Source organism: Ursus americanus, chromosome 5 (assembly GCF_024610735.1).
Source record: "Ursus americanus isolate L20-20 chromosome 5, mUrsAme1.1.p, whole genome shotgun sequence".
Taxonomy (NCBI): Eukaryota; Metazoa; Chordata; class Mammalia; order Carnivora; family Ursidae; genus Ursus; species Ursus americanus.
In genome coordinates, this window is record NC_142131.1 from 73,611,052 (window position 1) to 73,899,409 (window position 288,358).

The 288,358-nt window shown below is 40.9% G+C and overlaps 3 protein-coding genes across 8 annotated transcripts; 2 read left to right on the forward strand and 1 right to left on the reverse strand.

The window, feature by feature from the left end:
• Positions 1–48,252: 48,252 nt before the first annotated feature.
• AP3S1 (adaptor related protein complex 3 subunit sigma 1) lies at positions 48,253–139,514 on the reverse strand. Of its 5 annotated transcripts, none has more exons than XM_045794886.2 (6): positions 139,315–139,510; positions 117,427–117,518; positions 113,713–113,824; positions 95,252–95,323; positions 80,841–80,948; positions 48,253–48,482 (listed from the first exon to the last, which is right to left on the reverse strand). In XM_045794886.2, the coding sequence occupies exons 1-6, from the start codon at positions 139,381–139,383 to the stop codon at positions 48,384–48,386; spliced, it is 552 nt and encodes a 183-aa protein (XP_045650842.1). In that variant the 5' UTR covers positions 139,384–139,510; the 3' UTR covers positions 48,253–48,383. The 5 variants fall into 5 exon arrangements, with proteins under 5 accessions (XP_045650842.1, XP_045650841.1, XP_045650844.1 ...); XM_045794885.2 differs by lacking the exon at positions 48,253–48,482 and adding an exon at positions 70,923–71,641 and having other exon boundaries at positions 139,315–139,507; XM_087862370.1 differs by lacking the exon at positions 48,253–48,482 and adding an exon at positions 72,240–77,734 and having other exon boundaries at positions 139,315–139,509.
• A 22-nt stretch (positions 139,515–139,536) lies between these two features.
• On the forward strand, positions 139,537–153,142 carry ATG12 (autophagy related 12). Of its 2 annotated transcripts, XM_045794891.2 has the most exons (4): positions 139,606–140,036; positions 143,792–143,928; positions 149,118–149,180; positions 149,792–153,142. In XM_045794891.2, exons 1-4 carry the CDS (start codon positions 139,874–139,876, stop codon positions 149,849–149,851), a joined length of 423 nt encoding a protein of 140 aa, XP_045650847.1. In that variant the 5' UTR covers positions 139,606–139,873; the 3' UTR covers positions 149,852–153,142. The 2 variants fall into 2 exon arrangements, with proteins under 2 accessions (XP_045650848.1, XP_045650847.1); XM_045794892.2 differs by lacking the exons at positions 143,792–143,928; positions 149,792–153,142 and having other exon boundaries at positions 139,537–140,036; positions 149,118–149,179.
• A 5,407-nt stretch (positions 153,143–158,549) lies between these two features.
• On the forward strand, positions 158,550–170,356 carry CDO1 (cysteine dioxygenase type 1). Its single transcript, XM_045794893.2, has 5 exons — positions 158,550–159,009; positions 161,951–162,028; positions 163,560–163,714; positions 168,457–168,626; positions 169,612–170,356. Exons 1-5 carry the CDS (start codon positions 158,840–158,842, stop codon positions 169,639–169,641), a joined length of 603 nt encoding a protein of 200 aa, XP_045650849.1. The 5' UTR covers positions 158,550–158,839; the 3' UTR covers positions 169,642–170,356.
• Positions 170,357–288,358: the final 118,002 nt, after the last annotated feature.

Below are 288,358 nucleotides of genomic sequence, written 5' to 3' on the forward strand. Positions count from 1 at the left end.
ATTTGCTTTCTTCAGAAATGGAACGATCATGTTTAAAAATAATTATGGCCACCTGCATCACTCCCAGAAGCTCCTGCGTAGAGCTGAGGGAGAAAAAGCTCCTTCTGTTTCCCCTACTGCAAGTCAGGCTGCCAGCGCTGTGAGCTACTGAGCTAGCAGGGGCCTCTGGGTTTAGGTTATTGTGAGATGGGGGTTCTCACAGATGCAGAGCTAATTAATGATCGTCCTTACCGCCCACTGGTCAAACTCTTGAAAGATTCCAGACTCCCAAAGAAAGGTTAAAGAAAGAAAAGGAGTCCCTAACAGAGTTACTTCAAATTCGTATTAGAGGTGTCCCTCCCCCTCGATTTTATATAAGAAACTCTACCGAAAAGTGTATAAGCAGACACAAGTGTTTAATGCCATTGGCCTAATATCATTAGACAAGTAGAAATTGGCTACCACACAAAAAGATTCAAAGTAATAAAGTGACACCAAATGATTCAGCAATTTAAAAATCTTATTTAAAAGGAAAAATATTTCTGATAAATCGTTAATGTCACTCAACAGTTGCTAAATAAGACACTTGCTGAATCGTGCTTATGTTAATAATTTTACAAAGAACTGGAAAATACTATCATATGAAAGTTTTGACATTTCCGTGAAAGACTAGTTCTGGGAAATAGATCAGTTGCCAGGAAAACATTCACTGAATTTTTTTTCGAGGAGTTCTTAATGAGATGCTCAGAAAATCCACTTACTATTTAGACCCACAAAACAGTGGTTGTCAAGTGGGGGTGCTTTAGGTGACTCCCCTCCCCTGGACATTTGCCAATGTATGGAGACTTTTGGTTGTCACAATTGTGTGTGTGTGGGGGGGTGCTACTGGTATCTAGTAAGTAAAGGCCAGGGATACTGCTGAACATCCTACAGCATGCAGGACAGCCCCTACAGCAAAGAAATATCTTGCCCAGCATGTCACATTGCTACTGTTCAGAAATCCTAAACTAAGGCCATAATCCAAGGCTTTTTATGCTACCCAAGTGGGACTTGGCCTTTGTATCTTTGTAGCTATTTAATTTTGTTGTTTATGCTTATGTTTTGGCATATCTATTATTCTCCTATCTTTATATGTTGGTACCTACTAGGAACTTCTATAATACCATTGGGACATATGACTTCATTTTTCTTTTCTTTTTTTCCTTCATTTACTTTGAAATTTTAATTTTTTTTGAATGGGTGATATATTAATGATTTATTTATGATTTATTCATAATTTATTCAAAAATAAAACCAGTATGGAAATTTATGTTGGGATATCTGACTTCCACTGCTTTCATAGTTAATCATTTTTAATAGTTTGTGTGTGTATCCTGTGTTTCCTTATGCAAATCAAGCAAACACTTACATACTCTTATATTTCTCCCCTTTCTTATGTAAAAAATAGTGTACTAAAACACACTTCTGCCCCTTGCATTTTCATTTAACAGTATGCTCTGTGTTTCTTCCCATATCGGTCCACAGAGATCTTTCACATTCTTTTCTACAGCTGCATTGTATGGATAGACCACTGCAAAGAGTTTCCTACTTTGTTATTTGAAAGGGTTCACCAGACTTCACAGGGTGTCTTCACATAGGCTTTTATTTAAAGGCAAAGAATATGGTGCAGCAAGAGTACTGGAGGTCCCAGAGACATGCCCTGTGCCAGCTCCCCAAGGCCCTTATTTGCATAAATATGGGTCATGCTGTGTCACCAGCTCAAACCGACAACATCTCTGAGAGGAATCTTGTTTACAGAAAGCTCAAAAGAGCAGCTTTTAGAGAACCCCCTTCAATAACCAAGCCAGGTTTGTCAGACCCATAAACCCAGTTGCCAACTATCAGTAAAGAAATTAACCCTAGGGGGCTCCAGGGAGAATTCAGACTTTAGTCAGAACATTATAAAGTAATCAAGAGTCAAAAATCAAATATCCAGAAGTAAGGCAGAGTAAGGAGCATTAAACATCCTCTCCTCCACGAAAGCAATGTGAACACGGAAAAAGATGTCAGAATTAACTATTTCCGAACTCTGGAAAATAACCAAAATCTTGGAGCAATCCAGAGAGTGTTTGTTCAAAAAAAAATAAACAGCCAAATCTCAGTTAAAAAAAATAATAACCTGAGCTTTATAACATTTTAACTTGCTTTATTCTCATTTCCTCCTTCACAGCTCTGCAGTAGCCTTAAAAATCAGCAGCCTGCTATCACGGTGCAAACCAGTAGCCTGGCAGCCCCTGGAAGGAGCATAAAGTCCCTTTAAAGCCCCATTCTCAGACAGTTGTCATTATTTGAACTACCTGGTGATTCCCTGGAAGACTCTCCTCTCAAGACTATCTGTATTTGACTTGATTTCACAGTTCAACCTGTGTGAACAGCCTGTCCTCAGGGACACTGGTTGAAAATAACATAGGCAATTGTTTAATATTGCAACTGCCCGGGGTGGGCAAACAGTTGAGGCAAGCATTAAGCTCATCAGAAAGTTTAAAAGGAAAAGCTCAGGAATTAGATATCTATAGGGGGCTTTGAAAAGCTCCAACATATTCGTGAAAATCTAAAAGGCCATATGCATTCTATGGGCTATGCATAGGACTAAGACTGCACTGCATGGAAAAAAGACCCAAGAAAGCCCTAAGCACATCTAGTTTATCTTGAGGCATTACTCAAGCTGGTGTCAAGCCTAAGACAGAGTTGTCAACTGCCTGGTTGAGTGTTGAAGGGATATCTCAACACCCACACAGAGCCCCTTGGCACAAACTGGGAGATTCAGGTATTCAAGGGAATCTCTGTCTAACCATTAGCTGACCACTAAGCTAACTGAGCAAAGACATAAGTGGCCACCACAAAAAAAAAAAAAAAGAATACAGACTTTACTGAATTCGTTCAGAGACGTCTCTAAGCAAACAAATGACAACAACAATCAGACACAACAAACCCTGAAGGAGCAAGAGATCTTAGACTTATTATTTAAAATATCATGTTTTCAACAACAAAAATTATGAGACATGCAAAGAAACAAAAAACATATGCCCAACACAGAGAAAAGTCATCAACAGAAAATGTCCCTGAGGACTTTCAAACATTGGGCTTACTAGACAAAGACTTTAAATCAGCTGTTTTTTAAAAAGATTTTATTTATTTGACAGAGAGAGTGAGTGCACACAAGCAGGGGAACAGCAGAGGGAGAGGGAGAAGCAGGCTCCCCACTGAGCAGGAAGCCCGATGCGGGGCTCGATCCCAGGACCCCGGGATTATGACCTGAGCTAAAGGCAGATGCTTAACCATCTGAGCCACCCAGGTGCCCCTAAATCAGCTATTTTAAATATGTTAAATGAACCAAAGGAAACCATGTCTAAAGAGTTTAAGGGAAAGTATGGGAATAATATCAAATACAAAATATCAATAAAAAGATTAAGTTCTAGAAAAAGAATCAAATAGAAATGCTGGAGCTGAAAGTACATCAACTGAAATTTAAAAATCACTAAAGGGGCTTGTCAGCAGTTTTTTATCAGGAAGGAGAAATAATCAATGAAATTGAAGATAGTCTAAATGAGTTTATTCAGTCTGAGTAACATAAAAAAAGAAGGAAGAAAAATGAACAGGACTTAAGAGAACTGTGGGATACCATCAAGCCAACCAATGTACAGATTGTGGAAGTTCCAGAAGGAGAAGAGCAAGAGAGGGGAGCAGAGAAATTACTTGAAGAAATAATATCCAAAAATTCCCCCAAGTTTTTGCAAGATATGAATCTACAAATCTAACAAGCTCAACAAATTACACGTAGGATAAACTCAGAGAAATCCCTACCAAGACACATTATAATCATACTGCCAACAGCCAAGGACAAAGGGAGAATCTTACCAGCAGCAAGAGAGATGTGATTTTTCACATACAACGGATTCCCATTAAGACTACCAGCTGACTTCTCATCAGAAACCTTGGAGATGAGAAGGTTGATCTATTCAGTGCTGAAAACAAACAAAAAACAAATAATAATAAAGCTGATAATTCTAAATCCAGCAAAACTGTTCTTCAAAAATTAGGGAGAAAGGAGACAGTCCCAGATAAACAAAAGCTGAGGGTGTTTGTAACCACTACATCTACCCTTCAAAAAATACTAATAGGAGTCCAGCTTAAAATGAAAGGACACTAGGTACTAACTCAAAGAAGAAATGAAGATCTCAGATAAAAGTGAATAAATGGGCAATTATAAAAGCTAGTATTATTGTAACTTTGGTTTGTAACTCCACTTTTTATTTTCTATGTGATTTAAAAGATAAATGCATAAAAACAAATATTAATTTACATTGTTGAACACACAATGTATAAAGATGCCTATGATATCAGTAGGGGAGGATCAAGCTGTATGGGAACAGAGTCTTTGTATGTTATTGAAGTTAAATTTGTATAAACTCGAATTAGATTGCTATAACTTCAGAGTGTTAAATGTAATCGCCTTGGAAACCACAAAGAAAATCTTTAGATTATACACATAAAGAAATAAGAAAGGAATCAAAATGTTTCAATCAAATATCAAGTAAACACAAAAGAAGTCAGTAATACGGGAAATGGAAATAATTATAAGGCAAATAGAAAACATATAACAAAATGGCAGAACTAAATCCCTCCTTATAGTAATTATTTTTTTAAAAGATTCTATTTATTTACTTGGCAGAGAGAGAGCACACAAGCAGAGGGGAGCAAGAGAGGGAGAAGCAGGCTCCCCGATGAGCAGGGAGCCCAGTGTGGGGCTCCATCCCAGGACCCTGGGATCGTAACCTGAGCCAACCAGGCACCCCTTTAGTAATTACTTTAAATGTAAATGTAAATGAGTTAAACTCTGCAACCAAAAGACAGAGATTGGCAGAATGATTTTTTAAAACATGATTTAGCTATCTGTTGTCTACAAAGAGACACATTTTAGATCCAAAGACATAGGTTCAAAGGGAAAATGATATTCCATGCATATAGTAACCAAAAAAGAACTGAGCTGCCTATACTAATATCAGACAAAACAGACTTTATTATTTTTTATTTTTTAAAAAAGATTTTATTTATTTATTTGACAGAGAGAGAGACAACCAGTGAGAGAGGGAACACAAGCAGGGGAGAGTGGGAGAGGAAGAAGCAGGCTCCCAGTGGAGCAGGGAGCCCGATGCAGGGCTCAATCCCAGGACCCTGGGATCAGGACCTGAGCCAAAGGCAGACACTTAACAACTAAGCCACCCAGGCACCACAAGACACAATAGACTTTAAATCAAAAAAGGTTACAAGAGACAAAGGACATTGTATATCAGTAAAAGGTTCAATACAGTAAGATGTAATAATTAAAAACATTTACACATCTATAACATATCCTCAAAATACATAAAGCAAAAATTGACAAAGTTGTCCTTGGGAACAATGGGTATTCTGCCATTGTTTGGGTGGAGTGTTGTGTATGAACTGTTGTTCAAGTCTTCTATATACAAAAATAAATCCCAAATGGATCATCAAAGACCTAAATGGAAAAGCTAAAAACATAAACCTTATAGAAGAAAACACTGGAGATGTACTTATGACATGGGATTTGGTGACGACTTCATGGATATGACATGGATGTCATAAACATGACATCAAAAACACAGATGACAAAAGAAACATAAGTTGGGCATCATCAAAATTAAGTATTTCTCTGCATCAAAGGATACTATCAAGAAAGTAAAAGACAACCTACAGAATAAGAATATTAGTAAATTGTATTTCTGATATCAGTATCCCTTATATATATTATATGTTAATGATATCAATATGATTATTTGTGATGAAGAATATAATTACAACAATTAATATTAATACAATCATGTTTCTATATATTACTATATAAGCTATTAATACTATATTGTAATAAATTATTGATAATTAATATATTGATATGATATATTAATATGTATTAATGTTATTTTACTAAAAAAAAAAGACCTCCTACAACTCAACAACAAAAACCAAACAACCCAATTCAAAAATGAGAAAATGACTTGAACAGACATTTCTGCAAAGAAGACGGGCAAATGGTCAAATAAGTACGTAAAAAGATGCCTGACATCATTACTCATTAGGGAATGCAAATTAAAACCACCATGAGATAGTGTTTCATACTTACTAGGATGGCTGTAATTTAAAAAAAGGAAATAAGTGTTGGCAAGGATGTGGAAAAACCGGAACCCTCATGCAGTGCGGGTGGGATGTAAGGTGACGTAGCCTCTGTGGAAAAGAGTCTGGTGGTTTCTCAAAAGATTAAACATAGAACTACCACATAACCAAGCGAATCTGACTCCTATGTATGTATCCATAATGAAGCGGGGAATCAAAAAGACATTTGCATACCAATGTTCATAGCAACATTTCTCACAACAGCCTGGAGGTAGAAACAACCCAAATGTCCATCAATAGATGAATGTATAAACAAAACGTGGTATATAGATACAATGGAATATTATTCAGACACAAAAAGGACTGAAATTTTGATATATGCTACAACAAGGATGGAATTTGGAAGCATGCTTAGTGAAATAAGCTGACACAGAAGGGTAAATACTGTATGATGGTGTGAGCTTATACGCCGTTACCTAGAAGAGACAAACACACAGAACAGAAGGTAGGTTGGAGGTTACCAGGACCTGGGGTGACGGGAAAGGGAGAATTATTATTTAATGGGTAAAAAGGTTTTGTTAGGAATGATGAGAGTTCTAGGTATAGGTAGTGGTAATGGTTACCCAACAGTGTGAAAGTATTTAATGCCATTGAATTATATACCTAGAAATCGTTAAAATGATAAAGATTATATTACATCTATCTATCTATATCTATATACATCACCACAATAAAAAAATACTGTAAACCTAAGCATAATGATAACATTTTACTATTAATAGTGATCAAGATCTATTACTTATTAAAATCCAGGAATATGCAGGTACGCCTGGGTGGCTCAGTCAGTTAAGCATTTGACTCTTGATTTTGGCTCAGGTCATGATCTCAGGGTCGGGGGATCAATCCCCACCACAGGTTCTGCACTCATCCACAAGTCTGCTTGAGATTCTCTCTCCCCCTCCCTCTCCACCTCCCCCTGCTCTCTCTCTCTATCTCTCAAATAAAAAAAATTAATCTTTTTTAAAAATCCAGGAATATGCAGACAACATTAGGTTAAAAGTTACCGTTGCTAGGGGCACCTGGATGGCTCAGGCCGTTAAGTGTCTGCCTTGCTCAGCAGGGAGCCTGCTTCTCCCTCTCCTCCCTGCTCATGCTCTCTCTTGCGCTCTCTCTCTCTCTCTCAATCTCAAATAAATAAACAATTTAAATCTTCTAGAAAAAAGTTATTGTTGTTCTCTGGGTGTTTTAGACTGGGAAATTTAACAGTTGATCTGCTGGGGGAAAAATATGAATCTTTTTGAAAAAACAAATGAATATTGTGTTGGAATAAAAGACTAGAAGAAATAAGAAAAAAGAAAGAAAACATTACCAGCAACCCCCCCCCCCGTCCCCGATATCTGGCTGCAATTCCCTCCTGATGGTAAACTCCCCTCCCCCCAAAAAACTACTGTCCTCTAGCTTTAACATCCACTGCCTTTGTCTTCTTTGATATCTGACCTTATATATGTGCATCCCTAATCCTTATATATTAGCTTTTACTATTTTTGGACTTTATGCAGAAAAGAACTTTAATACGTATCTTTGATGTCTCGCTTTTTTAGTTTAACACTATGTTTGTAAGATTTATGCATGATGATGCATTGAACTTGTGATTTATTCTGATTTATAGTATTCCATTATGTGCGTATTCTGTGATTTATCCATTCCACTGTTGATTGCTATTTGGGTTAGTGTGTGATGACTATAAAAATGATGCTATAAATACTCGTTTGGATCTCTTCCGGCATACATTTTTGTTGAATATATACCTAAGAATGAAATTATTAAACAGAGACTATGTGTGTACCTTCAGCTGCAGTGAATCGTGTAAAGCTACTCGTGGTACCAACTGACGTTCTTAACAGCTGTGTGCGAGAGTTCCCGCTGTTCCATGACTTGACTAATTCGCAGTATCATCAGTCTGGTAAATTTCAGCTATTTTGGTATATGTGTGGTTTTGATTTGCCCTTCTTTGATTTACAATGAAGCTAAAGGCTTTTTCACATAATCATTAGGTCTTTGGATTTCCTCGTTTGTGAAGCGCTTATTCACGGGGCTTGCATGGTTTTCCACTGGTCATCAGTCTTTTTCTTACTGACTGTATATTTTTTTAGATACGAGTCCTTTGTTGGATATATATGACGCAAATATCTTTTCTGATATTAAAGCAGGAGAGAGATACCTGTAGAGAGAATAGTGGTCTTGCTGGAAAAGAGATTTCCTTTCAAATATTTTCTTTGGAAATTCCAAATTGTAGCCTTTTCTCATAAGAGCCTGGTTGGGGTTATCAGTCTCTAAGTTGCTGTCTCTAAGTCCTGCTTACATGTCTCTATAATCTTGTAAAGTGAGTCAATATTGACCATATATGGTCCTCAGGTTTACGGTTTTGGCTGTCTAGGTGCGGTGACCCTGAAAATTATCATTCAGTTCTCCAGCTAGACTGAGTGCAATTGACTGACAGCTTCGCGGCTGCGGTGAGCCTCCTGTCCCACCCCCCACCTGTGTCTACCCTGAGGCCACACCTCCTTGGGCTCCTCTGGGCCAATGAATGACGGAGCGTGGCAGGGACGTTAATGAAAGTCCTGGGAAGGACTGGGCTGATAGGCAACTTTGGCCAGAAAACTTCCCATTGGTCTGCCCAGAAACTTTCTTAACCCTGCACTGCAGTCTGAGACTTCTTATGCAGGCCTCCTCTTCCCTCCCTCCAAGGTAGACAGTCAGGGTAGCATCACAGCCTGAAGCCTGACCCACTTCCTCTGGCTCCCTGCCCTTCTCCTCTCAGTTACTTCCCCCAGCAAATTCTTTCCACATCTAATCCCATTTTGGGATCGTCTTGGAAGATCTTCCTGCAAGATCCACACTAACACAAGATAGAAAAAGTCCTGTTTCAAACTCTGTAACATGTTTGTCAGGAAACGTACAGAATTTTTTTTTTTCTTTATCTTCCTAATTCAAAATTTATGGCTAGGTTGTGTTTAAGAGCAAGCCTCTTTCACTGATTTTTAAAATTAGAACATCGTGGAGTTATTTTGAGAGTATTTGCAATCTTTTTTTTTTTTGAGTTTAAGAAAGCTTTTCAGATTTATACTGATTATTGTTTCTTCCATGTTAATTGTTCTTGTTCCTTCATCAGAAGCATCCATAATTCCTGGGCTGGACGTCGTTTGTCTTATCTATTGGTTCTTTCTCCTTATTTTTATCTTAACTAATTTTTCTCTGTAGTTCTTGGAGAATTTGTCAAGTGTTTATTTCCCACCATATAACTGCATGAAAGGAAAATCTATTCAGCATTGGGGCTTGTATTGAGGAAGATATTTGACCAAGTAGATAGAGAGTGAAATCAAGAATCTCACACGCTGGTGAATGGTGAGAGCAGCTCTCATTCAGGGCTGTATTCCATGAGCCTGAAATACAGTCTCCACTCTCTACCCCACTACCAGCAGCACCGCTGCGTCTGATCTAAGGAGTGGACAGTGGAGTCCTAGCTGATTGGGTATTTTAGTGACAAACAGGGGGAGCACTCAGGGGCTCTCTTGAGATGGTTTCACAGAAGCCTCCTACCCCATCACTTACAGTCTTATACGAGACACCTGTGCAAATAGATCTCTTCCCTTCTCTGCATGAAAGGCATCGGTCACAGAAACCATGGACTGAGTGTTAATGAAACACTGAGCACAACACCCTCCCTGCATAATATGTTCAATAAATGTTTGTTGAATGAATGATGGGATTCAAACAATTAGTTCCCAAGGATTTAATTTCTCCTACTCTGTCATATGGTATTTATTTTCGTTACTTTCATGAGTTAATGTGTTTAAAATGAAGATCGACTGTGTGTAAATCAACCCTCTTTCCTAAATTAGAAAACACACTGCCTGCCTTTGGCAGTTCATGTATAATAATTGAGAGCAAACTGTAAAGAAGAGAAGGGTGAAGTCATGAATGTGTTTTTCTCTGTAGTGTCTTGCACACAGTCTGGCATGGGGACGATAAGTGTGGGAAACCGCCACTGAGAAGAAAAGGAGGGGAAGAAAAACACATGAAGGAGAAAATCCATCTGCTAAAAAACATACATTAAAACTTATGCTCATTTCTTGGTTTTTCTTCCAGCTATCCATTTAATTACATAAAATCAAATAAACGTGTTTTCAATACGATATCATGTTTGGTCACCTGTTTAGTTAGATGGGAAGTTGGGGATTACAGAACTTCTCAGAACACTGGCACAAAATGGCCAGTTGTCATATGGTACTTCCAAATGAGCCCTAGTGTGTTAGTGAAGGGTTAGGCCAAGCCGCTGTAACAAAGGGATCCAAAGAAAGCAGCAGAATAGAAGCTTACTTTTTCATGGGAGAGCCCAGAGGGAAGTGGAGGATCCAAGATGGGCAGGTGGCTCTCCTCCATGACGTCATCTGTCCCTCAAGCGGGTGGTCCTTATCTGCATGCTCAGCACAGGCTCGCCACCACCCCATCTGCAACCGGGCCCCTGGAAGCAAAGCGACGGAAAGCGGAGGGCAAATGTTTTCTCTTAGGATACAGATGTATGACTGTGGGATTGGGCAGCTCTCATATTTCAAGAGCACACAAATATCCTCCTTTCTGGGACGGTTGCTCCCTCGGATCTTCACCAACCTAGGATGGATTACAGATAGAAAGAAAGGCATTGAGAGCTGGAGTGGCTGTAGGATTTAGTTCTCATGGTGCTAATGGGTAATTATGAAGGCTATGGATTTTTACGGCTTCTTCTGACTGCGCTGGAGAGAGCCAAAAAGCAAAAGATACATCTAAGGCTTTAAATTCCTGTTTCACGGTGTAAGTGAACAGTCAGAAAATGTCTTTGGTTACCTTAAAGAGCTCCCTTATCTCATCTAGCTGCAAGACCAGCAGAGTTTGGGTTAGACCGAGTTGCAAGGTCAGTTAAATGTGCAACCCCACCGGGTCTGTAATGCTAAGGTAAGGGCACCATTTGGAAAAGAGTGGGATGCTGAGACTGAGGATGGGGATATTAGGACAAAGACAAAGCTGAGAATTTCAAACCATGAGTTCCTTCTGACCCTTCTTTACCAGTGGAAGCAGCCCTCCACTCTGTCTGAACAAACAGCCTGTTCTTGCAGAAACACTTGGCTGCCTCATCTGGAGCAGTTGCCTTGTAGAGGGATACTTACTCTCCAGGCTTCACCCAGCCACTTCTCATTGCCTCCGGCCTGAAAATGAGACCAGAAAATAGCCCAAAGAGGTGCTCTATTCCTTCTCCAGGAAGACAGCATACACACCTAGGATCTTCTGGTTTTATATCAGCAGAAGCCTGGGGAGCATATATGGGAATAGATTCTAAGGGTGTTACACCAGATAAAAGAATGAATCAGGTCACATTTGTGGATATCAGTGTTCCCATTGAAGACTCCGTATTTAATATGTTAGCTCAAAGATTTGGATTGGAATAATCGGATCCTAAACTCAGCAGTAACCTACGGCCAGTGAGCCTTATGTGCCAGAATTCCACCCTGGCTGCACATCAGAATCACCTCTAAGTTTTCAAAACAATGATGCTGAGGCCCCCACGCCCAGAGATTCTGAGGTGGGACCCAAGCATTGGTATTTTTAAAAGTCCCCAGGTGGTCCCCATGGTGAGAACCATGGCTGTGGTGGAAGGAATCAAGCAGCCCCTGATCGTAGAAATATTGGAATGGATATGTGTGACCCACACTTTCATCTCCTAAATATACTAATAAAAGCGCCCACTGGCACTGCAGAACAATGGTCTCAAAAACTCTCAAACACCAGTGGAAGAGTGCCTGACACATGATCAGAACCTGTGGAGGGGGTGAGGAGGTTGCCCTGGGTGCCCATGATAGGGGCACGAAGGGTACGGGACACGCCCCCTTTGGAGTCTTGGACCAGTTGGAACATGAACACGAGAGCTGGTGCACGGGCCCACATACATGGATAAAGCCCAATGGTCAGTGGTAATAGAACAGTAATAGACCAGAAAATGGAACTGATTTGACATGCCTGAGGGAGAGCCGTCCAAATTCAACATGTCAGCACCTTTCTTGCGGCCCCACCTCACATAATCTTGTGAAAGAAACAGGAAGCAATGCACTCATCAAGCCACACATCTACAGCTGAGCTCCTCAGGACTTCTGGTCAACCCATGTGTGAGGTGAGGGTTCAAGAGCACCCAAGAGGAAAGAAATGGGGACTGGGGCCCAACTGGGTCCCAGCCTGAACTTGGGACACCCCAACAAGATAGTGCTGGTGGCCCCAACTGGTCTCTGGCACCAGGGGCAGAGGGGATTTGAAAACTTCAAATAAAGTATTCCAAAGCACAGCACCTTCTGAGGCACCAGCCAGAGAGAAAGCTCTACCTGCTCAGGTGGGGGGAGGGGGGGTGCTGGTGCTGGGATGCCACTCCCAGCCACGATAAAGCACCTGGAACCAGATTTGCCCTCTTGTGGTAACCGCCCCCCCAGCCCCCGGTAATCAATTAGAAAACTGGATCGCATTTATGAAGCAACTCTTCTCTGATATTAAACAACAACCAGTACAGGATTGTGATTCCTCTCTGAGAAGAAGGGACACAAATGAAGTAATTTCCATGATTATGCTGCCTTCCTGCCTAAAAGCGTTTTCTAGACTGGAGTTCGAGGAGACCAAGGTACCCAGCATTGATAGACCAGAGTATCAGAGTGGAGGGAGTTATGCAGAGAAATTTTGCACAGGGGTCCCTTGAACCATTGGTTGCATACTTAGCTGTATGTGCACAGAATAAAGTGCCACAAAGCCAGGCAAAGAACAATCCGGAAGCTCTAAAGTGAACAATTCCAGAGCTCATGAAAGGCCAGGAGATAACTTGTGTTCCAACCAGCCAAAGCAGAGAGTCCTTGGTGAACTTCGGGGCATTCTGTCAGAAACCCCCAAAAGGACACTCCTTAGCTGTAGGGCTGAATGAGCCCTTGGGAAGAAGCTGTTGTAGATCTGGCCTACCTCAGCAGAACGACCAGCCTTGGAAGTGCCAGGCTGACTCACAGTGAGTGAACCGTCTGGCAGAACAAAGTCACAGCTCTCTGTGAGTCTGGCTCTTCCCAGATGCAGATGCCAAGCACCAAGAGGAGATGAAACATGCAAGGATTTGATTAAGGGAAATGCCTGTAGGGAAGGAAATAGGCAGAAGGCCACCAAAGAATGGAGCGTCACCAGACCTCAGTGTAAATCTAACCTCAAGGAAGGAGAGAGGGAGAGAAGTTTGGGGGAAGTGCCCTACATGGCCCTGAAGTCTTTGGCAGGGTTGATGAAGCTGTTGGGGAGTCCTTGAGCCCAGAGCCTGCCACCAGGGAGTTCTGTGTCTCCCTGGCTCGCTCAGTGAGGGTCAGTCCAGAGAAGGCATGGCCGCCTTCGGTGATGGCTGGTAAGCATGGCAGCTTGGGCCTTCCTTCAGTGATATGCCCTGAAGGTCAGGTAGGTGCCTCCTCATGGCTTCCACTGAGCACTGTGCCGATCTACTGCTCCACACGGGCTTGGGGAGCAGCTTCCCTGTCATATCCTGTGGGCTTCTCTTCCTGAGGGGAAACCTACTAAAGGGAGTACCTTAGTGGAAGCTACTACAGCCCCCCACCATGGCAGTCAATCTCAAGGCACAACTGGTGCTCATCCCCTCCCCTCTCCATTCTGTTCTAAATCCCCTTCCCCCTCAGCAGGCCTAGTGGCTTATCTGAGGGTACGAACCACACCTTCACTCCCACGGGGGCCAGTCCCTTGATAGTCCCACGTTCCTCAGTTTAGGGTTAGTGCACTCGTCTCCTCCCAGGTACAACCGGGCAAGGAAGTACCCAAAGGTGCCCAAGTGGATCCCATCACTGCCGCCATTGTGTAAGAGCAGTCCTTCTCTTCCTGCTGATCAGGGTCAGGGGGCCCTGCCAGAATGCTTGCTCCTCTATTTGCCTGCCTGTCCCTGAGCGCAGGAGTCCAAAGCACCCTGTGGCAGCCATAACTTACAATCCAGCGGCAACGTGGCTGTGTCCCTGAGGGAGAATAGATCCTCAGGGCGCTGGGACTTCTAACCACACAGACCCCAGAGCTGCAGAGAGGAGAAAGACATTTCCGAGTGAGTCACTGGAAGGAACAGTGGGGAGGAGGAGCGCCCATTATTGTCTACTCATTGTACCCTCGCAAATGGAGAAAGTAGCATATTAGAGGTCTCTGATTTAATAAACACACTGTCTTCTAAAGGACTACACCCCATCCTTTCATGGTATTTCCTTCAAAATGGCAATTAAGTTGCACCTGTAGAAGGCCTTTCCAGCATTCTCAAGGTCAGCTGCCTCTAGACGGTGTGCTATGTGCCACAAGCAGTGAACCCCATAATCAGTGGTCTTCTCGCACAGCTTTGTCCCTGTGAAGTGGGTCCCCAAGTCAGATGCTATGCTGTATGGGATTCCACGTGTATGGATCAAGCACTGTAAAAGCCCCCGGGTAATGATGCTGGCTGTGACTCTGTGGGCAGCAAAAGCAAACCCACACCTCACATAGGTCATCTATCCTCATAAGAATGGACCGCTGGCCCTTTCAAAATAGCCAGTCATTCACAAATGCAATTGGGGTTACGTGGTCAAATCCTCAACAGTCTACAAGCCATTCTCTGGGGTTCATCTGGTTTCTGCAGAAGTCAGACTGGAATTAAAGGGAAATACAATAGGAACCACCATCCCTGCCTCTTTTAGGTCTTTAAGGGAGGCATTGATCTCTGCCACCCTCTTGGGGTCCAATATTGCTTTAGAGTCACTGTCTAACTGGGGAAAGGAGGTCTGGATTCAGAGGTTTCTATCTGGTCTTCCCCCAACAAGAAATGTCCTTGTTGACATTTTGGGTCTCTGGGTATCATGTCCGCTCAGATCCTGTGTCCAACACTCCTCAACATACTTGGTAATTCCCCTTTCCGCAGGGCGAAGTCCCCAAGTAAATGGCTACAGGTCTCTTTGTGGAAACACTAGCAGCAGCATCTGAGTAAATACTAGCCCGTGGTGTTGAAAAGTATTTCCTCTTAGGGACCATTCGCTTCTTCCGTGCTTGGGTTCTCGATCTGAGAACTGGTTCGAACCTAGAAACATGACAAGGGATCGTGGCTTGTTAAGGCATGACCACCTTCAGCCTCCTGCTCTTCTGTTCTTGCTTCTTGTTTTGTATTTTGTTCATTTTGGTAAATGCTAAGAAGCAACTTTATTGGCTGCCAGTGTATTTTGTTCCTAGAGACATCATGTTCTAATAGCTATCTCTGCAACTCCTGGTGGATTAATCTCCCTCATTTACAAACATGAAGTAATTATGGCCCCATGGAGACTCAGCTGGAGTCATCAGGAGTAAGGTTTTCAGAGGAGCTCTCCTTAGAGACAGGGAAGGGCAAGTGGAACTCAGAAGGGGGGCAATGCAGGGTTGGCTCTGACCACGAAGCTCCTGTGTGGTCAAGCTTCCATCCGCATTCCAGAAAAACAAATCATGAAGTCAAACAAAATATAAAGGATCAGGGACAAGGGAAAAGATCTAAAAGTTGACAGGGGAAAAGGCTTAAGAATGGGTTAAAAATTCAGAATAAAATAAGTTTAAAAGAAGAAGGAAAAAAAAAAGAAGGAAATAAGAAGAGTCGTAATCAAAGAAAAGAGTCCTGTCTGTTTAAATTAAGAATAATATAAAATAATGGAAACTTAAAATATATATACAAATGATAAAGTTCCCTATGATAAAAAGTTTAAAAAGTAAAAGGAGTTTACAAAGAATAAAAACCACAAAATAAGCATTTTAAATAATCATTAGCAAGATGGAAGTAAAAATAGATTTAAGAATACAAGAATAAAAATTTTAAAATGTTTTAACAGTAGAAATAAAGAACAAGCATAGAAAAATTAAGGCAAACAAGGCAGAAGCAAGAAGACAGAGATCACAGAGATCAATATTAAGCTTAGAATGGGTGGAGGGGAGGGAGTGACGGGTATAAATTACCACAACCCCCCTGGGGGCAAAATAGGCACAGGTCTCCCCAGCGGTTTCAATATTAAGAAATCTCTTAGCTCTATAATCAAGCATTCTTCTATCTGGCACTCTCAAATGGTCCCCCACTGCCAAAGAACTCAGGAACTCTTCTGGCATTTATCCACTCAAAGGGTACCTTATTTTTAAAACTCTTTCAAATGATCATATCTGCAGTCAGCTTCCTCTGAAAGCTCACTATACTGGAAGGTAGGTGGGGAAGACAGCAGACAGAGAACAAGGGTCTAAATAACTCTACCAGTGGCATTGCTTTCTGTTGCCACAAGGGGGTTGCTGTTACAAATTGGTCCTCATGTATTGCTCTCCATTCTCCAGTGATGTCTGATTTACCCAGATCCTTGCACAGGTCACCCTGGTTCTTTGATAATGGAGGAGCTCAGCCAGGCCCCATGCTGGGGACCCCAAGGTGATCACTCTTAGAGGTCAGCTTTTTAGGGGCGCCTGGGTGGCTCAGTTGTTACGTGTCTGCCTTCGGCTCAGGGCGTGATCCCGGGGTCCTGGGATCGAGCCCCACATCAGGCTCCTCCACTGGGAGCCTGCTTCTTCCTCTCCCACTCCCCCTGCCTGTGTTCCCTCTCTTGCTGGCTGTCTCTCTCTCTGTCAAAGAAATAAATAAAATCTTAAAAAAAAAAAAAAAAAAAAGAGGTCAGCTTTTTAGTTCCCACACAAGGCACCTCCAAATGCACCAGGCAGACTCCAGGAGCACTGGGGCCAGCACAGTGACTCCAAGGAGCTATACCTCAAGTATATAGGAGGCCACCCCGCTTGCTTCCCAGATGTCACCCTATCCTTCCAGAGGGGCTACCCTCATGACTGGATGAATGTTCTGGCACTTGTCTCTCTGGAGAAGAGAAAACTAAATCAAAAATTGAATCCACAGGCAGATGCTTTGATAGAATATCAATTCCTCTAATATTATGAAATAAGTTCTTAAGATATTGAGACCTACAACAGGTAAGTCCTTCATACAAGAAGAAAACAAAGCAGAATGGAAAGAGAAAACCTAAGACAAAATGAATGAAACCTGGCTGTTTCAGGCCAGGAGTCTAGTCTCTTCTGGAATCTATACTATACTACTTCTCCCTGGGTCCTTCCTGCCCGGGACGGAAGAGCCAGAAACAGAAAGCTGGTTTTTGCTGGACCCAGTGTTGAAGGCTATAGTCATGTCAAAAAGAGTCACTGCTCTTCAGAACCAGGAGTTCCTGTAACTAGCATTGTGGGCCCATGCCCTGCCTACACAAGACCCAATGTCATTAGACAGGCATATCCTCACATCACAGATTCCAAAGTCAGGAAATAATCCACCATTGGAGTTATTTGCTGGGGTGGTGATTATCACAAACCAACTAAGTGTAGAAAACCAGTGTCCTGTTCTGTGCCTCACGAGGGGCTGCTATTTCCCGCTGACTACACTTAGACATACTAGGATTTTGAAGAAAGCGCTAATGGGTTCGTCCTCCCATCCATGAAGGGAATAATGGAACTATTTTGTTTCTTCATTATATATTTCAAGAAGAATAAAATGAACTATTTCTTTCAATAATTAAGCATGCAGAGTGGCACCTGGGTGGCTCAGCTGGTTGAGTGTGCGACTCTGGGTTTCAGCTCAGGTCATGATCTCAGGGTCCTGGGATCAAGCCCCATGTCGGGCTCCAGGCTCAGTGCAGTGTCTGCTTATCCCTCTCTCTCCCCCTCTGTTCCTCCCCCCACACATGCATGCACTCTCTTTCCCTCTCTCCGTCTTTCAAATAAACAAATAAAATCTTTTAAAAAAATAGCATGCAGAGTTTGCTGGGAATACTGTTTACTTGCCATTTTGGGTTCTACGAAGAGGTATGGGAAGAACTGATTTAAAGATAGCCTATTTTTCTTTTATAACTTTTTTCTATGTTATTAAAATTAGAAAACAAAACAGAAAAATTGTTTATCATACAAACATAAATCACTATAAACACTTTGGGGCATTTCCTTCGAACTATGTTCCTACCTATCCATTAAAAAACCCCCAGAATTATGAACATAATCATAGTATATACAAGATATAGGGTCCTTTTATTTCATTCAAATCTTATCATTGGGATATATCTCCAGTTCCAAAATTATATTACTTCCTGGGGGAATGAGAGGAATAGAATTACAGAGTACTACAACGTGACCATTTGTATGTTTCTAAGTAAATAACACTAAATCATTTTCCAGCTGGGGTTAGAATTCAAAATATTTAACACCTAGTATGGACACAAGCCCATCAGAACAGACCTCTGCAGTCAATAACCTATAAAGGAGATTTGGGAAACACCAACAGAATAGTAGCCTGCTTAGGCTTATTTACAGGGCCACCAAACTGCATCCTTAACAGAATTACCACCATTCATCTTACAAAAAAAAAAAATCTGTAACGGAAAAGAAGAAAAAACCCTCGTGTTTTTTTTTTTTTTTTGCCACTACAACTTTATTTATTTATTTATTTATTTATTTATTTATTTATTTATTTAATTTATTTATTTTTCCTCCCTGCCCTGCACTGCCACTACTATTTTAATGTTTAATGCTCAACATTACCAGTAAGGCTGAAGGTTTTTTTTCCCCCTTATACTTATTGGATTCTTTTAGAACTGAGTTCTTTCCATTCCTTTGCACACATATGTATTGGAGCTCTACTGTTTCATTTATACATCAGAGAGGCCATCTTGCATAGTAGTTAAGAGAGCAGGTGCTGAAATTAGAGTGGATGGGGTTCCAGTCCTCAAACTATGGCTTCCTAACTACGTAGACATCGGGCTAGTGTGTAAGTCCTCTCAAGCTGCTACAACAAAGTACCACAGATGGGTGGCTTCAATAACAGAAATTGATTTCTCAGAGTTCTGGGGGCTGGAAGGCCAAGATCAAGGTGCTCACATGGCCCTTCCTCCAGGGTAATAAAAGCCTTAAAACGATGCTGGGCCAATAAGAGATGCTGGTTAAATTCTCCGTTTGCATGAATGCTAGCTATTTAAAGAGTGCAAATGCTAAATGAATTGGTTCTTTCTGGAAGAATCAGTAGAAAAGTGGAAGGTTCAACGTGGGAAAATCGGTTGATATGTCTTTCTAAAGGAACTCATGAAGAGAAATTGACGGCTCCCTAGCCCCTGTCCCAATCTTAGGCTGCAAATTTACCGAGAAGAGTAGGCAGTGAGTTTCTTTTTCCTTTCAGGCTACTCTGTCACTTGGGCACATATATCTCCAGCAGGAAGGAGATCGAAGGACTTTTCTCTAGGGAAACTGAATGGCTACAGAAAACAGATCTCCAGAGATGGATCTGGGGAGATCCCATCCTCAGAAAGGACAGCTCAGCCCCCATGTCACCTGACAGTGAAAACCATTAAGCAGCAAGCTGGCCAAGGACCACTGGACATTTGAGGAAAAAACCTTAGTATGGAAGAGAGAGCAAATTTTCTTTTCATTGGTATTGAAACCAAATGTACAAACATATTCCCAATAAGTAAGTAGGTGTCACTATCAAATGATTATGAAATGTAAATGGAATTAAACAATCTACAAGACCATTGCTCACTCATATATATGGATGAAGCCATTGCTTTTATTTGAATATAAGATCACGTGCAAACTCTTTTTTCTACCAAGAAAACATTAAAACACACTTTTTACTTTTTCCTGAAAAATTGAAGTTCACTATCAGATGAAGTTATGAGTGTGCCCTTTGGAAGATTAAATAGTTCTGGCAGAACTCGAGATTTTATTCCCTGTGGCAAACTACAGCGAAACAAGCAATCTTCAAAGGTGCTCAGGATAAACGTTTTGTGGATGGAACTGAGTGGGATGTTTGTATCAACTGATCGGAGATGTCAAGTACTGGATTGTAAGCAGAAAAACCGAAAAGCATCCGTACAGATGGTATTTCATAATAATTAAATCCGTGAAGAATAAGAGTTGGGGGAACCAAAACCGGGAAGATATTTTCAGTTTTTAATAATTTGTTATTTATATAATTCATATAACATATGAATTTTAATATATATTATGTAATTATATATTATAATTCATTTTTTATATCCCAAACCACAGGAGTATGGCTCAGTTTCCTTTTGCCAGAATGGAATACATCGGAAGACGTTGTCTTACATTATCTGTTCTGAATAATGCATTTTCAGAACTCAATATGATTACCCCCTTCTTAACTATGCCATGCTTTATTTTCAAACTCTGGCCTCTGCATGAAAGAGCTTGCCTGGGAATGATGAGGTCCTAGTAATGAGAGTTTCTCAATTCCATTATCATGCTGAAAGCCAGAGTTTCTAACTGTCAGGTCTCAGTGGGCTGTGAGATCTCTTGCAAGTAATGTACCACTACTGATAATTAAAATACCAAGGTGAAATTAGGGAGAAAATGAGATGATACGAAATCATATAAAAAAGAGTTGTTTTTTTCCCCCTAGTGCATATTTCCAGTTCAACATCACAGACTGATCACAAGCGTTATACCTTCTAGTTCTCCAAACACATGGGCAAGGGCATGCACGCGTGCTCACCCACACATATACACATTCAAGGATGGATAAGAAATTTCAACACATTTTTGGAACACTTCAAAAACCTGAGGCAGTTAAAGCCCAGGTGTCTGCCGAGGTGAAGAGCAATGAGAAGCAAAGGAATCCACTTCCGCAGAAGCCCGGGAAGGCTTAGAACTTGGAGTTATCTGTTTTCATGGAAGGAAGCAACATGTGGGACTATAAACAGGGCTCTTGGGTGAACACATATGGAACAGTGCAACTCCTCACACATTCTTTTGCTCACTTGCCACTGCTCCCACGCCATTGCCACACGTACAGGTACGGAACTGGAGGCTCGTGCTTTAGAAGAGCTGGACTGCACGCAGCAGAGGGCGAGGGTCAGCCACAGGAAGGAAGACAGGAAGGCAGCACACCCCGCCTAACCGCAGACTTTCCTCTCATTTTGGCAACATGGCAGTTTCCTCCTTCCACTGCGTGGTCCACAAACCTGGACGTCCTCTTTGACCCCTCTCCCTCATACACTTGACACTGATTTTATTGGGAAATCCTGTTGACCCTCCTTTCAAGACACCTCCAGAATCCAACTACTTTTCACCACTTTTATTGCTGCTACCCCTGTCTGCGTTACCATCTCTCGCCACGTCTCTCTGGATTATTGGAGTAGCTTCCTACCTGGTCTCCTCACTTCGGTGCTGCTCCTACAATCTATTCCCTCAGGTGCCAGACTGATTCTTTGAAATCTAAAGATGGATCCTGTCACTCTAGTTCACACTCTGTGACAATGCCCCTCTGCACTCAGTAAAAGCTTCCCATCACCCACAAAGTCCCTCTTTTACCTCTGTGACCTCCTCTTTTCCTGGGTCCCCCTCAATCACTCTCTTGCTGCTGTACTAACTTTGCCACTCTTTTAACATGACAGTCCTGCTCCTACCCCAGGGCCTTTGCACTGGCTGTTCCTTTCAACTAGCCTGTTCCATCCTTGCCCCAGATGTCCTGTAATAAATATGTATTTGGTCTTTGTCCCTGATTTCTGGCGCAGAGCTCCTAAAACCCTTGGAATGTCTGTGACGATAAGAGTATCTTTTGTATGTTAATGAGATGCCTGGTGACTGGGCCCTCCCCTCCCATAGCTTCAAGATGAAAGCTGGTTGCCACAGGAACCAACCATGTAATTAGAGGGCTGGACTTTCAGTCCCATCCCTCAACCTCTGGGGAAGGGAGAGGGGCTAGAGATTGAGTTAATCACCAATGGCCAACAATTTAACCAATGGTGTGGACTTAGTGGAACCTCCATAAAAACCCCTAAATGATGGGATTGGGAGAGCGTCCTGGTTGGTGAATGCATGCACATGCCAGGAGGATGGTGCACCCCAACTCCACAAGGACAAGAGCTCCTGTGCTCAGAACCCTTCCACAGGTACCCGGCTGCTCATTCATATCCTTTATAATAAGCTCGTAATAGCAAATAAGCTGTTTTTCTGCAGTTCTGTGAGCCTTTCTAGCAACTAATCAAACCTGAGAAGGGGATTATGGAAAACTCTGATTTATAGCTGTCCATCAGGGGTACAGAAGGCCCAGGACTGCTGAGTGGTTCCTGAAACAGGGCCGTCTTGCTGAGGCTGGGGCTGAGTCCTTAACCTGCGGAGTCTGTGCTAACTCTTCAGGCAGTTAGTGTCAGAAGGGAACAGAATTGTAGGACACCCAATTGGTGTCCCGAGGATTAGAGAACTGATCAGTGTGAGGACATGTTTGGTGTCAGAAGTAATGTAGATAAAAATAGATCAGATATCCACATGCCTTACTCCCTCATTTCCACCAAATTTTCTTTCTGTTTAAAAACCAATTTTTTAAAGATTTTATTTATTTGAGAGAGAGAGCGTGCACAAGCAGGGGGAGCAGCAGGAAGAAGGAGAAGCGGACTCCCTGCTGAACAGGGAGCCAGACGCACGGCTCGAACCCAAGACCCCGAGATCATGACCTGAGCCGAAGGCAGACACAAACGACTGAGCCACCCAGGTGCCCCTAAACACCAATTTCTTAAAAAGACCTACCCTGACCGCCTTTTTAAAACTGCAACTATATAATATTCCTAAATCCCCTTAACCTGCTCTATCATTTTTCTTTTTCTACAAGCACTTGCCACCTCCCAAGATGGTACATAGTTCTTTTATCTTCTATCTGTTGTTTATGGGCTATCTTCGGGCTGCTGGACTGTAGGTTCCATGAAGCCAAGGATCCTTCTCTGTTTCATTTGCTGATAAATTCCCAAGTGCCTAAAATAGTGTCTGTCACATGACAGGCACTCAACAAGGGTTTGCTAAATGAACTAATGAATGGCTTAGTGACACTGATGTAACAGGAAGTCAAAAGGCACTTTCTAAAACTGATGATCGGAAAACAGCTGTCTGTGCACAGTATTTAGAAAAATGGAAGTACAGCCAGAAGAAACAGTTAAAGCAGATTTGGGGGGCTGGGTGGGAAGGGATGTGGTAGGAGAATGTTGATTTTGATTATAAACTTTTTAGTATTGTTTGGTTTAAAAAATATGTTACACGTTATTTTGATAATAATGAATTTCAGAGTAAATAAATACATACAAGTGATGCATGCTCATTAAGAAAAATGCAGAAAAAGCAGGAGTGGTAAAATCAACTATAGCTTGGTAACCCAAAACAATCACCGTAAGACTGTTGTATTTACGTCACCTTTTATAAAAATGGCACTGTGACTACATTTTATATACAATTTAAATCCTGCCTTTTTTTTTTTTTAACTTACCGTCATTCTAAAGCAATTGTTATCAACCCCTTCATTAGCTGTGAAACCTTCCTTGAATTTGCACTCGGAGCCCAACAAGGCGACGGGACCACCCCTAGTGATGCCTCCTGCTCGGGTGGACAGCAGAGCCATCTCCAAAACAGAGATGACTGAGGGACAAGGGGTTCCTTTTTTAAAACGAAAATTTTGCATCAGGTAAAAAGCCTTTTGAAAACTCCATCCAAACTAGCTCAAGTAAAAAGGGAAACTTACTGGCTCGCGGAACTGTAAAGCTCACGGTGTCACTTCGGGATGGCTAGGTCCAGGGCCCCGAGTCATTAGGACCGGATTTCTCTCTCTCCATCCTCAGCGACATTTGCTCTTCCATCAGTTCTTGCTGGCTTTTCCTCAGGGTTGCAAGATGGCGGCGGCAGCTCCAGCCTTCCCCTTCCCCAGGAGGGCCTCCTTAAATAGCCTGCTATTCACTCCGACCACACCAGCTGGGGACGTGGGCCAACACCAGAACCCGTGACAGGGGCCAGGGAGATACAGACCTCGATGGGCCAGCGTGGGTCGCAGGGCCTGTGCTCCCATCCTGGGGCCCCACCCAGATGCTATGGGCTGAGACTAGGTCGGGGAGAGTCATCAAATACAAATTTGGGGCTGTTTCTGGAGGAAGGGGGATGGATGCTGGGTATGTGAACAACGAAGATCTGTTCCGAATTTTTGTCTTGTTTAGTTGTATTGTAAAAATAAAATAGAGAGAAGTGTGAAAAAGCAAATACAAATTAGCCATAGTATTGGCGGGGGGTATTTCTTCAACTGCCTGCCACGCTCTCTGTTCCTCCTACCACTTGGCAAGTCCACAGAGCATCCTGAATCCAAACACTGGCTGTCGCCCACCTGCCCCAGGACACCAGGAGAAGGCCACATGACTGGGCAGGCTGGTGACCTCCGCAATCGCGGTGACCAGCCTCTGCCGGATCCTCAATCCTACCATTTTTCTCTGTCTTGCTTTTTCCGCTGTCTCACGCGACGGTCTTCACACATTCTCCACTGTCCTCACCCCTCATCCTTCTCCTCCCTCTTAGCTCCTGCTCTACAGAAAAAATGAAAGTCATCAGCGGGAAACCACTTCGATTTTCCATACCAGCCGGACTTAATCTGAGCCCACACCCGTCTTTTCCCCCTTCCCCCAGGACGCAACAAATAATATTTGCTTCTGATCTAGAGTCAGTTGATCTGCTTATGCTCTGATTGTTATTCTACTGTATTTTCTTGGAAATCCTGTGCTATTCTTGTCTCATTCTTTCTCACACTTGCTCCCACTCTTTCCTCTCCCTCACTGCTGGTCATTTCTCTTCCCATTTAAACATGCTCCAGCCTGCGCTTAAAAAAAAAGAGAGAGAGAGAGATTCCCTTGGCTTCCTGTGCCCCTCCATTTATGATTCATCTCCTCTACCTTACAGTAGAACTTCTTTAAAAAGTTATGTGCTTTAGGGGGCACCTGGGTGTCTCAGTCAGTTAAGCATCCGACTCTTGGTTCCAGGTCAGGTCATGATCTCAGGGTCCTGGGATCAAGCCCTGTGATGGGCTCCACATTCAGGGTGGAGTCTGCTTGATCCCTCTCCCTCGGTCTGCTGCTCCCCCTGCTTGTGCTCTCTCTCAAATAAATAAATAAATAAATAAAATCTTTTTTAAAAAGTATGTGCTTTTGTTCTATTTTCTCGCCTGTCACTCCCTCTTCAAATTACCCCGACTGAAATTACAACCATAATGTCTCCATACCTTAGAATGGCACTATTCTGTGTACAGGGGCGAATCTGAAGTTCTTGCCCTCCTCGGCCTCTCTCCAAGGTTCGGCGTTCTTCACAGTTGACCATTCTTTTCTGCTGGACCACGGGGACCCAGCTCTCCTTGGTGTCTTCCTCTCTGGTCCATCTCTTCAGATACCTTCGCTAAATCTTCTCTACTGCCCAAATATTAAAGATAGGAATTCCTCAAGGCCTGGCCTTGGACCCTATCCTCTTCTGACTGCACACTCTTTCCCTGAGTGATGGGGATCCTGTCCCATAGGTCCACAGATCACATAGGCTGACAAATCCTACATTTGTGTCTGCAGTCTTTACCCATGAACCCACCTATTCCTTGGCATCTTTACTGTCTCACAGGCTCCTTGTTTTCTCTCCTGACCTGTGGCCCCCACGTCTGCTTCTCTTCTAGGGTTTCCTGCCTTGGGAATTAGCACCTTCTCTTCCCTTGAGTTGCTCAAGCCAGGAAGTTGGGAGTTAGCCATGTTTCCTTCCTCATCCTCATTTCTCGCATCCAATCAAGCACCAGATTTGGAGAGCTACTCACGTTTCCCCTTCTGCACTCCTCACATCCAATCGATTGCCAAGTTTTATCAGTTTTGCCTCCAAAATATCTCCCTGATTTTCCCTCTCCTCAGTAGCTCTATACACTTTCAGGTCAGGCTAAGGTGATTCCTGACCTGGAGCCTTGCTGCAGACTCCTAACAGGTCCCCTAGCATGTGATTGCTTATTTGAGGCCTGTCTTATCCACTGACTGTTTCCTCCATGAAGGCAAAGACAAAGACAGTCTTCTTCACCACTTCATTTATAGCTCTTATTACACCCTGGGCATAGTACACGCTCAATAAATCTTTTTATCAAATTAATGAAGGAATATAAGATTCCTGAATTCCAATCCACTACTAGATCACTTTAACCAAACGTATCTATTACTCAGCCCAAAATCCAAAGGAAGGAAAAAAATCTTCCCGTTAGTGATAGAAAGAGGTGTCACAAATTTATGTACTCTGCTTTTCAGCAGCCACATGAAGATACCTTCCTTCCCGAGAGGACCTCGGGACAGAGAAGGGGGTGGGAAACCATGTGATTCGCCCTCATCACACGACAGGCTGGTGGACGGGTCATAATAACGAGACATCCACACTTTCTGGCTCCCATTCAGATCCCTTTTTTCTACATTGCCAAGAAAGGGCCTATGAATGCAGCTTTATACATAAAATGAATCTCACTGTCATAGCAAGTTTATCTGGCTTCCCCTGGGAACCCCAGAATTTTTTTGTGGGTTATGATCATGGTTCACGAGGAGCAGATTATAAAAAGGTAGGAGTGGAAGTAGAAGCTAGCACACTGAGAAGTAAGGCTATCAAACATTGCGCTCGTAATCATTCTTGGGTGAGTCACATTAGATGCCAACCATCCAACACCCTCACAAACGTGCGTTGGGCTCCTGGTAAATGTCAGCCACTGTTACAGCAGCTGGGGAGGCAGCAGTGAACGAAACAGCCCAAGTCTCAGCCCTCCGGAAGACGACATTCAAGCCCAGGGAGACAATCAATAAGCAAACAGATTCATAATATTGGGTAGAAATAAAGGTTTTAAATAAATATGGAGCCAGTAAAGGAAAAGAACGTTGGGAGCAGAGGAGCTGTAATTTTAGGCAGAATGGCTACAGAAGAACTCTCTGGAGAAGTGACATTTGAAACAAGTGAGGAAGCAAATCATGCACCGAGCTGGGGCGGGGGGGAAGCGTTACAGGCAGAAAGAAGAGCAAGGACCCCGAGGCAAGAGTGTGCTTAGTGAATTTAAGGAACAGCAAGGAGGCGAGTGTGGCAGAAGTCTGGTGGCAGGTGGGGGTGGAGCAGAGCACCGCCAAGGCCTGGTCATCCAGGGTAAGGTAAGGACTCCAGAGTTTCTTCTCTTTGTGCCAGGAAGCCATCAGAAAGTTGTGAGCAGAAGGGAAAGGATAGAGTCACTTTGTATCTCAAAAGGATTGCTCCAGCAAGGAGACCGTCTCAAGGCAACACGCAATGGTATCTCGGACCAGGGTGGTATCAGCTGAAGGTTTTGGGAAGTAGTTGGATTTGAGATACATTTTGAAAGTGGAGGTAAGAAGATCTGCTAAGAGAGGGCATGTGAGCGGAAGACAAGAGCCGAGACTGACTCCAAAGCTTCGACCTGACAAACAGGATACATAGAAATGCCTTTTACTGACACCCAGAATTCTTGCCTAGGATGAGGCATGTGGAGAGAAATCAGGAGTTCTATGTAGATCACACCCACTAGACACTCAAATGGAGACGTTGAGTAGGTTTTCTGGAATTCAGAGGAGATGCTGGGACTATACATAGAAACCTGGGAGTTGTCAATCATTGGGATAGTGTTATGGCTTGAGCCATAGAACTGGGTAAAATAATCCAGGAAAGATGTATGCATGGACAGGAGATGGTGCATTCCAAATTTTAGTCTTTGGGAAGATGAAGAGTGTTCACCGAAGGACACAGTCAAGGAGAGGCCAGTGAAGTAAGCGGAAAACCAGAGGAATAGAGTCCTGGGACCCACGCAAAGGTGGTGTTTCCAGGGCCTTGTGTTAAAGGCTGCTCAGGGGTTAAGTAAGTCAGATGAGGACATGGTTTAGCTACAGTAAACGGCTTCAGAGCACAAGCCCATAACTTATCTCAGAAGTAAAGAATTTCAGTTCTTGAAGAACCTTACACATCAACCCCTAATTTTAAATATGAGAAAATCGAGATCCAGATGAAGTGAGTTGTCCAAGCTTCTGTAGCTAGTTATAACTAGATTTCCCGATCCTCCGCTTTTCCTAATGTATCGCTTCTCTGACTCCTAGATTTTCAAAATCGTGACCCTGACTCTCATTATCATCCAGGTCAAAGTCAACCAAAGTTGGGTTGTATGTTGTCCATGCTGCTTAAAGAGGCTGAAAATGTAACTGATTTCCTCACAGAAATAGTTAAGTTTAAAAAAACAAAACAAAACTGTTTTGGTTCTTGCAAATAAAATTTGTTTACATAGGGCAGCTCCTTCTCTGGCAATACGTGATAAATTAAAAGTTGGTGTTTAAAGACCAAAGTTGCAAATTCGACGAACAACCTTAAACAGTTCTGCTTTTTCCTCTCTGTTCCAACTCTCTTTTCATGAAACTTACATCCACTAGCATAGAATCAGCTTCCAAAATGTTATTACTAAGGCCAGGAGTCATTTCCAAAACCCAGAGGCCTGGGGAAGATGTAATTATTGCACAGAACTTAAATGTTCGAATCCAAATAAAATCTGTCTTTCAAGACAAGAATCAAAGTTCTATGACTTCTTGTGCTTTTTGGTTAAAAGTATGTAACCAGTTTTCCAGCTATTACTCAGTGGCTTTATAACTCATTATAAGGATGATTGTTGATTTATGTTGCAAGTTATTAAAGCTGTTTGGTTTAGATAGTAAGGTTCATTCTACGCTGACACTTTTATTTTCGGAATAATATAAACTCACCATTGCTTCAAACATTCCTGTTCTTTCTGGGACTCAAGTTGGCTTTTCCTGAGTTTCCCACAGGCTTGAGTTAGCAAGCACTAAAATTGTTAGAACTGGATTGAGGTCAGGAAGTGCCTACAAGCTGGGCAGCCTCCACTTGCCTTGAGGTACTTAGTCTGCAGTTCTATTTGAAGGCTGCAGCTCCCTCCGATCTTACAAAAGAGACACTCAGGTACTTTGGCAGTGCCGTGCACACTTTACATTAGAGAACTATATCGTCTTTAAAGAAGATGTTCTTTGTCATAGAAGCCTTTCTACTGATTCTTTTAACTTCCTTCATCACTTTGAATAGGACAGAGTGACTCCATCGGGTTCACTTCACTGATCACGAGGAAGAGGCTGGCGATCGGGCCAGGGCATGTGAAGAGCACGTATGCCGCTCTCTCTCATATGTTGAGCAGCTACTATGAGCTACCATGGAAGCCCGGACCTTATACACACGTGTCTCATTTACCCCTTATGGCCCTGTGGGCATTTGTTTGTATCTCCAGTGTACAAACAAGGAAACCGAGGCTCAGCGAGCTTCAGCAATCTGCTCAAGGACACAGAGCTGAGAATCGGCAGAGCCAGGATTGAAATCCAGGTCTGCGTGTCTTCAAGTCCATGATATTTCCATCATTTAGCATGGTTCTCATAAGAAGCATTTGCCATGTGGGGTGCCTGACTGGCTCAGTCAGTTAAGCCTCTGACTCTTGGTTTTGGCTCAGGTGGTGATCTCAGGGTGGTGCAATCAAGCCCTGCCTGGGGCTCCATGCTCAGCATGGACTCTGCTTGAGATTCTTTCTCTCTTCCCCTCCACCCCACTAGCACACTCTCCCTCCCTCCCTCTCCCAAACAAATAAATAAATTAATTAATTAATAATTTTTTTTAAAAAAGGGAGAACCATTCTCCTTATTTATTAATGTTGGGAAAGAACATTTCAATGAAATATAAATATTGAATACGTTCACTTTTTGAAATGAAGGAAGCTCCCTGCTACCCTCAATTCTTTCATTCTCCTTATTGAGCTTCTGTAACTGATCTCATAACTGCAGAGTTCTGCAGGGTTTTCTGTCACATAATTTAATCTAACAGGGGCAGCTTAACAGATTCTATATTTCCAAAGGGGACACGAAATATACAAATGTGTTCCATGTCCCTTATAATGGGGAGAGAAACCTTAAACCACTGATGCCCGCAGAGTAAATTGTAGCAGTTGGGGATATTTAAAAGGAAAATAAGATATTGCATTTTCCTGTGAAAATTTTGAAAAATTGCCTCAATTAGGCAACTCATCTGGTTTGTGGGAACATGACAATGTTATTACTGACGTCATTTGTGCTGGCCTGTGCCATGCTGCCTAATTCCACCCAGGACCAGCCAGCCAGTGTGGCATCCGCCCACCCCATGAGGGCTGCTCCCCCCCTGCGGCTGCTTCCCCCCTGCCCGCCCTCACCCTTCCCAGTAGTTACTACTTGGGAAACTGTTTCTCCTCCAATTCCTTCCAAGATATAACGCTGAGATTACAAGGAGAGAGGCAATTGGTTCAGCTGTGCCATAATGAAAGTCTTGGAGAAGTAAGATGAAAAGGAAAGAAAAAAGAATCTTAAAAGAACACAAAGGAGAGAATGTATCAGTAAAGAGCAGTTTGCTCCGCTGGCCAATGATATAACTTGGGAGAATTTTTGCCGCAAGTATTTGCTAACTACTGAATTTAATTAAAGTAACCTTGGTGATTGAAACCACAATCCACTATTAAAGGTTTGTGTGTAAAGCACTGGAAAGGAGATCAGTAGTTCATAATAACATAACTTGTAAGGAAAAAGTTATAAATGTGTTCATGGGCAAAGGACGGCTGCTGCCATCTTGCCAGGGTGAGGTCCCTCTACTTGCTCTGCTAGCACGGTTTATTTCTTCAATTAGAATTGGAAATTTCATTTGGTCTTCTTTCGATCCAACTACACATTTACTTAACCACACAGAAATATTTACTGATTACTTCTTGTATATACTAGAATCTGGGCTAAGCAAGTCTAGGGATGTACAAAAAGGGTTCCAATGGAAGATGGAACGTGATTGAGTGCCATCAGAGAAATGTGAACTATCCTCAAGACCAAAGAGCATACAAGGCACTCAGGGGAGAACAGCCCTCACTGGCTGCCAGACAGATGCCAAGGAGGCCGAGCTGCATATTAGCTAAGGACACATACTCAGGAACTGAGCATCAACCTTGTGCCTCCATTAATCAGGTTTCTTGCCTCCTCGAAGATACAGTTTCCTCATTCCTAAACGGGAGACAAAATGCTGCTTCCTTCAGAGGGTGACCACGAAGATGAATTGAAATAATCTAGGTGAAGAGTTTTGTACAGTGCCTGGCACCTGGCAAGTGCTAAAGGATCTTTCACGCTAGTATCACTGTGCCCAATGTACCTGTTAGGATGATCAAGGTTAATCAGTAAAGGCTGACTTTCACTAATAGAAGCAAATAAACAAATAAAAAAGAATGTATTGGTAGTTTAAGGGGATAGCCTGTAGATTCAAGACAAGAGCTTAAAGAATCAGGTCATGGAAGAAACAGGAGATCAAGGCCAAATCGGGGTTTGATATAACAGGAAAGAATGAAGAGTCTTTTGAGGAGATCACTGTCACTGGTTTTCAATCTTAGTATCACTTGGCTCAGATTTACTTTCCAGGGAGAAAGTACAAGATCGGCGAACATCCTGGACACGTGATTGGCCACACCCACTTCCTGGACAGGGGAATGAAGGGGTGAAGAGTCAGAGGGGACTTCTCTCTGAAGCTGTGGTGTTTGTTGGTCAAGAGGAAGAGAAGAAGGGGCATTCACAGTGAAAAGTATAAAGCTGAGGGGCCACAACTGAGCAGCCCAGCACTTCTGACGACCGGCTCAGAGCTGCCTGAATCTTTGGTCAGGGAGAAAGAGGATTGTGGCGAGGTGGATGGATAGGACTGGATTTTCCAGGGCTACCTGGAAAGCCAAGAGAGGAGTTCAGAGTTGGTGTGAAAGAAACTGAGAAGCCACTGAAGGGAGCTGAAGAAGATTAAACAGAGACAGATGCACATTTCACATTTCATAGTTTTGCACATCTTGTAGGGTTTGGCAGGGCTGGGTGATATGATTTGGAAAGGGGAGAAATAAAAAACAGTTTAGACTCCAGAACTCTGTAGGAGGTGATGAAGTGCTAAAACAGGGTGGCGATGTTGGGAAAGGACAAAAAGTTCCAGGTAAGGGAGATGCTGCCTTTTTCTTTCAGAGAAAAAGAATATTTCAAAAGTCAACAGGATAGCTAGAATCAAAATGGCAGACAATAACAAGTGTTGGAGAGGATGTAGAGAAGTTGAAACCCTATATATACTGCTGGTGGGAATGGAAAATGGTACAGCCACTTTGGAAGACTCTGGCAGTTCCTCAAATAATTAAACTTCGAGTTATCACATGACCCAGACATTCTATTCCTAGGTATATGCCTAATAAAAATGAAAACATATGGTCACACAAAGACTTGGACACAAATACAACAGCATTCTCCATGACATCCAAAAAAGTAGAAACAAGCCAAAGATCCATCAACCATGTATGGTCCATGAATGGAGAAACAAAATGTGATATATCCATACAATGAAATATTTGGCCATAAAAAAAGGAGTGAAGTACTGATATCTGCTACAACATGGATGAATCTGGAAAACATTAGGCCAAATGAAAGAAGACAGTCACCAAAAAACACATATTGTATGATTTTATTCACGTGGAATTCCAGAATAAGCAAATCTACAGAGCCACAATGTAAAGCAGAGTTTGCTTAAGGCTGGGGTTGGGGGTGGGCACTGGGAGAGCATAGGGGTGACAGCTAAAAGGGACAGCGTTTGTTTTGGAGGTGATGAAAATGTTCTAAAATTGACTCTGGGGATGGCTGCACATGTCTGTGACTCTCCTAGAAGCCATTGAATTGTACACCTGGAATGGACAAAGTGTAAAATGTCTATTATATCTCAATTAATTTTTTTTTAAGTCAACAGGATGTGGCGATTTAGTATAATGGGAGATGAAGTAGAAGACTGAGTCCAAGACAGTTCCAAGGCAAACTATTTGGGTCAGCGGGGAGGGTAGCATAACAACAGAAAGAAGAAAGTCAGGAGAAGGAGACAGAACCTGGCTGGGTGGCATAAAGACTAGCACATTGCCTGTTGCACAGGTCAAGTCTGCAGTGGCTGTGAAAGAAGCAGGTAGCTTATCAATGTGACCAAGAAAAAAGGATGTGAGAATGCGCTTGGGCCAGCTATGTATGGTCCTTCTTCTTGGGGACCCAGGCTTCTTTTAGAATGACAGAGGGACACAGAGGGACCCGATTCCAAGAAGGCTGCCAACCCCACACGGGTTTAGAAGTAGAAGGAAGATTTTCATCAGCAGGTTATTCATAATATAACGTTGCTGTTACTACAGTACTTGCTTGAACTGTGCTATTAATTACACATCTTGGCTGGCCCATCCCGAAGTCTGTATCCCCCATCCCAGCTAGCTTGCTGACCTGCACTTGAGGGTTGCTCAGTAATTTTTATAGTAATTTCACATTTCAGTGTAGATTTTCACTAATCTACCAAACATTTGAAATACAAAGATAGTCCATAGATGATGATTTAATCAGATCACTGGCCAATCTCTACACATTGTGTAAAACTTGGAAACACATACCTGGGTCAGACCCAGTCTGACACAAGAAAGGCTATAATCATTCTTCCTGCTGCAGTGACAAAAACACATTCTTCTCTCTATTGAGAAGGTAAGTAAATCTGCATAGTAATGATTGTCCCAGGGTCTGAACCTGGCACTTTATGTACATTGTCTTATTTAATGCTCATACTGATGAGGACAGAGGCCCAGAAAAGCAAAGGGGATGTGCCCAAGATCACTTAGCTGGGATCCGAAACCAGACCGCTCTGTTTACAAAGACTGGGTTGGTAGCTAGTACATTACAATGGCCTCGAGTGTATAAAACTCCATTAGCGTTATGTCTTGCATTTATGAGCACTTATTTATGAGTGTTAAATGCTTTTGAATGACGAACTGTCACTCACTCAATAATGCTTTTGGACAGTGGTGGTTTCCCAACCAAGGTGAATAGTTATACTGCACGACAGTTCTCACAGCTGGGGAGTTGCCCCAACAGAACCAAGTATAGCAGCTCCCTGTCACTCAAGGATGGGAAATCCTGAAGCCAGCCTAGTGTGCTGCCTTACCTTTCAAGCACTTTAATACTGACCACCTCTACACTGGATATTGCCAAACAATTCATTCTCCCTCTTGATTTTGAAGACCATGCTCATTTAAAAGGAAATGTAATTCATATGTTTGTGGTTCCTTTACACTTAAATCACCAACAATATGGTTTTTTTGCAATAGCTACTAGATGTTCAAATGTTCTTTGGAGACATTTTTTTTTTCATGAGGGCAGGAAGCTGATTTGGACAAGAGTAATCACCAAAAGGTTTAAGATCACAACTTAAAAATTCAAGCCCATACGGTTTAAATTGTAAACTTGCCCATTCCTTATTCTGAAAGGGCCCCAAAGAGCAATAATAGCAAGGATCTGGCAAGTATTAATGCATGAACATCTGGAAAAGGGGGTGGAGGGAGGAACGAGAGGAGAGGACAATGACTGATATGGATGCCATCGGGCCAGCAGGCCAGCGCAGGGTCCCTTGACAGATCCAGAAGACACAGTGTCCTTGGAATCCTGATGTTCTCATTGTGAAGTCAACAATGGCAGCAGCGGCCAGAAGAACACACCAGGAGCCATGAGGGAATTCATGGCTGAAAACAGAGCAGAGACTTAGATCCATATTTTATATAAAATTGAAAATCTGTGGCTGGACCCAGAGGCTCCTATTTGTTCAAATGTCCTATGAAAAGGTCTCTCTTTCTGCTGGGTTATGGCAAAATCTCAATCTGGGATACAAGTAGGAGAATATGGAAAGCTAATTTTTCAGAATTTGTGGATTAAACAATAACGTTCTTGATGAGACCTCTATAATACAGTGCTTTATTGTATGCTTATTTTGATCTTGATTTAGAAGGGACTGAGGATTTTCTCAGTTGTAATAAATATCACAAAATGGAAATAAATTTTGACTAGCTTGAAAAAAAAAAGAGAAAAAATCTGTCCATAAAAATTGTTGAAATGTAAAATTTTCAATCATTAATTATAGATAATGGAGAACAAAGACCAAGTACCATATAAAATCCAACCACATGGCGTTCTCTGGGAGAAAAATTAAAATTACATTATTCCTAGTTAAGGGACGAGTTGTAGAATTAACAATAAAAAATGCATGATGGGTTTCCTCCGTAACATCATGGGCCTCACAGAGACATTGGCAACACTGGAGAACAGGAAGTTATTGTCCTATAGACAAATTCCACAGTAGTTGGGATGACCCTGAGTTCCATATTATTCACATATATATCTCTGTCAAGTGCTGTTTCTAGCCTCATTACCAGGGAAAGATGTAATTTGAGGAATGGGGGCAGGAGGGCTGGGAGAAGAGAAAGCCCAGGGAGGCTCTAGGAACCAGGGAATACAGGAAGAGAAAAGATGTCTATCGTGGCTTGAGGGGTCTTCATCTATTTTGTTGCTTCACCACTTGGAAGCTCTAGAGCAGGAGAGAGAGATGACAGGGGAGGCCCAGAAGTGCCATACGGAACTTCTGCCCAGGGGCGGTTGGCCAGCCCTAGTCACACACCCTGACTTAACTGCAAGGGGCCCTGGGAAGTGGAGGAAGTCATGGATAGTTGGTGAGCACCAAGTGTTTCTGCCTCAAGCACCTACCTGACCTATTATACCTGTACTTTGACTTACTTTGGGTCTCTTTAGCCCAGTTATTTGTGAATTCACTGAGTTAAGTCAGCAACCTCCCAACAATTCCCAACTCCACAAAGTGAATCAACAGATAGAACAGGGCATGGAAGGAATTTCCGGGACTGACAGTGTTCCTACCACATGAGGCCTGAGGTACAACGTGGAGCAAACAGGGAGTTTCCTGTCAGTGTCTAGGCATCATTTACACTATGTCTGGATCAAGTAACATGGAAATTGAGAGAAGATGGTTTCAACAGATGCTGCATTCTCAACTGACTTTTCCACGTCTCTGTAAGAAGTATGTATCATTTTCACTGGGAGAGAAGACTGGCAAAGAGGTTCCAGGTTCAACTTGATGGAAAGAAGGATGGAGCTCCTAGGGAGCGTGCCCTGGAGTGCATGGGTGGAAGAGCACGTAAGCACGTACTGTGTGTTCTGTGTGAGTCTCATTCATGGAATACCGCAGAGGCTGTGTGGTTACACAAGGCACGTCCCTTATGCTGCCAGCCCATTATTTCCAACGTGAGCAAACAATGCTACTGTGATGCTAAATGGGGCCACCCTGAAAGAGCAGAGAGGGGACAGAAAAGAAGGCTATAGGGCTCTCTGTCTCCCCTGTGGACCAATAAATATGGAAGCCAGGGCAGTGGTAAGTAACCTAGAGAGCAAACACAAGGGCTGAGGCAGTCTATAACCACCAAATACTGAACATAAATATATCTATATGTCTTAGCCTTCGGATTTATCATGAGGTTACTGTAATGGTAATGCTCCGAAAACACTGCCTTGTGAACTTAGTAGCAGAAATTCCAGTGCTTTCTGTCCAGGGTTCTCTGGCCCCAGGTATCTTCGTGTGGTGTTAACAACAGGAATCAGAAATTTACTGCTGCTGCTGCTGACACCACAGCTTCTGGAAGAGATTCAGGACTCGGTCCCTCGAGGCCAGTGGGGGCCAAGGGTAGGATGTAGAAGACAAGATGTGCGTTCTTGAATGGCCTAACTTTTCCAACTCATTACACGTACTTGACACATGCTGGGCATGGAATATTGTCAGCTGATTGTGGTAAGGTGGGTTCTCCAGGGGCAGATGCTGAGATGATGTTTTGGGCATAAGATGTCTGTCAGGAATCAACTTCTATGACAGGAGGGAAGGATTGGCAGAGGGGATGTCAAACAGTGACACAGGCCAACCCAGTGGGGGAGCTCTGGAGCTGACCCAAAATAAATGTCTAGGACTTCATATATCCTTAAAATAGATGGCTAGCCCAATGTTCAGTCACCAGATGAAGACTGCCCCAGGGCGGGCGTGACCTCAGGCAAAGCAACTTTGCAACTGAGACAGAGCCTGAAGAAGCTGACAGTTGGAGGCTGTCTGCTGATTGTACTTCCCACTGCTAGTCAGCAAATCATGCCTTGAAGTGGGATCTCTCCAGGGTGTAAATCGGTGTCTACTGTGCTGATGGGTTAGTCCAAACCAGGGAGGAGGGGAAAGAGATGAGAAGATGAAAAGATGTGAATGGGACAAGGAGTGAGGAAGCTGGAGCCGCCTGGAGTGTGAGGTCAAATCCCACTCTTGGTTTTGAGCCTGGGACACTGGAGTCAGAGGTCACTTGTTCCCGTCCAGCCTCCACCACAATGACCAGCTCCATGGAGCCTCCAACAGCCTGACAGGCCTTGCCTCTTGTAACGTGAACCGCTTGGCCTTGGCCTCAACTTCCTCAAAGTAGATGAGGCATGGGGCCACTCCTTGCCCACACTTATACAAGCCAGAATGGAGAGAGGTGGGCAAGGTCTTATTTGACCACCCAAATATAAATTCTTCTGCCCTTCTCTCAGAAGACATGTTGGCTCTCCTACCTCCCCATCTTAGCTCTTTCCCCCACACCTTCAACTGCACTCTCTAAGAAAGCCATAGCACCTAAGTTTCTGCCTCGGGCTCCTCTCTTTGAAGAACCCAGGCTAAGATTATTTGTTTCTTAGGTTAGGACAATATGTGTCTGGACCAAATTTTCCCATGCAGCCGAACAGCCAGTCATGTGCAAATGCTTTAGCTAGTCCAGGACCTCGAGACTATTACTGCTCAGAAAGAAACCCCCCACCTATTAGGGGAACATCTACTTTCTGATATTACCCCTTCCCTACTCTCCCTTGTAATCAGAGGTTTAATGCCTGCAAATCTGCACTAAGCCCTTGCCTTTCACTATGACCAAACAATTAAAAACTCAGGGAAGGGGGCGCCTGGGTAGCGCAGTCATTAGGCGTCTGCCTTTGGCTCAGGGCGTGATCCCGGCGTTCCAGGATCGAGTCCCACATCGGGCTCCTCCGCTGGGAATCTGCTTCTTCCTCTCCCATCCCCCCTGCTGTGTTCCCTGTCTCACTGGCTGTCTATCTCTGTCAAATAAATAAATAAATAATCTAAAAAAAAAAAAAAAAACTCAGGGAAGAACTTACATCATTTTCTTCCCAACTCAGAATGCTGAAACTATTAAGCATGCTTGTGTTTCTTCTTTGAAGATGAGGAACTCAAGAAGATAGAGATCAAGAAACGCTTCTATGTCCCCAACCTTCATCTGGTATCTGGTGTCCGATAGAGAAGTATTGCTCCCTTTGTTCAGCCAGACATCCGACCTCCGACACACCTACAAGAGCACTTTCAGATGTGCCTTCATGAGGAATTCCTTGGGGCTTTGGTGGAACTGGGCCAAATGAAAACTGAAGTCTATTATACCAAGCAGTATGGTTTACAATTCCAAATAGATTATTACCAGACCAATGTGATGCAGCCAATGGAGCCTCCTGGCAACAGGGCTTATTTTCAAGTGTCGCTCATGGTTCAGCAATGGATGCACACCTACATATACGATAACGTAGCTGAATCACCTGCTAGAGATTAAGTGAGTCTTTCTCTCCCCCTTTAAGACCCTGAAAGCCATTCCATCTGAAGGAAGAAGTGCTGGAGTAGCTAACCTTGGAATTGGGGTAGGATTCTGTCAACCCCAAACTGTCAGGAGGCAAAAATGAAGCAAAGCGTTTGTTTGAGATCAAAGAATTGCAACTCAGGGCACACAGAATTGGGCAGCAACTCAAATAGTGTCCCCCCGGGGAGGAAAAGTCAGGGGTTTTTAAAGACAAAAAAAGGAATTCTTGTATAAGTTGTTTACAAAGAATTCTGATTGGTGTTAGCAGAAGAAAGCTCACTGTGGCTAAACAGAATTGGCTGCTAAAGCTCTCCCTACACAAATTCTGTTTCTGCAGCAAGTTGCAGGTGTTCTTGCAGAGTCCTTGGGGTATTTGTGGTTTGGCCCAGTTCAAAAGTTCATGGTTCCACCACGAGAGCGTGTGGAAGGCCCACATCCCTAGCAGCCTCCTGGCTCCATTTTAAAGCCCCTGACATAAGTGACTCCATTTTATTTCACCTTTTCATGGTCTTACTGTTGGAAAGGAGAGCAGGATCAGCCTTTGGGTGTCCAACACTGTTACACTGCAGAACATCCCCAGCTCACCCCCAGATCCCACGAGCCCTTGAGGGTCTGGGACAACTGGGGTTGGTCAGAACTTGCAGCTACCTTCAGCCAGAAGGGGAGGAGCCCATTCTCTAGGGAGGAGCTGGGATCCAAGAGAAAGAGGGCAGCACTCACCGGGACAGCCTCCGACTACGGAAGCCATAAGCTCTGTTCTCTCCTTGTCTCCTTCTGCTTTCCCCTCCAACAGGACAGAAGCAGAAGCTTCACCTTAGAATGCAGCATGAGGCTCCGAGGAAATAACACGAAATCAAGAGAGCTTGTCAAAACATCAGGCTGTCACTGCACGAAAGCAGAGCCCGAGACAGCTGTCCAGATGTTCCCACTCAGATGTCTCCTGACTGGGGTCTCCATGTGCTCTCTCCTCCTGTGGCCACAGCTCCTTTCAGGATTCTGCGAACAGGGACCTTATTTTGAAAGGACATTTTTTTTTTCTCCCAAAGGGCAGGAGAAATAAAACAAGAGGAGGACCAGCTTCATTGAAATTGAACGCCGGGTGTGCAGGGAGCAAGAACTCCAGGCTGAGAAAGAGGCCACTTGAGTCCAGACTGTCCTTGCCAAGGGGAGACATTTGTGGGAACCCCAGTAAGGCCCAATCTCCTCAGACTGTGGAGTTCTCAGCTCTGAGAATGAGGGTGTTTGCCTCTACCAGAGATTTTCAAACTTGTTTGTTGTACAGCATAGCACTCTTTATTCAAAACAGATTTTTAAAAAAGAAGAAGTAGAAGGAAGGAAACTGCTGTTATTGAACTTGGAAAGGAGACAGCTGAAAACTGATGGCCTAAAGGATTGCTGAAGGCCCGGACTGAAAATGCCCAAGGGTACTCTTCTCTTCTGTCCTGCACCCCCCCACCCCCAGAGACGGTATTTTGTCCACCGTGCAGCATAGAGGCAACCCCAGTGAATGTTAAACTTGCAAAGTGATAGTCCAACATTGGAACTGTTATTCTGTTTTGGCAGAAGAAAAGAAGGATGAAAAACGATCTGTGCCACGCTTTGTGACAGCTGGTTGTAAATGTGGCCACGAAGGGAAAACCCTTGATAAACAGGAGGAGAAAATGTGTTGAAGAATTTTGTACCAGGATTTGCGTATTATGAGTTTGCAGAGGAGGAAATGAGAACCCCACATATGGCTCTGTAGTTGAGATCCTCTGTTTGCTCAAGGTTTAGAGAGTTACCAAGGACCCCTCTGTTCTGCAAGATCGGTCTTCAGTCCCTTCCTTGTCTTCCATCTACCATTAAAGACACCTTCATTCCACCTTGGCTCAAACCAACAGATCACAAACTCAGAGAAGAGGTCTCTGGCCTCCAGAATCTTCTTCAGCACGCTGTCAGTAGCTTCCAAGGGTCTGGTTTTCCTTAGACACCGGAGAGGGGTCTAGGTAGATCCATTTGGTGCCGTGATTCACCAGCTGGTAAAATCTGAAGGTGGAGCTCTAAGCATGCAGCTGGCTGAGAACCACTAATATACAAATCTGTAGTGTTCCTGCAATTATCCAAATGTGGAAGAAAAAGATTCTACGTATATGCTTCTTGGGAATCAGTCAGCCTATCAGCACTGAATGAACTTCGTGGGGGCAAGGTAACATTCAAAATAGTTCCCAAGTGCTACGTCACATGAATGGGCAAAGCAGCAGGGATGAGGGGCTGGAGTGAATCCTGGAGAGCTCCTGTTTGGCCAAGTTGGTAGATGATGTTAGGTGTAGATTTGTATGCCCCTCCCTCCAATTCATAGGTTGAAATCCTGACTCCTAGTACCTCGGATGTGACCTTATTTGGAAGAGAATCACCACGGTGGATGTACCTAAGATGAGATCATCGTGGAGTAGTTTGGGTCCCCAATCCAAATGATTGTTGTGCTTATAAAAAGGGGGCGTTTGGACCCAGACCTCACACAGGAAGAGCACCGTGTGAACATGATGGCAGAGATCAGGGTGACCATCTCTGATCAGGTGACAAGCCAATGAACACCAAAGATTGTTAGCAAATTACCAGGAGCTAGAGGAGAAGCCTGGATAGATCCTCCCCGAAAAGCACCTTCGGAGGGAACGCCTGGATCTTGGACGTCTAGCCTCAGAATTGTAAGACAATACATTTCTGTTGTGTAAGCCAGCCGGTGTGGTACTTCGTTAGAGGAATCCTAGCAAACTAATACGGATGGTGAGGAGGTCTGAGAGTCCCAGCGACGGAGCACAGATGGCAGAGGAAGAACATTTGGTGGCTTGGGACAGTGTCTATTGACCACTAGGTATGAAAGCATGTCAGTATTTTCCCAATCGGTTTGACTATACCATTGCACACGAGCCGATCGTCAGGCCTCTTAGGAAGATCGTGGGGTGCTCACAGTTTCTCGCTTTCTGAGTCGTGTCAGAAGGGGAGAGAGAACCATCTTTTCTGGAAAGTGAAGGAATGCGCCTGCTTTAATAGGGGGGTTCGAGAAGGTTTTTACTTAGGGAGATTTTAGCTTTGTGAATAACCATTCGGTATTGTGAACCTACTACCTGCTGCTCAGACGGGCCAGGAGCTGACAGAGGGGAGCAGAAGCCCAAGACTCAGCCTCGGATTCCCTGCAACTTACGGTCTGCTTGCAAAGATACGATTATGTCGCTTGAAAGAGAAGTTTTTATAAAGCGATGGAAACTTAAGTGCAATATGATTCCCATAAGTTGTTGTTATTTTAAGAACCAGCTCGGGTGACTAACCATGGATTCAAGATCCCTATCAGTCCTGTTTCATGGACAGCCGCGAAATGCTCGGGCTCTCAGTTCACATCTTCGTTCCTCCTTCCCTGGCTTGAGTTTGCAAGTTGTTCAGAATATTTGGATGTGAGCAACTTTTTCAGATTGTGGGATCTTTCTAAAGGAACCGGAACAGGGGCGCCTGGGTGGCTCACTTGGTGAAGCATTTGCCTTCAGCTCAGGTCATGATCCCGGGGTCCTGGGGATCAGGCTCCCTGCTCAGCGGGGAATCTACTCGTCTCCCTCTCTTAGCCCCTCCCCCTGCTCCTGCTCTCTCTTTCTCTCTCTCTCAAAAAAAATAAAGAAAATCTTAAAAAAAAAAAAAAAAAAAGAACTGGGACAAATCCCAATGCTTTCTACTTATGATATCAATGTTCTTCTCACAATTTTTTTTTAAGTCTCAATCTGGACATTTGAATTCAGTTTACATTTTAAGTTCATTTTCTGTGAGCCCTTCCTGGTTGTGAAATGTTAGCGTGGTTAGTTTGTGTTCCGTTAACTTCTGCTCAAGCCTGTCAAGTTTTCTCGGGTGCTGAGGGCATGTGGATGTGGGCCAGACCCATAAATGTTGGCTGTGCGCTGACCCTTTCTAGCAAATGCCGATGGGGAGTTCTCCATATGTCCAGGAAAGCAGGTCTGATGGACGGAAGGGGAGGGAGTGGGCGGGGCTGAACCATAGGCAGCAATAGGTCTTCCCAGAAGTGGCAGAATTCACCAAGGGACATATGGGGACATGGGGCCGGCCGGGAACATGGTGCACTTTTTAGCCCCATTCACACCAGGGTGGAGCACAGGCTCGGTGTTATCTCCTCCGAATGCAAATGTGCATGAACTGGGAGGATGGGGACATGCTCCCATCTCTCAGAGTCAACACTTGACTTGCTGTAATCAGATGTTCATCGGCTCTGGGCCTGGCACGCAGGAAAGCAATGACAAATAGAAATGAGGAGGATAAAGGCATCAGGAAATAGGAGTGACCACGGTTTTTGCTGCTTGTAGCTGAACTCTGATGATTTCTGTTTTGACTGGTTTCCTATGCAGCGTCAGTTTCCAGGATAAAGGACATTTTCAAGGTCATATATCACTTCACGGTGGAGCTGGGTCCGTTTAGACAATGCCCATGGTGCCTCACACAAAGCCTCGCACACATTAGACATTCTAGGGATGTAGAGCTGATAAATTTAGATGAATTCCTAAAGATCATGTGTGTGAATTCCATTTTTATAAGTTGGATCACACTTTCGAAGCATATGGGGAGCACATTTAAAGGACTAACTGCCCTGGCTCATTTTGTCAAATTAGTATCCACTCTCTGATTTAGTTGTTTTATAAGCAGAACCGAGTTTGTGTGTTTTCCTTAAAACTGAGCTCACAGAACCTCTGTTCCTCGTCTGCAGCATGATGGGGGTAGGACTCAGGGATTTTGGAAATTCCTTCCCGTGCTAAAACTTGAAAGTTTTAGAATCTTTCAATTCACAACAAATTTTAGAAATTGAGAGATCTGGTAATTTGAGGGTAGAGTCTTTTGGGTTTTTCATATAGAGTATCATGTCATCTGCAAAGAGAGACAGTTTGACTTCTTCTTTGCCGATTTGGATACCTTTCATCCCTTTTTGTTGTCTGATTGCTGTTGCAAGGACTTCTAGTACTATGCTGAATAATAATGGCGAGAGTGGGCATCGTTGTCGTGTTCCTGATCTTAAGGGAAAGGCTTCTAGCTTTTCCCCATTGAGAATGAGATTCACTGTAGGCTTTTCATAGATGGTTTTTATGAAATTGAGGAATGTACCCTCTATCCCTACACTCTGAAGGGTTTTAATCAGGAAAGGATGCTGTATTTTGCCAAATGCTTTTTCTGCATCAATTGAGAGGATCATATGGTTCTTGACTCTTTTCTTGTTGATATGATCTATCACACCGATCGATTTGCGAATGTTGAACCACCCTTCCATCCCCGGGATGAATCCCACTTGGTCATGATGGATAATCCTTTTAATGTACTGTTGGATCCTATTAGCTAGGAGCTTGTTGAGAATTTTGGTGTCCATATTCATCAGGGATATCGGCCTGTAATTCTCCTTTTTGATGGGGTCTTTGCCTGGTTTGGGGATCAAGGTAATACTGGCCTCATAGAATGAGTTTGGTAGTTTTCCTTCTGTTTCTATTTTTTGAAACAGCTTCGGGAGAATAGGTATTGTTTCTTCTTTGAATGTTTGGGTGAATTCGCTGGGGAATCCGTTAGGCCCTGGACTCTTGTTTTTGGGGAGGTTTTTGATCACTGCTTCAATCTCTTCATAATTAATCGTTCTGTTTAAATAATCAATTTCTTCCTGTTTCAGTCTTGGTAGTTTATAGGTTTCCAGGAAGGCATCCATTTCTTCCAGGTTGTTTAATTTATTGGCATAAAGCTGTTGATAAAAGTTTCTAATGATCTTTCCTATTTCATTGGTGTTGGTCGTGATCTCTCCCCTTTCATTTCAAAGATACAGACGTAGTGAAGAGAGGGGCCATAGGCACCCCAATGTTCATAGCAGCATTGTCCACAATAGCTAAATTGTGTAAGGAGCCAAGATGCCCTTCAACAGATGACTGGATTAAGAAGATGTGGTCCATATATACAATGGAATATTACTCAGCCATCAGAAAGAATGATTACCCAACATTTGCAGCAACATGGATGGGACTGGAGGAGATTATGCTAAGTGAAATAAGTCGAGCAGAAAAAGACAATTATCATATGGTTTCACTCATTTATGGAACATAAGAAATAGCAGGAAGATACGTAGGAGAAGGAAAGGAAGAATGAAGGGGGGGTAATCAGAAGGGGGAATGAACCACGAGATACTATGGACTCTGGGAAACAAACTGAGGTCTTCAGAGGGGAGGGGGGTGGGGGATCGGGATAGGCCGGTGATGGGTATTAAGGAGGGCAGTATTGCATGGTGCACTGGGTGTTATACGCAAATAATGAATCATGGAACTTTACATCAAAAACCAACTACTGTATGGTGACTAACATAACATAATAAAAAATTATTATAAAAAAAAAAATTGAGAGATCTGGCCACCTTTTCTGCTTTGAGAGATAAGGAGGAAAAAGTAGAAGATGCTTTTTAAGTTCAGTCACCTTTTCATTTATTCATAAGCAAGCACGTACTGCAGTTACATTCACCTGAAATAGCAATTATTTGCAGTAAGCCACCCCCACCTCTCCCACGAGGCAGAGCTCTTCTCTGCATTAGATTCATGGCTTGCTTTCTCATCTGCTTTCTTGGCTACAAAGAACCAAGCTCTGGTGGGGGATCGTGGTGGGAATGCCTGAGTGCTCCTCCTCCCTGCAGTGGCTGTAAAAGATATCATGTATTTTAACAGCAAAATCACACAGTCAATCCATATCCTGGGTGTGGGGAGAGAGTTCTCACCAAAAAACGAACGAAAAAAACAAAAAAGCCCAGGAAAAAAATTAAGAATGCACTTTCTTGTTTTTTTTTTTTTTTTTTAAGATTTTATTTATTTATTTGAGACAGTGAGAGAGAGTGAGCATGAGCAGGAACAGAGGGAGAGTGAGAAGCAGACTCCCCGCTGAGCAGGGAGCCTGATGCAGGGCTCAATCCCAGGACCCTGGGATCATGACCTGAGCCAAAAGCAGATGCTTGACCGACTGAGCCACCCAGGTGCCCTGTTTTTGTTTTGATTATATGATTAGCTGTATTTAAATGTACTCATGGGTTACAGTGATTTACAAGTCCTCTCTCGGGCCAAATATCCTGCAAATTCTTATGAAATGAAACAGTACGTTGGTCCCTATCGTAACTAGAATATTATCAAGATAGGAAGTTCTTGATGACTGACAGTTGTCTTTCCAACTCCCCCATTGAAAAAACCTACTGACGTCGATGCTTTGAAATATTGAAATAACATGATTATTAAAAATAATTTAAGCAGCTCAGAAAGTCACCACAAATTCCACTTGTCAGGTCCAGTAGTCTGTACGTGGTGGACAGCATTGTGGGTATCTCTATATGTGTGTAAACCAAGACAAGAATTGCAGGATGGAAAAATGGACGTAGAGGTGGATGGAAAGAAAATCATACTATACATGCTTTTGGATTTTTAAAATGTGTTTTTAAATATTTTTAAACTTTAGAGGGGCGCCTGGGTGGCTCAGTCAGTTAAGCATCTGTCTTCAGCTCAGGTCATGATCCCAGGGGCCTGGGATCGAGCCCTCCTTGGGCCCCCCGCTCAGCGGGGAGTGTGCTCCTCCCTCTCCCCTTGCTCCTCCCCTCTGCTCATGTTCTGTCTCTCTCTGTCGGATAAATATATAAATAAATATTTAAAAATTTTAGAATAGTTTTAGACGTACAAAAAGTTGCAAGGGAAGTACAGAGGTTTCCCTTATACCCAGCGTCCAGCTGTCCCCATTGTCAATATCTCACGTAAGTATGATACATTTGCCAAAACTAACGAACCAATACATTATTACTAACTAAAGTCCACACTTTATTCGAATTTCCTCAGCTTTTCCCTGATGTCCTCTTCTGTCCCAGGATCTCAACCAGCATATGTTACATTGAAACATCCTTTCTCCTTCGGCTCCTCTGGACTGTGACAGTTTCTCAGAATTTGCTTGTCTTGATGACCTTGGTGGTTTTGAAGAGTATGGGTCAGGACACTTTCTAGACTGGCACTCAGCTTGGGTTTGTCTGATGTTTTTCTCACGATTGGGGTTAGGGTTCTTGAGAGGAAGACAGCAAAGGTAAAGTACCGTTCCCCCCACAGCACATCCAGGGTACATGCTCCCAACTGACTCACCACTGATGATGTTAAGCTTGATTGCACAGTAGAGGCAGTGTTTGTCGGGGTTCTCCATCCTGTACCCCTTCCTACGCTTGCGCTCTGGTTGGAAGTGGCTACGCACAGCCTGTGACATTTTGAGAGTATTAAGAGTATAGGACTCTAATGAGAATTCTCTATTCTTATTTATTTATTCACCCACTCATTTGTGTTGGGGCAGACTCAGAGATATTTGTTTTATACTTTGGGGTTATAATTCAATGCTCTGTTATTTATTTTGTTGTTTAAGTTGTTTCAGGTTTGGCCATTGGAGTTCTTCCAGTTGGCTCTGGAGTCCCCTTGACACATACCCACCGTCTTGTTTTTTGAGTACTTCCTTACTTCCTGGCCCCACCCCTGGGACCAGCCGTTTCTCTAATGGCCCTGTTTTCCTTTATTGAAGAACGGTGTTTAGAATCCAAGGTCTGGGTGCTGGGTGTGCTCACAGCCACCAGCGTGTGGCATTTCTTTCCTTTTGCTTCTTCTGGACCCTCTTGGCTGATAAAGAAGTATGTGGGTATGCCAGTGTGTACACCCGTCTATAAGTGGTACTATATACATCCATCTGTATGAAGTTGAATGTTCATACTGATGTCTCCAATTCTAATTCATTGCCCATGTTTTATAGATATCACGACTGTGGAGAAATAGAAAGCCAACCTGATTTTCCCCTCTCTACACAATTCACTTTTCCTAACAATTTTGCTTATCTTTGAAATTCAGTAAATTCACCAGGCTATATATTGGAGTTCATCATTTTCAAAGTACCCTGACTCCACGAGAGGGACAGATGTGTTCAGAGGACAAGCCTGGGGAGCCACCTTGTCTACAGCAGCTAAGCCCACCGGTGATGGCTACAATCCCAGGGCAAGGAGTTATCGACTTCAGCCTCTCCTCCTGCCCAGCTGGGGGAAATGTTAGGGCAGGGAACTCCAAGTAAGGAGTCTCTAATTCTTTCAAAGTCACTTAATTTTAAACCTGATGTTTAAATCTGTGCAGAGTTGAAGTCACTGTCTGTGATGTACAGTTCCAGCCTTTGAGAAATGTATAGAGATGTGTACCTACCACTACTGTCATCATACAGAACGGTTCATTCACCCTCAGATGCTGTCCCATTGCCCTTTGAGTCAACCTCCCCCAACCTTTGTCAACCACTGACCTATTCTTCATCCCTATAGTTTTGTCTTCTCCAAAATGTCATATAAGAGATCTCACACAGGATGCACCCTTTGGGTCTGGCTTATGTCATGTAGCAAAACACATTTGAGATTCCTCCGTGTTATTGCACAAAATCACTTTTACTATTACAATCCAGGTACTACACCAGCATAGTTTAGATTTTTGCACTCCTGATTCCCTTGAATGCCTGGATTAGTTTCCTCTGTCTACCATAACAAGTTACCGCAATCTTAGGGACTGAAGACAACACCGATTTATGAACTCACCGTGTCCAAGGGACTGGAGTCCGGGCACATCTTGACTAAGTCTCCTCCTGTCGAGAGTCTTCACAAGGCCACAGTCAACATCTCATCTCCTATGTCCTCTGAGGCTTGCGATCCTCTTGTAAGCTCACGGGTTGTTGGCAGAATTCAGTTCCTTGCCGCTAGCGACAGGACTGAGGTCCTTACCCTGTCAACACTTTTGGCTTCAGGGCAGTGAAGCTGATTTCGGATTTCTGACCTCCAGAACTGTAAGAGAACAAAGTGGTGTGTTTTAAGTCACTAGGTTTGTGGTAATTTGTTACACCAGCAAAGAAAAATGAACACGTCACACATTAGGAGTGAAGTAAACGTTCATAGGCTATGCTAACGTAGAACAGGGATTCTCAGGGCGCCTGGGTGGCACAGCGGTTAAGCGTTTGCCTTCGGCTCAGGGCGTGATCCCGGCGTTATGGGATCGAGCCCCACATCAGGCTCCTCCGCTATGAGCCTGCTTCTTCCTCTCCCACTCCCCCTGCTTGTGTTCCCTCTCTCGCTGGCTGTCTCTATCTCTGTCGAATAAATAAATAAAATCTTTAAAAAAAAAAAAAAAAGAACAGGGATTCTCAAACTCTTTTAATTGCCAGCTCATGGTAAGAAAAGCATTTTATGTCAATATCCAGTATGAACAAGCATACATAGTCGTACGCGCAGGAATACATGATTGAAAGTTTGGCAAATCATTTATTTTACAAAGTATACTGTGATATTTTTTTGTAATGTTTTATTCTATTCCATTCTTTTTTTTTTTTTAAATGCTGCTTAGGACCCACTGAATTGATTTATATAATCTCCTAATGAGTATCTTGAGAAACACCAGAGCTCAGAGAAGAGTCTAGGCCCAAAGGCAGACAGATGGGAATCCAATTGAGATGGGATTTAAATGTCATTTCCTTTTTCTTAAAGATTTCTTTTTTTTTTTTAAGATTTTATTTATTTGAGAGAGAGAGAGAGAGAGAGGGAGAGGGATCATGGGGGGGGTAGGACAGAGGGAGAAGCAGACTCCCCCCAGAGCAGGGAGCTTGATGTGAGGCTCGATCCCAGGCCCCTGGGACCATGGCTTGAGCTGAAGGCAGATGCTTAATCAACCGAGCCACCCAAGGCGCCCCTAAAGATTTATTTCTTTATTTGATAGAGAGAGATAAAGAGAGAGCGTGTAGGGACAGGGAGGGTGCAGAAAGAAACTTAAGCAGACTCTGCACTGAGTGCAGAACCCGATGCTGGGGCTCAATCTCACCACCCGAGCCATAACCAAGAGTCAGCTGCTCAACGGACTGCACCACCAGCACCCCTAAACGTCAAACTCTTGACAGCGTAGGACAAATGCTTCTTAGTTGCTCAAAGTTGCAGCACTGCCACCAGGGGCCTAAACAAGTAACAGACAGTGCAAAGTGTGTCTCCGAAACTGAATTCTCTACTTCACTGGGTCTCAACTGAGGCAGATTTTGCAGCCCAGGGCATGTGAAGCAATCTCTGGAAACATTTTTGCTGTTACAACTGAGGCACAGGCTGCTACTGGGGCCGAATGTGTAGAGGCCGGAGATACATTCTACAATGCACGGGACAATCCCTACAACACTGAATTATCCAGCCCCAAATGTCAACGGTACCAGGATGGACAAACCATTCTGGCAGCACCTTCTCTTCGTCCGCTGTATCCAGACTGACGGAGTGGGTCTCTCTGGCTTCCCCAGGCTTGTCCTCCCTTACTGTGTCCTGTGGTCCGGAATTACGCTTTTCCGGCCGCACATAGAGCATTCAGAGGCTCTTGTGAATTAGGTTTGTGGCTGAGTCCGTTCAGGCTGCTGTAACCAACCCCACAGACTGGGTGGCTTAGAAAGAACAGAAATTTCTTTCTCACGGTTCCGGAGGCTGGAAGTCCAAGATCAGGGCGCTGGCCGGTGCAGGCACGCGGGGGCCCTTGTCTGGGCTGTGGACTTCTCATGTCCTCCCGAGGAGGAAGAGGCTAGCAAGCTTTCTGGGGTCTCTTAATTCGGTTCATGAGGGCTCAACCCTCGTGAATCACGTCTCCTAAGGACATCACTGTGGGGGTTAGGTTTCAACATAGGACTCTGGGGAGGGCACAAACGTTCAGGCCACAGCAGCTTGTGGTAAGTGACAGCCGCATTTTTTCAAAGTCTATTAATGAATCTGAGCGCGGTGGCTGGTGAAGCATGCAAGGGATCTTCTCCGTGCACAGTAGCTTTATTTCAGGCTGCTGCTTCCTGGGAACGAACTAACCAGACCTGCAGCTTGTTTCAGATTTCCAAAACGACAAAGTGCCTCCTCTAGTCCTCTAAAATCTACGGCTTTAGGTGATTAGATTTTACTACAGTCAGATCTGAAGGCTATTTGGAGATCACGTGACCAGGACGCAGGTAGCACCGGTCCCTTTGAAAACTGAAGTGATGTTGATTTCCACATTATAAAGCTGCTTCGGAGACTTCTTCACACTAAAAGTGATTTTTACCGGTGTCCCTGATTCTGTATGTTCCCTCGTAGGGCATTAGAAAGCCGCTCAAGGGTAGAAGGAATAGTCAGTAACCAGCTTCCGCTGTTTCTACAAATAACTGGTATAAAATACACCGTATATTTAGGAAATGACATCTAATTAAAGCCAACACAGGACAACTTTCCAAGGGAGGCCCAGGCCACGTTCACAGGCCAGCAGACTGGGGTAGGGGTGGGCAGTGGTTCCCTTGGAGGATGGAGTGGTGGCGCTTAGTGTCCAAGGGTGGAGTGTGAAAATAATCTATTTCAGCCTCCATATTTGGTGGTGGGGGGGGTTGTCTTTGGAAAAGAAAAGTCACATGTATTGTTAATTCCAGAATGAATGGTTTTGTGGTTTGGGTGTTATTATCTCTTCTAGTTTCACAGGAACATGAAAGCGCCTATAAATAAACCCCAGGAAGTGGAAGATACATTACAAAGTATCTTTGTAGGTTTTCAACATAATAATTAGAATTCCTGCCTTCTGAAACCAAGACAGCTTTACAGTGGAAAGCACTCTGACCTTCATTTCTCTGTTGCAATGTGTAGCCCCTCCCCAAGCCCAGGGTGGGGCGTTTGGTTGGAGTAGTGGTGAGAAGAGGTCTTAGCAAAACCAAAATTCAGGAGCTTGAATAGTGAAGGAAGGTTGTCTGAGACAGAGGGTTCCAGAAGAGCAATGTTTCAAGCAGAGCCAACCCTTGCAAGCGAAAAACATTCTTTACGAACCAGTCAGGCTCCTTCCGTATTTGTATGTAGCTCCCTCTGGAGCAAAGGCACATAAATTAAAAAAAAAAAAAAAAAGCGATGATTTCATTAAATGCTGACCTTTGGTTTGCCACTGTGTTAGGCACGTCTCATAGATTAGTTCGCGTAGTCACAGTAATTCAATGAGGTGAGTGTCGTCGGTATTCCCACTTACACACGAGAAAACTGAGGCTTAGAGGGAGTGAGTATTTGGATTAACAAGGGCCACTCGGTGATTAGAAATCCGACGATTTGACTTCTAGAGGCCATGCAGTTAATCATTCCAGAACATGCAGTGCATGCGATTCTTTCGAGCACTGCTGAAAGTTTATCCTACGACGGACTCTAAGGGAAGGCAATGGCTGGTTGCAATAATGGGTGGTTGAAATGGGAGGGGTCTGTGATTTTCTTTTTCTTTTTTCCAGCCCTATCCATCTTTTTAAGATTGAAATACATTTGACATACGCTATTGTACAAATTTAAGGTGTGCTTGTTGACTTCATGCATTTATGTATAATGCAGCATGATTGCCATGGTTGTTAGCACCTCTGTCTCATCGCATGTTTTCCGCGGTGGGAATAACTAAAACCTCGTCTCTAAGCAAGTTTGATTTTTATAATACAACCTTGTTCTCTGTAATCATCGCACCGTGCGTTAGATCTCTAGGACTTCTTTTTCTGTTTTCTTTTTTTCTCCACCACCCAAGTGTCCTTCTTCTTATTCTTTTAATTTTTCAATTTCAGTACAGTTGACACAATGTTACATTAGTTTGGGTGCACAACAGTGATTCAACTTCTCTATACATGAAGGTATGCGTACCCCAAGTGTAGCCGCCATCTGTCACCATTGCAATGCCATTACAAGATCAGTGACTCTATTCCTTATGCTGTGCCTTTCATTCCCATGACTTCTTCATTTCATAACTAGAAGCCTGGGTCTCCCACTCCTCTTCACCCATTTTGTCAATTCCCCACGCGCCTCCCCTCTGGCAACCGTCAGCTTGATCTCTGCATATATGGGTCTGATTTTGCTTTTTGTTTATTCATTTGTTTGGCTTTTTAGATTCCACATATGAGTGAAGTCATATGGTATCTTTCTTTCTCAGTCTGACTTTTTACTTAGTATAATACCCTGTATGTCCATCCATGTAGTCACATACGGCAAAAATCTCATTCTTTTTTATGGCTGTGTAATATTGCAGTCTATATGTATCTATATATACACACACACACATATATATATACAGTTGGGTTGTTTCCATATCTCGGCTAATGTAAATAAAGCTGCAACAAACAGGGGTGCATATATCTTTACAAATTAGTGTTTCATTCCTTTGGGTAAATACACAGTAGTGGAATTATTGGATCATATGGTATTACTGTTTTTAATTTTTTGAGGAACTCCACTTTGTTTTCCACAGTGGCTGCACCAATTTACATTCCAACAGTGCATGAGGATTCCTTTCTTCCCATATCCCCGCCAACACTTGTTATTTCTTGTCTTTTTAATTTTAGCCATTCTTACAAGCATGAGGTGATACCTCACTGTAGTTTGGATTTGCATTTCCCCGATGATGGGTGATGTTGAGCATCTTTTCATGTGTATGTTGGCCATCTGTGTATGTCTTCTTTGGGAAAATGTCTATTTGCATCCACCGCATATAAATTGGATTGTTTGGTTTTCCTGGTGTTGAGTTGTAGAAGTTCTCTATATATTTTGGGTATTAACCCCTTATTGGATAGGTCACTTGCAAACATCTTCTCCCATTTAGTAGGTTGCTTTTTAGTTTTGTTGATGATTTCCTTCACTGTGCAAAAGCACGTTTAATTTTGATGTAGTCCCAATGGTTTATTTTTGCTTTTGCTTCCTTGCCTGAGGAGACATGTCTAGAATATGTTGCTATAGCCAATGCCAAAGAAATTACTACCTGTGCTCTCTTCTAGGATTTTTGTGGTTTCAGGTCTCACATTTAGGTCTTCAATCCATTTTGAGTTTATTTTTGTGTATGCTGTTAGAAAGTGGTCCAGTTTTATTCTTTTGCAGGTAGCTATCCAGGTTTTTCCAGCACCATTTATTGAAGAGACTGTCTTTTCCCCACTGTATATTCTTGACTCCTTTGTCATAGATTAATTGACCATGGGTTTATTTCTGGGCTCTATTCTGTTTCATTGATCTATGTGTCTATTTTTGTGCTAATACCATACTGTTTTGTTACTACAGCTTTGTAGTGTATCTTGAAATCTCAAATTGTGATATCTCCAATTTTGTTTTTCTTTCTCAAGATTGCTCTGGCTATTTGGGTTCCATACAAATTTTAGTATTATTTGTCCTAGTTCTGTGAAAGACGCTGCTGGTAGTTTGATAGGGATTTCACTGAATTTATAGGTTGTTTTAAGCAGTATGGACATATTAATGACATAAATTCTTCCAATCCATGAGCATGGACTATCTTTCCATTTGTTGGTGCTTTCTTCCATTTCTTTCATCAATGCTTTATAGTTTTCAGAGTACAGGTCTTTCACTTCCTTAGTTTATTCCTAGGTATTTTATTATTTTTGTGCAATTGTAAATGGAATTATTTTCTTAATTTCTCTGTTACTTCATTATTAGTGTATAAAAATGCCACTGATTTCTGGGTATTAATTTTGTACGGGACTTATTTTTCCACTAGTTTCAAGTTTGTACCATTAAACATCTCTCCTATTCCTTCCCCTCCTTATAACCACCACTCTACTCTCTGTTTTCATGGGTTCAGCTTTTTTAGATACCACGTATAAGTAATGTCATACAGAATTCTTTCTCTGACTTATCACACTTAGCAGAATGTCCTCAAGGTCCATCCATATTGTCACAAATGGCAGGATTTCCTTTTTCTCAAGGCCGAACAATATTTCATTATATATATGTCTTCTTATCCATTCTTCCTTTTATGGGCACTTAGGTTGCTTCCATATATTGGCTGTGGTGCATAATCCTGCAATAAACATGGAAATGCATAGGTTTCTTAAATATCCTGTTTTCATTTCCTTACACATATATCCGGAAGTGGAATTGCTAGATCATATGATAGGTTTGTTTTTACATTTTGAGGAACCTCCATATTGTTTTCTGGAGTGGTGGGACAATTGTATATTCTCACCATCAGTGCACGGGTTCCTTTTGCTCTCTATCGTCAGCAACACTTATTATCTTCTGTCTTCTTGACGATGGCCATTTTAACAAGCATAAGGTGATATTGCATTGTGTTTTTAATTTGTATTTCCCTGATGATTAGTAACTTTGAGCATCTTTTCATGTTGGCCATTTGGATGTCTTCTTTAGAAAAATCTCTATTTTGTTCCAATGCCCGTTTTTAAATCTTTTTTTGTTGTTGTTGTTATTGAGTTGTGAGTTCTTTATATATTTTGAATATTAACCCCTTGTCTGACATATGGTTTGTAAATATTTTCTCTTATTCTATAGGTTGCCTTTTTCATTTTGTTGATTGCTTCTTTTGCTATGGAGAAGCTTTTAAGTTTCATGTAGTCCTACTTGTTGATTTTTACCTTTGTTGTTTGTGCTTTTGGTATCACATCCAAAAAATAATTGCCAAAAAATGTCAAGGAGCTTCATCCCTGTGTTTTCTTCTAGGAATTTTATGGTATCAGGTTGTATGTTTAAGTCTATGATCCACTTCAAGTTAATATTTTTTAAGTTTTTATGTAAATTCCAGTTAGTTAATATGCAGTGTAATATTAGTTTCAGATGTACAATATAGTGATTCAACACTTCCATACAATACCCAGTACTCATCACAAGTGCCCTCCTTAATTCCCATCACCTATTTCACCTATCCCCCCACTGACCTCTCCCCTGGTAGCCTTCCATTTGTTCACTATAGTTAAGAGTCGTTTCTTGGTTTGTGTCTCTCTTTTTTTCCCCCTTTTGCTCATTTGTTTCTTAAATTCCACATATGAGTGAAATCATACGGTATTGTCTTTCTCTGACCAACTTATTTCACTTAGCATAATACACTCTAGATGCATCCACATCATTGTAAATGACAAGATTTCATTCTCTTTGGTGGCTGAGTAATGTTCCATTGCATATATATGTGCCACATCTTCTATATCCATTCATCAGTCGATGGACACTTGGGCTCTTTCCACAATTTGGCTATTGTAGATAATGCTTCTGTAAACAATGGGGTGCATATATCCCTTTGAATTAGTATTTTTGTCTTCTTTGGGTAAATATCTGGTAGTGCAATGGCTGGTTCAGAAGGTCGTAATATTTTTAAATTTTTGCAGAAATTCCATACTGTTTTCCAGAGTCACTTCAAGCTGATTTTTGTGAGTGGTGTAAACTACAGGTCCAATTTCATTTTCTGCATGCATTTATTCAGTTTTCCCAGCACCATTTGTTGAAAAGACAACCTAGCCCCATTAGGTGTTCTGGGCTCCTAGTCAAATATTAGTTGACTATATATGCAGGGGTTTAATTTGGAGCTCTCTATGCTGTTCCATTGGTCTATGTGTCTATTTTTATGCCAGTGCCATACCGTTTTAATTACTCTAGCTTTGTAGTATAATTTGAAACCTGAAAGTGTGATACCTCTGGCTTTGTTTTCTTTCTCATAATTGCTTTGGATATTTGGGGACTTCTGTGGTTCTATACAAATTTTAGGATTTTTTTTCCTCTTTCTACAAAAAATGCCATTAGAATTTTGCCAGGGATTCTGCTGAATCTATAGATGGCTTGGGGGGGGGGTGATATCAGCACTGTGACAATGTGCATTATTCCTTTCTCCTTTCCCTTTTTATTTGCAACTCATTGGTCATTCATAATGAAACAGAAGTACCTCTGCACATCATACCGGAGCACACGGGAGATTTCTACCAACTGTGATTCAGAAAGTAGGAGCACTGAGACCTGAAGCGTACTGTGGATTTAAGGGAGTCAGTGAATCTGCCCCAACCTCAGTTGACATACTGGGGGGCGGTGGGGACGGAAGCAAAAAATGGAGAGTACCAAACAGGGCAGACACACAAGGGACATAGAAAATTTGTGGAGGTATAGCCAGCCTGATGGAGAAGCAGGCACGCCATTGGAGCAGGACAGAGATGAGTTTGGAGACAGAGGAGAAGGAAGATCTCAAGGAGTCAGTCCCATTCCCCAGGGTGACACTGCAGTGCCCTTGGTTTTTGCCAACAGCAACAACAGTGACCTCCCACACAGAGGAGGTAGAAAGCAAAACAGGTGTGGCTGGCTGATTGACCACCTGGCTGAACAGGTCACAGGAAACTCTTTCTTTCCAGCAGTGTGGATTTCTGAGGATGGACCTCCATTACTGGGGGGAAGGAGAGGAGAGAAAAGAGAAAGACACAGACAAGATTAACCAAGCTTTGAAGGAGGAAGTTACCCGGGGTCTGCTTCAAGATTTCAGCAGAAGGTCTGCCCATAAAACTCTGGGAGTAGCCCCCACTGGAGGATCCCCCTTTCAGGCAATGGGCACCCACAAAGCCCCCAGATGCTAAGTCCACACCCTTCCGCACTACACCAATCACTTTTCTCTATACCAGCTTTTTAAAATGTGTCCTTCTCAGGGCAGCCCCGGAGCCAGGTCAGGTAAAGAGATACCAAAAACTTGAGATATACTGCCACCTCGTGGAAAACAAGTATGGAACTGCTAGTCTGTTGAATTGTAACGTCAAAGTGAACTAAGGCATGTGCTACTTCAGACACAACAGCAGAGGCACGTTTCATCAAACACTATGAAAAATCATGGTAGTACGGTATCACAAAAAGAAAATGATAATTCTCCAGCAGCCACACCCAAAGACACAGGATATTGTGACCTAAGTGATAAAGAATTCAAATAGTTATGAAGATATCCAACAAGTTACACGAAAAGTCAGAAAGGCAATTAAATAAACTCAGGAATAAAATCAATGAGTTCTTCAGAGGAGTTCTACAGCAAAAAAAAATAAATAAATAAAAATTGAAATTTTAAAAAGAACCAGACAAATTCTGGAGCTGAAGAATTCAATGAATTCAGTGAAGAATGCGTTAGAGCTTAAGAAATAGGGCAGATCAGAGTGAAGAAAGAATTAGTGATCTGGAGGATAAGAATTTAGAAATAATTCAGTTAGAAGAGGAGAGAGAACTAAGAGTTTAAACAAGTGAAGACATCCTATGAGAGCTATTAAATATGATAAGAAATACAAATATAACAGTAACTGGTCTACCAGATGGAGAAGAGAGGGAAAAGGGAGCAGAGAGTATATTTAGAGAAATAATAGCAGAGAACTTCCCAACCCTAGGGAAAGAACTGGACATACATGTCCAAGAACCTAATAGAACACCTTATCTCAATGCAAAACAAGACCTTCTCCAAGACACATTACAATGAAATGGTCAAAAACCAATGATAAAGAATCACAAAGGCAGCCAGAGGTAAAAAGAAAGCAGCCTACAAAGAAACCCATTAGACTGTCAGCAGATTTCTCAGCAGAAATGCTACAAGCCAGGAAAGAATAGAAGGACATTCTAAACGTGCTAAAAAATAAAAATTGCCAGCCAAGAATACTTTCATGGCAGTTATCCTTCAGACATGAAGAAGAAATAAAGGTCTTCCCAGACAAAAACTGAGGGAGTTCACCACCACTAGACCTGCCTTGCAAGAAATGCTCAAAGATGTTTCTCAAGATGAAATGAAAAGACGCTAATCACTTACATAAAAGTAAATGAAAGTGCACAATACTCCAGCAAAGGTGAAAATAAACAATAGGGTAGTACAGGTAACGGGGCTTTAAGTAGTTTGGACATTTTAACTATATTAATTCCACCAATCCATGAACACAAAATGTCTTTCCATTTGTTTGAGTCTTCTTTGATTTCTTTCAACAAAGTTCTATGGTTCTCATTGTATAGATTTTTTACTCAGTTAAATTTATTCTTAGGTATTTTGTTGGTTTTGAGTGAATGGGATATTTTTCTTTGTTTGCTTTTCCAGACATTTTAATTGCTACAAGTCAATCGAGCTGATTTCTGTGTGTCGATCTTATATCCTTCAACCTTACTAAATTTGTTGACTAGTGCCAGTTTTTTGGTTGAGTCTTTGGAATATTCTCCATGGAAAATCATATCATCTGCAAATAATATCAATTTTACTTCTTCCTTTTCAATTTGGATGCCATTTAATTAATTAATTAATTAATTAGTCTTGCCTAGTTACCCTGGCTAGGACTTCCGGTATTATGTTGAGTAAGAATGGTGAGAGTGGGCATCCTTGTCTAGTTCTCTACCTTAGGGGAACAGCTTTCGATTTTTCTCCATTGAGTATAATGTTAGCAGTGAGTTTGTCATACATGGCCTTTATGTATGTCACTTCTATACCCAATCTATTGAGGGTTTTTATCATGAAAGAATATTGTACTTTGTCAAATGCTTTTTCTGCATCCATTGAGATGATCATGTGATTTTTATCTTTCATTCTATTAATGTGGTGTAAAACATTTATTAATTTGTGTATGTTGAACCCTCCTTGCATCTTACAAACGCCATTCAATCACGAAGCATAATGTTCCTGAATTCAGTTTGCTAATATTTTGTTGAGAATTTTCGCATCTACATTCATCAGGGATACTGATCTATAGTTTGTATAGTTCTCTTTTTTTGTAGTGTCCTTATCTGACTTTGATATCAGGGTAATGCTGGCCTTGCCTAACAGGTTTGTAAATGTTCCCTCTTCTTCAGTTTTTTTGGAAGATTTTGAGAAGGATTGGCATTAATCCTTCTTTAAATGTTTGGTGTTATTCACCAGGAAAGCTGTCTAGTCCTCTGTGTTGGAAAGCTTTTGATTACTGATTCCATCTCTTTTACTCGTTGGTTTGTTCATACTTTCTATTTCTTCATTACTCAGTGTTGTGTGTTTCTAGGAATTTATCTAGGTTGTTTAATTTGTTGGCATGTAATTGTTTAGAGTAGTCTCTTATGATTCTATATGTTTTTGCAGTATCAGTTGTCATGTGTCGTCTTTTGTTTCTGATTTGATTGTTCTCTATTTTTCCTTGGTTAGTTAAATGTCCTTGGACATTTTATCTTTTCAAAAAGCCAACTCAGTTTTGTTGGTCTTCTCTATTGTTTTTCTCTTCTCCATTTCACTTATTTCTTCTCTGGTCTTTTTTTTTTTTTTTTAAGATTTTTATTTATTTATTTGAGAGAGTGAGAGAGAATGAGTGGGGGAGGGGTAGAGGGAGAGTGAGAAGCAGACTCCTCACTGAGCAGAGAGCCTGACTCTGGGCTCAATCCCAGGACTCTGGAATCATGACCTGAGCCCAAAGGCAGACACTTAACCAACTGAGCCACCCAGGCGCCCCTTCCCTGCTCTTTATTATTTTCTTCTTTCTACTAATTTTGGGCTTAATTTTTCTTTTTCTAGTTCCTTGCGATGCAAATTAGGTTGTTTGAAATCTAATTTTTTAACGGATGCATTTAACACTGTGAACTTCCTTCTTAGAACTGCTTTTTGCAGAGATCCCATAAATTTTGGTATGTTGTATTTCTGTTTCCATTTGTTTCAAGATATTTTTTTATTTCCCTTTCGATTTCTTCTTTGACCCACTGGTTGTTCAGAAGCGTGTTTAGTTTACACATATTTGTAGATTTTCCAGCTTTCCTCTTGTTATTTACTGGTTTCTAGTTTCAGACCACTGTGGTTGGAAAAGATAGCTAATATGATTTCAGTCTTCTTAAATTTGCTAGGACTTGTCTTTGGCCTTATCACATGATCTGTTGCGATGAATGTTCCGCATGCACTTGAGAAAAATGTGTATTCTGCTGCCAATATTTCACGGAATGTTCTACATAGGACTGTTAGGTCCATTTCGTCTAAAGTATGATTCAATTCCAATGTTTCCTTGTTGATTTTCAATCTGAATGATCTATCCATTGCTGAAAGTGGGGTATTGAAACCCCTACTCTTATTATGCTATTGTCTATTTCTCCCTTCAGATCTATTAGTATTTGCTTAATATAATTGGGTGCACCAATGTTGGGTGAGTACATATTTATGATTGTTAGATCTTCTTAGTGTATTGACATTTCTATCACTATATAAAATGACCTTTTTTTCTTGTTTCCATGTTTGGTTTAAAGTCTATTTTGTCTGACGTAAGCATAACTACCCCACATTCTTTTGGTTTCTACTTGCATGGAATATCTTTTTCCATCCCTTCACTTTGAGCCTCTGTGTGTCCTTAAAGCTGAAGTGAATCTTCTGTGGGCATCAGATAGTTCGGTCTTGTTTTTTTTTATCCATCCATCCCTTCAGTGCTTTTTAATTGCACAAAGTCAATCCATTTAGAGTAATTATTGATTTGTAAGGACTTACTAGTGCCATCTTTTCTATTGCTTTCTGGTTGCTTTGTATATCCATTGTTTATTTTTCCTTCTGTTTATGCCTGCCTTCTGTTCATGGATGGATGTCTAATTAGTTACTGTTATATAAATTGGTGATCTATTAGGTTCATAAACTTGGATGCCCAAGTCTTCTCCCAGGTTTAGAAAGTTTTCAGCTATTATTTTTTTAAATAAACACTTTGCCTCCTTCTCCCTCTCTTCTTCTGGTATCCCAATTATTCTCATATTTGTCCTTTTGATTGAGTTCCATAGGTCACTCAGGCTTTGCTCTTTTTTTTTTTTTTATTCCTTTTTCTTTGTTCACTTCTGAATTATTTCTAAATTCCTGTCCTCTAAGTCACTAATTTTATCTTCCATTTGCATGACTGTCCTGCAGATGCTACCACATTCTTCTTCTCACTCACTGAATTCTCCAGCTCCGGAATTTGTTTGGTTCTTTTCTATAATTTCTATCTTTTTGGTGAATAGTTCATTTTAGTCATTCAGTTGTTTAGCTGGGTCCCCCCCCCCCCATCTTTGAACTGGGTTTTCTTGTAGTTCACTGAATTTCTTCAAAATAACAATCCTGAATTCTTTCTTTACCAGTCAGATCACAGTATTCTGTAGCTATGCACTGAGTTGCTGGGAAATTATATCTTTTGGGGGTGACATGTTTTCTTGATTTTTCATGTTCCTTATATTTTTGCATTGCTGTTTTCCTATCTGAAGCACACACCTCCTTAAATCTTTATCGATTGCTTCAGATGGGGTAGTGATCATTGGCGTTACTATAACTGGGGTTTCCTCAGCTTTTGAAGGGGTTGACCACTATCCTTGCTCCCCCTTGTGGCAGAATTCTGAAGCTTATCCATCCTTTCTTATGCTTGTAACTCACCAGGCTGGATGCAGGAAACCTCTCTTTTGTTTTCCAGAAGATGACTTAACAGTTACAGTTTGTGGTGTCTCCCTTGCCCAGAGATCCGTTTTTTTGATAGCACTGTGATTACTGGACCTGCTCTCACCACCCCTGATGTGGGAGCACTAACAACGATCTGGCCACAGAGTGGGGGGAGGTGTGGGTTTAGCACTCAGGGGTGGGGATGGGATGGGGAGGCTAAGCAAGACGCTCCAAAAGGTTGAGGGCCAACCTCCTGAGGAAGTCCTGAAGCAGTCAGCCCTTTGATATTCTTATCTGTTTCCTTCCCTTTCTCCTCCCTCCCCCCACTGGGGGATGTCCTGCCTCTGGGTGCTACTGGAGGGAAATGGGTTTCTTGAGCCGTGACCCGCAAAACTGGGGCAGTGGGGCACTCACTCATAGCTTTCTGTCTTCTCTACAGGAGAGGCTGCCAACACCTGACAGCTGAGCCCCAGGCGGTGTCACTCTGGGTCGGGAGGGCTCTGGTGGAGCTTCTCCCTCTCCACTGTGTACAAACTCATCCTTCCTGTTCCAAAGGTGTGCTGGAATTTCCCCACAAGCAGACTGGGTTTCCACCAATTCTTTCCTGCCCCTGTGTATCGGAATAGGCCAGTACGCTCCAAGTTTTTTCCCCTACTGAGGCAAGCAGGGGTCCACAAGACTACCTTGGACCCACAGCCTTTACCGGATGTTTGTCTGATTTGAAAGCACAGGTAGGTAAGGGTCCTCTCAGGTTCCTTGGCGTACGGTGCTGGATCCAATAGCACCCAGTGAGGCATTTTTGTTCATGCACAAATTTCTAATTAGTTGTTTAAAAGAAAAAAAAGTGTTGGCGGGGGGAAGAACAAGGAGGGACATCCTACCCCTCCTTGATGCTGACATCTCTCTCCATCAATTTTTAGGGAGCAACCTATTAAAGGTAATTCTGACACAGAAATAATATCCAAATTCGTGATATGTCATGGGTGGGGGCCTAATAGGTACCCTCACCTCTTCTTCACCTGCCAATAGTCAGTTTCTCTCTCTTCAATTTGATATCTCCCCCTCTTTCTCCACACCCTTCCCCCTAATATATTTTAACATCTGGTTTTGGAGTTGCATTGAGTGAGCTGTGCTGTCAGCAACTGGAAAGCCAGCAGCAGGGTCCTAATGAAATCTGACAATCTCCAAAATAGCTGTGGTTTTCACTAGGTGAGTCATGATGGCAGCTATTACTTTTGGTGCTCTGAAAGACTGTTTTGGTCAGATGTCAATGCACTGTGGAGGAGTGGTGGACAGGGACTCTCTTCTTTGCCAACTGGTTGTCTGATACAAGGAGCCTGGAATGAATGGGAGGCAGCTGTAGATTAACGTTTAGATGACTCTTGTGCCCCTGGAGGAAGGGTTTCTTTTTTGGGAACCAACAAGCCCTCTATGTCCACAGATCCTAGCGTTGTGAGAAGAGGAAGCAGAAATTCCCCTGGTGGGTCACTGGGAGGGTTATGCCTACTTCTACCTGGGGTACCTGGACCCATGCAGTACACCTACTGAGAGCAGAGTACCATATAATGATTGCTGATGTAGAGTATATGTTACATCCTGGAGAACGTTGTCCCATCTTTGCGGGGTTATCATCTCCAAACTGTTGCCTCAGGTGTGCCTTTTAAAAAAGCTATTCCATCATTCTATCAGCCCAGCAAGCTTCTGAGTTTGCTCTCACTCTTCTGTGTTTACTGCTCTGCCTCCTTTGCTGTAAAGTGGATTCTTGGGTCCTTTATGATGGTATGTAGGATCCTACGTAGTAGACCAATCAAACCCTTTGTAAGTCCTTGGATAGTGATGCTGGCTGAGGCCATGCAGCTGGGAAAGGTAAACTCATACCAGAATGTGGGTCAATTCTAGTCAGGATTAATTCATTCCCTTTTCGAAGATGGAAGGGGGCCAAAGTTACTTGCCACCAAGTGGCTGCCTGATTTCCACAAAGGAAGGTGCTGTTATCAGGGGCTCAGTGTTGGTCTGACACATTTGACACAAACCGTAGCTAAATCAGCCTTGGTGAGAAGGAGCCCACGCTGTTGGACCCATGTGTAACCTCCACCTTTCCGTTACTCTGTTCAGGCTCCCATTGTACGAACACTGTGGTGGCCAGGAACAGAGCTGAGTCATTCTACTTGGTAGTATAGTGTCTCTTCTGTGACAGATGATGTCTCTGAGGGCTAACACACAATTCAACAATCTTCGTGTTTTCATGCTCATTCCTATGGATCTATCCACGCGCCTTTTTCCCAAATCTTCTCATCCCTCATCTTCCAATCTTTCCCTTTCCAGGCCTTTGGCTAATCAGCCAAACGATCAGCTACTGCCTAGGAGTCCTTGGGCCACTTTTCACAGAAAGATGTCCATGTCTTCAAGCCAAAGTTCTACGCATGGGAAGGATTTCTCCTCACCATTATCTTCCCCTGGAGCTGAAGGAGGCACTGGTCATTAGTGGAAAATGAAATTGGGGCCAGGACTTGTGCAGCTTATCTGTGCCCTCTGGCCCCATCCTTTCCCATGTATCACTTACATCTTCCTACACATTGTTGCTGGGCCCACCTAACCTTATGATCCTGTGAGTCTGACAGATCCTAGCTCCATTCTGGATGCATGATCATTTCCCAGATCAGACGCACCCAAGGAACTGTGTTTCAAATGATGTGTAATTTTGCATGGCAGCAGGCAAGGTATGGTTGCTGACTCATAGGAAGTGTATTTTGTATTTCTCCAACTGGGTCATGTCAGACACCACATGACATCCTTTTCCATTGCTGAAAATGGTCCAATATGGTCCAAGAGGAAAGATCACTTGCACTGCAACCTGGACTTATGGCAGATCCCTCTTCTGTTGTGGGCCTCACTCCAAGCTAGAAGCTATTTGTGTAAATGGACTAGAACAGTCTTCCCAGGATGAAATATGCTGCCCCCAGTCTGAAGAGGCCTATCAACCCCATGCTTGCCTCAGAGTCGGGGAGTTGTGTGATACTTTTTTACTTTGAAAGGGATATCCTGGAACATCCTATATCACTGGATCCCTAAAGATGTTCCTGATATGGTAGGCCCCTGATTCTTCAGAGGGCTCATCTACCACCAGGGAGGGCATGTATCTTCAAGGTCTTCAACGCGCTTGCAACTCCTTGTTCATCCAGCTCAAGTAACGCAATGTTATCGGTATGTGAACCATGTGATACTATGTCAGATGATGATTCAGATCCTTTGTGACCGTATTATTATTGTTGAGGGCAGGTGAATTAACATTCATGGTACGCTGTTGTGTATCCATAACATCAACTTTCTGTCCCTCCTATCAGGGGTGAAAAAGAAGGCATTTACCAGATTGGTGGCCACATTCCACCTACATGAGGCCTTGTTAACCTCCCCTAACAAAGATACCACATCTGGCAACAGATGGGGCTACAACTTGGTCAAGTTTGCAGTGGCCCCCCTGTCATCCTCCAAGATCCATCTGTAGGGAACAGGCTAGACAGTTCAGGGGGTATGCAACGGAGACCACCATTCTTGCACCATTTAGGTCTTTCTCTTCTTAATCTTTCTCTTCTACCCAAGATGTAATACTGCAATTTATTTACATGGCTGAGAGTATGGAGGCAATTTCGAAGCTTCCACTTGGTCTTCCTTTCTACAGTAGCTCTTACTCCGCAGACTAAGGAGCCACTAGGAGTACTTTTTCCCCAAACACTGTGTCAATGCCAGTTAGATATATTCAGGGATGAGTAAAATCACTGCTAGGTGGATTTTTGAACCCAGTGAACTAGGAGCTAGACCTGGTCTAGGACTGAATTTATTACCTAGCCCCAATATGACCCCACTGTAAAGGGGGCAAGGATGCGTGATGGCTGATCCCTAGTTATCACCGTCACCTTGGAAACTGGGCCCAATACTACTCAGAATATTGGGTATTTTCCATTTCCCAGTGTATGGTTACCACTAAGTCCCTTTAGGGAAGCATACCATAGGCACGTGCCATGGTAAGCAAGGTCTTCCCTCCTGGAGATTTGGTATTTCTGTCAGTGAGTGAGCTCTGGGTTTGAGAACTGGCTCAGGATCGGAATCTGGATAAGAGTTCATGGCTTTTTATTGTGGTGGGTGCTCTCGGCCTCCTGATCATCCATTTTTTATTTTTGGCTATACAGATTGCCCAATGCCCTTATGAGCTGACCATCTTGTACCTACTGAAGCAGAGGCAGATCTGCTCTCTGCAAATCAGGACCTTTGGCTGCCAGCCACTCTGACCTTGTAGTTCATTAAGATAATCTACCCACATTGGTCCTGACAGTTAAGTGCCACAGCCTAGAATCTATTATTGCAGGATCTCATCATCCTCATTGTTATCAGGGCTCAACTCTGTAACAGTATTTCCTACCGTCAGCCCTGACCTTCAGAAGACAGCCTGTACTGAGCTTCTAAATGATGGCGTTCCTTTAAACAGAACATTCTGTATTGCTTTGGTACATGGAGGAACCTCTGTGTTGTCTTACATTACACAGTATATTCAGTCTAATGCACACACTTCTCCGAGCTTCTTGATCCCTTCTTCCCCTGTCTGTCTTGGAAGTTCTGTGATACTTAGCCGGGCAAGCTGAGTGGCTAAGGCTTTCTCCAAGTTTCCAAGAACTACCCTAGCTGTATCAGCACTGTCTCCCTGGGTCTCTGTCAGAGCTAAATCTTTCATCATTGGAAAGTGCTTACATATAAACTCTCTCTCATCCAACTTTATGTTCCTTCCCCCTCAACCCAGAATCCTCAAGATCCAGGCTCATATGTACTCTCTCTCGGCTCCTCTGAGTTTATTTGGGCAAGGTTCTATGGCAACGTTGGCAGGCCCACCACCTGACTGAGCCTTGTGCTGGGTCTTCTTCACCCTAGTTTTTGGCTTAGTGTCAGAGCATGTGAGGCAATCCTGAGGAGGGTACGTGTTATCCTGCGAGGCACAAGTTAACGCTCCTCTTCAAGCAAGGGAGAGGAAGGCAGCAAGTGGTAGCTTACCAGGAAGAAGTGGGCTACTTCCGCAGGTCCAATATCCAAGATTTTCGGATGTATCAACCCAGATGTCCTCATCCCAAGTTTCGGTCCTACTTCTTTCCAAGGTCTCTGACCTTAGCTTAGCAGATAGGACGGTGCTGGAATCCAATCTTCTCTTGAGCTCTGTCCATCTTAAAGTCCTGGCCCTGACCCTCAGCATTTTCCATCCTCCAGCTGCATGAGATGAGAGTCTCTATACGCTGTCAAGGAGGCCCTCTGGCTTTCCATACACAGCCTTTAATTGGTGATTAATCACCCTCAGTATTTCTCGAATGCATTGACTGACCCCACAACCAACATCCAATTTCATACTCTTTGTAATTACTACTTCTCTTGAACTTCTCTGAGGCCCGAGACATTGTCCCTACCGGAGCATTCCCAGTATCCCATTCCAGTTAAGCACGAGTGAAAGCTTCAACGATTGCTATGGCCTGCCGGTGGTGATCCATGCTCCATGTGCCACCGGTAACAGGATCCTCCATCGCCAGCCTGCCAGTGGGTGACCCAGCTCCAAAACCTCATTCTAGAATCTGCTTCCTGAGACCATTCTTGGCTATTGCTGCCTTAGACGGGCTTCCCTGAAAAAACAGACTGAGATGGAGATTTGCATGCAAGACATCCGCTGTGGTATGCCATCAGGATCAAACCTGTGAGTGTCTGCAGGAAGTATGATGAGGCAGACAAAAAGAGGTAAGTAGCAATGCAGTCACGACAGAGGCCTCCGCTGATCTCACGGGTAGCACTGGAGCTGAGATGGCCTTGCAGAGTTGTCCTGCCTTAGGCATGGGGGCTGGGCTTTTATAATCTGGATGTAGGATGTCTCTGGAGAAGAGTCAGGACTTAGGTGAATGAACTCTCTTCAGCGGGTGGATATTCTAAGTGTGCTCAGCCACCAACTCTGCCAGCAGCTGAGGGAATGAGTGCTTCAGCCCTAAAGGATGCACCCTAGAACCTTCTGAGAAGTCTAGTTTCTATCCCCCAATTTCTGCCGTTTCCTCCCACTCACTATAGATGATATTTTTTTAAATATAGTGTATCCTTCCACTTAAAAATATAAACAATACATGCATACACTACATACACACACACACTCATTCTTTTTCTTAGATAATTGGTAGCCTATTGTGACGGTTAATTTTATGCATCAACTTGACTGGGCCACAGAGGTGCCCAGATATTTGCTTAAACATCGCGGGTGCTTCTGTGAGGGTTTTTGGATAAAATTAGCATTCAAGTCAGTATACTGAGTGAAGCAGATAGCGCTCGCCAATGTGGGTGGGCCTCACCCAATCAGTCAAAGATGTGAAACAAATAAAAAGGCTGACCCTCAGCCAAGTAGGAGAGAGTTCCTCCTGCCTGTCTTCAAACTGGGACACTGGCTTTTTCTGCCTTCAGACTCGAACTGACTCTTATAATAAATCTCTTATGTTATTTTAAAAATATCACCAACATCATGATTTTATTTAAAGAGATTTATTAAAAGCAATTGGCCTACATGATTACAAAGGCTGACAAGCCCCAAGATCCTCAGAGTGAGTGAGCAATCTGAGATTTAAGAGAGCCGAAGATGGAGTTCCAGTCCAAGTCCGAGGGCCTGAGAACCAGGAGAGCCCAGATCAATTCCGATCTAAAGGTTGGCAGGTCTGAGACCCAGGATAAGCTGAGGAGTCAGTTTTTCTGAAGGCAGGGAAAAGCTGATATTCCAATTTGAAGACAGTTAGGTAGAAGGAAATCTCTTATTTGGATGTGAATCAGCCCTTTTATTCTATTCAGGCCTTCAACTGACTGGACGAGGCCCACCCACATGAGGAAGAACAATCTGCTTTACTCAGCCTATTGATTTAAATGATGTTAATTTTATTATACAAAAGTCTCCAACTTATAATGACACGACTTACAAATTTTCAACTTTATGATGGTGCAAAAGCAATATGCACTCAGTAGAAACTGCACTTCAAATTTTGAACGTTTATCTTTCCCCTGGCTAGCGATATGCAGTACAATACTGTCTTGTGATTCTAGGCAGCAGCAAGCCCCAGCTCCCAGTCAGCCATGCAAGCACGAACATAAAACAACCAATACATTTAGGACCATTCTACCCATATAACCATTCTGTCTTTCACACTCAGTATTCGATAAACTACATGAGACATTCAACACTTTATTATAAAATTAGCTTTGTTGAGCTAATTTTGCCCAACTCTAAACTCACGCAAACATGCTGAGCATGTTTAAGGTAGGGTCGGCTAAGTTTTGATGTTCAGTAGGTTAGGTTTATTAAATGCATTTTTGACTTAGGATATTCTCAACTTATGACTGGTTTATTGAGGAAAATCAGTGAATACACCGTCATCCTAGTGACTCTATTTCTCTGGAGAATCTCGACTACTAAAATAATACCATATATAAATGTTTTTCTTAATTGCTTTTTGCACTTAACAGTCTATTCTAGGACTCAATTTGTAGCAATGTCACAGCTATTTCTCATTTTGATAGTTCCATAAGATTCTATATGAACAGAGTCCTGAGAGTGGGTCATGGGTGTGTGTGAAATGTACACTTTAAACAATTTTCACAAAGTTGGGGAGCGTAGGTGGCTCAGTTGGTTGAGCATCCAACTCTTGCTTTCGGCTCAGGTCATGCTCTTGTGGGTCGTGAGATCGAGCCCCACATTGGGGTCCACGCTCAGCGTGGAATATGCTTGGGATTCTTTCCCTCTTCCTCTCCCTTCTCTCTGGCCCCTTCCCCATGCTCATGTGCTCTCTCTCCCTCAAAAATAAATAAATCTTTGAAAAAAATTTTTTCACAAAGCTTGGCATATGCTTTCAAAAAATGTTAACAATACATTACATTTCCACCAGCAACATCTGACTGTTCTCATTCTTCACATCATCTTCAGCATTGGATGTTGTCACCTGTTCTAATTTTTGCTCATATGACGAGTGAAAATAAAATCTAATTCTCCTTTTAACTTGCATTCTCTGACTACTCATGAAATTAAGCATCTCTACGTATGCCTTGGCTACTGAGATACAGCTTTCCATGACTTGCCTATTTTTGACATTTGCAGTTTTCTTTTTCTTACTAGAATATAATGGGAGATGAAATCCTTTTGATTATTTCTTGAGGTAAAACTAATAATTGGCCCAAAAGTTTCCCTAATTTTGGGGAATCCTAATCAAACCCAAACTTAAACTTCTCACAATTTTCCCCCCAAAACAAAGGGAAAAGAAAAAGGGGGAAATACTGCCAGGCACTCTGTGGTACTGTTTATAGCTCCACGAGAGCTGGCACAGTAGGCATCTAAAAAACATTTGTCAAATGACCAAAGACCAGGGACTACCCTGAATGTTCTGCTTTGCAGAGCTTTTACACATCTCTGAACTGACCAAAATCCTAATAATTACAGACTGAATTTCTATGGCCTCAATAGAAGGAAGCTCAGACTTAGATAAATATTATTTAGAAAAAATAAAGTGACTTCTCTTACATTTCAGGGCCCATGGGGTAAAATTCATACATGCCACAAATCTAAGGAAATGTGTCAAAGAGAACATTCGGGGAGGACTAGAACTGTAAAACAACAACAACAACAACAACAACAACAAAATACCCACCTTGGTCTAACTGGAAGAGGAACCCCATTCATGGTTCAGAAGATAAGACCAAATAAGAAAATGTGGGCCAATAATGGGAAATCAGAATAGGAGACTGTTAAAACTTAATTAAACACTTCAGCTTTGACTTTGGAATGGAACAGTCAGGTGGAGCCCCACAGGGTTTTGTGTTCAAAAGCAACTAGGTATTTGCCAAAATTATTTTTCATCATCTGAGCAGAAAGCAGATGAAAAACTTACACCTATCTGTATAAAGTAGGTTTTGTAATTTCTCAATATGGATTTTAGAAAAAGATTTGTCATTTCCAACCACACATCTGTACACAACATACTACCCGATACACTCCTCTTGACTTGTGAAATAACTGAGTTTTAGAATAATTTAGTGAGTTTTTGGATATTAAAAACATCAGTATGAATTAAATAAATCAATACCAACAGCTGTTTAACAGTGATAAAATATACTTTTATTTACTTTGTTGAGTCAGAGGGTCGTAAAAAAATTATTGCTAAAGTAGATATCAGGCAAACAGAAAGGTGCTTTAGAAGTCCAGTTACCTTGGAGTTTATTTAAACTAAGAGGAAAAGGTCATAATGTTTTCATGCAATACATACTTGGTTCTTTAAATAACAATTGTGACAAATAACAGAAAGAATTATGGAATGCTGCACTTGTGATCCATACAAAACACCAACATTTTGGATTGTACATAATTTAAAGAAATGTCTCAAACACTTTTTGAAATACTGTAGTAGCCAATACATAGAGGCATGCCTTAGGTGGGCACAGGAATGCAGTTTAGAAAAGAAAGAGAAATATCACACTGGAACTACTCAATTTCTTCAAAATCACTGAGCAAGAAAAGCAACATTGAACTTCCATACCGATTTTACACAACTTTTATACAGTACCTTGACTTAAATCCAAGAGCAAAAGTTAAGACTCTCCTCCTCTATTTTTGGTAAACAACTGCATGGTAAACTTAGATGACTTTTCCCCCTGGATTTTACCTGGGAGTGGCCTTTTTAATTTTTTATTTAAAAGAGGGCAGGTTTGGCACTTTTATACTGATGTCACCAATGTTAATATTTCTTGGGATCTCAGGAAGATTCATATTCTTTACAGCTGAGACAGCACGGGCTGGAGCTCCCGCTAAGCCAGCCTGTATACAGAGGCAAATAAAAGAAAAAGAAAATGTACAACTCAGGTGTAGCTCATCAAAAAACACTAAAAATGGAGGACAATGATAGAAGATTTTCATATAACAAGCTTAGAGACCAGATGGTAGTTTGAATTGGTATGGAATGGTTACTTTGAAATTCTAATCTATAAAGAGAAAACAGTTGACACGTTAAAAAATACAGTGAATACATGCAATGATAAGAACAGAAAAATTTAGATACAAATCAGCCTGTACTACTTAGAGATCACATCCAATATGCAAATGACAAAAACTAGACCTTCACCTACATCCTGACTTACTGACTTGTGATACAAGCACGAAGCATATTTTATATTAGTTTCCTTTTTAAACATCTCTTGCAACAATCATGATAGATTTGTTTTTCTTTGCTTTTGAAACAGCATTTATTATCAAAATATGTTATGAAATAAAAGCTGGAAGTAACAGATCATACTTGTTTAGTTTCTTTACTTAGGGCCAAACCCTTAAAACACTTCAAAGCAACAAATTTTTAAAAAAACTATTTGAATTGTGGAGGCTCTTCTAAACTTTTCTAGGGAATTCTAAAACACTCGGGAAAAAAAAAAAATCAGGCTTTTAAAGTAAAGCCTCAGTCCAAAGAGAAGATGTTCTGCCTAAAAATGAAACTGTAACAAAAGGATCTTTCCAACCTTTGACGCGTTAGAAAAAATATAATGATTAAAAATACTTTGTCACATAAAGTAGATCCAACAACATATGTTCAGCTTACAATATACAAATTTGGAGAAAGAACAGCATAAATGCAAAAGGTACTATTTATTTTATATTAAATAAATGAATTTTAAAACTTCTAGTAGCATTAGTGTACAATATTTCACTTTCATCTTAATAGGGAAATTTATAATTTGTGAAATAATTTTGAAAGAAAATATGACCAAAAATAAAAGAAAAATGCATATTTATCATCCGTCTCAAATAGCTACAACAGTCTTCATGCTTTTATGGTTTAAGTTAGATTTAGATTTCATCAATTTTTATTCAGGTGATATAATAAAGCCAACAAACACATCTGAATTCAGTGGCATACATCATCTTGACAAAAGCAGACAATTAGGTAACAAAAACAAATCTTCCACTTTGCTTAGATCACATATATGAGGCAATGTCTGTGTAATTAGAATTACTAATTTTAATGTCCCTTTTTGAAATTTTAGGTTTTTTTCTCTTATGTAATCCTACCTCTTTTGTTAATTAAAATAATAATAATAATAAAGCTGTTACCTGAGAAAAATCTTGGACTGATACAAAATAGGCCAGTGTAAACTATTTGCTGAATAAAGGATACAAACATTGTTAAGCAATGAAGTAAAAGCCACGGATTATCAAGTCAGAATTGGAAATAATAGAAAAATCAGTAAAATAGTATTAATAATAGATATGGTCCACACAGGCAATGATATAAATGAAACACTCCATATCCAATTAAAGAATGAACAGGGCTGGAGTATTTAATTTTTATAATTGAATGGAAGTAAGTTGTTTTTGATTGACCCCTACATTTATACCTACCTGAAGCAATGCAGTTACTTTAATACCCCCCAAAGATGTTGGAGATAGGAATAAATACTGTTTAGGGTAGCATGAATCATATTCAAAAGGGTCCTTAACCTGATTATTTCAAGTTCAACATCTAGCTACCAAAATTTAGAATGGCTTAGGATCAAAGAAGGATCCAGTTCAAAGAGCTTTACCATCTTGTCAAGGCTCTCTTCCTTTTACCCAAAAGTATGTTGTTGGCCAAGCAACAAAAATTATTTTACAAAATTATAGACATCCTGGAGCTGGTATCAGTTTTCCAGGTAGAAGAATTTTGTAATTTTTCTAATTAAAAAACCAATTTGCCACTATTTTTACTTGGATGAGTCTATACAGGGTACAAATGATGAGCAGACTATAAAAAGTATTGATAAGATATGTGAATACAAGTATTTTAAAAGGCATGAATTATTAGAGGATTTTTATTATTGAGAAAGAGAGAGAGAGAAGGTAGATGTGTGTGTATGTTTTACTGGATGCTATGATTTTACTTTAATAAATAGTAAAAAATAATTTTTTTAGCATTGAATTAAATGTCATTATCAAGAAGCCTTCTTTCCATAATACCCTTGTACCATGAACAGCTAAACTGAACTTGAGCAAAGAAAATGAGAATAAAAATGCATCCTGTTAAATTTCTTTAGATTAAGTCGTTTCTTTGTGACCAAAGATGGTGTCGACTGTTGGCTGCTAATGAGAATACATAAAGTCAATATAGCAATTGATTTAAATAGCATATATGTGCCAAGTTCTTATTATGTAAAACCAAAATAAGTTTCTAAGTACAACAAACTACAATTCCTCTAAACATAAGCAGCAAGCCATAGACATGCAAAGGATGGCAACTATTCAGAACACGCAAATGAATTAAGAGAATCAAATTATTTCTCAAGCATGTTCAATACTTTTGTGTAGTATGTCAGGAATTTAAATGGAAGGAAATAAAAAAGTTGTGATGTGTACTTCAATTTTTAATTAAACTAACATTTTAAGAAACCAGATTTTGCAGAATATAAGATATAAAAAAATATAAAAAGAACTGCTGAGCAATAAGTCGATGCTTAAATGAGCTATCTATATATAAAAACTTAGGCTTAAAAATAAAAGACTTCTCAGGTAGTCAACACCAGAACTGCTATAAGACAAATTTCATTTTCAGACTTCCATGAAAGTGAAGTCTGAAACATTTTTATGAAAGAATAAAATGTAAAAGAGGTGATTTGCCATTAGGAGATCAGTTTGCCAACAGAGGGGTATAAAATAATTTTCAACTTCGTTAAGATTTTTTTTTCAGTAAGATACATTCAAAGCAACAAGATAACTTTTACTAATTCTTTTTTTTTTTGAACACTATAATTTACAGAAATTAAGCTTACCTGACTTGTTAGTCGTATGTAAAATTTAAAATGTAAAATTAAGATACTTCTGACAGTACATCATAGCTCTTAGCGATTTAAGATTACACAGCTGACGCAAAGCAGAAATCAAAATGAAACCCTACTGGAGAAATAACTTGTTTCCATCTGTGTTGTTACACTCGAGCATCACCATGGCGGGTAAACTGCAGCAACTCCACTAACAAAAATAAATATATGGATCCAAAGCAGTTAAGAGTATGAATTGGATGAAAGAATGAAGTACAGTATATAAAAGAATGGTCATGTTTTCTCTCCCATGAGGTTAAATAAATCAACAGAATTAAGAGAAAGAAAACAAAATGAAGTCTGCAAGTATACCAAAATGAGGCCAAACAGATAGAAGACTTATACAGACATACTCTCGGAAATTTCAAGCACTTGAATCACGAAGATAGTAATGGATGGATATGATTTGGTTTTGATTTTGTTTTTAAATTGCCAGACCCAAAAATAAACAAAATATGTGCAAGCAAAAGTGAAAAAGCAGCATTACTAAAATATATTTCAAAGAATCGGAAGGCTCCCTTTTCCTCATGCAATAAGCAATTAACTTTCTCGAAGGGAAAAGGAAACAATCTAGATATTTATTTCATCTAAGACATAAAATACTATCCTACCATCTTAAAATATTTTTTCAAGCTTGAAATACAGAGTAAGATGGTAGTGGGAATAATTTGTACATACTAAAACCTTTACCCACCCTTCCTGCTGGAAGTTGCTATATGCACATTCATAATTTTGACCTAACAGCAAAGTGAAAGAACATCAACATTAATAAACACAGTATTAAATGGTTTCAGACTCAAAATCATTAACAAAATAATGGCAGCTTTTGAATGCATGTTTTGAGCAAAACAGAAAATTCAGTATTTTAATTTCTTAATGTAAGGGAGAATAACTTTTAATCTGGGAATCTGTAATAGGCTTGCTCCTTGCTTTAAAGGCAGTGCTTTAATATTCCAATTATAAACAAACAGGTTAGAAATGCTAATGACAACCCTCTAGTGAGTAAGAACTACAACATTTTATAAAAAAATTTTATCAAAATTAGAATATTTAAAAATGTAAAAACCTTCCAAATTATATAATCCATTTAATATAATCTTCAGTTATAGTTTTAATTTCTAGCATAGCATTTGCCTGTGTAATACAGCAGACTAATGCCCAATTCATGGATTTAATGTGACTAATTCCAACCATTACAAGTGAACTCAGGGGTCCTCACCATAATTTTGTAGAACAGAGTAAACTGCATGTCAAGGTAAGAAGCAGAACCAATTCACAAGCTGACTTCCCAGCATCATTGTATTAGGGCCACTTTTCTTATTCTCTGCTCTTTGAAAATAGATATTTGGTTTAAAAAAAGAAGAAGAACGCTAATTACTAATTCTAGTGATGGAAGTTAAAGACCCAAGTGGTTCTTTGCTAGAAAATGACAATTTAACAGAAATTAAATACTAGAACAGAGAAACTGGAGGTGATTTGGATCATCGGAATAAAGGAAACAATTACGTATTTTCTATTCCAGGGATAAAGTAATACAGATCTAAGGACCGTAAGTGGTACTCCCAGCTTCATGACAGAGCCCACCATCTTGGGACAAGAAATTAAAAAGCCACCTGTATGTTGCCACTTCTCAAACATACCCAGAGAGTAATACTTTAGTGGCTAAAAAGCAATGCCAAATTCTCAGAGGTATTTTTCTTTCTTTTTTTTTTTAAAGATATTTATTTATTTGACAGAGATAGAGACAGCTAGCGAGAGAGGGAACACAAGCAGGGGGAGTGGGAGAGGAAGAAGCAGGCTCATAGCAGAGGAGCCTGATGTGGGGCTCGATCCCATAACGCCGGGATCACGCCCTGAGCCGAAGGCAGACGCTTAACCGCTGTGCCACCCAGGCGCCCCTCAGAGGCATTTTTCTAATTAGTAAAGTGGGTAATTCAACTTGTTGAATTTACAGACTTTTTTTTCCTCTTTGGGACTCAATAAAGGGTTTTCACTTTGAAATTTTTGAATGGAGGCCTATAAGCATTTTCATTTTTCATTTTGGTACAGCTTTGTACAAAAGAAAGCTGTTCATCACCATTTAGATTGAAATTTTTAAAAAAATAATTTACAAAATTAACTTAGGGTGTGAAAAAAAAGGCATAGGAAATGCCAGGGAAAATTTAGTTTTATAAAGCTAGGAGTCTATTAAAAACATTTTCAATATGAGGCAATATGCTTTATAAAAATGTCCAAGGTTAACAATATTTTACTGAGTCTTACTTATTACGGTATTTGGATGTCAGAAGGTTGCTACCCTGGAAATCCATTTTATTTTGGTCAAAATATTTAATTCCAATTTTTAGAACTTTTAATTCAATTTTAGAAGATTTGTTATCTTATACTTTTTGTTGGCCACTTTTAATATGCCCTTGTTAGTCAAAACCATAAAAGCAATTCTGTTAAGACTTTGAAACTGAAAACCATTAGGTGGGGGGAAAAGTACTATTTAAGTCACTATTCTAAGCCTTCATTGCTTCTCACTTTGTATGCAAAACTCTACAGTTTCAGCTTTTGGTTTTCAAATTCACAGCTTCCAAAACCCAGCAGGCAATTTTATGTTAGAATCCTAATTTAGAAAGATGGGAAAAAAACCTATCTGTGAGAGTTAAACTGAGATTAATTTTACCATATGATTTTTGAAATAAACTCTACATTTTTATATACAAAGTAAAATGTCATTTCTACAAATGTAATTTGTCAGTTAAATGACGATGTTTAAAAAAAAGAACAAAATTTAAACTTTCCTTTTACAATGCAGGCAGACAAAACAGAACAAACATGACATCAATGAAACACTAGTAAAATACAGTAAGTCTAATAAAAGATGAAGGAACTACAAGGAGAAACTAGAATGAAAAATAGGCTACAGGGACTACATGGGTTCATTAACACAAAGAATTTTTGAGTCTGGCCTAAATAATTAATTGCCTTTGACATCATTTTGCTTTCCCTTTGTTAAAGTACAGTTTTCTCAAAGTCAGCAATACCTTGTCTACCTGTCCTGTCTGGGAGATTGAAAGATAAAGGTCTGTAAGAGAGAAGAATGGAAAGAGCTAGAAAGATCAGGATGTTCAGAAAAAAAGAAGACTGACTTTAAAAAAGTAGTGACTATATTCAGACCCATTTATTCATCTTAAAAATAACATGAAATACATAAAAGCTAACAAGTCTCCCCAACCCCACCCCTCTACCTCCACCCCCAGGGAGTCCTTTTATTTCTAGGAAGATTCCTGAGTGCCTCTTACACTTCCCCCAAATCCCACCATCCTCCCACCCAGCTTAAACCCTCCTTTTCCCAGACCCCAATGTCATAGTAAACCATTTTTTCTGTCAAATCAGGATAGATGAACATACATTCAGAACATATCTTTGTTTCACCTTTCTATAAAGATCTGGGAGATCTTTGCTTCTGCCTGTCTCAGTTATTGGGAATTAAACTGGTTTACTTTCCACTGTCACTGGAAATATACTACTTTTAAACCAAAATAATAAAATCTTTGATTTCTGACAAAGTAAAGGCACCTAGATATATCCACGTTATATCTTAAAAGTTGTACCTTAATTATACCCAGGCTGATTTTTAACAGGTAAATACTATCTAAATACCACTTAAATTAATCTTAAAATTATGATAACCAGGTCTTTTCATCAATCATGATATTCTGGATTTTAATTATTTCTTGACAAGTTTTTGTTTGCATAATAAATTTTAACTAATATTTAAGTAAGAGTCAGATTAATTAAAGGCTATAGTGTGGTCTCAAATAATTTTGGATTATTTTGCAGTCATATATTTGGTATACATAACCAGTTTAAGTAACATGGAAACAGAATCCATATGAAAACCTGGACATTTCAATGTATCTGGAATAAAGGTGATAGTCTTCCAAACATATTATGAAAATTACTGAAGAATTACACAAAGTCAACATCATTTTTGGCATGATTTCTTAAAATATGATCAAGACTAAATGGCCTCACTTTGACCCCAAATCCTACTTTGTAACTAAGATATTAGCAGACATCACTTGATAAAAAACATAATGTTATGGTCTATTCCCAGATTTAAAACATATTTTCTAGTAAAGAAGAAAAGCTAATTTGTAACAGAAAACAGCTGACTGTACAAGTTAAAAGATGATCAGTAGATGAAAAATATCAGTACTTTTTTCACCAGTATTTAAAACCATTTTAAACAGAATTGTTTCTGTGAAGAGATTTTTTTTTAAGTTACAGTATTCTTATAACTATTTCCATTGAAAATGTAAATTTTGTATTTTACTGCTCTTTCTTTATAGATAAGGAAAAATTGCCTCATTATCAAAGTTTTACTGGACAATCAGAAAGCAAATATCCATTATGCAATTATTACAGGTCCTTCATGACTTTTGTCAGTATTATAAATAGCAAACCAAGGACAAAAAGAAAAAAAATAAAAAAGACATCACCAATGAAAAGAAGTTAAAAAACCTGGAATATGAACATTCCAGACAAAAGGTCAATATATTTTTTTACAGATGATTACACAGAAGTCACAAATTACCACATATCCATTCATTTTTGACAGATTATTAATGGATTGTGTCACTGTCTGTCTCTTGGCATTTAAAATCTATATCCACAGGTTTTTGTAAAGCAAGTTTTAACAGATTACAAATAAAAATTTAAATTTCGAGTTATCACTTAAGACTTTATAGCTCAGAGGTTATAGTAAATCTTTTACTATACTAAATAATATTCTGAGTTCTTTTCTTTGTCCTAAAACAAAACTTTCTGTATTAATCTGGTTTGTTTTTCCTTTTCAAAAACGAGTATTTTAAAAATTGACTATAGAACGCCTAAAATATAAGTAGTTATTTAAAAGAATCATAATTATAAGCTCTTCACCATTACAAGCTTCTTTGGGCAACTCATAGCGATGGTAAACTGAGATATAGGGAAATGCAGGACAATTTTACTTTAAAATAGAACACTGGAAAATGTTTTTATAGAAAGTTTCAACTGTTTCTAACCCTCAGATTTCGGATTTATCCATCATCCTGTGTTTCATTCAATTCCAATGAGCATAGCATTACATTAAATGGATCATTCAAAGAGCCAACAAGATAAAAATTCTTTAGAACTCACCTGTTGTAAATTAATGCTAGCATATTTTAATACCTTGCTGCTTTTATAATAATAATTACTTTAAGTCAACCAAACACCTGGGCTTGTATTAATAATTATAAATAAAATTTATTTTTCTAATCTCAGTTATGACTATAAATAGCAAAGGTAACAAGTACAGTGTTCAACGACATGTCAAAACTATTCATCTTTCTAAACTTCTGCTACAGTAGTAAGAAACCACCAAAACAATGAGAACTCCAGTGGCTCAGCTACAGTACTTGTTATAGATATTCAGCCTAACACTTGAGGACAGAATCATGAAAATTCTGAAGTACGATTTTATTCAAATCTAAAGCGCTGGTGGATCCTCATGCACCTCATTTAACGGGACAAAGCTCAGCACGTGTGACTAACCAAATCTTTCTCCTACAGAGTGCAGAGAAAGCCACGAACGCACGCATCCTTGTGTAAAATATGCGACTTAGCCAACTTGTCAGTGACCTCTGGGAAGGATCCAGAATTAAAAGATTAAGGCAATGAATTTCTTTTTTCAGTGTTCACTCAGGCTTGCAAAGCACCAATTATAACTTGTTACTTCCTCATGAGAATTCCATTTCCTCTCCTTTCCTTTTCCAGAAATAGTTCTGTGACACTAAATTTATATATCTTTAAACTATCAGGTCTAAGATTTCCTTGATGATTACCAAGGTTTTGTAAAGCATATACGGATTTCATTATTCAAACACATAACTTCTTTTTTAAGCTGTTTAGAATCTGGAATTGTTTATTACCCAAGGCAGTTACAACCATGGCTAAAAAAAGAATACACAAAACCATCAGGCAGATAGTAGTCACAGAACATTTAACATACTAAGCTATGTATATTCCATTTTTTGAAAACCGAATAAGCCTACCAGCTGTACTGAAAGGGTGATACCGAAGGACAAACAGTGAAAGCTCCACATCATGCATAATTAGTGGTCATGCGTACGACCTCCATCAACCAGAGCGCTTTCCATTCTTACCTCAGATTTCTCCAGTTTGTTTTGTGCATCAATTTGAGTCACAATCTCATTCATGTTGGTCTCCAATACCATTCCCCCCATCACCATTTCTGCAAGAATATTGTGAACCTAAAGGGAAAAATAGTACATGTCCATAAAGAAAATTCACTACAAAAATGTTTCATCATTCCAGTAGCTTTTGTTTCAAACACTACTGTGACTATTTCATAAGTATGAAGTGTAAAACAAAAATAATTTGGAGGGCTTATAATCCACGTTTGCTACTACTATGCAGCTTGAGACAGCTATAGAACGTCTTTAAGTCTTAGTTTAATAGGCTGTAAAACAGATATTAACAGTGTCTCCTTCCTAGACTGTTGAGATAAATAAGGTCATTCACGGAAGTGCTCAGAACAAAGTAAACGATCAATAAACACTACCTATTACTGTAACCAGTTTAATGCTAAAAAAGCATCTACAGTGGCCTTTTATGCCAGATTCTTAGCCAATAATTATTAAGTTGTTTTATGCACAAGGCATTTAATGAAGCCCTGTGGCACTGTAACAAGCCCCTGATTGAAATAAAGTAAAATTTCCTATTATTGTAGGTATTTTAATAATGGTTTTGTCCCAAATACCTCCATATGTGTAATACTTAGATATTTTTAATCATTAAATATACATCTTACAAAGACTAAAAATACCATCTTCTACTGGGGAAAAAATATAATCCAGGTGTCTTTTCATAGGTAGTTACTGAATCAAAAATCACCAACTCAAAGCTGAATTAGGGTATCACAGAATAGCATACTTTGTTATAATTTTTAAAAAACAATGTGGTGGTATAAAGAATGGAGACTCTGAAATCAGGTATGAATACTGACTCTACCACTTATTAGCTGTACACCCTTCGGCACACATACACCTGTTACCTCATCTGTAAAATAGAGATAAAAATAGTATAGACACCTCATAGTCATCATAAGAATTAAAAAATTCATGCAAAGTATGTAGCATAGTACCTAAAAGATATTAAAAAGTAATTTTAAGATTTATTTATTTGAAAGAGAGAGAAAGCATGAGCATGGGGGTAGGAGCAGAGGGAGAGAGAGAATTCCAAGCCGACTCCCTGCTGAGGGCGGAGCCAGACACAGGGCTCCATCCCATGACCCTGAGATCATGACCTGAGCCAAAATCAAGAGTTGGCCATTTAACCGACTGAGCCACCCAGGCGCCCCAAGTAATTTTATTTTAAACAAAAACTGGTTTTGGTTAAATATATAATTATATAATTAGATTTTCATTCCTTTATAAGACTGCATGGAACTATATTCATGATTTTTAAAACCTATCATTATTTACTAATTTTTCATTTTGGAAAGATGGACACCTCACGTACAACTCTTGAAGAAAGAATTAAAGAATTATAAAAATTACTTTTCCTGGGGCGCCTGGGTGGCACAGCGGTTGGGCGTCTGCCTTCGGCTCAGGGCGTGATCCCGGCATTATGGGATCGAGCCCCACATCAGGCTCCTCCGCTATGAGCCTGCTTCTTCCTCTCCCACTCCCCCTGCTTGTGTTCCCTCTCTCGCTGACTGTCTCTATCTCTGTTGAATAAATAAATAAAATCTTTAAAAAAAAAAAAAAAATTACTTTTCCTAGCAAACAAAACCAGAAGCCACAATTGTTTTAAAAACTAGTGCTAAAAAAATAAATTAAACCTAGTGCTAAATATCATCACTTCTAACTGCTATCCCTTTTGCGACTACTTACCACTTATTAAAACGATGTTTCAGTGCTGCACTTATGGTATTTAATTCTCACATTAACCTCTGTTACAGTTGAGAGAATAAACAAGCTCGCTCAGGACACATAAACTAGTATGTAGCAAACAAACAATTAAAACCTAAGTCTGAGTGACCCAAGTCCTCTTCCTTGCTTTCTTCTGTTAATAATACATGAAACTGATACAGTAAATTAATTTTTAGTCATAATCTATGAAGATTTAATTAAAGGTCAAGAAGGTGATTGGATGATAAAATAGAATTACCCTACAATAGCAAACAGGTATCATATGGAGGAAAAGTGTTCAGAAAGTTAGCCCATGGCCAACGGATGGATTCGTTAAAACTTGTTTTAGCAGTGGAACTTCCCCTCTTCTTTTAAAAACAAATTCTCATGAGAAAGTACAATTTGTAATGCTGATAAAAGCACAGAAACTTCACCAACCCCACTTTGCTCATGCTTATACATTTACTACTGCCCCTCCAGAAATATCTCAGAAACACATGCAGATTAGTGGAAGTCATAGACTTCAGTATTGTAGAAATGTCTACCAAGGTTAGAGGTATTAAAATGAGTAGCCTGCAAATGTGCGTCATACTCAAGAAATTCTAAGAACATATGTCAATTTAATAAGGACTAGGACTAGTAAATTTGTCCTCAAAGTAAAAATAACTCCAAAGAAGGCAAATTCAGAAATCTAGAGAAGATAAAAAATACAAATGAGAGCCTGTGTGCTAAATCCTTAAGCATAATCTCATTTATTAGAAATATAAGAAATGCCTAAAGAATATATTCTAGGTGAGGAGGTACTATCTATACATTATGTAGAAATTCCAGGTTAACAGTATAGGAACAAGAATTAATTGGGAGAAGAGTCTAACATTATCGAGGTCATGGTATTCAGATAAGGTATGGAGGGATCATTTAGAAGCTGTCCAGTGACAGAAAACTTCATGTTCCAAGAATTGGGAGGAATTTTTGGCAGGCTTTATAAGATGATGATAAAAGCCTTGCTTTTGCTTAGCCCTAACACATATGGCTGGCATATTCTAGTATTTTGTTTTATAATTTTTACTTAAAACAGACTTTTTCTTTTAAGAGAGAGAGTGTGCAAGAGGTGGGTGGGCAGAGGGAGAGGGAGAGAGAGAATCTCAAACAGTCTCCACACCCAGCAAGGAGCCAACACGGGGCTGGATCTCATGGCATGAGCTGAAATCAGGAGTCAGACGTTTAACCAACTGAGCCACCCAGGCGCCCCTTACTTAAAACGGAAATAAAAGATGACATTATGCTTGAAATATAACTCATCTACTAAATTGCTTTGATGTTCACCTAATATAAGGAAGGGTTCAATGGGTTTTTATCCCCTTTACTTGAATTTTATAGGTATTTAAGTGTCTTTTAAAAATAGCAAATACCACATTAGTAATGTATTTTTGCTTTTCTGTTTGTTTGTTTGTTTGTTTTGTTAGGATATATGCCCTATCCACCCAACCACATAGCTTCTTACGGACATAAACCACAACCTCTAATTTCATTATTATTTTTTAAAATCACAGTATAAGCAAATAGTTAAAAGTTCATGCTATACAGAAACTTAAACATGAAGAGTAAGTCTCCACCACCCTCTACTTCTGTTACTCGGTCCCTCTATTCAAAGTTAATCACAGTTAATTGTATCTTAAACAGGTTTCCCCCACTTTCCAAAAGTTCCCCTTACAGGCTTCACTTTTAAAAAAAGACCTACATTCACACCTGCTTTTGCTAATGGAAAGAAATCCAAAGAGAATTTTCACTTCTATGAAAGGGTAATTGCTTCTTTGCTTTGAGCCACTTTGACTTACAAAATGTTTCAGGGGAACACTCTACTTTTTGGACAGCAAGGGAAACCTGCATATCCTTCATGAAAACTTCTTATGCATATACTTGTTATGTGTGTGCAAATGTATGTCTAATTTACACAAATGAGATCATGTAATATACACTAAAGTCACAGATCTACAAGAGAATAAAGAATGGACTGAAAGAGGCAGAAAATAAGAGTGTGAGTTACGAAAATAATAAAACATACTTGTGCCAGATTTATGGACAACAATGATCAATGAAACTGTGTTGGTAAGAGTAAAGAAACAAAAACACGAAACTGTGAAATGGTGAATCTACACTATTTGTTTTACATTTTTATTCAAATTCCAGTTAGCATACAGTATAATATTAGTTTCAGGTATACAATATAGTGATTCAACACTTAGAACAGCCGGCGCTCATCCCAAGTGCACTCCTCAATCCCCATCACCTGTTTTCCCCATCCCCCTACCCACCTCCCCTCTGGTGACCATCAGCTTGTTCTTTATAGTTAAGAGTCTGTTTGGGGCACCGCGATCAGTTCAGCGGGGAGTCTGCTTCTCTACCTCAGCCCCCACCCCAAACAATAAATAAATCTTAAAAAAAAAAAGCGTGTTTCTCAGAATGTACACTATTAATCACCACACTCTTAAAAATGAGACATCTACAGATTCCTCAGCGATATAGATTATTAGATCAAAAATGAATGGGATAGAATTATATCTATAATATGGTCACACTGAGGTTTACAAAAAAATTACATACACAGGCACACTTAAGATATACCCAGAAAGTTCCTGGAAAGACACACGAATACTTTTTAGCCATTTACCTACTGAAGGACATCTTGGTTGTCTCCAAGTCTGTGCAATTATGAAAAAAGCTGCTATAAACATCTGTGTGCAGGTTCTTTCGTAGACTTGTTTTCAACTCCTCTGGGGAAACACCAAGGAGCATGATTGCTGGCTTGTATAGTAAGAACATGTTTAGTTTTGTCAGAAACCACCATACTGTCTTCCAAAGTGGCTGTACCATTCTGCATGCCCACCAGCAATGAATCAAGAGTTCCTTGCCAGGACTAGGTGTTGTCAGTGTTCAGGATTTTGGCCATTCTAACAGGTGTATAGTGGTATTTCACTGTTGTTTTAATTTTCTGCAAATATTTTTAAAGTATAGTAGTTACCTAAAAAATGGAACTGGGGGACTGAGGAAGAATAGAGACTCGTCTTTCACTTCATAGTTTTTGTTTATGTTTTGAAAACGTTGAGCATGTGCATATATTTAAAAAAAAAAAAAAAGCCTGGCAAAAATAAGAGAGAGACCATGCAGTCATTCAGAAGAATAATATTAAAGACTACAGTCATGCATGTATTCAAGTTATTTAAGAGGTAGCACAAAGGTGCTCAATATTTATTAGTGATAAAACGAGAATGCCACTTTTTCCATGCATTTATTTTTTTAATGTTTCAAGTTTTTATTTAAATTCTAGTTAGTTAACATATAGTGTAATACTGGTTTTGGGAGTAGAATTTAGTGATTCATCACTTACACGTAACAGCAAGTGCTTATCACAAGTGCCCTCCTTAATGTCCATCCCCCCCATCTACCTCCCCTCCAGCAGCCCTGTTAGTTCTCTATAGTTAAGAGTCTCTTATGGTTTGCCTCCCTCTTTTTCTTTCTCCTACGTCCATCTGTTTTGTTTCTTAAATTCCACGTATGAGTAAAATCATATGGTATTTGTCCTTCTCTGACTTATTTCACTTAGCATAATACTCTCTAGCTGCATCCGCACCATTGCAAACGGCAAGATTTCATTGTCTTTGATGGCCGAGTAATATTCCCTTGTATTTATGCCATATCTTCTTGATCCACTCATCCGTTGATGGACACGGGCTCTTTCCATAGTTTGGCTATTGTTGATAATGCTGCTATAAACAGCTGGGTGCCTGTCCCCCTTTTAATCAGTATTTTTGTATCCTTTGGGTAAATACTGAGTAGTGCAATTGCTGGGTCGGAGGGTAGTTCTTTTTTAACTTTTTGAGGAACCTCCATACTGTTTTCCAGAGTGGCTGCACTTTCATGCATTTAAACATTTTGTAAAAATTCTATCTCATATATGTGTCAGTGCAGAACTTGGAGACTTTTGTCTAGAACTACTCTTATTTAAGATTAAATGGTCTCTATATTATTTTATTATTATTTATAAAATATAATTGCAAATTGTGGGTATCTAATAAATATATACAATTTTTTCTTCAAAATTATTTATCTCAATTATTTCAAAATTCAAAAGTTAAAGAACCAGTGGGTTTCTTTTTTTAGTGATGTTCACTACCTCAGTAGTAAACCATGTTTATTAAATATTTTTTAAAGTTTTTATTTAAATTCCAATTAGTTAACATACAGTATAATATTAGTTTCAGGCATACAATATAGTGATTCAACTCTTCCAGACATTACCCAGTGCTCATCACACATGTCTATTACATACTTATATAAAGTGCTTACAGACAGCAGCATCTTGGTTGAATAAAGCATATGTAATCACTGGAGAGTAAAATGAAGACTAAAGCAAACACATTTCACTTTTTAACAGGAACAAGCCCTCTACTAGACTGAAGCAAACATAAAAAAGGATAAAGAAAGGAAAGGAGGTCAAATTATATAGATTTCTTTCTATAGTCAGGCACTTGTTTGCAGAGCATAAAAGCTACTTTGCTATAACTTATGTTAGAAATGAAGTCCTCTGCACCAAGTATTTTTTACTTTGACTATATTAATATCTGACTAGAGGGGTAGTCAAGTAAAATATGGCACATCACTCTGTTTAATCTTCATCTAAGAATAAAGCTGGTATGTATGTATTGACAGGATTCATCTAAAGACAGGTGATGTGAATAAAGCCAGGCAGAGCACACTGTGCAAAATAAAAACAAACTCCATCACTCACTAAACCAAGAGAACTATGCATATCTTTGAAAACATATAGGAAAAAAGTCTAGAAACCTATCTAGCCAAACTATTAAAAGAAATTACTTTAGGGAAACAGTGTAGGATGGGGCGGAGTGGGTATAAGGAGGGGGACAAGGTAAGAGGAAATTTAATGTTTAATCATATAGTCTTCAGTATAGCTTGACTTCTTTGTTTCTGAAGAAAGATTATTATTGTAATTTTAAAATAATAAAATATTTTACTATGGATAATAGTGTAATGTTCTTTAATGGTTGTATGTCTGTCAAACAGAGACACAGACACAGACAGACAGATATCACCTATCCTCCTAAAATAACTACAAACTACTTGAGGAATGGGATAAGGGCATATTCTTCATATAACCCTCCAGAATGTTAAGCACTCAATAAATATTTTGTAAAATGTGTTTTGAAAGAACACCTTTACCTCTGCTTGCAGCAAAAAGATATTGTAAGACATGACTTTTTAAGAAGATTTATTTATCTTAGGGATAGAGAGAGAGTGTGCAAACACACACACAAGCGGGAGAGGCAGAGGGAGAGGAAGCGAGAATCCCAAGCACTGAGTGCAGAGCCCCACGCAGGGCTGGATCCCACACCCCTGAGATCGCTACCCCAGCCGAAACCAAGAGTGAGATGCTCAATCGACTGCACTACCCAGGCGCCCAAGACATCATTTTTTAATTATTAAGACTAGTCACTTATGATGAAATGTTTTGTTTCAACACAGGTTCTTGCTGTTTGTGTGTGTGTTTAGATTTATTTGAGAAAGCGAGTGAGCGAGAGTGAGGGGAGAGACAGAGGGAGATGGAGAGAATCTCAAGCAGACTCCCTGCTGAGCGTGGCTTCCCAACAGGGGGATCTATCTCAGGACCCTGAGATCATGACCTGAGCTGACATCAAGAGTTGGACACTTAACTGACTGCGCCATCCTGGTCCCCCAATGACTGACTATTTTAAATTATGTTGGAAAATTTCAATTTATGTACTTCTGCGGGTCGTGTTGTTACTACTTTGATAATTAAAATTTTAATATATATTTGCTAATAAAAATTTTAAACAATGTACCTAAAGTAATCTATAAATACCTGTATTTATAATTCTAATTGTTGTAAATAGATCTCTCTTCACATTCTGGTATTTCTTCAAATCTAAGCTACAACTGATCATTTAAAAAACTATTATTTTACATACTACTGCAAAGGAAAAACACTGCCAATTAAATTATGACAAGCTATAGAATGTAACATGAATCCCAATCTCAAAAGTGTTACAAGGTGTGAGAAAGCTGCAATTTTAGAGCCAGTGAAATATGGTATTTTCTCATCATTTTTAGCCCCACATGGGTTGCTAATAAAATAAAAGTTATAATGAAAAAACTTAAGTAAAAAAATGAATGTTTTGGGGGTTTACTGGTGTCACTGCCAACATTAAAGAAAAAAAACAGCTTAGCTTCAGAAATATGTCCTGTCAAAAGATATTTATCACAATTTCATTAAATCTAAAAATCTTTTTTTTTTTTTAAGATTTTTATTTATTTATTTGACAGAGATAGAGACAGTCAGTGAGAGAGGGAACACAAGCAGGGGGAGTGGGAGAGGAAGAAGCAGGCTCATAGTGGAGGAGCCTGATGTGGGGCTCGATCCCATAACGCCGGGATCACGCCCTGAGCCGAAGGCAGACGCTTAACCGCTGTGCCACCCAGGCGCCCCCTAAAAATCTTTTTAAACATTGCTATAATTATTCTCCAACAAAATATCTGACAAATCAAAATCTTGTACAAATTAAAACTTTGAGTTGATAATGTTATTAACCTTAAGAAAGTATTTGCTAAGAAAATAATCAGTTTTAGAGTCATCTGGTTAATATTATCTTGAGACTAAGTCAGTTGACCAGGTTCTGCTGCTAAAGTACTATTCCTCCCAAACTACTGGTTTCTTGCCCAATACGCTGTCAAAATGATATATCATTGTAACGTATCAACATATCCATATATATATGTCATGAAAGAAAACCCTAAAGTATGACAATTTTGAAAATAATTCTGAAAGGAATTAGGAGTATATTATTTTGTTAGCCTATCAAAATTTTGATACAATTTTCAAGACAAAAGTAGAAAGGGAAAGTATATAACATATTACTAATAATGAAGACGGCTGTTAATTGTTGACCAATGAAAAGCAACAGGGATATAGTAATTCAAAGTAATAGGTAAGAGTAAATCTATTTTGGTACACAATGCATTGTTTACTAACACTGAATACGAATGTCTCAAAATCTGAAAATTCAAAATATTCAAGTCTGATTTAAAAAACAGAAAGCTGTTCTACTTTTTACTCTGTATTCCGGGCTGAGTATCAAGAAATCCTTTTTAAAAGCTGCTTATTATAAAAGTCAGAGCTGCTCATTAAAAGATCTGAGGATACTCCAACTCCCTTTTTTCCCCTTCCTGGTTTCTGTGTTATTAGTGACTTGTATTTTAGTGCCACAAATTCTTTTCATATTAATCCCACAAGTACTTTAATAGTCAATGTTCTTTTATCCTTACCCACAAATTTACATCTTTCTTTGTTCTTCCTTCTTTAAACTCATTCCTTCTTATATCTCACATTTCCTTCTGTGTAATGTACCTTCTTTTAGAATTTCCTTTAGGCTTGCTGGTAGCAAATTCTCTCATTATTTTTCTCTGACAATTCTTGTAAGATATTTTTTTGACTTGAGAATTACAGTTGGGCAGTTATTTTCTTTCAACACTAGGTCTTCTAATTTCTGTGGCTGCTGTTGAGAAATCATTTCCCAATTTAATCACTGCTCTTGTGAAAGTAATGTTTCTTTTATTTCTGGATGATTTTAAGAGCTCTTTCTCTGCTCTTCAATTGTACTATCACTAGCCTAAATGTAAATTTATTTTTATTTATTCTGCTTGTGATTCTGTTACCTGTGGATTGGTATCTCTCTTTAATTCTGGCAAATTCCCAGCCATTAGATACCCAGGTATTATGAATATGCCTTGTTCTTTCTCTCCTCTTCTTCTGAAACTAAGAATAAATGTTCATTAGACCTTCCTTGCTCAATCTTCCTTGATCTGTAAACCATCTTCCATATTTTCACTCTTTCTTGGCTTTTTATGTTCCATTATGGACAACATGTTCTAGCTTTCCTTTTACTCAGATATGTGTAATCTACATTTATATACATATTCATTCATGGGAATTTTCCATTTTGACATTTTTTTGCCTCTTCTAGAAATCCTACTGAGTTGTTTTTCAAATCATCTGGAATGTTTTTTGTAATACTTTATTCATTGCAAATTTTTATCAGAATTGACTTCCTAACAACCTGCTTAGTCGATGAGGACAGGGGCTGGCGTGTCTGGAGCCAAGCTTTTGGCTGGCGCTGGCAGGCAGAGTGGAGACTGGCATGTCTGGGGTTTAGCTTTCCAATAGCCCAACTAGGAGTTTGGTTAAAAAAAGAAAGAATTGGGGGCGCCTGGGTGGCACAGCGGTTAAGCATCTGCCTTCGGCTCAGGGCGTGATCCCAGCATTATGGGATCGAGCCCCACATCAGGCTCCTCCGCTATGAGCCTGCTTCTTCCTCTCCCACTCGCCTGCTTGTGTTCCCTCTCTCGCTGGCTGTCTCTATCTCTGTCGAACAAATAAATTAAAAAAAAAAATCTTAAAAAAAAAAAAAAGAAAGAATTGAGCAAATAAATAAATGCGTCAGGAATAATGAGAACAGTAAGAGTGAGAATAATTAGAATAATCTTTCACTGTCAGAGTAGCAAGTTGCAAATACAGAAAAGGAGAAGGCTAGAATAAATTCTGTACTGTTACACTACATTCTGAGGTATTATGAAGAACTGAATGATTTTTTAAATATATACAGATAGAGAAATAGGTTATGGGGTGCTATAGGTTACTGTGCACACACACACACACACACACACATACCTACATCTATTTCCTAGCTTGGCTCAGAGAACCAGGAATAATATTATCCTGGTAGCAATGAGCAAACATGGTACTGAGATTGTCATTTCTAAACATCATTGTCCGCAAAAAAGAACCAGGGTTCCTTGAATAAATAGCTGACTCAGGACTGGACAGAAAACACGTTTCTGCTCTGTTCAAAGAAAAGGCCTAGAAACAATGACCAGCCTCATAATTATGAGCACCTCCAGACTGTGGTTTCCATATACCGTTCCCCACTAAAAGGAATCAGGGCTCCTAGAAGGAATGGCTGGTAACATTCCTAGAGCAGGAAATGAAGACAATGGGTCCGCAACATTTAGTACCAGAACACAAAACAGCTATCAAAGTCTATGGAGGGGAGGGAGTGGCAAAAGGGACTCAGAAGACAACCTGGAGGGGCTCCCCCCTGGCCAAAGAGAGGGCAATGTAAGCGTCCAAAAGAGTAGTACCTTCAGTGAATTAAAACAAATCGAGTATGTTAAAATTCCTATGTCACAGGGAACTAAAACAAAACAAAACCAAAAACCAACAATAATCACTTTTGATGGGTATTAGGGAACTGAACTGTTAGGAAAACTGACAATAAAGGGAAATAATCTAGAATTTATACTGCCTTTCCTATATAATCTGTACCTTTTAAACCCACCATCTCTGTCTTTTAATTGATTCATTCAATTCACACTTATTGTCCTGAATAATAACAGATCTATTTTAAATTGGTACTTTCACTTTTCATCATGAAGTTGATCAAATTTTATTTATATTATTTCCACCATCTTTTAAATCATAATTTCATTAATGATTATGATCTCTTTCCTTGCTCTCTTAATCAAATAAATGACTTTACTATTACTTATGAAACCTTTTTATGTGAGTGAGAAACGTTTCAGATCAGATTTTCTTGGTGTATGTGTGCCGTCTTCAGTCTCCACATCCAAACCAATTTTGCATAGGGAGGCTGCCCCATTACTTCAGGGTGACTTCTGGACTAATCTAGTCCAAAAGCAGGCTGAGGGTTGTGGGCACAATTCTGTACCAGACCCTAAGGAAAAATGAGCTGAGCCGGTTAAGAGACTGCTGACTGCTGGAAGGTCCGGGGCTGCTTCAGAGTTGAAAATAATCCTACTCTCCTAGAAGGGCTTAAAATAAGACTAGCATTCCTCTGGACGGAGAATGTAGGCATAGGAAAAGTCTACTAGACTGGTCTCTGACTCCTGCTATCCTGAAGCTTTTTGTCTCATTGCATTGAAAAAAATTAAAACAAGTACTTAGGCCAGAAAGAAGAGATATAGTTACTTCGGGCAGGTTTTTAAACAGTGATACACTACTGTGTGAACGGAACAGGCTATACGTACTACATACTATATGACCCCATTTCTGTTTCTCTTAAAGACTTACTTGCTTCTGCATGCACTTGTACCAAAAAATTGAGAAATACACATGCTTTAAAAAGTTAACACTAGTGTTAATTAAACAATTAGACAGAAGTGGTTCTAATACCTTAGCAGCCTAAGTAAGCAAACCAAAAACATACGTCTGTAAAGGACTCAAGGGTAAGAAATCAAAACCTTAAGACAACCAGTCATAGCCAATTCAGCTTTCCCAAATAACACAACGGCTTAAATCAGAATCAATCAGATAATCCCCCTGCTTTGCTTCTGCCTCTTTTCTATAAAAGCCTCTCCCCTGGCTCCTGTGGGTGAAGTACTCCTAACTGCTTCTGGTTTGGCGCTGCCCGATTGGTATCAATTTTTGTTCAAATAAACTTAGAAATGTTTAATATGACTCAGTTTTTCCGCTAACATTAGGCAATCTCTGCAATTAAGATGACTTCCGTTTATTTTTCACTTATGTGCATTTTCTGATTTTTCTAAACTGAATGTCTATCAATGTAAAATAGAAGTTTTAAAAACACTGTGTGTCATGTATGGCAGCTGTCGATGAGTGGAGCTTAATTTCTCTATTAAGGAAATCTTGTATTCTCTAGGAAAAATGTGAGAACTTCACTCTTACTATAACCTTTACAAGAGATTCCTCAATTTTCTTAAGAAATCGCTTGATTACATAAGCTAATGATCTCTGAACAGTTTTTTTTTTTTTTTTAAGATTTTATTTATTTATTTGAGAGCGCAAGCGAGTAAACACAAGCTAGGGGGGAGGGCATAGGGAGAAGCAGGTTCCCTGCGAGGGCCTCAATCCCAAGACTGGGATCATGACCTGAGCCGAAGGCAGATGCTTAACCGACTGAGTCATCCAGGCTCCCTGAAGAGTCATTTTAAAAAGACCTTTTTTAAGTATTTTAATCGTGTACCAAAACAATTTTGAATACTGCAAACCCTAATGCCTAAAAATAACAGAAGTCTTCGTAAGTGTGAAAAAGTGTAAGATACAGTAATTAGAGAAAAGCAGTAGAAAACTAAAAATAGACTCTTAAAAATATCAAGCTTCAGTTCTCTGTTCAAAACTAATTTAGTAAATGAGAAATATGATCTAGAGGATTGGCTGATAATAAAAGTATTCTTTTGACGGTTCACAAATAAGAAAATGCCTTCCTTCCTTATGCTGCATCTTGACTGTGGTAGCAGTCACATAAGTCTATACATCTGCCAACACTTAGTTAACTGTATGCTCAAAACTGCTGAATTTTAATGTGTGTAAATTACACTTCAACAAAGCTCATTTTAAAAAATCACATTTTCTACTAAGATTTTCAGCATATTATTTCAAACTATTTTATTCAATGGCTTAATCATTCTACAACAATCTATTACATTATATAAACTTAATAAAGAAAAAAATCTGTATATGGTAAAAGTGGACTCTCTTCTTCCAAAATTCCTTATCACCACTACCCAGTAATACTGGCTAGAAAGTTCAGTCATCCTTCACTACTCCTCTCACCTCCAGCTTTCAGACCATCACATATCCTGTCAATTCACTTTTTTTCATCTATACTGTACTGCCTTAGGTCACTTCTTTCTGGACTACTGCAATAGACTCCTGTCTATGACATCCCTGTCTTTAATCTCCTACCTACCATTCCACTCTTCGTAATGTAGGAAAAAATGATCTGGAAAAACAACAACAACAACAACTACAAACCACCAATATTCAAAAAAGCAACAATAAATGCCAATACACACTTGATTAAAAATATTAAATTGCTTCAGAACAAAGTCTAAAATCCGAGGCACTGGGCGCCTGGGTGACTCAGTTGGTTGAGTGTCCGGCCCTGGATTTCAGCTCAGGTCATGATCTCAGGGTCCTGGGATCAAGCCCTACATTGGGCTCCACGCTGGGTGTGGAGTCTACTTGTCCCTCTCCCTCCCCAAGCTCGTTCACACACATTCTCTCTCTCCCTCTCTCCCCCTCTAAAATAAATAAATAAAATTAAAAAAAAAATCCGTGCCACTAAAGGCACTTCAAAACTAGGCCACCCGATCAATACCAATCCCCCCTCCAAAGCCTGTATTTTATTTCACTGCCTCTAGAGCCATCCTCTCCATTTCTGTCAGTGAAATACCTACAATGCTTAAAAAATCCAACTTCAATGTAATTCCCTCCATTCACACCCTCCTAGGCAAAGGCAGGAGGGTCAGCTGTGTTCCCATTAACACTGAACACACTGCTCCTTGTTAATGCCACTGTTTCCTCCTCTAGATGTGGGTCCTCTGGGCAGGGTCTGAATCTTCGCCAAGCACAGTGCCTGGCTCATAGTAAAAATAATTTATAAGTTATGTTAAATAAATAAAAGAATAAAAAGAATATTATTCACTAAACCCATTTTTACTTTGAGAAATACAAACTACCATTTTTTCTCAGATAAAAAGTTTAGAAGATTTGACAATATAGAAAGTACCTTGTCTACATGGAAAATTAAATCCAGTTCACAGACATTTTCAAAACACTTGTCTAATGTTTCCACAAATACCTAAAGAAAAAGAAAAGAAAAAAAGGTTAAATGCTCTTGAGAACTGTATAAATTCATCCAAACCCATCATCTACAAAGGAGACAATTCTTAATTGTGAACTAACACTTTTCTAAATTCTATTAACACATTTCTCGGTTTTAAATTAAATATTGTATTAGGTATAACAGGAGTAATTATAGGCTATTCTTCATGATAACTACATCAATACATTAACAAACAAAACAAAATCAACTTTGCTGAAAATACTTAACTAGAAATTCTTAGCACCATTACTTTAAAAAACACTCAAATCAGGTTCCTTATCTTCGTGAGGAAAAAAGAAAGCTTACTGGAAATATTTATCAAGATAGATGGGCACAGTCCAAGTATCTACCACATCTAATGCAGCCAGAATTTTTAATTAGCAATTCAGCATAAAAGATCACTCAAAATTCTGGAAAGAGCAAAGACTTTGGAATCACTTACCTGGGTTCAAACTCTGGCTTCAATACCATGTAGGGCCTTGTGTGGGAAAGGGTTAACTCAGCAGGCCCGGGATGCTCAAAACCTACACATTCCCCCAAAACAGCCTGTTTACAGACTAGCCCTTGGCTAGCTCCCGAGAACTGAGCTCCGAGCCCTTGCAAAGTTCTGTCTGATAAGAGCGTCCTGGCATGCCTGAGTCCTTCGGCGGCACCAAATACCAGTCTGAGCAGTTTATGCTAACATTGTGATTTATGATGAACATCTCCTTTTCTCTGAGGTTCTAGAACTTAAGTAAGCAAGCAAGGTCAGTCACAATGGTGCTACATGCCTATATGACTGACCACCAACAAAAGTCCTGGGCACACAGGCTAGGGTGAGTGTCCCTGATTGTGAACACACTGCACATCTCACCACATGTCATTTCTGGGGGAATTAAACGTATCTTGTGTGACTCCACTGGGCAAGGACACCTTGAAGCTTGCACCTGGTTTTCTCCAGACATCCCCTCATGTGCTTTTGATTATCTTACTGTTTCTTATCACTGTAATAAACCCGAATCATGAGTACAGCAACTTCTGAGCCCTGTGAGTCCTACTGAATCAGTAAGATCGTCTTGAAGACCCCTGACACAAGCCCTTAAATTCTACCCTGCATAGGTTGTCACTTTCTATTCCCACTGCCCTTCTCAAAGGTAACGGTCACAGACAGAATGACCACACAATTTATCATACGAACTGGGGGCATGAAAAGTAAAAGGGAGCAGCTAAAATTTTGTGAGTATTATAATAGTAGGCAACGGTATCATAATTTCATAACAGCCTGGAACAAAAGATGCAAAGCAGGACTATTCCTCACAAACTGTAATGTACGGTTACTGTATTCATAGGTGATCTTACAGGACCAAGAGTAAAATAGAAACAGCAGGCTTCTTGCTAAACTGGTCCTACCTCAGGCCAATTTACACAGATCCCCAATTCAAGGTTCCTTCCACCAATATAGATGGGTAAGACAGGTGAAACAACGTAAACACAGAACTATATGGCCATAATCAATATTGTCTTAGACCAGGGGTTGGCAAACTTTCTCTGAAAAGGGCCAGAGAGTAAATATTTTAGCTTTGTGGGCCATACAGTGCAACAAAAAGCAGCTATAAATAATAAACCATGAGCACTGCTTTGCTCCAATCAAACTTAACAAAAAGGTGTAGCAGGCCAGATTTGACCTGCTGTAGTCTGTTGCTCTTTGGCTTATACCAAAGTCACCAGGAGAAATAAGAGGTCTGTAAGTAACCAAGAATATATAGTTTTACTCAGTAATTTCATTCATGAGAAGACAAGTTCCTCAGATGACCAACTGTGGAGCACACCTAAGTCAGCCTCAAGTGAGTTTCTAGTTTATTTCAATTTTGAGGTAGGTAGAAGTAAGTAATACCCACTCAAACTCCCAACTTTATTTCTCCTCAAGGCCCTGGTGACATGGACCCTGGAATGACTCCATTCAGTCTACCTGAAACTAATTCAGACGATTTTCCTTCTTGTTATAACAGATTCTTATTATAAGCACTGAATAGGATAATGCTGTTTGAACACAGTTGAACAAGCTTAACAACTATTAACTTCTTAGGGAAAGTAAGAATGTGAGAAGAAGAAAAAACCCTTCCCATTGAAAAGAAGAAAATACTTCTGAAACAGTGTATTTAAGTTGGACATGGTCTGATTTCCAATTGATAACATCGTAGTTAAATAAGTTATGGGAAGTAAAGCCATTTAAGTTCTGTCCCCCTTCAGAAAATTTTTACTGAAGTATAATATACATACAAAAAAGTACACAAATCACAACAATGTATAATCTGATGAATTTCACAAAGTAAACACATCTGTGTAACCAACACCCAAATCAAGTGTTGGAATATCACCAGCACACGAGAAGCCCCTCAGACTCCATTAGCCACTATCACCGTCACAGGTAACCACGACTCTGCTTCCTAGTGCTACAGGTATGTTCTACCTATTTCTGAACTATATTAAATGAGATCATATAGTACATGACCTTTTGTGAGTTGCATCTTCTATTCATCATTATTTTTGTGAGATTCATTTATTTTATTACATAATACAAAAGCTGATTCATTCTCGTTTATGGTATGCTATTGCGTGAATATACCACAACGTAGTTACCCATGTCGCTGCTGACACGAGTTTGGGCTGTTTCCAGCACAGGGCCATTACAATTAGCGCTCCTAAGAATACTCTTATCTATGTCTATTACTGAATGTATGCACACATACCTACTGAATGCATGCAGAGGAGAACTGTGGGGTCACAGAGTAGCACATATTCATCTTGAGTAGATAGCACCAAACAGATTTTCTCCCTCTTTTTTTTTTTTTTTTTAAAGATTTATTTATTTACCTTAGAGAGAGAGCAAGTGATTTGGGGGAGAGGCAGAGGGAAAGAATCCTCAAGCAGACTCCCTGCTGAGCAAGGAGCTGGAGGACGCAGGGCTCGATCCCATGATCCCACGACTCTGAGATACGACCTGAGCCAAAACCAAGAGTCAGACGCCCAACCGACTGAGCCACCCGGGCAGCCCACCAACAGATCTTCAAAGCAATTATAAAATTGTATACTCCAAACAGCAGTGTATGAGAATTCCACAATTACACATCCTTCCTAGCACTTTATGTTGTCAATCTTTTCCTTTTAACCATTCTTACGCCTGTGTGGTGGTATGTCATTATAGTATCAATTTGATTTTCCCTGATGGCTGTTAAGACTGAGCACTGTTTCAAATTTATCAGCCATTTAGACAGCTTTCTTCGGGATGTCTGTTCAAGACTTCTGCTCATTTTAGTACCAGTCTGTCTTTTCTTTCTTGTGTCTAGAACTTATTCACATATTCTAGATACAATCCTGTCATCTATACATATTACAGATATCTTCTCCCACTCTGTGGCTTGCCTTTTTATTCTCCTAGCAATGTTCTTGGAAGTTTTAATTTTCAGTATTTTCCAATTAATGCCATTTTTCTTTAACGTTAATCTTTTTTTTAATGTCCAATTTAAGAAATCTTTGCCTACAGCAATACTAGGAAGATACTCTCCCAGAAGAAAACAAAAGCTTTATTGTTTTATTTCTCACGTTTGGACTGAATCTAGTGGAATGGATTTTTGTGTGTGAGTTAGTCTTCTTTAATTTAAAATCATTATTAGGGGTGCTTGGCTGGCTCAGTTTGGTAGGGCATGCGACTCCTGATCTCAGGGTCATGAATCAAGCCCCACGTGGGCATGGAGCCTACTTAAAATAAAAAAAAAAAATAAAGTCATTGTTAGACTCACTCATCAGAACAAAGTTTCTAGTATGCCTTTACTTTTCCACGCTTATTTTTTCCAAATCCACTGGACTGATTATCCATATATGATAGCTATACATTCTTTTTTAACCATCAGAAGATGACTACCTTGGTGAAAATGCTGTCTAAATTGTTTCCTGTCACTTACATATACTTATAAAGGATCAGTGGAATCCCCAGAATCAATGTGCAGATGATACTGGGCAAAGCAAAAAAGAATTGTCTTTAAGTGCACCACTGGTGAACCATGGAATGGCAAAGAAAATATGGGCTGCCAAAGAGAAAGTATGGTCTAGCAGTGAGGATACCACAAAGACCTAGCTTCCAATTTCTACTCTGCTGCCACCACGCTATGAGAGCCTGAGCACCACTCAACTCCTCCAAATCTCAGAACCACAAAATAGTGATAAAACTCCCTACCTTTCCAGATTATCTTACAGATTTAGTTAAATAATTTAGGGGAACCTGGATGGCTCAGTCAGTCAAGCGTCTGCCTTCGGCTCAGGTCATGATCTCAGGGTCCTGGGATCGAGCCCCAAGCTGAGTCAGGCTCCCTGCTCAGCAGGGAGTCGGCTTGTCTCTCTGCCTTCCCCCCACCACTCGTTCATGCGCACAATCACGCACCTCTCTCTCTCTCTCAAATAAAAAAAAAAATTAGATAAAGTGCCTAAAACACATGTAATAAAAGGGAACCAGGATTGTTCATCTGGCTGTTCAAAACATGCAAGGATTACAAAATTAAAATAGAAATAGAAAATTCTAATTCTGCTGATAAACACTTATATGAAACCAAGGTAACGACCTGCTGAGGCTGTCAGGCCTTTATGATGTGCTCATTAATACAGAAAGCGGAGTACCTGGGTGGCTCAGTCAGTTAAGTGTCTGACTCTTGGTTTCAGCTCAGGTCATGATCTCATGGGTCTTGGGATCAAGCCATGTAGGGCTTCGCACTCGGTGGGGAGTCTGCTTGAAAGATTCTCTCCCTCTGCCCCTAACCCCACTAACGTACATGTGTACACTCTCTCTCTAAAATAAATAAATAAATCTTTAAAAAGATATATATATAGAAATTAAACTCTACAATAAATATATCAATCTAAATCTCTCTCTATATATGTATAAAAGTTGAAATGTTGCCTATATTTAAAGCAGAACAATACCACCTTTGGAAAATGTAAATACTTAAAAAAGAAAAGAGTCCTGCAACAAAATGTCATAACTATATGTTCTTAATATAGGAAAAGAATTCTTAAGATTTAAGACATCCAAATGCTAAGTTTGGTCTAAAATAATCAAAAACCCTCTTCAAAAGAAGTTTCCACTGAGTGCCTGGCTGGCTCAGTCACAGAGCATGTAACTCTTGATCTCAGGGTTCTGAGTTCAAGCCCCATGTTTGGTGTAGAGATTCCTTAAAAAATAGAAAATAAATCTTTAAAAAAAGTTTCCATTAGTTTTCTTTTGACTTAGCAAAAATTCTTAATGTAATCAGAAATCCAGAGCTTTGTAGGTAGATATACACACTGATGTGCACGTGAACAAGGCCAAGACAAAACTAATCATCTATAAACTGAAGTAAAGAAATTAAGAAAACCCAATTAATGGGCCTCTGGGGCTCTAGCCAGAACAAAAAATAATAATAATAAAGTTGCTGTTACATTGTATTTCACAAAAAGAAAGATAAAAAGAGCAAAGTACTAAAAGTGACATGATAAATGGCATTCTCTTATGTTTCAGTTGAAAAATGACCTAAAGTTCAGAGGCACCTGGGTGGCTCAGTCGGTTAGGTGTCTGAGTCTTGATCTCACTCAAGGCATGACCTCAGGGTCCTGAGATCCAACCCCACTTGGGCTCCGAGCTCATCAGGAAATCTGCTTGAGATTCTCTCCCTTTCACACTCCCTCTGCTCCTTCTCCCTACTTAGGGGCGCGCGTGCGCACACACGGGCGCGTGCTCTCTTTCTCTCTCTTTCTAAAATAAATAAATAAATCTTTAAAAAAAGAAAGATATAAAGCTTAAAGTCAATTTCAATGTAACAGTTATCTATTAAGTAGCAACTCATTAACCTCTGGCCTCCAGAAATTCAAAGGTTAATGGGAAGAAATTTATTTACTAAGAAAATCATATTTTAAGTTTTCCTTTATTTCAATAATTACCTAGTTTTCCAAAAAGAAATAAAAAAGAGCAATATTACGAAAAAAGAAATCACATCCACATATAGAGAGTCTCCCTTCCCATTGCCCTTCTAACAAAACTTTCTTGTGTTTCCTTTATCTTTACAAATCTATGCATCTGGGCCACAAAGGTAACAGGAATCTGTCACGAGGCAGCTTAGTATTTAACAGTGCTTAATACTTGAGAGCACAGGCTTTAGTAAGCATGTCTCTATTAAAATTCCAGCTTAGCCTCTATGAAATCTAGGGCAAGTTGTTCCACTCTAAGCCTCAGTTTCTTCATCTGGGCATAATAATAGTGGTACCTTTGTCATAGAGTTGTTTTACTGATTAAATGAATAAATACAAAGGCCTTAGAACAATGTCTCCCCCCAGAAATGTATATGTTGGCTAGTATAACAACATATACCTCTGGAGAAATAAAAATATGCACTAGGTAAAAGAGATGCCACGAAATACCCTTATGCAGTATGATTTATATGGCAGACCCAGCCCCCCTCTAGAGTTTCTAGGTAAAAATAAACTTTTTTTCTGGGTTTGGGGATTTCTATTAAACTTTACGAGGAAATCTGTAACATTAAATAAAATGTATAAATGTTGAATTGACATGTTTTAAGACAGAAAAAATCCTAAGCCCAAAAACAGAAGGCATAAATTTAAAAACACTAATAATACACCAAGAGATCTAAAAAAAAAAAATTGTTTTTAGTCAGCAGCAAGATGTTCTAGAGAGATACTGGTTTAGCTCAAGCCAAGACTCAAAAAATACCACTAAAAATGTACCCCAGAAGAGGTAGGGAAGGCAGACTACACTTAAAATCAGATCAACTCCCTTTGCAGAACAGTGTACGACTGGGTTCCAGACCGAATTTCCACAAAACCTGACCCAGACCGAATTTCCACAAAACCTGACCCAGAAGCTAACAGGTCAATGAGAACAGTCTTAGGAAAAACAGAGACATTTACCGTGCATTCACCAAGTACTAGGCACTTCACACACATTAAACTTTCAATTTCAGCATGAAGAAACTAAGAGTAGATGAGAGGACAATCTGTCTTCTATATTCATGTGAAAATGATTCAGAAAGAGTTCACATCAGTGATTCTTTTTGTACGATTTATTTCTATTTTTTTTAAAGGTTAATGATGATAATACGAGAATCTATTGAGTATATATTACTATAGCATTACTATTGTTCCAAGTGCTTTAAATATATTATTTTATTTAATCCTTCATGATAATCTCATAAGGCAGATACTTTTATTATCAACCACTTGCAGAAGGGTAATCAAAAGCAAAAAGTCAACTAACCATTAACACAGTGAGGTAGGAGAACGTCTCATTGCAGAACCCAAATTCTTATTCACTAGGCATACTGCCTCCAACAGAAGAAAATAGTACTTGATTTTTAATGTAGTAAGAAGTAGTTATTTAGAAAATTTGGAAAATACAGAATAATATAAGGCAAAAATTTTAACTTTCCATATTTCCACCACCCACATAAAGACAGTAATTGTGCAAAGCAGAGACTACTTTTACTATAGGAAATTTAATTACATTGGAGCTCCTCCATTAAACAGACTTGGTATGATTTATATGTTGGATTTACAAGTCTAAGGAAGAACCAGGATTTTGAATGTACAAGGCTACTAAATCAAGTATTAATTTTGAAAATGAGAGTAGCCTCTCAATTATTTCTGTGCACAAAAGCTACTTGTGAGATTTTTAAAAACCTGTATTGACACAAATTGTTAAAAACTGTATTTCAAATTAGCAAAAGGTAATTTAAAAAATTATATTTGGCCTTAAAAAATATTCTTCTATGTATAACTGAAAAATATTCTTCTATGTATATGGTACAATTAATATTTTGAGCACTGACTTAAAACAAAAGAAAATAAATGCAAAACCTAGAAAGATTTTCCCTACATAATTTCAACCAATCTATACAGACGGCGTAATGGAAAAATGACCATTTGGCAAACACCACAATATAATTCCTTCAGACAAGAATCATTGAGAGTGGGGTGCCTGGGTGGCGCAGTTGTTAAGCGTCTGCCTTCTGCTCAGGGCGTGATCCCGGCATCCCTAGCGTTCTGGGATCGAGCCCCACATCAGGCTTCTCCGCTAGGAGCCTGCTTCTTCCTCTCCCATTCCCCCTGCTTGTGTTCCCTCTCTTGCTGGCTGGCTCTCTCTGTCAAATAAATAAAATCTTTAAAAAAAAATCGTTGAGAGATGCTAAAATGACCAAAATTATGACTAGAAAAAGGATATTTACATGGCCTCAAAATTATTCCCCACGAGATACTTTTAAGTAAAAAGAGATAATGTAAGTTTAGAGTACGCAAACCGGGCAGGCACCATCTTAACCAAGGGATCAGAATAAATATCATGAGTAACAAGACAAAATGAGATCATGTCCCTCCTGATATGATACACTGTAAAGGACATAAAAGCACTTCTGTGTACACCCAACAGAGGAATATTCTACAAAATAACCAGCTAGTACTCTTCAAAGGATCACGGAACGCATCAAAGACAAAGATGAACTATTACAAAGTAAAGGAGACTCAGGAGACATGAAAACTAAATGCAATATGTGACCTGAATTAAACCTTCAACAAGAAAAATGACATCAATGGGACAACTGGCAACTTTTGAATAAGGTCGGTAGATATCAATGATTTCCTGACTTTAATCATTGTACTGTGGTTACAGAAGTTAAATTTAGGGAATGTGGGTGAATGTATGAAATGCAAGAATTCTTTGTATTGTATTTGCCATTCTTTTGTAAGTCTGAAATAGTTTCAACGTGTTTTAAAAAATTTTAAAGAAAAAGAAAATCTGAAAAACCAAGCTCAAAGGGCCCTCTCCTCCTCTATGCCCAATTCCTCCCTAAAAACTTACCATTCTATACTGGGAAATAAGGAATTCATCTTAAATCAAAGAAAAACACCAACACAAGTTGAGTTTTTCTCTCAAAAAACTCAAGGTAGCATCTGACTCTTGGTTTCAGCTCAGGTCATGATCTCAGGATTGACCCCCCCTCTACTCTCACAAGCACTCTCTCTCTTTAAAAATAAATAAAATCTTTAAAAAAAGGAGAAAAAATAAATTTTAAGTTACTTCCACCTCCAAAATTCTGACTTTAAGTACCTGAGTTCCAAAATATCTCTTTCATTTCACCACTATGAATTAAATATGTCTACTATACTCTAGGCCCTATGCTAACTATATACATTAGCTCTAATTCTTACAACAATATTGATAAGGTAGGTACGCGTATCAGCACCTACAGACAGGAGAATTGGGAATGGATATGGGTAAATAATTTGCTCAAAGTAACTATTAGATGACAGAGTCACTATTCAAAGCCACCCCACCTGACTCCAAAGACCAATCTGACTCTGTAATGCCTCCCAAGAGGGCAGCTGAGATGTGAACAAACACATAAATTAGAATAGTACCATCAAATTCAATACCAAGATTTATCAAGGAGTAGCAATGTAAATAAATAAAAAGTGAATATTACATTTGAAGTTATTGGAAAACAGATTTCTCAATGAAAATAAGACAGGAAAAGAATTTTAGGAATGCTGAATCACTCTAACAGTGTCTGACTCAAATTGTTTGTAGAAATATTTTTTGGTTTCCCACATGTATATAAGAAGTGAATTTCATTGAAAACAGAAAGTTTTAATACTCTCGTAACAGTCTGGTGTAGCAGGTAGAATTTTCCTAAAATGATTCGGAGCATTCACTCTGGACTGTCTGGAAAATGAGCCAACTGGGCCAGGGCTCCATCTTTCTCCAGCAAGAGGAACTGCACCAGAACTCACCCTCCCATGGGACCAGGAGTTTATTCCCCCTGCTCCCATGGGGACCCTGTATCTTCCCGTGGTCCCCAAGTGCCACTGAACTGGTCTTCCCAGATAATTCTTAAAAATAACCTATATAGCCCAAATTTTAAGCAGTGCACTACTTAACAAGGCACTTTCGAGCCTACCCTTATAACAAAAGGGAACAACGATACATGGTGGAAGGCCGTGAGGCCTCCACTAGCACACCATTCTACGTCCAGCAGCACCCACCTAGCATAATTTCCTATGCAAAAAAGGGAAGATCACAGGATCTTTCTTCACTTAAGAACTCTTGGCTTACAAGTTCCTCCAATTAGGTCAATTTCTTAGCAGGTATCTCTATCACCATATAAAATCCATCCTGAGCCATTATACAACACAGAGGAAAAAAAGATTAACAAATTCTCAGAAAAATGAAAAAGGAAGATAAAAGGACTTCCTTATCCAATTCAATTTGCATATTAATGAAATAATACTTTATATGCCTTCCTTATTAATACATGCTTTAATGATAAGGTTAGCTAAAAACCACCGACAACTACATGTCAGTCATTTAGCCATGAGCTTCACGTACAGTATCTTTGTTAATGAGTAGGTATTATTACCGTCACTCTCGTTTGGCAGGTGAGGAAAATGAGAGACAAAGATGTAAAATAACTTGCCCAAAATTACATAGCCAGTACAAAGCAGAGGTTGAATGGTTTTAACCACGACTGGCTTGCTTTGATTCACTGATCTAACAACCCCATGAGGTTTATAGACAGCGTATTAAAATAGGCATACTTTACCCAGGTAAAAAATTCAAGGTCTATAAAGATTAAATGACATGCTCAATATCATACTAAATTAGCATTCACAGCCATTAAGTCGGCCAGTCTAATGTTCAGGACCGTAGTAACAACAAATGCTATACGTGGAGCTCTGGTTTAAATACATATGGTGACACCATGGTCAAACATTTTTTTAACCTAAATAAAAGTTCAGCTGTTAACTCTCTATTTTTTCCTGACTGCAACTGAACAAGACTGATGCTGATGTAATTGCTACACGTGGTACAGAAAACTAACAGAATTTGGAATTATCTAGTGAACTTCCATGCCTCCCTTTATTATTAGCTTGGCATAATAAATTAACTGAGGACAATATGACTGCTTATAAATAACTCAAACAACCAACGTTAATATTTAATGAACTTCTCATTCTCACTCTGTAAATATTTTAACACTTCCAACGAAGACGTGCTACAACAGAAAGACTAAAAAAAGCCAGCCACCAGCTCTGAGATGCACTTATATGGCCGTTGATACCACACTAAAATAGTACATATCAGAAACAAAAAAGGATCACCTTTTTTCCAACTTACTTATAAAGAATTAAAAAAAGAAACAAAAGAAAACAGAAGCTGATTACTCACTTTCGTGACAAAGTGGTACAAATTCCACATGGAATTTACTAATGATGCCTTCTCTCAGATATCACACAAGATAAAAAGTCAAATCTGGGACAACATATGCACACTTTAGAAACATAAAACCTTTGCATAAAAGTACATGTTTCCTAATCATTTGAGTGGTATCATTTCAACATTCAAAAAAAAAGCAAAACTTAACCTATGTTTATTAACTATATATTGACGTTTAAGTTTTCTTGACCCATTCTTTAAAGAAATTCAAGACCAAAAGGTTTTTTTTTTTTTTAAAGATTTTATTTATTTATTCGACAGAGATAGAGACAGCCAGCGAGAGAGGGAACACAAGCAGGGGGAGCGGGAGAGGAAGAAGCAGGCTCATAGCAGAAGAGCCTGATGTGGGGCTCGATCCCACAACGCCGGGATCACGCCCTGAGCTGAAGGCAGACGCTTAACTGCTGTGCCACCCAGGTGCCCCAAGACCAAGAGGTTTTTATCTAAGCTCTCTTGCCTTACAATTTTCCATTTCTACTTTTTATATTTTATTTGCCTTCCTCAAAGCTAGAAGATGGACAAAGCAAGAAAATCAGTTCTAGATAAGCTCTGATTAGCTTTTTCATGAAACCAAAGCAGAAACAATGAGCTAGTCCCCTACATCTTTGTTCATTCGACCAATATTTTTAGAGTGACCGACTCAAGCATGCTCAGCATTCCCCTGTAAGTATTTAATGATCTATGGTGATCACAGAGGAAAGACAGCAACCACAGAACTTCCAACATGTTTGTGGTAGTGGCAGAATCAGACCCTATAAGGTAAATTACAGAACTTTTTTTACGACCTGATATATCAACATGTGATAACTCAATTGCATCTTCTTATAAACATAGTTCTAGCCTACATTAGTGATGGAAGACGACACAATTCTCCTGAAAACCTCTTTTCTGTGTCTTACTATCAAGACTAATTATCAACATTTGAACAGCAACGGTTAAACTATTTTACAAAACATAAGACCTAGTTTCCACTTTCCACAAACACATGATAAAATTTACTTCAGATTCAATGTAGGATATTTGTTCTTTGACAACGCCCCCATGTAATTCTCTTCTGAGACATAAAAACTATGCTATCCTAACCATTAAGATCACCCACAGCATCAAACAATAATCAATGACGATGGCTTAAATCCCAGGATATAAGCATAAAATATTGCCAATTTGTCTCTAGGAAAATTCACATTTGTTTTAGTCTTTCTTAAATGAAGTCTTTCTCTTCAATACAGAGCACACTTTAAACAGATTACTTTTCTTTTTTCCTCCTGTAACATTAGTAGCTAGCTCAGAAAAATAAACTGTTTTGGAATATAGTGTGTATGCCTACCACTCCCTTCAATGGATAATTGAGAGAGAAACAGAAAGCAGTTTCATACTAAAAAACCATTTTCAAAAAAGCCACAAAGCTATGAAATAAAAGTACAGTGAATAAACTACTACCTATATGGGATAAACCACAAAATGTTTTAATGAACAGAGGTAAAAGGATGCAATATAGGGTTCTCATCAATCCTTAAACTGTTACTAATCCATACTTAAGTAGAAATTTGCTTCTCTTGCTTTACTAGAAAAGCCTTTGCGAAAACAAAACACAACTTAGCAGTGTTTCTCAAGGAGGCCCCAGGAAGAGAGTGTCTATCCATGCGATTGAGAGGCATATTCATCTCAAACTCAAAATTTCTTTGATATCTCCTCTTACAGGTTTAAATATTATAAAAGTTCCTCTTCTACCTCATAATGCATACATGCTTGTCTCTCTCTCTCTCTATATATATATATACATATATACGTTTATCTTAAAGGTATTATTTTCTTACCACCAATTGAACAATGAAAAACACAGCAAGAACATCTGCTACAATTACTTGGTTGGTTGTTTTTTTTTTTTAATTTATTCATGGGGTTCATGCATGTGGATTTCCAGTCATGTGACTCAGTTTTAGGGAAGTTTTAGTAATTAAGAACTCAAGAGTACCTGAATAAAGATCCAGCTTTTTGTAAAGAATTTCTCCCTTTTTATTTTTTTCATTTATTTTTCTAATTTAAATTCAATTAATTAACATATAATGTATTATTGGTTTCAGAGGAAGAGGTCAGTGAGTCATCAGTCTTATATAATACCCAGTGCTCATTACACCACGTGCCCTCCTTAATGGGTATCACCCAATTACCCCATCCTCCCACCTTCTCTCAGTTTGTTTCCTATGATTAAGAGTCTCTTATTGCGGGGTGCCTGGGTAGCACAGCGGTTAAGCGTCTGCCTTCGGCTCAGGGCGTGATCCTGACGTTATGGGATCGCGCCCCACATCAGGCTCCTCTGCTGTGAGCCTGCTTCTTCCTCTCCCACTCCCCCTGCTTGTGTTCCCTCTCTCGCTGGCTGTCTCTATCTCTGTCGAATAAATAAATTTAAAAAAAATATTAAAAAAAAAAAAGTCTCTTATTGCTTGCCTCCCTCTCTGGTTTTGTCTTGTTTTATTTTTTCCTCTCTTCCCCTAGGATCCTCTGTTTTGTTTCTTAAATTCCACATATCAGTGAGATCATACGAAAATTGTCCTTCTCTGATTGACTGACTTATTTCGCTTAGCGTAATACCCTCTTAGTTCATCCACCTCGTTGCAAATGGCAAGATTTCAATTTTTTTAATGGCTGAGTATTCCACTGTATATATATATACCACATCTTCTTTACTACATGTGGTTTCATGTAACTCAGATACCTACCTCTTCCTCAAAACCTAGTTTAAGAATTATACACTGAGAGTAAACTGGTATATTAATAGCTCCATTTATCACCTGTCTTTTTTTTTTCATTATTAACAATATGTGATGCCAAAAGCCTTAATCTAGCCACTTTTACTATTTCTATGCTTTGGTACTCAGAATTACTACCAAAGTTGTCTGCTTTGATTAATTCCTCATTTACTCTATCATACTAACTAGATCTCAAGGCATGCCTGCCCCCTTCTTGCTGATTTCAAAACTATGAAACTTGTATGGTACAAAAAACTTCCTTTTTAAGTGCGGCTTTCTCTAATCTGCTACAATGTGTCTACACCATGTGCCTGTTTTTGCCCTGTCTGGGGTCAAGAAAGAGAAAGAAAACAAGTGCAGAACATTCCCTCATGATAATCCCAACCCAATACAATTATTTGTAGCAGTTACATTTGTTTATCGTGTCAGAATTTGTTAATTTTCTATGGAAATATGGGAAACAGAAAGCACAAAAATCTCAAGTGTATACAGAGCTTCATGATTTTCACCAATGTAATCAGTGCTCAGATAAAAACACAAAACAAAATACTACTAGCATGCAGCAACTATATTTTATTTTTCTAACTAACTCTCCTGCTTCTACTCGGCCTTTAGGTTTTGTTGTCAGTTATTTTACATAGAATGCTAAATATTAGGCACTAAATACACTCATTCAACAATTGTATGTTGATGACCTGCTAAGTGCCAGGTGCCATTCTATGCCCTGGGGATAAATCAGTGAACAAAATTTAAAAACCTGGCCCTCAAGGAACATATATTCTTGTAAGGGAAAATGACAATAAATAAGATAAACTAAGTCAAATATATAGTATGTTAGATGGTGAGAGATACTAAGGAAAAGAAATTTAAAAAGCAAGAAAGGAGTCAAAGAGAGGGAAAATTTTTAGAAAGGACCAAAGAAAACCATTTTGAAAAGTGACATCCGGGTCAAGACCTGAAAGAATCATGGAGCTAGGGAACAATGGGAATACCAAACAGAAGAACAATCTAGGCACAAAGACGAACAACTACAAAGGCTCTGAGGGAGAAGCATGCCTGGTGTATTTGAAACACAGCAAGCACGCCACTGGGGCTGGAGCAAAAGAGCAAGGAGTAGGGGCGCCTGGGTGGCACAGTCGTTAAGCGTCTGCCTTCGGCTCAGGGCGTGATCCCGGCGTTCCGGGATCGAGCCCCACATCAGGCTCCTCCACTATGAGCCTGCTTCTTCCTCTCCCACTCCCCCTGCTTGTGTTCTCTCTCTCTCTCTTTCTCTTTCTCTCTCTCTCTCTCTCTCTCTCGCGCGCGCTGGCTGTCTCTATCTCTGTCAAATAAATAAATAAAATATTAAAAAAAAAAGAGCAAGAAGATAAAGTGAGATAAGCAGAGGGTAGTAGGGAGGGGACTCAGACCTTGTGGGGCCTCATGGGTCATGTGTAAGGAAGCTGGCTTTTACTTTGAGTAAGAAGGGAAGCCACTGAAGAATTCAGAATGTGAGATATGACCTATTTCAACCCTTATCATTGGCTGTTTTACTAAGAAAAGACGAAAGGGAAAAGATAGTGGAAGCAGGGAGAACAGTCAGGAAAGTGCTGTAACAGTCCAGGTGAGACCTGGTGGTGGCCTGGACCAACGTGGTCACGGCAGCGCAGAGAACAGCATGCGGTCGGCTCCTGTATCCCCTCTGGGCCGCTGAAGAAGAGGTAAGAGAAACCACGAAACCGAAACGAAGCAACTGAAGAGGTCCACGAAAACCAGGCAAGTACAGCGCCCTAGAAGCCAGGGGAAGAAAGTATTTTGTGAAGAGATGAACAAAGAATCTTAATCAAATAAAGAAGGACTGATGAGAACCTTTGAATTCAGCAACAACAGAGCTGAAAACCTGAATGGAGCACGTTTAAGAGCGAATGGGAGAAGAAAAATTTGAGACACTGGGTACAGACAACTTTTTTAAGGCATTTTGACATAAAGGGAGGGAAAGAAACAAGGCAGCAGCTGGAGAGGGCAGTAAGGACAGGACTTCTTTTAAGATGGGACAACATACAACAGGTAGAGGAATAACCAGGAAATAAGAGGAGAAAGGATACAGGAGAAAGAGGGCGAACTGCCAGAACCATGAGGAGACTGGCAGCTCTTTCTGCCCACAGGTCCTGTCCCCGTGTTTTAATAAACCATTTTGCACCATAGATGCCTCAAGAATTCTTTCTTGGTCGTCAGCTCCGAACTCCACCCCACTGAACCTCACTTATATTCTATGACCTCATCAGGTGAAGCTCTCTTCTGACGCCTTCAATTCTCTCAGTGAAGGAAGAAGCAAGATGCTGGAAGCACCAGCCGTTTGAGAAAGGAGAATGTATCAGCTGTTGCCTAGGAGTCTGGGAGGTGATGGAGCAGGGAAACAGCATTACTGGGTAGCACTAAGGACTCACTGAGGTTAGAGATCATAAATGTAAGGTGAGACCTGTAGTACGGTTACGTTTTTTTTTTTTTTCCCCCTCTAAGTCTGTTTAGAAGTATGGGTACAAGGAAGGAGCTGACTGTATACAAGACTATAAGTACCATGGCTGATGGTGGGATCTAGGCTGGGTAAGGAAAGTAAGACATCAGAAGGATGAGGGACAGCAAAAAAAAACGTTAGATTCGAAAGACTAACAGGCCCAAGGTCTGTCCCAAGGTCAGACAGGTCCCAACAGGCCCAAGGAATTAGTGGAGTAACAGAAATTGTGATATGAAAAAATAAGAGGTGGTAGACAGAGGGGAAACTGCAATTGAGATTATGGAGGCATGACAGTTTGCATAAAAACAAGGTCTAGAAATGAGCAGCGAGGTGGGGTAGAGGGCAAAATTCAATGAAGAGGAATTCCAGGTCTGAAGACACCAAAGTACTGGAAGAATTATCCCCATGAATACGGAATATTGAAATCACCAAGAATTAGAACTCTAGTAGTACTGGAGTGAATGCCAGTGAACTAGGACTACAATCTGTTAGAAGACAATTGCCCATGAGTCTGCCATTTCTGCACATAATGTGAGCAGAGGCGCAGACTGCCATCACTGCAGACTGTCTTTGCAAGCAAGCTTGTATAAGCAAACAGCCCTGAAAAATAGAGAGCATCTCTCTCCAAAGCGAAGGGTAGGTTTATCTACACCCATGGAAGATATGCTCTTCCTCCAGGACGTAGGCAGACATGATTCATGTCCAATATAAGAGATTCCAGTTCCTCTCCTAGAACTCAATCCACTGTGTGTACAGGTATCACCTGGCCCTCTTCAAGTCACCCTTTGGTGACTGTGGAAATTGGGACTTGGGGAACCACTGTAGTAATAAGCAAATGTGGTTACTGTATCTACTGCTTGTGCTATTCGGACCCAGAAGTCTCCTGTCTTCTGCCAGCATCCATGACACTGTGGTAGTTAAAGTGTAAGTAGCTTGTAAATCTCAGACCTTTGGAAGTTTTTGATAAAATCCTCAATGAATAGGAGGTGGGGATGAGAGATTACTGAAACAGGGTGGGTAGAAGGTGGTATAATTTAAAAACGAGAAATAAAGTTTGGAGGCGTTTTAAGAGAGAATGGTCTAGAAAAAGCAATGAGAAGCAAAGAAAATGCCTCAAGGCTCAGCAATACAAAGAAAGCAGGAAAAGTGGTACTACTTGAGATGGTTACAGGTAGTGTCAGTAGGGAAGCCCAATTCGATTTAAAGCAAAAAAGTGAAGGCAACATTAACGAAGAGGCTGAAGATAAAGAGGAATTTGCTCATGACTGACCTTGAGTTCCAGGGACATTATGAAAGATTTTCGGGAGGCAGGGAGGGGTGGGTTTGGGGATCAGATCTGGATGCACATGGTAAGAGATCCATGAATCCTGGACTTCTCGCATGATTTACATGAACAGGAAAAAAGGGCATGACGAAATTAGCTGTGATTAGTTTTTTTTTTTTTTTTAAGATTTTTTTATTTTTATTTATTTGACAGAGATAGAGACAGCCAGCGAGAGAGAGGGAACACAAGCAGGGGGAGTGGGAGAGGAAGAAGCAGGCTCACAGTGGAGGAGCCTGACATGGGGCTTGATCCCATAACGCCGGGATCACGCCCTGAGCTGAAGGCAGACGCTTAACCGCTGTGCCACCCAGGCGCCCCTAGCTGTGATTAGTCTTAATCAGATTAAATATGCCAACATGTTTAGCATCCCTTGACCCTGTTTTACTCATCCAAAATCTACTACAGAACAATTTATTTCTTCCAAACAGAACATCATTTTAGAAAACTTAGAACATACAAGTTTTAAAATATATAAATGCCACAACTGTTATTAAGACAGTGTTAACTTACTTGAATCAGATCTAAAATGCCAAGTTCGCTTTCCGAAGAATCCACACAGAAGACAAAATATAACGTTGCATAATGTCTATAAATCAGTTTGTTGTCAGATCCTCCAATTAACCTAAATGACAAAACAAAAATAGGAATGTTATAGGAATAAAATGAAACACATTTTCATTAGCTCAAGCAAACTCACAATTTGTTTAAAACCTTTCATAAGATGTCTGGGTGTAGCATTTAAAGGTGTAGCAGTGAACTTAGAGACGCAGTGAATTAACAGGACCGGTCTCTTCAGAGATAATAAATCAAAGACACTGGTGCTCAATTTTAGTTCATTCGTTCACTAAACTAGCCACTGAGCACCTACCAACTGTCAGGTACTGACGGTGAGTAAGGAACAGTAAACAAATAAGAAAAAATGATGAGAGTAGAAGGCGCTACACAGAGAATGAAAACAGGATGACACTGTGCTGACGGAGCTGCCACCTCAGCTGGGTTAAGAGTGACATGTGGGCTGAGAGCTAACGAGAAGGAGGAGTTAGCCACGAAAAAATATAGAGAAGAGCATCTCAGCTGCAAAGGTGACAACTAATAAAAATGTCAGGTCATCAAGAACAAAATATGTATGTTCAAGGAAGAAAAAGAGGGTGCGCGGACAAGAAAAGATTAGTAAACAAACAGAAGTAGGCAGGAACCAGGTCACAGGGCATTTTTAAGTGTTTATTAGATTTAACTCCATAAGTCACAGTAAGTTCTACAGCTTAAGACTGACTACCAACTAGGGAGAGGAAAAAAAAAAAAGAACGACATTTCTTAAGTTTTGGAGAAATTTGCCATCAAAATCTCCTCCAAAAATACATTTTATTTTGAAATATAAATGCAAAAAAACTGAGATAAGAAACACTCACTTCTTTCATCAAATATTTTTATTTATACTGCCTGGAATGTCAGCATTTTAAAAATAATAAGGGCACATTCCAAACATCTAATATTTTTCTAGTTTAGCTCTTTCATGGTTACATTTACAATAATTAGTTAACCTTCTCAAAAGACCTTTAACACTAATATAAAAATCAAGGCCAAATGTAACCAAAGTGAAGGGAAGACTCAAACAAGACACAGGAAAATAGCATCTATTTCTTAACTCCATAAAACTAACACTGAATTCACAAGTTCAGAGAAACAACTTCTGTAAATTGCAAAAGTGGAAATGATCTTGGACAAGAATTAAAAATGACTACTATGCTAGACATATCTCTAGAAAAGATATTCAGTTAAAAATATGTATGTGCAATTTAAAGACTCTCTGAGATGATTTTTATAGACTATGATTGCAATTGTTCCTGGAAAGCCACAAAAAAGAGCACTAACAGCAGGACTCAGCTCAGCCTGAATCAGCAATTTAGTGATTATCTTAAACTTTTCTTCGGCTCTCCTGAAAAAGAAGACCAAACTATTGAAAACTACAAGTTTCAAAATGAGACTATCAATGCCATTAAAAGAAAGCAAAGATTTAATACAGAACACCACAAATACATACTTGGCCTTTTAAAATGTCATTTTATCTTCAAACTATAGTGCAATACTGATAACTACTGATTCAAATTCTTGTATGGAACACAGTCTACTATATAAAACCACAGAATTTCAGAATTCTTTAAATTTAAATTTCTTTCTTTAAATATTTCATTTAACAGGGGAGAAAACTGAGGTATGAGAAGCTAAGCAACCTGACCAAGAAAACCAGCTTGTTAGTCACAAAACTAGGACTGAATCAGCTGTGTAGCCTCGTCTCTGATGCAATGTTTGCCTTCTACTTTTTGTAAGCCTGGAAAAGAATGATCATAAATGTAAGCCCTAATTTCTAGTTCACACGGTGCCCTGCTTAGCAGAGCCAGGTTCTTGCGTGACCACCACGGACAGAACACTGTGCTGGGTGACAAGTTCCCTACGAGAATTTAAAATGCTGAGATGAAGAAAAGTGGTAATGGCAAAGAAAACTCCTGCAGAAGTGTGGCAGAAATAAAGCACAAGTAAAATACAAAAACACGAAGCAGGTACATTGTCTCAACTACCAAACTGGGAGGTCTGGAGTTAATAGCCAAATTTGTAAATTATAAGTGTGTGTTTGCAAATTGAACTGCAGCATGATATTACCCTTTAAGAAACGCAAGTAAACTTCCTACATGATAAACAGTAATTTATGGTCAAGTAAAAATGAATTTAATGAATTTTCTATTATCCAAACTATTTTTCATAATATACATCATACACATTAAAATACAAAAAACTATACATTTCTCTGCCCTTCAACAGATGACTGGATTAAGAAGTTGTGGTCCATATACACAATGGAATATTACTCAGCTATCAGAAAGAACGAGTTCTCAACATTTGCTACAACATGGACGGCACTGGAGGAGATAATGCTAAGTGAAATAAGTCAAGCAGAGAAAGACAACTATCATATGATTTCTCTCATCTATGGAACATAAAAACTAGGAAGATCGGTAGGAGAAGAAAGGGATAAAGAAAGGGGGGTAATCAGAAGGGGGAATGAAACATGAGAGACTATGGACTATGAGAAACAAACTGAGGGCCTCAGAGGGGAGGGGGTGGGGGAATGGGATAGGCCGGTGATGGGTAGTAAGGAGGGCACGTATTGCATGGTGCGCTGGGTGTTATACACAACTAATGAATCATCGAGCCTTACATCGGAAACCTGGGATGTACTGTATGGTGACTAACATAATAAAAAATCATTAAAAAAATAAAAACTATACATCTCTCTGCCTAATATGTAATTTTTCATAATGGGGCTCAGCTAAAGTATAGTTTTTGACTTGTCAATAAAAAAGAATCTTATTAAGGAACTGATTATACAGAAATGAGCAAGAACATTTATAAAACTAATTGAGAGCAAAATGTTTCCATGGAACCCACTAATTTAAAAGTATTTATTTACAATAGTTGGCAAGCTAATTATAACTAATTTTTATTTATTCATTTTAAAAATAGAAAACTCTATTAGCTGAATTCTACCTAGATACAGATATGCCTACATATAGATATACATATACATATAGATATGTATAGATATACATATAGATATACATGCAAACAGATATTTATTTGAAAAACAGATTTCAGTCTTATTTATAATAATAAAATAAAGAATGTAGTATAAATTTTTATGAACAGATCCATTTACCCCAAGGAATACCCTCCAGTCATTAAAAAGAATGAGGTAGCTCTAAATGTGTTTGTACGCAAGACTTTTAAAAATATTAAGTGAAAATGAGCAACATGCAAACCAGCATACCTAGTGTGATCTTGTAAGTAAAATTTTTTAAGGTTATACTTTTATATGTTAGTCAATGAAAAATGAATTTTCTAGAAGGATACTCAAGAAAGTGAGAAAGACTGAAGTCAGGAGAGGGAGACTTAGTTTATAATTAATTTTACACGTCTCTGTAACGTTTGAATTTTTGCCATATGAATATACTACCTTTACATAAAATGCTTCTGTAACATTTTTAAAGAAAAAAAAGACTACATATCTTTAAAAAATTCTTTAAGTTAGATTTATAGCTAACATAGGTGATAATTGATCTACTAATCCAATTCATCAAAGTTAGGAAATTTTTACCATAACCAATTAAACAGTATATATTTTAATCATATAATCAAAGATTAGAAATGTCCATGAAATGTTTTACTTACAATCCTCCTTCTAGGAAATTACAAACATTTTCGTCTCTCTTAGATACCAAATGGAATGTCTCCCTGATGATTTGCTGTTGTGTATCTTCACTCTGAGAAAGAATAATTTATATATGTTAGGATGAAATTGCTAGGTTTAACAGTATTTTAAGAATTTCACAAGTAAAAGGCAGTAATCTGTCAGGGAAATTAATCTATGAGAGAGGTCCCTGGAGAGCTAACATATCACATCTCACAGACGCAAAACCCATCATTTTTTGATGTAAAAACAAAAAGCAAAAACAAAACAAAACCAACATTTTATAGTTTGCTACTACAATAAAACTAACATTTCTAAGTTTCAAAAACCAAGAAGAAAAATATTAGACAGAGGAATTAAAGACACTAGTAAAAGGGACATTAGATATTAACTAGTCAAAGGCCATTGTTTTACAAACGAGTAAACTGAAACAGAGAGGTAAAGTTACAAGTAATTTATGTAACTAATCCATATTTTATTGGAAGGAAAGCACAGAAGTTTAGAGCTTCCAATTAAGTTTAAATACAAACTGAGATGAGTCCATCCATATTAGTCATATAAGCATAGCCTAAAACCAAAAGTTTGCTCAATAAGTATTAAATTCACCACGCAATTCACATCCCAGTAAAAGATGCAGCTTCTCAAACACTGCAATAGAAAACTGGGCAAAATCACAAATAGGAATTTCACAGGAAAGGAAATACGATGATCCATAAACAAATGAAAAGACATGGGGGCACCTGCGTGGCTCAGTCAGTTAAGTGTCCAACTCTTGGTTTCAGCTCAGGTCATGATCTCAGGGTCATGAGATGGAGCCCCACTTTGGGCTCCCTGCTGAGCCTGGAGTCTGCTTAAGATTCTTTCTCTCCCTCTCCTGCTGCCCCTCCCCCCTAAAAAAATGGAAAGATGTTAAACTTCACTGGTAATTAAGTGAAATACAAATTAAAGTAACAATGAAATGACTCCACATGCATCACATTAGCAAAGTGTCAAAGTCTGACAATATCAAATGTAGACAAAGATGGGGAGCCAAAGAAACCTACCCTATCAACTGGGAGAGTAAATGGTATCGTCCCTTGAGAAAACAGTTTTATAACCCAGCATCTCCACTCCTAGATACTATACTAAACCATATGAAACCACTGTTTTTAAAGATTAAAAACAACAGAAGATTGGCAATTAAATATACATGATAAACTGTGTACCAAGAGACATGTAGAAGAATGTACATCAAGGCATTGTACCAACAAAAAAAGCTGAAATTGCCCAAATGTCCACCAATCACAGAATCGATACATTATGGTATATTCACACAATGGAATCCTATAACAAGTAAAAATTAAAGAAGTAAATTACACCCATAAATATGAAAGATTCTCAAAAACTTAATGTGAAAAAGAGAAGGTATCTTAGCACGGGCTACCACAACAAAATACCATAGGCTAGGTGGCTTAACTAACAGAAATTTGTCTTCAAGATTCTAGAAGCTAGAGATTCAAGATCAAAAAAATTAAAAAAAAAACAAAAACGAAGTGCCAGCAACATTGGTTTCTGGTTAAGTGCTCTCTTCCGTTTCTTCTCATAGTGTCCTCACGTGGTGGGGAGAGAGAACAAGAACAAGCTCTCTTCTTACAAGGGAACTAGTATCATGAGGGCCCCACCCTCACAACTTCATCTACACCTAAGTATCTTCCAAAGCCCCAATACCAAATACCATCAAACTGGGGCTTAGGGCTTCAACATATGGATCTGGGGGGAGAGGAGACACAACTCAGTCTATAGCAGGGGGAGAAAAAAAAGCAAGTATCAAAATGACATCTAAATATTTAACTAATATAAATTTCAAGAACATGCAAAACTATTATTTAATGATACACATATATATAATGAAAATAAAACTATAAAGAAAATCAAGGGAATGATTAGCAAATTTCAAAGGACTGCTTTCATAAAGACTATATTCCCCAAGCACATTGCAATTAGGTAAAAGAATCAATAATTAAGAGGATGTTTTTTAAAATCCCAAATAGGCATCCAAATTGGAAAGAAGTAAAACTACCTGTATTCACAGATGACATCTGTGACAGATTGATCATATATCCAAAAAAGTCTAAAGAATCTATTAAAAAAACTATTAAAGCTAATACACAAATCTATCAAAGTTCAAGATACAAAATTAACACTCAAAAATCTGCTATTTCTATACACTACCAATGAATAATCCAAAGGGAGACCTAGTCAGATGATGCAGAAATTTAAGATAATAAGTTAATATGATGAACATAATAAGCCAGTAAGTTTAAAAATCTAAGTTGAAGTGGCAAAAGTCCTAAAAAATAATAATAATAAAATGGTCCCAAGGAGAAAGAGGAAAAACTTTAATATTATTATCGTAAAGAGGATAAACAATAATTTTAAATCTCTCCACCAAAAATAAATCAAGTCCCGATGGCTTTAAAACCAAGTGTGACCAATGATTCAAGAAACGGATCATTCCAATCTTACATAACTCTTCCAAAGCACAGATAAAGAATTAACATTCTCAATTCATTTTACGAGGCTAGTACTGACACAATCAGACAAGAAATGTATGAGAAATGAACACTGCAGTCCAATCTCACCAAGAAGCATAGATACAAAAATTAATATTTAAAAAAATTAACACATCATGACCCAAATGAGTTTATTCTAGTAATGTCAGGTTGATTTATTATTAGAAAACAGATTGATGTAATTCTCTACATTAACAGATTGAGGGAAAAAACATAGGTCACTTCAATAGATGCAGAAAATAGATGCAGAAAAAGCATCTGATAAAATTGCACATCAATTCTTGAATAAAAAGAAAAATCCCTTCACAAATTAAAAAAAAAGAGAGAGAACTTCCTCTAATGAAGACTATCCAAAAAACACTTTTTGAAAACATACTCACAAACAAAATATTTAAACAGTTTCTTCCTTCTAAGATCAGAAAAAAATACGTTAACTGATAATGGTTTTCCTATTCAGCGCCATATCAGCTGTCATCAGTACAAGAAAAACAAGAAAAAGAAATAAAAGATAAAAGAATTTGAAAGAAAACTGTCATTCACAGACTACAAGATTTTCCATGTAGAAAATCTAATACAATTTACACTAAAGTGTTAAAATTAATAGATATAACAAGACAGAGCCAGCACACAGAACTCTATTGTAATTCTAAACTTCTTCAACTGTCAGATGGAAGATCTAATTTGAAAAAGATAGCACATACAATACCATCAAAAACCTTGCAGTGCCCATGAATAAGTGAAACAAAACCATGCAGACTTCCATGGAGAAAATACAAAACTTTACTGAAAAAAATTAAAGAGCTCAGTAAATGGAAAAATGTAGTGATTATGGATTGAACAACTCAGTATTATGAAGATACTCAATCTCTCCAAAATGCTCCAAAGGATCAAGGTAATTCTAATCAAAATCCCAATAGAGAAACTTAAAAACCTAAATCTGATTCCAAAACATATATATTAAATCAGAAGACAAGAATGACAAGATATTCTTTTTTTTTTTTTTTTAAGATTTTATTTATTTATTTGACAGAGAGAGAGACAGCCAGTGAGAGAGGGAACACAAGCAGGGGGAGTGGGAGAGGAAGAAGCAGACTCCCAGCAGAGCAGGGAGCCCAATGTGGGGCTCGATCCCAGGACCCTGGGATCATGACCTGAGCCGAAGGCAGATGCTTAACGACTGAGTCACCCAGACGCCCCAAGAATGACAAGACATTCTTGAGTAGAATGTAAGAGGACCTGCTGGGCAGGTTAAGAATTATTATAAAGCCACAGTAATTAAGATATCATGATAGTGATGCAGAAATAGGGAAACTGACTAATGGAACTGAACCAAACACACCCACACAAATATAAAGCAATTAAATTTAAAATAGAGAGTAGGCATTATAGAACAGTAGGGAAAGGAAGGACATTTTCATGAACGGTGCCAGAATAAAAATTGTTGTTTTCGTTCTGTTTTATTACAATCAACTTAGGCCTCTGACATTATACTAAAAAATCACTCCCAGGTTGGTTAAAAATGAATGTCAATGCTCAAACTATAAAGTTTTAAAAACATAATAAGAAAATATCTTTATGACCTTGTAATAGTGCCAGACTTTTAAATAAGACACAAAATAAGGCTAACCATAAAGAAAGACAGGCAAATTTGATCATATCAAACGCAAGCATTCCTAATGCTCAAAAGACACCAAAGAAATGAGAGCTACAAACACAAAGAATATAGCTGCAGTACATAAAAACTGGCAAAGGAATAATACCCAGCATATATAAAAAACACTTAGACGTCAGTAAGAAAAGGATAAACATCTCAAAATAAAAATGACTTGGCAAAAAGATAAACATCTCAAAATAAAAATGATTTGGCAAAAATTGACTTGGAACTTAGGAAATCATCAAGAAAAGGAAATTAGAATGGTGAATAAATTATGAAAGATGTTCAACTTCACACAGGAAAGAAAAATAGAAAAAGGAAAAAACCCCTACTAGTTAAAAACTACAATAACAACATTAAGTACCCATACTATCAGTGATGATATATAAATATGTCTAACAATATCAAGTATTGGCAAGAATACGGAGCAAGAAAGCACCCATACTATAAGAACTGTAAACTGGTACAACCACTTCTGGAAACAGACCAGCAGTACCTAGTAAAGCTGAATATGAACATACCCAAAGACAAAGGTATTCATTCAACTCCTAGTTACACCCCAAAAAAATTCAAAAAGATGTTTACAAGAATGCTTATAGCAGCACTGCTTGTAACAGCAAAAGACATACAATGTAAAATGTCCATCAATGCAAAATGTACAAACGGTGTTTCATTCTTGCATGGACTATTACACAGCAATGAAAATGAATGACTATAACTATATAAAACACAAGTAATGATCTGAGAAATGTTGAATTTTTTTTTAAATCAAGTCACAGAAGAATATAAATACTATGATTCTACTTTTTAAAAGTTCAAAAATATGTAAAACTAAACAGTGAACTGTTTGAGGACAAAAATGAGAATGATTTTTAAAAATTCGGGGTGGTGGTTATCTCTTAAGTACAGAGAGAACAGGATAGAATATGAGAAGTGCAGAAAGACTTCAAGGGTACTGGTAATTTTTTTTTTTTGAAAGGGAATAGTGAGCAAATAAGTATTAGTTCCTATACCTTACAGATATTCAGTATATTTGCATCTATTCAATATTTCATAAAACTATTCAAAAGAGCGAGGGAGGGAGGAAGGAAGAAAAAGCGCTGTATACGATGGCTGCCCTCTTCCTCTCTTAGGTGTGCTTGGTCATCTCCACCACCTCCTTCTAGTCTTCTTCTAGAGCTAAACAATGTCCCTTGGATGACCTCCTTCCTCCCGTGGCTTTGACCATGCTATCTCCCTAATCTTTCATTCTCTACATCTCTAGTGCTTAAGAGAAGCCTACCTTCTTTTCTGAGTTGGTGACAGATTATTTCCAGCTTACAGACATCTCCAGTTATAATCCACAAAGTAATATTAAAACTTACATGAGAAAGACTAAAAACATCACATTTCTTCTAAAACCTGCTTTTCTTTCTTTTTTTAAATTCAGGTATAATTGACATACAATGTTATATTAGTTTCAAGTGTACAAAAAGTGATTTGACAATACTATACATTGCTCAACACTCAGCACAGTAAGTGTAGTCACCATCTGTCACCATTCAACATCATAAGGATGTTGGCTGTACTTTTCATCTCCATGACATATTTACTCTAACTAGAAGTCTGTACCTCTTAACAAAACCCATTTTTATTGCTATATTTCTGGTCTCATTTAACGGTGACATTACCATTCATCCTGTCTCTTAAGCCAAAAATCTTGATGATTTCTTTCCTTTCACTTCCCATGTCTACTGGTTCACCAAGTCCTGTTAATTCAACTGCAGAAACAACAGTAAACCTGGATTCAAAGACATTATCTCAACTCAGATTCTTATTCTTACCCAGAATACTCTAAGAACCACCTAAACATTAACTCTGACACCTGCCTCTCCACTCCAAACCATCTCACCCATGTCACCAGAATTACTTCCTAAATAACAGTATCTGTTACTTTCTTTCTTAAAGTCCTCTGGTTTCCATCTGACCTGGCATTCAAACTCCCTACCAGGCCATAAACAAAACCTTCCAAAACTGAATTCTGACCTACCTCTGAGTTTTCATCATCTATTTCTTCTCCCCTACACAATCCACTTCAACCGCACTTTACTTCCCACCACGCACTTCCTTCCTATTTTCCTACTCTCTCACCCCATTCTCTAGCAACAGCCTTTTAAGACTCAGATCCAACACGCTGGTTTGTCAAGTCTTTTCTTACTTTCCCAGGAAAAATTAGTTCCTTATTCCTCAGTGCTTTCATGATACTGTTTCTATTCCTAACGTATACTTTTAACAGTGTGCTCAAATTTCCTTTGTAGATATCTGAATTCTATCAGACTCCGACCCTCTCCAAATCTTCTTTAAATCTAAAATGTTGAACAGAGTGGGTGGCATAGAGTCACCAATATAAGTACACTGAATAAATGAATATCGAATGTAGAAGATGGGATCCACATTCATTTATATTTTTAAACATCAGGGTTACATGAAACACTTCGGAAAAGGGGGGCAATAAAGTGTAGGTGTAGTACTTAAAGGTATGAGCACTGTTCTAATTAAGACAGTAGATTAAATGCACAAAACAACTATTTTTGTGGCCTTTTCAAACGCCAGCTAAAACTATCAAAATTGTCTTTCTTTTTTTTTTTTTTTTTAAAAGGGCATAAACCACGAGGATGAGCAAAATGAGAAAGAAGACAGGGCAGCAAATTTTAGTAAGTGGCTGAATGAGTGGTCAAGTATTAAGTAAATCTCAGAAAACTTAATCCCAAATTGGTGACAGGAAAATCCAAGAACTAACCCAATCTGTATCACGAAATAGCCAAAGGCTCAAGAATTGGTGCTTTTAGGTACTTCTAGAAGAGAAGACGAAAAGAGGAGCGTAAAATAAGGAGGACTGTTTCAGAGGTAGAAGGACCACTAAATTACCTCTGCCATCCCCAAGAAAAATCTATAAACTTATTTCAAGGAGTAGATAAAACAGAGGGTCTTTGGAGAGCAAGGGGTACTATGGTAGGCAGAATAATAGCTCACCAAAGATGACAACATCCTAATTCCTGGAACTATGAATATATCCCCATACATGACAAAGAGGACTTTAAAGGGGGTGATTAAAATAACGACCTTGAGTTGGGAAGATTATCCCAGATCATCTCACTGGACCTAATCTAATCATGTGGCTCCTTAAAATCAGGGAGCCTTTCCTGGATTGTGGTCAGAGGAAGATGTGACCAGAGAACAATCAAAGAGATGCGATTCAGTTGGTTATGATGATGAAGGAAGAGGGCCAAGAGCCAAAGAATGTGGGCAGCCTCTGGGAGCTGGAAAAGTCAAGGAAATGGATTCTCTCCTACCGCCTTCAGAAAGGGATGCAGTTTTGATGATACGCTGATTTTAGCCCAGTAAATCCCATATCAGACTTGGAACTCACAGAACTGTGTGATTAACAAGTTTGTACTGTTTTAAGCCACTAAGTTTGTGGTCATTTGTCAGACCAGCAATAAAAAGCAAATACAGACAACCATACTGAAAACAGGGAGTTTAGGCACATGTACACATACCTGATGCCCGCCCTTTTTTTCAATCAGTTCCCAGAATACCTAAACCAGGCCTCCTTCACACTCTAGGCAGGAGCCTGGCACAAACTTCTCCAGGAACTCTACCTAGATCTAAACATAATGCCGTTGGGAGTTCCAACAATGGCAGAATCTGTTATCTGTTCACCAGAATGTAGTTCCTCTACTTCCCGGACACACCATTCAACAATATTTTCATTCTTCCTTGAATTAACATAGACCCACACAACCAGGTTCTGGCCAATGGAATGCCTCGGCTGGCACAACTGAAAGACAACTGTGCTTATCTCTTCCCAATTCTGCCTTCTGTGACACCATGCTGATAGCCTGAAAATTGGCCATCATAGGAGTACTGACACCATGTAGCAAATGCTACAAATTATAGCTTTTTCCTCCCAGGTGAGCTGATTGTTAAAAATATAAAAACTCCTGCACGATCTCCCACGTTAACTAGATGTAGAAGTTGCTTTGATCCCTTCCTCAAAAACAACAAACAAATGCCCACAAAGAAGTTTCTAGCTCTTCAGGATCACCAATACTGGACTTTATGTGAAAAATAAACGTTTATTGTGTTAAGCCACTAAGATTTGGGGGATTGTTAACAGCAACTGCCACTTTTTCACCAGCTAAACCGCCTAGCCTGATAATCTCAAGTACAGCTCATATAGACAACCCCTGATACAGATTCAGAGCTTCCAAGTACGGCAGAGAAAACTTTAAAATATTTATCATTAATATCAGAAAAGTAATAAAGAAATTACAACTAAAAACAAAAACAGCATACTATAACAACATTCAGTAATTTTAAAAGGAGCTCATGGTAATTAAAAATTTAAGGAGAAATTTTTCATTTAGGGGAAAGACTGGAAAATAAAGTTGAGAAAAAAGTCAACCACAAAATAGAGCCAAAGGGGCCAAAAGGACAGAAAACAGAAGATAAGAAATAAGAAAAATGGAACAGTCAAGAGGAATGCTGAATAAAAAGAGATTCAAGGGGCACCTGGATGGCGCAGTCGTTAAGCATCTGCCTTCGGCTCAGGGCGTGATCCCAGCGTTATGGGATCGAGCCCCACATCAGGCTCCTCCCCTAGGAGCCTGCTTCTCCCTCTCCCACTCCCCCTGCTTGTGTTCCCTCTCTCGCTGGCTGTCTCTGTCAAATAAATAAATAAAATCTTAAAAACAGGAGTCTCCATACTTTCGGGACAGTAAAAATAGATCATACACAAAGAAAAAGCAATCAAAATTGCTTCAAGCTTTTTGATAGCAATACTGGAAACTAAAAGGTAATGAGGCAATGCCATCAAAATTCTGAGGGAAAGTTATTTCCAACCTAGAATTCTATAGACAGACGATGTGAAGTTACGGTAAGACTCTTTGCAGACAAGCAAGGTCTCAAATAATCTATCTCCTTACGGCCTTTCTCAAGAAGTTACTGGAGGATGAGTTCCACCATGGTAAGGTAATAAACCACACAATCAAGCAATTGGAGGTCCAACATAAAAACAGACTAAAGATATTCCAAAGACAACAGAGACATTTACCATCCAACAGGTCTAGATTGGGCTTAGTCAAAAGATTCTGGAAGAGATTTCTTCAGGAACATGAAAGTGATGGAAGAAGCATATGATTGCGACAACTGACAAAGATGTGAATTAGTGATAAGTAAATAAAAAACTAGATCAAAGAAAAAGGCGATTATTTATTTCCAAGGAAAATAAACTGTCAGGAGAGAAAAAACTAAGCACAATTTACAACATGGTTCAGGTGAGGAAAAACATTTACACAGGAAATTAATGAAAACACCAGATACTGCTCTAACCAGTATTATGAAATAACAGTAAGAAGACTGGGAAGGATATAGATGTTGGGAGGGAGAGGGTGGGGAGCTAAATAAGCATTTTCAATAGCAGAAGTCAATAGATTATGCCTGCAACTGAAAAAATCAGGCAGCAAAAGAAGCACATTGTTTAGAGACATGTGAATACTGAGTAATCAGCTAAAAGTACTTACCTGTGGGAAGGGGGAAATAAAAGAATGTTCTTTTTCATAATAAGCCTTAGAGAAGAACTATTAGATCCTTTAACCTATGTGTCTGTATAACTTTGTTAAACAAAATAAAAATAAAGAAAGAAGGAAAGAGAGTATGGAACCTGCAACCAGACTATATGGGTCTAATCCTGGATATGTTCTTTATTAACTGTGTTGACTTTGAACAAGTTACTTAACCTCTCTGTGCCTGAATAACATAACATTTATAGCATGAATAACAACAATATCTACCCCATACAGTTATTGGGAGGATTGAGTTAAAATACATATAGCTCTTAAAAACAATACCTGGCACATAATAAGCATGGATTAGCAATGACTTACTTAAAACATCTGCCTCTGGGATTGTAAAATAAGCTCTAGAATTCTAATTATAGGTGTAAAGATCTTATAAGGAGTTTTCTTTTAAGGAAAGTTATCCTTTTTGCACCATACTATTGTTTATAAACAAATTAAGGATTATGTAAGCTAAACCTTAAATATGTCTTATTTTTTTATCAGTGAAAATAATTTCTCATATAAACTTCAAGAATGCTGCTCATAATCATCTTTCTTAAAATGCCAGCAATACTCATCTAAGAAAATCAATATCGGAAAGAACGCCTTAAAATTTTAATCAAACATCCAGTGTCTAAGATTAAACAAATCAAGCCTCTGCTGACATAAGACAATTTCCCTTTCTTTATTAATCAATTTAACTTAATAGCTTTCATAAAAAAGCCTGGAGCTTGCTTCAGGCTGATCAGATTTCCTAACACTATAGCTTCATCACAGAAGTCAACAGATACATTTCAGTTGGTCACAACTCCTAGATTACACCAGTCTATAGACAACTAGAGTTACATAAGGCCAACAACTTTTATTATTTTAAATACTTCTCTTAATGCATTAATGAAAATTAATTTTTAAAGATTCAGTAACCCACTAACAAAACTTTTTCTTTTCCTATCTCCTTTCCTGTTCTTATGCCTATGCCATAAAGGCAACTGTAAAACCAAAATGTCCCTCTAACCAAATAGTAAATATGTCATAATCCTCATCCCTCCCTCCCACACACACTCAGAGAATTTTTTCTTAATATGCATTCACTGACTCTGCTAGATGCTAGAATATCAAGGATTACCAAGATGAAAGAGAAACAGATCCTCTTCTCTGAGAGCTTAAAAGAAGAAATAAGATTAATATAACCATTTAAAACTTCTATTTAGTGTTCTGTATCTTGTCTTTTTTAATATTCCCAGAGAGAAATAGGTGTCTTTGTAATAAAAGTTAGAAAGCAATTCCTGACATAAGAATGATACAAATAACATACTACAAGAGGTAAAGGGGAACAATGATTTTCAGTAGCAAGACCATCTTCGAAAAAGAGACAGATTGGTCAAGAAAGAGACTTACAGAATAAGCAGAATTTAGAGATTCAGAGAATAGAGAATACGAAATTGCATGGCATTCAAAGCTGAAAAAAAAAGAAAAACTAGGCAAAAGCATAGGATCAGGAGAGCAAGGTACATATATGAAAAACAATTAGTTCACTTTTCATTAAAAGTAAGAGGGGTAGGAAGGCTAAGCCTCAGAGCACCCCAACATTTAAAAATCATGAAAAAGAAAAGGTCCCAGCAAAGAAAATTCAGTGAGTGGGTTTTTTTTTGCCAGACTTCCAAGCAGGAAGTCTGCATGGAGACTTGGTGCTATGTGAGTAGGCATCACTTCAGCCTGAGTGCATAAAGAACAAGCAATGAGAATGGGGCTACCTTAAATCCCAAATGTGGAAGGAAGAGTATTAGTACTTGGCCCAGATCCTTCATTAAATTTCTTTGAGAAAAACCCTTTGGTATCTTCCCTCACAATGTATAAAAATGTATTAAGGCCGCTTAGCACAATAAAGAAAGTGCTCAATAAATGGTAGCTATTAACACTCTAAAACTACCATCCATTATACTATCTCCCAGTTTCAGTGACAAAGACCCTATTTTTTTTTTTTTAATTTAAAGAACACACAGTTGAGAAGGTTACAGGCTGAGTTTAAAATATTTAAAGAGAGAGTCTGAACCACGGTGGCAGCTGAAAGGTCAGAGAACTCAAGCACGAGGTAAAATTGGGGGAGGGGTGGTAGCTGGAGTAAGAGACCAAGACAATTCAGTGAGTAAAGAACAGTTGTCCTTTCCACAAATGGGGCTGGGAAAATTATGCAGCCACATGCAAAAAGGATGACATTAGATCCCTACCTCAGGTCATATATAAAACTAACTCAAAATGGATCACAGACCTAAATATAAGAACTAAAACTACAAAACTCTTGGAAAGAAACACAGGTATTAATCTTCACGACCTTGGATTAGACAAACCTTTCTTAGATACAACACCGAAAGCACGAGCAAAGAAAATAGATAAAACTGTACATCAAAATTAAAAATCTTTGTGCTACAAATGATATGAGCAGGAAAATGTTAACAACCAGAATAGAAGGAAATAAAAGCTAATCATATAACTGATAAGGCACCTGCATCCAGAATACATAAAGGACTCTTCCAACTCAGTAATAAAAACACAACCCAACTTATAAACGGTCAAAGGATTTGAAAAGACTTTTTTTCAAAGAAGATATGCAAATAGTCAATAATCACAAGAAAAGATGCTCAACATCGTTTGTCAGTAGGAAAATACAAATCAAAATCACAAGAGATGCCACTTGACATCCACGAGGATGGTCAGAATCCAAAAGGAACAATAACAAGGGTTAGTTAATGAGGATATGGAGAAATGGGAACCGTCATACGCTTCTGATGAGAATGTAAAATGTTACCATTTGGAAAACACTCTGGCAGTTCTTCAAACAACTAAAAACAGAGCTTTCATAGCAATTCCATACCTAGATATATGCCCAAAAGAAATGAAAACAAATGTCCACACAAATATAATGTTCACAGCATTATTCATAGGAGTCAAAAGTGGAAACAACCTAAACATCCACCACATAACAAAGAGATAAATAAACGGTGTTCTATCTATACAACAGGATATTATCTGGCCATTAAAAGGAATGCAGTACTGATACATGCTATAACACAGTGAATCTTAAAAGCATCATTCTAAGTGAAAAAAGCAAGTCACAAAAGACTACATATTTCATGATTTCATTTCTATGAGGCATCTAGACTCAGAAAATGGATTAGTGGTTGCCAGGGAATAAGGGGTAATGGGACCTGGGGAGTAACTGTTAATGAGTACTAGGTTTCAACTGGTTTGATGAAAATGTTCTAAATTTAGATCATGGTGATGGTCATATGCACAACTGTGAATACAATAAACTGTACTGAACTGTACAATTTCAATGGGTGAATTTTATAGAATGTGAATTATATCTTTTAAAGACTAGGTCATTCTTAAAAAAAAAAAAAAAAGCTGGGGTAAGTTTTATAACTAACTTTCTCCTAAAAAGTCTCCTTATGAAACTGTTCTCTGGAAGAATTTTGGAGGACTTTGTATTCTGTAATAAGAAATAAGTTCATTCCAAAACAAAGCCTACAAAGAGATAATTTATTCTGCAGAAATGCAAAAAATATCTGAGAATGATCTCTGGAATATTCTACAGTTCCTTAGCTACATAATCTTCTAACCAAGAGTAGGAAGTAGCAAATAGTAGTAATAATAAAGATAACTGTTATTATTAATTTTGTTATTAGTCTGTATTATGTGTAAGTATTCTCTTATTTAATCTTCATCAAAAAAAAAAAAAAAACCACCTGATTCAAAATAAAAGTCCACAATGGTAGGCTAGCTAGATAAATTCTGATACATTATACAATGAACTATTATGCAATCATCACAAATTATTTTCTGGATATGACACCAAAAGCACAGGAGACCAAAAAAAAAAAAAAGATAAGCTGGACATTACCAAAATTAAAAACTTTTGTGCATCAAAGGACATTATCCTTTGAAAAAGGATCCCATCGCTTGGGTGAAAAGGCAGCCCATGGATTGGCAGAAAATATTTGCAAATTGTGTATCTGATAAGGAACTAGTTATCTAGGACATATAAAGAACTTCTACAACTCAACAACAACAACAGAACAACCAGGTTAAAAAATGGACAAAGGACTTAATATTAATATACATTTCCTCAAAGATACATAATCAGTAAGTACATGAAAAGATGCTCAACATCACTGTCATTACACAAATGTAAAACAAAATCACAATAAGACACTACTTCACAGCTGTTTGGATAGCTGTAATGAAAAAACTGAAAATAACAAGTATCAGCAAGGATGTGGAAAAATTAGAACCTTTGCGCATTGTTGTGGGAATGTAAAATGGTACAGCTACCATGGAAAATGGTACAGTAAATTCCCAAAAAAATTAAACACAGAATTACCATAGGATCCAGCAAATCCACTTCTGGGTGGAAAAAGAATCAAAAAGCAGGGACTCAAACAGGTATTTGTACACTCGTGTTCCCATGTATATCTAATGACCCATGTTCATAGCAGGATCATTCACAACAGCCAAAAAGTTAAAGCAATCCAAGTAAACAATACGTAGTGTACGCATACCTATAATGGATCGACCAGTCTTTTTTAAAAAGGAAGGAAATTTTGACACAGGCTACAATATCGGTGAACCTTGAAGACATTCTACTAAGTGAAACAAGCCAGTCACAAAAGGACAAATACTGTAGGACTCCTCTTTTATGACATTCCTAGAGTAGTCAAATTGAGACAAAAAATAGAACGGTGGTTGCCAGTGGCTGGGAGAAGGAGAGAATGAGTCAGTGTTTAATGTGTACAAAGTTTCAATTTGTAAAGATGAAGAAGTTCCAGATATGGATAGTGGTGTCAGCTGTACAACAATGTGAATGTACATAATGCCACACAGCTGTATGCTTAAAATGGTGAATTTTATGTATATTTTTTCATCTTAAAAGACTTGGAACCATCACACTAAGATATATTAATGACAGGAAATAGCAGAATATATTTGTGGTGGGATAAACTGGCAATCTTCCCCATTTAATTAGCACACAGAAATCTAAACAATTCAATGGGTCTGGCACATTGAAAAAGAGTCCTTTTCTCCTGGGTAACAAAGAGAACAATGACTGACAGCCAGAGATTCCTGAATTACACCAGGCTTCAAACAAGGCAGGAAAGATGTAAACGCTTCTCAGCACAATAACAGAGGTGGTCTACTGGGCTTCACATCAACCGTGCTCACCTATAATTAAGGTTGTGAGATGTCTGAGAAAAATAAATGCTTTTCTTCGTGACTTCACAGGTGACTTGGGAAATGGAAGCAGCTTGATCACAGGTCTCATTAGTCCCGAGGCCGCACAGAAGTGGGGCAGTCACTTTTACCTTCATTCGTCGGGCTAGCACGCCCACCTCTCTGGAGCCTAATGATAACTGGGGTAGAGAAGAAAATGAGCAGAAGAAAGCATCACTGCCTATCCTGTAGAGACCAGAGGCCCTGTTCAATTGTGCAAACTACAAGTGGGATTCAAGGCGAAATACCTCTTCTTGTGGACAGCACGTTGGGGATGATGTCAGCAGACTGAGAGGAATGAGAAAGGGGCTGGCCCTGTCCTTCTCTCCAGCCTCATCTCTTGCCACTCTTCCCTGTGATCACTCAGCTTGCCTTCTTGCTATTCCTCAACACCTACTCTGGTCCCATTTGAGGGACCCTGCACCATTTTCTGCCTGAAATATTCTTTCCTCAGCTGTTCTCACACACTCCCTTACCTCATTCAGTTCTTTTCTTAAATGTCACGTCATGAAAGAGGCTTTCCTTGATGATCTTACCTAATAGTCTCTCCCCCACCACTCTTTACCCCCTTTCACGGTTTCACTTTTCTTCAGGCTATCACAATTTTACATAATTTGTTTACTGTCTAGGTCCTATCACCAGAATGCAAAACTTGTAGTGCAGGGATGGCATCTGTCTTAGTCATCACATTACCTGTTCTTCGAACAGGGCCACACAAACAACAAATATTTGTGGAAGAAATATGGGCTGGGCAAGACAGAAAGAAGAGTGAACAACAGAAAGGTCAGGGAGTATCCATAAAGACCACTCCTCCTTTCAAAGCCCTATCTAGAAGTGCCTCCCCTTGAAGTCTTCAGAACGTACCACCTATTAGCTAGAATGCGGGCCTTTATTCCTCCTACCCAGCAATATCCTTCTGAGAGTTGCGTGATCTTTCTGTAAAAAAATTTGCTTACCCATACTTCATTTCAAAGGATTTGGTAAGGGGAAGGCTGATAAGGCAGAATGGGCAAGGAAAGAACAAGTGTAATTTATCCCAATGTGAGAGTTTTATGTGACAAGAGGATGGAAGAAGACTGGCTCCTCTAGGTGGACAACTCAGAATCACCTTGGTTGACTGAAAGAAATCCAAAACTCACAAGTACAAAGACAACTCCAAGTACTAAATACAAGAAACAATTCTTTGACTCTCCAAAGAAAATCAGCAAATATTTCTCTTTGGGATGAGAAAAAAGAAGGGCCCTCATACACTCAGGTCACATGTATAAGTTCAATTTTGTAAAAAGAAAGACATACACAGAGAAAACAATGAATGCAAATTCCTGAAATGCTATTTACATTAATGTATTTTTAAACATTTTAACAATAGAAGAGCCAGATGTTAACATATTTAGTTATCTTAAAGCCACAAATGTTCTATAAATCCACCAACATTTTCAATGCATTCATTTATGTTATTAATGTCTAAAAGATATATATTCTACACTGGGACATTATAGGCAGAACTATAATAAATGTTAATAGTTAACTATGAATGGTGAAATCAAGATGACCTTAGTGATCTGAATACTTAAATATTTTCCACGTAGTCACAAAAACGGAAATGTATTTACAAATTAAGTAATTTAACAATCAACAGCTTTACTAAAGAAATATAATACAGCCACCCTATACAAGGCCTTCTGCTTCTCTGAAAGGCAGTGGAATGACCTCTAATGTTGTCTTATTTATAACCTTTCCATGAAAGCCAAAAATAACTGTAACCCTGAACATTTTATTTCCTTCTTTACAATTTTCAACACGTTTAATATTAATAAACACTAATTAATTAAAGCAAGACGTCAAGGATACTTTCCACAAAAACTATGATTATATTGGAATTGGAATTTTTCAAAGATCCTTTGATATAAGGAATACCTTGAACTAAGACCTTTTGTGGTACATGTTTAGAATCACTTATTATCAATATGTGTTTCCTGGTATTAACAACCTCAGAAGCAATGTAAAATTATGGGAGAAGAAATAATAGTATCTATTCAAAAGAAATAATGTGCACTACTCAAGAGGGAATAGTGACACCTGTTTGCCTACCCAACATCCATTCTCTCTTACACCTTTCCAACAGAATACTAAATTCATTCATGTTTCCACCCTCAGCTCCAAGGGTGGATCCTGATTATCGTAAGCTATTATCTATCTGGGGGTAGAACTGACCAGACTGAAGGCGAAGACATACTCCAGGCTGGCAGGAAGAGATCACACTCTGCTTATAGACTAAACTGGTTACCACTGATTTCAATGAGGAACCAGGCTCTAAATATCAACTTTGTGAAGAGCAAGGCAGAGGAAGAAAAAGAAACTGGATCTGTGATGAAGTCACTAATTTGCTGAATCAAATAATTTGGAATCTACTATTCTGTACTTCCTGTTATATATCCTAATATGGTTCTTTTCAAGCAAATTTAAGTCAGGCTACATAAAACGCTACTTATGCAGTCAAAAGCATCCTAATTAATATGGAAAGAAATGAAATCATTTGGAATTCTCTTCTTAACAAAACAGCTCAAATAGTATATGTTACCATGTGTTAACACCTTAATCCTTAGAACTGTTGATAATTATATTTTGACCATAAAAAGAAGTTTAGCTATCCCATCTGCCACACTGTCTTAAGAGTCACTAAGAAAAGATATCAGTAAACATGGATGCATCTTCCTTAAAAATTTAAAAATGAAAAAAACCTTACATGTATTTATAATTTTTGCTTTTTACGTCAACAAATTCAAAAAAGCACAATCTTTGGTCCCTTCTAGGGCTTGCATTTAGTTGACAATAATAATCAGATTTAGTTTATAAGAAAACTGAGGCAACTCAAGTATATAACAGTTTGTAATTCACGTATGAACAGTGCATTTTATGTATGCACAATCTTTGGTATCTGTGGAAACAACTACTATAATTCATATAAAAGAAAAATATGTTCACTTTATTTAAAGTCATATGTCATAGTTTATTAATAACAAAGGAATCAAAACCCAAGGGTTTTGTTTGATGGCTATATAAAAATAAATCTGGCTTATTAATTATATGTCTCATTAGTTCTTTATGGTAATACACAAATATTGCCAGGCAAGTATTAAAAGATCAGACTTTACTGTTGCCAAACTGCTAAGGCTAACCATCAATTAAAGAAACTATTAAACCAAGGAAAACATTTGAACTTCTGCAATCATAGCTCAAGGAAATAGAGGACAAAAACAAGAGGTGATGACATTCTGAGTCCACCCCTGAATTCTTAATATCTGACTCTAGCAGAATGAACCAAAAACTTTAGTTTAGCAAAATAGATGTGACTTCATTTATATCAAACCTCACAGCAGCTGGGAGGCACAATCGAATCTAAAAAATCTAAAAACATATTACAGCAGGAAATGGAAATCTGCAGTATTAAAGGGTAAAGATGAACATATAGATTGTTGTATCAGGAGGAAGGATAGGGGCACCTGGCTGGCTCAGCTGGAAGACCATGTGACTCTTGATCTCGGGTTTTTGTGTTCGAGCCCCATGTTGGGTGTAGATATTATTAAAATATAAATAATAAATAAATTTTTTTTTAAAAAAAGACGAAGGATAAATGAGGAATGGAAATCCAATGCAATAAGGGAAACTGGTTGGCAAATGGTTCAACAGTTTTCAAACTGCTCAGTGCTAAACCGTTATTGTTGGAATCAAATCTCAGCATCTTATCAGGACCACACCCTTGAGGGCTGCTTAATAAATTACACTCAAAACTGTCAGCCTTGTTGAATATGTACTTCTTAGAAACGTCTTCAACTTACAATAGAAACAGCTGAAATAACAGCTATTCCACCATTGCTTTTATCCTGAAGGTATGAATTCTTAAAACTTCCAGTTAATGCAGGACAAAATTTTAAAAGGTGGAAGGAGCCTTAGGAAGTCACTTCCAATCCAAACTCCATATTAGAGTAGGAGAATCTAATGAGTACATTAAGCAAAGACTTTTGAGAGCTTTCTATATCCAAAATTTAATGCTGATTGCTAGAGGTGACACAAATATATCTAAAACCTGATACCTTCTCTCAAGGAATCTATAGGATGCCCCAAGGAATTATAGGCTGTGAAACTGAATACTGTACCATAATAAAGATAAAAATAAAATCCTAAGAACCAAGAGGAGTCATCCAGCAAGATAAAAAGCTTCAGGAAATGCTTAAGTGATGTTTGAGTTAAATGTGGAACAAGAGGTCAAATGTGGACATTTGGCAATGGAGGGGAAGGACATTCCAGGCAGTGAGAATAGAATAACTCTGAAGCCCTATACAAAAAGACTTCATTTCCAAATACTCTTTCCTTCCATAGTCTGCTTTGGCCATGCTGTTTCTTGGTGTTCTTCAAACAGGACAGGATCTTCAAATAAGCATTCCATCCTCAGGGCCTTTGCATCTGCTGCTCCCTCTGCCTGGAATGATCGACCCCCAGATACCTGAAAGGCTGGCTTTCTTACCTACTTCAAGTCTTTGCTCAAATGTCACCTTCTCAGTGAGGACTTACTTGACTGTCCCATTTGAAATAGTCATCCTCACACTCCCTTGTCACCTTACCCCACTTTATTTTTTCCACAGCACTTACTATATATATATGGATATATATACACACACACATATTCGTTCTACTTATTAGCTTTGTCCACCCCCTGCCGAAAGAGCAGAAGTTACGTTTGCTCATTTCCAGATTTTAAAACACTGCCTGGACACGGTAGGCATGAAATGAGTATATGCTGACAAATTGGCCAATGGAATAAAGGAATGGAAAAGACTTCCGCCCACAAATTGGTTATGATCTAGCAAGAGCAAATAAGTTCTGTTACATTATTCCTGACTAACAAAAACAAATATAGTTGCCAAACCCAACTTAGGAAAGACTAATGCTCAGAAACAGTTCCTGGCATACCCACTTCTACACGTCCAGTAAGCACTAGGTTCTTCTTTTTACACCTCTTAGCTCCCTGCTCCCAGTAACACTGTCACTAATGCAATGGCCAAAAATGACACCAGAATTGCCACTGACGCCAGAACCACCTCTTCCCACAGTAATCTTCACTGCTACCTCTAAGTAAAGTGTATTCCTGGATTTCCAAATTAAATACATCTTTCTGTAAATGCTTAAATTCTACACTACATGAGTGGTTACACTGATATTATGAATTAGCCAGGAAACTTACTATTTTGAATACTAATATTAAGTGTAGACATGAAAAAACACAGCTTTGATTTCTATTTCAGTATTGCAAAATACCTTTTCTATACTGCAAATGGATGGCCCAGGGAATACAGTTAAGAAAAAGATTCTTTCAATAAAGACCAGTACTATATTTTAAAGTAAATGGGTAACAAGGTACAGTTAAGGGCATTTTTTTTTCCACTCAGAAGAATCAACCACGATTTTATTCTGGGTTAAAAAACAATATCGAGTTCATAAACAAGAGCCTTAATATTTGAATTATACTACACTAAAACCAAACGGGAACAGGAGAAAACATTCTTTATCACCAGCAGAAGCAAAACTACTTAAGGAAATGAGGAATAAGCTCAAGATTTCTCACTTCAGCTAACACCTCCACAGACTGCATTATCATTTTAAGCGAAGCGACATATTCACATTTAATTTTTAACGGCAGGCATCACTTCCATCTGGGGTTTATCTGCACAGAAGTGCTAGCCTTGGCACAATTTCAATATTTAATTGAAAGTTCATTTCTGACTATAAGCAAAACGCCCCAATACGACCCAATAGTTAATACCTCTACATGAAACCCTACACTGACAGCTCAGTGTTTTACCTCGTGAATTTTGCCTTCAGAGAGGCACCTGTCTGTCACCCTCCCTCATTCATTAAGAAATGACTTATCTTCACCCCCTTAAAACCTCCCGCATTATTTGCAACACCATTTACACTCCACGGAGTTTTACGAATATGGCCATTCTTCATAAGTAGAAGAACAGCTACAAACGAGACCCAATTCCCTTCGGTAGAGAAAGGCCAAGCCAGCAGCTGCCATCGTAACTTTCAGGTAGGGGAGAGTCACGGGTCAAACGTCGCCAGTTATTGCAGGACCTCCTTCACGGCCACTAGGGGAAAAGCCCCATAAAAAAATGTTCGGTCCTCCTTATCTTTTTCTCTAATAACACCTTAAAGTCACACTGGGCGGCCGATGGCTGGGAGGAAGCACCCAGGAGAGACTGTCCAGAGCGAGCGCCGAGCCGAACGCAGGAAGCCCAAGTCCCTGCGCGACGAGAGGATTACCAGGAAAAACAGTAGCCCGTCTGTCCCCAGGAGGAGAGAAAGAAGTCTGCCGGGAGAGGCTGCGAGTCGGGGAGGTGGGGCCGCGAGCCCCAGCCGCTCGGCGCGCCCCGAGCCGCGGGCGGCGGGAAGGCCGGAGCGCCGGGTGGGCTCGCGGGCGCGGGTGGGCTGCCGTCCCCCGACCGCCGAGGGCCCCCCGCCCCGGGAAGTGCCCAGGGCCTCGCCCGCGCCGCCGGGAAGCCGCCCAGCCCACAGACGGGCGGAGGAACCGCTTGAGCAGAGCCACGTCGGAGGACAGGAGCGCGGCGGGAGGTGGGCACCCCGTTCGCCCCCGGCGAGAGGATGACAGCCCGGGAGCGCGAGGCGGCCGGGGGCGCGCGAAGGGCCGCGGCGCGCCTGAGGGGGTCGCCCTGAGGACGCTGCCAGCCGCCAACGACTCCCCCTCACGCGGATCGGCGGCGGCGGGATACTCACGTAGGGCTGGTAGAACTTGGAGAGCCGCGGCTTCCCGTGGTTATTGAAGATGAGGATCGCCTTGATCATGGCTGAGCCGGGCCGACCGGGTGGGCGCTGGGGGCCAGGGCGGGGGCGGGCGCGCGAGCCTCGCCTCAGGATCTCGCCGGCGATCCTTCCCCACCCGCCCCCTCCCGCACACGCGTGCGCGCGCTCCCGAGCCGCGGGGCGGGGCCGGGGCGGGGCCGGAGCGGGACCGGCGAGAAGGGAAGCGGAAACATCTCCAGCTCCGCGGCCGCTTGTCAGAGAGGCGCCTGCGCACTTGGCGGCTCGCGGGTGAAAGGTTTGCAGACTTCTTCCGGAGGATTGTTGATGTGCAAAAGCTTAGTTGCGGTAGCAACAGCCGGGGCTCTGCGACACGTTCCACATAGAGGACCAACCGACAACTCCACCTTTCACCGTTAAGTTGGGTTCCCCCCACCACCACCACCCCTCGCCACCTTAGCGACGCCCCCGGCGTAAAGCCCGCCCACTGAGCGCGCTGAGCCACTACTTCCGCCCTCGCCTGCCATTGAGCAAGATGGCTGAGGAGCCGGATTCCGCGCTGCAGCTCCCTCCCTCAACTGCAGCTGATGGCGAAGGACCTACGGAGGTCTCCCCAGAAACAGCCACTCCTGAGCCCCCTTCTTCCGCCGCGGTCTCCCCGGGGACAGAAGAACCTGCCGGAGACACCAAGAAAAAAAGTAATGTTGAGAGCAGTTCCTTTCTAGGCAGGGGCGGGAGGTTGATTGAGATTGCGTCCGACTAGGTCCCTGGCGGGCAATAAAGGAGCAAAATTTAGAGGAGGGCTGGTCCTGGTCGTGGCTTTTGACCAGCGAGGACAGAGGAAGTGTGGTTTTCGGCTTTCGGGACCTTTGAGTTGAGTGCTTCTCAGGAGAGCCACTTCTGGACGCACCTTCGCGGTGAGGTGCGGGTCCGTGGCTGCCACGGTACATCCACTCTTTTGAGTTGGCCGGACTGCGGCTTGTTGAAGGTGGGAGCTGAGTGGGATCTCGGGTGACCCCAGGGACTTACTATGAGACGTAATTATTTGATTAATGACTTAAGGTGTTAGGGATGGTCGGTAGCAAGTCTGGATTAGAATCCACGCTTCCGGCTAGTTCGCTGTTTCTTATATCAAAGTCCGTGTGAATTCACTCCGTGTACCAAAAAAACAAATTTTACCAAGTATGAAGAATGTTAAGAGAAAATCTAAGCATAGGCATCGCCTTCCCCTCCCCGCCCCAAGACCATTTTGGAACCTTTATAAGCGAGTCATTTCATTGCTTGAATTAGTTATCAACGCTTCATTGCTTGAGAATTGGTTGCCCATTGTAAAACAGGGAAAATCCTAAGGAAGTCACTTGTCCTTGAGCATTCTATGTAGAGTTGCCTCTGAGAAAATCCTCAAATCAGCGATTTATGATTTGGATTGGTTGATCCTAGGCCTCAGTTTTTCTCAGTCCACAGTTTTAAAGTATAGCTATGGCATGTTTTCTACTCTGTGATCGCACAGCCTTTCAGTAGAATTTCAGTTTCTGCTGCTTTTGGAGAATTGTCTTCTGGCACCCTCTCCCTTTTAAGTCAGACCACCTCTACATTTGGGGGGAAACTTATTCTGTCATTTCCACGTGATGCCCTAGTAGAGTAACAGAAACCTGTGATTATTTCTGTAAAGAAGCACTAGAGTCTTTGTGAAGAATTCCATGATTTTTACAGATTCTTGTTCTTTTTTTCCTTCATTTTACTATAAGCAGAAACAGACTTTTCAAAGGTTTTTTGTTGTTGTGGAGTGGTTTTGTTTGTTTGGCGGGGGGTTGGCTTTGACAGCCTTAGACAAAAGCTTACTACTTGACCCTGAAGATAGCTGAGTAAAACAGAAGCAAAAAATGAATGGCCCATAACCCAGATATGGCCTCAGGTTGTATGGCATGTTTTCTTTGGTCTGCATAGTTTTCTCTTTCTTTAAACCACCATTGAAAAGTAGTATTTTCATTTTCTGGCACTTGGGAGCATTTGAGTTTGCCTCTGTGATGAAAAACTTAGTTTCTAGCTATTGAATTTCTACCCTGAAGTTGTCATCCTTTTTTGAAGACCTCTTCTGATGGAAGAAGCTTCACTATTTCATATGCTCCACCTTTAGTTTAAGCTACAGAAGAATAAAGATTCCTGAAGCTGACCAAGGTTGTTAGTCCTTAGGAACTAATTAAGATTACTTGGGAGAGCTACTTCCAGAAGATCTTCATGTAATTGATGAGGATACCTGTATTCTTGTAAGTGTTGATTCTAATGTATAGCTATGGTTGAGAACTCAAAGCAAATCACCTTTAGAATTAAAAAAAAAAAAAGAGCTATAACTACAGTAACTTTCCTTCTCTAGCTTCATGCCTTTCCGCTCTTCTTCCTTCAGTTGTATATGTAACTCACAATATTTTCTGCCTCACTTTACTGAAATACCCAGTTACAACTGAGTTATTGATAGGTCCCAAGGGACTAAGGGAGGTATGGAAGCTGAGTCAACCAAAATCTTCTGTTATCTCCCAATTCATTCATATTTAAATAACTGAAGCTATAATTATTAAATGGAGAAAGGAAGATAAACTTTAGCAGGAAGATAAATTGTCTGTGTTCTCTGTTCTAGGTGCCTTCGTTCCAGGGGCAAACTTGAATAAATTGATTACAGTGAAGTGGTAGGAATCTCAGTTTTTAATCCCCAAAAATGAAACAAGGAGGATGTAGTAGTGTAGAGCTAACTTCAGGGGGCAGCAGTACACTATTTTGGTTTCAGTGTTACTTTTGATTGTAGTAGTCTGGATTTTTTTTTTTTTTTAAGATTTTATTTATTTATTTATTTGTCAGAGAGAGAGAGAGAGCGCGCGAGCGTGCACAAGCAGGGGAGCAGCAGGCAGAGGGAGAAGCAGGCTCCCTGCCGAGCAAGGAGCCCAATGCAAGACTTGATCCCAGATCCGTGGGATCATGACCTGAGCCAAAGGCAGAAGCTTAACTGAGCCACCCAGGGATCCCTGTCTAGATTATTGAAACGTGATTTCTCTATCTGAAATCTTTAGGCTCCTACTTGTATTTTCTTTTTAATACTTTTTGTTACTTTATTAAGTTTATTGTAGGAAACTTCATGGTTACAAAAAGCACAAATAAAATCAAGCGATCATCTATAATGTCACTACTGAGAAGTAGTATTTTGGTGCATATTCCACATTTCTGTGAATATGTGTCTGTAGTGGTTTTAATGAAATTGATATCCTATTGTACATGTTGTTTTGTGTTTAATACATTTAGATAATTTAGTCATACTGTTAAGTATGCTTTTATAATGTTTCTCTAGTGGCAGCTTAATAATCTTAAGGTTCAATAAGTATGAGTTATGAGCTGATACTATTCTAAGTACATGTATTAACTAATTTAATCCTCACAGCAACCTTGTGAGGTAGATGGTATTATCGTCATTTTACAAATGGAGAAACTGTGGCTCAGGGAGATTACAAGCTTATCCTGATATGTATACCTAGCAAGTGCAGAATCAGGATTTTTGAACCCAGGGAGTTTAGAATGTTTGTGCTTTATAAATTGTCAGAGAGTGTAATATCCTTTATTTAACCAATCTTCTAAATATACTTGCTGGATATTTAGGTTTTCCAAGGTTTTTGTTTTTTTGTTTTTCTGTAAAAATAAAATCTTCAACAAAGGTGAAATCCTTCTAAGTGACTCTTTTCACATCTCATCTTTTCTTAGACTAGATTCCTAGAAGTGTTATTGAGTCGAAGTATATCTTGAAATATTTGGATTTTTTTTTTTTTTTAAGATTTTATTTATTCGACAGAGATAGAGACAGCCAGCGAGAGAGGGAACACAAGCAGGGGGAGTGGGAGAGGAAGAAGCAGGCTCATAGCGGAGGAGCCTGATGTGGGGCTCGATCCTAGAACGCCGGGATCCCGCCCTGAGCCGAAGGCAGACGCTTAACTGCCGTGCCACCCAGGCGCCCCAGTGTTTGGATATCTATTACCATAATGTTCTCCAGAAAGGATATACAATTTTGCTTTCCCAACAGTGATATTGTCTGCACTTTTATTGTTGTAATTTTACTAGTTTGGTCATTGAAAAAAGACATGACATTATCTAATGTATTTTTTCTTATTTTCTTTTCTACTGTCTTTTCTTCTATCTTCATTTCTTCTCTTTGGAATTGTCTGTTACATCCAAATGCATTTTAAAGGTCAGTTTCATGGGGAGACCTTTGTGGGACTATAGAATCAAGGGAAAAAAATCCACAAAAGCATGATGAGAAAGAATATTACCTAACATTTCTACATCTTGGACATGCCTCCAGTATCATAAATACATAAACTGCGTTTCGATTAAAGGTTTAAGTTTTCTGAAGTCTTTTATATCACACTTTCTTTGGATGGTTCAGTGTAATTGCCTGTGTTTTTTTCTTTGACAGTTGATGTCCTGTTGAAGGCTGTGGGAGACACCCCTATAATGAAAACAAAGAAGTGGGCTGTAGAGCGAACCCGAACCATTCAAGGACTCATTGACTTCATCAAAAAATTCCTTAAGCTTGTGGCGTCTGAACAGTTGGTATGAGAGCAACGGTGATCATTTCCCTACATAAATTCACAGTAGTTCCTAGGCAACTATGAATAGTTGTTGTACTTAGAAATGAATATGGAGCCACATATGTTCCTTTAGTGTAATGTCTTTATTTCTTTTGTTGATGGAATTTCTGAACTTTATTGAATTCTGGGGAACTCCGAAAGGAAATGATTTTTAGATTTGCTTTTATAGTGCGAACTACTTTTTTACCTACTGTATTGGGGTTTTGGGTTTTTTTTTCTTTATCTACTGTGTTGTTGTTTTTGTTGTTGTTTTCTCAAGTCACTAAATGCCCATGCAGAAAGATCTCTCATAGAACATTAGTACAGAGAAGTTCTGGGTTTTTTAAAATTTGTTTTGTTATCAGTGGTCCTTCCCAATCTGCTTGAGGTAAGCAATATATTTTTTGCAATGTCATGAAAGAACTAAGAGAGATACCTATTTCATAGTATAGTACATGGTAAGCACTTTGTGGTGGCAGTTCTAAGGATTAATATTTTAAATGTCATTTGTTTTTAACTTGGTATTTTACTACAGAATTTTATTTTGTTTTTTTAAAGATGTTATTATTTGTCAGAGAGGAAGAGAGAACGAGCACAAGCAGGGGGAGCAGCAGGCAGAGGGAGAAGCAGGCTCCCCACTGAGCAAGGAGCTCGATGTGGGACTCGATCGTGGGACCCTGGGATCATGACCTGAGCCAAAGGCAGGCACTTAACCGACTGAGCCACCCAGGTGTCCCTTTACTACAGAATTTTAAATGGCTACATATGTTTGGTATTTTTTGGTCACGTGTTATAAATAATATATCAGACACCTTTACCTGCAGATCACAATCTTGGTCAGTATTAACACAGGTAGTATATGAATAGTTAGGTAAATGAAGAATCACTTAATTTAAAATACAAATTAAGAGTTTGTATGTATTAGTGTTGGGGAAGGATGTAGTTGCTTATGAACTTAGAAGTAAGAATGCATAACATGAGTGAATTAATCTATTAAAGCAATATGTGTTGGAATTTATTTCTTTCTGTCATTGAGGAGGAAGAAACTGATCTGAGAGCTGTAAGTGGCTCTCATGAAGGGGTTATAGGTACAAAAGTAAGTACAAGTTGGTCAATCACTAGAAGGTATTTGAGGCGGGAATAGCATAGAGCCAAAGATTCCTCCAGAGGAAGTTGCCTTTGTGATCAATTAGAGTGAGAAAAGCCTGCTTTGTAAGAGTGCCATATAGAATTTAATTAAAAAAATGCCAGAGATGGGTGGAAGATTATAATGTCATCCACATGCATATGGAAGCTAGAACCTCAGGAGCAGAGGACTTGACTAGTATCCAAGTCTAAATGGAAGTTAGGGGACCGAGGACATAGACTTGAGAGAAATGAGCAGAGGCTGTCTGTACTAAGGGTGCTGCCTGAAGAGATGATGAAATACAAAACCAGAAGAGTACCAAGTAATTGAGGCATTACTGTAAGAAATTTATGAATAGAAAATGAAATGATGCTATGTCCGATGTTAGTGTTAGTCTTGACTCTTCGTGTTGCCTATATTCTGCAATCTGAAAGGACTTGATTGAAAGCCATATGTATTAGGTTGAACCATGTAAAATTGCCATCAGTCAACCATTATAACATAAAAACAGCAATTTCATATGGTTGAACTTTAAACCTTTGTAGTGAATCTGATTAGTTCTTTCCATTTAAGCAATAGGTAACAAACAAAAGTAGAATCATTTTGTCACTTTCCTAGACTGAACTAGAACTCACATCTGACTTTGATCTAGCTGTACTCCACAGTATTTTAAACAGAATGGATGTGAAGGAAAATATAATATTAGGGATTCTGTGAAGATAGCAGTGGTGTCAGAGGCATGATTGGATCTTCAAATTCCCACAAAAATGTTGCTGACTAGACAGCAAAACCATAAAACAGTTGATCGGTATTTGTAACAAACCTAGATGAGGGAGTATCCTCATGAACCCTAAAATGCATGGTATCACCAAATGTGCTGAAAGAAGCGATAGAATTGGCACGTGGCAGCACTGAGAGAAGAACCTAATCTAGCCAGCAGGTGTTCACTGGGAGGTAGAGGAGGCCAATTTAAGTATGGTAGCTGAAACTGAGCGGGTTTGCTTCTCTCCAGTAGCAGGTGATTACAGTGCCTCTGCCCCAAGGAGGGCTGAAGTGGCTGGAGCAGTCTAGCCCCAGAGGGCTCTCCAAACAGTCAGTAGGGTCCCTCGCAGGACAAGACACCACACTGAAGAGGAACTTCTGGAAGTGAAACAAAATTGAACAGGGTTAGGAACATGAGAGAAGAAGGAAAGAGAAAGACCAGATCAACGTGGAGGGGAGCAGAGTGGAAAGCTAAAGTTGAAGAAAGCTCAGTACATACAAAAATAAGCAACGGAGGGGCACCAGGGTGGTGCAGTTGGTTAAACGTCTGACTCTTGGTTTCTGCTTGGTCCCAATCTCAAGGTTGTGAGATCGAGCCCCATGTCAGGCTGTGCCCTTTGCGCAGAGTCTGCTTGAGATTCTTTCTCCCTCTCCCTCAGACCCTCCCACTTGTGTTTTCTCTCTCTCAAATCAGTAAGTAAATCTTAAAAAAAAAAAGAAGCAATGGAGAAACATCAAGGTCAAATCCCATACAATGTTATAAGAAAGAAAAATAACATTCCTAAAGACAAAGCATGCCAGAAAGATGTGCCTGTGATACAGGTCAATAACTGTAACTTTAATATTTCAAAACGAGTCTAAAAGACATTAAGAAAATGATACAAGATGTGAAAGAACAACGGAAACCAGCATTAGGAAAACTCAACTGAGTGACAGATCTCAGGCAAAGAATTACAAATAAAAGTTATTTCAGAAGTGGAGATTCAAGTAGGAGAAACATAAGAGCAAATAACCAATAATGCCTTAGGAAAAATAGAAGGCAAAAAAAACCAATTTTTTTTTTTTTTCAGAGAGGGGGAGAGAATCTTAAGCAGTCTCCATGCCCAGTGCGGAGCCTGATGCAGGGCTTGATCTCACGACACTGAGATGAAATCAAGAGTCAGACGCTTAATTGACTGAGCCACCCAGGAGCCAAATAAAAGCCAATTTTTTTTAATCAAAAAGAAAGGTAAAAAAGATTTCAGAAAAGGAGGTAAATAATTGAGTATGAACAAAGGACAGTGAGCATACGGATAACGGGAACCCCTGAAAAGTCAAAGGAACAAAACGAATATTTAAAAGTAAAAATCAAGGGAAATTTCTTAGGAAGATTTGAAACTACATATTGAAAAATTACCTGAGAATATCAACAAAGAATAGCAAACACCAAGAAATACTCTGGTAAGATTAACCAGGCTTGAAATAAAACAAAAAACCTCCTTTGGACATATAGGGGAAAAAAGAGGACATGACTTTGAAAGAAAATTAGAATATCGTCAAATGTCGATAGCAGAGTTATAAGGAAAGAAATTGTAAGATACGAATTTTATATGCAACAAAGCTGGTTTTTAAAGTATTTATTTTAGAGAGAGAGAGGGGCCACACTTTGTGCAGTTTTCAGCACATAAGGGACACTCAGTGACTATTTGCTAAAATAAACTGTCATAGAGAGCCTTTCTCCTAATTTAAAATGTACAAAGAGTAAAATCTCTGTCCACTCAAAGTGCCAGGAGCTAAACACAATTATTATGTATGTATCATAGGAAATTCACATTAAAATGCACACATTTCTGTTAAGTTTCTGAGTTTTTATGTTAGAACATTACTCAGTCTTAACCATGAATTGATAAATAAGCATGGACTATTTTGAAATAATTTAATCCTTATAACTAGTGTCTGTTGAGTACATACACCGGGCACTGATACATGATGTGTCCTGTCTCATTTTACCTTTCCCGGCAGCCCCATGAAACACAAGTACTGTTATTTTCCACATTTACAAATAAGGGAAGAGGGTGAGAAAGGTTATTTGTATTTGGAGCCAAGATTCAAACCTCGATCTATCTCAGTAGAGCTTCTGTTCTTAATTACCGCACTGTATTGCCTCGGGGAGAAATGGAAGCAATATTTATTCTTATAGCTGGACCCATGTAGTGTCTCTCAAGCACCTATTCCAGTACTGTTTTTTTCTTTTAAGACTATGTTAAGCCCAGGAAATTTTAGTCTTAGAATTTGATTACAAAGGAAAATTGAATTACCTGCAAATACTGTTTTTTGTTTTCTAAAAAAGAAAATTATCAAAAGCCACTTTGACACTGTGGCCTTTTGTTTCAGGATCTTCGGAAATGTTTTTTGGTTTTGTTTCTGGTTTTTTTTAAAGATTTTATTTATTTATTTGAAAAAGCGAGCACAAACAGGCAGAGGGACAGAGGGAGAAGGAGAAGCAGACTCTCCACTGAGTGGGAACCCAATGTGGGGCTTGATCCCAAGACCCTAAGATCATGACCTGAGCTGAACGAAGTCAGTTGCTTGACTGACTTAGCCACCCAGGCACGCCCAGAAATGTTTTAAGTACTAGAAGTGTTTTAGTAAAAATAGACTAAACTGAAGCATTAAACAGTGAATCCTTTAAAGAACAAGGCTATGTTACCTTTTTACTTCATTTATGTTACTTTGGTTTTTTTTAACCTCACATGGCGGAAAGTGACTTAATAGTAGTGGTTCTCCACCTGAAGTTCAGTACCTTTGAGAGTTTTCAGAGGTGATAAAGGTAAAATATATGTATATTTATCTCTCCAGGCATGTGTGTCATTTACCCCCCCTCCAGAAAAGTGCACAAATAGCTCAAATAATAGATTTCTTGATTTTGGGCTGTGTGTAGAATTTCATTAGGAGAATTCTGTCTTTAATTACGAGTGTGAAAATTAATATTTCCAGTAATTACTTTCTTCAATAAACCTTCAAATGCTATTTGTAAAAACAATATTTAAAAGTTTCTTAGTTATAAAAAGTTGGGAACCAGTGTTCTAGGACCGGAAATTCTGTTACTTTTAATCCTCCAGAGGGAAGATAATGATTGATTTTATGAGAGATCTCATTAGTTGAGTAAGTTATTAGAATTAGAAGGAGTCTAGGAAAGCTTTTTTCAATTCTGAAGACAAATTGAAATAGCTGACCAAACCCAGAAAAGTGAAGATTAATCAGGATACCATTAAAAACGAATCATCTTTTTTTCTTTCTTGCAGTTTATTTATGTGAATCAGTCCTTTGCCCCCTCCCCAGACCAGGAAGTTGGAACCCTCTATGAGGTAATACATCAGTACTTTGTTTTCTGATGGAGTCTGACATCTGTGTCTATTACGTGATCATAAGCTCAAAACATTTTAAGAGATATATGCCATTCTTAGCTGTCATAAAAGAATTATTTGTTATATCTAACACTTAGAACATAGTTGGATCTGAAATTATAGTGATGGAAGAATTAAGAAATGAATAATAGCAACAGAAGATGACTTTGAAGTACAGTAATCCAGATCTGCCCCCGAAGACGTTGAAAAGGAAGGCTACGTAATGACTTTATTCAACATTCTGGCGTTTAGTGGCCGTAGTCATTGAGTGTACACACTAGCACTGCTACTAGAAAACAGTACATACCTTATAGTCAGAGATGTAGGGAAGGGACATACATATTACGCAAGCCCACCTGTGCCTAAAATGCTGGGTTTTATTAAACATTTGTGATTACTGATATGAGTCCGAGAGTAACTTGGATCTGTTGAAAGAAATAGTCTTGTAGATAGATAACTTACATGGGCGGATGAGGATATTTAGGATATACGTAACATTGTTTCCTTAGTTTCATCTAGGAATAATAAAAATTAAACGGAGTTTAATTTATTCCCTTTTTTTCTTTTTGTAGTGCTTTGGCAGTGACGGTAAACTGGTCCTACATTACTGCAAGTCTCAGGCATGGGGATGAAGTGCAGAGAAAAAGCTCTTGCTACCCAAAAGCATCTCCACAAAGGAAGCAGCTCTGGAAAAAGTTGATACTTGTGACAAGAGACTTGTGTATGTGATCTATACAGCTTGTATCCGCTATGAATCATGTTTATGCATAAAGAAATCCATAGAGTAGATGGACTCACAAAAATGTGATTTGTATTAATTCACAAATCATCATAAAAGATTGGCTTTACAGTTTACCCATTATTACTACAACTGCTCCAGATCGGCCGCCAAGGAGTTGAAAAGGGAGACTAAGACTGTTACCAACCAGAATTGTTATCAGTTCTTAGTGACTGAAATTGTTTACTTGTAGAAAGAACACTCAGCTGCTTTTTTTCCCCACTGTGAAAGTCAGTTTTCTAAAGGATTCTTTTCGTGCATGTTCAGGGAGTCTGAGCAATGGGTTATGCCTTTTCTCCTGTATGGTTAGATCTACAGCGTTAGGTAGTAGTCCCACTGACCTGCTGGCTCTGTGTCTTACAGGCCAGTAGGGGGCAGCCTAGCTGGCAGAAGGAGTTAAGCGGTTTGGTTTTATACCTTTTGCCAGATGATAATGGAGGAAAAAAGCGATTCCTGCTAATTTCTAGCAAACATAGCCAAGACAGAAAGCATGTTGACACACTGAAAAGCTACTTTAGAGAATATGCGTGGTTTAGAATTATTTTATTGGGAAAACAGAAGGAATTTTACAAATTGTGACAATTGAGTCATACAACTCTTTTCAGTCCTATCATTTAAGTGATTGTGAGTCGTAATGGTTCTAACTGTGGTGTTACTTTATGTCTGTCTTCTACATTGTCAGAAGCACTCAGTAAACCTGGCAACATCTTTGAGTTTTTTGTAATCTGTTTTCTAACTTGAAAACACTCGAATAATTGGATAGCCTTAGGTTCCATATGTATTTCATGCTATGACTAAAAGTCCCATTTTCCCTGATTCTATTAGACTGTTAATTGCTTGAAGTGAGATTCTGTATTATATCATTCTGTATTATAATGGTAATGCAGCATTTCGAAAAGCATTCCAATAAATTGAATGGAATGTCCAAACAGGATCTAAGATAAATACAAGAATTCTGAGTGTTTATTTTCAAAGGTAATGGGAATGTATGATTTTGTCAGAAGACTTTGAACTACACTTTTATCCCTGTAATCCCACGATGTACTTTATGGTTAATGATCTGCCCTGTATTAGCCTTAGGGTATGCTAAGGAACAATTCAGTTAGTGATGAAATCACTGTTCAGTTCTCATTTTTCTGCCCAAGAATGAATTTTTTTTATGAATTTTTTATTTTTTAGTTTTTTGGGTTTTAATTTAAATTCAGTTAGTTAACATATGGTGTATCCAGAATGAATTCTTAAGTTCCCTTATACTGATGTCCCTGTGTAATAAATTAATTTAGCTAGTAGTTAGTGCTGGAATAATATAGGTCGCATTCTGCAAATTTATCTTTTAAGACTAGGTAAGAAATTTGTATATATGTTGAGAGCTGAGAAGTGTATTTTTGAATCAAATAGTTGGTTATGGAAAGTATCTGTTCTCCAGCTTTGTCCACTTATAGTTTATTGAAGGGTGTGAATATATTTACTTATTTATATGCATATATATTTAACATGTAGCAAAAATGTGTTTAAATTATATTAAATTTGCCACTAAGGTTTCAGGGAATAGAATATTTACTACCTCAGCAATCAGAACTGCTTGAGTTTGAATTTGTAACATCAACTTAATTGTTCTTTTTTTGATCTAAATAACTTAATTAAATCTAAGGTTAGCTAAATATACATGCCTTACCTTTTTTTATTTGTTTGTTTTAAAGATTTTATTTATTAGAGAGAGAGAGAGCACAAGAGGGTGAGCAGGCACAGCAGCAGAGGGAGAGGGAGAGGCAGACTCCCCACTGAGCAGGGAGCTCAATGCCGGCTCATGGGATCATGACCCTGATCATGACCTGAGTCAAGGCAGACTCTTCACCGACTGAGCTACCCAGGTACCCCATACCTTACCTGTTTTCCTCTCTAATAACCTTGAAGAATATATAGGACTTTACATTTTTTTTCAAACCTTATTTACACTGTTATCTCTTAAATCCTTACCCAAAGGATTTAATCATTCCGTGCTGACTTTGCAACATTTGCTTCTAAGCATGGATCTCACAAGTAACTGAGTGACTAGAAAGTAAAATACACTTCACAGGTATTTTTGCAGCTCTCTGGTTTAAACGGTCTTCATTGTAATTGAACCAGGGGGTAGGGGGCAACCGGACCTTCCAGTTACATTTTAAGTTTTCCATGTTTATGAGAAAATCGATGTCTGTGATGTCATGCTTTATCCTGTGCAGTGGTGACCCAGCTGTATACTAGTGGAGTCCTGTGCTCTCGCCTTTGACGATATCCATGCCAAGGATTGCATCATGAGGTGTCCCCATTGTTAGGGTCTAAGGTAAGCTGAGCATGTTTATGTGTGGGCCAAATAAGATTTGATACTTCGTGGAATATGATTTCCTAGAAGTTTGAACCCTCCAGGGACCTTAAATACCTGTTCTTCTCGGATTAGAGAACTGAAAGCGCAGACTCTGCCTTAGATTGTATGGCGTCAGTCAAGGTGATTCATCTGTGCGAAACCCAAAGTGGGCAGGCCTGTGGTGTGCAGGGGGTATGAAACTGAAAATCGCCCTTCCTGTGGCTTCTGCTTCGTTTTCCAAGGATTATAATATCCTGGGTAAGCTTCTGGCACTGGGGAAGGCAGCTACAGACCACATAATGGAAGGGAAAGTATTCAAAACTGTTCAGCAGGTGTAGTCTTTCTCTACAATATCATCCAACCCACGCTGACTATTCACTGTTCCCTGAATGTGCCTTGTGCTTTCTGACATCTGCCCATGCATTTCACTTGTGGACATGTACGTAGAACTTCCCCCGCGTCAAAGCTTACCTCTCTGCCTGATTCTGATTTTGACTTTTCCTTAAAGCCTGTCTAAAGCATTCAGGGTACTCTCCCTCAGAAGCACACGCAGCAAACTTCCACTACTACAGCCCTTCTGCATACTGTATTCTAAATGTGCATATAACAACCTTTCATGATTGTAATGTGCCTGAAAATTGGATGCTTTTTGGTTTTTTGTTTGGTACCCACACATAATATTTAGTACATATTCTTACATATGTAATCAGTAATCCATTATATATTGAATGAACTTATTAAATGTGACTTGCAAAATGTTTAACGTGGCAAAGCAACATTAAAGGAAATCTTAAGGTTTTATATGGCGGAAAATGAAAATATTTGCAATGTGTGTACGGTTTTAATATCCAGTGTGTATGAAGAAATTTCAGTTGGAGGAAAAAAAACTGAAAAATGAGCAAAAATATTAAAATGCAATTCATAAAAAAGGTGGGTGGGGGGATGGGTGGAGTAGTGATGGGGATTAAGGAAAGCACCTGTGATGAACACCAGGTGATGTATGGAATTGTTGAGTCACTATTTTGTACACCTGAAACTAACATACCACTGTTTTTTAATTTTATAAAATTTATAAATTTAAAAATTTTATAAAATTTTTTTAAAATTTATAATACAGATGCCTAATAAAGCACAGAAAGTATAGAGCCCCATTACTTACCCAAATAACTATGAGGTGCTAATTGTCACCTATCACAGTGGAAGTCGTAGAAAAACAAGTAGGAAGCAGTGTAACTGTGTCAGTAATGGCAAAGTTGAACGGAAATAAGTCCCCTCATATTCGTGGTGCGTGAAATATGAATGGAAAATACATCTTCAAGGGGCAGTTAGGCAAAATCTATCGAAAGCCTTGAAACAGCTCTTACTTGTACCTCACATACTAAGTGCCTATTATGCCCTCAGCTTTGGTATAAAACAAGATCCCTATTCTTAGCACTTTTTTTCTAATTAGGTTTTCAGATTTAAACTGAAATCTTGATTTTTTTAACTTGAATTTTTAGAAATAATGGAAAGCAAAAAGATTTGGTACCAGATAATAGATGTACCTCTGCCTTCTTACATAATGTTAATAAAACATAAAACTCGAATGTTTAAGCAAGTTAGAAGGGTCCTTATAAATCCACAGTTCCTCTGTGTCCCCATAGCGGATACACATGAAGCATGTGTTGACTACTTGTAGTGATCACCATAAAGAAGGCCCTCTAGTCCTTACACAACTGTCTTCCTATCTTCTCTTCCTCCTGCCTCTTCCAACCATTTACTGTTTGTTCTATTACCTAGATCTTTAAAGCTTATCTTTTTTCCTCATTCCCACCCCCAGTCACCCTAAGCCCCCAGTCACCCTAAATCTTCTCTAAATCAATGGCAAATCTGTTCCTTCCAGTCTTTGGAACTTTTTTTTTTTTTTTTTTTTTTTTAAGATTTTATTTATTTGAGGGCGCCTGGGTAGCGCAGTCGTTGAGGCGTCTGCCTTCGGCTCAGGGCGTGATCCCGGCATTCCGGGATCGAGTCCCACATCAGGCTCCTCCGCTATGAGCCTGCTTCTTCCTCTCCCACTCCCCCTGCTGTGTTCCCTCTCTCGCTGGCTGTCTCTCTGTCACATAAATAAATAAAATCTTTAAAAAAAAAAAAAAAAGATTTTATTTATTTGAAAGAGTGTGAGAGAGAGAGAACACAAGGTGGGGGGGCTCAAGGGGAGAGGGAGAAGCAGACTCAGGGCTCTGGGCTCAAGGATCACGACCTGAGCTGAAGGCAGATGCTTAACCTACTGAGCCCCCCTCCCCCTCCAGGTGCCCCACTGTGACTCATTCTTGATCCCTCTCTAACAACCCACTTCCAAATCTGCAAATCCTGACAGCTTTACCTTCAAAACCTGTTATAAAAGCAACCATTTATTTCTCTCTTCTGCCCCTACTCTGGCCAAAGCCACTGTTATCTCTCAGATTGTTGTTAATCGCCAGCTAATTGGCTTCCCTTGATCTGCTTGCTCTCTGGCCAAAATCCCTGAATGGCTTCCATTGTCCTGTGAGGGCCTATTTAATTTGTAGTCGCTACTTCCACGCCCTGCTGCCCACATCCATGTTCATCAAACACTTAGTATTTCCTCCCAGGCCTTTTGCATCTACCGGTAAACCCCCCCCCCCCCAAGACAGCTACAAGTCTCACTCACTTCCTTCAGTCCCTGCTGAAATACCACTTCATCAAGGAAGTGTTCCCCTGAAGTCCCTAAAATGACAATTCCTCACCACCCTCTCTACCCAGCTTCTCCTGCCATATTTGTCTCCATTATATTTTGTGTACATTATGTGTCCGTTTCTCCCCGTGTACTGTAATATTTGTTGGTGTGTCTGCCTTCCTCACCCCCACCCCCGCACTTACTAGAGCGTAAGCCCTGGAAGGGCAGAGCCTTCATTTTGTGAAGAGTGCTTGGCATAGAGCACATGCCTTTTAAAAATGTGTCGAATGGACGGATAGACCATTACTTCCAGACCTTTAGCAACTCTCGTTCCCTTCTGTGGATATCTACCCAATGTCACTGTCTGAAAATGTGATAATCCTTGCCCTGGGCAATGCCCAGTACAGTGCAACTACTACTTCCCTGGATCTGGGTATTCTTCTGATGTTAATAGAGCCTGCACTGTCAATCATTTTCCTTCTCTTCTTCTGATTTCTTCTTCCTCTTCCTCCTCCTCCCCTTCCTCCTCCTCCTTCTTTTCAGCAGTGTAACTGTTCCGGGAAGAATTCAGGGGTCCTTTGCACAGAAACCAAAAACAATAGAAGTCAGCTGGAGTTGAACTCACTACCCCAGGATCCCCAGAGAAAACCTAGCAATCGAATTACTCCAGCCAATTACCTCTGTTGTTCCTAACTTTGTAATTCATGCATACACAAGGCACTGTGTGCTGGGCACTGAGGGGGATATAAAAATAAAATGTAAGCAGAGCCTGTCCTAAAGGTTCTCTGTGTCACGTTATGATTCACATAAGCAACTGCATTACATGCTCTGATGTACTAAGTGCCCTAAGAAGGATGCTGATTATCACAGCTCTCTTGAGAGAAAAGCATTTGAGCTAAGACCTTAAGGTAAGATTTGGATATATGGAAATGGCCTTCTAGAATCTAGTCACGAGGAAAAGCCTAAGCAAAAGAATGAATTGGGTACACACAAGAGATAGTGACTAATTCCATTTTGCTGGAAGATATATTTGTAAAAAGAAAGAAAGGAAGAAAAGAAAGAAAGAAAAAGAGAAAAGGAAGGAAGGAAGGAAGGCAGGTAAAAGTTGGAGAACTTTGAATGCTAGACTTAACAAACCTTGTGTGTTGGAAATAAGAGTTATTGAAGGGGTGCCTGGGTGGCTCAGTCGGTTAGGCGTCTGCCTTCGGCTCAGGTCATGACCCCAGGGTCCAGGGATAGAGTCGTGCATCAGGCTCCCTGCTCAGTGGGGAGTCTGCTCCTCCTTCTGCCTCTGTCCCTCCTGCTGCTTGTGCGATCACGTGCTCACGTGCTCTTGTCAAAATAAATAAAAATCTTTTTTTTTTTTAAAGATTTTATTTATTCAACAGAGATAGAGACAGCCAGCGAGAGAGGGAACACAAGCAGGGGGAGTGCGAGAGGAAGAAGCAGGCTCATAGAGGAGGAGCCTGACGTGGGGCTCGATCCCATAACGCCGGGATCACGCCCTGAGCCGAAGGCAGACGCCTAACCGCTGTGCCACCCAGGCGCCCCCAAAATAAATAAAAATCTTTAAAAAAAAAAAAGTTATTGACAATATCTGACTAGGAAATGACATGATTAGTTGTTGCCTTAGGATAATGAATTAGTGTTTGTGAATAAAGGATTCACCCCAAGGTGGGGGGTGGGGGTGGGGTGCCAGAACCAAGGATGCCGGTTTAGGAGGTCTGCAGTAATCTAGCCAAAAAAGATGCTTAAGCAAGTGTGGTCGCAATAGCAATAGAAGAGCAGGAGATCATAAAAGATACGGAGGTACAACATTTGGCATTGGGTGGACGGGTTTGAGAATGAAGCAAGGAAAGGAGTAGACCACGGTGGATGTGGTTTTGGAGCCTAGGTGGCCTCACGGCAGAAATAGAACCTCCAGGAGTTGAAAAGCACGCTTGAAAGGAGTTTCAAACATGCATGTTAGGGGCCAAACGATGTTAAACAGAACTTGCTCTCAGTATATAAAATTAAGGAAATGTGGGAGGCATCCACATAGAAATGACCAATGAAATGGGGCTCATGGGAAGATGTAGAGAAGAGAGGCGATGATACCAATGAGTGAATACAGCTATATTAGGTTAAGATTCTTGAAGTCTTTGAAGGTCAAGAAGAGCCAGTGAAAGTAGATTAGGATAGCTGAGATGAAGTGACTGAGAGACTCAATAGAAAACACAAGAAAAAAAAATTTCGAGTAAGCAATAAAAAGTGTACGAAGTACTCTGTCCCAGAATACTTCAATTAACCTCCTCTCCCCAACCGGTGTCACAAAAGGTTGGCTTCTAAGGTGCTTTCTACCTCTTTTTGAACAATGGTGATTGAACTGTCATTTTGACTCCCTAACAACATTGTTAATACAGTGTATTCAGTTTAAACAGGGATGTTTAAGACTTGAGGTGGCACGAGTAAATTTAAATATATAGACACACATATATTGAAGCAAAATGGTGGGAGCATGGGGAAAGACCTGTCTTTGAGAAATGTCGGCCTTTAATAACCTTGAATCCGAATTATTCCCTGGGTCCGTTTATAATGAGACAGAGTGATTCTATACTTGCCTTTCTTCTGTGCCCCACACTTAATTTCATTCACATTCACTTTGCGTCGTTCACAAAGCCTGCTGAGTGCCTTGCATAGCATGGAAACGCGTTTCCCCAACCAACAGGCTCTTTTCCAGTGCACGCCTCGAGTTGGTTTTAACAGCCTGATTAGAACCGTCTAAATTACTGCTTTAGGAGCCATTCATGATACGTCCGGTCTCTGCACCGAATATATTATTTTAAAGGAGATGTTTGCTTTTAAAATCGAAGAGGGGTCCCCTGGCCTTCCATCGTCTCCCTAGTCTTGCTCGAGCCCCGAGTGTCCTTTGTGAAAATGTATTTGCATCACAGTACATTTACATTTTTTTCAAGAAACACTTCCACTTTTTTTTTTTTCTTTCCCACCTAGCCCGGAGCGTGTTATGGGTACTTGAGATCGACGACACGGTAGCTCTCCAGCCAGGGGGTGGACTCCCTAGTAAACCTTGGCAAGCAAGTCCCAATTCCTCAGCTCTATTTCGGGGGGAGGGTCCCCTGCCTTCCCGCTCCTCAGCGGCCCCTCCCCCAGCCTTCCCCTGACCCCCTCGGGTCCACCTCCTCGCGTGGCGACCCGCGGCGGCGGAGAGGAGACTCGCAGGGCCGCGCGGGTGGGGAGGGGGCGCGGGCCGAGGGACCGGGATGGGCGGACACATCGCGCCGGGCTGAGGTGGGCGGGGGACGGCGTGCACCCCACCGAGAAGGCGGGCACGCGGAGCGGGGTGGCCCCCGGGAGCGCCGCGGTGCCGGGGGGACCCGGGGCGGCGCGCTTGGACCTTGTCCGCACGCTGCCGCCGCCTCCGCCACGGTCCCCCGGTCGCTCCCCCCCCTCTCCCCACCCTCCGCGGGCCGTTGGTACAGTCCCGCCGACTCCGAGAGCTTAAAAAGGGCCGGGGCTGCCGAGGCCAGCCGATTCGGTTCTGATTTGTGTGCGCCGCGCGTTCTCCCGCGAGCCCGGATCCGCCGCGCTGCTGGGGGGCGGGGGGGGGCGGGTGCCTCTTGATATCTTGGTGGGGGGTTCTTTAGGCTGTGGCACTCGAGCATTTGGGGTGTGTGTGTGTGTGTGTGTGTGTGTGTGTGTGCGCGCGCGCGCGGGCGCGCAGCTGTCCAGCCAGCAGCTCCGGTCCCTCGCCCCCAGCGCCTCCGTGCTCAGCTCCCGCACCGCAGCCCAGCGGAGAGCCGCGCGCGCCGCCAGCTCCGCGAGGGATGGAGCAGACCGAGGTGCTAAAGCCGCGGACCCTGGCGGATCTGATCCGCATCCTGCACCAGCTCTTCGCCGGCGAGGAGGTCAACGTGGAGGAGGTGCAGGCCGTCATGGAAGCGTACGAGAGCGACCCCGCCGAGTGGGCAGCGTACGCCCAGTTCGACCAGTACAGGTGAGCGCGCCCAGGCCCGGGCCGCGGGAGCTCGGGCGCAGGTCTCCAAAGCCCCGCCGCCGGGGCTCCGGATCCGGGGAGGAGGGGGCCTCCCTGCGCCCGCCGCTCGCCAGCATTCCCCGCACCCGCCGCGTTGCGCCTTCTCGCCGTCGAGCCGCGGGGCTGGCGCTCGGCGCTTTGGCCCCAACGTGGATCATCCCGGCCTGGCCGGAGACTGCGGAAGGCTCCTGGTGCGGAGGCCACCGTACGGCCGCAAAGTGTTTTGTCCTCTTCTGGCCGGTCCACCCGGACGCATCCGAACCTCCGCTCCTTCTCTCGGCCTCGGGAGCTCTGCTCTTCCCTCGGGCGCGGCGGCGCGGGGAGACCCCCGGTGGCCCCACGCGCCCAGGCTCTGCCCGGCCTGCCGCCCCTGGGGGACAGACTGGCCGGCTGGGTGGAGCGTGCTCCGCGGAGAGGACTCCATCAGCCATCCCAAGAAAGGGGTGGCGGTGGAGGACACAGTCCCCCGAGCCAGTTCCCCATCAGTCGGCCGCCCGCAGCCGGGCACCTGCCAACAGGCATTTTCGCCAAGATAAACTAGCGTCGTGGGGTTGTCAGCTGGGGTCCTGCAGCTCATGCTGCCCCTCCCAAACCAATTTAACTTGCCGGACTGCGGCTTTATTTCAACCCACTGTCAGGGTTGTGAATTAAAGGACTGCTTCCCTTTCAGCCCCCAAGCAATATGCTTTCTAGTCTCCTTAGTTCTGAGGCTCTGGAATGTAAATTGAGGACCGCTGCTTGCCAGATGTGCTGGAGTGAGATGGTTCTTGGCAGCTCTGGCTTGGTGATATAAGTAAAAATGAATCTACCAGTCCTCTAGCACCAGAAGTAAAACTTGATCCCCCCTGAAGGGTGAGGGTTTCTATTCCCAGGGGCTGCTATTGATTCAGTCTTTATGGTTGGTTGGGCTGAGGGTAGGCGGAGGAAAAGACTTGAAAGGTAAGAATACACAGAGATTATTTTCCTTGGGAGCAGTTCCTTTTAGTCACCTTACCTAAACATAGGTAGTGTGTTTGTGGGCAAGGGCTGTTTCCTCTGTATTTTAGGATTTGAAATAAAGCGAAGCCTGCTTAAGATCCCATTTTCCACTTGCAAGTGGCTCCAGGAAATTCCTTTGGTTCGAATCCTTCTGTGGCTGCCAAAAAAGCTAGCAAAGTCCACTTGTTAATTTCGCGGCTAGCTCCAAGCGAGGGCTTCTCCTGGGCCAGGTACACTTCCCGTCACTTTACTGGTGTATTAACTCATTTTCCCCATGATGGCTCTGTGAGATAGGTACAGTTCTTAGCCCTGTTTTACAGATGAGGAACGGTAGGCAATAAAAAGGTTGGATTATCTGCACCGGGTCATACTTCTATCAGGTAGCAGCTCTGGGATTCAAATTAGCATCTTTGTTCCGGAGCCCTCGCTCTAAACAACCACTAACCTTCCAGCAGGCGCGTAGTGCCATGATGGTTTGCTGTCAGCCTAGATACATCACTGACCAAGTGAAATTCACCCACCACCATAGGCTGTAGGGGCTCTTCATCTTTAGAACAATGGCATTTCCAGGGGCTTTGAATTCCTGTTGCCGGACAAGCTCTGAACCACTTGAAATGCAGGCATTCATGTTGGTCTCTTGCGCAGGTATCCAGAGGTGCAACTGATGAAGATGATGATGCAATCCAGGGTGGGCAGTTGGGGGAGTGTGGAGGGAGAGGTGTAGGAGAGCGCAGATCATTTCCATAGTATTTTTTTGCATGGACTAGGTGTCCCAGCACTGCAAAGGATTCTGATCTCTGACCTTGGGAAAGCCAGTGCTAGGTTCTAGTGTAAGCCTCAGTCAGTTCTCTGGAAATAGCCCCCGGGGGGTGGGGGGCAAGACTGGTAGAGGGAGAACGAGTATCCTGACACCAAAGCGGAGTTTATTGGGAATTAAAGGCAGTGTGCACAGCCCTTTGCTAGGTCAGAAGGGGCCACCAAGGAGGGATGACTGACATCCAAAAAGCACTCACTCATCAGCTCTCTCCTGTGATCCTGGTCTCCCAGCACCTGGCCTCCTGTCTGGGGAGGAAAAGGAAGGAACGGGCATTGAGGACACAAAGGAACAGATGGCCATGTGATCAAACACTCCCCCAACTATGGGATCAAGATTCCTTGTCTTAAAAAATCGAAGTGAATGTCATAATTAGCAAACTTTGCTAATTAGATGGTGTAGATGGTACCTCTTTGGCCAAGAGAAACTTTGAAAGTGGGTTTCTTTTTTCCTGATGGTGTGCTTGTGGTTGTTTCGATTTGGGGTTTTCTGTGGCCAATTACTGGTTTCTCCTGGAAAAGGTTTAGAGTGTTATTTACTTCTCTATGGAGTTTCCTTTGTTGTATACTTAAGTCAATCCCCACCCTATTTGCGGAGGACTTTTCATTCTGAGTGCTTTCGAATATGGCCTGTGTCCAGACTATAGCAAAAACTAAGGGAATTCTACAGCTATTTAATGAAACCTTGTTTCTTAAGTTCTGGTTTAGCTACAGGGAGGGGAAAAAAAAAACAATAGCAGCATTCTTGCCTAGAGCAGTAATGCACTTTGTAAATACCTCTGTAAGAAACTTAACTCTTTTATCAGTTTGAGGCTGTCAGGAGGAGAATCTAGGAATTTGCTTTTTTTTTTTTTTTTACCTGTTACCTTTTCTGTGCCATTAATTAGAGCAGTTATAAAGGTGGTGATACAAAATACAAAAATGTCCAAAACGAACTGTGAAAAATGACTTGTTTTCATTTGCGCTGGGTTTTTCTAATTAGAGAACCGCATTTAAAGTTGAGAGGTAGAAATGTTAACATTTGCAAATGAGCCCTACTTTCTGACATACTTCTTTTTCCCACTGCATATTTCATCAACCAGATTCACACTTCTGAATACCTTCCTTTCAGGTATACTCGAAATCTCGTGGATGAAGGAAATGGAAAATTCAATCTAATGATTCTATGTTGGGGTGAAGGACATGGCAGGTAATACAGTTACTCATTTGCAGCTGCTTAGTAGGTGATCTATTCCAGCCTAAGAAAAGGACAGTGCCAGAATGGCCACAGGTCTTGGGAGAATTAGCAAATCTCATGGTGCAGTTACTTGTTCAAAGTGTCCCAACAAAAATTCTCATGGGAATTAGCATAAGGGGTTTAGGCATACACCGTGTACATCAAAACCAGGCCCCCAAATGGGTAGTAAATCAGAGGGAGTAAGTAACCAGTTTCACTTAATCTCTCTGTGTGTGTGTCTTCTGTGGAGTTAAACATGTATGGAATTTTGCTAAAACTTGACCTTTGTGGTGCTTTGAATTCTGTAAACAATTGCGGGACCAAAGACCAGTGTGCACATTTGGACCTAGAAAAGCAGTTCACAAATTCAGAAAATCTCTTGCTACTTCAAGTCAATCGTTTACTGTCTTTGGTGTTTTTAATTTTCTTTTTCGTTTTTTATGTAGAGGGCAAGGCAGCATACACTAATACCAGTTCTTTGAAAGTTGGTTCCTCAATTTGTCCTTAGTTTATACACTTGTGAGTATTGGTATCTCTGTAAACAGATCCTTCTTGGGCTTTTGAGGATGGGAAAAACAATACTTGCAGACCTGTTTTTGATGGGAGAAAGGAGACCTGAATTTATGAGATTTGGGGGGAGTTAGGTCTATAGAGGACTTTATTCGCTCATACGGAATGGCATTGTTTCCATTCATTCTCTCAATATTTTTTGGAAGTGGATTATGTCGAGAGTAGGACTAGGCTCTGTGGATTTAGGAAAGGAGTCCTTATGGTTTTATGCATTCAACACAGAAGATAAATGCCAATAACATATATATGCAGGTTCATACCTTTTATTACTGTAAGGTTAACATGAATAAATATTTTCAGCAAATCCAGTGTACGTACTTTCTCCTTCCATTGTTGGGAGTTAATCACAGGTGGGGTACTCTAAATCTATAAAATATAACATGATTGCAGTAAAACTTCTGGGTGTTAGCACACATACACATACCTTTTGTCCCCCAATGCAGGAGAAAAGAGAAAAGGCCCCGGGGGCAAAACAAAACAAAACAAAACACTGTATGTTAAGTGATCTTACAAGTGTGATGCAATTATGAGATGATTATCTTTAGCCTTTCTCAAATTTCTCTGAGGTTTTATAATCGAGTTGTACCCCAGCTTAATTGAGTTCTTAAAAGCGATGTCTTGCAGAAGATAAAAGGTTGCTGGTTTTGTGTTTCTGTTATCAAAGTAGTATTACAAGCCGATTTTTAAAAACGAACTGTTCTGTACGTCGGTTATGTATCAGGATTGCAGCCCATACATGCCCTGATAGGGAAGACGGTGTATGTTATACGTTGCCCTGAATGCTGTTAATTAGGACATGTACGAAGCCAGGCGAAAGGGCTTGTGACCCGCCCTCTCGGCGGTAGGTAGCCGTAGTAAGCTCTGGCCAGGGTATCCCTGCAGCCCTGGCTTTGGACCATCCGCTGAGCTCCGTTGTGTTTCTCTGTCTGTGTAGCAGTATCCATGATCACACCGACTCCCACTGCTTTCTGAAAATGCTGCAAGGAAATCTAAAGGAGACCTTATTTGCCTGGCCTGACAAAAAGTCCAACGAGATGATCAAGAAGTCTGAAAGAACCTTGAGAGAAAACCAGTGTGCCTATATCAACGGTAACATCGAATACCTTCTTCTAAGGGCAAGTGGGAAAAGCCTTGAACTCCCTTCTGAAATACCACTTACTTGCCCATGTCAGCAGAATTCGGTTCATGGAGTCATGGTTTCAGATACTTGGAAAATGAGCGAAAAGCAGTTGGTTTTGTTTTTGTGAAGCTTTGCGTCTGAATTAGAATCACTTGTTCAAGGGACATGCACGTAGGTTGGCACCCACTGAAAAGTCCTTTCCTACCAAGTCTGAGGACAGTTAGCATTGAATATGAATTTACAAAAGTAGATTCTTTTGTTTTATTTTTTTTTGAAGATTTTATTTTTGAGTCATCTCTATACCCAACATGGGCCTCGAACCCACAACCCTGAGGTCAAGAGTTGCACGCTCTCCCGACTGAGCCAGCCAGGCACCCCAAAAGTAGATTCTTTTAATAAGGGAGCGAGGCCAAGATGGAAATATTAGTCTTTGTGTTAGAAAATGTAAGGAAATGTTCTGGAAATGATTAAGAATGCTAGCTAGTCCCTGTTTTTAAAAAATGCATACAGCATACCTAGAAGCGTGTTCTCAAGGGAATCTTTACAGAGCACATTATCTTGTAATGATTTATAGCTCTCCTACCACGAATTCATTCTTTCTCCTAAATGTGATCTGGGAGAGCCAGATGCTTTTCAGAAGAGCCTGTGATTAACATCTGTATTTCTAAAGGGAATGGTAACTTTCCAAAAAGCCTGTTAAAAACAATGGGAGATCATTTTTGATTCCCATTTCTAGATGAGATTGCCAACATATAGGAACAATAAATACGTCATCTGAGGTCACTCAGCTTCTAAGTGCCAGTCAGGACGTGAACTGAAGCCATTGAATTCCAAAGCCCGTACTCTTAATTGGGATGCCATCCCATTGCGGTAAAATAAAATATTAGATTTTTTTTCTGGCCATGCAACCTTTTTTTGTCTCTTAAAGTCCCATATTAGTTTTGATACTTGGCCTAAATTTGTTCATTAGTTTAAGATTGCAGGCCACTTACAAAAGTCAGTGTGGGAAGTTTTCTCCCCCACTCACAAAACACAAAGGGGTCCATTTCTTACATGGCCTGAAGCTTTTATCTGAGGATTGCACACCAAATTACCTAGAACAATTTCGTGTCACTCACAGTAAGGCCCAAAAGCCTTTCAGAATAATTGCTTTCAGCTAGAGTCCCAGAGTCTTTATGAAACTATGTTAGATCTTAAAGAATACGTAAGCTTTTTTCAAGGGTCTTCAGTCCAAAACCTGTAGGAGCCAGTACAGGCCAGGAATAAGGCCGCATGTACCGGTGTGAAAGGCCACACTCTCTAAGGGGGGCAGTGATGGCCACTCAGTTCCAACCACATGGTTCGAATTTCTTTTCCACCGAAGTGGGAAATTTCTGATTTTTCTGGGAAATTTTGCCATTCGGTAAAATATTAGGGGGGATAAGCTAAATATTTCTGTAGACTAATTGCCCATAAGATCGAAAGCCTCAAAAGGTCAACCTTTGATTTTTACAGATGCAGGAGGAGTGCAGATGGGTACTGACGGTAGAAAGGATGTTTTGAGTACAGGGAAGAGCGTGAGGGAAGGGAGGGCACAATCTTTGCAAAGAACAAAAAGTTCTGGAATGATCTCACTAGAAAGAAGCAAGCATGGGCTTGGACAGGAGTAGTAAGAGAATAGAATGAGATCAGGGCCTGGGCCTCCAAAACCAGCTGAAAGTAAGAACTTGCTTTGGTCTGTAGAATTTTATTGGGAGTATCTTGATGGATTCCATAGCAGTGTGTAACATAGGGTAGCATAGGGTCAAGAAAAAAAATTGGGACAAGGAGACCAAATTACTTAACGTAAAGGCAAATGGTAGACATGTCTAGATCAAACTGGCATCCATAAGATCACCAAGAAAGGTCCCAAGGTTATTGTGAGATAAGGTACACCATGGGGAAGAAGGAAAGGAGGCGTGGATGGATGGGTGGGTGGATGGGTGGGTGGATGGATGGATGGATGGGTGGATGGATGGGTGGATGGATGGATGGGTGGTTGGATGGGTGGGTGGATGGGTGGGTGGGTGGATGGGTGGGTGGGTGGATGGATGGATGGATGGATGGATGGATGGATGGATGGATGGATGGGTGGATGGGTGGATGGGTGGATGGGTGGATGGGTGGATGGATGGATGGATGGGTGGATGGGTGGATGGGTGGATGGGTGGATGCTGGGATTATTAACAGCAGATACCAGACAAGGGGCTTCTCTAAAGGATGGTGACTAGGTTTTGTAGGGTCTGGGTCTGCAGGATTGTGCAACATGCATTGGGTAGTGTATGTGCTTGCAACCGGAGAAACAAATACTTTGTATAAAAGGGCGGTCATCTCTTAAGAATGTGGAACTTAGGTTCAAAATTGTGCTTAAGCCAGTCTGTTCTGGGCAGTAAGCTATAGAACAGAGTCTGCCTGTCCGAGAATTAGGTCCCGTTTTGGGAAATGAGGAAAACGGCTAAAGATCCCAGAAGTTGTGAGTTGTTGGAAGATGATCTAACTTTAGCTGGGATAAAAACCTCAGTCTTCGCCTTCTAGGCTTTGCTGTTGTCTTACGCGAGCTCTGGGAGCTAGATCATAAAGCATAAATCATAATTTGGCGCCTACCTTAATTATACGAACACTGAATTCCTTCCTTGATGATTCCGCAAACTCTCCTAACTAGAAATTTTTTCTCAACATATTTTTGAGTATTTTGTCTTTCCTCCCTCCCTCCCCTCCCCTCCCTCCCCTCCCTCCCTTCTCCTCCCTTCCCCTCCCTTCCCTCCTTCCTCTCCCCCAGGGCCAGTTCCACTTACTTCAGTGGGAGCTGGTCATCTCTCAGCCAGGGCTCAGCTGCCATCCTGGATCCCCTCGCATCATGCAGGCTTTCCCATTGCTGATCCCCTTTTTTCCTGATCTCGTCTACTTCCTTCTTGGTTCATGCTCTTATTTGGATGGAAGATATCTCCAATGGCTTTATGAGAAAGGGTTCATGGAGAGTAAGTTTTTGAGACCTCATATATCTAAAAATCTCTATTTTACCCTTGCAACATGATTGATAAGTTAGCTGGATATGGAATTAGAATCTTCTCTCAGAACCATGAAAGTAATCCCTTGACTTTTCATTTCCAGTCTTCTTTTTTTTGAAAGCCTGGTGCCATTCTGATTCTTGAATCTTCCTATGAAATTATTTTTTTCTCTTTAGAAACTTTGGAATGTTCTCTTTTGGTATATTTTCCTGTCCCCAGTATTACAGTCCTGTACCTTGATTCGTGACTCTCATTCATTGTGTTGGGTGGTCTGTGGGTTCTTTTATTCTGGAAACCTGCATCCTTCTATTCAAGAAAATATTCTCAAGTTATTTCTTTGGGGTTTTGTTTGGTTTTGGTGTTTTGGTTCTGTTTCTGAATCTCTTATTGTTTAGATAGGAAACCTGAACTAGTCGTCTGATTTTTTTTTTTCTTTCCTATTTTCTATTTTTGTCTCTTTGTTCTTTGAGTCTTTCCCAGCTTCCTCAGCTTTTCTTCCAGCCTTTCTATTCGGGTTTTTGTTTCAAGTATTTCTTTTTGTTTCTGAAAGCTCTTTTTGTTCTCCAGTCCTTTCTGTGGTATTTTCTCTGCCCTCTCTGAGGATTTTAATAATAAAGTTGTTGTTTTTTTTTAAAGTCTTCTCCTGAGCAGTGTCTGTTTCAAGGGTCTGCATTTTGGGGGGGTTGCTCTGACCCCTGTCTTTACTACTGGAGGCCTTGCTCAGTTGTCTGGTGGCCTTGGCTGGATGCTAATATTTGAAAACTGGGAACAAAACAAAAGAGTAAACTGGTCGCTCTGAACACATGGGTGGTGTGTGTCAACTAGACTTCCCTCTGAGATAATCTGGCAGACCTTTCTCCTGAGGAACAACCAGTGGCGATATCTTGAAGAGCTTCGTTCTAGAACTGATCAGATTCCCTGAGAAGGTGCTTCTCATCTCCTGTCTGGGGGCGGAGGGGACAGAATCCTGTCTGGCAGCATTCTGGCTGCTAGGTGGGGAAGAAAGCAGGGATCTTACCATTCAGTAAGTAAATGATCACCTGGTAACATCACCCATTTTTCACCTGGTATCCGCCGATCCTGAGTTCATGTATTAGACTTTCTAGAGTATGGATCTCAGACTTGTTCTCAGGGGAATGAGGGAAAGAAGTGGTAAAAGGGATTTGAGCCTCTACTTAAATAGGCTTTCAACCGGTTCTTGGATTCTTCACCCCATCTTCACTCTCATTTCCAGAAGCCCCTGTGTTGCTAATCCCTGAGCTATTGATACACAGATACAGATATGATCTCGAGATAGAAGTCAGGTTAATTTTGGACACTCCGCATGGGTAGCCAAGGATTTAGCTTTCTGTCCTTGACAAAGCGACTCATCTGCTTTCAATCTCTTCAAACTTTTATTGATGTTTTCTGTTTTCCCATTGGGTTTTTTGTTTGTTTGTTTTTATTTTTTGTTTTGTTTTGTTTTGCTTTTTGGTCTTCGTGGGTTGATGCCTTTTTTAAATTGTTCTAATATACTTGCAGGGGGGTTTCAGGAAAGAGTAGAGGACACATTGCTTACAGTCTGTAACTGGAAAGTCCCTTCGAAGTAACTGCTGTCTGTGTCAGATTGATTTATGGACTCAGTCATAACTGACACCTGTCAGTCATCTAAGCTCCTTGATCTGCTTCTTCTCGGTATTGTATAGATTCCATTGGCTTACATCGAGTAGAGAACATCAGCCACACGGAGCCTGCTGTGAGCCTTCACTTGTACAGCCCACCGTTTGATACATGCCATGCCTTTGATCAAAGAACAGGACATAAAAACAAAGTCACCATGACATTCCATAGCAAATTTGGAATCAGGACTCCATTTGTAAGTAGAAGTTCTCTCTCCTAGGATTAAGCGCTTTGGGCGTTGGCAGCATGACACTGCACACATTGTTTGTTGGTTGGTTTTTGTCCCAGATAGTATTAGAATGCCTCGTGGTAAGTATTCTTGACATGAAGAATGAGAAGAACCTTAACGTGGGGGAGGGGATCTTTTATATACTGATTCTTTTCTTCAGCTTGGGGAGAGGATATTTTCAAATTATGTATTTTTAAAAATGTAAATTAGATGCAAAGAATGATGCATGGAGAAACTTAAAAATGTATGCTCATTCCTCAAGAAAATGTTTCTTCCTTTCTTAGAGAAATAATAAAAACTGTATTATTTGATGTTACCTTCTGCTATGACTAAATGATCACAGACTGGCCTATGAACTAGGACAACACAAATCTCTCGCATAGTTAGTTAACCTTCCCAAAGTCAAGGCCCTATTCTGATGATATAAATACACTCACCTGTTTTGGTTGCTAAGTTGCTTTTTCTTGGAGTAGTGATACTGGTTAGACCACAAATCAGTGAGAGTAGACCCCGGTAACGGTAACGTATTCCCCCTCAAGGAATAAGTGTTTCCTCCTGAAAATAATCAGGCCGCCAACAGTGATCAAGTATGGTCCATCTTCTCCCGCTGCTGAAATACATTGGCCATTCAGGGGAACGGCCTCTAATTCATAACGAGAATGTCCAGAAATAGACAATGCCTGAAAACTGATACTGGAAACAAGATATCCTCATGAATCTTAAGAAAGTACCGCCACAGAGGGAAGCGAGGGCAGAATTTTCTCAGGTGATTGCCTGGCCTCATCGTCTGCATTCCGATCCCCAAGAGATAGTCTTATCACAGGAACAAAACAACAGGGCTCCCCTGCCAAAGCCAAGTTTTCATACACTGCTAGGAAAGCAAGGACTCCTTAGGAACCGGCTGAAAGTTCTCGCGTAAAGATTCTCACACAACTTTCTTTGTCTCTTACAGACAGCTTCAGGATCCCTGGAGAACAACTAAGAAGCACCAAATCCTCTAAGGTTTTAGCTCAAGGTCTGCTTAAAGTTTTGCCCTGGACCGCGATGTCTCCACCAGCTGCTGTCCAGTAATACACTTTATGAAGCCAATACTTAGGTCTCCTGCAAGGCACATGCTAATTGTCAAGCATTGAGCAAGAGATAGTGCCCCAAGCTACTGCAGAAGAAAAATCTCACTAAAGGAAAAATGGGCTCATAATTTTAAAGGCCAATTCAAGTGCTCTGAATTCAGTAGAACCATACCGGGTGGGAGGGAATGTCAATGAAGGTTTTTATAGCTTTTGGAAACCCTTTGGTCGGTGAATTGTAATTAGCAATAAATAAAAAGAAGAAACCACAGACATCAGATGCTTGCCTTGTTACTTGGAAGACTAAACGTAGGTGTCTTTCGTATCCTTTGTATGTTCTTAATATTTGCAGAGAATTTTTTGGATCTATGGATTTTATTTTTGCAGTCTTACTTGACAAATTCCTGTCCAATAAGTAGCAGGATATTGTAGACAGAGAAACTCAAGGCACTTTGCCGTTTGGTAATGAAAGGGAGGGCAGAAGATTTTAAGAAAAGTACCTGTACCCCTAAACCCAGGCCAAACCAAAAACATAAACTCATGTCTAATGGGTCCAGTGGTCCTAGTCAAAGACTTTGTACTGCCACTAAAATTGCCAAATAATTTTAATAAAACTGGATTTGAATACGAGTCAAAGTTGTCTTTCTGTTTAACGCGATCAGAATTTCATAAAATTCGTACTTACTTAGATTTCGATGGAGCACCAAAAGCACTGCAAAAGATGCTTTTATGGGGGCACCTGGGTGGCGCAGTCGTTAAGCGTCTGCCTTTGGCTCAGGGCTTGATCCCAGAGCTCTGGGATCGAGCCCCACGTTAGGCTCCTCTGCTGAGAGCCTGCTTCTTCCTCTCTCACTCCCCCTCTCTCACTCCCCCTGCTTCTTCCTCTCTCACTCCCCCTGCTTCTTCCTCTCTCACTCCCCCTGTTCCCTCTCTCCCTGGCTGTCTCTCTCTGTCAAATAAATAAATAAAATATTTTTTTTAAAAAAAAGATGCTTTTATGAGGTAAGGTGCTGAGAGAGCCAGAAAGATGCATTCAAGGCAGCTTACCTTTTTCTGCTTCACGTATGTTCACTATATGGCCAGAGATGCCAAGTCAAGGGCCTCTGGGCCCCCGTGTGGTTGACCAACATAAGCAGTTTTGCCTGGAAATTATGTGTGGGTCTGTATTTCAATGGGAATTGGTTCCCAGCAACTAAAAACAGGAGATTCAGGATACCTGGGTGACTCAGTCGGTTAAGCGTCTGCCTTCGGCTCAGGTTATGATCCCGGGGTCCTGGGATCGAGTCCCGCATGGGGCTCCTTACTCAGCAGGGAGCCTGCTTCTTCCTCTGCCTGCCACTCCCCCTGCTTGTGTACTCTCTACCCCACTCTGCCTCTCTGACAAAAAGAGATTTCATAGAACGTGATTTCTAGCTGCTTGAAAATTTGAAGTCCCTGCACTGCATTTTCATTGATGTCAGTGAGCGGGGCTCAGATCTGCCCCTTCGATGAGGCCACCGTTCCAGTCTGGCCCAGCGTCCAGCTTGCTGGTTGCCCTGTGGATGTTACCTGCAAAGATCACATGGTTATTTGAGTTTGCTGCTCCTACTTCAGGCAGTCATATTAGGAATACCTGTCATGGGGCGCTTGGGTGGCACAGCGGTTAAGCGTCTGCCTTCGACTCAGGGCGTGATCCCTGCGTTATGGGATCGAGCCCCACATCAGGCTCCTCCGCTATGAGCCTGCTTCTTCCTCTCCCACTCCTCCTGCCTGTGTTCCCTCTCTCGCTGACTGTCTCTATCTCTGTCAAATAAATAAATAAAATCTTAAAAAAAAAAAAAAGGAATACCTGTCATAGTCTTGGAATTGATTATCTCCAGAAACTTACTCAGAAAGTAAAGTCCTTTGAAGACGGTTCTAGGTAGGTCATTGCATTGTTGTTGACACCATCTTGTAGAAATATTTATGTCTTGACATCTTTGTTTCCCTCTCATCTTTGAGTAGGATGTTAACCATTTACTGAGTGCTGACTACATAGTAGGCATCGTTAACAAGTTGTCTAGAGGTACTAACTTCTGGAAAATTTCCTCATGAATTCAGTCATGTGTTGATTTTCTGCTACTCTAATACCTTTTACCACAGACTTAGTGGCTTAAAGCAACACGAATTTATTTTCCTAGAGATCCGTGGGTCAGAAGTCTGTTTCACAGCATTAAAATCAAGATGTCCTCAGGTCTGCGTTTCCTTTCTGTTGAGTTCTGTGTCGGATCTGGTTTATTGGGTGTTTTTCCCCAGCTTCTAGAGACTGCCAGCATTCCCGGCTTGGGATCCCCTTGTCCATTTTCAAGCCAGCAATGGCAGGCTGAGTCCTGTATGTCTGCACTCTGAGCTGTTCGTTACTTCTCTTTGCTCCTTGGAAGGACTCAAGCAACTAGATATCACCTGTAGTCTCTACACTATACCCTTCCATTTGGAAAGTCTCTTGGCATGTGAGATAATAATCTGTAGGTTCTGGGGGTCAGGATAAGGATATCTGTGGGGGTCATTCTACCACAGTCTACCCTCTTGCTCCCAGAGAGCAGGGTCCGTCCCCTGTGCAGAGTAGATTGACCCCATCCCAGGGTCCCCAAAGTCTCCATCACAGTGTCAAGTGACACTCCAAAATTTTGCCCAAATCGCAACTCAAAAGTCCCAAAGCTCATCATTTAAGTTAAATATGGGTAAGGCTCTATTATAATCCATCGGAGACACCATTGTTCCCCATATTTAGAACTGTTAAAGCATGGTTTAGAAACTTGCCAAATTTATCTGGCCAAGATATGAACCTAGCATTTGACCCCAAGCAACTTCCTTTAGAACTCATTCTCTTTATACTTAGGCCTTTCAGGCTAAGAGCAATCTGGGCCACAACCAATTTTTGTGTTTCCTACTGTATTAAAAGAAAAAAAGATGGTAAATGTTACATATATATATATATATATATATATATATATATATATGTATATGTATATATATATATATGGTATAAGTGTTTAATAGATAGTACTTTTAACACACAGTGTGTGGCAAATAATGGCCAAATCTAAATTTGAGGATCCTTATGAATCAGACTCAGCCAAAAAGGCCACTGTGGCATCTGCGGCCAACCTGGGCGTCCTGCCCACCCTGCTTTCTGACATCGGCCGTGTTGTCTATCTCCCACGACCGTTCAGGAAGGAGCAGACATGCTTCTCCTCCAGGTGCCCCAAGTTCTCTTGGCTTGATGAGGTATTTGCACAGATGGCGAGGCAGTGAAGCCATCAAGGGCCCAAATGGATTTTGTAGGAAGAGAAGGAGCATGGAGGGCTGGAATTGTGCTGGTTGCTGAAAGATGAATGGGGTATTAGGAGGTAAGGACTTGAGTGTAGAAGAGGAGGAGGAAGGAGCCCTGTGATAGGAGTCCGTGAAAGTCAGGGCTGGCTGTCGGGCCTGCGGACCACCTCAGCACTCAGGACCTCCCATCTCACCTGCAGCTTGAGCTGCTGGACGGCCTGTCCCCTCTGCCCGGCGTGCCCTCGTCCTCGCTCTTTCCATGGCTGCCTCTTCTTGGCCTTCGGGAGTCAGCTCAAGTGTTACCTCCCCAGAAAGGAATTCCCCAACCACCTTATAGAAAAGCAACACCCCCGGCCAGTCTGTATCCGATTTCATGGGAGCATTTAGGAGTATCTAAAAAGGGTCCTTTCTCTTTTCACTCTGTAATTGTCTAAATCTTACCAATAAGATGGCGGAGACATTGTTTCATTCACAGCCTTATCCTGAGCAGATCAGACCTGAACAGAGCGGGTACTCAGTACCTATTTATGAAGTGAATGAGAAAAGCTCTCAATCTCCTCATATGACAGTTCTGCACTAATGTACCCTGGTGCTACAGTCCTTTCCCTGTGTCACCAAATCACATGTGCCATATTATTTTATATTGAGTATGGGAATTCTGAGGATCACATTTTTAAGCCAGAGACTTCTTTCACGGGGCCCATGTCGGTGGCTTATCTTTTGGTGTGGGTTCATCGATCATGTACGTAGACAAGCCAGTTGATGAAGGAAGAGCTTTTAGGTGTGTTTCCTGGGAGGGAACAGCATTCATGATCCCATTTAGCAATGGTGCTTAAGACTTTTTTTTTCTTTTTTTTTTTTTTACTCGCCCACAGAGCTCTTTGAAAATCTCGGAATGCTCATGTTCAAGGCCAGCACACCACGAATTGGCATGCAATTTCAGAAAAGACTCCTGGACAGCCCCCCACCCCCCAAAGGTCCCTGGGAGGCCCAGTTAAAGAAACCTGTCTTATGTGAGCCGAAGCGCGGGGGCAGTCCTGGCCATTCCAGTTCATTTTTGGAGCAGGGAGGACGTTAGCAAGCTAGGCTACTAGTTAACCTTTTAAAAGTTACAAAGGGATTTCCAGGAAACACCAGAAACTGGTGCTATCTTGCCTCAGGCACGTCCCCCTATTTTACAAGTTCTGTTCTCTGTGTTTCTAATAACACGAAGGACACTTCAGACTTTCCCAAATTTACAGATCCAGTTGGTAGACGTGGCCTTTAAAAAGTGTATATGGAAAAATATATTTTTTAAAAATTTAAAAGGGGACATGGAATAGTGAAAGAAGCCAGACAGAGAAAAAACAAATATTGTATGATTCCACTGTTATGTAACGTACCTAGACTAGACCAATTCATAGAGACAGAAAGTAGACTGGAGATTCACAGGGGGAGGGGGGAAGAGAGAGGAAGAGTTAGTGTCTCATGGGTGCAGAGCTGGGGGTCATGAAAATGATTTGGGTGTAGAACGTGGTGATGGGTATACACGATTGTGAATAATGTATCTCATGTCACTAAACTGTACATTTGTGAATGGTTAAAATGATCGATATTATGTCTTTTTTTCCCATAATTCCAAATATTTCTGGATGCCCCAACCAAAGGGGATTAAGGGTATACTTATTATGAAACAGAACAGATGACCATAGGGGAAGGGGGAAAAACAGAAAAAGAGAGGGAGGCAAACCAAAAGAGACTCTTGAGTGTAGAGAACAAACTGAGGGTGATGGAGGGAGGTGGGGGGGATGGGCTAGATGGGGGATGGACATTAAGGAAGACACTAGTTATGATGAGCCCTGGGTGTCATAGGTAAGTGATGATTCTCCTGAATTCTTCTGAAACCAGTACTACACTGTATGTCAACTAACTAGAATTTAAGTAAAAACTTGAAACAAACAAAAAAGAGTGTACTTATCATGCCAGACGGTAGAGAGGTTGTTGCTGGGGAGAGGATAATGAAGGAGTGAGTTAAAAAAAAAAAAGTTACACTTATCGTGATGAGCACTGAGCAATGTATAGAATTGTTCAATCATTGTGTTGTACACCTGAAACTATGTTTGTTAGTTACACTTGAGCTATACTGAACTGTATGTGAATTATCCTGAATTTTTTAATTTTTAAATTATTTTTATTATTATTTTTTATACTTGAATTTTTTTAAAGATGTTATTTTTAGATAATCTCTAAACCCAACTTGGGGCTCAAACTCACAACCCCAAGGTCAAGAGTCGCATGCTCTACTGACTAAGCCAGCCAGATGTCCCTCTTCTTGAATTTTTAAAAAACCATCACTTTCAAGACAGAGGACTTTATAGATAGACTCATGGGTGTTCCCCAATGAAAGCTACAATATCTTTTTTTTTTCATTCAAGATTTTATTTAAATTCAAGTTAGTTCACATATAGTGGAGTATTTGTTTCAGAGGTAGAGTATAGTGATTCATCAATTGCATATAACACCCAGTGCTCATTACATCCCATGCCCTCCTTCATGCTCATCACCCAGTTACCCCATGCCCCCATCCCTCTCCCCTCCAGCAACCCTCAGTTTGTTTCCTATGGTTAAGAGTCTCTTAAGCTTTGCCTCCGTCTCTGCTTTATTTTATTTTTCCTTCCTTTCCCCTATGTTCATCAGTTTTGTTTCTTAAATTCCAGATATGGGGGCACCTGGGTGGCTCAGTCGTTAAGCGTCTGCCTTCGGCTCAGGGCGTGATCCCAGCGTTCTGGGATCGAGCCCCACATCAGGCTCCTCTGCTGGGAGCCTGCTTCTTCCTCTCCCACTCCCCCTGCTTGTGTTCCCTCTCTCGCTGGCTGTCTCTTTCTCTGTCAAGTAAATAAATAAAATCTTAAATTCCAGATATGAGTGAAATCATAGGGTATTCATCTTTCTCTGAAACCTCCAATATCTTAAAAAATAAATAAAAGTGTGTGTGTGTGGGGAAATGTGTGTGTGTATATGTTGGAATAAGTGACACATGCTGTCATAGAAAACACAAACGACGTAAGAAGCATATGGTAAAGAGCATCCTTCCCATTCCTGTCCCCAGGCTCTTTCTTTCCCTCTCTAGAAGTAACCTATATTACCACTCTCTGTGTTTGCTTATTTATTTTTATTATTTATACGCAGGGTAACACTCTGATGTCCAGGCTGTGCACTTATAAGGAGAGCTTTCCATATCAGAATGCCAACAGTTTCTTCTTTCTTTCCTACTGATGGGGTCATGGTTTTCCATTGTATGAATGTACCACAGTTTAGCTCATCATTGGTGGACTTTGACATGATTTCCAGCATCTTACAATTACAAACAATTCCAATGAATAACCACGTGCAGACTGTCATTTCACAAGTATCAGTTGACACATTTCGTTTTCACAAAACCAACAAGATAACTCAGCCTCTCCCCCAGAAATGACGTCACAGCACAAGGTCAGGTCCAGTTGTGCTGGCTGAAGAGTACCCCTCCCGTGCGGGACCTGTCACCTGATGTCACTGCCTTTTCATTTTCGTGTTTCCGCCCTGTCGATTGATCACATGCATTCCTGTGAAGCCTCCAGTGCTTTCAGAAGCTTGACACTCTCAGAGATTACTTATCACAAGTGAGAAAGCCCAGGGAAAGCCCAGGTGTTCCTGAGAAAACGAATGATGTAGTCATGGTCAATTTAGATTTCTGCTCCTGCTCCGCAGGAGACTTGATGCTTTCCTGATGTTGTTGTTTTGACACTGAGCTTTTTGGTTAGCGAAGATGGGAGAAGATGTGGTAGCTTTGGAAACATGCCTCACAGTGGCTTAATGGTTGGGGGGTGGAGGGGGGCATTTTGTTTGTTTTTCACGTAATTCACAAAAAGACATAAAGGAAACTGGGACAGACTCAGATCTACTGAATGTGGTTCTGAACACTGATTTAAGCCTTAATCAGTGCTCTGAGGGACGTCCTTACACAAGCTCAGGAAGTAATTGTTTAAAATATTTATATTTATATATCCACACACTATAGTGATATGTATAATGTTTACCCAAGAGGGCGACCAGAAAAATTCCTTGCACAGGAGTGGTCGAATATTATAGAACTAGAAATTAATGCAGTTGAGGATTGATTAGCTTCAATGTCAAGAGCCCTCCTAGGCATGCCATAGCCAAGACAAAAAGTGTCATTACAACTATAGATCACCGCAATGCACGTTTCAACAAGAGCCGTACGCTTGTAAGTTTATGCAGGATTCATCTAACTGATAAATATAAAATAATGAGATCATGCCCTCATGAGGTGAAATGTACTTCAGTGAGCATTTACCCAAACAAGTCTTATTATAAACGAAACTGAGGCAGAGCAGATTCAGGTTGACCAGTTTGCCCGAGCAATGTCGTGCCCCTGTAGGTTCACACATGGGAACTGAGACTTGGGACTTCTGCAAGCTGATTGGTAGATGAAAACTGATCACAGTGGGCGTGTCTACGCTGTGGGAATCTGTCAATGCTGTAAATCAGGGTAGTTCTCTTCCCCCAGAGACCCTGTTAAACATTTGCAGACATACCACTGTATCTAAGGTTGTTCAGCTAATTCAAAATAAAGGCAAGTTTTGCCTGGACTGCGAAAGTATACATTTTCACCTTTTTGTTTTTATTGCGCTTTTAAATTTTTAAATCACTTTTGCAGAAATAGATACGCTATTTTCACTTCAGAGAAATCCTTTAAGGTAAGGCAGGAGTATTTTTTCCTCCCCACCCCATTTCAGAGATGAGGACATTTAGGCACAACGGAGATGAAATATTTTGCCCAAGGACACACAGCTAGGTAATGGAAAAACCAAAACAGACAGTTCTGCTCAGGACACGTTGGAACTCTGGCAAAAGAGAAAAACTATTGAGCAAGGACAGAAAATCAACAAGGTGCCTCACACAATGGTGACCCTATGACTCTCCTGTCTGGAATCTGTCAAATGGTTATGACGTCGTAGTTTAAAAAAAAAAAATACTCATGAGGTACCCTGTCTGGATGGGCCAGTGAAGGGTCTTCTTTGTCCCAAGTAGATCCAATGAGTTATTATGTTGTAGCAAAGGTTGGGACTGGGCTGTGCTTTATTCTTATTCAGGGTTATAATTTTTAGGGCTATGTTCATAGTTAGACCCTATGGCACCAAATCAGGATTCCAGGTTGTTTCCATTAAGACTCGTTCAAGTGCAAAAAAAAATAATAAATAATAAATAAATTAATTTTAAAAAATAAATGAATAAACACATAAATAAATAAACATATAAATAAATAAGACTCGTTCAAATGCAAGTGCCTAAATGTAACCCACACTGACTTGAACAAAACAAGGTCATGTAACCGTGAAGTCCAGGAGGTGTTCAGGCAAGGGTGGATCAAGGGATCCAAACTGATTTTTAAGACTCTCTCTTGCTCTCTCTATTTTTTAACTCTCAAGTCTACCCTTGTGGCATTAATAACTCCAGGCTTACAACTTCAATTTCAATTTTGGTAGGATAAAAGGTTATTTCTTCATAGTCTCTCCATAGTAGTTAAGGGATCCAGCTACGTGGGCTCTGATTGCATCATATGCCCATCCCTGACCCATTTGCTAGGGTATGATCTCTGCCCTGGCTTGAGTCATGTGTTTGCCTCTGGAGTCAAGGCTGGAACAAGTTCCACCAAATCAAACACATTGGTGTGGGGGCTGAGGTCACCAAGGAAAATTAGAATTCTGTTATGAGAAGAAAGAATTAAGAACTGTTGCATGTTATGTTATGGCAGGCAGAAAATCAACAGATTTCCACTACATAGGAGCTCCATAGATGTGTTGAATTTATGAATGAAGGAATGAGAGAAAGATCACAGCAACTAAATCATCATCACTTTTTACCCCTGATAATACCATTTTAAACAATGCAAGACTAGTCACTTTTCTTTCTCTTCTTTTCCTGGTGAAACTTAAAATAAAACACTCCATCGCTCCAAAGACAGAGTACTTAAAGGATAGACTCATGGGTGTTTTCCAAAGAAAGCTCCAAAATCTTAAATTTATTCCATCAAGCCCATAGCAAAATTATTCCCCCAGAATTATAGCCTTGCGTAATAGGAGGCAAGTGGGCTTTTTCCCAGTGTCCCAGAATCTAGCTAAGTCTTAAGGCTGAAAACAAAAGGCATCAAGTACCCTCATATTCTAAAGACGACAGACAAAAGTCACTAAGAAGTTGGGGTCAGGCATTTCTGTTCAGACCTTATCAGGTATCGGCAGATCCTGCTGTCCTAGCAGCAACCCTATCCCATCTACTCCCCAGTCTACATAAAATAAGGCGGAGGAGTTGGGAATCTTTACATTGCCATTGTGAGTTGGTCAATGTTGGGAATGTTCATTGGGAATGTTCTTTGGCAATGTTGATTCGAAAACTAGGACTGTGTGCAGTAAGTCTGTTAGAAACACATCCCAGCTCCTGTTGTGACCGTATTTGCCCCTCACTCACCCAAAATAGAACCAAGTCTTTCATTCAAATCTTAGGCAACCCCGAGCTTTGGCCAAATCACATTTTTCCTACCTCACTGGCTTTGTTCTCCAGTCTTATGCTTTAAATGCACCCTGCCCCAATACCCTGCCTTCTGGGAGAAATAGCAACTCCTCTCCAAGGTCATATTCCTCTGCTCAAGGATCAGGTCTTCCTGAAGGTCCCCCCCACCCCACCACACCGTGGGAGGGAATCTCTCCATCTCTGGGATTCCATAGAATTTCACTTTCACTCTCCGGCAACTGTGGCACGTTCAGCTCTGCTACAGGAATTTGTGTTGATCTACTGCCAGATAAAAGACTCCTGAGGGTTGGATGGCCCCTAAGGCAGAGCCTTATTCAGTGGGCCCCAGCTTACTCTTCTTGTACTGAGTTGTAGCAAGACAATTTTTTTATTATTAATTTGTGTCTTGCTTAGGCTACTTTAGAGAAATCAGAAAGAATAGCAGGCACTGGGTTGCTTTTGTTTCTGTTTTTCTGATTGTATTTTCCCTCCCTTATTCCAAGAGATTAGTTGCCTTTGAAAACTCTTGCCTTGGGGGCTAAAGAAGTGGCTTCTGAACACCTCTCCTCCCGGCCTTTTTCTCCCCCTAAAGTCTAAACCGATTGAAGAGATGATGATGGGTGTTCAGGGGTTGGGTAGGGTGGGGAGGCAGGCTCTTTAGAAGTTCTTTGTGGATGGTAGCTGAATGGAAAGGATATGGTTTCTTTTAATAGGACCTGTGCCTCATTCCCAAGAAGTATTTCAAAAAAGAGTAGGTCTATGGTGCATCTAAAAAGGCCAGACTCTAGAAACTAGTGTCTCCAACTTTGGCACAAAGCAGGATCTTTCCCAGGACTATACAGATTTAAGCAATAAGCCTATCAGCGACAACCAAGGGGAACTGAAGCTTACAGATACTTAGTCCGTCAGCATTCACATTCTTCAATTCTTCTGTCATCCTGAGAGGGGAAGGAGCTCCCTCCAATAAAAGCTAAAAGCCTGGTAGGATATTGGCCAAGAGTTGGAATTCATTCAATTTATAGAAAAATAAAATAATACAGCTTTCAGTGGTGGGTCAGAGCCTGGCTGTTGAACCAAATGCTGAGTCAAAAGGGATTTTCTCTAAGCTGGGATCAGATGCATCGACTTGCACTGCACTGGACCCCAGGGCAAGAATCTGCTAAAAACACCTGGGTTTCTAATCCAGAAAAAGTTCAAGTCATGAGCAAAAGAGTGCAGACAGATAGTATAAGAATAGGGGACCGTGTCATTCAGGGATCAGGTGAGCCCCTGTAAGCTGTGGAGCGGAGAGAGGCACTTTGGCTTCCCTCTGCAGATGTGCATTTTGCAATATGGCAGCTCATAAAATAATCATTCTTGGTCCTTGGCAGGCAACAGGCACTTGTCAGAGGTTCCAAATGCACAGCATCTTCATCCACAAATACGACAATGGTCAAGTACTTCCTGTAAACATGTGTGACCCATGGAAGCCTTCCAATGTTTCTCAGGTAGGAGACGAATAAATGTTATGGGATTCCCTGGGATTTTTTAGAACTTGATGACAAAAAATTGGGAAAAAGTATGATTTAAAGTTGTAAGCCCTTCGGCACTTGGGTGGCTCAGTCGGTTAAGTGTCTGCCTTGGGCTCAGATCATGATCTCAGGGTCGTGGGATTGAGCCCCGCATTGGGCTCCCTGCTCAGAGGGGAGCCTGCTTCTCCCTATACCCCTCCCCCCTGTTCATGAGCTCACTCTCACTCTCTTAAATAAATAAAATCTTTTTTAAAAAATGAAGTTGTAAGCACTTTCTGAATGACTTTTAGGAGAGACGAACTCTTTGTTCTTGGAAAATACTTCAGAAAGTCTTTTAATAACATGAATATAAATCGAGGAACCAAGGAGCTCCCACTGCTTTCTTTTGGGAAAATGGTGATGCCGTTGTTTATCTCTACACAGACATTGAGATAAATAAGCTAACAGCTCTGGGCGATCATACGAATTGGATGTATGTCTCCGCCGACTTGGTCGTTACTTTGGAATAAATGGGTCTTTTCTCTGTATGGGTTGTGTGTGCTGGGGCCCACAGAGACTAGTTGCAGAGACTGGTAGGAGACACGAGATAGCTTATGGTCCCCTTACTCTGCAGAAGAGACTTGGGAAGGACCTGGCTTGGAGCAAACCCTCAGGTGATTCTCTGTCGGCCATACTTTGATTAAATATTTATGTTTCTTAAGTTTTTTGGAAGCATGAATGTCATACATCTCACCACATTACTATTAAATATGTTTCTTAAGTGTTTTCTGCTTTAGCTTTGTTCGCAACAAACACTCCCATGAAATCAGGGATTCGATCGATGTGCTAATTATATATATATTTTCCAAAGTACATTAAAATAAACCCTCGACTATTAAAAGTCATCTGTGTGCCACTTAAAATAATTTCCCATGGATCAGTGCTGTATATCACTCTTGCAGAAATGCTACGATAAGAAACTGACACAGATCACCCCCCAAAATGAGAACAATTAAGTTCCAGCTCAGGAAGATACATAATTCAGTGTTTGGCCAAAGACAAACATGACACATGAACATGGATGTTAAATGAAAAAAATTAGAGAGGATTACATGTTACTATTTTTTTTTCCTCCAGTAGTGTAATCCACAGGTAGGATGGTAGCAGCTTCATGAAGCAGGAACTGAAAATCATATTACGTTAAAATGGGTCTCCTGGGAGAGCCGGGATGGCTCAGTCAGTTAAGTGTCTACCTTTAGCTCAGGTCATGACCCTAGGGTCCTGAGATCGAGTCCAGCCAGGGCTCCTTGCTCAGTGGGGATCTGTTTCTGCTTCTGCCCCTCTCCCCTGCTCACGCTCACTTTCTCTCTCTCAAAAATAAACAAATAAAATCTTTAAAAAAAATAAAAATAAAGGGACTCGTGGGTGGCTCAGTCAGTTAAGCATCTGCCTTCGGCTCAGGGCGTGATCCCGGCATTCTGGGATCGAGCCCCACATCAGGCTCCTCCGCTATAAGCCTGCTTCTTCCTCTCCCACTCCACCTGCTTGTGTTCCTTCTCTCGCTGGCTGTCTTTATCTCTGTCAAATGAATAAATAAATAAAATCTTAAAAAAAAAAAAACTAAACAAAAAAAAGTAAAAAAAAAACCAACAAAACAGTGGTGCAAGAGCTGGAAAATGCCCTCTTGTACCAACGACCTTTCTTTGCCAAGAAGGACCTACTCAGCTGAAGGTGAGGCCATTGTTTCTCACTATTTCTTAGTAACTGCTCTGAAGTTCAGCCTGTACCTTCTTTGACTTTCCTTGCCAGCTCATGCCAAATACAAATCTGTTCTGGGAGGAATGGAAAGAACACTCAGTCAGGAGCTGTGCTCTGACTTTGCTCTGCTACCAGCTTGTACTGGCGTATTGGCTTCTAAGTTCTTGGGCCTTGGTTTCCCCCGCTTTCAACTAAAGGAATTTTTTCATACTGAGCTCCATAGAACTGTAGGATTCCTGGATTTTCCCTGGACTTAATTAATTTATTTTAAAAGATTTTATTTATTTATTTATTTATTTATTTATTTATTTATTTATTTAGAGTGTGTGAGTGTGTGGAGGGGCAGAGGGAGAGGGAGAGAGAGAACCCCAAGCTGACTTAAGGCTGAGCAAAGAGCCCGATGTGGGTCTTGATCTCACCACCCCAAGATCATGACCCAAGCTGAAATCAAGAGTTGGATGTTCAACCAACAAAGCCACACAGATGCCACTCCCCAGACTTAGTTTAATGAGGAACAAAGATTTAATGAGGGGCGAAGGATAGGCTGATAGTCTGGGATTAAGCACATCCTTCCTCCCCCCTATAACACACACACACACACACACACACACACACACACACACACACACACAACACCCAACTCTGGGGATGCCTGGGTGGCTCAGTCGGTTAAGCGTCTGCCTTCTGCTCGGGCCACGATCTCAGGGTCCTGCGATTGAGTCCCACGTCAGGCCCCCTGCTCAGTGGGGAGTCTGCTTCTCCCTCTGCCCCCCCCACTCTGCTTTCTCTCTCAAATAAATAAATAAAATATTTAAAAACAAAACAAAACAACACCCTGCTCCACCAGCAACCAAAGCATCTTGGCTTTGAAATTTTATTTTATATCTTGGAATTCTAGTAATGGTTTTGTTTGGTCTGGAGACAGAACTCACAGCTGATTTTTTTTTTTTTAATCCATAGGATTTAAAAAGGTCTTTCAAGAGTCCCTTTGATCTCTGGTGTTTATGATTCCAGAAACCCTGGATGGATTCCATGGCATGAATCCTTCTTTGTGGGACTTTTTTTTTTTTTTTTTTTTTTGGTTCCATGCCATACCCGATTTTTTTAAGCTGGGGAGAAAGGATTCACTTCTGGGAAGCATCTTGTATGAAGAGCCAGAGGCATGAGTGGGTGGCATGTGCATTGTGAGGGAATCAACTCAAGAGTTACTTAAGCCTACTCATCAGAGGACAGCGGTCCATCCGATTCTGCTCAGTCTCCAGCAGAGTTCCTGCTGCCCCTCCGAGTTACCCCCTCACAGTGATGTCCCTGATGAACCACCTCAAGTTGTGGTGTGGACAAAGACAACAGAGGGTGAGTGGACCCCCGGGGCATTTAAAAGGTACAGTTCCACTCTGAGAGGCATTGTGTCATCTCAAAACAAGATAAGATAATCCCTCTGAGTTCTTTCTCTCTGTCCCAGGACACTGTGCTATTGCCCCAGCAACGAGGGCAGCAAACAAGGGAGACGTCCTCCCAGCTTGGGTAGCAGTGACCACATTCAGCCACGGTAACGTGCTAACCAGAGAGGGTGAGCCACCTGTGAGGTGCAGGAGAAGACAAAGTTCTTTCTTTGGCCAGAGGGACTGAAGGATGGAAGGGATGAATTACTTCCATTAATGGAAGGATCAGTAGGTACCCCTCCCATTCGTGTGTATAAATAAGGACATTGCAGTGCTAAGAAATACCTGTTATCTCTGGACATGTTGGACCTTGAGAGCTTGTTTGGAGGTCCTAGCAGGGGAGCGCAGCTACTTGTATACGCTTGACCGAAGAATGGTCCTCCTCTATCGGGGAAGGTTGTCCTCTTCGACCAAGAGCGCAGCTTCGGGAAGGACACACAAGGAGCAGTGAGGGAGGAAGGGGACACCTGCCTCGCCAGCCAGATCAGCCGAATCAACCCTGGCGATCAATGGGGAGACAGATGTCCCAGCCAGATCGCCCTCACATCCTCTGGACATGTTGGAAAGACACAAATGGCGCCTGCCCCAAATTGTCAGCAGCGTCATCTGCTGGGAAGTGCTCTGTCCTCCACATCGTCAAACACCTTCTCTGCAGAACACAGCCTGTCAGCCATAAGCACAGACCTAACTCTGGGCTAACCAGTGTCCACACCACTCTAATCATCTCCTGGCCAGTAGGACATCTAGCAACATAGATGTCCTCTAAGCTGGCTGTTTGGATCGCCACCAATAGAAAAAAATATAGATAGCTACCACCCATACATTAAAAAATCCTGTGTATATATAATTAAAACTTTGTGATGCAATAAACTTTGCCCAAATTTCAGGGAACTCTATTAAAAAACTAAACGTGTGACTAAAGAAATTGCAGAAAGTCTGCTATGGCAAAACCCAATTCAACAAATGAATCCATCGATTGACTTATTCAACAGACATCTATCGGCCCCTCTTAGGTGCCAGACGTTGTGTGAAGAGTTGCAGGAAATCCAGACAGAACACAGCTCCCATCCCGACACACATACACACTCAAAAAAAATATCAAACTAATAAGAATGATGTCATGACAGATAGAAACCAAGCACTGTGGAGAATGAGAATGGGGAGGTCTTCTGTCCCAAGGATGAGTAGGATTTTTACAGGTAGACACGGAAGATAGTATATTAGGGAGAAGAGAAGTCTTACAATAGCCAAGGCTCACAACCTTCTGAATTGCATGTTTACTTTACTATTTAGGAAAGTCATGGATCCAGTTGGACTACAGGGCAGGGTGGGAGTGGAAGGGCGAGGGAAGGTGCAGAAGGCAAATGCTGAGGGCTTTGGGCTTAATTCTCAATGGAGAGGGATCCCAAACGAACAGCAATGTGATCGCAGCTGGGTATTAGGAAATTTGACCTGGTTCTTGGTGTGAGTGGGTTGGGGAAATGAGAGAAGTAAAGAAGGCAGGGAGGCCATCTTAGAGGACCCCGCAGGAGTCTTGCCAGGGAGGCCTGGATCAGGAGTTGGCTGTGGAAACAAACAGGAGACAAGGGACAGAGGAGCCATTGCGCAGACTGAATCCTCAAGGCTTGGTCGTGGACTGGCTGGAGGAAGCAGGTAATGAGAGGTGACTGAACTCTCTACCAGGCTCTGGGGAGAAGGGACCTGATATATTTAACACAGAGAAGTCAGGAAGAAATATAGCTTGGGAAGATAAACTTGTCTGATTTGCCGGGGTTTCTTAGGGAAAGAGATTTGAGTGAATTGACCTGCCATCAACTAATTCTCTTATCAAACTGAATTGCGTGCTGCTATCAGTAGAATAGAGCCTAAAGGGAAATTTGACTGAAGTAGGGGTGAGGGAAGTCCCTGCACCCACTGAAGGAATGAAAAATACTTTACGGAGACAGTCTATTCTGGGTGACTTTCCCAGATTAGAAAGTACAGATTTACTTAATTTGCTTTTTCCATTTTATTAATAACTTTTTAAAAAAATTTTTTAACTGAGGTATCATTGATGAATACAATTGTAATATATTTAACGTGTACAATATGGGGGCACCTGGGTGGCTCAGTCGGTTGAGCATCCGACTCTTGATTTTGGCTCAGGTCATAATCTCTGGGTCATGAGATCAAGCCCCATGTGGGGCTCCACGCACAGCAGGGAGTCTGCTTGAGATTCTCTCTCCCTCTGCCTCTCCCCGCTCCCTCTCTCTCAAATAAATAAATAAATCTTTTTAAAAATCTCTGTGCGAGTCATTAAAGTTGGTTTTCATGCTGCATGAAAATCTAGTGCTATTTATTTTGCTGTGCCTTTTCTTCCAAGATAGAAACTTGTCTGTGTATTTTACATAGCCATTATTTGCAAGAACTTCCAGATTTTATCCCCCATCTACAATATTTAAGATCAATGCAATTAAATTACTTTTAATCAAAAGTGGCATACTCTTTCCTGACCCATTCCAAATACTAGTAGGAATTTGCAGTGGTCTCAACTGGGAGAAAATAATTTGCCTTTATTTATTTATTTATTTATTTATTTATTTATTTATTTATTTTCTCCCCGCTGAACAGAGAGCCTACTGTGGGGCTCAATTCCAGGACCCCAGGATCACAACCTGAACCGAAGGCAGACGCCCAACGAAATGAGTCCCCCGGGTGGCCTAATTTGCCTTTAATGTACAGGTTTCACTGTTAGTCTGGGAAGGTCAAGCCTAACTTCATGTTTTTTTAAATTCCAAAGTCCAAAGTGGCTGGAAACAGAACTCTTTTATTTTATAAAGTAATTTTCACCTAGTTTTTCCAGGATAGCCATGAAATAATCTCTTTTTTACTCCCTTTACCCTCACTCCACAAAACATAAAGAAACTGATGAAGAGATTAATCTAAACATATTTCAAAAAGATTCAAGCAAACAGAGATCCGGCAAGTCAGTCCAGTCTACCTCCAAGGCAGGAGGTGAAAGCCCACAGAAACCTTGGGTCTTGGCATCAGAGGGTGGTTTTGGAATTGTGGAGCAAGATCACATAGAAATGAGCTAAAACAGGGCTTGCGGTGCTGGAAGAAAAGCCCCTGGCTAACCAGCGGGGCCCCCTAGACCCCCCCGGACTCCAGAGCATCTGTAGGCTGGGGTAATTCCAAGAAATAATAAAGCCAATAATAAAAGTCAATATCGCTGCGGTAGCGCACAGTTATTTCCGCCCGGCACTGGGTATTCATCCCATCTACAACAGCCCTGGGAGGGTGAGGGTGTGTTTTTCAATCTCATGTCACCGATACGGACATCAAAGGCTCCGAGCAAGCTGCAAAGTGGCAGATTTATGATCCGGACCGTTGGTCTGATTCATAATTGTGCTCCTGCTGCTCCTGCCAGTTTTTCTCGCACACCTGAGCAGGAGGAGAGTAAGAACCCCGGCTGCGGGCTGAGCTGTTCAGATGCTGAGGGCCTGTGAACTGAGCCCTTGGGCATAGAACGGAGACTCTTTCCACATTCTTCTGGCCAAGGGTTTCCTCGCTTTAGAAGTTCTTTTTCCATTCCACTGGAAGTTATTTTCTACTCTCTCCTGCTCATAGCAAAATAAATATTTTTCTACCGTGATATGAAAACAAGCTACAGGATTCCGTTGCCCTTCTGCTAATCCTGATGTTTTTGCTTCCTAACCCTCTGGGGACCAGCTTTCAAAGGCTAACCCTTCCCTGTCTCCCGCCCTCTTTGCTCTCTCTCTCTCTCTCTCTCTCCGGAGACCTGCTGGTTGAGAACCTTGGGTAACTTTACATCTGAACTACTATAGCGTTTTCTCTTGCCGCATGAGTCTTCGGCGTTTCAGTTCGGAGACTCCTTGACTCTTAGATTACACATTCCCAAGCTCTCCACTGCTATATATTTAGATTTAAAAATGTGCGCTTTGGGGCGCCGGGGTGGTTCAGTTGGGTAAGGGTCGCACTCTTGATTTCCGCTCAGGTCCTGATCTCAGGATCGTGGGATCAGGGCTGCACGCTGGGCATGGAGCCTGCTGGAGCTTATCTCTCTCTCTCCTTCCCGCCTTAAATAAATAAATAAGATCTTAAAAGACTTAGGGGCGCCTGGATGGCTCAGTCGGTTAAGGGTCTGCCTTTGGCTCAGAGCCTGATTCCAAGATCCTGGGATCAAGCCCCATGCTCAGCGGGGGGGGGGGGGGGGGGTCCGCTTCTCCTTCTCCCTCTGCCCCTCCCCCTGCGCGCGCGCTCTCTCTCAGATAAATACATAAAATCTTTATTAAAAAAAAAAAGGTTTAACAATGTGTGCTTCAAAGTGCATTGCTCATCACTCTTGTATCTTCTCTTGAGCTTACCTTAGCTTGAAATGCTCTGTCTTTTCCTCAGCCAGGACAGGAGTGGGATATAGCGTCTAAATCGTCACATATTCATCAGTAGGTTTCTTTTCACTCTGCGAGGCAAAGGGCATCTCGGCTGAGAGGCTTTTTATTTATTTATTTTTAAAGAATTTATTTATTTATCTCAGAGAGAGAGTGGGTGAGAGAGGATAAGCCTGGTGGAGAGGCAGAGGGAGAGGGAGAAGCAGGCTACCTGCTGAGCAACCCAGGTGCCCCCCCCACCTTCCTTTCTTTCAATGCACAATGATATTATTCCATGGTCTCCTGCTTTCCCTTGTTGCCGTGGAGTCCAAGTCTCCGGCCAGTCGGATACTTTGCCTTTTGTCCAGAAGCATGTAAAATTTCTCTTTATCCTTGCAACTCAGAAAACGAACCCACAGATATCTAGGAATAGACATATTATTTTTCTAATCCTGCCTGGAACTTGCTAAATCTTTTCAAGGTGATGACTTCAGTTTACTTAAACCAGAACTTTTGTTCTTTGAGATATTTCTTCTGCTTGGGATACCTGGGTGGCTGAGTCGGTTAAGGATCTATCTGCCTTCGGCTCAGGTCATGATCCCGGGGTCCTAGATCGAGGCCCACGTCAGGCTCCCTGCTCAGCGGGCACTCTGCTTCTCCCTCTGCCTGCTGCTCCCCCTACTTGTGTGCTCTCTCTCTCTCTAACAAATAAATAATTACAATCGTGAAAAAAAGAGAGAGATTTCCTCTGCTTGACCACCATACCATTAATCAGGTTCTCAATTTCGTTTTTCCTCTCTTTTTATGTTTTCACTGAATAACTTAGCTTCAAAATAATGCTTGTTCAGCCCAGAGAGTGCTTGAGTGAGTATTTTATTATTAAAGCTATCTTCTGTTTCCTCTAGTAAATTAGTGCAGCAGAAGCTAACCCAATTCTAGGTGTTTCTGTGGCTGTTGTGTTTTTGGCTGCTGGATTGCCTAGGACCATTTCTTTCTTTCTTTTTTAAAGTTCAAGAATAATGGACATACAGTGTTATATTGGTATATACAGTGTATAATATAGTGATTTGACAATTCTGTACATTTCTCAGTGCTCATCAAGATTCTAAGACCATTTCCTTGTCTGTCTGCACCTGAGGGTATGTCATGGTCTGGAGGTGGGTTAAGCAAAGGGAAAGCTATTTGTGATACTGCAGATGCAAGGGTAGACCTGTGATGAACAAGCAGACAAGCCGTTGTTACAGGATTGTTTTCCTCCATTGGTGCCCAGTTCCTGGTCATGCCGCTTCCAAGAATGAAGACATAGACCAGACAGAGTGGTGGGCAGCAAAGCAAGGTTTATTGAGTGACAGCAAAATGGTAGTACAAAGCTCCTAAGGAGGGAAGGGACCTACGAGGGCTGCCAATGGAATTTCTAACTCGAGGGATTTTTACGGGCTTGTTGGCTGGCTGTTTTAATATGATTAACCCTCCCTGCGCCTGTCATCCAATCAGGTTTTTGTCACCTATCTATCAAGTGGGAAAGGATGGAGGTCTCCTTCCAGGGTGGTGTAAAATCCTTTAAAAGATGGGTTCCTCTTAGGGTGGGGGAGGGAGTTGGGGGGAGTGGGGAGCAGCTTGTCCCTCCTGCCTGCCTGCCTTCCAACTATCCTTCATCACCATGACTCCTTCCTTGGTCAAGTACCAGAGAGGAGCTTCCTGCTTCCTTTCCTTTCACCAGCAAAGGCTGGTGTTCCTTAGGGAAAAAGAGAAGGATGTGCCCTGTTCAGCCGCCCCAGGGTGTCCAGCAGAACTTCCTGGCCCCCCTGGAGGCAGATCGGCCAGTCTTGTCTTCTTGAGTGGAGAATACAGATCTTTTCAAGACAATCTCTCCCTAAGATCCAGTTCTCATCCTGGTCTGTTTTTTTTTTTTTTTTTCTTATTTATTTATTTGAGAGAGAAAGAAAGTGAGAGAGAGAGAATGCACATGAGCCGGGGGTTGGGGGGCAGAGAATGTGGGACTCGATCCCAGGACCCTGGGATCATGACCTGAGCCAAAGGCAGATGCTTAACTGACTGGGCTGCCCAGGCACCTGCTAGTCTGGTTTTTAACAAGGGTGCCAAGACTATTCAATGAGAAAAAAAATTATTTTTTCAATAAACGGCAGCGAACAACTGGATAGCCATGAGCAAAGGAATGAAATACTATGTTTACCTCACACAATTTATAAAAATTAACTCAAAATGGATCAAAGACCTAAAGGCAAGAGCTGAAATTATAAAATTCTTCGAAGAAAACTGAGGGGTAAACCTGTAGTACCTTGGATTTGGCAACGTATTCTTAGATACAATGCCAAAAGCACAAGCAACAAATGAAAAAAAACACAAACATTGGATTTAATCAGAATTAAAGACTTCTACGCTTGTAGGGACATTATCACACATACAATGGAGGAAAATATTTGGAAATAATATATCTGATGAGAGACTTATAGCTGGACTACATGAAGAGTCCCAGGGTCCTGGGATGGAGCCCCACGTCGAGCTCAGCAGGGAGCCTGCTTTTCCCTCTCCCTCTGCCCCTCCCCCATTTGTGCTCACTGTCTCTCTCTCTCTCTCTCTCTCTCTAATAAATAAATAATACCTTAAAAAAATAAAATTCCTGTGGTTACAGTCTATATTCTGTTTACATTGTAACATACCATGTTACAAGATTTTATTTATTTATTTGAGAGAGAGAGAGAGGCAGAGAAAGCATGAGCAAGGGAGGAGCAGAGGGAGAAGCAGACTCCCCGCTGAGCAGGCAGCCCAACATGGGGCTCAATCTCAGGACCCTGGGATCATGACCTGAGCCAAAAGCAGATGCTTAACAGAATGAGCCACCCAGGCTCCCCTTGATCAGTAACTTTTAAAACACTCTCCATTGATCTAAAAGAGGATTGTTGTCCATTTTTATTTCCTTCTTCTTGGGCAATACACATGATTCCTCATATTCCCATGCTGGAAGAACATTTCATAATATCCAGTAAAAGAATCAAATTCTTCGAAGGATAATACTGCCTTCCAAACCAAGTTACAACAAGTGCCATAATAATTACCTGCTTCAAGTTGGAATGCCTCTTCCTATGCAAAAGTACTGTTGCCCTTTCCAGGAACAGCCTTGGTAATGAAAGGGATAGATTTGTCATCGATTCTTTCCTTCAGACTCTCAGCAATTCCTTTCAACAATGGAGTGCGTCGAAAACATTGTAGCTCTTCTTTCACTTGACATAATCCTCTAATTAAAGCGACTGAAGGCTATGACCGAGAAATCAGTAGCTTTTACTGTATAAATGACGCTAGTCCCCTCCCTTATCCAGGGTTTTAGTTCCAAGCAGTCAACCCCCACCGGAAGCAGACGACCCTCCGGACGGGAGGTCAGAAGGTCACGGGAGCCTAACGCTGCGTCAGTGACGTCACAACGTCTGAGTCATTACCCTCACGTCATCTTATCCCGCGGGCATTTTATCACCTCACATCATCCCAAGAGGGTGAGTACAAGACAATAACAGATTTTGAGAGACAGAGACCACATTCACATAACTTTTATTACAGTATCTTGCTCTCATTGTTCTATTTTATTAGTAGTTATTGTTGTTAATCTCTTGCTGTGCCTAACTTATAAATTAAACCTTATCGTACGTATGTACGTATAGGAAAAACACAGGATTCGGTACTATTTGCGGTTTCAGACTGGAGTTCTTGCAATGTGTCCCTCGTGGATGGGGGGGGGAATGCCACTGTATTAAAACTCACCCGGAATTTAGGGGTCCTTTTCTTCATAAAGTATGATGTTATACTTTAAGTGATAAACAGAACTCCTTCACATGTTGGTTAGAGAGTCGGTAGCTGTTTCGAGAGATTTAAATAACGCCAACAAAGTCATAATATCTTTAATTGCTCGGCACAAAGAGTATAATGCTGCTAACAGCATTAGTATAAATGCTGAGGTAAGAGAACAGTTTCATAACAGTGCCGTGATAGTGTCATTTGAAAGAACGTCAGGTGCTATTTGAGTGGCATTATGCAGAATACGGGCAGGACAGCCAATGCTTTCTATGGAATCATTCTATGCTTTACTTCAACTTTGAACAAACTTCTCCTGCACCTTTGCCCAAACAACTGCATGGTCTGTGTCAAAAGCAATACAATGTATCTCATTAACTCCTGGTTTATAAGAGAGTCCATGCTACAATTGGCTAATGTGTCTGAAGTCTCATCTAGAAGGGGTTTTATTCCCAAAGGCTTGTAGGCAAACCTTTCCACCAAGAAAAATATTGCGCAAGCAAAAGGAAGTTGTTTTCTGATTGTGGCTATTTGCATGTGTGGCTGTGCTTCAAAAAGATGAGGCATTTAGATCTTTGGTAACTTGTAGTGATAAATGCAGTTACTACACTTTTTAGTATTGCTGTAGATTTTGTCCTGTCACTTGAATATTTGCTCACAGTTTTGAAATCTGGAAATACTTCTGATAGCCCTACTCTTAAAGACTCGTTCAAGCCGAGTGTCTGATGAGTTAGACAGCGGAAGGCCATTACAACCTCTGCTGTGATTATTTTATCCTCATCGGAATTCCACTAAATCAAAAAAAATGTCATTTTATCATTTTCTCTGGTACTAATTGAGGAAATCATCCGTGTCTTACGCTCAGCTGCTAGAATATGCTGCCTGACATCTGAGAGTTTTTATATTGAATGAGCAATTGAATATTATACAAAAAGCTTCAGAGGACTTTTACTTTCTCCTTTAACAAGTGTCCCCTGTTCAGAAATTCGTCATAAAACTTTTGTGGTTTGGTATTTGGAGTTTCAAATATATGCAAATGGGATGTCACCAATTTGCTATTACCAATCACTGCAAAATTTGGAGATTGAATTTGGTGATCTTATGGCCATGCCAATGCCATCGGTCACTCAGAAATCTGAACTCATAAATACCCGTAAACAGAGCTGAAGGGTTGCAAGCTAGCCAACTAACAATAAATTGAACCCATTGACCTCGGATGCAGAAAAGGTAAACTTTCTGTTTGCCTCCAAGGGAGATCTATACAGTTGACCTTTGAACGACACGGGTTGGAACTGCACGTGTCCATTTACACGCAGATTTTTTAAGATAAATACGGTACAATACTGTAAATGTATTATCTCTTCCTTGTGGTTTTCCTTCTTTCTTTTTTTTTAATGATTTTATTTTTAAGTTATCTCTACACCCAACATGGGGCTTGAACTCACAATCCTGAGATCCAGAGTCGCACACTTCCAACTGAACCAGTCAGGTGCCCCTTTTATAGTTTTCTTTTTTTTTTTATTTATAGTTTTCTTAATAATATTTTTCCCTAACTTATTTTATTGTGAGATTACAGCAGATAGTATACATAACATAAACATATGTGCTAATCAATTTGTTTATGTTCTTTTAATTTAAACTCAATCAATTAACGTATAATGTATTGTTAGTTTCAGAGGCAGAGGTCAGTGATTCATCGGTCTTACATAATACCCCGTGCTCATTCCATCACGTGCCCTCCTTACTGCCCATCACCCAGTTACCCCATCTCCCCACCCTCTCTGTTTATGTTAACAGTAAAACTTCTGGTTAACAGTAGGCTATTAGCCGCTAAGTTTTTAGGGAGTCAAAAGTTATATACAGGTTTTTAACTGCAGGGTCGGGGCCCCTAACCCCTGGATTGTTCAAAGTTCAGCTGTGTTTCCTTGAGAAAGGCAAAGTAGATCTTACATAAGGTTTTGACAAGCTTCACAGGGATTGGTGGGCTTTCAGAAGTGGGAGTGTGTAGAGACGGGAGGATTTTCAGCTGCATTACTGTGGTCACTGGAGGAAAGCTATTGCTGACCAGCTAACCATGACCTTTAGGAGCATGACTCCTGGAGTGAGGTCCTTTCTGAATAGCTGTTGTCGAGAAGCATGGGCTGTCACAGATCGCTGATTTCTGGGACAGGGCGGGGGGCCGGGGGGCTGTTTATCACTAAATGGCTTTCAGAAGCTTGAGGCTGTTACTGATTTGCTCACTTTTAGACACTTGGAGTAAGGCTGTTTACTGGCTGCTTTCCAGAAGCAGGGCCAGAGGAGTGAGGCTCTGGCTGCTTGGCTGATTTTCAGAGCATGTGCACTGATACAAAGTTAATTTGAATTAACAGTGCTTACTTGTTCACAGCTTGGGAATTTGGTCGAAGAATAGTCTTTTCTCGAGTATGAAAAATAAATACTTTTAATTCCGAGGTCCCCCAGTTGGTCTCCCTGCAGCCAAAGCTGCAGGAGAGACAATAAGAGATTGTTCACATGTTTGTGGAGGTATGGTTTTCAGCTGGTATTGCCATGTGACTGATGTAAGCACCTATTACTGTGGCAGAAAAATAGCTCTGACTGTTGAATTTTGTAATTTCTTGAAAAAAAGCTGAACACAGGGCACTTAAGGTGTCATGACAAATATAGGACACAGGACAACATAATTAAGTATGGGGCATGTCCTATATATATATAGGATAACTAACAACTCCACCTAAATATCATATTCTAACTATAACAAACATTAAACATTTTATGTAACAGTAAAAAGACTTGCTCTCCAAAATGTAAAACATTTAAAAAATACATCATCTGAATGGCCTGGGTTTCTTTAAAAACAAATTATTTTGAGCTTATGCCTTTTTTTCCCTCTCTTGTTTAATCTCCCCAAACTATAGAGAGATATTTAAGATCGATTCTGTAAAAGGAGGTGCTTAGTTTTCCTTTTTGTTGATGATGGTAATAATTTCCTACTAAAAGATTCTTAAAATGAGGTCTGACTTTGCATTTAACCCTTTTCCTTTTGCTTACAACCTTGCTTTATTCAAAACTATGACTCTACCCTCTCTATGACATCATTAATACCACCAGGAATGTGATTAATGGGTCGTGTTCACTTTTTAAAACAGTAAGTCGAGAATTTCATATTTTCTTAGAATTTTCTTAAAGTAGCTTATGCAGATCATAAAGCAAAAGCATTTTTAAATAGACTTCAAGAAATCTCTCATAGATCTCTTAATGGAGATCAAATCATAATAATACTGATATAAATGTGCTTCATTTTATTCTCTATGTAAATATTCTAGAAAAATGGTTGTGGTTTAATGGAGATCTATTATAAGTAATTTTGTGAGACCTAACTATAGTTCTAGGAACCTGCAAGCCCATTCAACAGATGCAATGGAGCAGAGGGAGGTCGTAGTTATTAAATAGGGAATCCTGCGCAGAACAGCTGGGCAGGTTGGCCCCTCCCCTTTTCCCCACTTACACAGAGCAGTGGCAGCAGCTCTTGACCCCCACGATGGACACTCGGACTGAAACAGCAGTGCCCCACACAGCTGCTGACTCACGAGAGGGATAGGAACGACTCACACAGAAGACATCTGTTGGAACACCTCCTCCAGCCACATGTCCTGCTCCACACCACAATCCCTGGAGGCAAGATGTAGGAAACAGAAGCCAAATGCACAGACATATATACACAGAACCGCAGATACAAAGTTAGGCGCACAGCCAAGAATCACCATTTGAGTAATAGTGGGAAGGAAAAGCATCAACCCCAACAAACAACCAGCACTTGAAGAAAAGATTCCAAGATAGTTCTATTGAATATCTTTGTGTAATAAAAGAGGAATATAGATATATATTCATATATAACAAGATACGTGATTATGATTACAAACAATTCTTAGAGATCAAGAACATAATCACAGAAAACTTAAACACTCAATCAAGAAGTTCTACAGAAGAATGGACAAAGTTGATTAAATACTGGTGAGAAGATCTAGGTGAAGAATTTGCTTACAACCCAGCACAGGCTGGAAGTCCTGATGATGTCTACCTCAGGGGAGGGAAGATGGGAGGGAAGGAAGAGAGGGGGGTGCCAGAGGGAGGCAGGCTCTAAAAAATAAAGTCTTTGAAGAGGGGTGCCTGGGTGGCACAGCGGTTAAGCGTCTGCCTTTGGCTCAGGGCATGATCCTGGTGTTATGGGATCGAGCCCCACATCAGGCTCCTCCGCTGGGAGCCTGCTTCTTTCCCACTCCCCCTGCTTGTGTTCCCTTCCTCGCTGGCTGTCTCTCTCTGTGTCGAATAAATAAATAAAATCTTTTAAAAAAAAGTCTTTGAAGAAAGATTTAAGTAAAGAATTGATTAAAATAATTAAATAAGAAGTCTTTTCTCCCTCTGCCCCTCCTCCTGCTTGTGCTCTCTCTGTCTCTCCCTCTCTCCCTCAAATAAATAAATCAAATCTTTAAAAAAAATTTTTTTAAAAGGGGGCCCCTGGGTGCCTCAGTCGGTTAAGTGTCTGCCTTCAGCTCAGGTCATGATCCCAGGGTCCTGGGATGGAGTCCAGGGTCAGGCTCCTAGCTCAGCGGGAGTCTGCTTGTCCCTCTCCCTCTGCCTCTCCCTTCACTTGTGCTCTCTCTGTCTCCCGTCTCTCTCAAATAAATAAAATCTTTTAAAAGTATTTTAAAATAATTAAATAAGGAGGCTTTAGTAGATATTAGCAAGTATTAACACATTTTATATATTTATTCACAGACCTCATTGCAACACAGCCTATTTATCCCTTCTCCGATGAATAGACGAGTCGAATGACCAGACCTCTGCAGGAGTAACACAGAAAATGAAGCGTTTGGGGAGGTATGAGCAGATTCTGTCAAATTGTGCCTTTATGACTCGTTGAGACACATTGAAGTCTACATTCATGTGGGGAATGAAGGCTTTATTTGAATGGGGAAAATGCACAGGTCACATTGAAATGAGGGGTATGCTCTGTGCAAGAACGGATTCCAGACCCTTGAGTGCTCGCAGATGTAACAGTTACTTCCTCGACTTTGCCCTTTTGTGTCGATGATCTCATCCTGTACTTCCGTTTGATGAGTTCTACGTGTTTTTCTCCTTTCTTTCTTTTTTTAAGAGGATTTTATTTTTTTTATTTTAAAGATTTATTTATTAGAGAGAGAGCAGGGGGAAAGGCAGAAGGAGAGGGAGAGAGAATCCTAAGCAGGTTTCACACCCAGCGTGGAGCTCCATGCAGAACTCTTATTTCAGGACCCTGAGATCAGGACCTGAGCCTAAATCAAGAGTTGCACGCTTTACCGACTGAGCCACCCAGGCGCCCCAGGAAAATATATTTTTTATACACATTTTAATATCTTGAATTTAGTTCATTGTAGGCGATAGGAGTTTAACATTACATGCTTCAGAAACTCAAAGCTTAATCTATAAAAAATGAAGAAAATAGATTATCAGAAATGCTGTAATCCTTATACATATTGTAACTCCTCTTAGTGACGATATTTGAAAGTTAACAGGCGTAGTCTTCATATTATTAGTGATACATCCACATTTATTGGATAAAGTGGTCAGGTAAAACCAGACCCAACTGTTTCTTGGGGGAAAATAGCTAAAGCTTTGTTTTGTTTTTTGCTTTTTAATAAGTAAGCAAATGAGGAAGAAGAAGAAAAAAAAATTGAAAAAGAATCCAATTTTGAAAAATCTGATAAAGGGAAAAGGAAAAAGCATAGAAATAAAGTATGGGACTTTACTATATATATATGAAGGATTTTTTTTTTTTTAAGATTTTATTTATTTATTTATTTGACAGAGATAGAGACAGCCAGCGAGAGAGGGAACACAAGCAGGGGGAGTGGGAGAGGAAGAAGCAGGCTCATAGCGGAGGAGCCTGATGTGGGGCTCGATCCCATAAAGCTGGGATCACGCCCTGAGCCGAAGGCAGAACGCTTAACCGCTGTGCCACCCAGGCGCCCCTGAAGGATATTTTCTATATTATGAGACTATTACATATAATTTTATGACATTAAAATTTTAAATGCAGTGTTTCTTTACAGAAAACAACAGAAATGGTAGAAAAATAGAAAAATCTGAATAGACCAGTATTTATGGAAAAATAGAAAAACCACATTCCTAGAGCCAAACATTTATCCACAAAAGTGTCACCAAGCCACATTATTCTGCAGACAGATTATCCCAAACCTTCAAGGAACAGATAATTCAGATTATCGAAAGTGGTCCATTCATACACAAAAATGAAAAGTTCCCTACTTCATTCTATTAGGCTAAAATACCACCACCACCGAAAAACAAAAACAAACGGAACTATAGGCCAATGTTAATTGGGTACCCAGCTATAAAAAGCACAAATGAAGTATTAGCAAATGAAATGCATCAGTGTATTAGCAAGCAGAGTTTATCTCAGGAATGTAAGGATGGTTCCATATTAGATGATATATTAACGTTATTTAAAACAGTAAGAGATCATAGAGAATAAATTTTATGATCTTGAGGTGAGAAAGACATCACTTGAGCAAGACTCAAGAAAGGCCATTTTGGCAAATGCATGGAGTGAGACATATTTCTCTTATCCTTTAGAACAGATTTGGTTTGGGTTTTTTTCCTTTCTCTTTTTTCTTTTTTTGGGGGGCTGTTTGGCTGAGTCTATTAACACATTAATTGTGCGTACTTTCTGAGTCACCGACTGTACTTATAGGAATCTATCCTAAAGAAATTCTAATTGCACAGGTTCTCAAAGCTGTGTAGTTCAACGAGGTAACAATTTGAAAACTTGGACATTTTGATTCCGTTTTTGCAATATCCATCCCATCTCTCTTCTATTGAAAGCTGCAGAGCAATTTGGGGAAGTGACCCCGGGTCATATAGGGTGCCTGAAGGGTCTAAGAGTAATCCCCACCCCCTTGCCATTGATTGGTTCAGAAATGGGCAGGTGGCCCAAATTTAGCCAATCAGATGTGAGGTATCTTTAGAGATGATTTCTGGGGAAAATCTTTTCTTTTTCATTCTTGAGAACAGCGGACAGCAAATCTCTTAATCCATTTGGCCGTGCAAATAAGAAAGTATGTCATTCCGTTAGTCATTTTATGTGGAGAGGGTGAGCCAGCCTTGGGATAAAATCGATGCTGAGAATGGCAGGGCAGAGAGATGGAAAGCACCAGCTCCGTGATGGCTTTGTTGAGCCAATACATCAGCAAGCAAGCCTGTTTTGTCTCTCAAATTCCCGTTCTGTGTGCTAAACATTTCTTTATTGTTAAAGCGGTTTGAGTCAGAGTTTCTGACTTTCAGCCAAATGTATCTGAACTGATAGAGCGTACACTGAAGCACTGTGAGGAATAGCGGAAACAGCCAAGCAAGCTGAATCTTCTAAGCAGGGGAGTGGTTAAATAAGAATATTAGGCAGTCACTAAAATAAGGTGGATCTGTGTGTAGGGATTTGCAGAAGTCTTCAAGATATTAATAAGTGACTAAAGCAAATCTTGAAACAAAACATGTGCATAATCCCATTGATATTTTTAAATTATATATATGGAAACACTTCTTTTCTAGAACTGGAAGGACACATAGCTCTGGAGAAGAAAGTGGGAGTATGCGGGTGTAAATGAAAGATCCCAGTTTTATGTTGTATTTTTCATCATTATGTATTTTTTTAAAGATTTTATTTATTTATTTGACAGAGATAGAGACAGCCAGCGAGAGAGGGAACACAAGCAGGGGGAGTGGGAGAGGAAGAAGCAGGCTCCCAGCGGAGGAGCCTGATGTGGGGCTTGATCCCAGAACGCCAGGATCACGCCCTGGGCCGAAGGCAGTTCAGGGGCGCCTGGGTGGCTCAGTCTGTTAAGCTTCTGCCTTCAGCTCAGGTCATGATCTCAGTGTCCTGGGATTGAGCCCCATATTGGGCTCCCTGTCAGTGGGGAGCCTGCTTCTCCCTCTCTCTCTGCCAATCCCCTTGCTTGTGCTCTCTCCTCTCTCTTTCTCAAATAAATGAGTAAAATCAAAAAAGGAAGGAAGGAAGGAAGGAAGGAAGGAAGGAAGGAAGGAAGGAAGGAGAGAGAAAGAAAGAAAGAAAGAAAGAAAGAAAGAAAGAAAGAAAGAAAGAAAGAGAAGGTGAAAGGGAGGGAGGGAGGGAGGGAGGGAGGAAGAAAATGCACAGTTCAGGGGTGCCAGTTGGTTAAGCATCTGACTCTTGATTTTGGTTCAGGTCGTGATCTCAGGATCATGAGATTGAGCCCTGTGTTGGGCTCCACCTTGGGTGTGGATCCTGTCTGGGATTCTCTTTCTTCCTCTTCCTCTGCCCCTCCCTCACCTCTCAAAAAAAAAAGGGGGGGGGGGGACACACAGTTCATCGTACTACACAAAACTGCATGATCCTTCTCGCAATTCTACTTCTCTCATAACTTTCAGTAAGACCTCATAAGTCTGTAAAAATGTTTTTTCCTTTTCTTTTAATACATGGTGGCAGAGAACACTTCAGTGGTGTTCACTGTATTTGACAATCACTAACACTTGTCTCCAAGAAAGATTCCATGCTGTTAACTAACTGGAATTTAAATAAAAACATAAAAAAATAAGATTCCATGCTTTCTTTGAATACAAGTGTCTGACTATATGAACTGTCTTTTCATTAGTTTTGATCCTAATGGATAATACTGTAGGCTAAGGAAGATAGGACTTCCACACATGTGGACTCTCACTGGTCCATAGTGTGAATAAAACCAGAAAACACTATGAGCCAAAATTGTCCTGGTAAATGTTCCAGAGCAAGTTGGAAGTGTCTAGCTGACTTTAGGGATAAATGAATTCCAGCTTCCTCTGACACTAGTGGGTGTTTTTGCTAATCTCATAGCTAATTAAATAAGAACTAGCATTGAGCCTTTGGTATATGTGACTTTTTTTTGGTCCCAATTCAGAATACCATGGCCCTGACTGCATCCCTTAGGATGTCATAGTTGCTTTGCTATTTTGTAACAGTCTACTTACATATATGCTGTTTGCAATATATCTTATATAAATAAATTCCCTGCAATAAATCTATATGTGTGATATATGATCTCCTACTGATTCTATTCTCTGGAGGAAACCCGACTAACACACATGTCCATATGTAATGGGCTCTAAATATTTAATGTTAAACAAAACAAAGGTGAAATTACAGTTTAGTGTTGGGAGAAATAGTAAATAGGTAAGCAGTATGTGTTTTCAAGTGGTGTGTACCAAAAAGGAAAACAAACAGGTTATTGAGTGGAAATTATGGGAAGGACCTAATTTAAACCAATGGTCAGGGACGGCCTCTCTAGGGAGGTGATGTATAAGGTGAAGTGTGAAATGACATCAGCCTTGAAAAAATGCAAAGAGAGTCCTAGGTAGAGGGAACAGTATGTGCAAAGGCCCTGGGAGCAGATGAGTACTTGACCTCTTCCTGGAATTACCAGAAGACTGAAAAGCAATAAGTGTTCTGACCTCCCCCTTGAAGCTCTGATACTACACCAATCATCCATTTGACACACCTGCATGTATTTGTGTAAATGGACTTTTTGTTTCTCTCCCTTCCACTAATGAAAGTTCCGTAAAGGCTAGGATTTTGTCTGTTTTGTTTCCTAGCTCTGTCTTCAACTATGTTGAAAAGTTCCTGCTTTTTAGCAGAAACTCATCAATATGAAAGGAAGGAAGGAAGGAAGGAAGGAAGGAAGGGAGGGAGGGAGGAAGGGTTAGGACAGAACAATTGCTGGGGTCCAGACTTGGTTAGAGTGGAGGCGATGAGGATAGAGAAGGGTCAACGTGTTTGAGGCACCTTTTGGAGTTCATCGGTAGCACTGGTTGACAGGTGGGAAGTATGGTGTAAAGAAAAGGAAGAAGTCCAGTGGCTCACAGGCTTCCAGCCTGAACAACCAGGTAGATGGTGATACCAGTGGCAGAAATGGGAGAGCCTATGGGGGAAATATGTCGCTATTTCCAAAACCTAGCCTGCAAGCTTTATGACTATTTGATAAGTGAATGGATGAAATGGTGAATTTAATTTCCATCTCTGTGTTGAGCAAAAGACAGCTGCCTTAATGTTCACTGATTTTCAAGTCCTTATTTTAGGTCTACTTTTTTCTTTATATGGTTTTTTTCATAAGCTTTAGTGATATCTTTAGCTCCTTCTAGAAAAAGAAATTTGTTTTTGTTTCTTTCATGGTATAAAGTAAATACCTTTGTAGTTTGAAGAACTGTGTTTGGATGAGTTTTAGGGACTTTTAGCTGTAGAGAAATCTAATGAACAGGAAAATTCCACATGCCACCAAGAATACTTGTTCTTGGTGCAGTAAGCAGAGAATGTTATTTGACTATTTCATACTCATTCTCTCATGGAAGTGCAGTGCAGTTTTCCACAGCTCAAATGATGAGTGTCTCACAACAAACTGAATGCAGAAGCAGATAGGAGGACCCAGCTTTCTTCTATTAAGCTAGACATTAAAGAGATTTTCAAAATATAAAACAATGCTACTCTCCTCATTATGCATTTTTTGTTTTGAAAAATGCAGTTAGTTTTCATAAAAATGTTATTTATGTTAACAGGTAATGCATTTTTATTGTTATTTTAAAATAAGTTAATGCATGTTTTTAAAATTATTGTTTTAATTTCTAATACAGCAAATATCAATAGATATAATTCACATACACAAAAGCTGTTTGGGATGTTCAATTTTTTTTAAGAGTGGGGGAGGGGCAAAGGGAGAGGGAGGGAGAGACCCTTAAGCAGGCTCCATGCTCAGCATGGAGTCACTCCCTGGGCTCCATTCTCACAACCCTGACTGAGATCATGACCTGAACTGAAATCAAGAGTTGGGCGCTTAACTGACTGAGCCACTGAGGCTCCCCTGGGTGTTCAATAATTTTTAAGACAGTTTTCTTGAGCCAAAAAGTTTGAGAACTGTTGTCCCTGATTTATTTTTCCTCTATAAAAGAATCTTAGGGGATCTCAGTGGGTACTCTTTCTTGGTTCCTGATCTCCTGTGCATTTCAATTTCAAATCCATGTGGCTTATAACCAACCAAGCTTGACCAGGTGGACAAATATACTGTTGGGACTTTGGTGAAGCCCTTTGTCTATTCAAGAGTAAACAGTGATGGTTTCCATGAAGACTAAGCAAAAAACTGGAAAAACAAGCTCTCAGAATTCCATTCAAGTAGCCGAGCCTAGTCAACACTGAAAGAGGAACAGATGGGGCATTATGAAAACAAAGATGTTTTAGGCATGCATAATATGACACAGTAAAAACAGCATTGTCCTTGAAGCAAGCATTCTTGGAGTTAAGATTTCTATTTTTTGCTCTCTGTTTCTTCTTGGGAAAAATCAAACCTCTCTGAGCTGTAAGTCTCTCATCTGGGGTTTATATTGGAATCTAATATCCATTCATGCATTCATTCGTTTATTCATACATTTCTTTTTTTTAACTTTTTTTAATTCAACAAATATTTACTAAATATCTGCTTGGACCCAGACACATTAAGTACTGGAGATAGGTAAATAATTTAATGTCTGACACTGAGGTTTTCCCAGGCTACAAGGAAGATAAATATATTTAAATTATTTAAATTACTCTGACTTCAAATAGTTCCCTGCATCCATAACTGTTTATCTCTTTACCTCACTGTTTCTTCATAGCCCTTATCATCACATGATAAATGTTTCTGTATTTATTTTGAAGGGATGATATTTCTTATCTTTCTCCTCACTAAACTGTAAGTTACAGGAAGACAGGAACTTTATCTTGTTGACCAATCTTCTTCCCGGCACATGAATGCCATTCAGTAACTATTTGTTGAATGAATGAAAGAAAATACGCAGGAAAGAAAGAGAAAGGAGAATGCATAAGAAAACAAATCAATATATTTATCGAGAACAGAAGAATAAGTTGATGTTACGTGACGTTTTGGAGAGACAGAAAGAGTGTTCCAGGCAGAGGGAAGAGCACGTACAAAAGCATAAAGGGCAGAATAACATGGAAATGTAAGGTGTTCAATAAAGACAACTGAAGTGTGGGATCTGTAGGGCAGGGAGTGAGAGATGATGGGAAGCTCTCACAATCTATAAATCTATCAAGGAATGTGCGGCTCGGTGCCACCCTTCGACATGACTACCAGCGCAAGGTGGACTTGTGTGTGAACTGGACTGAGAGAGACAGTTTTTGTATGGGAAGGTTGTTAGCCATCAAAGGAAAAAAACTCTATTTCCCTTCTACACACTCAATACTTTCAAGACGTCACTTCTGGTCACCCAAGGTATGGAGTTTTTCCTCACACTGACCAATTCTCCAACACCAGCTGGCATCCTACAATTTAACTGCATTCTGACATCATCTACCTGGAGGTAGTGTCAGATCCCGCAAATTAAAGGGGTCTGCTCCACAAGACTGCCCCCTCCTTCAGATACCAACTGCAAGGCTGGATTGTGACCTGTGCTTTGGATTGATGGGCTATAAGTTGGAGGTGCCCACAACCTCCTCCTCAGATTTGATAATTTGCTAGAATGGCTCACAGAACTCAGGAAAACAGTTTTACTTACTAGGTTACTGGTTTACTATGAAAGGATACAACTCAGGAACAGCTGAATGTAGGAGATGCATGCATAGGGCCAGGAATGGGGGAAGGAGGCAGAGCTCCGGTGTCCCCTTCAGTCATACCACCCTCCCAGCACCTCCACATCTTCACCAACCCAGGAGCTCTCCAGACTCCAGGTTTTATACTTCAGGGATTTTTATGGAGGCTTCCTTATTTAAGCATGATTGATTAAATCATTGGCCATTGGTGACTAACTCAACCTCCAGTCCCTCCCCCTCCCTGGTGGTTGGAGGTCAGGCTGAAAGTTCAAACTCTCTAGTCACAAGGTTGGTTTCCCTGGCAACCAGCCCCCATTCTTGTTATCTAAGGGCTTTCCAAAATCCACTTCAGTTACTGTGAACTCAGAAGGGGTTGGTAGGGGATCCTTGTGAATAACAAAAGACACTCCTATTACCTTGATGCTCTGGGGCTATTTCAGGAACTAGCACAAAAGAACAAAAGGTGTTCCCATTTCTCTGATTACTTAGGAAATGACAAGGGTTTTAGAAGCTGTGCATAGGAGAGAAAGACCAAATTTGTATTTCTTATTATAAATCACAGTATCACAGCCACCATCTAACAATGTTGATAACACTATTATTATGATTATGGTAATGCTTGCTGGGTTCTTACTAGGTGAAAAGCACTTGACATATATTATCTTATCTTCAAACACCTTCGTGAGTTAGAGACTATTATGAATTCCCATCTTATAGATAAGATCATAGTGCCCAGAGAGTCTTGGGGCCTTCTCAAAGAAAGGGGCAGAGCTGAGCTATGACGGCCCCGCCAGTGTCTATGAAGGTTCTCAGTGATCTTTACCTCCAGGCATTCCCACCCTTGTGTAGCTTACTCCCATATTAAAATCAGAGCTGATTTTATTAAAATCAATAGAACATGGTACAAGTGATGGTGTATGACTTCAGAGGCTAACTAAACTCAAGCGGTTTGTCACCGTCGTATTGAACGCAATCTGAGAAGTGTTGAAAGCAAAGAATTTTGTATTACTTGTTGTTACAACTAAGGAGACAGGGAGCTAGCTCTCAGAACACTGTCTCCCCATGAGGTTAGGACAGGAAGATTTATTCAGTGCATTGGGGAGGGAGCAGCTTGCATAGGCTCTTTGGTTCAATTGTGCATGCTTAACGTGTCAACACGCTAATACACACCTCATATGTTCAAAAAATGGGGAGAACTCTGCCCATAGGAGGAGATCTTAGCATTGCAATGACCTAAAGGTAACTTCAGGACAACTCGGGGGCTTCTGCACAGATCTTCACCTCCAGCCCAGCTCAAACTGGCTCACCTGAGGGGTTATTAGGTGAAACACCTAGCTGGGTGTCTCCTGGGTGGGAACTATTGGTTCTGCAAAACAAAACACATTCCTTCCCTGCTTTTTTTTTTTTTTTAAAGATTTTATTTATTTATTTGACAGAGAGAGATACAGCCAGCGAGAGAGGGAACACAAGCAGGGGGAGTGGGAGAGGAAGAAGCAGGCTCCCAGTAGAGGAGCCTGATGTGGGGCTCAATCCCAGAGCACTGGGATCACACCCTGAGCCGAAGGCAGATGCTTAACAACTGCGTCACCGAGGCGCCCGTCCTTCCCTGCTTTTGTCCCTTGTGCTCCTCCTTTCTGCTGATAGCTTTCAGCCCTCTTATTTGAATAACTTGCTGCTGCGTCCTAGCTAACAGTTGTAGCTTTAACCTTGATCTTTTGATTTACTCACTCTGGATGAAACCAGCTGCTATGCTGTGAAGACACTCAAGAAGCCCAGTGAAGATGAACTGGGATTTCCCATGAAAAGCCAGCATCGACCAAATGAACCACCTTGGAAGTGGATTTGCAACCCCAGTCAAGCCTTCAGATGACATCAGCCCCAGTGGACATCTGACAGCAACTTCGTGAGAGACCCCAAGTCAGAACTGTCCACCCAAGCCACACCTAAATTCCATAGGAATACATGAAATAATAAATGATTATGGTTGTGGTAAATTTTGAAGTAATTTATTATGTAGAAATATATTATTTATACAACTGGGATCAGAACTCAGATTTGTCCGACTTGAGAACTATACCTTTTTTCCCCCTTACTACCTGTATTAAAAAATAGCTAGTCTTACTGAGTGTGACTCAAACAGTAGCCCCAGGAGTAAGGTATGGAATCCAGGAGAGTATTTGACTCTAAAATTACTCAGGAGGGGTGCCTGGGTAGCTCAGTCGATTAAGCATCTGCCTTTGGCTCAGGTCATGATACAGAGTCCTGGGATTGAGTGCTGAGTCAGGCTCCCTGCTCATCGGGGAGTCTGCATCTCCCTCTACCCCTTCCCCCTGCTTGTGTTCTCTCTCATGCTCTCTCTCTCAAATAAATAAAATCTTTAAAAACAAACAAACAAACAAACAACTCAGTATGCCCCAGTTAGAAAGCTACTCCAAACAAAATGCTGTTTTCCTAATTTTTCATTGGGATTAATTTTTTTAAAGTTTCAAGGGGCCATCTTGAGTATATATACTTTTACTGAAGTAGATGACAATTTTAAGTGCTCACTTATACTATTTCAGTTATTACATATGCTATACATATTTTAAATTAATACTATATAAAATAACACACTGACTTAGAAAGGTTATGTATTAACAAGTCAGTCACCATTTTACTGACACTCTCCATAAGCATCTTTTACATCCTTGCTACAGATATCCATGGATCAAGAGTATTGGCGTGCCCCGAGACCTTGTTAGAAATGCAGAATCTCGGGGCGCCTGGGTGGCACAGCGGTTAAGCGTCTGCCTTCGGCTCAGGGCGTGATCCTGGCGTTATGGGATCGAGCCCCACATCAGGCTCTTCAGCTATGAGCCTGCTTCTTCCTCTCCCGCTCCCCCTGCTTGTGTTCCCTCTCTCGCTGGCTGTCTCTATCTCTGTCAAATAAATAAATAAAATCTTTAAAAAAAAAAAAAAAAAAAAAAAAAAAAAAGAAATGCAGAATCTCAAGCTCTGCCCAGACATGCATTATTAAAAAACATTCATGTATTTATTTTAGAGAGAGAGAGAGCGTAGGGGCTTTGGGGCAGAGGGAGGGAGCGAATCTCAAGCACACTCCCTGCTGAGTGTGGAGCCCAACACAGGGCTCGATCTCATGACCCTGAGATCATGACCTGAGCCGAAATCAAGAGTCAGATGTTAACCAACTGAGCCACCCAGGTGCCCCCAAAATATGCATTTTAACAGATTCCCCAGGCAACTGTTACACACTCTAAAGTTTGAGCTGCCCTGGTCTACTGATCACTAGTGTCATCTATTTTCCAGAATACATCATCTTCTCTTCCGTGTAAGCTGCTTGCAGTAGAGCATGCTTTGAACCTCTGATGATGCTGTGGCAGACACTGCTTATTGCTCTCCCAGCAGCCATTATTCTTCACCTTAACTATGGAACTCCAGTTTTGCTTGGATAGAATAATGTGCTCCATTAGAACAACTCAGCTTCCCAGACTCCTTTGCAGCTAGACTTGACCATATACCATAGTTCAACTTCTGACCAACAAGAGGGAAGCAGAAATTGCTGGCTGGGTCTTTAGGAAAAATTCTTTATGAACAGTATACTCAGCTTGCATGCACCTTTTTGACTTTCTCTTCTAGTCCTAACCCTTTTTTTTTCCTGTCTGAAATGTGGACAGGAAACTGGGAGGTGGAACTGTCGTCATCACAAGGACTAGAACCACAGTTAGGATGGGGAGGGGAACGTGAACAGGAGCCCGTGTTACTAATGGGTTTGGGGTACTGCGTTACTTGGACTTGGTCTCCTACTATCCAAACTTCTTGCTGCGTAAGAAGAATTCGGTCTTTTTTTTTGAGGAAGCCATTGTAGTCAGGCTTCTATTACATGCAGCTGAACACAACCCCAAAGCAAGCCACAAGCACGCAGTCACATAATAGCAGGCCAGTATTGTTTTGCATTCCTTCAGTAGGGCTGTACTTCCCTGACTCTCAAAATTTAACCACTTACTGTACAGCTTTGAAAAGTAATTTTAAAAGACTTGTTTACAAGAATGTTTAATTATAATTCTGTGGTCATATACCCAGGAATAATAACTAAATCTATGTTAATTTTTTTCCCTCCTTTGTTTTTTAGTGAGTACATCAGGTGACCTCTATAGGCAGCCAATATTAGTATTGATGGAGCACTTACCCAGATAATACTTTACAAAACGAAACAACTGAGATAAGACCTTAAAATAGGAAGACTTTGTGAAATCTGAAATGTGAGGCAACTTCCTCTTTTCTGATAATCCTTAACTTCGATTTAGGCATTGATAAGCATGAGAATAAATCTGCGTGTCTGTTGTTCTAGATCTAGGTACAGTCAACAGTACAGAGTTTGGCCTGAGCAAGGGCTTCTGTCTCTAAGCAGGGTGACTTCCTTGGGGACAGAAATTAAAAGTTGAGTTAAAAATGTGGGGCGCCTGGGTGGCACAGCAGTTAAGCGTCTGCCTTCGGCTCAGGGCGTGATCCCAGCGTTCTGGGATCGAGCCCCACATCAGGCTCCTCTGCTATGAGCCTGCTTCTTCCTCTCCCACTCCCCTTGCTTGTGTTCCCTCTCTCGCTGGCTGTCTCTATCTCTGTCAAATAAATAAATAAAATCTTTAAAAAAAAAAAGTTGAGTTAAAAATGGAAAAATGCTCTTGGAGTTTGGGCTAAAAATCCTAATGCAGAGGCAGTTTTCTAGAGAAGCAACTGAATTCAATTTTGGGGCACCACAGCCCTATTTATGGTATGTTTTGAGGAATGATGTAGAAGAGGCTGGATCTTCATTTCAGCACAAAGTGAACTGGACAGAAAGTACCAGGAGAATGGGAATTTCCTTCCAGAAACTTTGGGCTTGGCTTTGGGTTTCCACAGTAGCATGTGATGGGACTGACCAGAGTTATTCATTTGGGTGTTGCTGGACAAGTTTACCCTAGAACATTGGAGGACTGGGGAAGGACTGGGGTTTCATCTGGAAAATCACCTTGCACGTGTGTCTGGCATATGGTAGCTACCCACTTGTAGGTTTGTCAAATGTGAACCCATTTGTTTGACTCTGCCCAAGGTAGGTTCATTGTAATATAAAAGCTTGCCCGGAATACAAATCAAAGCAGCCGTCCTGTCAAGGATAAATCTCCAGAATTTGAATTGAAGATTCAGAAACACGTGGGAGCCTCTGCTTTGTGTCACACACGGTGCTCGGTACTTTCGCACACACGTTCACCTGCTCCTTGCAACAGTCCTCACCTTAGAGCTTTACTCTGCTTGGCTGGCTGAAACAGAAGCCCCACTGCGGCTCCTGGCAAGGCCCCCTGTGCCGATCGAGCCCAGGACGTTCTACCCCTGCAGAGGAGCTGACCCGCTGGCTCTGAGCTTGTGTTTCACGTCTCCCTTTCCCCACAAGCCTTCCAGGTCAGAACGACCTGTTCGCTTCTCTCTAGTGCTGTGCATTGCTACTCAAGACCTACGTTTAAGCCCCAAACAATGAATACCCTCTGTTAATTCCACATCTTTCCACTGAAAAGAGCAATAGCCTATTAATTTCACCTGATTTTACATCTCATTTAAGGGAATGAGTTCCCACTCATTTAGTAGAGAAACTTAGATAAAGGGAGAATAATTCCAAATTATAGTTAGATACTGTCATTAAAAAAAATTGTCATGTACAAGACTGATACTTCAAATTTAAGAATTATGTTAACCTTTTCAAGGGGAAAAAAAATTCTCGTAAAATCCCAAGAATATGTCCACTTCTTTCAGTGGGAAAAACACTGCTTTAAGAAACAAAGAAGTCCTTAGTATCCAAAATATATAAAGAACTTATATAACTCCACACCCCAAAACCCACAAATAATCCAATTAAAAATGTACAGAAGACATGAATAGATATTTCTCTAAAGAAGACATACAGATGGCCAACAGACACAACAAAACGGTCAACATCTTTCATCATCAATAAAATGCAAATCAAAACTACACTGAGATATCACCTCACACCTGTCAGAATGGCTAAAATCAAAAGCTTAAAAAACAAGTGTTGGTGAGGATGTGGAGAACAAGGAACGCTCATGAACCATTGGTGGGAACGCAAAGTGGCGCAGCCACTGCGGAAAACAGTATGGAAGTTCCTCAAAAAGCTAAAAATAGAACTACCCTATGATCCACTAATCAACTGTTGAGTATTTAGCCAAAGACTACAAAAACTCTAATTTGAAAAGATATATGCACTGCTCTATTTATTGCAGCATTATTACAATAGCCGAATTATGGAAGCAGCCCAAGGGTCCATCAACTGATGAATGGATAAAGAAGATGTAGTACCTATATACAAGGGAATATTATTCAGCCGTAAAAAGAATGAAATCTTGCCATTTGCAACAACATAGATGGAGCTAGAGGCTATAATACTGAAATAAGCCGGTCAGAGAAAGGTAAATACCATATGATTTGACTCATATATGGAATTTAAGAAACAAACAAATGAACAAAGGAAAAAAAGAGAAGTCCGAAAAAAAAGGAACAAAAGTCTCCTATGAAAAAAGTTTTTCAGATGTGAATTATCACTACAAATGGATTATCTCTTTATAACCAGTAAGATGATTTTTTATACCGTCTTTAAAATGGAAACTCAACATTTAAACTTCCTCACAAACACCCAAGCCCTTAAGAATGCAATTAAGTCCCTCCCACCACCTCCCAGTTTGAGAAAACTTATACCAACCGCGAGATTATTTCTATACAAAACCATTCCCAGTCACATATGGGTCTTTGTAGGCCCTGACAGGGTAAGACACCACACCTATTTCCTTCTATGTGGATTTAAGGGGGAAAATACCCCAGCATAATGCTTTCAATTTATTCCTGTAAAATATAGTTCTGCATTCCATTTGTCCAGGCTTGCTGGGTGTGTGGGTGGCTGACGTCATAGCAAGAGGCAAGGTCTTCATCTTTCTTTTGCATGAGGTTTCAAGCCACACTTGCATTTTCAAGTGTCAGACACCCTCTGGGGTGGGCTGTCTCACGTGGAGATGCCCATTCCAGAAGTTACCAGTGGTACAAAAGTTCCAAGGCCTTGGGAGAGCTTTGTCCTCTGAAGCTATGGCTGCCCAGAAATCTGCTTTTGTGATGACATGGGGTTGCCTGCCATATGCTGTCACAAGGGGTCTGGGGCCTTTTTTTCAAGAATTCAGCAGAATTGTGTTTCAGTGTCCATGTTCTAAAGAGAGGCACTTGGTACTGCCGTGAGAAACACATAAAAAGGTGACTTTCTGAAGCACCATATGGAAATGGGGCTAACCGTGGGGACGAAGGCATGGATTCACCCATCGAAGGGGTAAAGCAAGGGAAAACTCAGCCAGGATTCCCATCCAAAACTGGATGGTTCAAAAGACTCATCATAGGACTGTTCTAAAATGTTGGACAGAAATTTCAGTTATATCTATTAACAGTTCTGTTTGGTTCCTATAAAAACTATTGCTCCAAAAATACTGATGATTAAAAATCTCATAGAAAATGTATTGTTATTCCTAATACAGGAAGGAACAGCATTAAATATGTGATTTTGTTCTTAAATTTTTTTAAAAAGATTTTATTTATTTATTTATTTGAGAGAGAGAGAGAGAGAGCGCATGCACGCATGCGCTGGTGTGAGGAGCAGAGGGAGAGGGAGAAGCAGGCTCCTGCTGAGCAGGGAGCCCAACGTGGGGCTCCATCCCTGGGGCCTGGGATCACGACCTGAGCCGAAGGTAGACACTTAACGGACTGAGCCACCCAGGTGCCCTGTGATGTTGTTTTTAAGTGGTAGGATGATGAGTAATTTTTGTTTCCTGCTTCTGTATATTTTCTGTACTTTCCAAATGAGCTGTAATGATGCAAGAGCAGGGATTTAGACTCAGACAGTTGGCTATCTAATGCCCACATGGCCTTGGGTAAGTTACTAATCCCACTCTACTTCATTACTTTCTATAAAATAGGGATAACAGCACCAACAGTGTCTGCCTCCATGAGGCTCCTATGAGGATTAAACAAGAAAATACAAGAGTCTAAACAGTGCTTGGCACATAGGAGCACCCCCAAATCTTATCACTATTACCATTAACTTTCATTGATTCTCACTCGCTTTTTTTCTCTAATTTATAACTTCCTTCTAATTAGGACATATCTTCCATGTAATGGCAGGAACGGTTTACTAGACTGCATTTTTTTTTAATCTCGGTGATACATAAACCAGAAATGCATCATTAGCTCATGGTATTACTTTGTGCTGGGTGTGTAGTTCTTTCTCATTCTTGTGTTTCCCATGAAGGATACAAAGAAATAGCATTTAACCCGGAAGCTTCTGCCTCCCCAGTGAAAGAATGTGGCTCAAGCTGGGTTACAGAGACTCATCTCTTTCTGGCCGGGTCCTCATGGGACTGGAGTTTGGAAAATAGCGTTTGCAGCAGTGGCAGAATAAGAGATAGGAAGTAGAACTAATTTGGAGAGCAAAGTGGCAGTCTTAGATGGAAGCTGTAGGTGAGGGCAGATTACAGAGATTTTTGACCACGGGGGTTTGACGCAGTGCATCTGACCAACTGTACCATGAACTTCTAATGCTGCACGTGGACCAGCCGGTCTTTTCCTCGTGTGTTTTGAACTTGCAGGTTGGTGCTGCCCAGGAGGCTCTATTCGCAGGCCAGTGGTTGTCTTGTACAGAGGAGAGCACAGCAAATGTCTGGCCTCCGCAGATACCTATGAGGGGGCTGGTGAGCAAGAAGACAATGGCCGGCCCTACAGTCCTCAGGGAGGGTCCTGTCCCCAGATGGTGGCTTCACTGTGCCGGCTGCGGCTGGTCCTGCGATTATACAGGCATCCGTGTTCTGGCCTCCTGCGCTTTCTTGCAATTTCAGTAGGTCTCAGAAGGATTCGTAGCTGGAGCTGCTGAGGCCGTCGTCCAATTTTAGGAAAAAAGGTTCTTTGCCCATATTTTTAAAGCGGCGGTCTTTTGCTGCTTTGAAGTACAACGCCCCTGAGTTGCACGAGTGCGCGCATGGGTGCCGCGGAGGGTCCTGAGTGTGTCAGCCCTTTGCAGGGAGAGCTCGCGGAGCTGCCTCAATTCCATTCTGCGTCCAGGACCAAGGAGGGATCCGTGAAGGAGCTACCCTCGGATTCACAGGCCTCATGCACAGATTGAAGACTCACCCCTCACCTTGTGATCTTAATATGGCTCAGATTAGAAGGCAGGGTTCTTAGGACTAGCGAACTGGCAGCAGGAGGTAGGACAAACAGCCTCTTATGGCCAAAGACAGAAAAGATCTGCTCACCGACGAAAGTGAATGCCCTGTAATGAGCTGGGGCCGACATTCAGTTCAGAATCGGCATGCCAGTGAGGGAAAATGTACGCTCCGAGCTATGAAAACCATGCCACAGTTCTTGTCTCGCTTCATGGAAAAAATTACCCTTACCCCCATCCTGTGCCGAAGCCACTTTTGCATCCGTTTCTTCGTTCATTTCAACGTTCCTTGCTCCATAAACATTCATGCTCCCCTGACTTTTTATTTGAACCAGCTGCCTGGCCCTTCCATTTAACCGAGGAGTTAAATAAAAATCTTTAAGACCCCTTCATTTTATAATCTGTATGTCAGTCACGACGTTGCTTCTTTTCAAAATAGCCTTTAACACTTGAAACATGGAGTTCACAGGAGAAATGACAGGTTTCTAACATACTGGATGGGAAAGAAAGGTACCTTAAGTAAGACTGGGCACACCAAACTGGGTCAAATTTCTAGACTTTACTCAAAGCCTCAGTATCTTAGGTGCTCTTCTCTGACAGAAGATAGTTTGCATCAGTGGCTTTTTCTCCCAATCCAGAAAATTCGTAGTTGCAAAAATAATCGCTTGCCAAGAGATATTTCCCAATTGATTTGAAGATCACAGGGCATAGCGTTTGGACAAGGGGCATAAATTCTGGTACACTGTTGCAGCTCAACGCAAGATCTACTCCGCCTCTCGAGGCCTCTGAATTTCTGCAGTGATCCTTGCCAACTTTCTTTGGTTTAAGCAAAATACTGAGTTCAGGGAATATAATTTGGCTCTGGGCTAACTGCCCTAAGGACTGGAGATCGAGTCATTTTCTAAATTTGGTAGATGTGGGGCCAATGCTATGATAATCTTATGTCTCCTGCTAATAATTAACTCTGGACTTTTTTTAGGGTGGTTTGTGAAGGGTTTAGCGTTAAATGGTACCACTTCTTATGAACTATATTATTTATGGTAGGAGACAGCCTAAGAGTAGCTGTTGTCAGAGTGCTAACTTTACTAAATATGGAAAATTTCTCTATCAAAACTGAACAAAATAAGAAATTGGGGGGGGTGCCCTGTGAATATTAATGTCTTTGGACTTTTTTTCCTCAAGATTTTATTTATTTATTTGAGAGATAAAGATCATGAGCAGGGGGGAAGGTAGAAGGAGAAGCAGACTCCCCACTGAGCAAGGAGCTGATCTGGGGCTTGATCCCAGGACCCTGGGATCATGACCTGAGCCAAAGGCAGATGCTCAACCGACTAAGCCACCCAGGCTCCCCTAATGTCTTTGAACTTTAACATTGAAAGTCAAGGGAAATTGATTCTGGACTTTTAATTCCTGTGAAGCAGTGGCTTTCTGTTTACCTTGTAAGCAGGACTTAGTTTGTAGACCTCAGTTGCTCCATAAGAACTGTAAATGGAAGGGAGTTTATATTCATAGGACTATGTTGACCATTTTCTGTTGGACTGTGCCAATGTCTTCTTCATTTGCTGTCATTGTGAACTGCTAACAAACTCTGTTGGACAATGAGGCTGCTCAGAATTTGTGATGGGAAACAGAGCAGGGAGTTAACTGGTATAATTGGGTGGAAAGTGGCCTCAGCCTCAATTTACCTAATGTATTATTCTGATGCATTTATAAGCCTTCTGGAAGCTACGTCAAAACTGCCCGTAGGTGGTCCCAGCGTGCTCTTCAAAGGTCTTCCCCTTTTGTATTGAGGCACTCATTTACCACTCATGGGACTCTATGGGCAGACTGCTGGTTTTTTCCCCCGAGGGGGTGGCTGTACCCCAGGATTCATGGTAATAGATCCCAAAACTAGAGAATATGCTTGGGAAACGCTCCTGATGTTTCCTTCCATGTGAAGGACATTCATTTGGTAACTCTCCACTCCTTCACTTATCAGACCCATGAGTTTGGAGGGAGAAAATGGGCATGGATAGGGTAGAATATTCTTTTTCCCTTCCCCCTAAGGGTGAGCTGTCAAAAAAAGAATATGTGCCTCCCTCTTCCATGTGCAAAGGACAGCCCTATCCGGTGCTGTTGGGAGAAGGGCTGTCTCATTCTGCTTCTGGTATCAGGAGACTTGCTTCTCCACAGATACAAGCCCCCTTCTCCAGCATCAGTTTTTGTTTTTGTTTTTTGTTTTTTAAGATTTTATTTATTTATTTGACAGAGAGAGACAGCCAGCGAGAGAGGGACACAAGCAGGGGGAGTGGGAGAGGAAGAAGCAGGCTCGTAGCGGAGGAGCCTGATGTGGGGCTCGATCCCACAACGCCGGGATCATGCCCTGAGCGGAAAGCAGACACTTAACGACTGCGCCACCCAGGCGCCCCTCCAGCATCAGTTTTATCAGTGATAAGGGTGATGTTGGGATCTCACATCTGGTGGTTGTTGTTGTTGTTTGTAATCTCATTTCAAAACTCAAGAAGAAGGGTGTCATTTTTGGACTTTCTTCAAATCCCAGTATTATACATTACTATTTTTCATGGTAAATAGATTTTATTTAAAATTATCCCTTAATTGTTCAAAACAAACCAATTGCATTACAAAGAGTAAATGGGCTCTGCTGAAAAACACTGGCGTTTTCCCCATAAATGCATGTCCTTGAGTGAATTTGGGGAGTCTTCAGTTTGGGGTCTTTGTCTCAGCTACTCTGATGCCTTTGTGATTTAGCTCTTGGGTGACAGCTCAATTTCTGATGTGTGACTATACATCCTGATTTTTCCATGACTGTCCTGATGTTCTGGAGAAATATATTAATAGTGTCCTCTTTCATTCTCAAAATTGTTCCAGATAGGACCATAGATTAAATGGTCACCTTACAGATGAGTGATAGCATCAGCATGACTAAACACTATAGCTAGTTTCTTTTCCAAGTGATCTATGTATCAGGATTATACTTAGGTTTACCAAAAAATTAAAAAGAAAATATGAAAATATAGTCATGTTTCATTCTAAATATTTCTAGAATTGTCTGCCCAGAAGAAAAAGGAGATGGAAGAAGGCAAACTAATACATATATATTTTTGAAGATTTTCTTTATTTATTTGAGAGAAAGAGAGCACGAGAGGGTGAGGGTCAGGGGGAGAAGCAGACTCCCTGCTGAGCAGGGAGCCCAATGTGGGACTCTACCCTGGGATTCCGGGATCTTGACCTGAGCCAAAAGCAGTCGCTTAACTGACTGAGCTACCCAGGCACCCAAACTCATACATATTTTTAAAGATTTATTTACTTATTTGAGAGAGAGCAAGAGAGCAGGGGGGAGGGGCAGAGGGAGAGAGAGAATCTCAAGCAGACTCTGTGCCAAGTGTGGAGCCCAACGTGAGGCTCGATCTCACAATCCTGAGATCAAGACCTCAGCCAAAACCAAGAGTTGGATGCTTAACCTACTGTGCCACCCAGGTACCTCAAAAGGCAAACTAGTATTAATACCTACTGTTTACTTTGCTCTATGTTAGACAGATCCATATTTACCAAACTTGTTTAATCCTCAAGATAGATATAATTCCCTTTTATGTGGCACAAGTCTTCAAGAATTAGCTCACAAACCTCAGGGATGACAGAAGAAAAGGAAAGTTCTGTGCTGCAGATGGATTTAGGTCAAATTCTTCCATTCCTTTCCAACCACAATATACCTCTTCCTGGTAACATTATAACATCTTCCTCACATTTGGTTAAAGGGCAGAGGTAGGGTAGGAAAAAAAAAAACACAGACTTAATTTCATTCTGAAATATTTGGAAAGCCTTGATTTGAGGAAGTGTTGAATATTATATCGTAGCTTTAGTTAATTGTAAACCCTCCCTGACTAATTACTGCTCTAGTTTCTAAGGCCTGTGGCTTTGAAGAACATTTTCAAGCATGTAATGAGGCAAAGGAATGGAAAATTATGGGGGGGAAATGAGACTTTAACAATTCTGGGTGTATCAGAGAATGTAAGCCTTCATTTGAACAAACAAGAGTTTAGAGCACAAAATAATAGGATTCTGAGGAATACGGGATAGTACCCAGTCCATCCATAAACATTTTGAAAAATGTATTGGTATGCTGGGGCATAGCCCTTGTGTGTTTTTTGTATTTTTTTTTCATTTCCCTGTGTTTTGGTTTTTTGTTTTGTTTTGTTTTTTCATTTCCACGTTTTCTTTTTTCTGCCTTCCCACGGGTTAGAACATTTTTTGGAATTCCATTTTGATTTATCTAGCTTTTTTTTAAGTGCATATTTCTATTATAGATTTTTTCATGGTTGACAATATAGGTGCATTAATGATCAGAGTCTACTGGTATCAACATTTTACTGGTTCTAGTGAGGTGTACTTCTAGTTTCTTCTATTTATAATATAATTGCCTTAAATATTTCCTCTGTAAATAAGGAACACCATATCACACAATGTCATAATTTTTGCTTCGGTGGTCAAACGTAATTGAGGCACTCAAGGAACGGAGAGTCTATTGTATTTACCCACATTTGTACTCTCTCTGTTGTTCTTCCTTCCTGATGTTCCAAGATTCCTTCTTCTCTCCTTTCCTTTCTGTTTCAAGAACCTCCTATAGACATTTGCTAAGGGTAGGTTTGCTGCTCTGAAACAAATCCTCCTCGTTTTCTTTCATCTGAGGCTGTCTTGATTTCCCGTCATTTCTAAAGGATATTTTTCTGAGTATAGGATTCTGGGTTGACGTCTCTTTTAGCGCTTGAGAAATATTAGCCACTTCTTCGGGCCTCCATGGTTCTGATGCAAACTCTCCTATCAGTCAAATCCTGTTTCTTTTATTGGTGAGGTGTTGTTTCTTCCTGAGTGATTTCAAGCTTTCCCCTCGTCTTCAGGTTTTAGAAGTTTGATTATGATGTCTTGTTGGGGTTTTCTTTAGGTTTACCTTATTTGGAATTCATGTAGCTTCTTGAATGGTACACACAGAGGCTTATGTCTGTTGCCAAATTTGGGAAAAATTTTCAGCTGTTATTTCTCCAAACACTTTTTTGTTCCCATCCTCTCTTTCCTCTCCTTTCAGGATGTCAGTGACACAAATGTTAGCTGTTTTGTTGTGGTCACACAGGTCCCTGAGGCTCTATTCTTTTCTTTTCCTTTATTCAGTTTATTTTCTCTCTGCACAGCACGCTGGTAATTCCATTCTTCTATCTCCAAGTTTACTAATTCTTTCCTCTTTCCTCTTCATTGTGCCGTTGGGCCCATACATTGAGTTTTTTATTTTAGTTATTGTATTTATATTTAAAATATCTCTGGTTCTTCTTTATATCTCTTTTCCCCCTGAGACTTTCTCTTTTCCCCCACTTGTTTCACCTATGTTTGTAAATCTCATCGACTCAATTTTATGACAGCTGTTTTAAAATCCTTGTCATATAATTCAAACAACATTGGTGTCATCTCAGTCTTGCCATGTGTTTATTGTTTTTTCTCATTCAAGTTGAGATTTTCCTTATTTTGGTGGGAAGAGTCATTTTCTTTTTAGGTGTTTTGGACATTTTGGGTATTATGAGAATCTGGATCTTATTTAAATCTTCTGCTTTGACAGGCCTCCCCTGACATCACACCAGTAGGACAAGGGGGTTACCACCCATCATACCAGCAGAAGTGGAGAAGTACTGGGTAGGGTTAGAGATCTAGGTTCTCAATTCAGCATCTTTTAATATCCTTGGGAGAGGAAGAGGGCACCTCATTACTGCTGGGTGAAGATGGAAGTCTTAGGCTCCCCACCCGGTCTGTGCTGACTGGAGTAGGGTGGGACTTCAGTTTCTTTGTGGTATTTGGCTGGAGTTGGGTGGTTGTCAAAAATTTTCCATCTTGCTGTCCTGGCCCTTTCGTGATCCTTTGGCTGGGGAAAAGAGGATTTCTCTGGGATTTTTTTTTTTGTTTTTTTTTGTTTTTTTTTGTTCTGTGCCTGTTGGTGTTTCTGGTTCCAGGCTTCTCCGGCACCCAGTCCAGAATATGTAAGGCAAAAGAAAATCCAGAGAATTGACTTCCATGTTGTTTCTAAGGTTTCTAGGTCTTTAGTCTATCTGTCTTCTTCTCTCAATCTTTCCGAGTATAATCTTTTTCTTAAGATTTTGTTTATTTGAGAGAGAGAGAGAGTGTGTGTGAGAGCAAGAGAGAACATGAGTGAGGGGAGAGGCAGAGGGAGAAGCAAGCTCCCTGCTGAGCGGGAGCAGGACCCCAGGATCATGACCTAAGCCAAAGATGGACACTTAACAGACTGAGCCACCCAGGTGCCCCTCTTCCCAAGTATTCTTATGTTTGTTTTATATACAATGTACAGGTGTTACAGTATTTCTTTTCCTTTGGTGCCCACGGTTCTTGGTCACACCACTTCAAAGAATAAAGAGGTAGACCAGATGAATAGTGGTGGGCAGCAAAGCAAAGTTTATTGAGTGATAGTACAAAGCTCCCAAAGAGGGAGGGGACCCAAGAGGGTTGCCACCAGACTTTCTAAGTCTAGGGATTTTTATGGGCTTGTTGGCAGGTTGTTTTAAACTGATTAACCCTCCATGTACCTATTACATGGGAAAGGGTGGGGGGCTCCTTCCAGGGTGGTGTAAAATCCTTTTAAGGGTAGCTTCCTCTTAGGGTGGGGGGCCCTTCTCTCTGTCTGCCTTTCTTCCAACTATCCTTCATCGCAGGGATCTAGCTATACCCAGAAAGGAATAGGAAAAAGTGGTCTACTCTGCCTTCTAGTCATAATCTTTTAACTCATTTCATGCACCCACAGCGTTCAAATATTTTGAAGCAACTCTGAGCTCTGCAAAGTTCTATTACCAAGGTGGATCCCTGTGTCAACTGGTTCCACCAAATATTCATATACATTCGAGATGTCATTGTGACAGAGGATATGAATTTAGGAGAAAATTTATATTGACTGACTTACCTTGGTCTAATTTGCCTTTTCAAATCGCATTCTACCAGATTACTTTTGGCCGTATTTCTTTTTTCCCCCCAAATCATAGGTGAAGTCTTACCTCCTGAGTGAATATTGACTTTTTTCCTAATTGCTGAAATAATTTCAGAAAAGTTTGCTTTGGTTTAGAAGTTTTCTAGTTGGGTCCTGCTTTCCAGCTTGTCTCTTGGCTCAGCTGGAAGACTGTGAGGGCAAAGCATCTGCTGCTGGGAAGGGAAACTAACCCTTTAAGCAGTAAGTACTGCCTTGAGCCAGCAAGACCCCATGTGATTAACCCCAAGACAGTGATCAGTTTGACCTTCACTGCCTGCCTGCATGTATCTGATGAAAGATAATTAGAAGGCAGGGAGGCAGGAACAAGCCCCTTCCCCCAAAGAGAAAACCACCCTTAAAAGGATTTTATACCACCATGGAAGGAGCCCTCCATCCTTTCTCATGTGACAAACACATGATTGGATGACAGGCGCAGGGGAGGGTTAATCAGATTAACCTTGGGAACTTTGTACCATCAAGTCGCTATCCTCAATAAATTGGTCAATAAACCTTGCTTTGCTGCCCACCACTCTGGTCCACCTCTTCATTCTTCGGAGCGGCGTAACCAAGAACCGTAGGCACCGATGGAGAAAAAAATCCTGCATCATCCACCCACTTTGTCCCACATTTTCCTTAAATAAACCTGGAAGTATTTTCAGCACTTGGGAGATAGTCTTTGAGATGTTAGTCCACTGTCTTCCTGGTGTTGGCATCACGGAAATAAATCCATTTCTTGTTTTACCACCACTTTGTCTCTCTGCCATGGGCTTTTGTCACTGGCTGGTAGCCAAACCCGGTCTGTTGGGGAACCCCCGAAGCCAGGTGCTCTTGCAGCCCTGCGCCCTGGCTACAAATCTGCTTTGTCTAATCTCAAAGCTCATTTCTCATATGGGCTCCATTTACAGAGTTTACCTGTGAGGTGTGGTTGCTGAGTTCATTTCAGAATGTTGTCAATTCCTCATCAAGGGATCATAAATCTTGCTACAGCGATGAGCGTTCTGGAGTAAGGCACCTCCAGATTGAGAACAGAGATTACCTGCCACAGGCAAAGGGGATTGAGGAAGAGCCTAGGGGATGACAATTAAAGGGAGGGTAGGGTGTGCTTGAGGCAGGAGAGAACCAGTAATGTGGGGGAAGCCCCAAAGGTTAGAGAGAGGAGGTCACCCAAGGTGGCATATTCCTGAAAGTGAGTCAATGTGACGGATTTCGCCTCTCAGGGTGGAGGAAGCCAGGTATTTTGTACTGTATTATGATAATAAGAAAAAGTGTGTGACAGAAATTGCAAACTCAGAGGGCTCGAGGCGCCATGGTGATGACATGGTTATAAAAAATATTTCCCTTCTGGGCGCCTGGGTGGCGCAGCGGTTAAGCGCCTGCCTTCGGCTCAGGGCGTGATCCCGGTGTTCTGGGATCCAGCCCCACATCAGGCTCCTCCGCAATGAGCCTGCTTCTTCCTCTCCCACTCCCCCTGCTTGTGTCCCTCTCTCGCTGGCTGTCTCTGTCTCTGTCTAATAAATAAATAAAAGCTTAAAAAAAAATATTTCCCTTCCTTCTTAGATTTGCCATAGAAAAACCAGTAACTCCAGCCTGATTATCATTGACAAAACTACAAAGGCTTCCCATCTCACCCAGGAAATGACAGATTCCTGTCAATAATCAAGAAGACCCTACCTCTTTCATGGTATCTCTCTGATCTCTTATTGTATGTATTCTGCTCCAAACCAAAATTGCTTTTTGTTGAAGACACGGGGTAATCTCCCCTGCAGGGAATCTCCCCGTGGGCTGCTCCCTGTGGCTACAATGCTCTTCCCTGGGATGTGTGTGTGTGTGTGTGTATGTGTGTGTGTGTGTGTATATGGCTTGCTCCCTTACCCTTTCAGGTTTCCTCCCGAAATTCTCCTCCCAGCAAGGGCTTCCTTGGCCATAGTTAACACTTAAGTCCTGGATTGTGCTCTCTTTCTTCCTGGATTTACTCTCTTTACTTCAGACTTACTCAGCCAATAAACTATATATTTTATTTATTATATTGTTTGATACCTGTCTGTCTCCACCCCCACTAAAATGGAGACGTCACGTGACTTCGTGATGCTTAGGCACTTTTGCCTGTTGAGTCCCTGCTTTATCTCCAGTACCTAGAATGAGGCCTGTACGACGCCTGTCCTGCATCAGGTTCTCAGTAGACAGACAAGCATTAAGTGGATGGCAAGGAATACATTATGAGTTTTAGGTGAAGAATGGTGAGTGGGAAACCTGCAGCAAAGCAGAAAGGGTGTGTCCCTTCTCAAGGGCACCTGCGACCCATTTCCTGTGATTTGGGGCACATGCAAATCCAGATGAAATGATGCCAGACATTTTGCTTTTCAGGAAAAGCTAGATATCTCAAGTCGTATACAAACATTCCCAATTTTTAATTTTTCTATTCTATCCAGGTATACTTTATGTATAATCAAGTGCATTTATTTAACTGTTCAGTTTGATGAAGGTTTTTTTTGGGGGGGGGAGTTCATTTTTAAGTAATCTCTACACCCAACGTGGGACTCAAACTTATACCCCCAAGGTCAAGATTTGCGTGTTCCACTGACTGAGCCAGCCTGGCGCCCCTTGATGGGTTTTGATGTATGTGTACTATCATTGCCACAATTAAGAAACAGAACTTTTCCATTGCCCCAAAAGTTTTCTTGTGCACCTTTGCAGTCCTTGCCTCCCCCCCTCCATCCTTGAGCCACTGATCTGCTCTCTGTCAGTACACACTGGTTTACATTTTCTAGAACATTATACAAATGGAATCATGCAGTATATGCTTTTTTTTTTCCTGGCCTCTTGCACTTAGCATAATGACCTTGAGAGTCAATCATGATGTGTATACAATTCATTTTTTTAGAAATTTTCAAGTAGTGCTTTCTGGGATGAATATGTGTATCCATTCACCTGTTGATGGATATCCGGGTTGTTTCCTGTTTTGACAATGACAAATGAAGCTGCTGTGAATATTCATGCACAAGTCTTTGTGGGGAGCTATGTTTTCATTTCTCTGTAATTCTCCTGATTTTTAAATATTGGTCACTAGTATAAAAAAAATTTCAAACCCAAGCAGGCCAATAATGAGTGGTTCAAACAAAATTATAGCTGCCTGTGGCTGGCCAATTTGTGGCAGGTACTGGTGTCCTATGCTTTTTTTTTTCTCTTTTCTTTTTTTTTTTTTTTTTAAGATTTTATTTATTTATTTGAGAGAGAGAGAGAGCACAAGCAGGGGAAGAGGGGCAGAGGGAGAAGCAGGATCCCTACCTAGCAGGGAGCCCGACAATGCGGAACCCAATCCCAGGACCACGGGGTCACTACCTAAGCTGAAAACAGATGCTTAACCGGCTGAGCCACCCAGGTGCCCCTATGCTTTTGTTTTGGTAACACATTTATCCAGTGGTTCTTTAGTTGCACTGGCCTGAGACTTGAGCCTAAATGTCTGCATTCGCCATCCAGAGGTTAGGTCATGGGGAGACCATGAGAAGAGGCCATCATGTGGAAGGTCCTGGGACCTTCCACAGGGGCCAGCTGAAAGGGGTTGACCCTTCCACAGCAAGGTTGGGTTCTAGGGACAAGAGGGAGTACTGGCATATCTCCTCCGATGGACTGGACCTATCAGGACAGTGGTCATAAGTCTGTTTGGGTTGCTTACTTGGGGTACTTCAGTCTGATGCCCATCACTCCACCCAAAAAGCCCCCTGGGAGTTAGACAGGCTTCTTTCCTTTCTGTGTGGGTGGCCCGCTGGTCCCTTAGCACCCGCAGGTGGCCTCCTGAAGGGCCTTGCAGTGAGATTTCCAGGAAGGCTGGAATACAGGGATCCTTTGTTTTCTTTACATGAGGAGGAAGGAACACTGCAGGACTGGTTTGGACATGAAGCTCTGTTTGTTTATTTTTTATTTCCTTTCTATCAGAAGGGGAAAGGAGGTCACTCCCAGCTCTGGAAGGTAGCAGTGTCCTCTGTGCAAAGGGAAAGTCAATAGAGGAAGGTAAATTTGGGCAAAGATAGGGGATGGTGACCTCATGAGTCCTGCAGTCCCTTGGCTGAGATGCTGGCAGGCATCCACCAGCAGTAGGGCAGAGCTCTCTGAGGACCACAGGAGGAGGGCTTCCCGTTGGGGTACTGGCAGGGGACATCGCCACAGGAGAGGTGGCAAATGGTGGCCAAGACGGTGGTTTCAGGGCACACATGGGACACCCCCTGCAGACTCCTCAGTGTGGGATGAGTTTGAAGGGGCTGGGATTCTGCAACACAGGTGTGAACAGGCCCAGAGCCATATTGCTTTATTAGTATTATGCCTCTATCCTTGAAAATTTAAAAAAAAAAAAACTTAATTTTTTTCTTCTTATTATAAAAGTAGTACACACTTGTAAAAATTTCAGAAAATTAAGAAAAGTATGAAGAATAATGTGAAAGTCGTCAGAGTTTCCTCTTTGTAGAGATAGCCACTGTTAACTTCTGAAGAGTATCTTCTTAGATTTCTCAATATTCGGGGAGCCAGGATATATTATATCCATACCATAACATATAATATATAGTATGTAATGTGTAATATACTGCATATTAGATACACATTTATATATCCATACATACGTGTGTACACACATATACATACATAAGCATACACATATCTCATGATGAGCATGTCTTATTCTGTTCCCTTCCTTGCAGGGCTGAATGTGGGCTCCCCCGAAGGCTTCCTGGGAATCAGGCAGGAAAAAGGCTGAGAGAATCTAAGGGATCCCCACAGTGCCCCTGAGGCCTTGCATAAAGTCAGCAAACACTCACAAAAGGCTTACGGGGACTGGAGTTATTGTGAAGGACTGTCACACCAGAGTTCTAGGAGGTGAAACAAAGACCATTGCCCATGGGTACAGAAGTGCAGAGGTGGGTGGAAGGATGAAGTAAACCTCTGGGAAGGGGTCAAACTCTCAAAGGCCTTGGCATTGAGGTTAATCTAATCCACCATCACCAGGTCCAAAGCCAGTTCAACCCCACTGGGGAGCTTAGCTACTATTTGGCGTTCTCTGTCTCTCTTTTTTCATGCATATGTATATATTAATACCTATATATGAATATGTATCAGTACATACATATGTATATGTGCACATACATATTTATCGATATAACTTTAAAAGAAGTTATCATACAACCTATTGTGTTGGGTGATGTGTTTTTTTTTTAAAGAAATGATTATGTAAGTTACAGAATGGGATTTTTTTCACTTAGCATATCTTAACTAACTTAACATATCTTAACTAACTTTCTGTGGCAACTAGACATTTCCAGATGCTGACGTTTTCATAACAGCATAATATTCTGCTATATGATTGGATCATAACATGAACTCTTCTGTGATTGAACAGAAGATTATTTCAGTTTTTCACAATAAATGTTTTGTACATATATTGATGTCTATTTTGTCTAATAATTTTTTAGGGTAAATTCCTAGAATTTACCTAGAATTGCTGGGTCATAGAGTATGTCCCTTTTGAAGGCTTTGTGAGACAAATTACCCCTTCACGAAAATGGTAGTAACTATTCTCCAACCAATCCTGTATGGGGACTCATTTTCTTTGATGTATGTTTACGGTCAGTAGATAAGGTGATTTTTAAATATTTTTAGCAATCTGTTAGCCAAGGAATTTTAGATTTGTAAAAAATCTGTTTTTATTTTTTAATTTTTATTTTTACATTAAACTCTACGCCCAGCACGAGGCTCAGACTCATGACCCTGAGATCTAGAGTCATGCACTCTACCAACTGAGACAGCCAGGTACCCTGAATTTTAGATCTTTTAAAAAAAAATTATTATACTTACCTGTTTATAGCAAGGATTCATTTCCCCCTTTTTTAATTGAGTGGCTGTTAAAATATAAATTCTTCATCACGTATATTTTAAATAAATTCTTTCAGTTTTTAAAAAATTTTGACATTGCTTTATTGCACTTATTTTTGGTGGTATTAAAATGTTCCCTTTTTCCTTTTTGACCATACTTACATATAATCTTATGCTTCATGCTTCATGGTTCTGTCTTTGCTGTTATGCTATAAAGACCTTTATTTCCCTTATGAGTATAAAATTATTTACCTATTTCATGTTTTTTTCCTGGTACTTTCATGTGATATTTTATGTAAATGTTTAAACATACCTGGTATATTTTTTCTTAGACCTTTAAGGCAATGATTTAACTTTATTTTTCATATCTTGCAAATAGTTAGCCAGTTGTCATAGCACTATCATTCCCTCTGATTTCAAATGTCTGACTGATGACAATCTTTTTTGGCCCCAGACTGGTGGTGACGGACAAGTATAAGAAACACGTTTGGAAGCCGCCTGTCCATGGCTAATGCTACTCTTATCATATTATGCATTATTATGCATTCCAGGAGCTGCATTCCACACTAACCCCTCTAGAACAGTTGTTTGCTATTTTTATTATACCCTAGAGTAGCCTTGCAAAATTTCGAGGACACCATCCATATATTCTGTTCACTTAGCGGCCAGAAGATCACGCCCAGTTTTTCTTCCATTTTGTGATAAAGACTTTGAAAATGAAACATTATAAGACCTACGTTGTTTGTTTTCTCGGGACTTAAGAAGAAAAAAATTCACTTCCTTTAGTAGCCATATAGAAATTTCCTCCCTTGAACAAACTTGTAAAAGACGATAAATTGGTCAATGATACTGTTTCTGCTCTTGTCAGACAGCACTTAAGATTTGCTCCTAAGCATCTTCAATCTGGTTTTAGGCTGGGGACTGTACTGGAATCGCCATTCACTTGGGCCTCTGGGAAGGATATGTTTGGAGAACCTTCTATGCTTGGATTTCAAGGCTCTTGTTCTTAGTAATGTCAACCACAAGTCTCCAGGGAGAAGGAGAGCCTTCTGTCTGAACATGTTTACTAGCTTGTTTTATTCTGTCACACACTAATTATTTACCCAGGAACTAGGCACTGATCAAATCTTTTTAGAAAATGTGAACTCGCGACTACACCCTACTTTATATTATAGTGATTTGTGTATTTTTCTCCAAACTTGAGGGCAGAGTCCTTGTCTCGTATATGTTTGTTTCTTTCTGGGGCAAGATACAAGATAAAATAATGAATAGCATAGCAGTGGTCTTTGTTCTCTTGGGACTCTTTTAAGCTGAAGCTGGGTGACAAGAATTGTGCATGGCAATGGGATGTAATATGAGATAGATAGATACATGACAGATGGCTAGGAGGGGTAGCTGGACAGCTCAGCTGGTAGATGGATAGCTCAATAATGAGTGCCATTGGAGAGAGGGGATGTGATTCTTTTAAAAAGCAGGCTTGATCACCAATAAAAGAGAAAGAGAGGGGCACCTGGTTGGCTCAGTCGGTTGGGCTTCTGCCTTTGGCTCAGGTCATGATCGCTGGGTCCTGGGATTGAGCCCTGCATTGGGCTCCCTGCTTGCCGAGGAGTCTGCTTCTCCCTCTCCCTCTGCCCCTCTGCCTGCTTGTGCTCTCTCTCTCTCTCAAATGAATAAATAAAGTCTTTAAAAAGAGAGAGAGAGAGAGATGAAGAAAGGAATCAAAAGGAAATGGGAGGTGAAGATGCATATGAAAATTGAAAAGAGGAGAAGAGAAGGGGGAGGTGAAGAACAGGCAGGAGTTTAAGCTAGTGGATTAGTTGAGGTACATCTAGAATATCATCAGGACATAAAAGTATCTCTAGATCGTAGCCGAATATTTGGTCAGCAAATCTCACTCGCTGCTGGATCCTTCAAGCCCCCTTTCCTGTACTTCTCAGAGTTTAGCGATGGGATGGGAAGGGACAGAAGAAACCAAGGATAATTCAAGAGAGCCTGTATGACTACTGGAGTCATGATGACACCATTCATAGAAATACGAAGTAGGCAAAGAGGGCCGCCTGGGTAGCGCAGTCGTTAAAGTGTCTGCCTTCGGCTCAGGGCGTGATCCCGGCGTACTGGGATCGAGTCCCACATCGGTCTCCTCCGCCATGAGCCTGCTTCTTCATCTCCCACTCCCCCTGCTGTGTTCCCTCTCTCTCTGGCTGTCTCTCTGTCACATAAATAAATAAAATCTTAAAAAAAAAAAAAAGAAGTAGGCAAAGAAATTAGGTCTTAGGTTTGCTTTCAAACTTAAATTCCAGGTGTGACCAACTTATCCAGGTGGAAATAATTAATGGAATGTACCCTGGAGAAAAGGTCCCTTTGGAAATAAATGTTTGAATAATTCACATTGAAGCCATGAAATTGGATAATTCCTGAGGGAAAGGACAGAGACGAAGATAAGCCAAAGAACTAATACTGAATTTGAGGGTCATCACCTAGGTGGTTCCTTCAGGTGGCAAGAGGCAGAAGAGGTATAGTCAGAGAAAACTGGAGTTGTCTGTAAAGGAAGAACCAAAAAAAAAAAAAAAAAAAGGTGTCAGTGAACCCAAGAGAAGAAAATGTCAAGAGAAGTGTGGTAGGCGATCAATGGTGACAAATAACTTTGTGACCAGATTAAAGAAGTTGAGGACAAAGATTGGATTTGGGGAGAAGAAGATGGGTGGTGACTTTAGGAACCATTTTAGTGAGGTAGAAGAAGTGGACATCAGCTGATAGGGGATGAGTGAACAATCAAGAGTGAAGATACTGGGAGTCCTCTCACATGGCATCCCCTGGGTGCTCAGTGGAGATGCAGATTCTCGGGCCCTTACTGAATCAGACTCTGTGTTCTAACACCATTCCCCAGGCGATCCACATGCATGATCGTGTTTGAGAAGCTGCAGAGTACTTGTTCAAGGTGATTGGTAGGGACTGAACGTTGACAGTACTACCTTGGGGTGACAGCACATTGTAGAGAAGGGTTTTTCAGCATAGGGGAGAGGTGCACAGGTTTTTGGTTGGAAAGGAAGGGATGGAAGGTGGGGAAGATATTCAAAAGAGAGAGCTGAAGAAAGGAAATGGATGGAACCAGGAGCAGGAGGAGAGAAGCTTCTCGCTCTGTAGGAAAGAAGGAGGGTAGGAAGGAGGAAGAGAGGGACGTCTGGTCACAGAGGTGGAGAAAAGGTGATCGTTTCTCACATAATGCACAGCCTTGGGGATGGGGGTTGGTCTGGGTCATTTCTCTTCGGACCATCCTAAGACACTGCTGCCCCTTAGTCATGATTCATGGAAGGAAAACAGGTGAACAAGGTGAACCTCAGCAAAAGCAGGATTCCCCATTGTCATCGTCGCAATTTCAAGGGCACCAGAAGGAGACTCTTCCCTCAGTCTTAAAATTTTTTTTCTTGTTAAATGTCTTTATTGCATCTTTAATGATGTTTTAAAATAAATTAACCTCTCTCACATGTGGCTTCCTTAAAGCAGAAGGTCACACTAAAATTAAGTTTTCCTGAAATTAATATGATTTTAGTATTCAGGCTCTGTGCGTGGGCCCCTAAACTTGTTTTTGCAATCTTGTTTTCAGGTTAAACAACAACAAAAAAAGAATGAAAAGGCATACAGGTTAAAAAGAACTCTGATTGGGGCGCCTGGCTGGCTCAGCTGGCAGAGCATGTGACTCTTGATTTCGGGGTTATAAGTTCAAGCCCCACATTGGGTATAGAGTTGACTTAAAAATAAAAATATTTTAAAAAATGAAAATGAAGGAAGATAGGGTTTCTTTTGTTACTTTTCTTTTTCTTTTTTTAAGTCTTTTTTTAATTTATTTTTTTAATAATAATATTTTTTATTATGTTAGTCACCATACAGTACATCCCTAGTTTTTGATGTAAAGTTCCATGATTCATTACTTGCGTATAATACCCAGTGCACCATGCAATATGTGCCCTCCTTAATACCCATCACCAGCCTATCCCAATCCCCCCCGCCAAAGCCCTCAGTTTGTTTCCCAGAGTCCATAGTCTCTCATGGTTCATTCCCCCTTCTGTTTACCCCCCCCTTTCTTCTTCATTTCTTCTTTTCAAGTCCAAGTCTACAACCTGATTAAAGCATACATTTATTCAGGATGTCGCAAGAACACCTTTGTAAAGCTCCCATACCGTTAACAGTGGATGGAACAAGAAGGTATGAGTTAACAGAACAGTCTGCAGGCCAGATGCTGCAACTTGATCTTTGATTTCCATAAGAAACCCACAAAAACCTCTCCTTATAAATATTTGCTCAAGAGGAGAAACAGGTCATAAGAATTCGCAAAGGGGACAAAGTCTCTCTATTCCCTTGACCTTCTTTCCCTCATGCTTTTAAAATCAGAAGCAGTCTTTAGAACCAGAACTTCTTATAGAAGATAAAAGAAGTTTCTTGTGTCTTCCTGTTGGCCTATATTTTGATACAGGGAGGCAGAAGTGTGGGAGAGCAAGGTCACGGGAAGTGTGTGGTGAGCAGGGAAGAGAACCTGCCACAGATACTGCACACCAAAGAGAAATTTCTCCCATTTCACAAATGTTCCTGGAATCACCCTAAAATAAATCTCCCTTCAAGTCATGTGAGTCTAGCATTCAAGTTATAAGGAATGGCCCAGTACTTACTTCCAAACTCGTTTTAAAAATAGTTCTAATGTTTTAATCCATGGTTTTCATTTCTACTAACATCAAAGTTCAGCTTTCCAATACATCACTCTTTCTTCTTCTTTTTTTTCAACTGATTATGAAATATTGCAGAGACAGAATGTGCCCCATACACTAGGCGGGGTCTGAGGGTTTTAAATCCAGGGCAAAGAATCAGTGGCTGGAAATACATCCAGGTTCCTGCACCGTTTGTCAAATTACTCATGGTGTATCTGCTTCAAAGTCACAGTGCTCCCAGCTCCGTTCATTTTATAGCAGAACTGGTTTCGCGCAATTTTGTAGTTGGGATTTTTACATAAGGTGAAGCTGAGAAATCTTTTTTAAGAAAGATTTATATATTTGAGAGAGAGAGAGAGAGCATGAGTCAGGGGAGGGGCAGAGGGAGAGAGAATCTCAAGCAGACTTGATACTTGAGTGCAGAGCCCACTGCGGGACTCGATCTCGTGACCCTGAGATCATGACCTGAGCCAAAACCAGGAGCCAGACATTTAACCAACGGAGCCACCCTGGCGCCCCGAAGTTGAGAAATCTTAACTCGTTCTCACCTACTTGGCTTCAGTTTTAAAATCTTTTTATGATTTGGGCAGAGAGTTGCAGAAACCAAAATACGTCGAAACTGCAGAAATCAGGAGAGCTTGTTGCTATGGCAACGTTCCTTGGCCTCCCTTGGTGCGTTGGGAACGGCGCTCTGTCATCACCTCACTTCGGTAGGTGCTATCTGCCACCACAGATTTCTTCCTCAAGGTAGTTTCAGTGAACAGTCTGGGCCTCCTACCCAGGTGGAAAATTCCTGTCCTTGACATAAGCCAGCAGGTAGGTGGGGTCCCTAAGACCTGTGACTGCTTGTTGTCTTGAAATTCTGCTGATGCAGAAAATGATGCCTTGCACACCCCAGAATTTATTTTTTTTCTTTTGCTCCAAAAATCAAAAATTAAAAAAAAAAAAAGGACCAGTGGAAAGTTAGCACATGTCTTGATTGGGATTGCAGGGTTTTGTGGGGTTTTAAAAAAATTTTTTTAAATTTATTTATTTCACAGAGAGGAAGAGGGAGACAGAGCACAAGCAGGGGGAGTGGCAGAGAGAGAGGGAGAAGTAGGCTCCCCACTGAGCAGGGAGCCCAGTGCAGGGCCCGATCCCAGGACCCTGAGATCATGACCTGAACGGAAGGCAGACGTTTAACCGACTGAGCCACCCAGGCGCCCTGGATTGCAGGGTTTTTAACACAGTTCTGGGAACACAGTCATTGTGCAAGAGAACAGTCCAGCGGTATCGTGTCCCCCAGCTTCACGCAGCTAGGTAAGCAGCATTCATCTCTGGAGTCTAGCGTCCAAGCCTTCCTTGCCTCGCTAGTGGAATGACTTCACTGTGGTCTGGTGACCTGACTTATTGCAACAGCCACCCAGCCTCTGAGTTACTGCGTTGAGGGAGGGTGGCAGCATTTGAGGTCTCTCTTAAGCACTCCAGCCAAAGTTTGCAATCTCAAATGTTTACAGGGGACAGGTGATACAAATTGAGCAAGGAAGGCACATGGAGACGCAGAGAATCACAGAGCTCTTGCCCAATATAAAGGTCCTGGCTTGGTTTAAAGTGGCCAGTGCCTCTTTGCTCCTTGTAGTTTCTGTCATCTGGGAATGTGACTCCATGTTGCAAGATCTTTGGATTTGTCAAGAGAGGCCAGATATTTATGGGAAATCTATCCATCATAAACTGTCGGCAACAAAGTCATAAAATATTCATCAATGTTCAAAAACACGTCGCCTCCTTCAAGTCTTTGTTCAAATGTCACCTTGTCAGTAAGGATTTCCCTGACTACCTTATTATTATTATTTTTTTTAAAAAGATTTACTTATTTTGGGAGGACATGGGTCACTCAGTTGGTTAAGCGTCTGCCTTTGGCTCAGGTCATGATCCCAGGCTGCTGGGATCAAGTGCCATATCGGGCTCCCTGCTCAGTGGGGAGTCTGCTTCTCCCTCTACCCTTCCCTCCTGCTCATGCTTTCTCTCTCTCAAATAAATAAATAAAACCTTTTAAAAATAGATTTATTTATTTGAAAGAGAGAGAGTGGGGGGAGGAGCAGAGGTAGAGCATCTCAAGCAGACTCCCGGATGAGCGTGGAGCTCAGTGCCAGTCTTGATCTCATGACCCATGAGATCATAACCCATGAGATCATGACCTGAACCAAAATCACGAGTCAGAGGCTCAACTGACTGAGCCACCCAGGTGCCCCCTGACTGCCCTATTCTAGATGACAGTCCCTGCCTCACTCTGCACTTCCTGTTCCCTTGCTCTGTGTTGGCTTCTCCGCAGCAGTCCTTGCCATCCAGTATCAGGGGCAGAAACTTTGATCCAACTGCTCCTCTTCTGGGTGCCCAGCATCAACATCAGGGTTTGGCTTACAGAAGGTGCTCAGGAATCTTACTGAATACATGCAGGTCGGGTACACAGAGACAGGACTAGAGTAAGGTGAGTGAGGCCCCTGCAGGGCACAGAGCTTGCAGGACCAGCAGCGTGAGCACCTCCCTAAATGTTGTTGTATCCCAGATGCCACCCCCTCCTCTCCTCAGTCACTGGGCTGCTGATGCACTAGCCACAGGGGTCTCTGCCATGATTTTGAGGGCAGGGGAAGAGACGGGAAAATGCATTGGAGGGTTTAAGAACGCATATGCCGCTCTTCTTTATTTTTTTTTTTATTTTTATGTTTTATTTTTTTAAAGATTTTATTTATTTATGTGACAGAGACAGACAGCCAGTGAGAGAGGGAACACAAGCAGGGGGAGTGGGAGAGGAAGAAGCAGGCTCATAGCAGAGGAGCCCGATGTGGGACTCGATCCCAGAACTCCGGGATCACGCCCTGAGCCGAAGGCAGACGCTTAACGACTGCGCTGCCCAGGCGCCCCTGCTTTAAAAAACATAAAGGCCCCGACGAATCGCGAATATGCACAGTGATACCATCAAACCAGGAATGGTGCATGATCTTCAGCTCTAATGCATTTCTTCCAGGGATTGGGAATTGGAGTTCATGCTCTTGTCTGTATTTTTCCATAGAAAGAACATGAAATCTGATGAGCTCATGTGAAAATTTCCATCAGCGAGGAAAAGACATAATTGAATTTCAGTCTAGGCCCAGGATGACGAGAGTTGAGAGTGCTTATTTACTGAAAAGCACCAAACTGTGGGACACATTGAAAAAAGGCGTGTCCATGGCGGAGATTATAACCAATTTCAAATAACTCGTTATCACCCGTTTCAAATGGAAGTCAAGGCAAAACTTTGAATGATAAGTAGTAATCACAGGAAATTTTTCAGATCCTGCAACAGGGGCCAGCCCACGTTTTTTATATATAGTTCTGCGGGCTGAAAGGGATGTCATTCTGCACTCAGATCCACCGAAGTGACAATGAGTCATACTACGAAAGGATTAATGTTACGAGTTGTTAAATAGATTCAGACTGAGGCTCTGAGATAGGAGAGTCAGGCAGCAACAGGCTAATGAGGCTGATTAAAATGCAAACTACTCGAGGAACCACCAGAGAACTGGTTTGTCCAGCAGAGTATGGTGGGAGGGACCCATCAAAGGCACTTGTAAAGCACCCACGATAGTCTTCATGGGAGAATCAGCTTTAGGGGTGTGCCATGCCAGATGGTGCAAAGCCCTTCAGAATGACACGAGTCAAGCAAGAACTTTCTGTACACCTTTCCCTTCTTCCTTCCAACCCTGGGGGTCTAGGAGCCTTGTTTAGCAGGTGGAGAGAGAAGGAAATGCCCACTTCCACTCCTTGAAGGCTACCCTTGTGTGGACCCTGAAAAGATCCACAGAATCACAAAAAGAGTTCTGCATGTTACATGGGACTCAGCCTTCTCATTATCAAATGAAAACTGTTTTGTGACATAAAGTGACCCAGGACAGCCTATTTCCTAAGAGTGAGCAGAAAAATCATAAAACAGGGTGGGTTTTGTGAAGGGGAAGGGGAAACAAAACACACTGTAAAGGGACAGTGGGAGACAAAGCTCGCGTTTTTTTCGATCACATCTCACGAATGTGCTTGTTCAGTGCCCTAATTAACCAGAGCTAAAGCAGCCCCTGCAGATCCTATGACCAGTCTCTGCAATTCTTGTTAAATTATCTAGAAAACTTGCTCTGAGGAAGGAAAACTAATGAGAATAGCTTAATAAGAGTGCGGGGGGGGGGGGGGGAGATGATCCGTTGTCGCCTTAGATGCATTTGTATGGCTGTGTTGTCAGTCCCTGGGAGTTAAAGAAGTTTCTTAGCTCAGGCTGCTGTAACCATCAAAGAGTGGTTCAAAGAACAAATATTTATTTCTCACAGTTGTGGAGACTGAGAAGTCCAAGACCAAGGCACAGGCAGATCTGGGGTCTGGTGGGGACATTCTGGTTTGTAGATGACCATCTCCTCCTTGTATTCTCACATAGCAGAGACAGCAGAGAGGAAGCAAGTTTTCTCATGTCTGTCCTTAAAAGTCCCTAATCCTAATCTAGAGTTCCACCCTTGCAAAGACTCCATCTCCAAATCATATTGAGGATTAGGGTTTCAACCCCAGAGTTCGGCGGGGGGGGACACAAACATTCAGTCTAGAGTGAGACGTGAAGGAGCTCACAGTGAAGGTCTTGGAAGCAAGAACAGAGCCATGTTGTCCTGGGGAGCTTGGTGGTGGGTTCTTATCCCCTAATGGAGGATCTACCCCTCACCAGTTTCAAAAGATGAGATTCTCCCTTGCAAAATAGAATCCATCGTTCTTCGTCCAGACCTTTCAATCCAGATGTTGTAAAAGATTTTGAAGCACTATTAAAAGACTCTAGTAAGTGAGAAAACTAGCGATGTATTATTGAATCAGGTTAAGGAAGAGGAAGGAGTACAATCTCGGAAGGCAGATCTCCCACTTAAGGCTCTGTGCATCTCCCTTTTCTCACCTGTAAAAAATATGGATATTAATACTGCTTTTAGGATTGTCAGGTGGATTAAACGAGAACATATATATAAATAGAGTGTCTTGCACATTGTGGGATGGCAGGCAGCATTCAATAAATGAGAGCTATTATTATTAAAGTAGATGCACCATATCATTGCATTACTTATCTCTGTCATCATCATTATTATGCAATGAAGGTTTATGAACATTCTCATAGAAATTTTATAAAAGAAGAAATGTATTTATTGAGTGTAATCTGCTTGCCTTCCATGAATACAAGGAAGCACGTGACCGAAGACTTGTATAATAGTCAGAGAAAGACCTCCACGTGTACCCTCCTGGAAAATGGTCAGTTGTATTTCACACCCTAAGGATATGTTTGGAGGGTTTCAATAATAACTTCCAAATTCCTTAAGAAGATTAGAAGGGCTGTTCCAAAGTGATTTTTCCCCCCTTAACCTCTCCATCTTTAAAAGGGAAAAGACTGAATTATTTTGGGGTGGTGGAGACCCATACTGCAACAGCTAAGGTGACAACTCCTCATACAAATAGTTTCATGACTTTTGTTGTCTTGTGCCATCTTGGTAAATATTTGTAAGATCTGACCAACCAAATTGGAATGATTTCCCAGAGTCCCAGAGGGTAAAACCTTTAAAAAGTTTTTATGTGAGTGCCTGCAGTTTTTACAAGCTTCAACAAGATACAGCTTAAGTTGTGGCTGATAGAACAAATACCATCACTCCATGTGCCAATACGGTTAGCAGCGTGCACGCCATCAGCCGGGAAGAATGGAGGATCAGATTCCAGCCCTTAACCAGGAAAAAGTTGTGGTCTTGATAGTGGTTACATAAATGATTGCACAGGGAGATATTTGAAGAGTGGTATTACACTGTTCCTGTGGATCCCATCTATGCCTAAGTCCCTGATTTTCAATATGTCATCCCTCTGTCTACCTGAACTTCCTTGGGAACCGTTCTCCCTCACGAGACCTCAGGTTCTGGGGCCCTCAGTGAAATGCTGGTGCACTTACGAGCCCGGAGTAGGGATCTTTTGAGGATAGGAAAACAGGATGTATGATTTTGGAACTTTATTTTCTACTACCCAAACTGTAATTTGATTGCAGTAGTAGTTACATGTGTGTATCTCACACAGATACACACACACACACACACACACACACACACACTTCAAAACTCACTGAACTTTACACTTAAAAGGGATGCACTTAATTGTATCTCAATACAACTGATGAAAGCTACAATCAGATTTTTAATTACTGCTCGATAAAGCAATAACTAGCATTAAAAACAAAACCCTTCAGTGACTCCCATTTACCTATAAGAGTAAATTCACACAGCAAAAGTAGATATTACAATCTCTCTTCTATACGGTGCTGAGCTACCTTCAGCAAAGGTTTTTTTTTTTTTTTAAAGATTTTATTTATTTATTCGACAGAGATAGAGACAGCCAGCGAGAGAGGGAACACAAGCAGGGGGAGTGGGAGAGGAAGAAGCAGGCTCCTAGCGGAGGAGCCTGATGTGGGGCTCGATCCCAGAACGCGGGATCACGCCCTGAGCCAAAGGCAGACGCTTAACCGCTGTGCCACCCAGGACCCCGGGATCACGCCCTGAGCCGAAGGCAGACGCTCAACCGCTGTGCCACCCAGGCGCCCCTCAGCAAAGGTTTTTAACCTGTTTTGCATTTTGGATCCTTTTGGTGGTCTGGTAAAAACTATGGACTCCTTCTGAGAGTAACGTTTTTAAACGCATAGAACAAAACACCTGGGAGTGCAAAGGAAACCGATTATATGGAAACGGTAGCAAAATACCTGTACAGTGTGTGATATAGTGGTATACGTTCTTCTTTCTTAACTCATGACATAACATGATCTAGCATAAATCTCCTAACTATCATAATTTCAAAGTGCCGACGAGCATAAATGATAGTTTACGATGTCTGCAACGGTAAAGGAAATAATCTATGAGTTTTATTGGTGAGGAAGTAACGCGTACCTCTGATAGTCTTATGGGTTTTTGCCCCACATTCACAGATGGAAGGAAATGCTAAATTTCAGTGAGAGGTCAATGAAAATAAAGGTGCTTTTTTTTTCCCTCTGAAATCCAACCTCCCTCCACACTCGTTGTCCCCCCACTGCTTCCCTGCCTTCGTTCCAGGTTAAAAATGCCTGTCTATTCCCGAGTTTCCCGACAGGCCCCCAGACACCCACTGCTTGAGTGCAGATCCCCACCCTAAGGCCACAGAGATAGTAGGTAACGTGAATATGTGAATAGGTGGGAAAGTCAGACAGTGGAGGACAGGACCCTATCGACCGATGCAAAGCCCACGTCTTTGCTCAGGGCATTCACATAAAACTGTTTTTTGTTTTTTTTAAATACAGTAATGTACTTGCCAAATAAAGATTAGCCCAGGGTTGGCCGATGTGTAACTACTGTTTAATCAACCAGAATGAACTGCCAGTTCCCCTCCTGCTGCCCTCCTCTGCCACATGTCCACAGAGCTTCCCTCCTGCAGAAAGTTCTTCCCCTCTAATCTCTATTAATCAAAATACAGCTAGTTCAGAAGTTGGCATTTCCTGCTCCCCCTCGCTGCAAGTCATCTGGCCCTTGTCTGTGCTCCCAGAACACTTGGTTCAAATCTTTGTCTGTGTTCTGTTCTGTTTTGTCTTGTGTATTTTAAGCACAGGTCACATTTGGGCTTGTATTGTGTTGACTGATGTGCGGTTTCACCTGCTCCAATCCATCGTGAGCTCCTGGACAGCAGGACACAGCCTGTTTCTCTTTGCAGCCCCCTCCAGGACGTGCATTCTCTGTGCACAGAGCTGAGGGGACACAGAAGTCAGGCTGATTGTATGGAGCCGGCAGCTGCCTCCCTGCCTCCCTCTCTCCTGCCTCTCTCTGCCTTGTGTCTTCGTCTCCTTTACATATAGGTTCTCATCCTCCAGCCACTAGAACTAAAGCTCTGACATAACCTTTCTTTCATGGAAGGGCTTATAGTATAGCTACAAACCTCCCAGCCAGAAAAGTCATTGATGTCATTTAAAGTCTTCCTCCAGAAAGAGAGATTCCTTTATTCCATCATCCATTCCTATAATCCCTTAGAAAGCAAGTAGGAGCTTACTGTAGAAATACACCAGGCCCAGATCTCACTGTGATACAAATTTGTGAAACTGTTTCTTTCTTTATTTTTTTTTTATTTTTTTTTAAAGATCTTATTTATTTATTTGACAGAGATAGACAGCCAGCGGGAGAGGGAACACAAGCAGGGGGAGTGGGAGAGGGAGAAGCAGGCTCCCAGCAGAGGAGCCTGATGTGGGACTCGATCCTAGAACGCCGGGATCACGCCCTGAGCCGAAGGCAGACGCTTAACGAAGGCGCCACCCAGGCACCCCTGTGAAACTGTTTCTTAGTAGCCTAGAGACTTCTTCCGGAAGGGCGCTCATTCCTCCTCTCACGGGATGGACGTGCCCAAAGAGCATTATGTTACCATGGTTGGTCAGCAGTGCGCAAGGCCCCCTTGAATCCCCATCGCCGGGGACTCCATGAAGTTCTATTTAAAGGCATGAAAAATGATAAAATCTTACTTTGTATCCTGGTTTTTAAAATTCTTTGCAGCGTGACCTTGAGTAAATTTTGGAAGATCTCTGAGCCTCCATTTTGTCATCTGTAAAATACGGGTGGGAACAACATCGACCCCCCAGGGTGTTTTGATGGTGACATGAATTAGTACCTGTACGGCGCTTAGAACAGTGTGTGGCACATGACAAGGGCTCAGTGAACGTCACCAGTGCTAGCTGAAACAGAACACCTCCCAAATGTCTGTTCCCTATCTAAGGAACAGTGCGGGCTACACTGGGTTAGCCATCAGGTTCTATGAAGCTGAACAAAACATAGCAAGGAGCTCGTAATGTAATAGAATGGTTTTCAGTCTGCAGACTGAAGATTCCTTGGGGAGACATTTTTCTGAGAATCTGTGTGTTCATCAGGCTGAATAAATCATCTGCCTCAGATCTATATGCTTTATTTTTATTTTTGTCATTCTGTATTACCTTAGCCAATATCAAGGGAATAAATGTGTTCTCAACATTTTTTGGAGGCTGTTAAAAATAGCTTCTTATGGCTAAACTGTCTGGATCTATTGACTGAGTGGACAGTAATGGTGTGGCAGAAACCCAAACAATCATGTTGACTTAGGCAGAGGAAATTCTGTCCCTGAAGAGTGGCAGTCAGTACCAAGATACTGCAGGACAGAGACCGACTTTCAGGGACGATTTCACCAAAAGTTTCCAGGTGCTCCCCCAAAAAAGTTGGGAACCCTTCACGTAAAAGAAAGAAGTAGAGGGAAACTCTCAAAATGACCACACACACAGGGCTTCTGTTCAGGAGCAAACTCTACTGTTTCTTTGATCCACCTGACGAGGGAGAAGGTCTCTAAGAATCCCAGGATCGGGGGGAGGGGGGGGGTGGGGGGTGGGGGTAACCTTTGGTCACTAATGCGGGGCGCCTGGGTGGCACAGCGGTTAAGCGTCTGCCTTCGGCTCAGGGCGTGATCCCGGCGTTATGGGATCGAGCCCCACATCAGGCTCTTCCGCTAGGAGCCTGCTTCTTCCTCTCCCACTCCCCCTGCTTGTGTTCCCTCTCTCGCTGGCTGTCTCTATCTCTGTCGAATAAATAAATAAAATCTTAAAAAAAAAAAACAAAAACCTTTGGTCACTAATGCAAGACTTCTGCGGATGCCTCGTGGGCGTGGCTACCGATGGAGGGGCCCCTAAAGAGCCCGAGTTTGCAGAGAAGCATTCAATTCCCTTCTTCCTGCTGCTATTCTGGTGTTTTAGGAATTTAGGAATTGTTCATCCTCATGGGGTCAGTTGCTACCAGCAGGTTTAAGTTCTTAGATCACCTCTTTTTATAATAGCTGAGACACTATGTGGTGGGAGTGGGGGTGGGAGAAGCAGGAGTGAGTTGGAGTCTGGTCCCTGTTGCAGTTTGAATTTTCTGTCTTGGCAGTCCTCCTAGGTAAAGTCTTTAAAAGACTGCAATGGCTTTTCTGGCAAAAGTACTGGGAACCGTTGCCAACACTAAGAAACTCATACTCAGAAACTCAGAGATTGGATATGAGCGAACCTCCCACCTTTTTCTTTAAAGTCGCATGTCTTAAAAACAGTCATGGTGCAGTGTTGCTCTGTAGAGAAGATCATTAATATTTCCATTCTGATCCAGAGGAAAAGGTCAGTATGCTTTTCTGCAGACAGGTCTTGGTGAGCCCTTGATATTTATTTCATTCTCGAGGCACTTGGTGATCTCCATGGAAAAAGAAATCTTCCTGTTTTTGTGTGCTGTTTTGCTTTGTTTGATTTTTGTTTTTCTTGTCTGGGAACTAACGTCTTTGGTTACTCCCAGAAAAATTGTAATGCAGTACCAAGTGTATTGGCAGACACTCACTACAAGTCTGCTGAGTGACTAAAGAAATGATTCTTCCCCTACCAAGCCGTGTTAGCCCTCCTTAATCACATTCCCATATGGGAGGTGTTTCCCTCCAAACACTTACCTACTTTTACTCAAAAAGCTGCTGTGGGCCTGATAAACAAGTGGTATTGTTTTGCAGTTGAGAACATAAGCTTTGCAGCCAAACATACCAACCTATGAATTCTGGTTCTGCAAGTATCAGGATGGGTGATCTTGGACAAAGTACTCGGGAGCCTCCATTTCTTCTTCATTAACATGTTTTCATCAACAAAACTAAAAGGCAACCTATGGAATGGGAGAAGATATTTGCAAATGACATATGTGATAGAGGGTTAGTATCCAAAATATATAAAGAACTTCTACAACTCAACACCCAAAAAGTAAATAATCCAATTAAAAAATGGGCAGAAGACATGAACAGACATTTCGCTAGAGAAGACATCCAAATGGCCCACAGACCCGTGAAAAGATGCTCGATATCACTTACCATCAGGGAAACTCAAATCAAAACTACAGTGAGACATCACCTCACACCTATCAGAGTGTCTAAAAAAAACAACACAAGAAACGACAGGTGTTGGTGAGGATGTGGAGGAAAAAGGAACTCTCGTGCACTGTTGGTGGGAATGCAAACTGGTGCAGCCACCGTGGAAAACAGTATAGAGGTTCCTCAAAAAGTTCAAAATAGAGGGGTGCCTGATTGGCTCAGTCAGTGGAACATGGGACTCAATTTTAGGGTTGTAAGTTCGAGCCCCACATTGGGTGTAGAGAGTACTTAAAAATAAAATCTTTTTTAAAAACGTTAGAAATAGAACTACCTTATGATCCAGCAATCACACTACTAGGTATTTACCCAAAGAATACAAGAACATGAATTCAAAGAGATACATGTAACTCTATGTTTATAGTAGCATTATTTACAACAGCCAAGATATGGGAGCAGCCCAAGTGTCCATCAACAGATGAATGGATAAGGAAGATGTGGTGTGTGTATATATATATAAATAAAAATACATACACAGGGGTGCCTGGGTGGCACAGTCGTTAAGCGTCTGCCTTCGGCTCAGGGCGTGGTCCCAGCGTTCTGGGATCGAGCCCCACGTCGGGCTCTTCTGCTGGGAGCCTGCTTCTTCCTCTCCCACTCCCCCTGCTTGTGTTCCCTCTCTCGCTGGCTGTCTCTGTCAAATAAATAAATAAATAAAATCTTAAAAAACAAAAATACATACACAATGGAATACAACTCAGCCATCAAAAAGAACGAAATCTTGCCATTTGCAACAACATGGATGGAGCTAGTGTATAGTGTTATGCAAAATAAGTCCATCAGAGAAAGACAAATACCATATGATTTCACTCATGTGGAATTTAAGAAACAAAGCAAACTAACGAAGGAGAAAAAAATGAGATAGTGAGACCAACCAAGAAACAGACTCTTAGCTGTGGAGAATAAATGAGTGAAATAGGTGATGGGGATTAAGGAGGGCAATTGTGATGAGCACCGGGTGATATATGGAAGTGTTGAATCACTATATTGTACACCTGAAACTAACATTACACTGTATGTTAACTAACCGGAATAAAATAAAAACTTAATGGAAAAAAAAAAAACTTGTGTTCAATAAAACCTACCTTACAGATTTGTTGGAAGGATTAAATGAAATAAAGCAGGGTTTTCCAAATTTCAGTCACTTGCAACTTGCCTGCATATTTTTTGCTATATTCAAATGTCACCTATCATTATTCCCTAATGTTTTCTTTAAATTAGCTCAATGTTTTATACAGCTCAATTTTAAAAGATAAATGGACACTCATCACCTCCCTAGTGATAGAATTTAACTGTAAAAATAAACATAATGGAGACTAGGCAGTATTATTAAGTTCCGTCTGGATATTTTTGCTGGTCTGCTCTCTTTGTCCAAAAGAAAGACTACCGTCAGGCGTTAAAGATATATCAGCCTGACCTGACACTTTCTTTTTTATTTAATCAAAAGAACTGAAAAATGATCGAAAGGAACTTTTTCACTATTTGATTCGCTTTAACTTAATACTGTGCTTTTGTGGCACATAATACTGGCTTGGGTATCACCAATGACCTGTGCATTACATTCTAGAAAACCGGTACAAAATTTTTAGAGATTTTGGGTTTCTTAGCCAAAGATGCAGCTGCACAGGGATCCTGTGTTGGGAAACTATCCACTGAGAAAGGGCAGTTTGACGTAGAACAGAGGGAAGGAGACACTGGTGTAGAACCCCTCTGACTATCGCTGAGCCTTCACACAGGACCCAGAGAGGCGTTCCCAACCTAACAGTGGTCTTCAACCTCGGAAATCACTCCTGGCCTCAGGGAAGACTGGGAACCCTCAGGCATCTCCACACCTCTCCATTGCAGGGGGTGTTCTGCAGATAATGGAAGGAATCTGAAGGGAGAGAAGCACCTGTCAAGTTTTCACTCAATACCCATCCTGGTCTCCACCTCCTTAGAGTCTGTATTGGGCTGAACAACCCGCAGTGGCTCACGTTGTGACTGTACGTGGAGATAGGGTCTTTACAGAGGTCATGAAGGTAAGGCAAGGTCCTTAGGGTGGGTCCTACTCTAATATGAGTTGTGTCTTCTGAGAAAAGATTAGGACGGGAGAAAGGCGTCACCACGAGCCAAAGAGAGAGGCAAGAAACCAGGCTTGCTGACACCTGATCTTCAACTTTGAGCTTGCAGAACGGTGAGACAGTAACTTTCTGTCGTGTAAGGCCCCCTGTCTGGGGCACTTGGTTAGAGCAGCCACAGTGAACTATTAGGGAGTGCGAGCTTCCCATCTGAATAAAAGAGATACGTGCTCAATGGTGCATCGTTCATCGACAGTGACCCCCAATGTCGTGCACAGGTGGGTGTGTCTGAGGGAGTCACGATTGTCTGCCTTTATACATATGTCCTTTCACGTTCCATCACCTCCATCTGCCCATCCAAATTCTTCCATGACCAAAAAAAAAAAAAAAAGGAGGGGAGTGTCTGGAAAAGACTTGGTTATTTTGTCAGCTTAGAGGACAGACTTTAGTGACGTTTTATATAATCCTGGCAGGAGATTGGTAAATTGGATTATCTTACACGCGAAAATAGAAATCTGTTTCTTAGCCTGCTCCAGTCCCAGTTAAGCTTATTTTCCCTCCTGTGACCTTTTCCTCACTTGCATTTCTTAAGCACAAAAGTAGCATTTCCACTTTGTTGTAGCTTCGTCCTGAGCCTAAGTCCCAAGGTGACACCCTCCTTTGTGTTCCTTCCTCTTTCCCACTTTTTCCTCCACTTCCTTCTTGTCACCACCATGTCAACCGAAGGCTCTCGCTTCAAGCAGTGACCATCATCTTCCCCCTCACTGTTGTGCCTTCCTGAGGGTGCCCGGCATGCTCAAGTGCCAGTTAATATTTAAGTCCATTAAGCTCATTATGTATTCATTCTGCTCATGGTGTACCCAAGAATGCAGCACAGCCAGAATCTCAGAGGCGTTCCCACCTAGAAGTTACGGGGAAATTCTCCTAGTGACCGTGTAACCTTTGCGGCTAGCTCCAGGAATTCTGACTGTCCCCAATTAGGTTTATAAAATGTTGGCCATTGTACATTCTGTGTCTTGAGAAGAGTTCTCCTAGCCCCGTGCATTCAAAGTTCAAACACGACTTCTTTGAATATCATCTTTAATCACAAACGTTGGCCAGAGAAGCCAGAGCTTGAGTGGGTTCTAAGTGCTTCTCGGCTCCCTACTTGGTTCACTGGGAGAGGAAGATGTTTGAGTGTTTTACACAAAGCATGTGTTTTGAGGCCTTCCGTCCAAACAGTTCATCCAGGAATTAGAAATAAGTAGCATAGTTCATCCTCGGCCATGAGGTAAGGACAGGAGGAAAAGGAACAAGATTAAAAAAACAAATGCCCTCAGACCTCCAGATAAACAGTGGGTCACTCAATCCCAGGAGCCTCTCATAATTTAGTGTGACCTGCCAGGAGCTCAGAGAACAAGAACTGCACATTAGGACCCCCCCCCCACCGGTGCAAATAGCAGCTTCGCATCCTGGACGGGAAGGCCACAGTGGTTACTCACTGCTTGTTTGGTTTTTGTTTTCTGTGGTCACTGTTTCTCCTTGGGAATCAATCCCTCCCTCTGACAGCATTTCCTGGCTTGATTGTGGAGCGTATCTCTTAGTTATACAGTGTGTTCTGATTCGTAGGTTTTTCGTGAAGGCTCCACCAGTGAATAGATCCTTTATCCTGTTGGCAAGTTTCTGTGCAGTTGGAGTGTAGAAAATCTGCTGAGCTCTGATCTCTGTATTTGGCCTCGCGCACCTTGGGTTGCTGTGCGGGAACATCCAATGTTTTCTCTTCCTTCTTAAAGAGCTCCTCATCACTTCGTAATTCTGTGATTTATGGAAAGTGATGCTGGGCACACCATCCCTAATTGCCGTTATCTTCCACCTTGCACACACACTTGCACATAGACTCACCAACAACCAGGGCTTACACACCAGACTGTGTCTAGCATGTGGCCATTTGTCAACCAAACTGTCCTGTTTTTGCATGTTTTAAATGAATGGCAAAGGTCACATCTTGAAAGTCTGCTGTGCTCTTGTCTTTACATCCTACGTATTCCCATGCCCATGGCCTCACCACCTGGCTCAAATGTAGTCAAATGGGATCGGCCCCATCAGGAAATGCTCAAGGACCAACAGTCAAGCACCCAGTGGCTCTAAGCAATATCTTGCTTTGATCTTTGGCTGGATCTTGGAGCCACTTTGATGAAAAAAAAAATTCACTTCTCATTTCAATCTGCCTGTCTTTCCTTTTCTTTGCTCTTTATGCCTGGTGTTGATGGAGATTCAAAGAAAATTATTCCTGAGGCTTTATGATTTAAAAGTACTTTAGAAAGAAAGGCAGAGCATCCTTGTTAATACTTTTGTAGTGCCTCCAAAGTTTCTTTTTTTAAAAAATATTTCCTTTTTTTTAATTAAGATTTTATTTATTTATTTGAGAGAGAGCAAGAGAGAGCATGAGCAGGGAGGAGAGGGAGAAGCAGGTTCCCCTAGAGCAGGGAGCCCAACCCAGGCCTCGATCATGACCTGAGCCGAAGGCAGATGCTTAACCAACTGACTCACCCAAGGGCCCCTACATGTCTAAAGTTTCTGAAGAGCAGAGCTGACCACAGCAACCCAGGCACCTGGGCATCAGGCCCCTCTGAGAGCAGACTGGGTTTCTGTCCACCAAAAATGATGTCCTCAACACAAGGTCTTTTTCCTCCTCCCTCATCTCCTGGCTCAATTTTCTAAACAATTCTTTGCCATGACCTTCTGTCATAGAAAACAGATGAGTTAACTAGGAGTGAGAAGTACTGAAGAAGTAGTGAAGAATTACCCATCACATTAAAAGCAAGCCTGTTTCCTAGCCTCTTGCCCACCCATCAGGTTTATTCCCTTTCTTTACAATGGGTGTGATACCAGAAGTCATTCACTCAGTCATTCACAGACAGACATCAGTCAAGGAGGGGGCACTGTTTTAGGCTCAAGATATCTCTAGGAGCAAGTCACACAGGGCCCCTGATCTCACCTCCTCACACGCTGGGTGCATTTAGCAGCTCTGCCTGACCTCATGGGGTTTCCTCTAAGAGGCTCCTGTGGCAGATAGGCTGTCATATGGTCCCCAGTAATCCCATCTTCTGGTACTCATGTCCTCAGCTTGCGTGTGAGTTGGACCTATGACCTCTAGCAAAGGTATTGGAATGTCCCTTTGGGGATTACAGTAGGCTGTACAAGATTTTGTCTTGCTGGCATACTCACTCTAGAAACCCCCTAACTGACTTCGAAGAGGTAAGGGGGAGGCCCATGTGTGAAGACCTGAGGGCAGCTGTCAGCCAACAACCATCAAGCAGCCGGGTTCTTGGGCCTGCAGCTGTAAGGTGCTGAATTCTGCCGGCCACCTGAGTGAGCTGGGACGTGGGGTCTTCCCCGGTCAGGCCTCCAGATGAGAACGCTGGCTGCCCAACACTCTGACTCCAGCCTTGTGGGATCCAGATAAGCCATTCCTAGGCTCCTGACTCACAGAAACTGTGAGGTAATACATAAATGTTGTTTTAAGCTGCTGGGTTTGTGGTAATTTGCTCAGTAGCAAACTCCTACAGAGACCCTGAGGACAAGAGAAGTCACCTGGCCCAGCATGGCCCCACAAACTCCGAGAGCTGGTTAGGCTGGCTTCCTCTATTCATCTCTTATATATACCTTAGGGCCCTTGGCTTGCAGAGTTGTAACCCCTTCACATAACTTCCCTGAGCTGGGCAAATGAGTTTACAACCTCCCTGACTCCTCAAACTCCTTAAAATCAGAAAAAACTGATGGAACAGAGTTGTTTGCAGCAAGACCATAAAGAGAGATCCCTGAAAAAACTGTATAGGTTGAGCACTAAGTCACCAAAAGGGATTTAAGATGTGTCTTCTCCCATCCCCACCCCCTCACTCCCCAGGACCTTTCCAGAACCCATATCCCCACTTTAGTCCCACTAAATGGACTTGTCTCAAGGTAGTCCATTTAATTACATGCAGTAACTTTCCATTCTTTCATTCATGAAGCTCGACAGACAGATTTCATTTCCTCATCTGTAAAATTAGTGTCATAATAGTGCTTATTTCGTCTAGTTGTTGTGAGAGGAAATGAGTTAGTTTATATAAATTGTACGAATAATTGCTTAGCACCTTGTAAATACTATCTAAATGTACATTATTATGATGTCATTTGTAGTGTTCTTTATTATTATAGCCAGGCAGGGACCTAGACACAGGGAATTCAGATATGACCCTGCTCTGTGGATGGTTCCTTACCTGTCTGTTAGTGAGCTAAGTTCTGAAAAGAGAGGTGAACAGGACAGGAAATGTTATGAAGTGGGGGCTTGAAATTAACAATACAAATTCCAGAACCACTTTACACATCCTGGAAAAGCACATTCTAGGAGGGGTGGTGCCTGGAGGTGGGAGTTATAAAAAATGCATCCAATAGCATCATATGTCCTCTTGGTATCTTAGAAGTCAGTCAGTGCTGAAAGAGAAGAGATAGGTGAAGAAAATTTCATCTTTAGGGGCGCCTGGGTGGCACAGTGGTTAAGTGTCTGCCTTCGGCTCAGGGTGTGATCCCGGCATTATGGGATCGAGCCCCACATCAGGCTCCTCCGCTATGAGCCTGCTTCTTCCTCTCCCACTCCCCCTGCTTGTGTTCCCTCTTTCGCTGGCTGTCTCTATCTCTGTCGAATAAATAAAAATCTTTTTTAAAAAATTTCATCTTTATTATCATTTTCACAGGGTCAGTGCTGCTAATGCAAAAAAAAATTTTTTTTTAACTTAAAAAATTAAATTGTTAATGCCATAGCTGTGGGATTAATACTCATAGCAAATTATATACATTGGTAAACACAGGTTGCCATAAGTATATAAATAAATAATAACAAATAAATATAACAATAATATTAATAAATAATAATTAATAGTAATAATAAATATTATATAATATACAAATCTATTTGTTTATGGTTATTTATTTATTTATGACTTCAATTAAAGTATAAGTTCCAGGAAAGTTAGAGTTGCTTGCTCTCGTTTCTGGAAAGCTAGTGGGGAGTCTCAGGGTCAACAGTCTTCAGTGGTGGACAGGAGCAGAGTGCTGGGGCTACAGTCCGTTCCTGTTCTCTGGGAATATAGTTGTTCCCTTTCATGAACGGAACATGATAAAGCCAAGGGGAGTTGAGCTGCCCTGCCCTGCATGGGACAATTGTGAAGAACGAATCCCTCAGGGGCAAGACTTGGCCTCCAACAAACAAGATATTCAGAAGTTAATCCGTGTGTCCTTGGGGTTTCTTGATCAAGGTCTCATCCAGGATAAGAATAAAAAAGGAGACTGTAACCTTATGAGATCATGCCATGTCGTAATTGATTGCTGGTGAGTGTGTCTCAGCCTGTGGTTGAACTTTGTATTCCTTCTCTTTTACCTGTGTTCCTAGCATGGTGTCTGCAAAGAGCCAAATAGACTATCTATATTTACAAATAATGAGTCACTGAATTAATAGAACTAGACAGGAATGGTTAAATATTCAAAAGAGGGGCAAAATAACTCATTACGCAATAGTTCTTGTGCCCACTTGTGGGCTCCCACGCCAAGGGTACATTTTGACCAATTTAGATACGATTCTGGTAGGGATAGACTTCCAATCTAGAAGTGAGAGACTGTTCAAATATCATGGCTATAGCAATAACCGGTTTCTTGAGACCTTTCCTAGACTTTTCCCTAACTACTTCATATGACTAGTGCTTTGTTTTTCTGGCATAGAAAGGATGAAAAAGAATTCTCCAGTGCTTTTCTCCTAAACTCCGACTCTGCCAGGCTTTATGAATGTTTGTGTACCAAGCGAAACCAGGTATTTTGATTTCGTCTCCTAGTCTATCACAGGAGGCCTGGATTGTCACCATCGGGGTTCTGGACAGCTTGAGATCTTATTATGAAAGTCCCTGTCACCACAGTTTCATGAGCCAACAGGACTGTGTTGAGGCCCAGATGGTGAAACATTATATCTGGGTGTGTCTGTGAGGGTGTTTCTGGAAGAGATTAGCATTTGAATGGGTAGACTGAGCCAAGAGAGCCCTCACCAATATAGGCGGGCCCCATCCAATCTATTGAGGGCCTGAATAGAACAAAATGGTGGATGAAGGGCAAATTTGCTCTTTTTGCTTGAGCTGAGATGTTCATCTTCTGCCGTCAGACATCGGTGCTCCCGGTTTTCCCAGAGTGTGGGCCTTCAGACTCTATCTGGAATTATGTCATTGGCCCGCATGAATTTCAGGCCTTTGGATTTGGATTGAATGACACCACTGGCATTCCTGGTTCTCTAGTTTGCAGATTTCTTATCATGCATATTGTATATCTCCATGATAGCTTGAGCTAATCCCTTTAATGAATCTTCTCTTGTGTATCTATATCTATCTAATTCCTATTGGTTCTGTTTCTCTGGAGGACCCTGACTCATATAGGCTTCTTTATAGATCAGCTAGTGAATACTTAGCTTTGCTATATGAAGATTTTAACTTGAATTAGCTTTGCTGTTTATCTCTTGGAGTGGAGGAAACATGAAAATGAGGTGTCACAACGAGGTAGATTGTAATGATTAAAAAGTGGGGCTTGTGGGGTGCCTGGGTGGCTCAGTCGTTAAGCGTCTGCCTTCGGCTCAGGGCGTGATCCCAGTGTTCTGGGATCGAGCCCCACATCGGGCTTCTCTGCTAGGAGCCTGCTTCTTCCTCTCCCACTCCCCCTGCTTGTGTTCCCTCTCTCGCTGGCTGTCTCTGTCAAATAAATAAATAAAATCTAAAAAATAAAAAAATAAAATAAAATAAAAAGTGGGGCTTGTGATAGAATCTAAGCTCTACTATTTACTGTCTTGAATAGGGTAAACTTTCTAAGCCTCCTCTTCCTCTAAAACAAGAATACAACTACCTCATTGAGATCCTCTAATTCAATGAGATGGTTTGTGTGAAAAATAGCATAGAAGTAAAGCAATCAATAATTATTAACTCTTCCTGTTGTGTTTTGATTGGGAGTCAGAACAAGGAAAGAGGAGGTAGGGTTAGGAACTCAGGTGCCACCTGACACTACATGGAAGAGGGATGGGGTGTAGGAGGGAGTGTTTTAAAAATGGTGATGTGATGGTAGAAAGCTAAATATTTTTCTAAACAAATCATCTCACAAAAGGCCAATTCTAGGTGTTTACACCTTATGCTAATGGATTCTTCAAGAATATCATACCCATTCCCCATCAAATTCCTGGGATTCAGATGCTTTTAATATACGTTTTCCAGTAAACTGTGATAGACAGAATAATGGCCCACCAGTTATCCATGTCCTAATTTCTGGAATTTGTAAGTATGTTACCTTACATGGGAGAATGGACTTTGCAGATGATGAAGATGATGAGCCTTGATATGGGGAAATTATCCTGGTTTATCTCAGTAATACCCATCTATCCATGTAAGTTCTTTTTTTTTTTTTTAAGATTTTATTTGACACAGAGAGAGAGAGAGAGACAGAGAGAGAGAGAGAACACAAAGCAGGGGGAGCAGCAGGCAGAGGGAGAGGGAGAGGCAGACTCCCCACTGAGCAAGGAGCCCAATGTGGGACTTGATCCCAGGACCCTGGGATCATGACCTCAGCTGAAGGCAGACGCTTAACCAACTGAACCACCCAGGTACCCCTATCCATGTAATTTCTTAAAAGTGGAAGAGGAAGGCAGAAGAGTCAGAGAGATGTGGCAGAATAAGAAAGAGGAGAGATTCAGTGCCTTAGAGGGGCTCAACCCACTATTGCTGGCTTGAAGATAGGGGAAGAAGGCCATGAGCCAAGGAGTGCAGGCTCCCTCTAGAACCTAGGTGAGACCTCAGCAGTGAAGAAACCGGGACATGAGTCCTACAATGAGAAAGAACTGCATTCTTCCAACAACCCATAAGATCGAGGAAAAGAATTGTCGCCTAGAGCCTCCAGAAAGAAATGGGGTCCTGTTAACACCTTGATTTTGGTCCAGTGGGACCCATGCTGGATTTCTGAGGTGGAGAAATATAAGATGGTAAATTTTGTTCTTTCAGCCACTAAATTAGTGGTAATTTGTTTTGGTAACAATATAAAACTAACACACGAAGGTAAAGATGAAAGCCTCATCTAATTCCATTTATTTGTTTATTTGCTCATTTACTCACTTTTTAAGCAATCATTGAGCAGCTATAGCAGACGAGGCGCTGAGCCAGTTGCTGGTAATAAAAGTATGAGTAATACCCAGTCCCGACTCAACATACTTGGAAAGTCAGTGGAAAGACCAGAAAAAGGTTTCAGACTTCCTAAACAACTTGCTCTGCCTTAATTGTCTGAACTACTCAACCTCTCCTCTTGCCTACAATTTCAAAACAATTAGTCACAGTGGGGGTGTGTTATGTTTTGCAAACTCTGTTGGCATGAATGCAGTATAGGCAAGTTCAAGAAACGCTAATGGATTTTTCCCCTTGGTCTATGTCCAATGAGATCATGGCTTTGGTGCCCTTAGTGGGAGGGCTGTGACCATTGGATCAACACCCATGCGCTGCTGTTGCCCGTTGACACAGTGGCATTGTCTCTGCTCAGAGGAGCTGCCTGCAGAGGGTTGCCTTGACCAGGGCTTCCCAAAGCCCTGGTGTGCCCAAAAATCATCTGGAAGGTGTATTAAAACACAGATTCCTGGGCCCCAACCTCAGAGAGTCCAACTCAGTAGCTTTGGGTTGGGGCCTGAGCATCTGAATTTCTAATAATTGCCCAGATGGTGCTGTCTGTCCACCGGGCGCACGCTGAGAGTCATTGGGGGATCACTCCTTATTTATTGAGAAATATGGCTCATGGAGCCAGGAGGGTCAGAAGCAGACAAACCTCAAAAACCTGTAGCATATCTGCCAGTTGGCACCATGCTTTTGAATACCCACCCCGACAGTCCTCCACCCTGGTCCCTTCCATTTTTGTCCCCAGACAGGACTTCCCTGCCCTCCTGTGGTAATCTGCAGCTTGCCAAAAACTCAGACCACTGAGAAGCAAGGGAGAGGAAGGGAGAATGAGGATTTCCCGAACCCGTAAGTCCAGACACCAGGCCATTGCCATCATAACCAGCATCCTCACTGATAAGGTCAAAACAAAACAAAACAAAATGCTGAAATCTCTGATTGGGCAATTTGGCAGAAGAACAGAGCATGTATCCCACTGAGGGGTAAGCAAGGTGATTACACAATGTGCTCTGTGGACACCGGGGGCATCACATGATATGGCTGCCTCTCCCATCCCCGTCTTCTAATATCCCCTCACCAAATTCTGCTGACCTTTTTTTTCCCCCTCGCTGCCATCCTTCCATGAACTCTTTAAAGCCAAAGGGCACACTGGGATGTACTGACAGACACCCCACTGCTGATGACTTACCATACGGTCCTCTGGCATGGTCCTTCCCCAGATCTTTGATGAAAGCTATGAAATGGCCATAAACCTCAACACGGTGATTCCAGGCGATAATCTTGAACTCCTAAATTGAGTACTTGTAGCTGTCACATCCCTTCAATTGGCTGTATGGATCCCAGTTCCTCTTTTTAAGATTCAGGAAGATAAAAGAGGGTTTGGGTCCATTGTTTGGAGAAATCCAGCCGGAATTCCAAAGCATCCTCTCCATCATTTGAAAGAACAGAAGTGTCATAAATCAAAACTTTGTCAAATATTGCTTGCTTGATTAAAAGGAAAAAACACCATCCTTGTTGTCAAAATTGGATTTTGCTTAGGTCCTCTTTCCAAACAAAAGATCTTTCTAGAGCTTGAGGAAGATGGTGTATTTCCAGATGACTGTGGTAAAATTATTTCCTGCGAACCAGGTCTCTGCAAAATGAGAAAGACTTGTTTGGCATGTGACCTTTTCCCTATCTGTAAATCTCTTTTCTTTTAATGAGAGTAAAAGACCACAGTTGCTTTTATTTGTTAAATGATTAGTTTCCTTTTGCTTTAAAGCTCTAAAATAAAGAGATACTTATTCCCTTACAGGTCTATGGTCTCGATGAATCCATAGCCATCCTTGGGGGTCATTGGACCACAGGTTGAGAAAATCTGCCTAAAACACCACTGGCTTTATTTTATTTTATTTTTTGAAGTTTATTTATTTAGTAATCTCTACACTCAACATGGGGCTCGAACTCACAACCCCAAGATCAAGTTCGCAGGCTCTTCCAGCTGACCCAGCCAGTTGTAAAGCACCCCGACTTTAATGTCTCCTTTCCCTCTGAGCTTCTTTTCATCAACTCTCAATTTTAATGAATTCAAGAAAAGGATGTCTGTGAATCAGCCAGCCTATTAGAAATGGAGGCCACTGTCTTTTTGTGGGGGACATTTCAAAGCCTCCAATGGAATTCCAGAAAAGTATAAGGATCAAAGTATAAGGATCCAAACTCCCTTGTGGAGTTTTAATTATTCAGCCAACAAATTGATCCCATGTCTTTGAAAATTTTCCAAACAACATTGAACTATATATACTAAATGTGAAAAAAGTCAATTTCTTCTCTCTGCCCCCAGCTTCCACTCTCTTGCCCAGAGGGGAATCTCTGTTGACAATGAATTTACGTGATACATCCTTTAAAATTCTCTGATCTTCATATGCCAATGGGAGCATGGTTGTATTATTATACTTTCCCAGTAAGTATAAAAAAAAAAAGAAAGTATTTTTATAAAAAAAAAATAAAAAAATTTTTTATAAAAAAAAAAGTATTCGATTTATTTCAGCAAGTTTAATATTTGATGGTTCAGGGGATGCCTGGGTGGCTTAGTCGCTTAGTCTGCTCAGGTCATGATCTCAGGGTCCTGGGATCGAGTCCTTTATTGGGCTCCTTGTTTGGTGGGGAGCCTGGTTCTCCCTCTGCCTGCAGCTTCCCCTCTTGTGCTCTCTCTCTCTGACAAATGAATAAATAAAATCTTAAACAAAATATATTTGTTGGTTCAGGCCCCCAAAGAGAGATTAGCTCTATTTTCTCTCACATGCCCAAAATCCCAGGAAGGCTTTCTCAGACCTATGTTGGGTCAACTATATCTCTTGGTCCGGTCAACTGGCTGGGATGGGTGTCCTGCTGGAGCAAGTTAAGTCATGGGAGCTTCTGCCGCAACCATGTAAATATGTGGGTTGAGCAATTTTGTTCTTCAAGACCTGAGCCATTGCCTCCATCACCCAACCTTCAGAAGGCTGGTAGGGCTTTGTCCTCAGCCTGAAAGAGAATGGAGAGCCATAGGGGAAATCAGAGAACGTTCTTTCTATGATGAACAAGGACTCATTCTTTTTTAAAATAATTTTTTTTCTGAATAACAAGAAATGCACAAGAAACAGAATTGGGGAAGTTTTTGTAAGTGCAAATGCAGTAAAATATCGCCCATCTCTTTAAGATAAGCTCTGCCACCTGTGTGGGCTATATTTTCCGCTTGCCTTTGTCCTTTGGCCATTTGGGTTTAAATGTTTAAGTCAACAATAATGAATTACCCTTGACTACCTATTAGAACCAGCTGGGGAATGCCTAAACCTACTCACACCTGGATCCCATCCCAGAGATTCTGGTGTAATTGATTTGGGGTGTGCCTGGTCATGGCATTTTTTTTTTTTTAAACTCTTCAGGTGATTCGTACATCCAGCCAAAGTTGAGAACCACTGATTTAAGCTATTCTGCTACTCTTTTCATTTATGCAAGTGATGCATAAATACATTCTTGTTAATTTTTTTTCCAAACATGGTTCTTAATGTTTAAAACAATTTTCAAAGTACATGGAGTAAGGGGTTCTTTGACGTGGGGCAGAATTACCTGGGAGCATAGTCAACATGCTGATTTCCATGCTTAATCAGATTCATTAAGTATGAGGTGGGATCCAGGAATGGGTATTTTTTATAAGCGTCCCCTTTTCTCTCTTTTATGAAAGTCTTCAATTTGAAATAAGTTTGTTTATGTATTTATTTACTTATTTATTTAAGTCATCACTATACCCAGTGTGGGGCTCAAACTCACAACCCCAAGATCAAGAGTCGCTCGCTCTTCCAACTGAGCCAGCCAGGCACCCCCTGAAATAAGTTTGTATTTACATAAGAGTGGCAGAGAATTCCCCTGTATCCTTCATCTGGCTTCAACCATCTCACATAACCATGGTATACTTGATCAAAACTGAGAAATTAACATTAGTAAAATTAATTAAACTACAGACTGTATTTGGATTTTACATTTAAAAAAAAGATTTTATTTATTTATTTGATAGAGAGGGAGAGAGCATAAGCAGGGGGAGCAGCAGAGGCAGAGGGAGAAGCAGACTCCCCGCTGAGCAAGGAGCCCAGTGTGGGGCCCCATCCCAGGAACCCAGGATCATGACCTGAGCCAAAGGCAGACACTTAACCGACTGAGCCACCCAGGTGCCCTTTGCTATGGAATTTAAAAAGAAATTTTCCTTTACACTTAGCCTGAAATTTTAGTACCTTCCTTTGAGATAAGCACTGAGAACTCTTATCTATACTTCCAGATTTTTTTCTATTAAAAAAAAAATAGGGGTGCCTGGGTTGCTCAGTCGTTAAGGGTCTGCCTTTGGCTCAGGGCATGATCCTGGAGTCCTGGGATCAAGCCCCATATCAGGCGCCTCTGCTGGGAGCCTGCTTCTTCCTCTCCCACTCCCCCTGCTTGTGTTCCCTCTCTCGCTGGCTGTCTCTGTCAAATAAATAAATAAAATCTTTAAAAAAAATACACATACCAACACATACATAATATAACAATACAAATATTGTTGGGTACCTTGCTTTTAGTCATGCAACAATTTGATATGGTGATTTTTTTTTATGATAGAATGGAGAACATCTAATTTAGCATTTGTATACCTTGGAAAGGATAAAGTGTGTTCTAAATAGAGAACCTTCTGTAGTTGATATTCAAGGCAACAGAACCAAAATCCTAGGGGATGGTAATGCAGAGAAGACATTTTTCTTTTTTTTTTTTTGTAATAATATTTTTTTATTATATTATGTTAGTCACCATACAGTACATCCCTGGTTTTTGATGAAAAGTTCGATGATTCATTAGTTGCATATAACACCCAGTGCACCATGCAATACGTGCCCTCCTTACTACCCATCACCAGGCTATCCCATTCCTCCACGCCCCCCTCTGAAGCCCGAAGGGGGAATGAAGCATGAGAGATTATGGACTCTGAGAAACAAACTGAGGGCTTCAGAGAAGAAATTTTCTGATTTTGTTTCAAAATGCTTATACAGATCTGGAAATAAGTAGAAGGGAGGCATATAGCAAGTGGACATACTAATTGTCTTCTAAACTTTACTGTTTGAACATGTATTTTAAATGCAATAACAACAGAAACAAAGAGGCTAGAAATGAAGGCTTGTTGCACTGGGTACTGAGAGGAACTGAGAGATAGAAATCCTTTGTTAGTCTTTGAAACTGTTTCTGGGCAAGTTATTCAAACTCCTCTTTCTCCCTTTCTTTCATGTTTTTAGTGGAATTAACTAACTGCACAACACTGTTGAGAGGAAGTTTCCAAATCTGTTTTATACGAAGGCTTTGAAAACACATGAATATGAACTTGAAAAAGATCCGTCCACTGAGAACAGAGGAAATAGCATTTTAGTGTGTGTTGATGGTGGAAGCAGAAATAGATGTGATCTCCAAAATAAGACAAAACTGCCTTGTGGTCATGTATGGTTATGATTTAAAGCAAATGAATTTTTTTCCAATTCTGTTTTGCTGACTTTGGAACAGAAAGTAAGATCCGCTCCTGCTAGGTGATACATGGAACAGCCTCACCTGTCACTGGAAAAGTTGTCTGGTTAGCAATTAAGCTGAACAGTTGGGGCAAAGGGAGCTCCACTGTGCTAACTCATGGCATTCTGAGTTCTCATACTCTGACCTTGAAACAAATAGATACATATAATTTATTTAAAGAACAAAAAGCTTTATGTAAAAAAGGGGGGAGGTCTTGGGGTGCCTGAGTGGCTCAGTTGGTTAAGCATCTGCTTTTGGCTCAGGTCATGATCTCAGGGTCCTGGGATCGAGTCCTGCATCAGGCTCTGCTTAGCACAGAGTCTGCTTGTCCCTCTCCCTCAGCCCCTCCCCCAGCCCACCTATGTTCTCTCTCTCTGTCAAATAAATAAATAAAAGAAATTACATTAAAATTTAAAAAATTTTGAGAAGGGTCTTGGTCTAGGCTCATCACTTTGGGTCCTTTTTGTACAACAGGATGATTTTTAAATGGCTTTAGTCACCTTTCTCTCTCTCTCTCTCTTTTTTTTTTTTTTTTTTGTCAATTAACACATAGTGTATTATTAGTTTCAGCGGTAGAGGTCAGTGAATCATCAGTTGTCTATAACACCCAGAGCTCATCACATTACATGCCCTCCTTAATGCCCATCACCCAGTTACCCGATCCCTCCACCCCTCTCCCCTCCAGCAACACTCAGTTTGTTTCCTATGATCTAGTCAGCTTTCTCTATGGAAAGATTACATTCATAATAATTTACCTGCATATAATTAACCTACAGAGGTCAAGTGTTTTTGATTTGAGAGTGTTTTTTTCTCCCATAATATGAGATTGACAACAGGATGGCTCTTACTATCATACAGAGCTAATTACAAATATAACTCTACACAATCCACACATTCACATATAACACCTGCATCCTTGTGTTTCTCAGACTGGGTGGCTCAGTCGTTAAGCGTCTGCCTTTGGCTCAGGGCATGATCCTGGAGTCCTGGGATTGAGCCCCATATCAGGTGCCTCTGCTGGGAGCCTGCTTCTTCCTCTCCCACTCCCCCTGCTTGTGTTCCCTCTCTCGCTGTCTCTGTCAAATAAATAAATAAATAAAATCTTAAAAAAAAATACACATACCAACACGTACATGATATAACAATACAAATATTGTTGGGCACCTTGCTTTTAGTCATGCAACAATTTGATATGGTGATTTTTTTTTATGATAGAATGGAAAACATCTAATTTAGCATTTGTATACCTTGGGAAGGATAAAGTGTATTCTAAATAGAGAATCTTTTTTTTTTTTGTAGTAGTATTCATTTTATAAATTCCTAGAACAAATTTTTGGCATGTCCTAGAAGCCTCCTGGGAAACCCCCAAAGTAGACAAAATAACATCTTTATTCAAGACCCAAAGTGATGAGCCCAGACCAAGACCTATTTTTTTTTAATTAAGCATTTTTTTCCTAAATAAATGACATATATCTGTTTCAAGGTCAGAATATGAGAATGTGGAATGCTATGAGTTAGCACAGTGGAGTTCTCTTTGCCCCCAAAGACAAAATAATATCCTTAGACAAAATAATATCTGAACATTTTCATTATGTAATATTTGGAGCCAAGATTTGGGAAAATCAAGATCAACAATAATTATCAAAAAACATTTCATAGCATGTAAGTTATAGGTTTCTAAAGAAAAAATATTGAAATTTTATCCATACAAATAATCAGAAAGAACAATTAAATTACAGAAGTAAGTAAAAATTGATAGATTTCTTTTTAAAGATTTTATTTATTTATTTGAGGGAGAGATAGAGTGAGCTAAAGAAAGAGTGTGCCGGAGCAGGGGGGAGGGGCAGAAGCAGGCTCTCCACTGAGCAGGGAGCCCAACTCTGGGCTCCATCCCAGGACTCCGGGATCATGACCTGAGCTGAAGGCAGACGCTTAACCAACTGAGCCACCCAGGCTCCCTCAATTGATAGACTTTTAACCTTTTTCCAGAAATAAGATTTTGTAGTCAAAAAGTGAATCAAGGGGTGCCTGGGTGGCTCCGTTTGTTGGACAGCTGCCTTCAGCTCAGGTCATGATCCTGGGGTCCTGGGCTGGAGTGCCACATTGGGGTCCTTGCTGGGCAGGGAGCCTGATTCTCCCTCTGCCCCTCCCCCCAACCCCCCAGCTCCTGCTCTCTCTTTCTCTCTCTCTCTCTCAAATAAGTAAAATCTTACAAAAAAAAAAAAAAAAAAGAAGTGAATCAAGAAGTCAGCATGAAACCACAAAGATTTAGGAGCCTCTCCAGAAGTTCTCTCTATGAGATATGAAAATTCTGTTCTCCATAAAAGCCGCAAAAGAAGACATATATTTTTTTTAATGAACAGACTGAATATTCAAGAACCATTTCCTCCTTTGTTGTTGTTTTTTTCTCTTTATTATTCATAAGATTCTCAGTTTTCACTTTTCTAATACAACTCTCCATGTGGATTTAAACATACACAAATACATATAAACAAGATGAAGATTTTTAAAGCTTCCATTTTGGTGTTCAGATATATTAACTGTGTCTTTGACTTCTATAAGACCAGGAATGCATGATACCATGTTTGTCTTTTTTAAATTTTTTATTTTAATTTTAGGTAGTTAACATACAGTGCAATATTGGTTTCTGGAGTAGAAGTCAGTGTGATTCATCACGTACATGTAACACCTGGTACTCATCACAAGTGCACTCCTTAATGCTCATTACCCATCTAGCCCCCCATCCACCTCCCTCCATCAACCCTTAATCTGTTCTCTATCATCAAGAGTCTCTTATGGTTTGTTTCCCTCTCTCCTTTTCTTCTTTTCCCCCTTCCCATATATTCGTCTGTTTTCTTTCTTAAATTCCTTGTATAAGTGAGATCATATAGTATCTGTTTTTCTCTGAGTGACTGCACTTAGCCTAATACACTCTAGTTCCATCCATGTCATTGCAAATGGCAAGATTTCTTTTTTTGATGGCTGAGTAATATTCCATTGTATATATACCACATCTTCTTTGCCCATTCGTCAGTTGGTGGACATTTGGACTCTTCCATAATTTGGTTATTGTTGATAATGCTGCTGTAAACATCAGGGTGCATGTACCCCTTTAAATCTGTATTTTTGTGTCCTTTGGTTGGTCACCTTAATCACACCTTTACCAAGACCAAATATACTAATTTGTACTGCTTTTGTAATTTCTGGCTTTATAACTTTTAATCTGTTTAGAATTTTCCAGGTAACGAAAGATTTCAGATAACTAAATTTTACCCATAAGTTAATTTCATATTAGTCCAAGCTCTAAGGATCTTGGAAATAATATTTGAGTTGGAAGAGTGTAGAGTAATACAATTGCTATTGGTGTTAACGTTTAGATGGATGGTATTTAAAAGTTTTCAGGAAGTGAAATAGTTAAGTCAAAATGATTTGCACTATTGTCTGATGTTTACAAGACACAATCCTTTTAAAATATAATAACTGTTACAATTTAATTTAGTCAAACGCATATGTTTATATTTTCATGACTTTAAATATTTTATGGAAGAAACGATTTACCTGATCCATTAAACCATCAAGAAATTTTAGAAAGTTTAATCAGTCTTTTTCAAGAGTAACAAAACCTTAAGTCCTACAGAAAGGAGAATGTACATTTTAACCTTATTTCACATCTTATTGTAATTAAATCAGAAAGAGGACATACAGTTTTCTTTAACAGCTTTATTCAGATATAATTCATATAGCATCTAGTTCACCAATTTAAAGCTTATCAGTCAATGGTTTGTAGTATATTCACAGATATGTGTAACAATCACCATAGCCAGTTTTAGAACACTTTCATTATCTCAAAATGAAATGCTATTATTTATTTATTTATTTATTTATTTATTTATTTATTTATTTATTTATTTATTTTAGAGAGAGAGATGACAAAAGCATTAGTGGGAGTTAGGGGGGCAGTGGGAGAGAGAGAATCTTAAGCAGGCTCCATGCCCAGCACAGAGCCCGACACAGGGCTCGATCCTTCGACCCTAAGATTGTGAACTGAGCCAAAATCAAGAGTTGGATACTTCACCCACTGAACCACTCAGGCGCTCCTAAACCCCAAACCCTTTAGTCACCCCCCTCCCTGCTGCCATCCCTCATTCCCCGCAAGACCTAAGCAACCACTCATCTATTTCATGTCTCTATGGATTTTCCCATTCTGGACTTTTCATATAATTGGAATTATAAAATATGTGATCTTTTGTGGTTGGTTTATTTCACTTAGCATAATTTTTCGAAAAAAAAATTTTTTTAGAGCAGGTTGAGGTTCGTGGAGAAATCGAAAGGGAGTTACAGAGATTTCCCGTATATGCTCTGCTCCTACCTGGATAGCCTTCACTGTCACCATCTGCCACCAGAGTGGTACATTTGTCACAACTGATGAACCTACATTGACATGTCATTTTCTTGCCAAGTTTCATAGTTTACAGTTAGGGTTCTCTCTTGATGTACATTCTACGGGTTTGGACACATGGATAATGACATGTATCCATCATTATAGTAGCATACAAAGTATCAGTTCCCCAGAAATCCTCTGTGCTCCACCCATTCATCCCTCCCCCCGCCCTAACTACTGGCAACCATTTATCTTTTTACTCTCTTCCTAGTTTTGCTTTTTCAAGAGTATCAGATAATGGGAATCCTATAGCCTGTAGGTTTTTCAGATTTTTTTTTTCACATAGTAATACACATTTTTTAAAAAAGATTTTATTTATTTATTTAAAGAGAGAGCTCCAGCAGGGGGAGGGGCAGAAGGATAAGGAGAAAGAATCCCAGGCAGACTCTGATGAGCTCAGTCTCACAACCCTGAGATCATGACCTGAGCTGAAATCAAGAGTCCGATGCCTAACCCACTGAGCCACCCACATGCTTTTAAGTTTCCTCCATGTCTCCTCGTGACTTGATAGCGCGTTTCTTTTAACACTGAATGACACTGAATGACATTCCATTGTCTGGGCGTGCCACCGTGTATCTATCCTTTCACCATTGAAGAACATCTCGGTTGCTTCCAAGTTCTGGCAATTCTGAATAAAGGTGTTATACACAATCACGTGCAGATGTCTGTATGGACATGTTTTTGACTCCTTTGGGTAAATACCAAGGAGCATGATTGCTGGATCATATGATAAGAGTACATTTAGTTTTGTAGGAAACTACCTGTCTTCCAAAAAGGCTGTACCATTTTGCATTTCCACCTGCAAAAGAAGGAAACTTTCTATTTCTTCACATTCTCACCAGCATTTGGTGGTGTCAGTGTCTTCGATTTTACTCTTTCTAATAAGTGTGACATAATGTTTTCAAGGTTAATCCATATTGTAGAATGTATCCATATTTTGTTCATTTTTATTGCTGAATAATATTCCATCATGTGGATATGCAATATTTTGTTTAGTCATGCGTCAACTGATGGACATGTGGGTTGCTTCCCTGTTTTACTAGTCTAAGTAACACTGCGGTGGACATTCATGTATAAGTTTTTGTGTGGACACATGTTTTGATTTCTCTTGGGCATATACCTAGGAGTAGATTTTTTTGTGTCATAAGGTAACTCTATGTTTAACTCTTTTTGGAAATGCCAAATTGTTTCCAAAGTGGCTGCATCATTTTACATCCAAGGTAGTCAAAGAAACAAAAATAAAGTAAGTCAATAATAAATGTAGCAGAGAAAATGATGAAGAGGCATGGAAGGCTAGACCATGATTGGGTCTCATTGAAGTGAGGAGGCCATTTAGTGTATAAGCTCAATTATACATATATTATCTCAGTCAAAAAAAAAAATGAGACTGGGAGTTTGATCATTGTGATTGTACCTAGATCCACAGAGGTTAGTCATCGTGCCCAAGATTACAGGGCAGGTAAAGGGTGATCTAGAATTTCAATCCAGATTGCTCTGACATCACTGCTCAAGCTCTTCGCACATTTTCATAAGTGTTCTTTTTTTCTAGAGTAAGAACTTATTCCTTAAAATGGAAGCATAATACATTTGGCACAAAACTGGCAGTTAATGTATGGAGCTCATTTTCCTCAAGAAATAGTCTCAGCAGGTAATATGAACGTCCTTGAGAAGAGTATGTTCTTTGACCTAATTTATGCATGAATAAGATCGTAAATACCATGTGGCCTAGAAAAACGTCTTTCCTACTCTCTGCAGGAGCCTCTTCTGAGGTACAACATTGCATATAACTCTTGGGGAGTTCCTACACTATTAGATTTCCAGTTGAAAAATAAAGCCTTGCTCATTTTAGTGAAAAATCATCATGCAGCCAGATTTAATACTTTGGAATCCTGACCTAGCTTCTGGCCCACACAGTGGAGGGGGGCTGACAGGTCTGAATTTCCTAGGGCAGCAGGCTAGTAGGCTGCAGACCCAGGGAAGAGTTGTTGTTGCAGTCCTGAGTCGAAAGTCAGTGTGGAGTCAGAATTCTTTCTCCGCTCTTTTTGTTTGTGTGTTTAAGGCCTTCAACTGATTGGACGAGGTCCACCTTCATCATGGAACGGAGAATAATCTGCTTTATTCACAGTGCACTGATTTAAATGTTAATCACATCTCAAAAGTACCCTCACAGAACATCTAGACTGGCGTTTGACCAAACACATGGGCACCATAGTCTAGCCATGCTGACACATAAAATTAACCATCATGTTCCCTTGTCCCAGGGGACCATCTGGAGTCTACCTGGGGTATATCCATTGCAGTTTGGAAATTTTGCTGGGTTGGCTGAGCAGGGCTTTGATGATTCAGCAGTCTGTGGGTCAACTCTAAACATGGTGTGCCTGTATGAATTCAGTGAGAAAGACCAGCAAGTGGGGAAAAAATTATTTTCTGAGACCCTATTCTAGGCCCTGAAACTATAGTTGTGAATGAGACAGATGATGTCTTACAGAACTTATTTTGCAGCAGGTAAAAAAAAAAAAAAAAAAAAAAAAAAAAAAAAAAAACAACTACCTACATAACACAAAATCATCTAAGTGCCATGGGAAAGGAAGAAACAAATCAGAAAACAGGGTGGCATTTGAGCCAGGCCTTGAAGAACAGACATGCTTTTAACAAATGAAAATGGAAAAGGGGTTGTGGGAAGTACAAACTGGATACTTAATAAATGCTGTTGAATTACTTTCTAGGAAACAACAGCAACAAAAATTCTTACCTGTTCTCACAATGAATTCTTAGGAATCATCCTACATGATCATTTCCACTTTTATTCTGAGCCAGTGGAGGAGTCACAATTAGTAAAGCCTAGATTAAAAATATGAAATTATTCCAAACATTCTGGAAATGGAAATCGTGGTGGCATGAACAGGAGTACTTCTTCCGTATCTAGAATTTTCCAAATGAGCTGGTGTCTCAATTAAAAAGTTAGCAAGCAGAATTTGTAAAGCTCTTCTGTCCCCTTCTTAAAGACATACCGGGTCCGCCTACCCTGTCCACCCATCCAATCCCCAAAGCCTTTCGACAAATAAATGTGCTGACCTAACTACTTCCCCACAAAAATCCTCTCACTCACTGACCTGAGCAACACTTCTCTATCAGCTTCTCAGAGTGGCTGGTTCACTTCTTAAGGGTTTGGGTTGGGAATTATCTAAGAAAAATAACCATCCAACACAGGCAAATCCAGGCCTATAGCCAGAGCGCAGGCAGGCAGAACAAGCAGGTACCGAGGCCTTCAGTGTGACAAGCCCTTGTACATTAAGCGATTGGAACACAAACGGTCAGTATACAGCCAAGCATCTGGTTCGAGTTCTGTAGCAGTTTGCCTTTAGTTAAAAATAGATGTGATGTTTGCCAATAAGCCTCCCCGAGAGATGAAAGTGGCATGCTTCACATAGAAGGAGGAAATACCAAGCCATCTCAACACATACATTTTCATCGTATGAGGCTGTTTAAGCACGGTGTCCAGTATTTTGGAACAACATTAAAAACAAGAGCTTTTTTTTTACATTTTCCCAGGACCTCAGCAACTCTTGCCTCAACTCGTCTTTATTTTTTTCTAAGATTTTATTTATGTATTTGAGAGGGAGAGAGAGGGAGAGAGAGCATGAGCAGAGGGGGAGGGGCAGAGAGAGAAGCAGGCTCCCCACGGAGCAGGGAGCCAGATGCAGGGCTGGATCCCCAGACGCTGGGATCATGACCTGGGCAGAAGGCGGATGCTTAACCGAGTAAGCCACACAGGCACCCTGTCAACTCGTCTTTAAAACTATTTGTACAGATGGCAGACATTTGCAGTTGTTGTCCTCGTTACATCACTGAAACCAGACGTTGTCCGTCAAGGTCAGATCAACCCATCTTGGCCGCTGTGATGGCCGGCTCACCAACAGACAAGATATTAGACGAGAAAGGGGCATGACTGAGATGAAGGCCGGAGTGTCCAGTTCTCAGTCCCAGGCTGCGTTGATGTTTTTGCCTCTGCTACGCTGGCTTATCTCTCTTACCTCCACGCTGTTCTGCAACTAAACACCCTGTAAGCCCAGGAGACCAGCTTTGAAATATCACACCTGTTCACTAGCACCTTCTTTTGCGGACACCCTGCTTTTTTCTTATGACTCCATCTTGTCCTGCAGATTTTCTCCCTTGATGGAAGTTTTCAGAAGGCGTTAATAAGCCCCAAGAGCAAGAATGCCCAGTGTTTGGACCATTTCCTGATGCTAAAAATTTTAGGGCCCTCTATGTATGGTTACCATTGCATCCAACTACCTGGTGGGGTTCCTGGTACATCACAAACACTTAGTAATATTTGCTAAGTAAATAAATATATCAAATAGCAGTGTGTGTGTATTTAATCTAGGCTGTTGGGGAACCTGGGTGGCACAGCGGTTAAGCGTCTGCCTTCGGCTCAGGGCGTGATCCCGGCGTTCTGGGATCGAGCCCCACATCAGGCTCCTCCGCTATGAGCCTGCTTCTTCCTCTCCCACTCCCGCTGCTTGTGTTCCCTCTCTCGCTGGCTGTCTCTATCTCTGTTGAATAAATAAATAAAATCTTTAAAAAAAAATAATCTAGGCTGTTGAGGATGGCAGCTTTTACAAAGTAAAGGTTCCCCCGCCAACACACTTATTCTTTATTTCACTTCTTAAAGAAGGTGATGATTTTTTTTTAACCTCTTTTGGAAGAACAAATAGTAAACATGGTCACTGTCATGTTGCTCTATTTCCTACAATAGTGGAGCCTCTCAGAGAACAAAAATCTTTCTCCTTAAGTTTCACTTATATTATAGACTACCCGGGTCTCCTCTTTCCACTTGGAAATACATGTTTCCCAGGCAGTGAGAGAAAATGTCTCAGTTTTTGGCCATCCTGGAATTGGTTTCTCTTGTGGATGGGTAGGGGAAAAAAAGATAGGCATTGATATCCTGTGCTAGACCCTAGACCCTGCTTCCCCCGTGGAGAGCTGAGTGATTACATGTTAAAAAGCTGGCAAGGCACTGAGAAAGCTTTGTGTCCAGTCTGTGGTTTTACTGAGGAAGAAACAGCAGTTCTAAGAGACAAGGAATTCCCCAGTGAGCCAGGAAAGGCCCATTAATGGAAATTGAGTCCCTTGTCCCAACACAGGTAGTACAAGGCTCTTTCTTCCCATTACCTGTCTCTGCAGTCCTCATTCGAATGCTCTCCAACTTCTGCTCCCACCTAAGGTTTCAAAAGCTGACGAAATCAGTGTTTTAACTTTCAGATTTCTGGAGGTATGGGTGGTGTTGTTTCTTACGGATTACAAGAGAGTGGAAAAGCTGAATGATTGGAGAAATGGTAACATAATTAAGTATTTTCGGTCATGGCAAAACATTAGGTCAAAAAAGCAAGTTGCAGAAAAATATTAGCAATCAAGGCCATTTTGTGCACGTGGAGCTTAAAAAGGAATCTGAGCTAAAATTGTTGAAAATGGTTACCCTGGGGAGGATGAATGAGATCAGATAGTGGGGCATGAGAAGGAGTTTCCTGTTTTTCTGCTAGATACTGTTCTGTTGTATTACTTTCACAGTGAAAAAGTAATCACGTATTTCATGAGTAACATGCTTAAAGGTACTTGAACTCGACAAAGGACTAGTATCTAGGATACATAAAGCACTCTGAAAACTCAACACTAAAAGCAATAACCACTCCAATTAGAAAATGCACAAAAGACACGACAGACATTTCACTGTCATTCAGATGACAAGTAGCACAGGAAAAGGTGTCCAGATGTCATGAGACATAAGAAAAACAAAAATTAAAACTACAATTCAATGTCCTTAGACAACTCTCGGAGTGACTTATAAAATAAAGAAGACTGAAAACACCCAATTCTGACAAGGATGTGGAAAAATTGGACTCCTTTGCTGATGGGAATATAAAACAGCTACACTGGAAAATAATTTGTCAACGTCTTATAACATGAAACCTCATGATCCAGCAATTGTACTCTTGAGTATTTATTCCAAATATGTGAAAACTTATGTTCACAAGAAACCAAATGTTCCTAGCAGCTGTGTTCCTAAGAGCTAAGATGTGGAAAGATTCCAGAGATTCTTCAGCGGGTGAATAGTTCGATGCGCTTTCGTTGCATGTACAACAGAATACTACTGACACGCGTGACAACTTGGGTGACTCTCCAGGGAATTACACTGAGTGAGAAGAGTCAAGCCCAAGAGGTTACGTAATGGATGACTCCATTTATAGAAGATCTTGACATGACAAAGTTAGAAATGGAGAACAGACTGGCGGTTGCCAGGAGTGAGGGGTGGGGAGGGCTGGGGGGAGTGGATGGGGTTGTCAAAGGGGGCCACACGGGGATCCTTGTGGGGGTGGAAGGGTTTTGCATGTTGACTGTGGTCACAGACACATGAATTTACATGTGATAAAATTGGATACCGCTAAACACACAGGACAAGTAAATCTGGGGAGATCTGAATAAGAGTGGCAGATTGTATCCAGATGGTGGTTTTATATACTATAGTGTTGCAAGATGTTATCTTGGAGGAAAACAAGGTAAAGGATTCATGGAATCGCTCTGTGTCATTTTTTACAACTGCATGCAACCCTATAATGATCTCAGTAAAACTGTCTATTAAAAAAAAAAAAAGAATTGTAGCATGTTGAAGCATTTAAATACATCGGTCAACTCCTGCTTGTAGAGCTCCATAAGCCCCTTACACCTCCCCAGCAGATATGGTCTTCCCACACATGTCTCCCTCATTCTCTCCCCAGGCACAAATGGGAAAACAGGGACGGATATCGCTTCAATGCATTGCCTTCTATAAGCGTAAAATCTGATTGTGGTCTAGGTCTACACCAGAGGCTGTTGGCCTGGCTGTAGATTAGAATCCCCAGTGACAATTTAATGTGGTTCAGTAATGCACTAGAGTCAACACCCCACCCCAGACGGATTCAATCTGAGCTTTGGGGGTCAGATCTTGGCACAGTTTTTTGCTTGGTGTTTAAGCTGGTGGTAGTAACGTGCTGCCAGGATTGAGTACCACCCCTCCAGGTCAGAGGGGTTGTCACCGTGATGGCATTTAAAACACCAACCTATGTCCCCATTTCTCACTATGCGAGACTATCTATACGACTGGGGTTAGAAGGCTCTGTTTTCGGGGGTTCACCTCCCCTCTGCAGTGAACGCTGACACTGAAAGTGGAACCTCAGGCAGAGGGGTGCTCAGGGGCGGGCCAGGCGGGTGAGTTCTAGAACGCACACAGGCACGCTTAGTACTCTCCAGGCTGTGTACTTGGCTGGGTTTCTGCACACATGGCTGAAGCTCTGCCAGGTTTCTCTGCTGGCTGCTGCTGAGACTTTTGAGAGACTGAGCAAATTGTGGGCAGAGCCCTTGAGGAATGGGGAGGGTAAAAGAGGCAGAGGTCTTTGGGATGACAAAGCCTTCTTGGACCTAGCTCAGCCTCCAGCTGAGAGCCCGTAGTCATGCCACTGCAGACTGGAAACTTTCTCAGGGTCTGGCTGGCATCAGGGACATAAATGGAGCCTGGGGATTAACCTCGGTGCCTCCAGAGCAGAAAAGAGATTGGGGATTTACTGCCCCAATCCCTCTGCAGCATACTTCTTGACAGGGCACTCACTCCCAAACACCCCCAGAGACCATGTGAAAGGAAAACCCATTTAAAATCGCCTGTATGCACATCGCATCCAGCAGTCATTAGCATCCGGAAGGCAAGCTGAGCTATGAAAAACTCTGTCTAACTGTATCATAAGTACCACAAGAATTTCTCCAATAACCCAAACACATTCTGCAGACTCTGCTAAAAGCCAAGCAGAGGGAGAATAGCTTTCTGGCCCTTTGTGCCACCCCACCCCCATCATTATTTACAAATTCCAGACATTTTCTTGATTGTCCCAGAGAACAGCAAAGTTAGTTTCTCCCTCAATCCAACTGTGTCCCGTTAGTCACACTTGTCACCATTCCGATTCCGTTCCTAGGCTGCTGATAAGGATCCATTCAACAGGTTCCAAAAAGCCACACGCTGCTCAACACTGGATTCATCGTGCTTATGGAGTCCCAAGTGCAACTATTGAAACAGATGCTGTTCATTCCTTTGCCGAGGTCGTCTTATTCTGTCCTCTCCTATGTCCTTCCTCTGTGTCTCATTGAGAGAAAGGAAGAACATAAGTTCTTTTCTCTCATCTATTTTCTTTATTTGCAACTGCAGTCACTCCTGCAGAGGGAGACCTCTCTGAGAAGTCATTGTCAAGAGAAACAAAAGACTGAAAAACAAAGCAACCAGTCCCTGGCCGCTAGCTACTCCTGTCTGAGCTGCAAGCATGCTGTCGGGTTCTGGGAGCACTGCTGCCTGGGAACTTTACTGACTCAATTCCTAACTTCATTTTTCCTCTCTCCCTCTGGTCTTGACTAAAAGTGAGGAAACCAGTTACGTTTTCCAAAAAGCAGCTCCAAACCTACGTGAAAGATCAGTTGAGGGTGTAGCAGATTTCTGCTCTTTTTTTTTTTTTTCCTCTTTAGATCAAAGGCACTCAGCTCTTAAGGTAAAACTTAACAGGTCCGCCACTCTGGGACTCAACTGTATTGATGTGATCAAGTCCCAGTAAAAACTCTGGACATCGAGGCTCTGCCTTTGTTGGCAAGACCCTGTGCATCTTTGTTGCCTGAACAAATCAGCTCTATTTACAGCTCGCTGGGAGAGGACAACTGGAAACTTCATTCGTGGACCTCTCCTGGACTCTGCCCATGTGCCTCTTGTCTTAGCTGGTTCTCATCTGTATCCTTTCATTGGAACAAATTGTAACCACAAACAAAACAGCCTCCAGTGAATTTTATGAGTCCTTCCAGGGAACTATCAATTGACCCCTGAACTTGCAATTGCCATCGAAAGTGGTCTTGGGGGGAACACCTGGGTGGCTCAGTTGGTTAAGCATCTACCTTCAGCTCAGGTCATGATCCCAGGGTCCTGGATTGAGTTCTGCATCAGGCCCCTTGCTCAGTGGGGAGCCTGCTTCTCCCTCTGCCTGCCGTTCTCTCTCTCTGACAAATAAATAGTAAAATCTCAAAAAAAAAAAAAAAGTGATCTTGGGGACTTCCTTAATTTTGCAGTTCTCATGAATAATTCTGGAAAAGTCAGATGACCTTTCAGGTCTTCCATGAACTCACTGGAAAGTGGGGACATGATTATATCTGACCTGCTAGCCCTCATTTAAAGAAGAAGACGACTAAAACAACAGATTTGGAAGCACTTTGTGAACCTTGAGACAGTTTGTAGATGGTAAGAATTATTATCGTCCCAGTTGCATGCTATCTCAGAGCTCCTGGTGAGAGGTGGTGTAGCTCTAGGGGTTAATGGTCCAGGCTTTGGAGTTAGCCATATTCGGCTTTCATGTCTACCAACTACTGAGGCTACTTACTCTCTACATTTCACATTCTTCATCTACAGCATAGAGGTGATAATATTTAGTCCATACACTTATTTTAAAGAATTTAAAAAGACTCTGAGGACTCAACACCTACACAGATGGTCTTCAATGAATTACGATGGTTGACTCACGAGTTTTCAACTGTACGTTGGGGTGAGAACAATACATATTCAGCAGAAACCATACTTCAAATTTTGAATTTTGATCGTTTCCTGGGCTAACAATATGTGTCTGATATTGTCTCACGATGCTGGGCAGCAGCACCAAGCCAAGGCTCCCAGGCAGCCACCCGAACGTGAGGGTAAACAACCAATACACTTAAAACCATCCTGTGCCGTACAATCGTTTATTTTTCATTTTCAGTCCAGTATTTAATAAATTACATAAGGTATTCAACACTTTATGGTAAAATGGGCTTTGTGTTAGATGCTGTTGCCCAACTATAGGCTAATGTAAGTGCTCTGAGCACATTTAAGTTAGGTTGGGCTAAGCTATGATGTTCGGTAGGCTAGGGGTATTAAATGTATTTTGACATTCAATATTTTCAACTTATGATGGGTTTATCAGGGTAGAACCTCATCGTAAGTCAAGGAAGATGTATAGTTATTAGTGCTACTATTATTATTTTTGCTAACCGCGATTCCGTGGTCCACCAGCTGTGGACATGGGGGCAGGGCGAGGGGGATACATTGCCATCCTTTTGTGTAAAACTCAACATGTCCTTGCTCTTTGCTTCACAATATTATTCTGATACTGGTTAGTAAGTTATTGCTTTAGAATATTAAGTAGCTACCGATACTGATACAGTTAATATAACGTCAAAACTCTAATTTACCACTAAAGTATAATCGAGATTGCATTTTATATGTCATTTTGGTTTTGTTGAAGCATGTATATTAATTGGCTGGTTGTCGGTTGGTTGGTTAGTGTTAATTAATATTCTAATTAATATTCCTCTTCACTGTATTAATGATCAGGAGTGGATTCTAACAAGAACCTATAAATTCATATATTAAAAATAGGCATAGAAATCAGAACAGGGTTGGGGGAAATATTTCAAGGCCAATATGTTTAAGAATAGCTTTAGGGGCGCCTGGGTGGCTCAGTTGGTTAAGCGACTGCCTTCAGCTCAGGTCATGATCCCAGGGTCGTGGGATCGAGCACAGCATTGGGCTCCCTGCCCAGCGGAGAGTCTGCTTCTCCCTCTCCCTCTGCCCCTCCCATTACTTGTGTGCTCTCTCTCTCAAATAAATAAAATCTTTAAAAAAGGAGAGAGAGAGCTAATAGCTTTAAAACTGGGGCACCTGCGTAGCTCAGTCAGTTGAGCACCCATCTCTTGATTTCAGCCCAGGTCATGGGTTCAGCCCAGCGTCGGGCTCTGTGCTCAGTGCAGAGTCTGCTTGGGATTCTCTCCCTCCCTCTACCCCTCCCCGCACTCTCTAGCTGTCTCTCTAAAATAAATAAAATCTTTAATAAAACAAAAGAACAGCTTTAAAACTTGTTGGAGGACTTTACCAATGTTTCCTCCTTTCTCTTGAAAATATTTCTTTTCCTGACTTCCGTCCTTCCTCGAAGGAGAAAATAGGGCTTCCTTCTTCCCTAGAATGATTTCTGTCGGAGCCTCCTTGCGCTCTTCCCCTTTTGTCCCATCCTGACCCCATGCTGAGGATTTGGCATCGTGCAGTCCCAGGCAGCGCTCTCATCTTCCTCTGAAGGATACGCTTTTGAACAACCATTCGTCCACTGAAAAGGATTTTGCTTTACTGCGTTGAAACCGCCTTATCCAAATGTGGACCAAAAACATAGAGCTTCTTTTTTGTTTTGGGTTTTCTTTTTTTTCCTAGTGACTCAGCTGTGTGTAACACAGATCTCTGTGAGCGTATGAAAGAGTGTGTGAAGAGATCTGTTCTCACACATCTTTCCACCACTTCCGGCTTCTGTCTCAGCCTCTCTACCCCTGACCCCCACCCCATCTCTGGGGCTCACCTCATTCATGAGTTGTACCCTGTTCTTCCTTCCATCCCTGAGCTCCACCCTCTTCTCTGAGATTCACCCACCCCCATCTATGAGCCTCACTGCTTCTTACTCTCACCTTATAGCCATCAGGAGCTAGAGAAGAGGAGTGGCATGCCATACCCCTTTAAAAATGACCACTGGAGGGGAGCCTGGGTGGCTCAGTCAGTTAAACGTCTGCCTTCGGCTCAGGTCATGATCCCAGGGTCCTGGGGTTGGGCTCCCTGCTCAGCAGGAGAGTCTGCTTTTCCCCCTCCCCCTGCTCATGCTCTCTCTCTCACTCACTCTCTTTCAAATAAATAAATAAAATCTTTTTTTAAAAAATGACCCCTGGAAAAGGCACGCACCTCTTTTTACGTTCCATCGAACACATTGGGGTGACATGGTCATATCTAGCTGCAAAGGCCTTTATTCTAGGAACTGTGCACACCATCTGCCGCTACAACTTAGCCTGGTTTATAGTGATTTGCAACACTATTGTAAAATATTTTGTGTTGTTCCCTAGCATTTTACACCATTTTTCTTTCTTGATGATCAAAGGTACGTGGCTGTGGTAGAAAACTGGAAAGTAGTTAATGCTGCTAAGAGGCAGTAAAAATATTACCCACAATCCCATTACCCAAGAGGAACATTCATTCATAGTTTGATGTTTCCTTCCAGAACTTTCTCTGTCCATTTTTTTCTTTACCTTTCTCAGATGAAATTGTAAATGCAATTTGTACTTCAAGTTGTATTTTTGTTAGCAATCGTATCATCTAATTGGGCTGGGTTTTCATCTAAATTAAGAGTGTCTCTGATCCCTGAGAGAGGAAGACAGTGCCTCTGACCTCAGAGTCTGGAGGAGGGAAGTGAAGTTTATAGAACTTTGGTTCTGGATGCTCTGTTCCCCATTCTCATTGTAATCTAGACAAACTGGTAGGAGCTGTGCCCTGGGGAAATGACTGTGAGCATGAATAATTAAAAAAAAGAGCAAGGCTAAGCCTGGACCCTTGAAAAGTGGACACCAGAGGTCTTGGAGCCAAAAGCCTGTAGGCAAAGATGGCAGGAACCATGGCTTGTGACTTCTGCATAGGAACAGTGTTTAAAGGACTCCTGGATGAAATCCAGGTGTCTGCATGAAGCAGATTGAGTCCAAGAGTGAACAGGGACATGTCAGGTCACCAGATGTCAAACACCAAATTTTGGGCAGTTAGAAATCCCAGCCAAAACAGGACAGGTGAGACTTTCTGGTTTCCTGATGAGTCTAACAAGGGTAGGTGATGAGTGGGCCACAGCAGAAGAAGGGCATTCTCACATTAGAAACTGGACCTCAAAGGGAGCTTTGCAAACAATGGTTCATAGTCCCTCCAGCACTGAGTGCCGAGGGCTACCACGCGGGACCCCAGTCACAAAGAGGGCAGGGCTTTGAGGGCAAGATGGCATCATAATGGAGCTTCCCAAAATAACAGTGAGCTCAACCTCTGTCTCTCTGGTACTTCTCTACCTAACGGGCAGTGATAAAATATTCAGAAAGGCATAACTGCAAGTTACAATGTTGGATCCGTCTTCTCAAACTTTTCTTACCTTCATCAACTCTGTTCTGATAAGGGAGCCCCTTGTTCACCTACATCTACTTCCCACCGGGAAAAGAACCTGGGGATTACCAAGAATTAAGAGAAGGCCAAGATTATAATGGACATGGTCTTACTGCAGTAATGGGGGGGGGGATGACAAAATGATCAACAAAAGTAAAACATCGGCATTTCTACCCATATATTACTAATATAAACCTTACATATGAGTTGAAACCCGTGGCCCATGCAAGCCGACATTGATGATGTGGGCAAGTGCGTCTCACCTAAAAACTGTGTGAATCTCGGCTCTGTAAGAAGCTTTGGAACTGAAAAACCATTGTTAAACGTTTGGTGTAATTTAAATTACCAAACACTGTGCGTAATAGATAGGCTCATCCTCAGTTCCTGCTTGCATCCCTGACCCTCCCCGGAACCCCTGATTCTTGCCCACCTCTTGCTCCTTAGATTCTCCCTCTGTTCCTGAGCCTCACTGTAGCCCTAAGCCCCCCTTTAATAACTCGATAACCTTTAAAAGGTGAAAGTACAATCTCATCTTTTTAGCATCACGAACGAGCAATGAATGTAAAACATCACACACTTGTGACTACAGCGGCTTGCTATGTCCAGTTCTGTGCTTCTTAGTGAAAGACCGACTTTTAGATGCAGACCCCGGTCTGATAATTCAGACATCATGATAATAGAGACCCAAATGTTAGGAGCATGAAAAAAATCTACCCTCAAATATTAAATATATGGTGCTGGCAAAAGAACAAGGGCAAATATGGAAACTGATGGCTTGGCTGATGCCATCAGTGGCATTAGGGTGGTTTTATGGGTCCTAACCTGAACAGCTTGTAGAATTGGGCATCTCTTGGGGGCCTGGGTGGCTCAGTCAGTTAGGCATCTACCTTTGGCTCAGGTCATAGTCCCAGGGTCCTGGGATCGAGTCCCGCATCGGGCTCCTTGCTCAGCGGGGAGGCTGCTTCTCCCTCTGCCTCCTGCTCACCCTGCTTGTGCTCTTTCTCTCTCTCTCTCTGACAAATAAATAAAATCTTTAAAAAATAATTTTAAAAAAAGATTTATTTAAAAAAAGAATTGGGCATCTCTCATTATACAGGCATTGATTTGGTAGATAAAGTGCAGTCCCAAATAAATAGTGTTTTATGACTCAAAGCAAACAGTTCACAGTATTGATGTTTGTTCTTGTATGTTCATATGTCAATTCAAGTCACCTGGGAAGCAGATGCCGGATGCAATTAGACATTCCAGAGATTTGTTGGGAGAGGTGCCTGTGACGGATAAAAGGGAGAGTGAGGTGGGTATGCAGGGAGAGACTCCAGGCTGCGGGGCAGGTCCAACACCTGTGACAGGAGACAGGGAAGGAAGATGGGGTAAAACAGTCTCACTGCAGCACAACGTTGAGAAAGTCAGCTCTAGAGTAGAAGGTTGCCCATTCGATGAGTCCTGCATCAGGCAGCAATGGACCATTCCCGTCACTGGCCGGTGCAGCCCGGGGACAGTGTTGCGCCAGCTTGGACAGTTAAATACACCTGTTGCAACAGGTTGTTGTGAAGGAAGATCTGAGCAGCGCGCCTTCATGAACGCCCCAGTCCACACCCTTGGACCACTCAGAGCCTTTGCTTCATGTATTCGAGGAACTGCAGACCTCTCTTCTTTAGGGAAAGTCTTGATACTTACTTGGTACTGTGACTCAAACCCTCATTTCTACTGGGTTGAGCCCTTGGTAATTGTACCCAATTCAAGCTGGGCTTGCTACACATGTCCATTCACTTTTTTAAATAATTTTTTATTATATTATGTTAGTCACCATACAGTATATCCTTAGTTTTTGATGTAATGTTCCATGATTCATTATTTGTGTATAACACCCAGTGCACCATGCAATATGTGCCCTCCTTAATACCCATCACCTATCCCAGTTCTCCATCCCCCTCCCCTCTGAAGCCCTCAGTTTGTTTCCCAGAGTCCATAGTCTCTCATGGCTCATTCCCCCTCCTGTTTACCACCCCCCTTCATTCTTCCCTTCCTTCTCCTACCGACCTCCCTGCTATTTCTTATGTTCCATAAATGAGTGAAACCATATGATCATTGTCTTTCTCTGCTTGACTTATTTCACTTAGCATAATCTCCTCCAGTCCCGTCCATGTTGCTGCAAATGTTGGGTAATCGTTGTTTCTGATGGCTGAGTAGTATTCCATTGTATATATGGACCATATCTTCTTAATCAGTCATCTGTTGAAGGGCATCTCGGCTCCTTCCACGATTTAGCTATTGTGGACAATGCTGCTATGAACATTGGGGTGCATATGGCCCTTCTCTTCACTACATCTGTATCTTTGGGGTAAATACCCAGTAGTGCAATTGCTGGATCATAGGGTAGCTCTATTTTTAACTTTTTAAGGGACCTCCACACTGTTTTCCAAAGTGGCTGTACCAACTTGCATTCCCACCAACAGTGTAAGAGGGATCCCCTTTCTCCACATCCTCTTCGACATTTGTTGTTTTTTGCCTTGTCCATTTTTGCCATTCTAACCGGCATAAGGTGTATCTCAATGTGGTTTTGATTTGAATTCCCCTGATAGCTAATGATTTTGAACATTTTTTCATGTGTCTGTTAGCCATTTGTATGTCTTCATTGGAAAAGTGTCTGTTCATATCTTCTGCCCATTTTTTGATTTGATTATTTGTTTCTAGTGTATTGAGTTTGAGAAGTTCTTTGTAAATCTTGAATACCAGTCTTTTATCTGTAGTGTCATTTGCAAATATCTTCTCCCATTCCATCGGCTGCCTCTTAGCTTTTTTGACTGTTTGCTTGGCTGTGCAGAAGGTTTTTATCTTGATGAAGTCCCACAAGTTCATTTTTTCTTTTGTTTCTCTTGCCTTTGGAGATGTGTCATGAAAAAAGTTGCTGTGGCTGATGTCAAAGGGGTTGCAGCCTATGTTCTTCTCTGTGATTTTGATGGATTCCTGTCTCACATCGAGGTCTTTGATCCATTTGGAGTTTATCTTTGCATATGACGTGAGAGAGTGGTCGAGTTTCATTCTTTTGCATATAGCTGTCCAATTTTCCCAGCACTATTTATTGAAGAGACTATCTTTTTTCCACTGGATGTTTTTTCCTACTTTGTCAAAGATTAGTTGCCCAAAGAGCCGAGGGTCCATTTTTGGGTTCTCTATTCTGTTCCATTGATCTATGTGTCTATTTTTGTGCCAGTAGCATACTGTCTTGATGATTACAGCTTTGTAATAGAGTTTGAAGTCTGGCATTGCAATGCCACCAGCTTTAGTTTTCTTTTTCAACATTCCTCTGGCTATTCAGGGTCTTTTCTGGTTTCATACAAATTTTAGGACTATTTTTTTCCAGCTCAGTGAAAAATGTCAATGGTATTTTGATAGGGATTGCATTGAATGTGTAGATTGCTCTGGATAGCATAGGCATTTTAACAATATTTATTCTTACAATCCATGAGCATGGAATGTTTTTCCATTTCTTTGTGTCTTCCTCAATTTCTTTCATGAGTGTTCTATAGTTTTCTGAGTACAGATCCTTTGCCTCTTTGGTTAGGTTTATTCCTAGGTGTCTTATGAGTTTTGGTACAGTTGTAAATGGGATTGATTCCTTAATTTCTCTTTCTTCTGTCTCATTGTCAGTGTGTAGAAATACAACTGATTTCTGTGCATTGATTGTATATCCTGCCAAGTTACTGAATTGCTGTATGAGTTCTAGCAATTTTGTGGTGGAGTCTTTTGGATTTTCCACATAAAGTATCATGTCATCCGCAAAAAGTGAGAGTTTGACTTCTTTGCCAATTAGAATGCATTTTATTTCTTTTTGTTGTCTAATTGCTGAGGCTAGCACTTCTACTGCTATGTTCGACAACAGTGGTGAGAGTGGACATCCCTGTCATGTTCCTGACCTTAAGGGAAAAGCTCTCAGTTTTTCCCTGTGGAGAATAATATTTGCTGTGGGCTTTTCATAGATGGCTTTTATGATACTGAGGGATGTATCCTCTATCCCTACACTGTGGAGAGTTCTAATCAAGAAAGGGTGCTGTATTTTGTCAAATGCTTTTTCTACATCAATTGAGAGGATCCTATGGTTCATGTCCTTTCTTTTATTAATGTGATGTATCACGCTGATTGATTTGTGAATGTTGAACCACCCTTGCAGCCCAGGAATGAATCCCACTTGGTCATGGTGAATAATCCTTTAATGTATTCTTGGGTCCTATTGACTAGTACCTTGGTAAGAATTTTTGCATCCACATTCATCAGGGATATTGGTCTGTAATTCTCCTTTTTGGTGGGGTCTTTGTCTGTTTTTGGGATCAAGGTAATGTTGGCCTCATAGAACGAGTTTGGAAGTTTTCCTTCCATCTGTATTTTTTGAAACAGCTTCAGAAGAATAGATATTAATTCTTCTTTAAATGTTTGGTAGAATTCCCCTAGGAAGCCCTCTGGCCCTGGAATCTTGTTTGTTGGGAGATTTTTGATTACTGCTTCAATTTCCTTGCTGGCTATGGGTCTCTTCAGGTTTTCTATTCTTCCTATTTCAATTTTGGTAGTTTATATTTCCAGGAATGCATCCATTTCTTCCAGATCGCCAAATTTGTTGGCATATAGCTGCTCATAATATGTTCTTAAAATTGTTTGTATTTCCTTGGTGTTGGTTGTGATCTCTCCTCTTTCATTCATGATTTTATTAATTTGGGTCCTTTCTTTTTTCTTTTTGAAAAGTCTGGTTAGGGGCTTATCAATTTTATTAATTCTTTCAAAGAACCAACTTCTAGTTTCATTGATCTTTTCTGTTTTTTTTTGTTTGTTTGTTTGTTTATATGTCATTGATTTCTGCTCTAATCTTTATTATTTCTCTACTTCTGCTTGGTTTAGGCTTTATTTGCTATTCTTTCTCTAGCTCCTTTAGGTGTAAGGTTAGCTTGTGTATTTGAGACTTTTCTAAGTTTTTGAGAAAGGCCTGTATCGCTATATACTTCCCTCTTAGGACCACCTTTGTTGCATCCCAAAGGTTTTGAACTTTGTGTTTTCATTTTCATGTGTTGCCATGAATTTTTTTAATTCTTCTTTAATTTCCTGGTTGACCCATTCATTCTTTAGTAAGATGCTCTTTAACCTCCAAGTGTCTGAGTTCCTTCCAAATTTCCTCCTGTGATTGAGTTCAAGTTTCAAAACATTGTGGTCTGAAAATATCCAGGGAATAATCCCAATCTTTTGGTACTGGTTGAGACCTGATTTGTGACCCGGAATGTGATCTATTCTGGAGAATGTTCCATGTGCACTAGAGAAGAATGTGTATTCTGTTTTTTCAGGATGGACTGCTCTGAATGTATCTGTGAAGTCCATCTGGTCCAGTGTGTCAATCAAAGCCCTTGTTTCCTTGTTGATCTTCTGCTTAGATGATCTGCCCATTGCTGTGAGTGGGGTGTTGGAGTCCCCTCCTATTATTGTATTATTATCAATGTGTTTCTTTAATTTTGTTATTAATTGGTTTATATAATTGGCTGCTCCCAAGTTAGGAGCATAAATACTTATAATTGTTAGATCTTCTGGTTCGGTGCCATTTTAATCTTGTTTAAAAATTTTAATGCTGTAACTTTGGAGAGGTTCTTCATATTTTGCCTTATTTTTTTCTCACTGTTGAAATAATATATGTTAATTTTTTTAAATGTGGAAAATTATTTAACTGTATGGTGACTAACATAACACAATAAAAAATTTTAAAAAAGAAAAAAGAAAAAAAAATAACTTAGTAAAGAAGTGCTTAGAAATAATATCCCAGATCTTACAATACTTGGACAAATCATTCTAGTGTTCTGGGGTATCTCCCGTTAGGCTTTTCTCTTACTTTTTTTTTTCCTTTAAAAAGCTGATGTCAAAATATGCCATATCTTGCATAATTTTTTTCCTCTCTGAACGTTTCATCTAACAGGGTAGTGTTACCCTTATAAGAAGTGTTGCTCACTTAGAGAAATGAAATTGGTGTGGGCCTAGGAGTTATAAAGATAAGATAACCTCCAGGTGAGAGGTGCAGAGAGACATGGTGGTCAAAGGGAGGCTGTCCCACATGAAACAGGACATGTCCAGACCTAAGCCACTGCATCTGTTGAGTCGACAGGCTTGTGTTCAGGGGAGAGACTGGGAGCTAGTGAAATGGTAAAATGTGGAATTCCTAGAGAAGAAAGTGGAGTCAAGGCCCATAGGGAGTGAAATCCTTCACATTTGTACCACAGTCATGCTCGATGTCATAAGTGGAGGACATGACTCTGTATTTATTTATGATGAGTATTTAAGGCCTAGTTCCCATATCTAGAATTCACTGCATGGCAATAATCATGCCCTAAGGCCAGGATCATACCAAGTTCTTGGGTTATCAAATTTGATTTCATTCCCCCAATTTATCATGCAGTGGGAGCAAGGTAGCAGAGAATAAGGCCACTCCAATTTTCTAATGGCTCTCCATGCAGGATTGGATGATTAAGCCTTGGGTACTCCTGGGCTTCTTATGAGAGGCTGGCCTACTGAAGAAAAATGAAAAGCTATTTTCATGATGCCAAGGATGGAAGAATTAAGAGCTATTTTCTGATTTTTAAAATCTTAAACCAGAGAAGGTAGTCATATAAGCTAAAATCAAAGCACCTTTATTTCAACAAGTCTTTAAGCACAGAAGTTACAAATTAAATAAATTTGGCCATGTGTCAATAATTGTTAAACCAAATAAAAGGAATATTGCAGTTTCTCCCTGCTTTTGGATGTTTGACATTTTTCATAATAATAAAAATTTTCCAAAAAAACCTATTTGTCACAACTTTAATGATTTTATAACATTAACTCATAAAAGCTTCATGAACTCTGTCCATCTTGTTCACCAGTTTATCTCCAGTACCTAGAACAATCCTGCTCCATTCACTTCTCAATTGATTAATTAATTAATTGGGATACATTAATTTCCTTAAAAACAGAGACTCTTAAATAGATTCCAACCCCTTAATGCATGGATAAATTTCAGGGCTGATCCATAATCCTTAACCTAATTAAGAGTAGAAAGTGGAGGTTTTCATGGAGGTTTTCTTTTCTTTTCTTTCCTTCTTTCTTTCTTTCTTTTTCTTCTTCTTCTTCTTCTTTTTTTTTTTTTAGAGAAAGAAAGAGCAAGGTGGGGAGGGGCAGAGAGAGAGAGGGAGAGAATTTTAGGTAGGCTCCACACTCAGCCTAATTTGGAGCTCAATCTCATCACCCTGAGATCATGACTTGAGCCAAAATCAGGAACCCTCTTACACTGTTGGTGGGAATGCAAGTTGGTACAGCCACTTTGGAAAACAGTATGGAGGTTCCTCAAAAAAGTTAAAAATAGAGCCAGCAATTACACTACTGGCTATTTACTCCAAAGATACGGATGTAGTGAAAAGAAGGGCCATATGCACCCCAATGTTCATAGCAGCAATGTCCACAATAGCCAAACTGTGGAAGGAGCTGAGATGCCCTTCAGCAGATGACTGGATAAAGAAGATGTGGTTCATATATACAATGGAATATTACTCAGCCATCAGAAAGGATGATTACCCAACATTTGCAGCAACATGGACGGAACTGGAGGAGATTATGCTAAGTGAAATAAGTCGAGCAGAGAAAGATAATTATCATATGCTTTTACTGATTTGTGGAACATAAGGAATAGCATGGAGGACATTAGGAGAAGGAGGGGAAGATTGAAGGGGGGGAAATCAGAGGGGGAGATGAACCATGAGAGACTATGGACTCTGGGAAACAAACTGAAGGTTTCAGAGGGAAGGAGGATGGGGGGATGGGCTAGCCCGGCGATGGGTATTAAAGGGGGCATGTATTGGGGCGCCTGGGTGGCTCAGTCGTTAAGCATCTGCCTTCGGCTCAGGGCGTGATCCCAGGGTCCTAGGATCGAGCCCCGTGTCTGGCTTCCTGCTCTGCTGGGAGCCTGCTTCTTCCTCTCCCACTCCCCCTGTTTGTATTCCCTCTCTTGCTGGCTGTCTCTCTCTCTGTCAAATAAATACATTAAATCTTAAAAAAAAAGAGGGCATGTATTGCATGGAGCATGGGTATTATAAGCAAACAATGAATCATGGAACACTACATTAAAAACTAATGATGTACTGTTTTGAGAAACAATTCTTCATGGGTCTCTTGCATTTTTATATACCTTGCATAGGTACTGATTGCTTTTCTGCAGAACTATCTCTTGAGAATATTTATATAGTGAAAAGTCTTAGAAAATAGAGATAATGTTTTCTTGGAGCAAAAGAAAGATTTATTTACTCTCCAGTAAACAAGATAATGTCTCCCTTTGGGGCAAAGTTCAGACAGACATACTGCCCATTATGAAAGATGCAGATTCCCTAGGTTTGGGGCTCCTCTACCTGTGATGCATTTTATTACCTCTGTGGGTGTCACCTGACACTGCACACATTCCTTTGGGAAATGGGGAACCCCAGTTCCCTGATGCTTATGCTGCTTGTTGTGTTGTGAATAATAAAGTCATTTATCTCTGAAAAAAAAATGGACAGAACAACTCAGCATAAGATCAACAAAAAATAAAAGATTTGAATGACACTAAAAAGCACTACATCTACTAGATAGCTATTGAATGTTCCACCCAACAGCTGCAGGATATATATTTTTCTCAAAGGTCCATGGACTATTCTGTAGTCTACACTACGTGCTAGGCCATAAAACAAGCTTCAGTATATTTGAAATGATTGAAATCATACAAAGTATGTTCTTCGATCACAGTGGAATTAAATTAGAAGTCAATAACAGAAAAATAGGGGAAATTCACAAATACATGAACATTTAAGAAGATAGTCATAAATCACCAATAGGTCAAAAAAGTCATAAGGGAAAGTTAAAAATACTTTGAGATGAATGAAAATGAAGACATGACACACTAAAACTTATGAGACACCACTAACATAGTACTTAGATATTTACAGGTGTAAATGCCTGTAAAAAAAAATTTTCTGAACAAAAGATTCACAACAGCCATGTTTTGGTTTCTAAAAGGAAAGAAAACTTTATTATTATTATTATTAATATTATTATAGAAACCTAATAGAAACAGGACAGAAAAGGAATCTACACATAGATGAAGGTCATAGTAGGCAATAAATGAGAATAAGGCAAAGTTACATCAAATTGAGTATTTAAAACATCCAACCTCGCTAACTAAGTAAGCCCGATGGAAATAGCCAGGCTGAAGTCCCATTTGAGAGGCCTGGAAGGAGTGTCCTCCGATCAGGTGAGACTTTCAACTGACCCTCCCCATAAGGGCCATATTTGCAGGGCAAAAGTTAAACACTTGTTCACGTATGTGAAGTTTGGGGCTAGCTGTATTTCTATGTTATCATGTTTTTGTATTTTCAAGGAGCCTGGGCTGTGTGTATCTGCCTCCCCTCCCAGATTCCGTTCCTCAGAGCCAGCCCAACCTAGAGCTGGAGGGGATGTGAGACAAGATTTGTAGCTCTTGGCATCCAGAACAGAAGGGCCAGTTCTGACCTGGGGGCCAGATAATATATTTCAAACAACAAGGCTCCCAAGGTTATTTAACATAGCACGAGTCTCACAAACAACCTTTTTAGCCTGCTTGTGTATGTGTAAGTCCAGGTGGTCAGTTATGCAGGACAAATCATAGAAACATCAATCCTTATAGAGCAAGTCCTACATTAAAAAATAAGTAAGATCTCACATCAATAGCCTAACCTTCCACTTCAAGACACTTAAGAGGAAACTAAACCTAAAGCAAGCAGAAGAAAGGAAATAATAAAGATTAAAGTAGAAATAAATGAAAAACAGAATTAAAAAAATAAAGTCAATAAAACCAGAAGTTGGTTCTTTGAAAAGTTTTTAAAAAATGGTAAATTTTTGGCTAGACTGATCAAGAAAAGAATAGAGAAGACTCAGATTACTAAAGTTAGGAATAAAAGTGGAGACATCACTACTGACCCTAGAGAAACACAAAGAAAAGGATGCATCAGAACCGATCTTTCCAAAGTGAAAGTGAACACAACTTTCCTATATGTTAGCATCTGTCTCTTTAAAACATAGAATGGAATACTTCTTGCAAAGCCATTAATGAAAGCCCCTTAATTTAGGAGTTTTAAATTTTCTTGGACTTTGGCCAACATAGTCAGGACAAAAGGCACTGCAGCCTACCTACCCAAGCTGTTCCCATCTCCCACTGGAAAAAAGAACTCAGTGATAATCAAGGCTTAGAGAGGGCCCAAATTAAAATAAAAATGGTAACATTTCAGCAATTACACAAAAAAATTACAATTACATAAAAACAAAGTGATCCACAAACGTAAAACACTACTAACTTATATTAATTATTTCAGGAACAGCAGCAATTGAAACCATGACCCACTCACATCAGCATTGATGGTGCAGATAATACAGTGCAGTCTGAGAATTATGGAAATTCTGCTCTTTCTGTGTGTCAGGGGCAATGGGAATCTTCCAGCACTCAGTGGCAGCTAGATGTCTTGTATTAGTCTTCAGTAAACTCTGCTAACTGGCTAATTTTAGTCTTCACTTAAAGTATAATAAATCTATATAATTGTGCATTAGTCATCCATAATAATTTTTAAAAGAGCTTGCACAAAGAGGAGTCCCAAATCCCACTAGTGTTTGGCAAATCTTATTTTGGGGATCTGTTGCTTTGTAACTGCATATTGATTGCCATTTATGGACTTGGGCATATGACATATTAACCCCGTGTCAGCAGGACCTTCCTCCTGTCTTCCAGAAAAAACAAATGGTAAAGTTGACCCGCAGTGTGGCCCATGGGAATAGATTTTGTGGACTGTAGATGAAAATCCATGGCATTGAGAAGGTCAAGGGGCTCAGAAGCTAGGATGTTTGATTGGCAATGCACAGTCGGATGTGTCAGGATGTGGTTAGCTGGGGATAAAGAGGAAGATTGAGCCAACTGCCCAGACCGCTTGGCCTGGACACTGAAATCTGGCAGTAACAAAGTTACGGTGGTGAAGAAAAACACTTCAGTAGTTCACCAAATACTAAATTTTAACTCTTGAAGTGAAGTCATAATTTACATGGAATAAATGCCAAAAATCACTCGTTTTGTGTAGGCACAAGTATCGATGCTCAAGCGAGGACAGGGGAGAGAAAACATAAGATGAGTGATACAGCAGTGGAGAGAAGAGTTGACCACAACTTCTCAAAAGGTCATGCTTCGGAAGGTCAAGACATAACCCAAAGCCCCATAGGTTGGTGTGTCCAGATTTGGATTTTTTTTTTTTTTTTAATATAGGTTGAAAAGACAGTGGGTTGAGTCCCTGCTTACAAAAGCTGAGCTCTTGGAAAACCCAGTAGTGACGGATGTTGGAAGTTACTGACGTTGTTAAAGCAAGGAATACTCCTCTAAAACCATTCAGTGAAAACCATACACTCACACCAGCATAGGCATAATCCTCGCGCTAAAAGGCAATCACCATGCAAAAGAGACAGGTGGTTGAACAAATAACTCACAAGTGCCTGACAAAAGTTTTCTTTCCCTATGAAGGAAACTTTTATCATGGCCATGATATGTAGAGCGATATAAAAGCTCTGGAGACTTCTTGCTCTGTGTCTTCAGAACGCATTGTCCCTCTGGGGAAATGGAATGTTGCTTCTGATGTGACGCTGTGTCTGACTTGATCGTGCAGACCAGCATCTTCCGAAGAAATATTTGTTACCCATCTTAAAGCGTTGCACTGACTGATGAACAGGGAACATCTGTCAGGGCTGTGTGATTACTGGCCAAGCCTAAGAAAGAAGATGAATATTGTATTTTGCTTCTCAGTCACTACTCTTAAGGTTTCTGGGACAAAATCTAAGAAAGGAACAATTCCTTAAAAGAAAGACATCCAGACATGTGATAAACCAAAAACTTCTACTCGGGACCTCAAGCAGCAAAGGTTTTGTTTTTTGTTTTTTTTTAAGATTTTATTTATTTATTTGACAGAGAGAGAGACAGCCAGCGAGAGAGGGAACACAAGCAGGGGGAGTGGGAGAGGAAGAAGCAGGCTCACAGCGGAGGAGCCTGATGTGGGGCTCGATCCCATAACGCCGGGATCACGCCCTGAGCCGAAGGCAGACGCTTAACCGCTGTGCCACCCAGGCGCCCCCTCAAGCAGCAAAGGTTTAATTGTGAACTGTTTGACACCAAAGTTGTTAAAATTGATCAAATAATGAAAAATTTGTTTTCAATGCCAGAGTTTGGGTAAAAAAAAAAGAA

Excerpts from the sequence above, each read along its gene's own strand:
- CDO1 (XM_045794893.2), top strand. The coding sequence starts at position 158,840 with ATGGAGCAGACCGAGGTGCTAAAGCCGCGGACCCTGGCGGATCTGATC. Across the intron at positions 159,010-161,950 it reads GCCCAGTTCGACCAGTACAG|GTATACTCGAAATCTCGTGG; the intron begins GTGAGCGCGCCC and ends CCTTCCTTTCAG. Across the intron at positions 163,715-168,456 it reads CCAGTGTGCCTATATCAACG|ATTCCATTGGCTTACATCGA; the intron begins GTAACATCGAAT and ends GGTATTGTATAG.
- ATG12 (XM_045794891.2), top strand. The coding sequence starts at position 139,874 with ATGGCTGAGGAGCCGGATTCCGCGCTGCAGCTCCCTCCCTCAACTGCA. Across the intron at positions 140,037-143,791 it reads CGGAGACACCAAGAAAAAAA|TTGATGTCCTGTTGAAGGCT; the intron begins GTAATGTTGAGA and ends TTTCTTTGACAG. Across the intron at positions 149,181-149,791 it reads AAGTTGGAACCCTCTATGAG|TGCTTTGGCAGTGACGGTAA; the intron begins GTAATACATCAG and ends TTCTTTTTGTAG.
- AP3S1 (XM_045794885.2), bottom strand. The coding sequence starts at position 139,383 with ATGATCAAGGCGATCCTCATCTTCAATAACCACGGGAAGCCGCGGCTC. Across the intron at positions 117,519-139,314 it reads CCAAGTTCTACCAGCCCTAC|AGTGAAGATACACAACAGCA; the intron begins GTGAGTATCCCG and ends ATTCTTTCTCAG. Across the intron at positions 95,324-113,712 it reads GCATTTTAGATCTGATTCAA|GTATTTGTGGAAACATTAGA; the intron begins GTAAGTTAACAC and ends CTTTTTCTTTAG.